The sequence below is a fragment of the Rhizophagus irregularis genome, chromosome 27 (genome assembly GCF_026210795.1).
Source record: "Rhizophagus irregularis chromosome 27, complete sequence".
Lineage (NCBI taxonomy): Eukaryota > Fungi > Glomeromycota > Glomeromycetes > Glomerales > Glomeraceae > Rhizophagus > Rhizophagus irregularis.
Genome location: NC_089455.1, coordinates 2579790 through 2788542, shown reverse-complemented (window position 1 = coordinate 2788542; position 208753 = coordinate 2579790). Strand labels below are relative to the sequence as shown.

The following is a 208753-nucleotide window of genomic DNA, read 5'->3' as shown; positions in this document are numbered from 1 at the left end:
GAATGGGTGCATTATCTTGTTGAAAACTTGCAGCCCTTCCTGTTAATTCGCAAACTGTATGATGAAATGGATGGAGATGTTTATTTAAGATTCTAACATATGTATTTGAATTAATTTTTTCGTTTCCTTCCTTATTTTCATCACAAAAAATCAATGGTCCTTTTATCCCTCATAGCAAAACATCCCCAAACCATAACTGATTTTCGACTACTTTTAAAGGTAGGTGTCAAACATTCAGTGTTAAACCTTTCCCCTGTATGCCTCCAAACTCTTATTTGTCGTGACTGCTTTCCAATCTCAATACTTGATTCATCAGAGAAAATAACTTGTGCCCAATCACGAGCTGTTTTTTCTTTATATTTTTCACACCAACTAATACGAGCTGATGCATGCCTTTTTGATATAAAAGGCTTTTTTGCAGCAACATGGGAATGAATTCCAGCATCATATAGTGTCTGTTTAGCGGTTGTTAGACTACAACTCAACTTCAATTTATTAATAACTTCATGTAAAGGTTCACGTCGATTTTTAGTAACTTCATTAATGAGTGCATTTTTTTCATTATCATTGAGAGCAGATGGCCGTCCTGAACGCAGTAAATTTTCAGTTTTTCCAGTCTTCTTGTATTTGTCAATAAACTTGCGTATTGTGGTAGGGTCACGTCCCATTTTTCTTGCTATTTGTGCAGGATTGAAATTTTCCATATATGCTAGTATTTTTCCCTTCTCTTGAGGAGATAACTCAGTATAATGTGTCATTATTTTTTTAACTGTGAAACAGGTTCGGCAAGTTGTAAATTTATGGGAAAACAAAAAAAAAATAATAAAAAAGGGGTATAAATAATGTAAGCTAGGTGTATCATTACACAATACAAAATTGGGCAATACTTTCCGACGCGACTGTACATCATAAAGAAATGCTGAACATCAGACCCTGCAATGTACTACGATGTCACAACATTCGATGTTCATCACCAAATCAAAGATGTTCATTGTCCGTACATTACGATATACATTATTTTACATCATATCAATCTTTTATTATTTATGTTAATATGTCAATGTTAAATGTTATTGAATAACAAATTATTTTATTAAATTACATTATAACAATCTATACTAAAGCTATATTAATCTAATTAATCCTATTAAAAATAACAACGTTTTTATAAAAAAGAAAAAAAATGGCAAAGCTTCACAAAGAAATTCACCATTTTCAAATTCTAACATTTCTAATTGAATCCCTTAAAACCTACAAAAAAAAACAAAGAAAAAGAAAATTTAGTATTTCTGTTAAAGAAAATGAAAAAAAAGATGGTAAGCTTCGCAACGAAACTTACCACTTAAATTAATTCAACTGAATACTCCGGAGGACCCACAAAAAAAAGTTTTGAAGTTATTCTTCGAACTGATTTTATCCAGGAAGTACAACCTACAATAAAAAGATAAAAAAAAATATTAATAAAAAAAAATAATTTAAAAGAAAAAGTTTCGAAGAGAAATTTCGAAACTTGCCTGAAAAGCCGATCCAAATCTCGAAAATGATTCCTACAAAATAGACAAAAGAAGAAATGGTTAGTTTCTTCAAAACATACCAAAAAAAATTTAAAAGAAAAGTTTCGAAAGTAAACTAAACTTTCGAAACTTACCAATCATATCGTCTAAAATCTGGGAACCTGCAAAAAAAAGAAAAAAAATCAATAAATTAAAAAGTTTCAAAAGTAAACTAACTTTCGAAACTTACCGATAATATCCATTCAGGATCTTCTTCCCCTTTCCCCATTTCTTATCTTAAAGCAAAGCCCGGTTTCATGTTCAAATGGCATCCTTCTATACGTCCTATAAACAAAATAACGAAAAGAAACTGCTTAAAGGATCAACGTAACAAGTGTATGCTCCATTAATGTAATGATATGTTTCAAAAGAATTTTATGACGAACATATCCTTTAAATTTGAATTGAATAAAGGATCTATCACTGTGGCTAGCCTCATTAAATAATTTGTATTGTCCAGCTGATTTATATCGATAAATGTTTTCCATCATGGTAACTTTGGTATCCAAAGGTTGTATTAAACCACCAGTAATTAAAAAGGGTGAAGCACCAAGTTTCATAAATTAAAGAAACCCCCCTTTCCCGTTTTTTATCCTAAATCCAGTTTTATAGTATTTCAAGCCAGCGTCCTCTTACACGTCCTACAAAAAAAATAATGAAAAGAAACGTTAGTTCGTTTCTCATATTTAAAGTAACAAAAAATTCTCCCTTTCCCCATTTCTTACCTAAAGTCCAGTTTCGTATTCAAGAGCTGGCTCAAGCTGGACTTGAACTTTACCTAAAAAAAAGAGAAAGATGGCGTTAATGATGTTTTATAACGCCATTACACAGCCACACACTCACCAAACAACACCTACCGCATATTCTATAGCCAGAAACCTAAAAAAATAAAAGAAAATTGGCATTAGTATTGTTTCAAATGCCATTATACAACCACACACTCTCTAAACTATACCAACCAATGTGCAGTAATTCTTGCTGATTATAAGGAAGGTGAAGGTGCTCCGAATTTATATCCAAAAAATCCTCGTGAGAGAGTTAAGGTTAATTAATCCACTAGCCGGAAACCTGAAAAATAAAAAAAAATGCGTTAATGGGGTTCCATAACGCAATTTCATAACCATACTATTCATATAATACACTACCTACTGAGGAAAGGCCGAAGAACTAAAAAATAAAAACAAAATTGCGTCAGTATTGTTCCATATCGCAATTTTATAACCATACTGTACACTACTTACCGTATAACTCCAAGGAAAGGCTGAAAAACTAAAAATAAAAAAAATGTGTTGGTGTTATTCTGTAACGCAATTCATAACTGTATATTAAACTACTTACCGCATAACTCTAAGGAAAGGCTGTTCTTGCTTCATTTCGACGGAATTCACGTCTAGAAGAATGTCCTTAAAGAAAAAAAAGAAAGGGAACGTTAGTAACGTTCCCAAATTAAAAAAAACAAGTATTCCTCCCCTTAACTTACATTTCCATCATCCTTTTAAATAATAATAATGAATAAATTATTATTTAAAAAAGATCGGTAAAAAAAAAAATTTTTTTTTATATAAAAAGTTGATTATCAATCAACTGATCAGGATCGGTAAATCGGAATATTGGTAAGTCATATGACCGACATGAAACCGTAGTAATTAGTAGTTTAAAATTTTCTTTTTTTTCAGTTAATTTTTCTTTATTTTCTCCTTTTTCCAATAATTCGCTCTAGACTGCAGGCTATGCCTTATGTTCTTTTAGAATAGCAGGCAGGGTGACTACACTGGCTTCTCCAGTTGTGGTTGGGTACATTCATGACAATGGGTTCATTAGACTTGTAGTTTATGTTTTTCTCATTAATTTGTATGACTCCAGTCGTGTCTAATTTTAAAAATAAAAATAAAATATTACTTTATAGGACTGAGCCCGTTACGAGCCTAAACTTTTTACCTTCTCGCTACGCGTTCTACAAAAAAAAAATATGAAGAGAAACGTTAGTTCATTTCTTAAGTTAAAAATATCCCCTTTCCAGTTTCTTACTACCTTAAAGTCCGGTTTCATGACCAAGCCGGTGTCTTACGAAAAAAAAATAATGAAAAAAAAAGATAAAATTAAAAAAAAAATAAATAAAAAAAAAATAAATTAAAAAAAGTAACGACTAACGAGACTTACAGGTGTGAGAAAAAGGGAGAACGAAAGGGAAGGGAAGGACGAAAGGACAAGAGGATGAAGGGAAGTGAAAGAAAGGGGTTAAAGTTTTTTAGACTTTTTTTTATCAAAAAAAAAAAGATCAATCGGCAAACTGATCATGTGATACCGATTATTACTAACTGTAGTTAACTGAAATTTACTAGTTAGTAATCGTATTTTTATTATATAAGATATGTACATTGAATATTTATTATTAAATGCTGCACATCATGATAAAAATTTCATTGATGATGTTCATTAACGTTAAATATTACACGTACATTTAAAATAATGAAAATTACGATGTAAATGATTTGCAAAAATATACATGTGATGAACATTTTTCCCGTGACTTCCTGATGAGGCTTTTATCTTTAATATTATATTCTGACGCTACAAATGTTGACACACTAGGAAAAAGTCAACTCCATCCCATTTACTTGTCTATTGGTAATATTAAAAATTGGAGGCGTAATAAGAAAGATGCAAAGCAATTATTAGCGTATCTGCCGATCTTAAAATCTAATAATATTACTGAAAGGAAGTCTGAAACATTTAAGATTGCTGTTCGCGAATGCTTCCATAAATCTTTGGAATTGTTACTAGACCCTTTATTAAAATTAAATAAAAATGGCATTGATCTATTTTTAAATAACGAAATGATTTGGTTTTATCCTAGAGTTTCAGCTATAATATCTGACTGGCCGGAAGCTGCAACGTACTGTCTTACATACAAATCACCAATGTCGAAACATCCTTGTCATTTTTGTCTAGTCACAAGAGACAATCTTGCTGATCTTAATTTACAAATTGATGATATAACACCACGAACTCATGTTAATATGCAGCAGTATTTTAATCAAAACTCGGGAAATTCCGTTTGCATTGAAAATATATCTAATTTTTTTTGGAATCTGCCGTAAGTTTACATAATATTTGTTAGGCATCCAGCCATTTCGCCAAATCACGTAAGCATTACAAGCATTACACTAACATGAGTTTATTTTTATTAATTTATATTAAGTAATATAAATATCTATCAAGCCACAGTGCCTGATAGAATGCATCATCTCGATTTAGGCCTCTTTCATTATCAAATCGATTATACGAAAAAACTTTTAGGGGCGCAATGTAGCAAAACTTTAGTTGATGAAGTAGATCATCGATTAGCCGCAATACCAAGATTTCCCAGTTTGAAGATCTTTACAAATAGCATACAATCAATAGCCAGATTAACAGCTAATGAGTATCGCAATCTGATGAAAGTAATGGTTTTTGTAGTGGACAATTTGTTTGTAAATAATGAGGATGATGAAAATTTTGTAAAGAATGAAGATCTGGCAAAACTTTACGAAGCTTGGAATGAAATGTATGCAATTAGTCGATATGAAAATTTCAAAGAAAGTGATTTGGCCAAATTTAGGGTATGTACTACATAATTATTATAAAACAACGCTGTCCACTAATACTTAAAATTATAATTTCAGGAATCTATAAACAATTGGTCTCAAATGTTCATAAAAATTCTCCAATGTATGTCCCCCTCGGAGTTAAAATTACCAAAACTGCATTTGTGGGCATATCATATAATTGATTCGATTCGATCATTTGGTGCAGTTAATGGATACACTACGGAGACTTACGAAAGCCTTCACAAAGAATACGTTAAGAATTCCTACCGATTAAGTAATAAAAAAAATATTGAAGTTCAAATAATGAAAATAGCAAGTATTATTTATATAAAATACACAATACTATGTTAAATTTCTAAAAAAAATTAATTTTTATAGATTCGGCAACAATCAATAACAAATATAACCCATCGATTACCAAATTCAGCTACTATATATCCCTCGTATATTTAAATTTACAGCAATACTTTTCGAATTTCTATTAAAAGATGCCCATGATTTTTTTGTAGAACAGGCTAATATAGACCACAAAATGAGATCTGGATTTGACAATTTTTTGGAATGTTTAAATCTGTATATGGATCACGAAAGTATTGCAAATGAAAGCCAAGTGACAATATACAGATCAGTTATAATAGAAAATGGTGCAATAATCATGCGTGCTACTAACAGTTATTATGGCAGACCTTGGTATAGTAATGTGTCTGTTCGTATGAATTCTGATGAATTATTTGATTACGCTTCTGATCAAGGCATTTGTTACGGGCAGGTAATTTTTTAATTGATTTGATACTACATATTTATATAATATTGCTAATTTAAAAATGATTTTTTAAATTAAGGTTTTATTAATAGCGAAAATAGAACTTAAGAATCAAAATATTCCATTAAATCTCGCATTAATTCAGTGGTATGACTTCAAATTTCAAAATCAACCACATCTTTATGGATGTCCCTTACTAGAAATTACGGAAATCTATAACTTTATTGATATAGAAGCAATACAAGATATCGTACATATAGTACCCCGGTTTAATAAAACAAATGAATATTTTGTAAATAAATACATATTTTAATAAAGTTTATTATATTTAACGACAGCGATACTAATATCTTGTATAACGTTACTGATCTAAAATATGACTATTACTTTTCCTTTTTTGATAAGGTAAGTTTTATGGATTTCCGTAAAGTTACGGTTGAATGCGTAAATTGTTCCATTTTTATTGGTTAGACTGTTCATGTCTGATCGGTTACACCAACTAATAAATTTGTGATCAAAAAATGCTGATCAAACAACCCTGACTAATATATAATGAGTTGGAATTTTATTTCACTCAGGAGTGGTATCATTAGATTTTTTATAATGTGTATGCATGCTTATGTTTTCGAAATTATATAAATTTTTTATCGTACAAAGAAAAACTTTAATGTTTATTGTTTCCATGTAAGATACGACTGACATAATTATTACTACTAAGTATGCGAAGGTTTCTGCAGTTCCTGCGAATTCTACTTTAATGACTTGTACGAAAAATTGCTTGGTTTAGTATAATGAGTAAGTATCGAAATCATGCGAATTTCTATCAATAATAATAAAACTCATGTTCACGTGTTTATGTTTTATTTCCATATATGATATAACAATGATATAATTATTAAATATTCGAAGGTTGAAGGTTACTGCGGATTCTACTTTAATGACTTGTCGAAAAATTGCTTGGTTTAGTATGATGAGTAAGTATCGAAATCATGCGGTTCTATCCATAATAATAACAGGAAAAAACTCATGTTCCATATAAAGTGATATAATTATCGAATATTCGAAGGTTTCTGCGGTTACTGCTTTAATGACTGGTACGCCTGGTTTTAGAATAATGAGTAAGTAATCGAAATTATCCTTATGTTCACGTGCGTGTTTTTATTTCCTCAACTGACATAATTATTAATAAGAAAGTTTCTGCGGTTCTACTTTAATGACTGGTACGAAAAAATTACCTGGTTTAGAATAATGAGTAAGTAATCGAAATTATGTGAATTTATCCTTATGTTCACGTGCATTTGGTTTTATTTCCTCAACTGACATAATTATTACTAAGAAAGTTTCTTTGCCTGGTTTAGAATAATGAGTAATTATCGCCTATGTTCACGTGCATGTGTTTTTATTTTCTCGACTGACATAATTATTACTAAGAAAGTTTCTTTTCCTGGTTTAGAATAATGAGTAATTATGCGAATTTATCCTTATGTTCATGTGTATATGTTTTTATTTCCTCAACTGACATAATTATTACTAAGAGAGTTTCTGCGGTTCTGCTTAATGACTGGTACGAAAATTTGCATGATGTAATTATTGAGTATTCAAAAGTTTCTGTTAATGACTGGTACGAAAAATTGCTTGATTTGGGGTTAAAGAGTTTTTTTTTTCATAAATAAGGACCAATTTTTTTTCTTCAGAAATATTTCTTTTTTTCTTAAATTGTAAGAAATCCCATTTTTCAAAAGTATCATTATGGAATCAGGAAATAAATTGAGAGAATCCTCTCGTAAGAAAATTGAGGAATTGCTAATTGAAGGGAATCATAAGCGCAGTGATAGAGGCCGAAGCAGAAGCAGAAGCAACAGCAGTAAAACCAACATCAACACCAACGAAACCATCAATGACGAAATTTATGTTACTCAGACTAAGAGATGGCTTCCTGTAAATTCAAAAATTGAAGGTATTCGCAAATATTTAAGAAATTAATAAAATTATCTTGTAATTAATTAATATTTATTGTAATTATGGTAGATCGATTAACAAAGATTGAAAATAAAATTGATACTTTAAGTAAAGAAATACAAGAGTTTAAATCCGAGTTAAAAACTTTACTTTCTGATAAAATAAATTTGACATCAAGCGTTAAAGAATCATTCATAGCGGTAAGAATATCTTTGAAATATTTAGTTTTATTATTTATTTACATTCTAATTATTTTGAATTTCGACTAATTTTAGGATGTTGTGAAAAATGTTTCGAAATTATTAATAAAAGTATCGATTTACCCAACAAAAGATGAATGTTGTGGAGCGGTTGAAGGATATTTATCACTGAACCATGCGAGTTTTTTCTCTAATTTTACTGAAGACGATTGGATCTCGTTTACAACGAGAATATACATAAACAAGTAAGTCCTTATTCGATAATAACAAAATGTTTAATAAAATAAAATAAAATATTAAGTATTAACTTTCTTCGTAGTTAACAAAACAAGTACGGTCCGTAAGAGGAACATTGTCCTCGAAATCAAGGGAGGCTATTTTTTCTATATTCAGATCCCGTTTACCACCTATAAACACAAATGCCAGGCCGTCTGAAATTGCAAAATGGAAAAGAAAACCCGAGGTTAAAAGTTGTTATGGAAGCCTGTTTACAAAGATGAATCCCAAGGACAAAAATTCTTCGATTGTTTTAGTGAGCGTTATTGACAGAGTCCTCCAAAATGACCATTCTAATGCAGAAATCGCATATGTTCTTGCGATCTGCTCAACAATTTTGAACCCAAATCATGACGAAATAATGTTGAAAAAGAATATCATGAAACAAAAAGTTAAAAAATTTTTAGTAAGTTTGTAATTTTGTAGTAGTATTTAATAAAATATCATTTCATGGCTAATCAATCATATTATTCTTTAAAGAAAAAAATCAATAATCAAACGGGCATAAAATATTCTGATTTTGAAGATAATAGCTATGAGGAAGAAGAAAGTGGAAATGAAACTGAAGATGATGAAGATGATGATGTGATGATGTATAATAAGGTGAATTTTATTATATGCATAAGATAATTATATATATGTTTATTTGTTTTAATAAATTTATTATTTTTTTTATTGGTTTGGCAGGACTGGTGAATATATTAATAATATATATAATATTACGAATTAGTAATTGATATGTACAATTTCAAAAAAAAAAATACCCCCACTCCTCTAAATTTTATAAATTAAATTTATTTGATAATCATTTAAAAGAGCATCTCTCTTCAAAAAACAAAAACAAATCAATAAATTTTACGTTTTTGTGATTAATTTATATATATAATTTTATTAATATGAGTTTTTCTCATTTGGCTGATAACTGTTAAACAATAAAAGAATTTTTATACATGAAACACAAAAAATTATTTTGAATTTGATCGCAATTTTGTTAAAATTCATAGTTACAATTGAATGTGTAAAATTGTTCTATTTTTTATTGGTTAGACTGGAGTTCATTGTCTGATCGGTCACACCAACTAATAAATTTGTGATCAAAAAATGCTGATCAAACAACCCTGACTAATATATAATGAGTTGGAATTTTATTTCACTCAGGAGTGTATCATTAGATTTTTTATAATGTGTATGCATGCTTATGTTTTCGAAATTATATAAATTTTTTATCGTACAAAGAAAAACTTTAATGTTTATTGTTTCCATGTAAGATACGACTGATATAATTATTACTACTAAGTATGCGAAGGTTTCTGCAGTTCCTGCGAATTCTACTTTAATGACTTGTACGAAAAATTGCTTGGTTTACTAGTATAATGAGTAAGTATCGAAATCGTGCGAATTTCTATCCATAATAATAAAACTCATGTTCACGTGTTTATGTTTTATTTCCATATATGATATAACAATGATATAATTATTAAATATTCGAAGGTTCAAGGTTCCTGCAGATTCTACTTTAATGACTTGTCGAAAAATTGCTTGGTTTAGTATAATGAGTAAGTATCGAAATCATGCGGTTCTATTCATAATAATAACAAGGAAAAAACTCATGTTCCATATAAAGTGATATAATTATCGAATATTCGAAGGTTTCTGCGGTTACTGCTTTAATGACTGGTACGCCTGGTTTAGAATAATGAGTAAGTAATCGAAATTATGTGAATTTATCCTTATGTTCACGTGCATTTGTTTTTATTTCCTCAACTGACATAATTATTACTAAGAAAGTTTTTTTGCTTGGTTTAGAATAATGAGTAATTATGCGAATTGTACGAAAAAATTTCCTGGTTTAGAATAATGAGTAATTATGCGAATTGTACGAAAAAATTTCCTGGTTTAGAATAATGAGTAATTATGCGATTTATCCTTATGTTCGCGCGCATTTGTTTTTATTTCCTCGACTGACATAATTATTACTAAGAAAGTTTCTGCGGTTCTGCTTAATGACTGGTACGAAAATTTGTGATGTAATTATTGAGTATTCGAAAGTTTCTGTTAATGACTGGTACGAAAAATTGTTAAAGAGTTTTTTTTTTTTCATAAATAATGGTCAATTTTTTTTCTTCAAAAATATTTTTTTTTCTTAAATTGTAAGAAATCCCATTTTTCAAAAGTATCATTATGGAATCAGGAAATAAATTGAGAGAATCCTCTCATAAGAAAATTGAGGAATTGCTAATCGAAGGGAATCACAAGCGCAGTGATAGAAGCCGAAACCGAAGCAGAAACAACAACAGTAAAACTAACATCAACACCAGCGAAACCATCAATGACGAAGTTAACGTTCTTCAGACTAAGAGATGGCTTCCTGTAAATTCAAAAATTGAAGGTATTCGCAAATATTTAAGAAATTAATAAAATTATCTTGTAATTAATATTTATTGTAATTATGGTAGATCGATTAACAAAGATTGAAAATAAAATCGATACTTTAAGTAAAGAAATACACGAGTTTAAATCCGAATTATAAAATTTACTTTCTGATAAAATAAATTTGTCATCAAGCGTTAAAGAATCATTCATAGTGGTAGGAATATCTTTGAAATATTTAATTTTATTATTTATTTAATTTCTAATTATTTTGATTGAAGGATATTTAGTACTGAACCATGCGAGTTTTTTCTCTAATTTTACTGAAGACGATTGGATCACATATTACAACGAGAATATACATAAACAAGTAAGTCCTTATTCGATAACAAAATGTTTAATAAAATAAAATAAAATATTAAGTATTAACTTTCTTTGTAAAGTTAACAAAACAAGTACGGTCCGTAAGAGGAACATTGTCCTCGAAATCAAGGGAGGCTATTTTTTCTATATTTGGATCCCGTTTACCACCTATAAACACAAATGCCGGGCCGTCTGAAGTAGCAAAGTGGGAGAGAAAACCTGAAGTTAAAGATTGTTTTGAAGGCCTGTTCAAAAAAATGAATCCCAAGGACAAAAATTCTTCGATTGTTTTAGCAAGCGTTATTGACAGAGCCCTCCAAAATGACCATTCTAATGCAGAACTTGCATATGTTCTTGCGATCTGCTCAACAATTTTAAACCCAAATCATGACGAAATAAGGTGTAAAAAGAATATCATGAAACAAAAAGTTAAAAAATTTTTAGTAAGTTTGTAATTTTGTAGTAGCATTTAATAAAATATCATTTCATGGCTAATCATATTATTCTTTAAAGAAAAAAATCAACAGTCAAACGGGCATAAGATATTCTGATTTTGAAGATAATAGCTATGAGGAAGAAGAAAGCGGAAATGAAACTGAAGATGATGATGATGATGTATAATAAGGTGAATTTTATTGTATGCATAAGATATTTTTTTTTTATTGGTGTGGCAGGACTGGTGAATTTTATGTTTTTGCGATTAATTTGTATATAAAATTTATTAATTTGAGTTTTTCTCATTTGGCTGATAACTGTTAAACAAATAAAAGAATTTTTATCCATGAAACACAAAATTATTTTGAATTTGATCGCACAAAATTTATCAATTTTGTTAAAATTCATTTTTTTGTTCCTCTTTCGCAATATTTGGAAAGTTAAATTTATTTCTATCAAGTCTGATGCCGAGTGCCACCACCATAAGAAATTATAAATTTGTGAAAAGTGTTACAAATTAACCTCTAGTTATTTGTTATATTATTTATATAGTATATATTATCAACACGTCATGCATATTTCTCTTAATTTTATATTTATCATGCAAGAATTTTTTTTTAATAGTCGAGGTCAGAATTCTTTAGGACTCTACCAAAATCATATAATTTGACTCACAGATTACGAATTAATTTTATAAATCTAGTAAATTTGATAAATTAACCTATTATGGCATATACATGTGTTCATGTGATCATCTAAAAATAGCTAAACACGAATTAAATAAACAAACTTAATATTCTCTATACGCTCTATTTTGCAAGGACTGCTCATTGTACATTTGCGTAGCAGAAGACTAGCAGAAGTATCATGGAAAGTATTTATATATATTCATAGGCTTTATGAATATTTATAATATTAATAAATTATACATGAAAAAGCTTTGCAACAGCTGCTGGAAAAATGAACGCGTACTTTCAATATAGTAGAAGTATGGAAGTTATTTATATTTATAATTTCATTAATATTCGTAGGTTTACGACTATTTCATAATATTAATAATTGTTCATGGAAAGTTTTGCGTACAATATAATGGTAAAGGTATGGAAAGTATTTATACTCCATAATTTAACTATTTTATACAATATTAATAATTATAACTGTTGGTCTAACTTTTGAACTTATAAAGTAAAAATAAAATTAACGCGTGCTCTCAATGTAGTAGTGTAGAAGGAATGGAAGGTATTTGTACTTTGTAATTTCGTTAATGTGTTTACGTCTTTTTTATAAAAAATATTAATAATCACGCATAATGAACTGTTGGTTTAACTTTTTGAACTTGTAGAAATAAAGTTAACGCGTGCTTTCAATGTAGTAGTGTAGAAGGAATGGAAGGTATTTGTACTTTATAATTTCGTTAATGTTCGTATGTTTACGTCTTTTTTATAAAATATTAATAATCACATAAAATGACAACTGTTGGCCCAATTATTGAACTTGAATATTCTTTGATGCAGAAATGAATTTAACGCTCTCAACGTAGTAGTGTAGAAGGAATGGAAGGTATGTACTTCACGATTTCGTTAATGTTCGTATGTTTACGTCTTTTTTATAAAAAATATTAATAATCACGCATATTGAAACTGTTAGTTTAACTTTTTGAACTTATAGAAATAAAGTTAACGCGTGCTCTTAACGTAATAGTGTAGAAGGGATAGAAGGTATGTATTCCTTAATTTCGTTAATGTTCGTATATTTACGACTTTTTAATAATAATCACAACTGTTTGGTCCAACTTTTTGAACTTGTAATGTTTGTTTGATGTAGAGATGAATTTAACGCTCTCAACGTAGTAGTGTAGAAGGAATGGAAGGTATGTACTTCACGATTTCGTTAATGTTCGTATGTTTACGTCTTTTTTATAAAAAATATTAATAATCACGCATATTGAAACTGTTGGTTTAACCTTTTGAACTTGTAGAAATAAAGTTAACGCGTGCTCCCAACGTAATAGTGTAGAAGGGATGGAAGGTATGTATTCCTTAATTTCGTTAATGTTCGTATATTTACGACTTTTTAATAATAATCACAACTGTTTGGTCCAACTTTTTGAACTTGTAATGTTTGTTTGATGTAGAGATGAATTTAACGCATGTTCTCAACGTAATAGTGTAGAAGGAGTGGAAGGTATGTACCTCACAATTTCGTTAATGTTCGTAAGTTTACTTTTTTTTTTATAAAAAATATTAATAATCACGCATAATGATAACTGTTGGTCTAACTTTTGATCTTGTAATATTCGTTGATGCAGAAATGAATTTAACGCATACTATCAACGTAGCAGTGTAAAAGGACTGAAGGTATGTACTTCATAATTTTGTTAATGTTCGTACGACTTTATTACAATTATGTTTATAGGTTAAGTTTTAATAACAATTTGTCTTTACAACACATCCTTTTGATATTAACAAATAATGTTATCCAAATGACTTTTATTTTATAATATCAGATATAGCAAAATATTAATCACAGATGAAATAGAAGTGAAGTTGAAAAATAAAAAGTCAAAGAACGAAAGTCAAATAAATGAAGATGAGCGACAAATAAGATTTAAAAAAATTCTATTGACGAGATTGAACGCAATATTATGATAGTTTTAAATACAAATTATTTATTGTAGCTATATTTCGAATAAAAATACAAAAATTACATAAATTTATAAAATATTACGTGTAAGTTATAGTGAAAAATGTTATTTTGTAATTACATATATTAATCACTTGAATTTGTGAAAAAAGTTCGCGAAAAAATAATATTTTGGAAAAGTTTCGAAATATTGTACCGTAAACCTGCGAAATTCTGCGATGTAAAATTATGAAATGTTATACTTTCGAAAAAGTTTTGAAATATTATACCGTAAACCTACGAAATTCTGCGATGTAAAATTACGAAATATTATACCTTCAGAAAAGTTTCGAAATATTATACCGTAAACCTATGAAATCCTACGACGTAAAATTACGAAATATTACATTTTCGAAAAGTTTCGAAATATTGCACCCGTAAACCTACGAAAATCCTACGACGTAAAATTACAAAATATTACACTTTCGAAAAGTTTCGAAATATTGCACCCGTAAACCTACGAAAATCCCACGACGTAAAATTACGAAATATTACACTTTCGAAAAGTTTCGAAATATTGTAATCCGGTAAATTCTAATGAAATTTCTACGATGTAAAATTTACATACATGGCAATATTACACTGTAATTCTACGAAATATTACGCGTAAACTTACGAAATATTGCGTTGAAATTACGAAATATTACTGTTGCGTAATTTTTCGAAGGTCATGTAAATTTACGGAGTATTTCGCAGGCGTAAATTTTCGTAATATTACGCCGTATTCAATTTGCAGATGTAGATTATTTATATTATTTATATACAGTATATTATTGAGTAAAAATTATTTGGAAATCTTTTATTCTTTAGACATTAAAATAAGTATTTGCGCAAAATATTGTATATTATTTATTTTATTTATTAATTGTTGTAATTTATAAAAGAATTAGATAAAAGAACTAGATTTTTGTAAATTTACTTATAATGTAATAAGACTTATAATGTAAGATTATGGGCAATGCCACGAAGATACTCCATCACTGAACGGTTTTCTTTATCACTGATGATCATCATGATTCTTTTTTCTCTGTCAATTAAAATAAATATTTATAATTACGTATAAATAAATTTGTCAAATAATAATATGCAATGCGCAATTTGTTAATCAGAATGATTACATAACCATAAAAAAATTTTCATATGAATTTTCAATATGCTATGTTTACTAAGCAAGCTAGAACATGAGAACATGAAATATTAACTAATTTGTATGTACAGTCATGTCAGAAAGTATTGCCCAATTTATAAATAATGCCAAAATCGGCAAAATTTTATTAATTCTCATTAAAATTTACATAAAAAAATAACTTTTAAAATGGCTAATAATGTGTTAGTCCTCCCTTTGCTTCTAGTACTGCATTGATTCGTTGTGGCATTGAGGCAACAACTTCTTCAAAAACAGATCAGTCAAAATTTTCCCATTCTTCATTTAGTGTGGCTTTAAGTTCACTCACAGTTCTAGGAAAGACCTCCCGACTTTGAATATTGTTTTTTAACTGCTTCCAGCAAATGTTCTCTATCAGATTTAAATCAGTAATTGGCCAGTCAATCAATAATCGCAATTTTATTCTTTCTTCAACCAATCTTTTTAAAGGTTATTTTCGCGATACGAATATAAGGCATTAACTTGTCAAAACTGCAGCCCTTCCTGTTAATTCGCAAACTATATGATGAAATGGATGGAGATGTTTATTTAAGATTCTAACATATGTATTTGAATTAATTTTTTCATTTCCTTCCTTATTTTCATCACAAAAAATCAATGGTCCTTTTATCCCTTCCGCAAAACATCCCTAAACCATAACTGATTTTCAACTACTTTTAAAGGTAGGTGTCAAACATTCAGTGTTAAACCTTTCCCCTGTATGTCTCCAAACTCTTATTTGTCATGACTGCTTTCCAATCTCAATACTTGATTCATCAGAGAAAATAACTTGTGCCCAATCACAAGCTGTTTTTTTTTTATATTTTTCATACCAACTAATACGAGCTGATGCATGCCTTTTTGATATAAAAGGCTTTTTTGCAGCAACATGGGAATGAATTCCAGCATCATATAGTGTCTGTTTAGCAGTTGTTAGACTACAACTCAATTTCAATTTATTAATAACTTCATGTAAAGGTTCACGTCGATTTTTAGTAACTTCATTAATGAGTGCATTTTTTTCATTATTATTGAAAACAGATGGCCATCCTGAACGCAGTAAATTTTCAGTTTTTCCAGTCTTCTTGTATTTGTCAATAAACCTGCGTATTGTGGTAGGGTCACGTCCCATTTTTCTTGCTATTTGTGTAGGATTGAAATTTTCCATATATGCTAGTATTTTTCCCTTCTCTTGAGGAGATAACTCAGTATAATGTGTCATTATTTTTTTAACTGTGAAACAGGTTCAGCAAGTTGTAAATTTATGGGAAAACAAAAAAAAAATAATAAAAAAGGGGTATAAATAATGTAAGCTAGGTGTATCGTTATATAATACAAAATCGGGCAATACTTTCCGACGCGACTGTACATTAAATGATTTACACAATATACTTTAAATAATCAATTATGCAATTTTATTGATTTATTTGTTCTTTAACTATAATAGTAAATATATGTTTGTACAATTGTAACAATTCTATTAATTACAATCTATAAAATTTTTATTGTATTAGACGATTTTGTATTTCAGGATTTTGAACTAGTCGATATTTTGTCCTAGTCAGGATTTTGTAGTTTCGTGATTTTGTAGATCGGAATTATGTTATATCGGTCTTTTGTTTATCGGTCTTTTGACCCATAACCGTATTTTTAGCTAATAAATTTTTCTCTGACCCACTGAGTTTAAGTGCTTGATAATATTTTCCTAAACATCAAGTAAATATAATTAATTTACATTTTAGGAGAAAAAAATTTGATACAGGTACAAACAGATACTTTGATTGAATAATAAAATCTGCTCGCTTTTGTATTATTTATTCATCACTAAATTATTAGGTAGTCCAGTGACTATTTCTGGTCAAAATTGTAAATTTTGCATAAAGATTTTTATGTAAAACTAACGAAAAATGTGTCCAATAACTGTTAATGGACTATTAACTCATTAATCGGTATAATTATCCAGTAATCAGACAATAATAGGACCCCGGAAAATACTTATATATGTAAGGTACTAAGGTGCTTAGCCAACATAGAAAAATTTTATGATGTAAGAATTTTATAATGCTTAATTTTGAGAAAATTTTATACTATGTAAGATAATTAAATTGCATATTTTTGGTATTATTTTAAAATACTAAGAGTTTTTAGTTGCTTATTTTTCATATTTATAGAACTTTTTAAAATATTATATATTGAATTTATAATTAATTTTTATTTTATTTTCACTAACGGTGAGTGTTGATTTTGTACTACATTTCACAATTTTATATAAATACATAAACAAAAATTTTTTTTTGATGAAATTTCAGTTTTTTTTTCAATGTTTTATTAATTATCTTTCAACATGTATAATATAGTAATTTTATATTAAAAATAATACACTGAGTTTAATAAAAATTAAAAAGATACTATTTATTTTGTTAAATAAAATTACTGTAAATATGTTTTGCTTTAAAATATAATTTCACTACTCACCACTTTGGTTATATCAAATTGTCTTTTATGCTTAAGTAAGGTTGTTCAGCAAGTTAAATCTACTTGTATTTTAATTCTCATAAGGCTAAGTATGATATTTATATAGAAAAGCATATTTTTATAACGGTAATAACTTTTAAATTTTTCACTTTTTCGTCTACAACTTCAGAGCGTAATTTCACCACTTCGGTCAAATGAAATCGACTTTCTAAATTAATTGAAAGTTGTTCAGCAAGGTCGAAACTACTTATATATTAATTTTCATGAGTGTGGGTATAATACTTATGGAGAAAAGTGCATTTTTCATAACGGTACTAACTTCCGAATTTTTCAATTCTCCGTTTACAACTTCAGAGCGTAATTACACCACTTTAGCCAAATGAAATCGACTTTCTAAATTAATTGAAAAATGTTCAGCATGGTCGAAACTACTTACATATTAATTTTTATGGGTGTAAGTATAATACTTATGGAGAAATTTACATTTTTTGTAATAGTATTAATTTCGAATTTTTCTTTTACTGTTTATTAACTTTATTAATTGAATATTGTTAATCTACTTGTATATTATGTTTAGTTTAGCTTCACAACATATTTAAAATTGGATTTAATAAAATATATTAATTAATAAATATATTTTATAAATTATATGTGTTATAATAAAAATTTAATTAGGTTAGAAGATTAATTTGCTTATTTTTATATAATTTTTAAGGTTAGATATCAACAATGCTTAGCGATCATAGTAAAAACCTATGCTTAGAGCTACTAATAAAAAATATTTTTGGGACCTTACCTATATAAGTATTTTCCGGGGTCCTACAATAATGTCTTATAATCAAAATTTAAAGGATCATCACTAATAATAAACTACATTTTTAATGATTTTCAACTTAAATAAATCAAAAACATATACTTTATGAATTAAAAGTTTAAATAACTTAAATGATTAGATCACAAAAAATAAGTATTTAAGGTCTTAGGTTTGATTCCTAAGGTAAGTAAATATTAAATTAATTATTTATTGCCGGTCTACCTGGAAATTTAGTGATGTTTAAGTATTTGTTTTAATACAAGTTAGTTTATTACATATATATACATTATGTATAATTTGTTGATTAGTAATTTAGTATACTAAATAAATAAAAGTTGAGTTTATGAAATTAATAATTCTAATTTATGATGTAAAATTATATAAAATAATATTAAATTCAGTAAAATGTCCATTCAGAATATCAGGGTTCATGATATTCATGATATTGGAATTTGTGATAAAATAATTCAGAATAAAAGAATTTGAGAAATTGGATGTTTCATATAATTCCAGTAATTGAGATTCGGGAAATTGGCATTCGATAAAATGAAGTTTTAGGAAATGATCAATTTCTGAAAATAGGCATTCAGAAAATTAGGTTCAGGAAAAGGTATATTCAGGAAAATGGTATTCAGAAAATAATCTGACAAGGTTATATATTATATCAGCACGTTTAAAGGCTTCTAACTGCAGTGTTGGGCAATTGGACAATTGGACGTTTTAGACATTTGTCCAAAACCTGTTCAAAACTTGTCTAAAACCAAAACGTTTTTTTCATTGGACAGGTTTTGGACAGATCACATGACAAAAAATTTAATTTTGGCCAGAATTATGACTAATTTTGGCTAATTTTAATTTTAGTTCAATTATTAAATTACTTCAAAAATCTTTAAACGTTAATTTTTAATATTATTTTGATTTTACATTAATTTTTATTATTTAATTTATATTAAATATTTACTTTTTTAACATTTTAACATTATATTTTTATTTTATTTTTAGTTTCAGTTGATAAATATTAGGACTCTTGAGCAGTTTTAAACTGTCCAAAACTATGTCCAAAACTATATCCAAAACTGATTTTAGACAGTCCAAAATTGTCCAATTACCAATTGGACAAGTCCAAAACCCAACACTGCTTCTAAGGCTCTTTTCCACTTAAAACACTTATCTTTACCTATAAAAAACAACATTAGAATCAAAAGCTTCAGTTGTAAAGGATAATAATGATCAACTTACTATTGGTATCACCTAATATTTTTTTTATAAGTTGTGCTGTAAAAGAGATATGTTTCTCAAATGCAAAATTAAGAGATTCTCCAAATACTATGCCAAAATCATCTATATTTTCTGCATCAGCAGGAATTTCAACATATATGACACCTTGCCCTACTGCCTTTTTAGTTAATGTAGTTTTTCCAGTACTATATTCTTCATAAACTACATGATAATATGATTGATTTCTATTTGGTTGAAAAATTTTTTTAAGATGATCTATAACTAAAGATTGAGAAATAAACTCATCATCCAAAACATCAATTTTAAATTGAGTGCCCTTTTCTACAGTTTTATTTAAAAGATGCTCATTATACCAGTTCTGATATCCAGCATAAAAAAAATCCACTAATATCAAACTAAAAATGCTAACCACAACTAATTTTCCAATAATAACAGTCTATAAATAACAAAATATGTTGTAGTGTTTGGAATCGAATATATTCGAATATACTCGAATATTCATTTAAATTTATAAAGTGTATTCGAATAATATTCGAATAAGTTAAATTTCCTTTTATAGTAATGATTTACATAATTTTTGGCCTGAATTATGATTTTAACTCAGTTAAATTTAAGGATTTAATGCCCAATTAGAATTTTAACTATACTACTTTGCTGAAACTCCTAATTTTAAAAAATATTTTTACGATACAGTTATGTAATAGTATGATATAATAATAATAAATAAACTACAGTCAACTCTCTTTATAGTCACACATTTGGGACAGTCCATATTTAGTGATTATAAAGAGATGTGACTATATAAAAAATTTCTTATATTAGTATATCATAATTCCGGCCAAAAATTAACATAATTTTGGCCAAAATTATACTTAAAACTTTATTGTATCGTAACTCCTCCAATATTAATCGTAGAGAGATGATCTTACCGCCATTCGATTCGTCTTGATGAGACGATTCTAATGGTATAAAATACATCGAAATCTAATCACTAGATTAATTTCCGAAATTAAAAAAATATTAATGGTTTTTGTGTAATAACTCTGCCAATATTGATCCTAGAGAGACAATCTTACTACCATTCGATTCGTCTTGATGCGACGAATCTAATGGTATAAAATACATCGAAATCCAATCACTAGATCAATTTCCGAAATTAAAAAATATTAAATAGTTTTTAAGTAGTAACTCCGTCAATATTGATCATAGAGAGATGAGCTTACCACCATTCGATTCGTCTTGATGAGGCGATTCCAACGAGCTATTAATCGTCTTTTTACAATCACTAGGTACCGAGATATTTAGCAAAATGTTAAATGGCGCAGTAAACGTAAATCAAGGAATATAATAATGCCGATGCTTAACATTTTGTTGAATAACTCATCAGCCAGTGATCGTAAAAGGATAAAACTACCACCATTCGATTCGTCTCAGTGAGACGATTCTAACAAGCTATGGTACATCTTTGTACGATTATTAGATGCCAAGTTATTTAATATATTCTTTATATAACTGTAATTATAAACGGTTCTTTTTAATATAAGATTTTTGAGGATAGGTGTGATAGTGACTATAGATAGATTGTGACTATATAGGATAGATTTTAATAATAAAGTGTTTTGAACATTCAACTGGCGTGACTATATAGTAGAATGTGACTATAACGGGAGTGACTATAGAGGGAGTTGACTGTATAAAAATATGATAATTTAAAAAATACTATTTAAATAAAATAAAAAGATGATAGGAAAACAATATAATAACCATAATATGAAAAATAAGAGAAATAATTTTTTTTATTATACTCAAATTATGATATTAATACAATATTTTTATAATATTTTAATATAATAACATCGCAGAAATATTATTAAAATATCGCTATTTTTTAATTTTGGCCGATCATTACCAAAAAAAAATTGGCAAAAACATTTATAAGCAATTTAAGAAAAATACTTTCGAACTGCTGTACTAATCATGGGTTTGTTTCAGTTTTTCAGAGTTGAAGCCGAATTTCCCGTAAATTTTTAATATAAAGAAGTTTACAATAATTTTTGAAATTACTAAGGACCTCGATATCGAAGCTGGAACTAGGAGTACCAAATTTTTTTTAAAAGGGTTGAAAATTTTTTCGAACTTGCCTAGGATTCTAGTAATTCCAAGTCGGAGTTAGTTTTTGCAAAAAAAAAATAAAAAAAGAAATTTCATACTTTATTCGTGGTAAACCCAATAGAAAAGAAAAATCCTAAAGAGCCGCCAAATCTAAAATGTACCAAAAACCAAGAGAAAGAAGACGATGATTAGTAATGAAATCAAAAAGGAAAACAAAAACTACCCTTGTTCTGAAAGGTAGAAAAGAAAAAAAAATAAGAATGAACCTAATCTTAATTTCCAGGAAAAACCGTCAAAATCTGAAAGAAGAAAGTATGGGTGACCTAAAAAAGACGATAAATTCAGTAAGAAACTGAATAAAACCAACCTAAGATTAAAAGAAAAAATTGCCATAAATAAACCAACTGTCACTCTGAAAGTATACTCACAAAGCCCTAAAGAAAAGAAAACCGATATTAGTCAACTAATCAGAAAGAACCAAAGATGAAAATTAGATTATAAAACGGATGAAGAAAAATTACCTTTACCTTTCAATAGAACACTCAACAACCAGGACCTAAAGAAACAAAAAATCAGTTAGTACGAACAAAGACAAGAAATGATCAGAGGCGAAAAGCTCACCTTTACCTTTCTGGAAGAATCAAAGGATGAAAGAACAAAAAAGGGTAGTATGAAATAGAGACTAGAAACTAAAAGATGAAAAATAGCTTAGTACTTTCTTTCCAAAAGAGCCACCAGACAAAGACATACGAAATAGCACTAAACAAAAATGGAATGCAATAATGTAATAAGGTAAAAAAATGAAACTTATTAGCCTTGCGAAAAAGTAAGAATTCGATTAAATTATCGACTTGTAAAGTTAAGCTTTAATAAAAAAGCTTAATTAAATTAAAAATCAAGTATCAATATTTTATTTTTATTTAATTTCCATGTGAACAAAGGGACAAACTATTCGTAAGCCTAAAGTAATTCTAAACTACCAAACCGCCAAATTTAACAGCGCCACCTTGGTGTCAAAAAACAAACCTGTGGAGGGACGCATCTGAACACGTCCCGCCCACTACGCATGAGAGTAAAAGGCTAAGGAAAGAAAAAACCAAAGAAAGAAGAGCGAACAGAAGCATTAAAAAAAAGGAAGTTCAAACATATTCCATCTCTCGTATTATTCTTTCGTCTATTGACGCCACACGTAAATACTGTCAGGTGTGGAATGATGCATTATGTATCAGTCCGATATTGTTTCTGTCTTAATGTTAATCATGGGCCGGAGTGGGTACAGTATCTACCGATTCCGTACGAACGATCACTGATGGTGGTGTTGGATTCATAGTCTGGTGATGGTGTATGTCGTAAGAAGATGGACGGGTCGTTGATAATGTTCCGATCTTTGTCTGAAATGACGAAAGTAACGCCACTGCTTAAAAATCAAGTATCAATTTTAGTAAATAAACCGACCAAATAAGTATTTAACAAAACACGTGACTGCCGAAAGAGTGCATGATCTCTAACAATAACTGATGGAGAAGATATAATAGCTGTGTACTCATCTTTCAGGTTTCACTTCATATGATTGTCTTATTTTCCATAATTGTATGTTGCAACCTTACTTTCCCTTAACCAATTTTAATCTCAAATGACAGTATCATTTTGATCTTGATCAAAGGATTTGATTATTGCATAATTATTCTTGTTTGTAGTTGGCTTCTTTACTAACAAAAGAACAAGTCGAAAAAAAGTGGGAATATGTGTATATGCTTGTGTATAATGAATTAAATAAATAAGAATAGAAACCATTGCACTACTTATGAATCCACCTTAGAAAAGGGCGAACCCTAAACTTCAGCTTCAACAACTAACTTAGATGCTATTAGTACTCAAGCATGGCAACCGGTTTATAGGTGAACTGTGGCAATAAAACCAAACACTACAAAATTAAAGGTTAGTAGAAAAGGGTTAGGGAAAATAATATACATGAGCACTGGTCGCATTTCAGTGTAGTTTTGACTACAAACTTCCGTAGCTCGTCATAGCTCGTCATAGCTCGTCGTAGTTTGTAAAGATGATAAGATCAATTTTTATTTTAATCTCAGTTTATATAAACTGATTATCAATTGGCGTAATTGTATGGTATGTATACTAAATTTGTCTACAGTACACGCATACAATGTCTGATTTCGCTTTGGCTTGCCATATCTCACGCAAAAGTATCGATCTTGATATAGATGCGGTATGCTTCTTGATAGACATATATTTATTTTTATTATTGATATATCAAGAACTATCCCCCTGACCTATCAAGATCGATACTTTTGCATATCTCACAGATGACAGATCTATATTTTAGATCTTAATCCAAATACCCAAAAATGCGAACGAAAAATAAAATTCCGCGCAGCAGATCCAGTGCAGGACGATGATTTATGGCATTTCACATAATATCATACAAGTCACAAAATTTTTTGATAAACTATATCGCTACATATTTTTGTTGTGCCTCAGATCGATTCTCGGATTGAAATCGTCATGTGAGGTGTGTGATGTGGATCATTGATAATCTGAGGTGCTCGGTTTTTTAATCTAAGGCAAATAAATTTTTTTTTAAAAAAAATATCTACTATTTTATTAATCTGAAAATAGTGTTATGTAACTACATAAAAATTATTTTGATTATTATGCTTTAATAGGAACGGTTCTTCACGCTAATTAGCTTCTTTGAGGTAAGTTTCAGAAGCTTTTATTTTTATTTTTATTTTTTTCTTTTTCGGAACGGTACTAACCGTTTTTTTTTCTTTTTTTTTTAGCATTTCGGCCTGGACTCTCTCCCGGTAAATAGGTGTGCTATGATGTCTATTATGGTGTTAGTTTCTTTCTCTTAGAACGATTCTGACTGTTCTTTTGTCTTTTTTTAGCATTTTGGCCTGGACTCTCTCCTGGTAAATAGGTGGTGCTATGGTATCTATAGTATTGGTTTTTTCTTCTAGATACTAACCATTCCCTTTTCTTTTTTTAATAGGAATAGATTAATGGTTTTTAGAATAGGTAAATATTTAAGTAAGAAAACATAGGAATATTAGAGAAATGAAAATTCATAATAAGAGGAACGAAAAGTTTAATGTAAAATCTGATATTAAATAATATAAAAATTATGTATAATCCATTAACAAATAAAATCAATGAATTAAGCATATATGAAATTACTTTAAATTCAATTTCTTAATTATTTTTTTCATATAATACATCAGTAATAATGCATTTCTTGACTAATTTATTTTACATATAAGTATCATTTATTTTTGCCACGAACGTCCACTATAACATCTACTGCTACAGTCTCCACCCGCCTTCTTACAGCGACATTTATTACTATTGCATTCACCTTTACAATTACATATACCCCTGATACTAAACCAGCATTCTGAAGGCATGCAGCCTCTCTAATTGATATTTTGTTAGAGGGAATGACTTCTAATTCAGGAAAAGTTTCTGCTAAAAAAAAAAAGACAAAAGAACGGTCAGTACTGTTCTAGGAGAAAGAAACCAACACCATAGACACCACCTATTACCGAGAGAGTCCCAGGCCGAAATGCTAAAAAAAAAGGCAAAAGAACAGTCAGTACCGTTCTAGGAGAAAGAAACTAACACCATAGTAGACATCATAGCACACTTATTTACCGGGAGAAAGTCCAGGCCGAAATGCTAAAAAAAGAAAAAAAAAAGGGTTAGTACCGTTCCAAAAAGAAAAAAATAAAAAAAATAATAAAAGCTTCCGAAACTTACCTCAAAGAAGCTAATTAGCCGTGAAGAACCGTTCCTATTTAAAGCATAATAATTAAAATAATTTTTAGTGTAGTTACTAATGGGTTAAACTAGCACTATTTTTTCAGATTAAGATATTTTTTTTTTTAAGAAAAAAACCGAAGCACAAGATTTTGAGAATTAAGAAAAGTTCGAACGAACTTTTCTTCCTTATCCTCGAAGATCTTTAATCACAAGACTTTGAGAATTAAGAAAAGTTCAAATGAACTTTTCTTCCTTATCCTTGAAAATCTTTAATCACAAGATTTTGAGAATTAAGAAAAGTTCGAATGAACTTTTCTTTCCGTATATCACATTGTTTCACCTAGTTGCGATCTGACGATCTGAGGCACAACATATATATGACATATTCGCAAAATTTTCTGCAGTATAAATTTTAAGGGGGGCAAGTCATTATCCTATATCGAAAAATCAGTGCAATAAAAGTTCATACACGAGTTAAAGATTATGTATTTCGTGCTGATAATGGATTACTTTTTTGTATGTGATCTCAGTAGAATGGAAACATAAATTAACAAAAAGCATGCTTCCCAAAAAATTATTTTTGAAACAAAGGAAAAAGCCAAAAGTCAGCAAACAATACAAACTACTTGCTATAGCATCAAAAAAAGAAGTGATAAAGGATTCGATAGAAGCATTTTCTAATGCAGATATTCCTTTACGAAAGTTAATAGTTTACTTCCGTTTTTTTTAAAAACACCTCAAAGAAGGAGGCGCAATTCCTCAAACAACAACTTTACGTCAGAATTTTCCCAAATTTTCACATTAAAAACTTTTTTGGCTAAAGTAAAGATTCTTTAATCAAGTCTCTTAAGTCTCTTGTTTGAAAATCTCGATACATAACTCTTTATGTATGAACGGCATTGAATCACTGTGTAAAATTCCGTTACCAAATAAAACTTGATGGAACATTACTTATAGCACAAAAACACCGAATTTAATATTTGGAAATATTTTTATTTTTAACAATTACATCTATTTTGTTGCGAAAAAAAATTACCTAAGCAATTTTTGAGATCTAAAGTGTTTACAATATCATGCTTTGATACAGAATGAACTTTAATTCCTAAGGTAATATGATCTAAAGTTTTTTTGATTTTATCCCCAGGAAGATCAACGTCTGCGCCATCTTTATCTAGTAGTTCATAATCAAGAACGATTTTAAATGATTCTATTACAAATTTTTTAAGTTGTTCTTGATCATCTTTTGACGATTCAAATTCATCTTTTTAAATAGCACGAGGATGCATAAATAAAATGTTTCTCCACGAATCGCCAATGTATTCTTCAACCGTAACCTTTCTATAAATTTGGTTAATATTTTTATTTAATAATAATACAATAATCAATAGTAATTTATTTTGATTCTTATTCTTCATCTTTTATATAAGTATTCACCATTTCTGATATTTTTTTCACATATTTGTGCCTATAGTCTGCCATTTTTAATACGCATTCGTGATGAATATTCTTTGCTGTTTCCTGATGAAGTTTATCCCTCAAATCTGGATAAATTGCACAAATAATCGCATTAAAAACATGCGAATTCAGTTTTCGACACTTTAGAAATAGGAGCTTGAGTTCTTCGATCAAAAGTTTATTATTTATATCTTTTTCTTTCTAAATAATGATAGACTTTTAATTCAAAATAAATTTACATTAAAATGAATTATAAATATTTACTATACCTGAAGAGAAAGAGCTGGCAATTTACAATTTCTAGAATTTCTAGCCGTTACGCTTTTAGATTCCTTAAGAACACTAGCCAGCTCCAATATTGATGGATGATCTGCAACAAAATCGGCAATTTCAAATTCTGTGTATGATTCTAAATTGTTTCTCCTTTAGAAAAAAAAAAGAGGTATATCCTAATTAGTAAGGGCATTAAAGGTATAAGTGTAATGTAAGATGTGATAAATGTGTCCCAAACAGTAGTTTACTTACATGTTTGGACGATCTGGAATTAATATAGGAATATCATTCGTTATTTTATCAAAATCGAATAAACTTAAATTTTCTTTTCGTTTGAAAACACGTTAGTTTTTCATTCTAAATATTCATAGCAAATAGTTTTGTTCTTTTGACAAACCTTGCCCTTGTTGTTCAGGTCCTTCGACTGTCTCTAAATCTATTATGTCAGGCGGAATCTCTTGTATAGATTTTTTTTTCTTAAATCTTGATTCAACGGTATTAGGTAGACTTCTTTTTTTCAGAGCATTCTTTTCTTGTTGAGATTCTTCTATAACAGCAGTTTCTATTTCTGGGGGAATTACCATGACGAATATGTTTTTTTTAGATATTGCTTCAGGTAAACTTCTGTTTGTTATAGCTAATGCTTGTTCATTTTCTTTTGCGACAGTTTCTAAGTCTGAGGATATTTCCTCTATAGATTTATTTTTCTTAGTTTTTGCTTCATTTGTATTAAATGAACTTCTATTTTTTTTTATAGGTTGTTTTGATCCTTCTGCAACCGTACCACCTAATCCTATAATAGAAGAAAAGAATATTAAGTTATGGTTTATAATTTATTCGAGATATTATTTATTAAGAAATTTATTTAGCTACATACTTTTTGATGTAGCATTTTTAGATTTTTTTTTGGGGGCTATTTTTATTTAGAATATTTAGAAAGAGTGTGGAAATCAGCTTACATTTATATTAATGCAGTAACCGCATTAACTACGCGAAGAATCTTCTGATCACAAATGAATCAGAATAAAGTACACGCTTGAAACACGAAAAAAAGTTCAAATTCTTTGTCAAAAACTATTTTATGGGGCAATTTTCATCAAATAAAGCAGTGTTCGATCTGACATAATAAATCACACGAGTTTATATTTGTCATTACGAAACAAACTTTACCCCTGACATTTTCAGCGATTGTTATTTATCTAGCTTTTTTTGTTCATGGTAAAGGTCTTGCGGATTGTTAAAAAATTTATTAAGTACGTCACATCTCCACGTTTTAACGAATTATTGAATTATTATTATTACTACTATTTTATAATTTACATTTTTATCATTTATATGATTTAGCGAAAAAAAATTAAATTGAACCTGGCAGTAAATTTAATTTCTTACAAATGTAGAGATTGTTAAGTATTTGTTTACGAACTTAACAATTTATTTTAATTTGTCAGTGATCTTATGTTGCTATTTTGTAAATCACATTTAAATTGGAATAAAGAAATGAGCAAAAGTTTGTAACCGGTAACTTACATAATGGTAACGTATTGCAACCAATCTTTAGTATTCTGAGACAATATTCTGGTCAATCATGAACGCGGATCTGTCAGTGAGATATCTCAATTATACTAAAATTTATTGTGTGTGAAAGTTTTTCTCTCCCTTTACTGATTTTATCATAACACTAAATTGAATATAACTTCGATAAAAGTCATGGAGAATTTAAATTCAACACAATGCCTTCATCGGATTGAATATTATGGTAGTAGCCCGATGAAAACATTTTTTTGCCATGACATAATGTATTTTTTTATATGAAAATTTAGCCAATAAAAACCATCTCCTCTCATCAATTTCGATAAAAAAAATTATTTTATAGCAAAAAAAAATCTTTCAAAATACTTTAAAAATTTTTTTTTTTAAAAAAAAGGAGCTAATAATATTACATATTACATAAGAAAACTTAAAATATTTTTTTTGTCGTATTACAAACAAAAAATGATACACAAAATAGAAAAATGTATAAGACATGCGTTCCTATCCAATAAAAATGGAATGGGAATCCTAATCTATATCTGCCGGTTGGGAAATCCAGATCTTCAACATGTAAAATAAGAAGCAATCAGAAATTTACTTATTGTTGCCAAACCAACAATTATGCCAATTAGACTTTATTTGTCAATGTGATATATTAAAATGGTATATAGAAAATTAGGGGTACAGACTTTTTCTTTTTTTAGCAGTGACGTTACGGTCAGTTACGTCAGTAAAGTTTGTTGACAATTTTTGCATGTGAATTGTCAAAGCAAAATAAATCAATCGGTAGATCAGACTAGTCAATTATGATTTGTGCTGAAAGATAATCTTTTTAGCGTTAATAAACTTAAAAAAAAATTTTTCCTTTAAAAAAATTACTCTCATGGCTTCGTTTTTTAGGTATGTATCAGCTTAGATTTTTGCGCTTTGGATCGGTAAGTTAACTTCGAAACTTAACTTTTTTAGTAAATTTTTCTTTTGAAAAAACTTTTTAATTTTTATTTATAGATATCGGTTTCAAGGGGGGGATGTATTTTTAAAAAAATCGTTTTAAACTTTCATTTCCTTTTTTAGATACCGGCTTATTTGAATCGGATCTTGGATTTGGTAAGTTTCGGTTCAGAACTTACAATTTTATTTTAATTTTTTCTTTTTTTTAAATTCCTCTTTTTTTTGTAGGTATCAGTTTCTTCAGCTTTGGGGTATGGCAAGTTTTGATTTGATACTTCAAAACTTACATATTTTCTTTAATTTTTTATTAGTTTTTCACCTTTCTTTTTTTCTGTAAGTACTGGATCTTTTGGCATTGGACTTCGGACGTTGACTTCTTGGACTTCTTTGGTGGGATTTCTCAACATTGAACAGCACCTGGACTTTTTTTTCTGTAGGTCAGCGTCTTGGAGTATTTTCTCTTAGAACGATAAGTGTCTTTGGTGGGTATGGTGATGTTAGCATTATTAAATTATACCAACGCCATTTTTCTTATCTAAAAATTTTTTTATTATAGGACCTTCAGAACCAAAGGAACCCCCTGAGAGGTAATTATTAAAAGTAGGAGGGGAGTTTTTTTAAATTGAGAACGCTAGTAAGCTTTATTAACGTTCCACTTTCTTTTTTTATTGTAGGGCCTACCAGGTACCTTGAAACTAATAAAACGGCCCATAGAAAAGAAGGGGAGATGTTTTAAATTGGAAATATTAGTAAATAATACTAATGTATTCTTTTCTTTTGTATGTTTTGGTAGGTTCATTGGATAGATAGTATATGTAGGATTTATCAAATTAGCTTATTGATAGATTGTATTTTAAATTATTGTATTAGAATAATAATAAATATAATATTTGCAATCAATTCAAATCAGCGCATTTCTATTAAACAATTAATTACAATCGGAAGGTTCTATTAGCAATCAGAAGATACTGGTTATATTTAATTTGACAAATTAAATAGTGGTCAAATTAAATAGTGCCGGGTGTGATTTATTTTTATTATGTAATATTATAATTGGCACATCCGGTTATATTCTGATTTGCGCCATTAATTGACCGCCTAACTGGCATCCGATCACCAAATAAGGATGACTATTGGCATCCGATTGGATGCCGATTTGTCAGCATTTGACCTGTGTATATATTTTGATAATCTTAATTCGAAAATTTAGTAAGCATTTCCTTTCTTCAAAATAAATACTAGCAAGATGTTGAAACCTAAAATTAAAATAAAAAACATATTTATATGATGAATTTCGAAGTTAAATACCTTGAAATGCTGCAATCCACATCAGCCAAGATGATATCTACAAAAAAAGGTTTAAATTTCGTTACTTAAAAGAAAAAAAATGTGTCGATCTGCTAAAATTGAGAATATTCAATAAAATTTGAATTTTGTAAGTTTAGGAAAATTATTTTAAATATTGAAATAATAATTAAAAATATTTAATTTTACTACTTGATATTAATAATTTATAGAAATTAACTCTGAACTTTATTTTATATTGCATTATAAAAAAATTCATTTAGTAAGTAAGGTTGTGATAGATTATGATTTCTTACTGAACAGTCATTAACACATTGATGAACAAAATGGACTTTAGGCATGGAAGTTACAAAAGAAATAGGAAAAACATTGTGCCATTTTTTCCTTTCTGTACATATTTTGTATTTTCGACACATCATTAGAGAATCAATACCATTTCTTCCTTCAATTTTTTCAAACCATTTTAAAAAATAAAAGGGCATGCTTTTTAGCATTATTATACGTACGTAAAAAAATGGCTTGTACTATTGCATATGAATTCCCTTCTAATTCCTCTTCAAGTTCTACTACATTTCCAACACTTATTTGTATTATTGATGATTCACCATCTTGGTTTAATACCTTATATGAAATATAATTAAAATAAATAATTTTGGTATTATGAAGATATTCTGTAAAGTTAAAGTATTCTTTATAAGCTGTTTTAAGACCATAGTAAATATTACCATTAATTGATATATTTGTTTCAAAATTATTTTGCAAAATCTTATATTGTTTCCATTTAGCTTGTAGCCGAATTTCATAAATAGAATCATCTGGGGATTCAACTGCTTCATTAATTGCTATATAATAAAATTTTTTAATAAGTGAAAATTAAAATTAAAATCAGTTAAATAAATTAATAATAAAACATACCTATTTTTTCAGTATTAGAAATAGTTGCTGATGTAGCAAACCAAGAAGAAAGCAATAATCTAAAAATATTGTCTTGAAAATAACCATTTCCCAAAAAATTATTATAATGAGAATCCAAAGTACCATCTATGATATTACGTAATGCCTGTAAAGTATTATATCTTTTTATTAGATTCTTTTCTATCATTTTTCCATTTGTATGTGAAACAGTATTTTTAAATATTTTATGAACCATTTCTTTAACTCCAACAGCACTATTTACTAATGTAGCAAATGTTTTAGCATGATGTTGTAAATGACCATTAATATGTAAATTAGGAAGATTAGTAAAATCTTGAGGAAAAATCTATAAAATTAATAAAATAATACTCTAATTAATATTATATAATAATTAATAATATTATTTAATTTTAATTAATACCTTTGTAAGTAAAATTGCTTCTTGGTTTAATAAATCATTCAAAATTTTATATGATTCATTATTAAAAAATAAACTAAAACAAAGTTTAGCACATTTTGCTACTACTACCCAACATTGAATTAATTTATCTATAATTCTATTTGTATTAACAGACAGATTTTCTTGTAATTCAATAAGTGAATTGTTTTTTAAATGTTTAATTTGTAAATATTGTCAAAGAATATGTGGTAAAACCATAGCTAAACGCAATCTATCTGACATCATAAAACTTTGTCTATGTGTAATTGGATTTGGTAATTTATGCCATTGTATAGGCATTTCAAATAACTTCCAATTTTTAATAAATTCATTATTTCCATTTGAATTAAACATATTAAATGTACAATCCATTAATTTTAATATTTTACCAGCAATAGCGTGATAGATATCTTGGGGTGATTGAAGAAGTTGATCACGTATTAAATTATCTAATATTGGTTTCTGATTTTTTAACCCAAATTTTGAACATAAATTCCTTTGAATTGTTAATGAATCTGAATTTAATATAAGGTCAAATTCATCATCCATTAAATGATGATATCGCAATTCTTTAGATATATCATCAAAAGATTTTAAAGAATTATGATTTTCAATTTTACAAGAACGACAGCCTCTTTTAGCATTATGTCTCATAACTCCTACTAAATCATTTCCCTGTGGAAGGTCTGCAGTAACAATACCAAGACCTGCTATTACCAATATATTTTTACCTTGAATATTAAAAACTTTTCCTTTTTCTAATTCTTTTAATTCTTGTAAAAATGGACTAATAAATTCTTTAAAGTTTCCACCAAAAGGAACAAATCCTATAATAAAATGATTTTTTAAAAGTTTTCTCATTGAAAATGGCATATTGCCAATTTGTATGTAAACACCACCTAATGAATAATATACATTTCGAAAAGTGCCAAAATCATCATAATAAAGATCTATAAATATTTTCCACATTGGTAAATTATGTGGATTTTGAGGAAAAGGACAATATTCTGATGGATGTTTAAATCTATAACATATATTTCTGATTTTCCATTTGTTTTGATAATTATATAAAATTTCAGCAACAATATATGTATAATAATTAGGCTCTTCTTGATCTTGTAACCATACTGATGTTTTACCAACTATAACTTCAGGTTCAACTATTATAGGTTTATCTTCTAATAACCATCTTTTATTACTACTATTAGAATAACGATCAGCTGTTTGATATTGAGCTGGAAGTTCATCAAAAGTTAAAAATCTCTGCAATTTTAACTTTAATCTACTGTTATGTAGAATTATAGACGTTATTCTCATACAATTTAATTGATTTGATGCCATAATATGAACAAAGTCTCCTGTAAAATATTCAACTAAATAAACAAATAATAATATATTTTAGTTAAATAATATTAATATAATTTATAATTAATGAATACCAAATATTTAAAAAAATACCTGAATTTATCATAATATTATGTTCACCATGCCAAAATTCACTTTTATTCTCTACTTCAATTCCTGGACCATTATACATTTTAGAAATTAAAAGTGGGTTAGATAAAGTTTTTTTTATGATATCAAATAATGATATTGCATATGCCTCTCTAAAAGGCTGAGAAGTAGATTGTGTTTTCATGTTAGATATGGGTATAGTGTATTTCTTGACTGTTAACAATGGTAATCTAGCTCGACTATTTTTTTTAAAGTATCTAATATTCGTAGGAACTTCTTTGACATCAAAATTTGGGTGGTTTAAAATTTTAACCAAGTCTTCATACGCATTTGTTGCTGACAATAAAACGTTTTAAAATATTAAATAATATCTTAGACAAAATATTAATTTATTAATTAATTTTACTTACTTATCATATGTTTAGTAATCCAAGCAAATATTGAGGCAGAAGTACTTGATGAAAAATAAGGTCCAAATTCACCATCAAAAGGAGAATTTGGTAATGTATTATTTTCAAGTATATTTTCAGAACCTTCAAAATTTTTGTGTTCAACTTCATTATCACTAACAACATCATTATTTTCATTATCACTATCAACATAATCATTTTCATCATCACTTTCGTCATCATCACTTTCGATATAATTATTTTCATTATCACTATCATCACTTTCATTGTCGCTATCAACATAATTATTTTCATCATCACTATCAACATAATTATTTTCGTTCTCACTATCAACATAATCAGTTTCATTATATTCAGTGTAATGTTCAAATCCACTCTCATTTGCATCGTCATTATTATCTGAACATTTAAAGAAAGTTATTTTTAATTTAAGATATAATATTTTAAATTATTTAAATTCGTTACCTTTTAATTCAGTAGCTACATCATTAATTGTATTGTCTATATTAGTTACATTATTACGAACTTGTTCTTTTCGTTGTCATAAATTTAAGCTTCTATTCTTGCTTTTACTGCTTCTTCTTAAAGGCATACTAAATTTAAAAATAAAGGTAATTTTTTTTTATCAATTTAAAAATAAAAGTAAATTTTTTTTTTTATCGTAAAAAAAAAGATCGATAAAAGCCATTGATTGGCCAACAAAAATATCGATCTCACTCATGAAGACGATCTTTTATATTTCTGTATTTATGACATACGCGAAAAAATCACAAAAGTTTTTAACCACTATAATAAAATATTCTAATGAATAATACAATTGCTAATGCTACACTAAAGACTAATTATTCAAATCTTACACTTTTGTATGATTTACTTCAATCATCTGCTCGTGATATTGATTTAATTAAAAAAGACGATGAAGAGGAGTATAAGCACCTCTTCCGAACGACTATTGTAAGCTCTAATACCTGTAAAGACTTCCCACTGATTACAAAGGAAAAGCAAGAGATTGTGGAAAATATACGAAAAGAACAAATAGGTCTAGATACGGTGAGAATTTATATTGATTTATTTCTTTGAGTGAACGTTTACTAATGAACGATATTAATTTGTAGACAATAGATATGTCCATTCATTTTTTAGTAAATAGACATGAACCGATAATCAACGTAGGCAGATTTGGGTTTACTAAGTCTAATAAATCTATAATTAAAAATCCGAAAGGATATCAAATCTGTACATTAAATACTACAACTGATTTGATGAAGAAATCATACGCTTGGTTGAAACTTTATACAAGGTTGGCTTTTGCAAAATTTATATTTAATTAATGTATAAAAAGCATAACTAATTATTATTTTTCAAAATAAATAGAATCGGTCAAGAAGCCCTGTGTTTTTTGTTGACGAACTATTCTATTTTTCTTGAGCTCAAAAATGGATGCTATATACAAATTATGGGTCCATCCATCAGTAGAAAACGTCCCATTGAAGATTTGGATAAATCTTTCAAAGCCGCTATCTTAAATGATCATAAAATTATAAAAGTATCCAACACGAATTCCATATCGAACTTGTTTTTTTCTCATTCAATTATGTTTTTTGGTCCCCTAATATATAATAAAAATCATCAGGAAATTTTATAGCGCGAAAAATTGCGTAAGTTTACGATTTTGTAAGTTTATGAAAGTTTATGGCATAATATTTCGAAAAATTTCAAAATATTACGTAAGTTTACAATTTCGTAAGATTTATGTGATATTACGGTTAAAATATTACGTAAGTTTACAATATCGTAAGATTTACGCAATATTACGGTCAAAATATTCTGCAAATTTACGAAACTGTAAACCTGCGTAATATTACGGTTGAAATATTTCGAAAATTTACGAAACTGTAAACCTGCGTAATATTACGGTTGAAATATTTCGAAAATTTACGAAACTGTAAACCTGCGTAATATTACGGTTGAAATATTTCGAAAATTTACGAGACTGTAAATCTGCGTAATATTACGGTTAAAATATTTCGAAAATTTACGAGACTGTAAACCTGCGTAATATTACGGTTGAAATATTTCGAAAATTTACGAGACTGTAAACCTGCGTAATATTACAGTTAAAATATTTCGAAAATTTACGAAACTGTAAACCTGCGTAATATTACGGTTGAAATATTTCGAAAATTTACGAGACTGTAAACCTGCGTAATATTCCGTTTCGAAAATTTACGAGATTGTAAACTGCGTATGCAGTAGAACGTATACAAGGGGCATGTGATACTATTGAATAATCAAAAATAATATAAACACCTTTTCTTTTATATAAACACCTTTTTTTTTTAAGTTTGGGAAAGCAAATTTATTTTTATTTACGAATTTTTTATTATTTACAATTTTTATATTAAAAATTAAAGTAAATTCTAATTTTTATTATAACTTAATAAAAAAATATACATTTGATACTTGTTCGCTACTATTTTATAAAATAGTACCCTGGGGCTGTACGGCGTGGACGTCGATTATCAGTCACAGCCCAAAAAACGTGAGTCTCAGCCGATATTTGGTACTGGACTGGGCCTGTCATCGCAATTAATAAATAAAAAAATAAAAATAATTATCTTCACGATACGTAGGTAAGTTTTCTCCTGCTCCTACGATCGTCGCGCGTATCTAAAATTGATCAAATTTATCAAATTTAAAATGTGAACGTAAAATAGAATGTAATATTAATTATAAAATTTTATTATAGTATAATTACCCGGCCTCTCCCAAAATCTCGTTCTAAATTCGCGATAATATCTTTGGCCGGTACGCGTCCACGCCAAGCCGAGCCGATCGGGGGAGTACCATTACGATAAAGGACATAGTTCTAAATATCAAAATCAGTTTGAATATTCGGTAAATACATTTAATTTAAATGAATGTAATTTTATTTATTTACTTACATGGTAATCCCTGACGAGGTTCCTCCACTTTTGGCTGCACTGTTGCCCGGAAACCCTCGTTTGAAATATTCTATTTATTCTGATTCAATTAAATGGATTGGTTAATTTGAATTTAAATTCTTTCTTAAAGAAAATTATAGATATTAGTCATAGCGAACCTATTGGCAACAGAGTCCCAAAAATCATGGCGGCTTCTACCATTAATATTATGGTAGGCGCGGTTTCTGTCGCGGCGTATGTCGACAAGTTCGTCCATCATAGCCCAGTTCCAATGGACGTTATAGGAACGACGACGTGTTTGGCGAGGCATTATTAGATTTGATTTTATTTTTATAATTTGATTTTGGGATGAGTAAAAATTTGAAAGAAAGTCGTAAAATGTCACTTTAAATAAAATTTGAACAATACCTCTTTGGTTTGATTTTATTTCTCGTTTCAATTAAAATTTAATTTATTAGACTTTTCATCATTAAACATATTAATTAAATCTCATGCGGATATGGATTATCTAAATATAAATATCATGATTCTAAATATAGATATAAATCACTTAATTTATTTTAATTTTTTTTTAAAAAAAAATCTTAGTTTGATTTCAATTAAAAATAATTAAAAATCATGTACATGTTTTGGTTATTTAAATATAAATATCAATATATTATATTTAAAAATAAAACAATTTATTATTAGCACATTCTATTGAATTTTTTAAAAAAAATCATCAATATATCATATTTAAAAATAAAACAATTATATTCTGATTAAATATTTTGCGTACATTTCTTAAAAAAATCATAAAAAAAATCTTGTACGTCGTACATGCAATTACTAAATATCATCCCCTTGTGATAAATAAAAAATTACGCAACACAAATTCAACACAAACTCAACACAAATTTAACAAATTTAACGAAATTTGGCCAAAATTAACAAATTTTTTACCAGAATTATCAACACAAATTGAACACAAATTGAACACAAATTTCAGTCACGATTTATTTATGTCACACCCGCTATACGATGTACATGATTTCTGGCCAATCAAAATTAGGCTGATCCTTGCATGTAATTTAATCATTTAATCATTTAATCATGCACGCGTTTTTGTCTTATTTATTTTTGTTTCTTATTTCTTTATTCTTTTGTTCAATATTTTTAATTTTTTTGTCTCTTCTTTCTATTATTTCTTTAATTATATACAATATATTTACATATATTTCATAATTTATTGCTTTGCAGGTATAGAAATATTTGTTTATTAATACTAATTATTTTCATTTTTTTTTACCTCTTTGTTATTTTGTATCGTAATACTAACAATAATATCCATGTTTCCTTTATTCCTTTTTACTTGTACTTTAATACTAACGATACTAACAATACTAACAACATGTTTATTTTTTCCTTTCTCTTTATTTCTTTATTCTTTTGTTCAATTACTTTGCAGGTATAGAAATATTTATTTATTAATACTAATTATTTTAATATTAACGCGTTTTTTTTACCTCTTTGTTACTTTATGTCGTAATACTAACAATACTATCTACGTTTCCTTTATTTCTTTTTACTTGTACTTTAATACTAACGATAATATCCATGTTTCTTTTACTCCTTTTACTGTTTCTTTAACTCTTTTTACCTTAATACTAACAATAATAACAATATTTCTTTTATCTTTATATCTAATACTAACGTTACTATAGCTGTTTCTCTTCTTTTTACGTCTAATAATATTGTTACTCTACTCTTTCTCTTTTTTACTTTTATGTATTCTGTATATATTAATAAATACTTGTAATTTTTTATGATTATATCTAATAAAACATACATTATATAAACTTATAGTACAGAAAATGAAGTATTATTTATCGAAATATTTTGAAATATTACGAAATATTAAGTTGTGTAAAATCACAGAATATTACGAATCGTCAAATTATGGAACATTACGCATCATAGAATTTCGAAATATTTTAAAAAGTTGCGAAGTATTACGCAGTAAAATTACGGAATATTACGAATCGTAAAATTACGAAGCCTTGCATACAGTAATATTTCGAAATATTTTAAAAAGTTACAAAATATTACGCTTACGCAAACTTGCGGCGGGTCTGAAAACTTACGAAATATTATGTAAAATTACGAAATATTGCGAACCGCAAAATTACGGAATATTACAAATCGTAAAATTACGAAGCTTTGCATATCGTAATATTTCGAAATATTTTAAAAAGTTACGAAATATTACGCTTACGCAAACTTGCGGCGGGTCTGGAAGCTTACGAAATATTATGATGTGTAAACTTGCGCAACTTTTCGCACTATATAATTTCCTGATGATGGTGAATTGTGGCACGGGCTGCCAAAAGATCGTAAGTACCAAAAAATTCTTACTGTTTTTTTTGTAATAACTAATAAATAAATAATGATTTCATTAGATATCCTTAATGTTGTTAAGTTTTCGTATCATAACGTTAATATGTCGAATACCGTGATAAGTTATATATTTCCGAAACAATTCAACTTGAAAAACGTATTTACCTGTAGAGTTTCTCATGCATTATATTATACTTATATGGATAGGAGAAAGGAAATAGATGTAAGTATATATATTTATTAGAATACTTATTAATTGGGTATTATTGTAAAATGATCAATCTATAGCTTATTTTAAAAAATAGAATTTACATTGTAAATTTCCGGATTATTTAAAACATCTACTTCCGTATATTGATCACATAATTAAACGTCATAATATATGCCAGTATAGACATTTGCTTAATACTTACTGCCCGATCCAGGTAATTTTTTTGTGTTTATTTTAATCAAATATTGAATTATTATTTTTTCTTATAATCTGTATTAAATATAAAGGAAACAAGTTTAGTTGAGTGCAATACCTATCAGGTAATATTTTAAATATTTTAAAATTATCTTAAATTATTATTAATTTCTAAAAAAAAAATTACTTAATAATTCAAACAGGTTAAGAAGTTTGTTGTTGGAGTTTTAGATTTTATATTTCCACCCGAATTTTTTGGTGACAAAAATAACAAAACAGTTATTTATAATATGATAAGTGTTTTTATTGAAAAACGTCACTCCGAAGTAGTATCTTTACATGAAGTCGTGCAAAATTTTAAGGTTATTGTTTAATTTTATTCTATGTATTAAAATGGTATTTGATTTATTAACGAAATATATATATTTCTAATATTTAGATTAAAAAATGCCAATGGCTTAAAGGCAATAATAATTTGGAAATATTGAAATGTACCGAAATGTTGTACGAATTAATTTGGTGGATTTTTGAATGTTTAGTAATTCCACTTCTCAAAGTAAATAGATATTTTAAATGATTTTATTTTTTATTTTATTTATAGTCATTAACAATTTCTATATTAATATTTATAGCTGAATTTTTATATAACAAATCATGCTAAACAAGGAAATAGGTTATCCTATTATCGAAGAGAGATTTGGTTTAAAATGGTTGAACAAAATCTTAAATCTCTAACGAGTTCTGTATATGAAAAAATACCGTCAAAGAATGAAGAAACAATTTTCAAAAACAGGAAACTGGGTTACTCTGAATTAAAATTCCTCCCTAAAGATAACAAAGGAAATCTGAGACCTATTGTTAACATGAAACGTCCGATGCGTACTTCCAATAATATAAAGCGACCAAAATCAATCAATTCCATATTAAATATGACGTTTCAGATCCTTAAATACGAAAAAGTAAGTTTATTAAATAATTTGAATTGAATGTTATTGTAAATATTTAAATATTAATTATTCTTTTTTTTTTATTTGGTAGGAAAAAAATCCTTCGTTACTAACTGGGTCTATATTCAATTATAACGAAGTTCATGCTTGTTTAAAAGAATATAAAAAACACTTATCTAATGATGATAATCCACGACTTTATTTTGCTAAAGTTGATATTAAATGTTGTTTCGAAACAATTGATCAAAATATTCTTATGGAAATAATCGAAAAAGAAGTTCTTACTGAAGTTTGTACAATAATAATTTCTTGTTTGCATAATATAATATCTTTTTTTAATTTACTAATGATGATTTTTTTAGTACCAATACTCAGTGAATAAATTTGAAGCTATTTATCTAAAAGGTGGAACTATTTATAGAAAATGTGATAACTTTGTTCATGATTCAAGTAAAAGTTTTTCAACACATTACTTATTGTACTTTAATTTAATTATTTTATTTTTTAAATTTATTTTGTTTTTATCATATATATATATTTAGGTGAATTTTTGTCTTTTCCGAAATACAGCGCCAAATTAACTCAAAATTATAAAAATGCAATTCTTATTGATAATGTGTATGAATCTTATATGGAAGTAAAGGATGTTCTTGAATTGTTGAAAGAACATATTCAACAAAATATTATAAAGGTAATAAATACAAGTGAATATTATTTAAATGATTTATTTAATTATTTTAACTGATTAAATTTATTAATATAGGTTAATGAAGAATATTATAAACAAAAAGTCGGCATTCCACAAGGATCGGTACTATCATCCTTATTATGTAGTATATATTATGGAGTTATGGAGCAAGAAGAATTTAAATATATCATTAATAACACGAATGGGGTAAGTATTTTTAAATATTATACTTCAATGTACTTACTGATATATTTAATATTTAATTAATATTATAATATTATTTAAATATTATTAGTTACTATTGCATTTCGATGATTTTTTGTATATAAGTACAAACAAAAATAATGTTATAAAATTTATCACAACAATGCACCAAGATGATTTAAAGTATAAAATCGTCGTAAATGATAAAAAAAGTATGGTAAACTTTGATTTAACTGTTAATAATAATAAAATAAATAAAGTTGATGGTTATGGTACGTATTTGCTATTTTATTTTATTTTATTGATTGTTTTATTAATTGTATTGTAAAATATTAACTGAATTTTAATAAGAGTTCCCGTGGTGTGGAATATTAATTGATACTCGTAATTTGGATGTCAAAGTGGATTATTCAAGATACAGCGATTTATCCCGTTAGTATTCTATAATTAATTCAAAAACTATTTATTAATTTACTTATTATTATTTATATTAAATTAGATATTGCTAACATTTTAACTATAAAATCGACAAAGACCCCTGGTACATGTTTAAAGAAAAAAATGATCGAGTAAGCATTATGATTAATATTATGCAAATTATTAATTTTGAATTAATATAAATAATTATTTATTCAGAATTTTGTTAGCAAAAAGCCATAAAATTTTTTATGATACTTCGCTAAATACAAGAGAAACTACCCTATTAAATATATACCAAAATTTTTTAATGGCTGGAATGAAATTCCACCACTGTATAAAAGGAATGTCTAGACAAAAATCCCAAAGAAATGAAGATTTCGAATTTGGTAAATTTTGATTAAATTTTAATAAATTTAATTATTATTTTTTACTAACGCAATTTTTTTGTTATTATTACAGAAGTATTACATAATGCTATTGATCATTTATATTTAGTATTATGTAAAACTGATGCATCAAGTAGATATTCCTTTAATATAAATAAAAAAGAATTTATGTGGTTAGTGTTGTTATAATTTAAATTTATTTTTATCATAAATATTAACTTCATATTTTTTATTATTTAACAATAAGGCTCGGTGCTAATGCTTTTTATTACATTTTAAACAAAAAACAAAGCTATCATAAGGGAGTACTTTCACATTTTAAAAAATTTCTTGAAAACTCCCGGTTAGATAATTTAAATCATATAGTAGATTGTAAGTTATCATTAATTTTTAATAAAATAACATTTTAAGTTTTGGTATTGTTTAATATTATTTCTTTTTTATTTATTTAAATGAAATAATCTTATGATATTAATTAATTAGTAATACAATAGTGAAATTATAAAAAATTATAAATCCATATTATATACAATATTAGTATGATATCTTGATTGTAATTTAATAGAACTAGTACAATTATCCATTTTTTTAAGTTCACCTTTTACATCAATTGGAATAAAAAAAGATTTTATACCAATCAATAAACTTTTTTTAACAAAATCAAAAAGTTTATTTAAAGAAACTTTGTCATTTTCAAAGGATTCTTTATGAACACAAGAAATATGTGTTGCAAGAATTTGTCTACAATAATCTTCAGTAATAATTTTATCTAATAGGTTTTCAAATTCTTCCAATCCGATACTTCTAAAAAAAGATTGTTAAATAATAATTTACTAAAACAAAATAAACTAATATAAAAACTTCAAAACCGCATACCTAAAATGAATTTCAAGGTCCTGAGCTTTCTTTACTATAATACTCTTGTAATTATATCTAAAATCTGAAAATTTTCCTCTGCAAATATTGATATAATCTTTAAGTTGATCAGGATTAATTGTAGGATCTATTGTTTTTAGTAATACTTCTAATGAATTATCCGAAGGGTTCCTGACTCTAAGAAAAAGTAATTTTAGCTCATCTATCAGAATCTTGCTAAATTCTCCCTTTATTAGAAAATTATTAAAAAGTCAATTACAAAAAGTTTAAAAATATTAAAATTTGCAAATTTCTTTCTTTATCTCGTCCATCTTTATATAAAAAGTACGATCATACAATGTATAACAAAGATGTGTGATACAAATTTTTATTCACGGGCTGAGACTTTGGTAGTACAAAAGTTTTTTTAGATTTTTTGGGACGGATGAAATTGGTAATTCGTCCAACCTGTTTTCTTTTTTATTTTTAACGTGACGCTTCATTGTTCATTGTTGTATTGTATTTTGTTAGGATCTGGGCTTATTTTGAAATATTTTGATTTCAAAAAGTATTACTTCAAAAAAATTATTTTTTCATTTTCTTTAATGAAATAATATCCATTTGTTAAATCAACCGATATAAATTCAAACAACATAAAATTATGTGCATAAAAATTTTGGTTAATATAAAGTCTACCCGCTAAAAGTGTTTATTTACAATTCATAAATAAAAATTTAAATTATTCCAATTATCGTATGCTTTTCAAAGTCAAAATCTTCTATATCATACCTATTCATCAAGTTTCTTGCGCAAAGCTTATTTCGGTTTTCTTTAGGCATTTGATAGTGAACGATATGTAAGAAATATGTGATATATCAAAATAATATACAATTATCATTGGTTGATCCATGATTGTGTAATCTGTGTAACCAGTATGTAACCCATAAGATCTTTTTAGTTTGTTTTTTCCTCACATTCTTTATAGGCGTGTTCTCTCTTTATTAAGAACTTTTAGGCGAAAACTTGTAAGTTTAAAACTTATCTCGTTTCTTAATTCTACAAAGTTTAGATCAGAATTTTTAATTTTTTCTCTTTCTTAGATAGTTTTTCACTTTCTTGTAAGTCAATTAACGCGTTTATTATTCTTATTTTTTTATTTTTTAAACATGTTTTATTACTCTTATTTCCTAACTAAACCACATTGATTTATTGCAGGCGGGTTCTAACTTCCCATTTTCTCCTCCCTTTCTTTGCTTTCTTATTTCATTCTTAGGTGTAATAACGTTATTGTTGTTATTTTTCACTTTCTTGTAGACGGGTCCTAACTTTACATTTCCTCTTTGTAAGTCAATTAACGCGTTTTATTATTTTTTTAACATGAATTTTGTTACTCTTATTTCACTAAACCACATTCAATTTTGCGCTTTCTAACTTTCCATTCTTTTTTTTGCTTTTTTAGGCGACTTTCCTTCATGCCTTTCCCTTTCTCTTAATACTTATTCTTCTTACTTTCACCTTCCTTACTTTATGTTTCAGAGGGAAGTTAAAGATGTTAGAAACGAAACAGGTAGATTTGCAAGGTTTCCTTGCGAAATTTTTTTTTTTTTCAATTAGAACGAATTTCTTTAAGCAAGTTCTTTTAGGCGATATCATAAGATTCCTTTCAAACGAAGAATCTGTAATAATGGTAAATTTTATTTATATATTTGGGTTTTTTTTTATGGAGAGCAATTTTCTTTAGGTTTTCATTCTTAGATGTAATAACGTTATTGTTGATATTTTTCACTTTCTAGTAGACGGGTCCTAACTTACATTTCCTCCTTGTAAGTCAATTAACGCGTTTTATTATTTTTTTAACATGAGTTGTTACTCTTATTTCATTCAGTTTTGCACTTTCTTCTAACTTTCCATTCTTTCTTTGCTTTCTTAAGATACTTTCCAATTTCTTTAAGCAAGTTCTTTTAGGCGATATCATAAGATTTCTTTCAAACGAAGAATCTGTAATAATGGTAAATTTTATTTATATATTTGGGCTTTTTTTATGGAGAGCAATTTTCTTTAGGTTTTCATTCTTAGGTGCAATAATGTTATTGTTGATAGAATTGATATTTTTTACTTCTTAGTTTTTTTTAGATGAAATGGGATTTTGTTTAATTATTTTAATTATGTATAATAATATAATTATGAACAAATAAAAATAACAAGTACATTATTTCAATAAATTAGTTGATTTTTATATCATATATATAGTATATAGTATTGTATACATATAAGTAAATATAAAATTATAATATAATTAGTATATTATTTAAATACATTTATAATATTTAAAATATATTCATACGAGTTTCAATTTATATGATATATATATTGTTTATATATAATTACTATATTATATATCACATTAAAAATATATATTAATTATGTATTAATTATATATATATTATATTATTTTAAATATAACAAATATATTGTATCAATATTGTTAATATATATTTATAATATTTAAAATATATTCTTAAGAGTCTCAATTTTATATTATTTATTTATTATTCATATATAATTATTATATAACAAATATATATATAATATAGCAAAAATTTTCCTTAGCTGGTCTAAATGGAAAACAAAATAACAACGAAATAAGAAAAACAATTGAACTAGCCGAAATGACAAATAATAACACTAGAGTTACTCCAAAAACAAGGACAGAAAGGGAAAAGTCCTACCAAATTCATAACACGTCCCCCAAGAACATTCAAAACAGCAACGCGACCTATACACAAGACACGAACATTCAAAGCAATAATGCGACCTACACAAAAGACGCAAACATTAGGTCCCCACAACAAGAACAAGACGTACACAATTCTAATAGTAACATTAGCGACATTAACACTTTTAACTTAGTACTCATGGGACACAACATTAACGGAATTGGACCTGACGACTTTAAACTCAACATATTAATGGATTATTGCGCGAATAAAAGAGCAGATATTGTGGGAATAGTTGAAACTAACAAAGACAGAAAATACGGCAAATTCTGGAATAAACAAAATCTGGAATATATCTCATTCTGGACTAACAAAGACAACAAGATCAAGGGATCCGGAGTGTGTATTATAATCAACAAGAAATGGGAAAAACATTTAGGAAAAATTAATAGAATTAGTGCCTACTACATAGAAGCCCGGCTACTACTCAAGAATTGCACACTTATAATAGGCGTCGTATACATGCCACCATCTGACACGGAAATGAAAAACGAATTAACCAATCACATAAAAAACAAATTTATTAACCATAGCAAAAAGAATAGATATTATATTTTAATAGGTGACTTGAATACGTATATTGATAAATCGTTGGATTACAGCGGCCCTTCTAAGCTTGGAAAAAAACCCTCTAACATTATCACATGGTTAGATAATACTTTCTTTGTGGATACATTTAGGAAATTAAATCCCAAACAGAGAAGCTTTACGTGGTCAAATAAAATTACATCGACCAGAATCGATTACATCTGGGCGGATCCTAAACTTGAAACTAGAATAATGAAGATCACATATACCAATCAGCAGATATTACAAATAGCGATCACAACATTACGTTCGCAAAGATCTCATTCACAGATATAATAGTTACCAATAATAAAGGGGTAGAAGAGCAGAGAAAAATACAAAACGTATTGTATACGATTATGAAAACACCACAAATGAACAATGGAATGAATATGAAAACTACCTCAAAAGCCTCTGGAAGATAAGGCCTTCAGATACGTAGAAACTCATGGACGAAGTGAAGAAGCACCTTAAATAAACTATGGGACATTATATGCAAATGTATACAGCAGGCATCACTTAAACGCATCCCACGCGAAAAGGTGAAGTACCAAAACAAACCATCAACAGAAACTATAAAGAAATTGAAGACTCCTCGAAAGAACGTAAGGATCTCCTATACGAGAAGTATAATGAGAAAATTATATAAGAATGAGTTGAAAGGAGCGGAGTTGCTCAAGGCATCAAAAGGGATCAAAACTTTCAATGAACGATACGGAACAAATATATCTGAGTTAACAGAAGACACAGATTGGCACACATGGAAATGCGAGACTAGAAATTGGCTGAAGATAGTCAGAAGAAAGTAATCAAAATGAAAGACAAAGAGTGTAAAAAGCAATAAAGAGAAGGATAAGAAGAAGGAAACAACAAATGATCACTACGTACTAACAGAAAATGATCAATAACATATTAGACAAGATATACTCAAAAATTAACCTGGACGAATCCGCATCCTACGGACACTAGGAAGAAATTCTCTTAAACACTAAAGAGAAGTCCAAGAAGAAGCAATTAACGCATTTTCATCATTATTCCGTGCGAGAAATCACAAATTTGAGAACCTTCCAGAATATGGAAAACCATATATGAGCCACGAACTGACATCAACCCACAAATATATGATCACCTGGGTGACACACCGATAGAACAAGAATGGAATGAGATGCTCAACACCATGAATGACAGTTCAGCGTCGGGTATATCAAACATAAGTTACAAACTAATAAAAAAAGCGGGTATTGAAGTTAATAAATTATTTAGGCAATACACGGGCTTGTGTTACTACCTACAGAACATACCAATAAAGTGGAAAATATCCCAACTTTATCCGATCCCCAAGACATACGATTGGGATTATAACCTAGCGAGAACGCGTCCGATCCTTTTGATTGAATATCTACGTAAATGCGCGGTAAAAATCATCACAAAACGCCTCGGAAGTATACTCAGTAGGCATGAAATCTTGAAAGGACCAAATTACGCAGGCCTACCTGAGGAATCGACATCAACTCCACTCACAATGATAAATAGTATCTTGGAAGACGCCTGCGAAGAAAACAAAACAGTATGGATTGTATCTCAAGATATGGCAAAGGCGCTTTCGATAGCGTTGGGATGTTTCCCTACAAAAAGCCCTAAAGAATTAAAATCCCAACTACTATCATCAATTTTATCATAAACATATATAAGGATCGAAAGATAAGAATTATTACAGCTTATGGCTTAACGGATGCTTTCACTGCGCGTGATGGTATCGATCGAGGAGGGTGATATCGCCCCTAATATGGAGGATTTTTTATGACCCTTTACTCCACAGAATACAGGAGGACAAATCATTAGGTTACTCTATTGAGCTGAAATGGCCGTATAACACAATTTGTAATGAGAAACGGAATGTAAGAATACGAACCGCCGCATCAGCATACGCAGATGATACACAATGGATTGCTAAAAGTAAAAATGAAGCAAGAAAAATAACGTTAATTGCTGATGAGTTTTTTGATATTAATGACATTAAGATAAATGGAGAAAAATCCGAAATTATAGTTGTTAATCCGGAAGATAATAATGAAGAGGAAAGGTTTATCGAGATAGGGAAAAATAGAGATAAAGTAACAGCCAACAAAGGTTCAGTCCCAATACGAATACTAGGAGTATGGTTTAAGGCGGACAAAGGTGACAAGCATACAGAAGGAATAGTGAAAAAGGAAATTTCGACAGTGTTAGGAGCCATCAGACGCAAACATTTAACTCACATGCAAGCAATATATATCATTATACTTGCCACCCATATTAAATGGGATGGGAGAATCCCCTATCCCATCCCATCCCATATCCCATCCCATTTGCCAAAATCCCCCCTCCCATTTGCCAAAATCCCATCCCAATCCCAAATCCCAATCCCACCCATATCCCATATCCCATATCCCATCCCTTATCCCAAATAATCTCATTGGTCAATTATCATGTGACGTTACACAAATTTCCAAAAAAGGAAATTTTGCTTTCCGCAAAAATTGGGAGATTTTGGTTTCACAAGTATTCCCAAAAAGGAAATTTTTACGCCGATCATATAATTCTGGCCAGCATTGCAGCCATTACCAGAATATGAGCAAAATTAAGATCCGAATAGATTTACGAAGTTTATATTTTAACTCCGGCCAGAATTACAAATTACAAGGGTTTAAATCCTTATCCTACATACCCCATTTTTTAAGATCAGATTTTAATGAAATTCATATCGTTGGATTCGTCTTGATGCAAGGAATTCAATGGTAGTAAAATTGTATTTTTAAAATTAATATTGACTGAATTATTATAAAAAATGTATTTTGTAATATATATTATTTAAAAGTAGCATATTAGCAGTTAGTAATATATTAATTATTTTATTTGAATTAATAATTTTGATGATGATACTTTTTTTTTAGATTAATTTAATTTTTGGGTTGTAAATATTATTTTATTAAATATTTATGCAATATCATATAATAATAATCCATCAAATTATATATTAGAAATAAATAATCAAACTTTTTTTTATTAAATGCCAAGCACAAAAAATTAGTATTATTTTTAAAGAACAAGTTTCTTTTGTTAAATACTAAGCACAAAAGTTAGTGTAATTTGGCTTAAAAGACTATATGCTAAATCACTGATGTAATTTGCGTTAAAAAAATCAAGCCGTTTTTTATTAAATGCTTAACTTAGCAGCCCAAAAAATTAATGTAATTTAATTTAATTAAATGCTAAACCAAAAAATTTGCATGATTTAGGATCAAGTCTTTCTATTAAAAGCTAAATACAAAATTAGTGTAATTTGGCTTAAAAAACTAAATACTAAGCCATTGGTAATATAATTTGCTTAACAGCATTTTCTTTATTAAATGTTTAGAAAAAATTAAAAACTAGCTAAGCCCAAAAATTAATGTAATTGATTTAATTAAATGCTAAGCCAAAAAAATTAGCATGCATGATTTGGCTTAAAGATCAATTCTTTTTTATTAAAAGCTAAACACAAAAATCAATGTAATTTGGCTTAAAAAATAATGTTAAATTATTGGTATAATTTACTTGGCTTAAAAATACTGAGGCTTTTTTATTAAATTTTTAGAAAAAATTAAAATTAGCTAAGCCCAAAAATTAATGTAATTTAATCAAAAAAATTAGTATAATTTAGTTTAAAGATCAATTCTTTTTATTAAAAGCTAAGCATAAAAATTAATGTAAAAAACTCAAATGCTAAATCATTGAACATTGTTATATTGGTATAATTTGCTTGGCTAAAAAAAATTGAGCCTTTTTTGCCTTTTTTATTAAATGTTTAGCAAAAAATTAAAAATTAGCTAAGCCCAAAAAAATTAGTAATGTAATTTGATTTAACTAAATACTAAGCCACTTTCTTATCATCTAATATGATTAAAACAAATATATATAGTTAACCAAAAATGTGAACTACCCCAACTCTTTTTTTAAAAAAAATAAAAAAAAGAAAACCCAAATTTCAATTAAATAAATTGTTACTTTTAATCATAATGGTATATTTACTTTATATTTGTATTTGTGTACTAGTATTATTTTTATATTTAATACAAATATTAAAAATTAATATTTTATTTAATAATAAAACACTGAAAGCAATATTTTAACTGATACAGATACTACTTTGAATGATAATTTGGATTATTCAAATATATTAGATGACACAAGTACAATTTTAGATGATATTGAAAATGAAACTTTAAATTTAATTCAAAAAAAATCAGGTAAAAGAAGGGACAAAGTATGGGATTACTTTGATATTGTAGATATTCCAAATGATACACATAAAGGAGCAGTATGTAAATTTTGTAAACAATCATGGAAACGTGGAAAGCCAAACGAAATGAAATCACATTTAGCTTTAAGATGTTCCAAAGTTCCACACAATATTAAAATAGAATATTTACGTATGATTTCAAATGAAGAAGTTTCTGAACAATCTATTAGTAAAATTAATAAAACAGATAATAGTGGGAATATTGATTTTACAAGAGCTGATAAATCTTTAGTTCGTTTTTTCATATGTTGTGGAATACCCTTTTCAGTTGTAGATTCTCCTTTTTTTCAAGATTTTGTAAAAAGTTTATGTTTTGAATACAAATTACCAAAACGAACAACCTTATCAACTACTTATTTAAATGCAGAATCAGTAAATGTAATATTAAAAATTGAAGAAGAATTGCGTCAATCAAAAAATTTAACTTTAGGTTAGAATTTTTAATTTTATTATTATATATTTCATAAGAATTTTTTTTTAAAAAAAAAATACTAAATATTCCTTTTTAATATTAGGAGTTGATTCATGGACTAGTCCACTTGGACAAAGTATTTATGCATTTGTAATAATAACTCCTACACGACGTCAATATATATATTCAATTAATGATTTTTCATCTCAACGTCATACAGCTGAATTTAATGAAGAAAAAATGCTTAAAGTTATTGAAAATGTAGGCAACTCTAAATTTATAGCAATTGTTACAGATGCAGAGGCTGCAATGCAATCAGCTAAAAGAAAAGTAATGAATAAATATCCACATATAATGGCTATCAGATGTATAGCTCACCATATTAATTTAATAACTAAAGATATAATTTCTATTGATTGGGCAAAAGAAATACTTCAAAAATGCCAAAAAGTTATTTCATTTTTTCATGGTACACACTGAGCTGGAGATGCATTGCGTAATAAAATTAGAAATTCTTTTTCTAAAGGAAGTTTGAAGTCTTCAGTTAAAACTCGTTGGAGCACAGCATGGGATGTCTGTGATTCAATTTTATGCTTAGAAAATAATATTAAATTGGTTGGTATTTTTTTAAAATTATTTTATTTATTTTATATATTATTACATATAATATTAATATACTCTTTTTAATATAAAGATTTTTAGTGAGCAACCTGATATTTTTATTAATGCCATTAAAACTAAAGCTATTATTCAAGATAGGCAGTTTTGGTATAATGTAGAACAATTAAAACTGATTTTAAAACCTGCAAAAAGTGCAATAAAAGCTCTTGAATTTAATACAACTACATTAGCTGACTGTTTTTTTGAATTACTTAAAATGGCACAAGCAATATCAGAAATTCCCTCTTTTCAAAATATTGATTTTAAGAAGAAGTGTATTGCTATTTTTAATAAAAGATGGAAGGAATTTGATATTAATACTTATATGGTAGCATTTTTACTCCATCCAAAATATCGAGATAAAAAATTAAAAATACAATTTAATAATTCAAAATTTTTTATCTAATAGATTTATAATATAAATTTTTAGCATCTTGCTTTCAGCAAAAGATTTTTAAAAAAATATCTAGGGAGGCTATTAATATTTGGAAAGACCAATTTGGTGGTGGGAAAGATAGCTCCAATCTTTTGCTTACACAACTTAATTTATATTGAGATAGAGAAGATCCTTTTGATGATCCATATACAGAAGGTATTAGTAATCCTATAAATTGGTGGACTTCAGTAGAACTTAAAAAAGGAGAAGATCCTATTAGAAAACTTGCATTAAAAATGCATGGAATTATGCCTCACAATGCAGATTGTGAAAGAGTTTTCTCTATCTTAGGATGGTATCTTAGTAAACGGTGTACTAAGTAAGTAAATTCAGTTAAACTATATGTATATTAATTTTAGTTATTTTTATTTAATATCTTATTTTTTATAGAATAAATATTGATGAGTTTCAGGCTATGGCACAAGTACATTCATATCTTTTAATGAATGCAAAATCAGAATTAAAGTTTTTAGATGATGAAATAACTTCAGAAGAGCTTGATGAAACACTAAATCAGATTGTATCATCAATAAATAATGGAGTTGATTTATTTGATGACAGTGATAATAATAATCTTGAAATTGATTTGGTTTTTGATGATATCAATGAAATTGAAGAAACAGTAAATTTAGAAGATGTAAATAATTATGAATTAGAAGTCTCAAATTTTATTAATTTATCAACAAGTATATTAGATGATAAAGATGATGATATAGGTAATAATAAAGGTGATGAGGAAAGTATAATGCATCATGGAGATCTAAGTTTTGATGTTGATGAATTAATAGATAAGTTTGAGTTAATTCAAAGTTAAATTGTAATAAAAATAATAAAATAATAAACTGAATAAAAACTTTTTATATAAAAAGTAATCCATTGCTTTATAACATGTTATTTTTAATAATATATTATAAAATACATTTTTTATAATAACTTAGTCAATATTAATGTTGGGAATATAATTTCATTGCCATTGAATTCCTTGCATCGAGACGAATCCAATGATATAAATTTCATTAAAATCCATTAAAATCTGATCGGTAAATCTCTTAAAAATCGGGGGTATGTAGGATAAGAATTTAAACTAAATTCTGACCGGAATTAGTGGTAAAATTTCTGGAATGCCGGCCAGAATTATGTGATCGGCGCATAAATTTCCTTTTTTGGAATACTTGTGAAACCAAATTTTCTCATTTTTTTGCGGGAAGCAAAATTTCCCTTTTTGGAAGTTTGTGTAACGTCACGTGACGATTGGCCAATTGGAACAATGTTACACAAGTAAATGGGATTTGGGATGGGATTTGGGATTTGGGATGGGATGGGATTTGGGATTGGGATTTGGGATGGGATGGGATATGGGATGGGAGGGGAGGGGATTTTAAATGGGTGGCAAGTATATATATCATCAACACGGTGCTGCTCCCAAGACTCGAATACAGGCTGAAGACTACCATTTGGGAAGACAAGAAATACGAAGAAATCTATAAACCAATTATGAAAGTAGTCAAGACAAAACGCGACTTCCAATTAACTGTCATAACAACATCCTCTACTCCCGCACAAGGAATCTGAAAAACCTTTGGAGAAATCAAACAGCCGTGCAAATAACAGAATTTTTAGTAGCTCTAAACTCTCAATCGAAGCAGAGATATGCTCAAAATGAGACTAAAAAAGCGCAACTAACGCTAAACATTACATCACGCATATTAACGACTGACCCCTTGACGTTACTGCCTCCCAACAAGATGTGAACAATCTACGTACAACGTAATAAAGGAAAGCACACGACTATCTTTTCAAAATTCACCCGTTAGCGGAAAGTGAAGAATGGAATATACCAATAATCGGCCTACGACGTGAGGAATTTCGTATACCAACAGGCGTCAGAGTTGCAAAAAAAGGACAAAGAATTTATTATAAGGAAAGCAGCAGCCCTCTCAATACATGGGGCGCTACAGTTACTAAACCACAACGCATCAAACACGATTACATGGCAACAAATTTGCGACATTAACAAGAGACAAGCAAGAGGTAGACCAAGGCTGGCTCACTACGCTATCAGACCTCATACAACAGTCGACCCAACTAAAAGACCTCATCGCAAGACAACATGAGCCCCAAATCAAATTCAGAAAGAGCAGAAATTGACAGCGTAAGCCCTAATTAATTATGCAAGCTTTTAAGATGACAAAGAAAATGCCGTCTAAAGACAGTAGGAAAAGGAGTTTCCGTGTACACACACCAGGATGGCACACTAGCATGTGACAAATTATTAAAAAACATAAGATAGTGAAGTTTACAATACAACACGGGCCATGGAATAGTAATAACCAGAAATGTGATATGCGGTATGATGCAAAAAGTCATTCAACGTTGTAGTGGCTGTAGACTAAATGATAAGAAGTCAACAAAGAAAGCTATAACTGCCACTTCAACAGGATATTCGGGACTGCTTGCATTAACAGAATCTTTAGTTGCCAAAATAACTCGATACCAAAGTTATTAAAGATATTATAGAGACTAGAAAGTGCCAGGGAGACAATGTATTTCGAACAGATATCCGACCGTATACAAATTCAGGATTATGATACGGCCCTCATCTGAAACACAGGATAAATCAAATAAGAAGACGGGACATATACTTGCTCGCACCAATTAAGATCAATATTCAATCCATCTAATATAATTGACATATATACAGATGGCTCGCTAACAGATCGCTTTAATACAAATTTAAACGACTTTACAAAACATATGGCCAATGGTGGGTAATAATAAATGATAAAAACGAGGTAATATTGGAATGCAGCAGCTCAATTACAGAGCGGCTTATCTACGCGTGCAGAGTTGGGGCTATTTTATCAGTATATTGGTTTTACAAACGGGACGAGCGAATATCTTTACAGATTCTCAGCGCGATAGATAGCATCAACCACACAAGAATAAATTTAACAAATGGAAAAAACAAAATTCGAATATGGTGTAAAAGCAACAATTACAGCATAATTAGTAGTATAATTAATCTAATTGACAGCAAACATTTGGAGATAAAGCTAATAAAAGTTAAAGGTCATCGGGAACAGAATAATGAAGAAGCGACAAGAGTGGCTAAGAATGACAGGAAAATCAACGTGCATCGCAATTAATGATTCACAACGAAAGACTTAAAATATGATTTATACTGGGATGGTAAGAGGGTTGACGACACATCAGGAAATTTATAGATAATTTATGTAGTACTGCACTTAGAGGCATCATGTCAGCTTTAATCATGCAGCGCAGAACAATTTTCAAGATACAACTCGCATGATAGAAGAGAAAGTTACTTGGGCAATATTTAAAAAAACGCGGGATTTAGCTATGCAACACAGTAAATAACAATTTCAGCAAACACTTGAAGTTTCACAAACAATCATTACCAACTTTGGAAATTATGAAAGAAAGAAGATATGATTTATATGGAGATGTAAAGTGCAGGTTATGTCTTGTAGAAAATGAAGATGATGATCATATAATTTATTCACAGCAACTCAGAGATAAATGGTTAATAATGGCCAACAATACTATAAACAAATGCGAACAAATGCTTAAAGACTTTCTCTCAAAAAAGAATATATTCAACTAAATCAAGAGGATATACAACAACTACATCTATGGAATAGAAATTTCTTTGTTCATACAACAGGTTTTAACCAAGAGTTGCCTATCCTATTTGTACATCTAATGTTAAGGAATCTTTTTCAAAAGAAGATATATAAGCTGAGGTGTAGTCAAATCAGAAAAAGCTACACTAACAATTGCTTCCCTTTTTTTAGAAATGTTTATTACTGAATTTTATAAGGTTATTTGGCAACCACGTTGTGAGCATAGTTGCAGATTGGGAACGTACTGAAAAGGAATTAAAAAGCAAGATTTAAGGAAAAAAATATCAGCACAACAACGTATCGTATATGAAAGAATTCCAACCCAACCCAAGAAGTAAGATGGTACATATGACCTGAAGGGAAGAAAAATTTTCAAATGTGTGAACAGTGGTCAGTTCTTTAGAAAAAACAAGACAATATATAAATCAATTTATTAAAAATGGAAATAAAAAGGGTAATTTGGAAGGCATATAACAATCTCAAATTATATAAATACAAATATAGTTCTTCTTTTTTGTTTAGAGGGTAGTGAAAGCATTTATTAAAGCCATATGATGATGATGATCCTATATAATCTGATAGCTACTTATGGGAGGATATAGGTGAATTTCATAAGGTGATGGTAGGGCACGGGAGCAATCTTATGGATGGGGGACCGGTTTGGAGTTTTAAACAAATTAATTATACATGTAACAGAACTTTCTGTCTTTTATATAATTAATAAACTCACAAATTGCACTACCTTGCAAAAAAAAAAATATATATATATAATATATTAATAAATATATTTTAAACATATATATACTAAACATTAAATATATATATACTATATATTTAATATATGTTAAATATATTATATATATATATTGAATATACAAATACTATATCCTAAATATATATATATAATATATTAATTATATAGTATTTATATATTTAATATTAAGTATTTATATATTAAATATATTATTTCAAATATAACAAATATATTGTATTAATATTGTTAATATATATTTATATATTTAAAATATATTCTTATGAGTCTCAATTTCATATTATTTATTTATTAAATATATATAATTATAATATTGTAAAAATATTGTAAAAATATTTTAAAAAATCAGAGATTTCAGCAAAGTATATCTGGCTAAATGAATACTCGAATAACCACTATGCTTATTCGAATACTCGAATATACTCGAGTTATTCGAATAACTGTTACATGATTCCAAACACTAATATGTTGAAAACTTAAAATAAATAATGCATAACAAACAATAAAAATCTTATACCGGAAGCTGTTTTGCAGTGGCTTTTGCAAATTTATTTAGATAGAAGGAGGAATTAGAATCATTTTGAGGAGAAGACGAAGAAGAAATAGAGTTTGTGTAAAATTTTGAAAGTGATAATTGAAATAGAACAGGATTTGAATTTCTTATTGCAAATTTTTGTGGTTGAGAGAACATAACTTGATGGGTAATAAAACGAGTTAATAAAATATTTCTATGAAAATAATGGGCCATTTCAAGCTAATTTGGAAATAAAAAAAATTTAATAGTTAAAAAAAGAACTGATAAATGATCCAAAAAAAAATTTATTTATGCAAATCATGCAATTCAGTAGATATTAAGAGTGCAAACTTAATGACATAACATAACATTAAGTTACATCATATCATAGACGTATATTAGATGTAATTTAGAGTATATTTGACATAATTTTTAAGAAAATGACTTATAAGACATAACTATTATATAATTTATGATCTTGATCTTATTAATAATAATAATAATAATATCTAAACAGTTGATCACTTGCATTTAAAATATTTTTTATTATGGAATGTATAGCAATCAAATTTTTCTTTCCCAATACACGAACAATTGGTATCTAGATATAATGTACTAGATATTGAATGCAGTCCAGACGCTTGATGTTTAAAAAATTGACATAATATATGAAAATATAAATTTTACTACCATATATTATAGTCATAGTACTCCCCTATATATAATATTCCTCTTGAGAAATTTTATAAAATTGTATAGTAGTAATAGTACTCAGAAGGGTATTTTACATTTATCTTGTGATTCAGTAATCAGATTTAAATCATCTTTTTTTGTTTAATAGTTTTCATTGAGCTTTTCAAAATAAAAAAAAAGATCACTCAAATTGGACTAGTAGATCGTAAGATATTTGCAAAAATGGAATTTTTAAGTTTTATTTAGTACTTGGGGTATAGGATCAAACCCCCAATTTTTGCAAAATATTCAGGGTACTATGGCTCATGATATATGGTATTATTATTATAATTGTTATTATTTATTATTATGATTTATGATTAATACAATACTAGATGTTATATGATAAGTGATTACTGATTAGTTTTCAAAACTTTATTAATCAAAGCAATAGGATCAAAATCTATATTTATGAATGTACAGTATTTAGAATTTTAATGAAGGATTTGCGGCAGGATTTCATATAGCGAATCAACAGGGAAGCGTTGTTAACGATCATCTCATTATCTGATTATTAAATATAGTTATGTGTGATAACTTGTTTTGTTTTCCCTAAGCCTTATATTCGTTTCTTCCAGAGTTCTGATGGTTATTGAACAAGCACTAATAACACGAATGTAAATATTATAACTTACTGAACGACATCATTAACTTGTACTCTTTTCAGTTCATACCGCACTTCCGATTTCGGATGGTAGTAACAGCAGACTCTTTTTCGCGTTCATAACGTATGTAAAAAGAAACATTATCATCAGGGCATTAGAATAAACAGAGTATAATAAAAACAAAAAAAACAAATCACACAGATATTTATTAAGAGCATATATTAATATATAATCAATTTTTATTAGTTTATATCACTTCCCGAACCTTTTATTACTATTTTATCATCTTAATCTTTATTAGTTGAATCTTGAAATTTTGTATCAGCATTCGATTTCCACCATCATCGCAAACTGCTACAGTCTACTGTCTATTTTTGAAAATTCAACTTGTTGAATTATATTTTCACATGAATCTGAATCAAGGATAATAGGTTTCGTGATAGTCACACTACCACTTACGCGAGAACTATTAATACATCAGACAGATTTTTTTTTCAATATAATCGTCATTATAATGCGGAATATCCCAATCCATAAATAAATTTGCCCTTTGCTTGATTTTCTAAGAATTTGATAGTATGATTTAATTCAAATTATATCGTTTGTTAAATTCATTTAACAGAATATTAGTTATAAAAAGAAACCATTTAATTTATTAGATAAAATTAATGGTTGTATCACATGTACTTACTTTACTAGGGCAGCTATAACTACTTTTGATGCTGGACTTATAAAACGCCACTAATTCTTCTTCAACACAACCGCCGCATCAGAAGCGTATTATTATATTAAATCGCCATACTATTTTACACGGTCAGTGAACATACTGGCAGAAGTTGTTGAAATTGTATTTAAAGGAAACATTGCTTAAACTGGTTCTCGACATTCTTCAAAATTCACCGAAATTTAATTCATAAATGAATCTATAGTTAATCAGAAAATTAATTTTGCAGTACGCGACTACAATATATAAATATAAAATCATGTGATATTAAGATCACGTGACGAATATCAACTGTACGAAATAATGGGCGAAAAAATTTGACCAGTAAAAAGGGCCTATTAAGGTTAATTTGATATTATTAAAGCACTGTACAGTACTGTACGATTAATTTCGCAAAAAATATAATGCAGTACGGTCGTAGAGTACGGACCGTTCAAAAAAAAAAATTTTATATTTTTAATTGGAAGATTTATGCGCCCAACGTGGGGGTCGAACCCACAACCTTGAGATTAAGAGTCTCACGCTCTACCGATTGAGCTAGCCGGGCTTATTCTTTGCATTCATTCGTTAAAATTTATAAATAAATATATACAGTACTTCTTGCAATTATATATTTTAGACCATAAAAATTTATTCATATAAAATTTGGTTCATAATGTACATAAAAAAATAAATTAAAATTAAGAGACATACATATACAACATAATAAAAATATAGCATAATAGAAAATCCTGAATTTTGACTAAGGTTCTTAACTTTACATAATATAAAAAAAAATTCGACTTAAAAGCTTAAACGGTGGTAAATTTAAGTACGTATATATAAACGAGTAAACGTCCGTTTTCATCAGAAAATTCGAGAAAATCAAATTAATGCAAAGGTCTTTTTTAAAAAAAAATGCGTTTATGTTAATTATAATTTTACGACAAATCTTCAATCAGAATTATTAACATTATTTGAACTTGTTTGTGCATTGTTATTGTTATTTGTGGTCGATTGTGATATTATTTGCATAGCGACGTCATGGATTTGATGGGAATGATGATGACTATTGGAGAAAGTTGGAGAGATTGCGTGTAATTGATTATTAATAGAAAAATTTATATTATGATATAAATTTCTTTGTAAGAAATTTAAATTATTTATATGATTGGCGGGATTATTATTGTTAGGATTGGTAGGATTATTAAGATTGATGGGATTGGTAGGATTATTAGGATTGGTAGGATTGGTAGGATTTGTAGAATTGGTAGGATTGGCGGAATTATTAGGATTATTAGTATTATTAGGATTATTAGGATTATTGAAATTTGCGTTTTGAATCATACACATCATTGATTCAACCATACACATATAACAATGTTGTTGAAGATTTTCTCCGGTCATGATTTACAGTATTTTATTTTATTTTATTTTATTTTAAATTTAGAATTTCGGAAGAAAACCTATCCTCTCTTTTATAAACGATTTTAATTATTGTGTAATATAAAATATCCAATTTAGATGCAGTTTTTGAAATGTTAAATAATTACGAAAACTCAATAATTGGGGAATTGATTGTTACATAAAATTTCATTTTTCACGCCAAATATCCAAGTTTGAATTATAAATACTTAAACATAATAAGAAATTTAATAAAATTCTTGGGCATTCAATGACTTTTAAATTTTTTTTTTGGATTTAAATTTATATCATGATACCGGGTAAGAATTAATTGGGAATAATTTTACCAAATCAATAAATTGTTTGAGGGGTGTTTCGCATTTTCGTATCAAATGTTCAATATCGGAAAAACTTGCAATGCGCAAAAACGACAATGTGGACAAATGACGATTAGTCATAATTATTAAATCCTTCCAATGAAAACTTTGTAAGTGGCAACGCCATGTATCACAAGCTGCGTCCTGATTTGTAATTTATTTTTTTGATAAAACTAATAAAATTATCATAAATCATGATTTTTCTTATCAGTTCACGACAAATAGTTGATTTTACTGCGATGCAGCGATGGTTCAATCAAAAGTAAAAAGAAATTCCGTTATTCCCGCTAAATTGATAAATTGACCAAATTAATCATGAGCTAATTGAGTCATAGTCCTTTTACTGAACTGCGTATTTTTCGTAAAACTCACTGCTAACACTAAAATGTCTAATGTCAAGGAATTAGAATAAAAGCTTAAAAAATGGAGGAAACTCACCTAAAAATTATAGTTTAGAGTTTCTTTAATTTGCCTAAAGAAAACAAAGGAAGTGTTTGAAAAAGCGAAAGAGGAGTTAAGAAAATCTTTCAATTGAACTGCTTTTGTTAAGTAGGTTGCAAAGGGATAACCCTATGAAGAACACAACGAAAGTTTTAATGTTTTTAAATCAGAATGGAGTTGCTAATAAAACATCAGATGGTAAGCCTAATGAATTATTATTTTATTCATGTATGTGAATAATAATACCGAACTTATTAATTTTTAAGGTGACGGACGAATGGAGGGAGAAGTCACGATCATGTAGGCGCTTCTTACAAAAATTCCGGACGATGTTCTCATGAGCCGGGAAAGGAAGATGGTTTATTGCTCAAACCAAAAAGCCACAACCGCCGGAAGTGAAGACTATCAATATCATAGTAAAACTGCTAGAACCGGTCAAATTTTCCATTCAAACAAGAAACATGAACAAAATGTTCAACGATTTGAGAATTTCAGGCCTTTTGAATGATATCATTGGATTAAATGTGAAGGGTGCGGTTAGAAGGTATAAAGAACTAAAAGAATAAAAGAAGGAGAGATAAAATTATGTCCCGCATCATGAAATGAACATCTAAGATATTGTCCCCAAATTTCACGATATTTATGCGTATGTCTTGCCTGATAGCCAACATGTCCTTTTATGTCATATTCGTGCTAGACGATTCAGAGCATTTGCGTACGTTTTGACACCATTCCCCTTTATACATATTTTCTTAATGTACAAATCTTCTAGTTCCGCGTAATAATAGATTTTATATTATTTTTTCATCAACAAAATTATGTTGCAATAATAATTTTATCCATATCACTTTTTCACATGGTAATCGGGTTCCTTGTGATAATTTGTTAATCCATTGATCGATTTGCTTTTTTGAATTGAAGAAAAAAAAATTCAGGCTTGCTATTTTCATTTCAGAAAGTGCCTAAAGATCAATATAAATATTTTATGAGAGTGAAAACTTGCTCCGAAAAAAAAAAGAGGGCCTAGAATATTTATGATTTGTCTAGTGAGTTGGAGACTGATAAGATCAAGCGGATTCGAACTTTCACAGCGGTAGAGTTCCAATCCGAGGATCGACGGATGGGAATATTTTCATGTGGATTTAATTAATAAAGGTAAGGATTTTTTTTCGGATACACTAAGACCATATCTCAATACACAATATAGTAAATTTAAGTGTTGTTAATAATAAAAAAAAAGAGAAATTCGGTTCAGATTGAATTTTTCATCCGATCGGATGGATTTTCGATCCGAGTTGAATTTCTTCTCCATTTTATAATTGAAACGGATTTTAATTTTACTATATTGCGTATTGGAGTAGAATCCGAAGATATCTCAAAAAAAAATCTTGTTAAATCTATCAAAATTCCATCCGTCGATCCTCGGATTGGTATTGGTATACAATCATTCCGGTATTAGCAGACTTTTTTTGGTGGGTAATCCTATGCTAACTTCATGTTAAAATCGAATCAAGCTTCATCAAAAAAAAAAAATGTTAGCAGATTTTAAAAATTAACCCGTGGTTACTAAAAAATATCAGATATTATAATACCTTCAAATTATTTTTTAACTAGAAAGTAAATGTTGTTATCAGATTTTAGCGAATAACCATCCAAAATACCATGCTACCGTTTTTTCTTTTTCTCAAAGATTATAGTCTTCTCTTACTCTATTAACACATAAAATTAATAAAAAGTTAAAATGTTTACAAAAAAATATTATTACTTTTTTTATCTCTTTCGCTTCGATTTCTTGTTCCTTCTCTTCTTCTTCCTCATTGTTATCTATTTCTTCAAAACATTCAGTATCACTATTATCTTCTTCGCCCTTCTATGGACGTTTTATTGTAAGCTTTATATATGCATCTAAACCGAATATAAAATTATTTTAAACATAAATAAACCTTGATGATAGTTGAGAATATCTTTTTAATTCATTGCATAATTTTTTTCAATAAATTCATTTTTACTTTCAAGTCTTCAGCTTCACTTTAATAGTGATATTTCTTTTATCATTTTCCAAGAATTTAACACGACCCTAAATTTTGGCTAGCATATTTACTCAATTCGGAACTTTTTTGTACAAGTTAATTATAATTTAAAAAAAATATACAAAGTTATTAAAACGGGAAAATAATAATAATAATAATGAAAAAAAAAGATAAGATTAGAAAAATTACCATCAATCTCCCGAATTGTCGCGTATTGGAACTTGCATAGAGGTAATACTTACTATATTAAATTTATATTTAATTTTTAGAATGTGAACCGGCTGCAAATATTCAGGAAATTGTTTAAACTAGTCTCTCCCGTGGAGATTAAAACCACACATCGGGAGATTATTTAGAATTAAGCAAAGAAACCATTTAAATAACGAGCTAATGAATTCAATAGCGTCGAAAATGCTTGGAATGATAAGAGCATTAAAGTAAAGTTGTTAAATCATTAGAAAACGTTCAGTAAAATAAATATTGTATTGTTATGTAATACTCATTTGACTATTTTGAAATTTAAGATTAAAAATATTTACTTTGGTATCCTTAAACGGAATATTAATTAGGGATCTTATTATTAAGATAACTATCTGTATATGGGTAAGTTTAGAGATCATTATACCAATTTCATCAATCATCATAATTGTTACCATATTGATCTAACCTTTTGGGAATTTTTTTTCCGTTTTAGTTTAGCTAAATTTGGTTGGTTCAAAAAAAAAAAATAGTGACTAATCTTCATATTCAAGTCATTTACAGTACAAATATTAAAAGTTCCAGGGACTCCTTAAGTTATATGAGAGATGTTTTGATAATTATCGTGAAAAGGGGCATATTATTAAATTAATCAAATTAAATAAATTAAATCTCTTTTCTTCAGAGTTCGTATTATGTAGTTCTTATTAGTTTTGTTGAATATATATATATATATATATATTGTTATTGTATTGTAATAACATAGATCTGTGATTTCTCCTTTTTATTACCATTCAATTTATCTCTTCTATACGCACTAAATCATTTTCTATCCCAGTCCTACTATAAATCATATCATCTGATGTATTTTTATTTATTTTCATTTTATCGTCGGTCACCAACCAAAATTATATTGACGATAAGTTTATTTGTCTGACTCAATGCCATAACCTATATAGAATTTCTAGGCTACAAATATCCGCACATCTTTCCAAAAAAAAGGATAATTGGTGCTTTTCACACACATGAAGTTAATTTACATTCCATAAATTAACTCTTTGGGATAGGTACTCGGTTATTATGAGGAGTTCCGGAATTATTGAGTGCGTAATATAACAATATAAAATTTTTTTTACTTGTTTTTTAAGTCTATTCTATTCCGAACGCCACCTGCTGATGAACCAAAAAATTTTGTGTGATACTGTGTCAGTTAGAATGCTTTAAAAACTCGCCATTTTCCTCTCTCTTTTTAGCAGACAATTTAATCTTTATATTCATTATACATACAGTCTTTTAATCTCCATCTCCTCTCTTAAAAATCAATTTTTGTTACAAAAAAAAAATGGGTTTCTTTTCAGCAGCATTTGTTGCTGTCGTTGGTGGTGCCGCTATTGCTGTCGGAGGTGGCCCTATTGTAGTTGGGATCCTTGGAATCTCTGAAACTGGCGTCGTCGCTGGAAGTTTGGCGGCCGGCGCTCAAGCATACGTTGGAAACGTTGCGGCAGGTTCTATTCTCGCAAAGTTAACTTCAATTGCCATGTTATCGCCTACTCCATAAAAGGTTTTTACCATTTTTCATTCATTTTTTATTGTGACAATATCAATATAAAGCAACTTATTGATAGTTTTTTTTTTCAGTAGCCGTTACATTATTCTCGTCTCATGGCCGCTTTAAAAAATATTATATTATATTAAAGCTATTCAAAAATTATATAGTGAAATAATATTTACTTTTTTGTATAATATATTTATCCTACATTTTTTATTTTACTCATTTTTTTTGTTTCATTTTTTTATTTCATTTATTTTTTTTTATTTTCCCCATTTTTACTCATTGTTTATTTTCAGAAAAAAATCTATTTAAATAAAAAAAAAAAGTTTGAATATATAATTTTCACGTGAATAAAATTTTGCGTTGAACGTGATATGATTTAACTTGACTCGCCATTTGTCTGATTTTTCTTCTTTTATACTTCCAAAATGTTTCCACGTTCTTTAGTTCCTAAAAGTAATATCGAACAATTTGAGGAAACTTCATACAAAAATCCTAAGTCTTTTCGAATGAATCTTATTGATGGCCAGCTTGATATATTACCAGCGGTAGAATTTGAAACTGGTATGTCGCTTGCTAAAGACAGTTTTTATCGAATTAAAATATTACATTTCTGTATTAAAATCGTATGTATTAGCTCAAAGAGAAACAAAAATGAATTTTCGAGTTATTGAGTGGTGTAATACTAACTCCAACTTGGTTGGAACCTTTATTCCTTCCTTGGTACAGTACATTACGAAAGAGTTTCGTTGATTTTTTTTTATTATTTTCTGACATCATATCTTTTTGTTTATTATAGACATGTGTTACTTTACCAAATGGTGATATTCTAAACCCTAGTATTGCTGTTGTTCTTAATGCCAGGTTTCTAAACATAATCAAAATAAAATAATTTCATTTTTTGCAATTATTTTATTTTAAGAAAAAAACTTTTTTTTTTTTATTATTGCAGGTGGAACGCTCTAACAGATGTTCAAAAATATCGAGCATATCCACCAGTTGCACCAAATTTCGTTGTGGAGTTCCGTTCAAGGATTGATTCACCTGAATATTTTCATAATAAAATGTTGCGATGGATTGACGGTGGAGTTGAAGTAAGTAAAAAAATTATGATGACTATTTTGTTTATCAATCTTTATATTAAATTATTGGTTTTATTTAGGAAGGAATATCAATTGATCGATTTGTAAATCCACTTGAAGTAAGAATCTATAGCTTTGATTCTAATACTAATCAAATCGTTTGGTTAACACACTCAAATCCTTCTCAAATTGCGTCAAAAGTTCTTGATGGATTTGTAATTAATATGGAAGATATCCTTTAAATGAAAGTATAAAGAACCTAAGATTTTGTTCTGTTAACCCTATCAATTTCGTTCTGTTGTAATTTGTTCATTAATAAAATTCAAACTTTATCGTAAATTGTGTGATTTAAAGATTTGATGATGTGATAATTAAAATCTTCATATTATATACAGTAATTATCTTACATAATGTTTAATGTTATGTCTTATTTGTGAATAATTGAGGATTATTTCCTTACTTATAATATGTGAATAAAAGAATTAATCAAAAAAAAGGTACGCATCTTGATAAATGAAAAAACTATTGAAACTATTGGTATTTTTACCTTCATCTTTTTCTTTTAAATTATTTAATAGAAAGAATTACTACTTTTTTGACAAATTATTTATTTTGATAATGTATTTGTGCGGCAACTATATTTAGTAGAATTTTATTGTATATCTGATATCTGCAGAAAGTCGATTTTATAAATGAGGAGAGTACCGGGTAATTGGACAAAAATCCCAGGTACTACCCTGGATGCATACCCAAGGTTCGCCATCAAATGAGTCAAATAATTTTAAGAAAATAAGACTCATCAAAGATATGAAAAACTTTTATTGAATTGTTGAATGCCGTTAAGTGATAGGTCACCCTTACTACTACTATAACATAAATGTGATAAATAAAGATAAAGATGAATACGAGTAATACGAGCCCCATATAATAGACCAGCCCTGTAATTGGAATAGTTTAGGATTACAAAATTATTTACATGGAAAAATGTGACTCTCAAGAGTCTTACTAAAAAGAAGGAAAGTTTGTGTTATGGGATCTTTTTAATATATCGAATTTTATCTTCTATTTTACTGTCTAGAATACTCCATTTTGCTTTTGCTTCATTATTTACAAGGCCTACTTTGATTATTCACAAAGTTTACTTTATCATCCACAAATTTTAATTTCTCACTAAGCAGTTCAAGCATATCGATCATTTGTTCAAAGATTTTATTCCAGGTTTCGTTCATTGTTGTCGAAAAATCAAGGCATCATTTAAGGGTTACTGTACAGTACATACATTTTTGATTTGAACAATATAAGTTAACAATTCAAAAATTTTATAACTGAGAGTAATGCTCCGAGGAATTTTGCGATGTCAATGTTGTCGGCTGTCGTGTGACTCCTTCTTGAGATCTTAAAAAATATTTGTCATGAAGTGCAGAACGTGATTACATCACGCCGCACGTCATTAGTTCAGGAATCAAAAAAACGGATCAGTTTTTAATATTGAAGAAATTAGAAAAGAAATTTTGGTTCAGTATATAATCAAGCGTAGTTAGTTGATAAGAAGGAACTAAGAGATCTTTAGTCAGAGATCTAATCTTATTAATCTAATAGTGGTTTGCCCTGATACTGACCTAATATTTATTAGGTATATATTTGTATGATAATACGCAAAAATTACAATTTTGATTGATTATGTTGACTTTGGTAATATTCAATTTATCATAATTGTATCTGCATAATTGATTGGGAAATCTTTTGTTTCGCAAAAAAAAAAGTGCTGAGAAAACGTGATAATCTTTTCATTTATCGATAAAAAAAAATCATTGGAATATAACATTAATTTCATTAGATTTAAATGCTTTAGATGAATTAGAAATTATATAAATTCGTGAAAAAGTGACACAGAATTTCATCTGAAACTCTAATTATCTCGGCTCATATACAGTACAAATATTAAAAGTTCCAGAGACTCCAATATGAGAGATATTGTGAAATAAATTGATCTAGAAAATTCCACGCGTTATTTCAAATCATTTATCGTCAGGAATTCGCCAAAAGATAATAATTATATCACTAATTCACAATTTTACATGATACATTGCATCATAAAAAATAATTTAGTCTTATAAAGTTATCAAAGAACACATTTAAAATAATCAAAATACAAATACTCCGCACATCTTTCCAAAAAAAAAGTGGGTAAATAGGGCTTACGCTTATTAACATTCCCATATATTAACTTTTTGGGATAGTACTCGGATATTAGGATTCCGGAATTATAATTGCGTGATACAACAAACAATATAAATTTTTTTTAAGCCTATTTTTGAAAAAACGCCTGAGAATATTCTACAAATTATTGTGAAACTTTCTCGATAAGCAGAATGCTTTAAAAACTCGCCATTTTCCTCCCTCTCTTCAGCAATCAATTTAATAATCTTTATATCTATCATCCGATATACATTCTTTAAGTCAATTTATACATCTTTATTAAAGCTCCCTTCTCGTTTTCGCTTTATTTTATTTATAAAAAAAAAGAAAAGATGGGTTTATTGGCAGCTGCAGTCGTTTATGTCGTTGGTGGTGCAGCTATTGCTGTCGGAGCTGGCCCTGTTGCAGCTGGACTCTTCGGAATCTCTCAATCTGGCATCGTCGCTGGGAGCGTGGCGGCCGGCGCTCAAGCATTCGTTGGAAATGTTGCGGCAGGTTCTGTTCTCGCCCAATTAACTTCAATGGCCATGTTAGCACCTACACCATAAAAGGTTTTTATCATTCATTTTTTCTTGTGGCAATATCAATGTAAAGCAACCTATTGATAAGGGGTTTTTTTTTCCATAGCCAACTTGTCATGGCCGTTCTAATCTCGAATAATAAAATATTTTATTAAAATACTGCATATTCCAATCAAAAAATAATTGGGATTTGAATTATTTTTTTACGAACAAATTGATATAATTTTTTTTGAAATTTTTTTTTGTTATTTTTTCTTTTTTTAACCTTTTTTTTTCATTGATTTGTTTTTTTTTCTTTTTTTAATCTTTTTTTTTATTAATTTGTTTTTTTTTATTAATCTTTTTGATATAAATTAATAAATCATACTGAATTGACAAAATAATAATGAAGTTTTATTTTACTTTATTTTATTGTTTATTTCGCACAGAAAAATCATCTTTAAAAAATAGAAAAAAAAAACATTATGAGTAATAATTTCACGTGAATAACATTTTGAATTTTGTCTCGAAATTTTTAGATCCTTATTATTTAATAATAAATGGATTAAATTGAAACGCTAACGTGTTTTTACAAAAATTTCCAACTATTGTCTAAATTAAAGATTCTTTACGTTTAGTAAGAATTAACTGCCCAAATTTCTCGGATTATCCCTTGTAATATTTGCGTAATATTGAGATATTGTACATATTGTGAATTTCATAATTTATAATTTATGAAATTTATGATGATATTGATGATATAGTATTATTTCTGTAATGCTTTGTTACTAATTATAATTACTACCATCCAATCGTTATTTTTTTATATCTAGGCACAGAATTAATTAATTTTCTGTGAAGTTCTCAGATATAGAACTCACGAATTCACTCTATTTTATTTTATGACGTCGACACAATATAAATATTATAGGATAGATAGGATAGACACGCGGATTTAAAAAGGTCAAATTATATAGATCATCGGAATTTATCGGTTTCCTGGTAAGAATGTAGGATGCTTTATAAAATTGACAATTCTTATACTTCTTTACCCAAAATATTCCAAAAAATTCCCTTTGAAAAGCACTCTTTTTTTAAAAAAAATATTTCTTTGAAGAAAATATTCGATAGCAAACACTACATTGTGTGCTGATCTATGATGGGTGCAGATGATTTGCCTGCAATATGTCTGTCGTATTACAACATAAATTTACAGTGGATTTTATACTTCTCTCAATATCAATACTTATATTTTCTTTCCAGTTTATTAGTGTCTATCTTCGATTTTATACATACCTAAAATTGTTACAAAGCAATATATCAAAAGTAACAAATATTGTTTTATAAATCTACTGTAAGGGGCGTGGGCGCGTGCGTGAGGTATCACTGGCCTTATGCACCCGTTTTTGGTGAAACACGCATATTTCTTATAACATTAAAAAACAGGATACATTTTTAGTTTTTTTCGGGACACCAGAAAAACATAATACCAACAAACCAGGAAACTATCATATAATGCTAATTATAGCGTGTCTATTTATTTATAATTTAATTATAATTCATTTTTAATCATTATAATAAATTATTATTTTATATTGTCACATGCCTCGAACGAGCCGGTTAAGCACACGTATAATTACATGTAATATCCACGTCTTCAAATGGAATGTTCTAAATTGCTACTTCCGATCCCAAATATTTGACAAATTGTCAAATCTATATTAACCGAATCGTAAACATTGGTCCAAAAAAAAAAAAACCTCTTTTTAAATATAGTTACATGAAAAAGAGGATATGGCTTATAATGACCAAGCTTTTACAATCGATTCACAAATATTATTGCTTAGCAATTGGGCTTTGGGCTGATTAATAAGATTTTCTTACTAAGCCACTCAAAATAACATTTATTTGTATATGACAATTTTTAAATTCTTGATTTTTCGTTAGATCTTTACTTAATTTGATGATAATCATATTTAAATTTGTTCATAATTAAAAAATAATAAATGATTATATCCGTTCCCGTTGAGGTTGGGCAAACAAAAAACGTGTTCAGAAAGGCAACAATTACAAAAAGAATGTGGCGAGGCTATTCATATAATATATACGTTCATTCATTCATTTATTTATTTCCGTCTTTCAAAATTTTTTTTTTTTTTCGTTTTTCTTTCCCTCCCCCTTTTTCTTTCCTTTTTTTTGTAAAAATTCAAAATTATGGGACAATATTGTTTTTTACTTCGTCGTATAATCCATATAATAAATCATAGATCAAAAAAGACAGAATTAAAATCTAAAGAAGCAACAACAGTTAAAAAACATAAACAATTTTATGAAATTGAATGTGAACAAGAATTATTTAATGATTTAGGAAATTATGAAAATGTAAGATTAGATTCTTTAGAAAAATCAAAATTGGAAGATTTTTCATTAGAATTATCATCATCATCTTCTTCTTCCTCTTCTTCTTCAACAAAATCATCAACAATAACAACAACAGATTTATCATCATTACCAATGGAATGTCTTACACAAATATTTAAAAATGTAGGATTTTCAGGATTATTTTCATGTTTATTAGTTTGTCGTTCTTGGTGTAGGAATGTTATTCCTATATTATGGTCAAACCCTTTTGATAAATTATCAAAAGATTGTAGATATAAACTTATTAGAACTTATATAACTTGTTTATCAGAAGAAGAAAAAATTTTTTTAAATTCAAAACTTTTAAAATATGGATTTAAAATACCTAATAATAAAAATAGTTTATTTAATTATTCAATTTATTTAAAAGAATTATCATACGTTGATTTATATCAATCAGTTGATTCTGGTATAAAATATTATCGTAAATCTTTTATTGGAAGGAATACTTATAAATTAACTTATTTAATAACAAAATCATTATGTAAAATGTTTTTAACAAAAAATATAACTGATCCTTCTTATAATTTACAATCATTTAAAATAGATAAATATTTTATACAAATTGATGATATTTTTCCTAATATTGAATTATTTACAAAATTTTATCCTGGTTTATCACAAATTACTAAATTCTCTCTTAATTATTATAATCCAATTTCTGATAATCTTTTTAAATTTTTACAATATTTTCCTACTTTATGTAAAGGATTATATCATTTAGATATAACTTTACCTTATTTTGAAAATAATCAAATTATAATAGATTTATTAATTTCTATTATTAAATCTCAAAAAAATTTACAAGAATTTAATTTATCTGGTGCTAGAATTGGTGCAAATTTTATTATACCAATCCTTTTTTCTTTTCATTATAATAGTTTAATTTCAATTAAATTTCAAAATATTAATTTTCATAAAGTTAATTTACGTTCAATAATTTCTTGTAAAAAATTAAAAAATCTTACAATTTATCATTGTACTGGTTTAACTAAATCTAGTTTACCTTTATTAGTAAAAGATTTTAATTCTTCTCATTATAATGGTGGTATGAGATTAAAATCTTTAAATATTGGATGTTCTCCAAAAAATTCTCAAATTCCAAAATTAATTCTTGAATCTTTACTTTCTACAACATGTCAAGAATTATGTTTGGATTTAATTACTCCAGAAATTATTAATGCCATCAAGAATCGTTGTCAAAATATCACCACATTAAAACTTCGGGATTATTTCATTAGCAATGATGATATTATTACAACAGAATCATCATCATCATCTTCTTCTTCATCTACATCTAATTCTTTATTATATAATTTATTTCATGCTTTATTATTAGAAAGGTTAACCGTTATTATTAGTCCAAAGAATAGTGATTATGAAGAATTAAACATTCATGCTAGAGATTTACCATCAAGTTGTTGGTATTTAGAATTACAATGTGGTTATTCTGTTAGAAAATTATGTGAATTATTATTAAGTGATGAATGTGTGGCTCCAATTAGGGTATTAATTATAAATTATTTAAGATTAGATATTTCTCATTTGATGATCGTAAGAGATTTTGCAATGGTCAAAGGAACTTTGAAATATTTTGGAATTGGTGGAAGAAATGATTTTGATAAAGACGAATTAGATGTTATTAAAGAATTACAATATAAATATAATGTTACCGTTAATTATAATGATGTCGGTGACATAATGTATTAGATTCTACATCTAAAAATCTAAAAGTTGATAGTATTTATACATTTTTATATCTTCTTTATTTTTTTTTATTGAACATTTAATAAAAAAATTTTGTATAGCAATTATATTACAATTAAGACAAATCCGCTTCGTGAGTTGTAGTCTACAGGCCATACTTTGTATTATGATTGATTGGTCCATCATTTTACATAGCATACAATATTGGAGTTAGAAATATACTAGAAAAGGATGATATGAAAAAAATATGCTTTATATAGTAGCTGTTACATTTCAAATTATAATTCGGTGATGTCTTATATCGTCTTCTAATATTTATTTTCTTGAACTATACAGGATATTTTATTTATCATACTAGGGACAATACATAAAAATATTTTTTCTGTTCGATGATATCTTTCAGATTGTTTAATTGTTAAATTTTTTTTAAATCCCTTATCAATTACTACAGAATAATCATAAGTGGAATTATCATTGAGTGTTAGTAAATTTGACAATAATTTAGTACCCTCAAAAACTTATCATTATATTGTTATTTAAGCTTTGCTACACTAGACACAACCAAAAATTTTAATAGAGACACATATTGTATGATATCAGGAATTTAAAGATTCAGTAACTGGTTTTGAATAACTGGTAGAGTTTTATAGTTTCATAAAATGTGAAATCATTTGACATTAAAATTTCTTAACAAAACAATCTTTTAGGACCCGAAGAAAAACTATCGAAGAAATAAAAAAAAAATTAATATATGGGATAGATTTATAAAGTAATTTATAGTAATCAATTTCTGTTTTCAAATACTCTGCTATTCAGTGCTATGCATTATTCTTTCAGATAATGCCACTATTGTTTTAGAACTGATATCTGAATTGCTATCAACTTACCTCTATCATTACGCTAATATCATGATTTTTATTAATCGAACAGATCAACTAATCCTGTTGGATCATCTACATCTAATACTCCAATTTTAGGTTTTATATAATTTCCTGCAAGAGTTCTCTTTGTACTTTTTTGTTCTCCTGTAATATTTATTTTAAACCATTCACCTTTTGAAACCTAAATTTTGCAGGAAAAACATTAAATAATTTTTCTGGGTTATGTTAATTATAATTTTTGATTTAATGTATAATTACCCCAGTTATTCCTTCTAAAAATTTTTTTACAATATTTTTTCTTATCTTAAGTTCAGACGCACGGCTTAAATCAACTTCGAATTTCTATAAAAAAAATTAAAATTAAGAATAATCCAAAAAATCTAACTAATAAATAAACTTGTTTCTTACTTGTAACTTTCCATAGTCCATATTTAACAAGTTAGCAAAAGTTTCAAAAGGTATAGTAGAAATAGGTCTCAAATCGATATAAATATCCGTTATTAAAGATATTATGACAGGATGTGATTCTTTATGATAACCATCATGAAGTGCCTAAATTGACCAAGTTAATCCGCTTTTTGGAAGGTATTTGTAAGAAAATAACAGATAATTGAATACTCGTATAACTTACTTGTAAAGCTGAAGATAATAATTCTTTTCCGACAAATTCCCTTAGTGCTTCTCGTTTTATTAAACTTGGCAATATTCTTACACATAGCTGAGTTGTCCGTATACATGACACAGAGTCCTTACATGTCATTAAATGGCATAGACTTCTTAATAAATATTCCGTTATAGGCTACAGTTTTATTTTTAAAAAATTATTTATTATTATTATTGTTATTGTTATTATTATTTGTTAAAAAAAAACGATTTTGAGACTTTACCATATAATCCAGCATATATTCTTTTAATTCGTCATTTTCTAATTGATTTTGAAAATAGATTTAAATAAAATAAATAAATAATAAATATATTTTAATTTTATATTTATGTTGATCAATTATTAACTTATTAACTTACTACTAGCACCAGATCCGAAGATAGGTTCTAATAAATCCACATAAGCCCTTGTTAAATCTCTTAAAACCTTTTCGTTAAATATTTCTTCAAATTCATTACTGTTTATATCTAATGAACTTTGTTCAAATGCACTCGCTCTGATAAAAAGATTATGAAAATATATTATTTAAATAATCTTTTAAAATGATAATATGTAATAGATTAAATTAATTTACTTACTCTTCTAAAGTAGAAATATGTACACCATTTATTATTAAATCATTCCATTCTTTTGATAATTTTTCGTCCATATACTTAAATAATTGTGGTAAAAAACTTGAAAGTATTGAAGGTGTAGGGCAATTTAATATATATGGTTTCATTACTATATGTATCAATTAAAAAAATTTCACCAGATTAAGGATTGTGATAATGAAAGTTTTTTTCAATGATAATAATGATAATTAAGGATATTTAGTAAATATTTCCAATGAATATTATTAATCCATTCAACGTTTTCAAATAGTGACTGGGCTACTAGTTCATTTACGTTTGGCAATGCTGTGTAAAAGTTGGAACCAAGAAGTGGCAATCGACCAAGTACGTAATAGCTTAATATAATAAAGAAATAATAAAAATAAGCAATCATTTGTTATAAATTAAAAGCGTCTTTTTTAATTACCAGTCAATTCTTATACTTGAAAGCCATTTTCTAAGTGAATCAATAATCTCATCAAATGAACGTTGTGAATCTATCATTGTAGATTTTTGTGGCACCCCTATTAAAAATTTATATTTTAACAATTGAATTCATAGTAATTTATTAATTATTTAAACGTATAAGTGTATACCAATAATTTTAGCTTTATCTTCATTAGAAAATGATATAATAGAATGTAATTCGACGGGAAATTCCCTCCAAGTTTCAATATTCCAAACTTGGTGTAATACTCTAAGCGAGAAAGAAACCATAAAAATATTAATTCTATAAAAAAAAACTCGATGTGAAGCCTCTTATAATAACTTACCTTATAAGATCAAGTGTTATATTTAATATGGAAGGTATATATTGCCGCCATAATTTTGATGCTTCAGTCACTATTGTATTATTTCCTTCCTACAATAAAAGTTATTATAAATAATTATTATAAATAAACTTATACCCAAATTAACGCATATTTATTACCTTGGAAGAATAATCTGTAGTTCTTTTCAACCAATTTAAAATAGTGGTCAAAAACCAAGTTATAGTTCTTTTCGATTTAGAAATACGCTCTTCTTCGAATGCTAAATTATATACATTTGCCTTTTGTTTAGTTTCATTGACTTTTTTTTTTTTAAAAAAAAAATATTATTATTATTAATTAATATTAATTGAACAGACGTAATAATTTTTTTTAAAAAAAATAACTTACCCATTTTAGCTAAAGAACTAAAACCAGTGTTGTCCAAGAATCCTTGAATTGATTTTATAGCTGGTTTTTTTTGGAAATTATTAATAACTGGATTAACTATTGAATCAAACAATGGCTTTTTTTGTTCTAACGAAATATTAGAAAAATACCTATATAAATTAAATTTTTAGATGAGTAAGGGGATCCCTAAAAGATGAAATTAATGATAACAATAAGAACTTACACTATCGATAGCAAAAATTCCAGCAAACAACTTTTTTCTCTTCCAGTAACAAGATGTTTATCCTTATCGATTATTTCATTAATGTAACTATTGATATCGGAATATATATTCTAAAGAAAAAATAAATCTTATTTAATCCACTTATACAATAATTAACTAATCAAAATAAAAATGTTTTTTAATTACAATTAAAATGTCAGGCATAGCAACTCCAAATTTAATTAAGGTAGTAACGGCTCCAAATCTTAATCTCTTTATTGGAAGAGGTAATAAAGGATTTGCCGAAATATTATGTCCTGGTGGGCAAAATGTTACAAATGTAAATATCTAAAAAATAAACATAAATATTTACAATTGGTTTAATAAAAATGTTAAATATAAAAAAAAGAAAACGTATATTATCACCTTTTGTAACACTTGAAGAAGTAATCTTGAATCAATTTGTAAAATACCCTCAAATGCTTCTAATGCTGTTAGATATCTATGTATCATAAGCACATCCTGATAAAAAAAATTGTTTAATTAAAAGAAATTTCTCAAAAATAGACATTCTCATTTATATCTTACTTCATAATTAATTTCTAACAACATTTGTAATAAATTATTCATTCCACTTATAATTTGTTCTCTGTCCTCACTATTAATATCATTATAATCAAGATTTTTAATTAATCTTCCTAATCCAATAACAATCGATTCCATTAAAATCATTTCAGCATCAAATTTAATATAAAATCCAGAATCAAGTTTAACAACTCCGTTAACTAAAAAACCGTATTTTTTAAATGATTAATAAGAAATAAAATAAACAACTTTTAGAGTCTTAACATTTGCTTACTATCTAAACTTTCGACATTAGGCCTCACGTTGAATGTAATTTGTATTCTATTAACTATCCATCTAAAAACTTCAATAGGTCTTAAAACTGATAAACTTTTTATAATTTCAATAATTTTTGTTGAACGTAATGCTTGACCAAATATTCGGCAGTCATTATCTGAATCAAAATCAAGATCCATATAAAACGATGTGGGAGTTTCAGTAAACTCTGAAGGTCGGAATAACTTATTAAAAAAGTTGCTAATTAATTACTTAAAATATAATAATCTTCAAAAAATGATTTAATAGAAGAACTGGTAGTAATTACAATTGAAAGCCTTTCTGCCAATAATTCCAGCAACATTATTAATACGCTTTCTTGTTCTTTTATTATCTAATAAATAAAAACTCAGATTAGATCTAAATTAAGAATAACAAGTAAAAAAATTCCGTTTACCCTTGAGATAAAATTATTTTTCATTGCAGCTTGCCAAAATTCTAATGATATAGATGTTATCACGTTTGATGGATGTTTCGAAATTATATAAATTAATTCTAAATATCTAAAAAAAAAAAGACCATAAATCAAATTATCTTTTTAAAAAATAATAATTAAATATATATATAAATATTACTTTGGAAATTGTTTCGGCATCACTGAAATATTCTTAAAACAAATGTGTCTTACTCCCAAAGCTGTTATAGCCTACATATATAAAATAAATGAAATAATTCTTAAAATAAAGATAATTATGATGAAAATAATACGAACTTCGGCAAATCCTTTCAAAAATGTGTATTCATCATTCTCCAATAATACTTCTACTTCTTTTCCAACGGGTTGTATTTTAATATATGCATTATATAATAAATCCATACATTCTCCTTCAAATAATGGTTGAAAAACAATCGCACGATCTTCTGCTGTCTGAAAATTTCGTAAAAAAATTTTCGCAAGACATTCGATTGCCTCCTATAATGTAGTTCAATAAAAAGTTTGTATACAAACTAGTAACTTGAACTTCAAATTTTTGAAAACATACGAAAATATTATTTACCATCCTTATTCCATGGCAATCGATTAATAAACAGTTACATAGAATAAACACAGTATTTGATTCCACTATTGATCTAATTGAATAACAAGAAATATTGAAATAAATTCAACACATAATAAAAAGCAATTTACTAATTAATGTTCATTATATGTTTAAATTTAATACTTTGTAAGAATCCAATCCAAAGTAGCAGCTAAAGTATTTAAAATAGCGATAGCTAATTTTTCTTGTATTAAAATTAATTGTGGATTTGGATTTATCAATTGTTTCTATAATTAACAGAATTAATAAGTTTATATTAAGTTAATTTTATTTAAATTAACATTAATTTTTTTTGGCTTATTACTTGATTTTGCCATTCACCAACGATTTGTTCTAAACTTCTTGTCCACCGGATTAACCAGCCCTCATTATTCGGATCATCTCCAGACATAATAATGACATTTCCTGAATCTTCTCGTCTATTTTCCTTTTTCAATCCATCAGGATATTGAATTCTTAATATATTTGAACTTACGAATACACATTGTAATGAGTCTCGTACTTCCATTTCTTCCGCTAAATAACGACATATAAATAACACAATTTCTTGTCTAGTTGGCTATATCAAATTATACAATGAATTATTGATTGATAAAGAAAAGCAAAATAAAATTGCATCATTCTGTAATGAAAAACGTACACTTTCGCTATAAAGTCTGTGTAATAATTTGTCCATGTCATTCCATCTTGATGGCCACTCTTTCTTTGCTATTTCGGCAAATAATTTTGCAACTTTTTCTTTAATAAATGATTGTTCTGTCAATATATCTAGAGTTCCCTGAATATAAGTTGAATTAAAAAAAATCATGCACAAAAAAAAATCGAAAGTTTAATTGATTATTTTCTAAATACCCTTTCAACCAATTCAATAATAGCTTGTTTAATTTGTTGCTTATCATCATTGTTGTAAATTCTATCATTCCATTTGAATTTAATTGCATTTTCTAATAAATGCAATCCAAAATGACGTAATATTAGCGACTGATTATTCTCTATATGTGCCAAATATCTTCCATAAATTGGTGAACTTAAATGATCCTTAATTGAATCGCAATACTTTATATATTTTAAAATAAATATTCCGTTATTTTTTATTGAAATTTTTAAAAATGATTAAAAAATGAAAAAAGCAAACCTCTTGGGCTTTGATCCTTGCTTCATTTGTAACCGATGGATTATAAATTATATCCAACGCTTGAACAATATTTTGTAATACTAACATTATTTAATAGAGAAAATTGTTTTTTTTTATTTTTAATTTTGATATTATTTTATTTTATTATTTTTTTATATTACAGATATTTTCCTCCAAAAGAGAAAAATCAAAACCTATACAATATAGAAAAAGAAAAAGCTCTTTTTCCATGTCGTTAGAACTAATAATTTTTTTTGTAAATATTTTGTTAACAAATAGTACCTTCGTTGTCCATTGGAATCGATAAATTAAATGAGTCAGGTTTAAATAAACGAATATATATATATTATCAAATACCGAATTTACCGAATTTGGAAAAAATGATCGTCGATATTTAACGTGTGTTAGTGGATGAAAAAACTGATCGTCCACGTATGACGTATTCACAAAATTTTCATATAATTAAGCAATAAAACTAAATGCCATTACACTATAAATTGACTCTAGTACTATAAAATACTATGAATAAAAACTTCGAATAACAAGTTACAAAAAAGCTACAAAAATATTGATTTATTATATAAATTCATTATAAAAAGAATTATTTATTAATGTAACAATAATTTTATAATAATTATCCACCATTATCTTGAAATAAGCTGGGAATTCTCAAGATTATTATTAGATAGCATTTCAAACAAATCACTCTCTTTTTCTGATATCTCATCATCAAATTCATCTAAGAATGGAATAGTCGGTGAAATAATTATCGGATCAACTTCTCGTTGAACTTCTATTACGTCCATATGATCCAACTCGTCGTTATTTGTATGATTATCTTTCTCTTGCTGGATGTCCTGTTTCACGTGTTGGGAAGTCGCATTTTCATTTTGTACTTTAAGTTTCTTTGTAGGAGTATAAGGTATTTTATCAAAATATATTGAATGCTTAGCCGTTTGTTTCCTAGCTATAGGTTGAGAGGGGCTAGGTTCAGACTTGTTTGTCTCTTGTCTTTCTATTAATTTCTTCCTTTCTTTAAGGCTAACGGATTCATTAACTTCCATACTCTTATTAATGTGTGGAAACTCATCATAATAACGACCGGAAATGTCTTTAAGTTCAATAAAATATTCTTTATCTTCATCATTCAACTTGCTCCAACTGGTCTTATCACCTTTAGTAAACGCTTTTAAGTAAATGTCTCCATTAAATAATAACTTATTATCAAAATTTTTGTATATCGTGTTAATCTTGAAAATCCTGATATTATCCCCTTTGGACTCAACATCATTCATTCTAACGTGATCATCCTCCTTCAGAATTTCAGTACCAAAACATAACGTTTTGTAATGCGTATAATTTTCCATCTCCTGAAGTAATCGCCTTTCATTCGAATCTTCAATATTTGATAGAAAATGTGGAGGCAATATATACTTATAAGAATCTAATGGAGTATAAGTTTTACTAATTCTCTTAGCAGTATCATATGCTGAACAGAATAAGTTGATGATGCGCATTAGTAACGGAGAACTTGTTCTTCGATTTGCATCTCTCATTTTATAAATTTTCTCTACAAGGCTTTCTGATGATAAAAGTAGCCAAGGAGCTATTTGCTCTCCTGACACTTTTTGAGTTCCTGCTATATTGAGAGGCTGCACTTTATAGTATAGATTATCAATCATCGGTCCTAAAGACACATTATTTACGACTTGCGAAAACTTTTGTCGTTCAATAACATAACCTGGCCAGTGTTCAATCTTTACTTTGCTCTTTTTCAATTCTTCTAAATAAGTTTCGGATAGAACGAGTGGCGTCTTAATCCATACTATTTCTCCGTTTCGACTAGAATGATTCGCATCAGGAAGAAGTTGTATTTTTGATCTTGAATATAAAACTACTTGATTAGGGGTTGTAATAGGTGATGAAGTTTCATGAGACTCTCGCTCATTCCTTTCCACTTGGTCAGATGAACTTTTTTTTGGCGTCCGTTGGTTAGGTCCTTGTGGTGTAGATTGTGTAGATCGTTTAGATTGCGCTCTCCTCCTTGGAGTTGATTCTTTAGAACAATATTTGCATAAACAATTGGTAGATTGATCTGACGATAACCATAATAAATGGTCTTCAAATTCCGCAGGAGATCGAAACTTAATCGAGCCAAAACCTATATATAAATTGATAGTGAATACTATTATAAATATTCTTTTGAAAGCGTTCATTCAATACTCACCGAACAAATACGTGTCCGTCCTATATTTTTTTGGCTCATGAACATAATGCTTGACATGTTCGAAAAGTTTATAACCTTCAGGTAAATCGGTTAATACTTCTAAATGGTTAAATAGGAAAGATAATTAATAAAATAAATTCCAGTTGAGACACTATTACAATTGAACCTACCATTGTTAATTACAATATTCTTGTTAGCCTTTTTTAACTCACGCGCTAATGCAGCGCCAAGCTTGGTACAGTAAAGATCCCATTTTGTTTCCCGCCTTCTGACAGGTCTATAATAAAATTGCCTTCCTTCTTCATCGGGAGTACCGGGACTGATATTAGTTGGTAAATGGTCGCTGGTAGCATCAGTTGCAGTAATTGTCAGGCCTGCTGATACGACTTTTACATTAACAAAATTGTACATTATTTCTAAACTTCCAATGGTTTTTATTCTTAATAGATCTTAAACCAACTTATCAAGACCTAAAAAAACTATGTAAATGAAATTGTTTACAAAATAGGGTTGTGTATCAGTGTATCAATATATCGCGTAATATATGTCGATCACTTATCCAATTAATAATTTCATATTTAGCATTTATCATTCAATTGAAATTAGTCACTTGGCGCATTTTCAATCTCTAATCAATCAGTATATAATGATATAGTAATTAAATCGAATTATCGTTTCAAAAATACTGTAAAGGCTAAAATTTATGGGAAGCTCGGCCGCAAAATTGAAGGTTTCAAGATTGTACCACAAATCATACGCCAAATTAGTCGCGGAGCGAGAATTTGGAGATAATCTTGATATATATAAACACGATGAACACGATAGCACGATAATCACGTGAAAAAATTATTTTTGTTTAAATAGATTTATATTAAAATTAATTAAATTTTATCGAAGTAGTAAAAAACCTGTAAAAATAATTAAAAAATAATTTTTTTGGAAACAATAATAATAATTTTCTTTTTCATCAATCGCGTTTCAAATGTTTTCTTGATAACAGATAGGGATATACCTATTAAGATAATAATGGATAATAATGGAAGGAAACGTGTTATGCATTCTGCAAGTTGGCGATAAGAAAAAAAAGTTGCCTAAAATCAGCTTGACTTATGTAAATGTGCAGAAATTTCAGGGGTCTTTTTTAACATACAATACTTTTAGCTCTTGTGTCATAATTTGTGTAATTTTTTAACTTGGTATTATCGATAACGCCAAAGTATACTTTTCTAATTCGGTAATTGAATATAATTTAGATTAAAATCGACTATATCTATCTATTGATTTTTTTCAACCTAAAAAAACCATTCTTCCTTCATTCAGTCATTTATATTAAGACGTTCTATGAGCATATTTTTTTTTTTAAAAAAAAATTTTTTTTCTTGTAAATTATATTAACATAATGTCAATAGTAAGAAAGATACTTTACTCAATAATAAGGTTTTTTGCAAAAATAATCTTTACAATATTTTATCGAGACCATGGAGCATTTCATCGAGAAAATTTTCCGAAAGACGATGGCACACCAATATTATTTATAGCGGCACCACATGGAAATTTTTTAATGGATGCAATAACAATTTTTGTAGCTTGTCCACGAAATATGTATTTCTTAAGTGCAAAAGCGAATTTTAATTATCCAATATTTGGAACAATTATAACGATACTTGGATGTATACCAGTGACGAGACCACAAGACGCAGAAAGAATTAATGGGGATGGGTTAGTTAAAGTTATAGATGAAGGAAAAAAAGTAACGGGAGAAGGACTTGGAAAAGTATTACAAGTAGGCGATACACTTTATGTTGAATTTGAAAGACCTAATGATAACGAAATGTTAAAAGAAGCTAGTGGAACAGTAGAAGAAATTATTAATGATGATTTAGTACGTATAAAAGAACCCGGAATGAAATGGTTGACAAAAGGAAGAAGAAAAGGAAAATTTAGAAGATTAGTTGAATACGGCAATGTATTTATTAGAGTTGAAAGAGGTAATACAATGAAAACGTTGGAAGGGCTAAATTTTATACCAAAATCAGTAACACAAAGCGTAAGCAGAAGTTGGGATAGGTTATCATCTTCACCTGGTAAATTACCTTTTCCAATCAACGATGACCAACCTGACGAAATTGTAGTGTGTCCACAGAATCCTGAAGCAACAGAAAGAACACCTCTGTTAAATGCTAGTGAATCTTCTTCATATCATAAAACTCAATCTTCATCCAGACCAACATCAACTTATAAACCAAATTTTCCTTCTGTGCCAGACATACCCACAACATATTCTTATATTCATATGCCACCCCATTCAGAAGTATATTCGGCAGTATATAATCATTTTTCAAAATCACAATGTGTTGCAATATTTCCTGAAGGAACTTCACATGATAATGAACATATGTTATCATTAAAATATGGTTGTGCTGTAATGAGTTTAGGTTATTTGGCCTCAAAAGAACCTGATGCTTTTGGTAAAGAAAGGAAATTAAAAATTGTACCTTGCGGGTTGAATTTTTTTAATCGTCATAGATTTAGAAGTCGTGTGTTTGTTGATGTTGGTCAACCGATTGAAATTGAACAAAGATTAGTTGATTTATATAGATCTGGTGGTGAAGGAAAGCGTCAAGCTTGTCAAGAACTTTTGAAAACTATTCAAACTTCATTGACTGAATTAACTGTTAATGCTCCAGATTATAATACCCTTTTGTTCTTTAAGACTGCTTCACGTTTATATCGAGAAAATTTACCAAGTGAATTAAGTTTTTCTAAAAAATTAGCATTGTTAAGGAAAATAGCTAAAGTTAGTAAAAGATTTTCTTTTTTCTTCCTCATCTGTATTACATATATAATTAAATTTCCTTTTGTTTTCCTCATAAATAGAAATATACAGCGAATACACCACCAACGGATGAAGCACGTAAATTAAAATATGAAGTTGTTATGTATATACAAAAACTTCGTAGTCATCGATTATCACCACCACACATGTCCACGACGCCAGTATCGTTATTTTTATATTTACCATTACTCGTAATTCTTTTTATATTAACAATGCCAGGATTAATTTTATTTTCGCCAATTGGGTTAATAGCGAAATATGTTGGTAAAAAACAAGGAGAAAATGCAATGTTATATGATGATAATTCATTAGCAATAACAAGATGGCCGGGTAGAGATGTTATAGCAACATGGAAAATGATGTCAGGATTGGTATTATTCATTACTTTTGATATAATATATTCTATTATTATGGTACACTTCATTAAAAAATGTAATTTGTATGAATTTCACGGTCGTAAAGATATTTTCATACTTGGTTTTTGTATATTTGCATTTTTTTGGACTGTTATTGCTTATGCTACGATTTTATTATGGGAAAGATTGTGTTGGGTTGGTAAAAGAACCTGGGTTGGTGTTTGGAGTTTATTTAATCCAAGAGAACGTAAATCATTAACTTCTTGGAGAAATGAGTTAACTATTAGAGTTTGCAGATGGGTTGATAATGGAGAATAAATTATTTTCATATTTATTTATTATTGATTAGATAGAAAACCCTAGAATTGAACAAAATTAAATTAATTATATATTTTTGAGACTTACAGCATTTATTTATATATTTATACATGTATTATTTTCTTACAATTATTTCCCTTTGTTTTCCCTTTGTATTTTATTTATTATATATTTGTATTACATCTTTTGTTTATATTTTTGATGACTACATCTTTGATTTCTGAATAAATTTTTAAATAAGGGTGTATATATTATAAATTTATATCCACTTTCATCCATTCACATAAAATTTCTTGAAACAACTCTGAACAACTCTCTGTGATATAGAGTTTGTACCGTTAAATCATTGATTATGATCCGTAGATTTAGTATCCGGGTATCCGAAGTACAATTTTGTGTACAATAAATCTATCTTAATTAAATCATCAATTTTATGGAGAATATTTATTCTAATATTTTTCGTTTCATAACAATTTTATTGAATACTCAAAATATATTTTAAGTGGATACCGCAAATTCTACTGAAAAGTCTAAATCAAATATTATCTTAATCAACTTCCGACCAAAATTAATTTGTAATATGTAGTGCCGTACTTTCATGTTGTACCAAAATTAGTAACCCACGGATTATCGAATTTCCTCGGAAACTTATAATGTTCATAATCCGACTTGATACATAACAATTCTTTCATCATCTCTTCTTGTGACATTGTTTGAGTTTCAACATTTTTCTTTCGTCGGGATAATCTTGGTTTAACAAATTTCATATCATATTCACGTTGGATCTCTCTAAATACAATTTCCTTGTCTCGGACAAGTGTAATAAATTTTTCTGCATAGAAATACATCTGTAAAGCCAAGAATCCAGCCAATATTATGCTGTATATTTCAGTACCCTTATTCATGAGCATAAGGATCCCGACTTGTACTGGTGAGAATCCACAGAGTAAATTAAGAGAAAACTTATTTGGATTCCAAATACAGATTTCCCAAACTTTTTGTCCTTCTTTATATGGTTCGTCATAACTCAACTCATAATACTGTTGGTGTCTATTAAAAAAAAAAGGAATTGTTATTAAGATATTGAATCATCTTTTAAGTTAAAAACAAAATTAAATAATCTTCCCACATAAAATATCCAAGGCGATTTCGAGTATACCACGGCAAGTTTATACCAACTAGATTAATATTTGGGTTATTCGGAATTTCATCCTTCTTTTGAGAAAAAAAATGATATATCTTATAACTCCACCACCACAGATATATTACGTTTAGAATACTAAATGTCAGCAGAATATATTCAATTGTAGAATATCTATCTACATACAAGTATCTCATTATAATGAGAATAATATTCAATAAAAAGGCTACATAACAGCCTATAATATTTTGCCAGCTATTCAAATCTAGTGAAATATATGTATCAACAAGCACAGTTAGACAATCGCTGAGCGATAACTTTTCTTCCCCATCATTCATATTTGTAGTTTGCTTTCCGTGTCTTTGTTATCAGTTTAATTTAGTGGAATATTATATAAATAAACGATTTTGAAAGTCGAATTTTGTTTACTAAAAAAGCTCTTTATGTTGCACGTGATCTGATTTTATCGGAAAATCCACATGACACATCTTAAGGTGGCCATCCTTAACCTGATCCACCGGTCCAGATGCTTATTCTGGACCAGTCAACTTTTGATTGGCTAATCAGCCCTTTTATTACATAACTCCAGCATAATTTATTTTATCTCTTACTCTTCCTATCTTTCACTCTTTCTCTATTCTTTTTTGTGGTTAGTATTTCATATTTCATTTCAGTTTGTATATTTTAATTTTAATTGTATTTATTGTAGTTTTATGATAATACTAAATGTTTTTTATTTTCTTTTTGAAGAGTTTTATGATATATTGATATTATTCTGGAAATCAAGTGTTTTTTTTTTAAGTTTTGGGGTTAAGCAAAGTTGTTCTAAATTACACATTTATAACAAAACTTTTAAAGCTAATATAATACTATTACTTTGTACTTTTGTTTTGATATTAACGTTAAAATAATTTTAATAATAAAATTACAGTAAAAAATAATGTAAAGACCTTTTTTATAAAGTTATATATGCAATTTTACTTATTTATTAATAAAGTTTAATAAAATGCATACCAAAATACAAATTTTAAATAACATATTACTTTAAAACGGTAGTATTAAATGCTTTAAAAAAAGGCATTTTGTAACTTTTTTTTTAAAAAAAACGCGAATTGTTTTTTTTTCCAAGACAAATGTTACACAAAACAATCTCATCCAATTAGATTTGCTGGTCCAGGATAAGCATCTGGACCGTGGCCCAGAGATAAGGATGCTCAAATTTTTTGTCCCCAGGACCCCGTGAGAATGGACTCTCTATTAAAATATGATTTTTATACAAGAAATTGGATATGATGGGAAACTCAAAGTATTATATTTTATTCAAGAAATGATATATGAACCTTATTTTCAATAATTACATAACAAGAAGAGGGGTATGATTATTTATCTTTTTCTAATAAATATTGATAACGGATTAGTCCATCACAAAGAATAATAGTGAAGTATTGGCAAAGAGCAAAACATTATGAGGGACAACAAAAAATATTACAAGTAGTTCACTTCTATGAAGCAAAATACGTTAACATTTTTTGATTGCACATCATCTTTCATGAAGATATTTCAAATGAAACATACTAAATTCAAACAATAAGCTGATATGGAATGACTTTTCAGCCGATGTAATTAGAGTATTAGACTGCTAAAAATTGCTAAAGAATTCTGACTAGAAAAATGTGAAATAATACCTAGCAATGAACTTGGACTTTCATAATTATCTGTTTATAATGAACCATTTGCATATTAAAATAATTTTCCACCAACTAAAACTTTACATGCATATTGATGTTCATATGTTTCATACGATTTTCATACATTATCATTAATGTTAAGCCGGTTTCTAATAAATTGCCGATCATTTTGACATTTTCTTTTGTATTCCTGACACTCTTCTAGGTAATAAAGATGGCTTTGGTTTCTTTGCAACACCTTCTTTCGTCTTCTTCTTTAAGACATGTTGAGTAACTTCAATTAAAGAAGATATTATTAGTTATACAAGATTAAATTCTATAATAAAAGATATATATGACATACCACCAAGACGAACTGATGACTTAGCGACCTCCTTTGCAGTACTATTTGCTAATTTTCGCTTTTTAATTAATGGCTGCATACCACCTAGATCTTTGCGCTTCCTATTGATTTCATCTTGAATTTCTTCAGCTTTTTTTGTTTTTTGAGCAGCATAATGCGTCATAATTGACGGCATTTGTGAAAAAGCTTTCTCGTGCGTTTTCGCAAAACGGTTAACAGATGATGAACTAGTTTGTTTAATTGAAGCCTCACTAATTTTTCGAGGAGTTAGCCCCAAAATTCTCTTGCGTTCGGGGGACGGCAAGGCTTTTAACATGGCGACTCTTGCTTCCAATTCTTTGTGAACAGAAATAGTAATTTCGTTTTCAGAAGTTCGCGGATAATCTATGTTCACGTCTTCCATCTCATCTTTCTTTGGCTCGGCCATATTATCTAAAATTACGTTTTTAGTAAATATATAAAAAAAATAATATAACATAATAAATTACAAACCTCCTTGTTTCTCAGCCAAATTAAAGAATAAAGATTTCTCATACGAGTTAAAGAATAAAGATCCATCATACGGGATAAGAGAGAGACATTTGTTTTCATGAATTACTTCAGCCTCGATTTCTTCAAATTCATGTTGAGATGGAGATGTCTCTATTTTTATTGGGGAATCATCAACTTTTTCGTGAACTACTTCAGCCTCGATTTCTTTAAATTCATGTTGAGATGATTGAGATGTCTCTATTTTTATTGGGGAATCATCAACTTTTTCGTGAACTACTTCAGCCTCGATTTCTTTAAATTCATGTTGAGATGATTGAGATGTCTCTATTTTTATTGGGGAATCATCAACTTTTTCGTGAACTACTTCAGCCTCGATTTCTTTAAATTCATGTTGAGATGATTGAGATGTCTCTATTTTTATTGGGGAATCATCAACTTTTTCGTGAACTACTTCAGCCTCGATTTTTTTAAATTCATGTTGAGATGATTGAGATGTCTCTATTTTTATTGGGGAATCATCAACTTTTTCGTGAACTACTTCAGCCTCGATTTCTTTAAATTCATGTTGAGATGATTGAGATGTCTCTATTTTTATTGGGGAATCATCAACTTTTTCGTGAACTACTTCAGCCTCGATTTTTTTAAATTCATGTTGAGATGATTGAGATGTCTCTATTTTTATTGGGGAATCATCAACTTTTTCGTGAACTACTTCAGCCTCGATTTCTTTAAATTCATGTTGAGATGATTGAGATGTCTCTATTTTTATTGGGGAATCATCAACTTTTTCGTGAACTACTTCAGCCTCAATTTCTTTAAATTCATGTTGAGATGATTGAGATGTCACTATTTTTATTGGAGAATCATCAATTTTTTCGTGAACTACTTCTTTAAATTCATGTTGAGATGATTGTGATGTCTCTATTTTTGTGGTACTAAGTTCTCCTTCCATGTTAACAGAACAAGCTCAATTTTTTTCTGAAGGTAATTAAATACTGTTCTTTAAAATATTTGACAAATATCAAAGAAACGATAACAAAAGTTAAAAATGGTTGTGGATTATATTTTTATTTCAGAGTAAACAAGTTTCAGAGACAACGCTTTTATTTCTCGGAGTAAAAAAAGGTCCTAAGACAACTAGTTGGAAACAAATAAATAAAAATAGATAGAAATTAAAATCACGTGACAGACGCGACGCGTTTGATCTACTGTACTATAACTGTGTAACTACCCCAGTGGCACCGACGCAAATGTATCTTTCTTATACGTGTACGACCAGTATAGAGATAAACTGTACTGTACGAATTTTTTAAAAAATTTATCGTACAGTACAGTACAGTAGGACCCCGGAAACTTCATATAAAGGTTACCGGTAAACTGGGTAAAGTTATTATAAAAAATCAAAAATTGTTATTGCTTAAGTCGGGTAATTTTATTATAAACATGATTTAGGTTTTTTGTTAAATTGGGTAAGGGCCAGATTGTTATTATATAAAATGGGTAATGATCTTATGATTCATTTTTCGGTTGTTACTATAGTGGGTAACAATTATATATATATTTTTAAGGGGGTATTTTATATATATCATATAAATGTTAAAAATGATCGAAAATTTTTTTTTTTTTTCATATCCTAGAAAATCAAAATCATCAGAATCATATTCATTATCAGGTAAAAATATTCTAAACTTGGAAAAGTAGAACTATTTTTGGAACTTTCAGCTTGCATTTTTTAAAATAAAATCAAAAATTTGTTAATTTCAGAATTTTTCCGAAAAGATGGTACTTCAGAACTAACAATTAGATTGCGAAAAGAAAGATGGATAGGAAGGAAAAATTTAGAAAATATTGGATTACCTCAATATATTAATGGTATATTTAATGAGTTTTTAATAGTAAATAATTTATTCTATTATTTATTAGATTTTCATTATAGTCCCAAACATTTCTCGTGCAAATGTAACTGATAATAATCCATTAAGAGAAAACTGATTTATTTTATATATATCAAAGGAAAGTATATTTTTAGGAAAAATATTATCACTATATAGATTAATATCTATGCGATATGCTTATGTTTCTTTTTCTCAAAACATAGATTCTTTATTTTATATTTCAGTTGCTACATTTGTCAATACCGATGACAACTTATTTTCTCAAATATGTAAATCTGGTGGTAATAAATTTGCTTATATAACTCCAAAGCAAGTTATTTATCATTTTAATAACAGTTGCTTGGATATAAATAATGTTGCAAGTTTACCTGATCGTCTATGTTTGGAAGGAAATTCTTGGGAAATTTTTAATTTTTTTTCACAAAAACATGTAATTAGTGTTATAGTAACAATATTTGGTTAATTTCTATAATAATTAATAATAAAATCAGGTTATAAAAACCAAAACAGGTTATTTTTATTTTGGGTAACACTTATAGGAAAGATTTAAGGTTACTAGTAAACTGGGTAACGTTATTAGTAAATTTTTGGCTTAACTTGGGTAAAGATCATAGTAAATTTTTAAATTTTGAAACAACCTATATATATAGTTTCCGGGGTCCTAGTACAGTACTATATAAAGCGCTGTACGATAAATTAAAAAAATTCGTACAGTACAGTTTATCACTATACTTAGTTTATCACTATACCTATAATTTATATTATATTTGCGTATAACTGATAAAATTAAAAAATTTACATATATAATTAGTAACGTACAAAATTTTGTATCAAATTCGTACAGTACATAATAATACCAATTATTTAATTAGCTCAATTTTATTTTATAATAAATTTAAATTTTAATTCAAAATTGTACAATTCACACTCCTTATTTAAAAAAAAAAAATTTATTTACTACTATATTTTATAACTGATTATTTACATTACTTTTTAATTTAAAACCAATTTTCTTAAAATTTTTTATTTCTAGGTGAACTTTTCATAAATTATGATTAATCTAACATTTTTTATATTTAGGAATCATCTTCTTGAATCTAGAAAAATAAAAAAGAAGGTAATGATAAAAATAAGGATGATAAATAACAATGAAAAGGAACCATAGTAAAAGGAAAGTGTTTCAAATAAAATAACAAAGAGAGGCATTAAACAACAGAAACCAGGAATGAAGAATGATAAAAAGGGAAGCATCAGAGCAAAGAATATAGAAATTAAAAATAAAAAAAGGAGTTAGAAATGAATAAACAGCAAAAGAGAGATGTCAGGAATGAAAAATAAGAAAAAGAAAGCAACAGTTAAAGGAGAGTGTCAAAAATGAAAAGGCATTAGGAATAGGGATGCCAACAGTCAGTTTGGTTCGGTTTTGGTTTTAAAACCGTGGTTTTCAGCTGAAACTGAACTGACTGCAAAACCGACCGATAAAACCGAATTGCAAAACTGATCGCAAAATTACTGCAAAATTGAATGAACTAATGTTAGAAAGTGTTAATTATAATTTTATTTGATAATATTCCTTAAAATTATAATTTTTTTTTTACAATAATAATGTCAATTTTGTGATTTTTTTTTTTTCAGCAGAACGAAAAATCACGTGATCGACGCATAAAAAATTTTCTTATTATTTCAAAAATAAGAATACTATATATATAAATAAACACCAAAATCATAATTTTTAATAGTATTCTCAATATAATTAACGAAAGAAACATTTTTTTCTTTTGGAATATATGATTAACTGATCGGTTTTTTTGTCAGTTTTTTTTATATATAAAACCGATGGTTAACCGGTCGATCTGTGGACTGAAACCGAACTGTAACTGAACTGATAAAAACTGGTTATAATCGGTTATAACTGAACTTTTGACATCCCTAATTAGGAATGAAAAAACAGCAAAAGAAAGGTATCAGGATCAAAGAACAATAAAAGGAAAGCATCAGAAATAGGAACAATAAAAAAAAGAGTATCAGGAATTAAAAACAATAAAAGAGAACATCAAAACTGAAAAACAATAAAAATGAGGAGTTAAAAATGAATAAATATCAAAAGAGAGGCATTATAAATGAAAAAAATCAAAAAACAGTAAAAGGAAACCTTAGAAATAAAAAATAATAAAAAGGAGGCATCAGGAATGAAAATGAAAAACAATAAAAAGAGGACGTCAAAAATGAAAAAACAATAAAAAAGAGGAGTTAAAATGAATAAACTAAAGCTCTAACTGGTTTGGGACTAATCTGGTAATCCACGAGAAAAGAGTTATAAAGATCCTCACAACTCACATTTGAAGTACTAACCGTCATACTTTATTTATTATTATGTGCACTCAAAACATACTATACAAGAGATAACAAACATAAGAAAAAACAAAAATGAAATAGTTGCATGAAAAAGTACATATAGAGAAGAAACTAATCTATAAAAACCAAATTCATATACCTCAACTTTAAACCACAAATAGCAAAATTTCAGGTCAACTACCCAGGTTTAAACAATCTCAACTCACAATAACGAAGGTTAACATACAAGTTCAGACGAGGACTGTTTAACTACTCTGACGATCCCAGCAGATAATAAAATCCTAGAAAGACCAGGAGCACAAATTTGTAGCGAGAAAGGAAGCACATCGGCTAAGAAAGAGTAACGCATATTAGCTATAAAAAGAAATTTAATAAAAAATGATACTATATAAATACGATGCAGAAAACCCAATATTCTGCGAGTAAATACGAAAAGTCCAGCATATATTTCAAATAAACACGCAAAGCAAGTTATTTGATCATAAATGGAAGGATAAAGACAATACATCTATCATAAAATTTAAAATCTGCAGACGAAAAAAAAGGAGAAACTAAGACCGCTCTAAAACCCAAAACCCGTATAGAAATTTTTCAAAATGACTGATGTCCATAAATGACCCTTAAGTCAAGGGATAATAAATATTAAAAAAAATGCCAAAACGTTACTTTTTTAACAGAAAAATGTCAAATTTAGCGTTTTTTGTTTTTTTTTAACTAAAAAATGTCAGATTCGACATTTTTCATTAAAAAAAAACTTTTCTTTAACTAAAAACGTCAGGTTAGACGTTTTCAATTAAAAAACCCAGGTTTTTTTTATTTTTTTAGTCATTTTTGATACACAGGTTAACGGATCAATAGGTCAGGTCAGATAAGACGGGTTACCTGATCCAATTTTTTTTGTCAGGTCGGGTAAGACAGATTACTCAACCTGACCTGACCCATTCAAAACACTAACCATAACCCTTAGTTGAAATGTGCGGCCTAACCGTACACACTAATTCACCATAATGCAGTCTAATTACACTAATCCCTGTACCTTCATGCTATTGGTTGTAGTGTCCGCAGTAAAATCCTTTTTATTTTCGTGGTCATGAGTTTTATCTTTTTACGATAACTAGCTGATAAGTTATTCAACAAAATATTAAGCATCGATATTATTATATTTCTTGATTTACGTTTACTGCGCTATTTAACATTTTGCTAAATTTCTCAGTACCTAGCTAGTAATTGTAAAAGGACGATTAATAGCTCATTGGAATCACCTCATTAAGGCGAATCAAATGGTGATAAGCTCATTTCTCTGTGATTAATATTAACAGAGTTACTACTTAAAAACTATTTAATATTTTTTAATTTCAGAAATTGATTTAGTGATTGGATTTCGATGTATTTTATACCATTAGATTTGTCGCATTAAGATGAATCGAATGGTAGTAAGATCGTCACTTTAGGATCAATATTGGCAGAGTTATTACACAAAAACTATTAATATTTTTTTAATTTTAGAAATTAATCTAGTGATTGGATTTCAATGTATTTTATACCATTAGAACCATCTTATCAAGACGAATCAAATGGCAGTAATATCATCTCTCTACGATTAATATTGGCAGAGTTATGTTACAATAAAATTTTAAGTATAATTTTGTCCAAAATTATGTTAATTTTTGGCCGGAATTATGATATACTAATATAAGAAATTTTTTATATAGTCACATCTCTTTATAATCACCAAATATGGACTGTCCAAATATGTGATTATAAAGAGTTGACTGTATAGCATCAGGACTTCAGACAATTATAATTAAGATTATATCTTCTATGCTAAAAATTTACCCTTGTCATCTTAAACTTACTTTTAAAGCTATAGATACAAAACTTTGTAATAATAATTGCCCTCCTATTATCTATAATTTTGTTACTTAAAAAGTAATATTTAATAATAGTAATTTTTATTTTTTTGTAGTGAAAAAGCGTATATTTTTTTGCCAAATTTTGCCTGTATAATGATACTTATCTCAAATTCTAATCAGTAGATTCACAAGATTTTGGTATTAAAAGATTCTTCTCTTTAAAAGAAACATTTTTTTCTATGGTAAAAAATAATATTAACTTAATAAAATTACATGTTAAAAGAAAAATAAAGTTTAAAACATAGTAATATATGACTTCAATTATAATAATTTGGGGTCCTATAGCACCTGATTAGGACCTCGCTTACTATTAAGATATATTACCAGTAGAAATTTTACTTTTATATAAAATCTTACCTTAAGATTTGCTTGAATTCTATTGGTTAATTAACTAAAAAGAAAAAAAAATCATAATAATGTAATATCACTGGTCAAAAACCAGGCAAACGTGGCATAGTAGCCTTTATCTTTATTAAAATTATTCGAACTTATACAATTTACAAAAATAAAAAAAAAGATAAAAATAAAACTAACTAAAAACAAAGCTATATAGTCTCCTAAGAAAAAATAAAGTAAAAAATTAATCTAAAAAAAGAAAAATCGCATTACACTAAATTTCCCCAGATCTTCCCGATATATTCCAACCAAAGTAGAAGCAACTATGCTAACAAAATAACAAATAGCACGCCCACTATAAAAATCGACACACCATCCTGCAAAAGCTGTTATTAAGTAGCACCGTTAGACGACCCATAAAACCCGAAAAGTGATTAAACCATGGCAAACCATATTTCATCGAGTTCGTAAACCAATCGGTTCCGGAGTCACGTGAAACGTGTAGGGTCGGAGGTGGTAAAGATGAGTAAGGTATGTACGTCGACAATGGCAGATTAGATGGCTTCGGAGTAGTTTTCAACTTATAGGTAATGTTCATCGCGTTTTCCCATCTACTTTTTTCATAAGAACGCAGATTCCAGATTCGTCTTCTGAATTTCTGGACAAAATTGTTATGAATAGCAGCGATAACTTTAATCGCAGAAGTTCTTGGAATGGATAGATCAACAAATAAGTCGATGAAGAGTTTGGGTAAGCAACCACGGATAAGGGCAAAGGAGGACCAATTTGTAGATGAAAAGGGACCGAGCATAAAGAAAGAAGTAAGTTTAGCTATGAATGGAGAAGGATCAATATCAGCCAAATTGCTCGCTTCCAGAAGTTTGGAAATCAAATGATTTTGATAAGATTGGAGAATTTGTTGCATAGGCAGACGTCGCTTTTTGCACATAAAAAGGTGCATCAGGTCTTCCAAGCGGTCGATACAAGAACGGCAAGTTAATTCGTCCATGTATGTTACTAGGGTCGGGTCCGTTTAAGCTTTTCCAATGTAGGCAAATCATCTAAGAAAAGTTTGAATTTAAAGGTTAGGTGTCTTGAAGCGTGCTCAGGAGTAAAGGACGCGTCATGAGAGGGCTTGAAATTTAGAGTGAACCAAGTAAGTTCCCAGTCAACAATATAATCTATATTAGTTGATAATAAAGAAATAAAGTGAAATCGCGTTAAGCTTAACAAATCGCGCATTAACTGCGTTTGATAGTATTGTTGAAGAAGGTGTCGCGGATTAGATTCACAGACAACATCATTGTCATAAATTAAGACAAAATCATGGGCAGAGGCCAGGTCTATTCCAGAGATCAATATACTGGATGACGCGGTATGGGCGGTATTGGCCAAGGAATCAGCAAAATCGTTTAAATAATTGCCAGAATGAGCTTTAACTTTGACGGGAAGGACAGTCAAATTTTTAGAGAAGATGGTTCGCTCGATAATAGCCCAAAGTTCAAAATTTGTAGTTTTATAGTACAAACGACTATTTGAGTAGATAGAGGAAAAACAACTTCGAAGACCATCAATGGCAGTTTGTGAGTCAGTATAAATAGTAACTTCAGAGTCGCGAGGAGAGATAGTTAAAACAGCGTAAATAGCAGCAGCTTCAGCTCGAGAAGAAGAAGGGTTATCACGAATAAGACCGTGAGCATAGGTGGCGATGGAGTTGGGAAAGCCTGCATCAGGGAGGGGACTATTTGCATTGAACCAAGCCGACCCATAGAAACATCGGGGAGTGCTAAATTGTAAGAGATCCAATCGAGTGAAAAAGATGTAACGCGAGTCTGAAGAAATGACCAACGGGGAGTTAGCAAAAACAGCAGTAGCCGATGATTCAATAGTAACAGGAGTAACGGAAGCTACAGTGGTATTTGCTGGAGAAGAATCAATGTCAAATTCCAGTCTACTATAATAAAGACGGACACCATCTTCTATATCAGCCCAAGTAAAAGGGGAAGTCACTTCAGAAGTAGTACGTTTAATCCGCTCGTTGGTGGTGGGCAGAATAAGCGAATGTTGTAGAGAGACCGTAGGTGTACAAAGGGTTAAATCAGCATTCCATTTTTTGGAAGGAGGCAGAGGAATATGAGCAGCACAACCAGGACAAGGAGAAAGTCTGATGAGATCACCAGGTGAGGATTCACAATCAGGAGAAATCCAGTGAACAATAGAACAAGTACCACGACTAGCTTGGACTAGAAGTTGTTTGCCAAAAAAAGGAGAACCATAATCATCCAACGTGACAATCCAATTTTTTGTAGTAGGAGGAGAAGATAAACAAGGAGTCAAATCATAAAAGGAAGAGTCAATCGTAGGCGTAAAATTAAATTGGTCCAGCAAACGATTATTGGAGTCGGGAATAGTGGTAGCTTGTTGAATATCTTTGTACCAATAAGTGGACTACGGCTGCGGCCACGTCGTCCAACCAAATTGTCATAGTAAGCCTTCCAGGAAATTAAATGAGTTCCTTGGGGAGTAACAAGCTGAGATAAATAAAACAGTTGTCGTTTACGCAGGATGGGAAAATAGGCTTTAAAGGCTTTAGGCGTCATGCATTCAAATAAAGGCAACGCGTCCATCTAACAAGGACAAATTCGGAAAGCTTCGAAAGTTGAGTATGAAGCAAACGAAAAGGAGTAGAAGACAAGAGAGCAATAGTGCATGCGATATAATCTTTCTTAAAAGAAAATAAAGAAGACCATATAGACCAATCTTTAATTAAAAGGGGAGAAATAGGAATCAAAAAATTATATTGAATTAAACTCAATCTATAAATAAAAAGAGATTGAATAAAAACAGAAGAAGAATTAGCCATTAAAAATAAATTAGTAATATGACATTGTCGTTGATGAGCAAACAAATTAATCAAGCCCAAGGCATGAGACAAAAATAAAATGGAATTGGGTAAAGAACGAGAAAAATTTGCTTTATGTTTTACAACAGATCGTATACTTCTCGTTATTAGGTGACAGTCAGATTCAGATAAGTGAGTAACTTGCATCCGGTATTCAAGTTTCGGTATAAGAACGGCATTGTGTAAATATACAACTTGTTTGGAAGAGAGCTTTGCGGGGCGAATAGTCGCAGCGAATAAGCAGCATTCACGTTTAAGTTGCTTTTTGACAAAATCCCGGGAGCTTTTAATGTTGAACCAGACACCTAAAAAACGAAAAGAAGTTGTCATGGAAATTGGGGTAATAATAATGGAAGGAACACTATTTAAAGAGGATAAATCCAAATTAAAAGTAATAGGGGGTAAAGTGGAATTTGAAGTCAAAGGCAACGAATTAGTAATTAACACATATTTGTTATGATTGGTGGAAGTGTTATTGATCTGATAAAATTCTTCAGTAATGGATAGCATAAATTCCATGCCAGCTTTTGACGAGGAAATAAGAGTAGAGTCATCCATAAATACTAAATTATTAATCTTCAAATCAAGAGAAGGACTTGAAGAATCAATTAAAGACGGTGTAGAAAGAACATAAGGGTCCATCATCTCATTCTTTAAAACAGTAAGTAAGGGATCAATATAAATAACCCATAAAAGAGGAGAGATAACTTCGCCTTGGTCAATACCAATGCGAACCCTATAGGCAGGTGTAGATCCATGAGCAGTGAGAACGCGATTAGTGCGTTTCATAAAAAGTGAAAGGATGAACTTAACAGCGGAGGCTGGAAGACGTATACGTTCTAAAGCGAAACGTAACATCGTTAGATCAACTGAATCAAAAGCTTTAGAAATATCTTGGGAAAGAATCCAAAGCGGGTTTTTGTTGATATCAGCATCATGGATAATAGATTCTAAAGTAATAATAGGGTCGCGGCAAGAACCTCCAGGAAGACCAGCGAAGTTACCACCTTTAAGGACATCATGTGAAGCCATAATGGTAGAAAGGCGATTATAAAAAAGTTTGACAAGAGATTTCCTAATCACTTCGAGTAGGGTGATAGGGCGAGTATTTTTTAATTGACACTTCCATTCGTGAGGTTTGGGAATAGGAAAAACCATTGCTTGTCGCCATAAGTCAGGAATATCAGCTTTGGAAAGGCATGATTGAATCAAAATGAGGAGTAAAGCCGAGGTACGAGATCCGAGATGTTTGAGCATCTCATAGGTAATCATGGAAGGACCAGAGGCTTTACCGTTAGGAGTAGAAGAAACGGTGGATAACCATTCATCAAGGGTAGGGGATTCATTAAAGAATCATAGATGGAGGAGGACACATCATCCATAGGTTGATAGGCAGAAGACCATCTATCAGGTAGTGTATCAATAGATACAGGAGGAGTGGACTTTATAGGTACAAAGTTTTGGAAATGGTTAACAACAGCATCATCTATGTCATAGGAGCAGTTAAACAACTGAGGTTGAGAAGGATGGTCGATGAAGACACGGTCCAAAGTGATACGGCGACGGGTGCGAGAAAGCGCTGAATCAATAAAGGAGGAAAGGTCAGTTTCAAAATTATTATTTCTATCGTCCAAGTGAGCACGGATGGAGGAGTCTTGGAATTCTTTTTCTTGAAGTAAATGAAATCCCCGTAAGGATTTTGAAATATTGGATAAATCTTCAAGAAGTGACTTGAAATTATCTTGTCGACATGATGAAAGAGAAAAGGGCAGTGTAGGAATGAAAGTAAAAACTTTCTTATATAATTGAAGAATGTTTTGAAGTCGATGCAAATGTATAGACCACTTATGTTCATGAGCAGCAGAATAAGTTAAAGGATATTTGCGCAATAGACGTATCGAATGCATTAGGCGATTTAAAAACCGATAATTTTGAGTTAAAATTTCCAGATCTTTAGGAACCTTAGGAGTATAATTATTGCCAACAGTAGAAGAAGGTAAAGTAGCGTTGGCGGATTTAAGGATTCGCGATTGAAGATATTCGCACATCTGATTGATATGCCAGGAGGAAAAGGTTGATGGTGAAACGTCACATAAGGCATCAGCTTTGTCGCAAATTCCGTCCATTGAGTATCAGTTACAGAATCAAATTTGAAAACGCGACGGGTTTGGCGCTTAAGTTGACGAGCGCGAGCCAATTTGGTAGAGCGAAGGTAAAGACATATCATAATATGTGATGACAGGGTTGTGATCAGATGTGCAGATGTCTTGAGCATTAAAAATACAAGCAGTAAGAGCAAATCCTTTGAGAAGGGAGGGCTGGGTCCAATGACATGTCAAGCACGAGTAATGTGGTCATTGCGATGAAAGGTACCTAAAGAGTCGGAAAGATTAATGGGTGTAAGATCTTCATAACCGTGAGAAAGGAGATGAAAAAGTAATCGGTGTATATGTTTTGAAGCAATTTGGGGTTGATTAAAATAAATAGGATAATATTTATCTAAATGCATGTTAAAATCGCCACAAACAGCGTGATAAAAACCAGCTTGTTTAGTAAGGATAAGTTGTTGAATAAGCAAATCGATAGTGTCAGTGCGCAGAACACTTTCAGCAGGAGGAGGGATATAAATAACAAATATACGCAATTTAACATTGCCTTTGAAATATAAATCAACAGAAAGCAGTCGTGAAGAATGGGATTTAAAATCTTGTACATGTGATGCAAGAGAATTTTCTATAAATAGGAAACACACCTAGAAGAAAGAATTTGTTTAGAAGTATCCAAATTCGAGGAAAACACAGTATAATTAGAAAGACGTTTGGATAAAAACTTCATTTGTTTAGGGTGGAGATGAGTATCAACGATACCACCAAAGGAAATATGTTTTAAGGAAAAGAAAGAGGAAATTTCTTCTAATTTACGACCATACATTTTAAGGCCATTAACATTAAAGGAGGAAATATTAAATGAGTTGGGGAACTGGTCAAAAACCAATATATCGGGTAGCAGATATGTATCAGATATATACCCAATATGTGTAGTATTAATGCAGAAAATCAGGTACCCGATATGTGTAAGATATGTGTAAATATATTGCCAAAAGTATCTGGCACTTCTAAAAAATGACCATTAAATCACATTATTTTGACATCCAGTGATCAGAATTTAATGATTTATGATTCATTGGATTCGTCTAATTGAGACGCATCTAACTGCAGTATTTTCAAGTCTGTAAGTTCAATATATCAGAAGTTATCATTGAATGTCTAAAAACAGTAAAATGCAAATAACTTTTGATCCATCAATCCTAGAGACATGAAAATAATAGATACAATGTACCTTAACAAGACAAATCTAATGAGTTATATTTCATCTTACTAGGTTTAATAGGGAAGAAAACGTTATAAAATTTGTATTTGCTAAATTTTTAAAGACGAAAAATGAATTACTTCATAAAGTTAAATCACATTATTTCAATAACCAGTGATCAGAATTTAATTATTTATGATTTAATGAATTCATATTATCAAGATGCATCAAATTGAAGTATTTTTCTGTCTCTAAATTTGATGAATCAGATGTTATTCTCAACAGTAAAATGCAAATAATTCATTTTTCATCTTTAAAAATTTAGCAAATACAAATTTCATAACGTTTTCTTCCCTATTAAACCTAGTAAGATGAAATATAACTCATTAGATTTGTCTTGTTAAGGTACATTGTATCTATTATTTTCATGTCTCTAGGATTGATGGATCAAAAGTTATTTGCATTTTACTGTTTTTAGACATTCAATGATAACTTCTATATATTGAACTTACAGACTGAAAATACTGCAGTTAGATGCGTCTCAATTAGACGAATCCAATGAATCATAAATCATTAAATTCTGATCACTGGATGTCAAAATAATGTGATTTAATGGTCATTTTTTAAGTCACGTATACTTTTGGCAATATATTTACACATATCTTACACATATCGGGTACCTGATTTTCTGCATTAATACTACACATATTGGGTATATATCTGATACATATCTGCTACCCGATATATTGGTTTTTGACCAGTGTATAAAATTTCCTTTTATAGTAAGATCTTCAAAGAGTTTTATATGTAAACCTTATCTTAAGCTACAGGGTGACTTATTTTAATAGTAGGCAGGTCCTATCTGATTGTATAAAAATAATATATTTGCAGCACCGATAAAAATTTAGCGATCACGTGACCAATTTTGTTGATCATTCCTAAAAATGGTAAGCAAATTTAATGAAAAAATAAATAATAAGAATAAAATATAATATAAATCCATACATTTTTTAAACTTACATGGTATGTGTATTTTTAAATGCTTTACAAATTTACCTAAACAAGAAAAATACATTTTAAATATAAATTTTGACTTTTTATATAATAATTTGTAAATAATTAATTTTACAAAAACCTGTATTTAAAAAACGATATAGCATATAAATTTAAAATTAGAAAATATCTGTACTCTGTAGTAAGTTTTATTCAAAAAAAAAACAATAATTTTTTTCATTAAATCTGCTTACCATTTTTGGGAATGATCAACAAAATTGGTCATGTGATCACTAAATTTTCACTGGAGTAGTTTAACTATGTACGCTATTTGACCAAAAATTGAGTAATATTAAGTAATGATTAATATGATTTGATTCATTAGATATCTGCCATATATAAACTCATACTTTTATTCTAATTTCTTCTCAGTACTTTATGCAAATTCAAAAATCAATTATTAATTTCTTCCTAGTATTTTATGCAAATTTAAAAATCAAAAATGATTGAAAAGGCTATTAAGAAAAGTAGTATATTAATTTTATTATAATATGATTTACTCAAATTATTTACTTAAATCATTTGTCTTTTTTATAGTTAGAACCAGAAGCAAAAAAACTCTTATTATATCATCTGAAAAAAGTAACGAAGGTAACAAGCACGATCAATATTCTAAATATATAAATTAAATATTAACAGTAAAGCTTGATTGTATGTATTTAGAACAACCAAAATTCAAGTGATCAAGAGAGTTGAAATAAGTGAAAATATTTTATCTGCAATCATCAAGGATGATCTTACACTTGTAAACAATGGAATTTTGAAGCTTTCAGCGATGTAAATAATAGTAGGGACGGGAATCTTATACACACAATCAAAATGCTTGTTAAATTTATTAAAAATGTGAGAATATAGATCTATACAACAGAAACATGATATACATATCATTGGAATCCTCTCGATGAGCTGAATCCAACCACGTAAAGATCATAAAAATCGAATCACTGGATGCGGAGTTCATTAACTTTGAATTTTAATATTATTGTTTACTATAAAATCACATGACTATAACATAATTTCGACCATTTCAACTTTTGGAGGGGCCCAAGTCGAAATCATTTTGACCATTTTGACCATTTCGGAGGTCGAAATTAACCAATTTCGGTTTCATGTATACTCCATTCTCTATTTTTCTTGTTCGGATTGATCCAAAATTTGCGGAACACTAGATCAAAATGCTGACATATATAATATGTCCGTTTTATTTTACATCTATAGAGGTGGGAAATCAGTTAACATCATGATGACATATTCCAAGAAGCAAACCGAGCAATAAACAAACATACCTTATTATTACTTTGCGGATTGTACTCATTCGTTTGATTGTTGTTATCGGTGATGTAAATAATGGTAAGTTTGATCGGTTTTGAAATTTTCATTTGATTTTGTTTTACTTGCATAAGATAGATAAAGGATTCACTAACAAGGACATTAATTCCCAGAATCGATCTTGTAATACACTTTGGGAAAATTACGTTAATATGATCGCATCGCAAAAATCTGATCAACAGATCCGCTTTTTTATTATACGTAAAAAGCTTTAAATATAAATTATATGCAACCAGAATACATGATGTCTAACGTTACTGCGCATTTGTTTATTGCATATTCGATTACAACTTTCATATAGACTGCGAGTTGCGCTGGAAAATTGACCGTGTCACATAAGTCACGTAATAATGTAATTAATCTGATCAATCTATGCAAAAACTACGACTTCCTTAATATTTAACAGACTAAAAGCCATTATTTAATATCTTCCCCATCTTTTTTACAAGTAGAATATTCCCATTTTGATATACGACAGATTCAAGGAACTTATAAACCTAAACATAAGTATATAAATTGAATAAACATACATATTTTTAACAATTATTACGTGAGCAATAATTATGTTCTCACCTCTTCCACGTTCTCAAATTTTTCGGCCCTGCTTAGTTTCGAATCCAAATTGTAAACTCCAGTAAGCTTGTTATCAATAAAAAAGGGTTTAATGGCAATCCAATGATAAGATGTCCAAAGGTAAAAACGTAAAGTTGGAACATTCAGAATAAGTCCAAAAAGCGTTTCATCGGTGAATTGAATAACGGATCGAATATCTAAATTAAAATTATTAGAAGACTATTTCAAATAACTGAATAATTAATATTCCATTCCTCGATTTTATGGGCGTGAAACAAAAAGATTTTTTTACTTGTCGTTTGTCGCACTCACTTCATACAATAAGTGATAATCATAAATAGGTTGAAAGGAAAATATATAATTTTTCTAGTTGAGATACCTTTTCTAACATCGAACCATTGTACTTCTAAATTTTCATTCATTAAAGCTTTCTCCAAAACATTAATATCATAATTACCCGCTCCGCTAATAATGTTCAAAAAGAAAGTACCAAAATGTATATAAAAATATGATAATCACATATAATCATTTAGAAAATAAACTTACAAAATACTTTTGTGTGGATTAAAAATATAAGAGCGCCATGTCAGACCTCCTTGTTTGGCCAACTTTAGAGCGATATTTTCAAGTTGTTCCCTTGTGAAAACATCACCTTGGAGCTATGTATAACATAAATTATTAAGCAGAAAAAGTACTAATATATGAACTTACTATGATACTTACTAGATTATTTAGTGTATGCTATTTATTAAGTTAAAGATTAATACTTTATAAATAGTTCTTTTTACCGAAATTATATATGAAAATTTACCTGGCCACAGAACCACAAACTTTGACGTTCATGATATGGTTCTCGGGCAGTTTTCTTTATAACTCGTTCGGATTCTCCCATATGTTGCAAAAGAAATAAAAGAAATACTAAAAAATCTAAATGATTACCAGTAAATCATTAGTAAATCCACATGGGAAGATCGCATCAAAAGAAGTACCAATATAAATAGAAGAATAAAATTAAAATTAGCAACAAAAGAAAGAGATATTGAGAGGGACTGAAAGAAGAGAAATTGATAGCTTTTTCACCCTACAGACTCTTTTATTCACAAAAGTGATCAGAAATAAATAAAAGAATTTAATAAACGATTGGAGAATCAGGAAGCTGAAGACAAAAATCGATTTTATAAGAATATTGGTATCTTTAAATCTCAATAAATGAAAAATAAGGGTCTAAATTCATTTACTTATTTATTGCTCGAGTGAATGTTTATGAATAATATTAGGTAATTAGTTAGTACATAATACACTATTAAGCAAAGATCTTAAATTTTTATGGTGGTGGTAAAACCATCCAAGAGATACCTAGATAATTCCGACAATTTTTAATTGAAATGTATATTGAAATATTGTAATATTGTAGAAAAGTTGCTGGTCGATTGATGAATATTATTTAAATAAAAAAGCAAAATTTATATTTTAATGTATTATAAACGATTCAATAATTTTAATGCTAATGCTTCTTGATCCTCTAAAGTTTTTGGTTCTTCAATTTCCAGTAGTTTTCGTTTCTTATTAATTAGAGCCTCGCCACCATTTAAATCAGTGTGATCTGGCAGAGAAGCAGCCTGTCTCTTATTACTTAATCTCTCGTACTCTTCATCTGATGATTCCTCAAAGTCTCTTTCAGCATTTTTATTTAGTTCATCTTCATGAAATTCTTTATACATAGGTAAAGTTGTTGATAAGGTAACTACAGATTTCATATTTTCCTCCAATTCTTCTTTTAATTTAACCTTCTTCTTAATTTTTTTCTCTTGCCTCTTATCTCTTGCAATAATTTTATCTGTAATATCTTCTTTCTTCATGACTTCAAATTCTTTCTCTATAAATTCTTTCTTTTGAGACGCTATATCTCCTGCAGAACGAAAAGCTTTTTCATCTTGAAATTCATATACTTGGTGAGGCTAATACAAACGATTGAATAGTTAATAAATTATAGAATATAGCGATATTAAAAAAATGATTTTATGTTAAATTCTTACATTTCCATCATCGTCGAATATTAATCTTTTTCCTCTAGGCGCATTCTTAATAATAAATTTTTTTGACGTAGCTTTCATGAGCTTACGTTTTGATAACGGATCACGGCCCTAAACAAATGTCTTTAGTTTATTGAACTTATAATTGAATATACAGCATAAAAGAATACCGGTTGTTTAAGTTCATCTGATAATTCGTGGTTAGCACGTTTAAGGGTAATCAACTCTTCTTCGCTCGTAATATTGTCTGCTTCTTGATCGACCAATTTTTTATAATGATCTGTAAGGACAGACATATTTTTACGATTGAACATTTTATCCAGCTTAGATTTCGGGTTAGCTTCCTTTCTCTTTTTTTCTTGTACATCTAAATTAGGTAAAGTGTTACTATTCATTTCAAGAATCTTAACAGAATTCCCTTCATCTTCATCAGATGATGAGTATCCAGGAACTTTTTTTGGTTTCTGACGAGTGGCATTTTTAGATTGTGCCTTCTAAGTAAAGAGATAATTAAAACTTAAGAACACTAAAGGTTATTATAATAGATTATTATTATTAATTACAAACCTTAACGAATTTAATTTTAGGAGTACCAGGTAATCCAAGAGTAGCAGCGAATTCCTCTATAGGTAATTCATCTACTTTAAATATAGATTTATCACTTTGAAGATATATCGATCGTATATATGATACAAATGCCTAACAATAAAAAAAAAAAAATTTATTATATGTATACGTATAATGTTTAATAATAAAAAAACATACTTTTTGTCCGAGATATTTAATTTCAGGATCCTTAAAACATAATGATTGCAATTGTTTTTGGATGCTGATTGTCTTACTGGATTTTACTTTAATTTTATCAATTGGCACTTTTTTTTTATCCAAAGCTGCTTTCATCCCTTGTTCTTCGCTTGTTAATAAAAATAATAGAGCATGACCTGAAGCATCATATCTTGCCGTTCGTCCAACTCTATGAATATATGTCTCTGCATTTTCTGGAGCATCTACCTGCACTACCCAATCAACAGCAGGAAAATCTAAACCTCTCGCTGCAATATCAGTAGCAAACAGATAAGCATGTTTCATAGAAGAAAATTTATTAAAAATTTCTAATCGTTTGGTTTGCTTTTGCTTGCCATGCAAGTGAAGTAACGGAGCTCCTGGATGTAATTTACAGAAAGTTTCAAATACAAATCGAACCTAAGATAATTAAGAAAATTTACTTAATAATAAATAAAAAATAAATAATATAGTGAAAATTTTTTTACCTGTTTGCAGCTGGATAAGAATACAAGAACCTTCGCTTGTAAATGCGACTTAATAAATGAAAATAAAATATCCAGTTTCTGCGGTAACTCGCAAACTAAATAATGCTGTGATAAACTAATCGGTGTGCTATGTTCCGAATCTTCAATTATAGAAACATACTCGGGATCCTTATATAAAATTTAATATAAAATTTGAGATGCTTTTAATTGAAATTTATTTATAAAAATAACATATACCTCAAGACTTAATCGTGCCAAATCTTTAACAGACTTTGTTTGAGTAGCAGAAAACATCAAAGTCTGACGTTCTTTTGGCAAATTTTCAATTATGGCATTTATAGTCTTTTCAAACCCCAAATCAAGTATACGATCCGCCTCATCAAGAACTTAATAATTTAAAATTGTTATGTACAAATGAACTTGAAGGGCTACAACAAAATAATTACTAACCTAATACTTGAATGTTATCACATTTAAAGTTTGCAGTTTGGTCCATATGTTGTAACAAACGTCCAGGAGTACAAATAAGAATGTTCATTCTATTTATACGTTCCTGTTCTACGTCTACGTTTTTACCACCTATCACAAGACCAGCTGACAAAGAATGCTTTCTTCCTATTTTACGGAGAACCTCGAAAATTTGAATAGCCTATCGAAAAAGAAAAATCAATTATATCTTCTTTAATGAGCTAAATAATCAAATACTTAACACTACCAATTCTCTCGTTGGTGCTATAACTAAAGCACCTAATCCATCCAACTGTGTCCAACTTTTCCTGTATAATGATTCAATTACCTATAATAGTTGATTAATATTATGCTAATTAATCAATATCAATCGACAGAAATATTATAAAATTTGTAACTTTACTGGAATAAGAAAAGCTAACGTCTTGCCACTTCCAGTTTTAGCGGCACCCAAAACATCACGACCACGTAAAGCAAGAGGTATAGCTTTACGTTGAATTTTCGTCATTTCAATGTAATTGGATTGCTGTAGACCCTGTTGGGTCAAAAGTGATAAAGGCAATTCCTTAAAACTTTCATATTCTAAATTTAATGGCTAAAAGAAAACGCGTTAAACTTATAAGATCGCGAATACAGAAGTTGATTGTTTGGAAAGTTTAGTGTAGCATTATTTAAAAAAATTATTGGGAATTACCAGATTTTGGCAATTCTTTTCCAAAACCTCCAACTCTTTTAATGCTTCTTCGCGTTTAAGCTTACGACGTTCATTAGATCTATTATGTTTCTTACGACGTTGAATTGACATTTTTATGCTTTTCAAAAAAAAAAAATGGCAAAATCTAAATAATCTAAAATTGTCACGTGCTGCAAAGTTTGACAAACATGAATTAGGATTAGCCGTTTTTTTTTTTGATAAAATAAAGTTAGCGTTCCACACTCAGAGATATTTCTTCGAGTGCCCGTCACGAAATGAAGCAAGATATGATAGAAAGGGTAGGAGTAATATTATACGATTATTAATTTAGTATTTGTGGTATACTGGTAAGTCATTTATTATTTGAAAAAATAAATTATTTAATTCATCATTTCGCGCACAAAAAAAAACGACTAAAAAACGATTGTAATAATTTTTTATCCAATTAAATCCTGGCGCACATTTAAGATCTACGCCCACCTGGAAGAAACACGTGTAAACTATAAAATCGGAATATATTCGTGAAAGCGGTAAAGTGGCTTGTGAAAAGTGTAACCGTTTTAAATCGTAAATTTTTATTATTGTATTTTATCTCTATCTATAACTCGGAGTTTTTGTACCACGATAATGCGATTGTTGCTACAATAATATTCTTGAAAAGAGATAAGGAAATCAAGTAAATGTATAATGATATTCTAATAAAGTAAACTTCGAGAAAATTCTGGTTTTAACGTGAAAACTTTCAGATTTCCTCGCTTTCGGATGTCGTATTACCAACAATATTTAAGAATAAGAAAAGGGGCAACTTTGTTTTACAAAGTTATAGTATCACATATTCTCCTATTAAGGCCTCAACATGCAATCTTTCTGTAATAAATACATAGTGATGTTCAGAATTTACAAAAAAATTTTCTCTTCACTAAAAAACCAACTGAGAAAAGCAATAAAAAAAAAATTTTTTTTTTATTCTATGAACTTCTAATAAAATCATTTATATCATTATGTTCGGCCTTCCACTAATTTATTATAAGAAAAATGTATATATTTAATAAAACAATTACGAAATAATCCTGAATAATAGTATCTTACCTTGTCGTTTTCCTCATGTCCTGGCCCATAACACGTAACTTCTTGATTATCGTCATTGTCTAACATTATGCTATGGCTGTGCAGGGTCGCCCCGGTTTGAATGTGCCTTAATGTAATCGCGTCGTCAGCCAGCCAGTATCCAGAATTATCATAATGATTGGTATAACTATGTCTCTGAACTAACCAGTTATCATTCAAATCACTGGTATTTTCGTCGTGACAAATAACTGAAATATGTAATTATATATTATACTCTTAAAATAAATTAATTAATAATTAAAATAATATGTTGCTTTACCTTCTTGTTGATTGCTTATGGGAGAGATATAGTCCGGATGTGAGCGTAGATTACGCCGTGATACAATATGGCCAAGTCGAATTTGGGCATTATATGGAACAGCATCACCCTTTTTTAGACGACGTCGTTCGCCATAGGCTTGTAACACCATCCATAGTTCGTTTTCTGATTTCCGCCGAGTTGCAAATACCTGTCAAGATGAAGAGAAGAGAATTTATTATTATTCAAAATAATATAAAATTTATTATTTCTTTATTCAATAAAATCAACAATCTTAGAATATGATAATAATTTGCATTTGATATATTTGATATGACGAATCAGCTCATGAGTAAGGTAATCAACTCTTTTCAAATCGCGACTACAATTTAATGGGATCGCAATGTGCAACAAATTTTATATTTTCAAGGTTCTTTTCAATACCCTAACAATGGCATTCAATTCACAAAATGACGTGATATTTATATAATTTATAGCTATTTAAAGCAATTTGATTTTTTTCAATTCAGACCTTTGAATTCTTTGAATTAAGTACTAATTATGTTCTTGGCTTTCAAACAAACCTGGTCTTTGTTTCCCTTTGACGATTCTTTATTATCAGGCGATCTACTCGATAAATGTCTTGATGTGGTACTATGCTGTAAAGCAATACAGGAGCCAAATCTTATATATTCGTCAGTCGTTGAACTAGAGTTGCTTGACCCGGGAGGTATAGACGTCTGTGGTTGAAAATGTGAAAAATTTTGTATTTGCAATGAAGATTCTTGAGTAGTTGTAGGTTGGATAAATATATTTTTTTCTTCGGAGTTACCAACATCTTCAGAATTTTCTGTGGTTCCCATTTCGTGTCGAGGCTTAATTATTATCACGGAAACTAAAAACAATTGGTGATAAAGTGAACTTATTAAAATATTTCACTTCAAAATAGTATGCGAACGGCATAAAAATTGTAATGAAATACGAACATATCTTCTTTTACTTGTATTTAATTTTTTATTACAAATTTATCATTATTTCTTGTCAGTGCCCCTCGTTTTTTCTCATATGAGATATACAGTACAAAAAAAAGGAATTATATAATTTATGGCGCAGTTAATCGTTTTAATTTAGAGATTATTCGTTATCAGTTATTGGCTAGTCTAATTAAATCTTAAATTACGGATGGACACACACGATGACATCATGTATACAATGATGTCAAGTTGCATAAACAAATAAACTTTAAATATCACCGCATAAATTATCACGCTAGATAAGTAGAAAGCAAGAAAAAACGATATTTTTTGATATAATTACCCCAGGATATTTTAGCCAACGAATTATGGTTAGTTCATAGATTAGCTAATATATTTAGTAATTTTCTATCATATATCGTGATAAAGTCTGTAAAAAATTTTTACTTGTAATAGAAATTAGTTCAACCGTTATAATGTTACATGCGTCAAGATCCAGGATTGCACGGTGCGCGCCAAAAAGTGACAATTCCGGACAAAAAATTTATAGAATCCCCGATTTTATTTGTCAAATAAATTAAGAAACAAAGAAACATTAAAATTTTAAGCATTGACATCCGATAACTATCTAACACGGCGGAGTATTTCCCGAATGTTGCGCTATGTGAATTGTTGGAGTCAGTCAGAAATTTGTTTAAAAATATGGATATTAACGATTTGAATTTAAAATGACATGTGATTAATGAAGTGCAAGTCATCTAAATAGTATAAAATATGTGTCAAATTTACCTATTAAGTATAGATAGGATGTGAATGCTTTTTTCTCTTTATTTCTTAAATTATTTATAATTGGTTCAATAAATTAATTATAAACAATTATTTTTTGGTTATTAAATGGTACGAACCTAAAGGTTATAAATGATATATAATGTTATTTTTTATAATGTTATATTACTTAATAATCTTCTTTAATTTTAAATGATAAACAAGATGAAAATTTTTATATAAAATAAATAAATAATTTAAATAATATAAATAATATTATATTATTAAATATTCTAATAATTATAATAATTAGCAATAAGTTTTTTGTAATATAAAAGTTATTGAGATTTTTAGAAATGCAATTTTAAGTATTAAATTGATGCTTGCAAACAACCAAAAAGATATTAATAGTGTACAATTTTTTCAACTGCTTAGCATATTGATATTTGATATACCAATATATTTTTAAAACTTGATATAATGATAAAATTTTTACTTCTCCACTATGTAAAAAAACATAAATATTATTTTATTAATAAAACCTAGTATTAAAAGTCATTATAAAAAGGTTATATTATTTAAATAATAATATATCAGAACATATATAAAATTTTTAGAAAATATTGTTATATTAAAGCTATAGTGATATTTATATAGTTCTTACATATAGAGGGAAAATAAAATTCTTTGATAGTATATCAGTATATCAAATATCAGTATATTGGGATTAGACTGTACAAACAAATATAGATTTCTTTAAATATTTAATTAATTAACAATATAATTTATTTATAAATTAATTAAAAAAAATATTGCTAAATTTTACCAGTAATAATTACAATATATTGTAAGCGATCTGTAGGCTATAATACTACTTTAAATATTAAAATTTTTAACTTTCTCAGTAAATTTTTTGGGATACAGAACTGCAAATCCTTAGGAATTCCAAAAATCTTATAATTAATAAAGATCATTAATAAAGAATCTTCTCTAGCTACTGATAAGGATTTCCTATCAAAAAATTTTTCATTATTATTATATATATATATTTATTTATTAATTTTTTTTATTTTTTTTATAGATACATTTATACAAATAAGAAAAATAAATATATATAAAATCTGAAAATTAAGTATTATAAAATATAATTATTATTCTGAAAAAAAAAGTTAACCTGTTATTTATATGGTTATATTATTTATATTAAAAATAATGATACAACTAGTAATTCTAAGCAAAACTAAAATACTTAGTTAATTGACTAAACTAAAATAATTTAAACATTTAAACTTTAAAGGCATTTATAAAATTATTATATAGTATATATATTTTATAATATTTTTTATTGTATTAAAAACAAAAAACTTTTACCATTAATCGCATAGTTTATATTATCTAAGAAAATTTTAAAGTAGGATTATTAAGCCTTTAAAATACTAATATTTTTTGATATATATCAAAATTTTAAATGTTTTTCCAAAAATGCTTTTAACAAATTTATAGCTATTAAAAAAACATATAAAAAAAACTGAAAGAACTTGGAATAAACAATAACAAATATTTCATATACTTTATGTTTTTACTAACTCTTGAAAAAACTTATTGAAGTTAAAGTTCAAATAAACCATAGAAAAAAAGTTAGCTAACAAGAATATAGAACTCCATCTATTATTAAATAAAATAGGTCACCTTATGACTTAAGATAAAGTTTACATATAAACTCTTTAAAGATCCCATTATAAAAGAAAATTTTATGTTATATTATTATGATTTTTTTCTTTTTAATTAATTAACCAATAGAATTTAAGCAAATCTTAAGGTAAGATTAATAGTAGGCAGGATCCTAAAAATATGGCAATAAATTTATCCAATAATATGTCTATTATAAAAATTTTTGAAAAATCAAAATACTAATTATTAATTAAGTCTGTTATAGTACAAATAAAATTCTAAATGTATCAGTTAAGCTATTTACCTTATAAAAAACCTTTATACTTAAAATATACTTAAAATTTTATTAAAATATACTTAAAATAAATATCAATTTTAATTTGTGATATACTTATAATATACCTAAATATGCTTAAAATACTTTTAAAATATAATTATTTTTGCTCAAGTACTTAAATTATATTTAAAATATACTTAAAATATATTTAAATTAAAATTTAAATACAAGATAAATGTATTTTTATATATTTAAAATATTCTTATAATATATTTAAATTAAAATTTAAGTACAATATAAGTTTATTTTTTATATTATCAGAAAATTTTTTAGGGTGCAGATTTGTAAAAAACTGCAAAATTTGATAATAGTATAGTTTAGCCAAAAAATTCAGCCGAAGGTATAGTAAATTTTCAGCCAACAACATCCAGCCAAAAAAAATTCATATTGATCTTAAATATTTTATTAGTTCAACATTTACTATTTTTGGCTGAATATTATCATTTTATAACTAACCATTAATTTTAATAATATACAACTTCTACACAAATTAAGTAATTTCATATATTTCTACAAATTTTTAATACCAATTTTTCATTTTCCATTTTTACAATTACCGTAAAGTCCCGAATATAAGCAACTTTTTTTTGTTATAGGGGTGCTTATATTTGGGTAAATTTATATATTTGGTATATTGTAGTATTGGCTAAAATTATCATAGTGTTGGTCAAGGATGCTTACTTTCGGGTAATATAAAAATCTGGGGGTGCTTATATTTGGGGTGCTTATAATCGGGACTTTATGGTATTTTTTTTCTTCACATATATATAAAATTTACATTAGAAAACTAACATTTTTGAGATTTTTTTGAAAGTATGGATAAATATATAATTCTAATATAGTGGCTGTCACCTATAAACCACACTAATATTAAGTGACTTCAAATTTTTATAAATTGTAAATTGAATAGTAAAAAGAAAAAACTAAACTGATAAAATGATATAGCAACATGTACTGAACATTTCTATCGGATTATTTTATAGAATTTAATAAGAATTTTAATTAATATTATGGGTTAAAGTTGGATAATTTTAATAAGTAGCAATAATAAAAATATAAAATTTCGGACTAGTTTTCATGTAATTTTTATGGATTTTACAAAAATTCCATGGAAATCCACAAGAATTTCATGTAATATGGCAAAAAAAAAATTTGCCGCTTACACGGCAATTAATATTTTGACAAAGTACTTTAAAACATAAGTTACACAATATAAATAAATAAATTTCAAAATTTCGGACTATTGTTGTTTATAGGTGACAGCCACCATAGCAAAAAATACATGTAATTTTGTATGAGAAGAAAGATTTTCTAAGGTTGTAAGATCAATTTTTCAAGTAATTCTCATTTGAATACAAAAAAAAGTAGTTTTTTGATAAAAAATAACATTTTTTTACATAATAAAACTTTAAATAAAAATATTTAACTAATAATAAACATATTATTTTTAGTCATAATTTTATGAAATAAATAACTTTTATTAAGATAATAAAGCTAGTTACCTAACTGAATTTTTAGTTATTATTGAATCTATCAATATTTTTCAATTTTTCAATATGAAATAATAACAAAATTTTATTTATTATTGAAAATAAGAAGTACATAACATTACTATACTTATTTTTGGACAGTACATTATTTTTAATTAAATAAACTACAAAATTTTTGTTATTTTTAACTTATTTATTTCAATTCAATCATATTTCAATATTAGATTTTTGGTAATTTAATTGTAAAAAAGAAATTTTTTTAATATTTAATTGTAAAGCTCCGAACGGTTCCGGTTTGAACCGGGAACCGATCCGGAACCGGCAAAAAATTCGGTTCGGTTCTCGGTTTGGTTTTGGACTTGGAACCGTCCGGTTCGGTTCAGTTCTATCCGAAATTAAGAAAAAATGCGAAAAAATGAATACACGACCATCCAGTGATCGTACAAGGACGAGCCATAGCTAAAGATGGTCAACGGTCCTACTCAGTCCTACGTGGTCCGGTCTCAACCGGTCCCGGTCTTCGTAAGACCGGACCACGGTCCTGATTATTTGTGGCGCAAGAGGACCGTTTGCTTTGAGACCGACCTAAGACCGACCAAAAGACCATCGGTCCGTCTTATAATTTTTTTTTTTTTTTTTTTACTCTAGTAAATGTTTCTTGTATTAAACAAAAAAAATATATATATTTATATTATATACTAAGAAGGTACTAGTACCTACAGACTATTTTTTTTTTATATTTTTAATTTCTTTATTTTAGATTTCTTTATAGTTCCGTTTGTTTTTTTTAGGAACTATTCGACTTTAGATATGTAGCTTTCGTGAGTGGATTTTTTTTTGTTTTTTTAGTAATTTCTTTAACCATCACTAACTAATCCTTTTCTTTCTTTTTTTAAGAACAATTCGGGACTCTAAAAATGACTATAAAAGATAATGGCGAAATAAATAAAACTATATAATATAATATGACAAAGAAGGGTTAAATAAATCCCAACGAACTGGAAAGGAAACTAAGTAACTAACTCACTAAGCACTATTAATTACTTGCCAAAAAGAATATCATTCTCTTATTACTTCGATTTATTACATCCACTCGTCTGTGATTAGGGAAGTAAAATTTAATTGTCTCACCTTTAATTAGTTTTAATTTTTTTTGATTTTTTAACAATTACTAACCCTTTTTCTTATTTTTAGGTTCGTATTTTTAGGAAGCAGAAATGGGACTAGAATTGCCTTGGAAAGTGGAATATTTGCGTCGGTAAGTAGAATTTTTTTTCTTTTAGTTTCTTTTTTAACCGTTACTAAACCTTCTTTCTTTTCTTAGGAACTGTAGAAAGATTTTTTGATTTGGTTGGTAATATTTTATTTATTTTTTTTCTATTATTAATCATTAATAACTCTAAAAAACACTTTTTTTTGTTTTTTTAACGTTAACCTTTATTAACCTTCCTTTTCTTTTTAGGAACGTACTCTAAAAACAATTTGATTTTGTGAGTAAATGTTTCCTTATTTCTTTTCTGTTTCTTTAGCTAGCCATCACTAACCTTTTCTTCTTTTAGAAATTATTAGGACTATAAACGCCTTGATTTGATAGGTGTTCCTTTCTTTTTTTAAGAAACCATACAGAATCTTAGTTTCAGTAAGTAATTTTTGTGAGATTTTTTTTTTCAAACATTCAATATAATAATGTTTTGTAGCAACAGCAGATTACTAATAATTTTTTTTCTTTTCTTAGATTACATTTAATAATTATGAATTATATAATAAACATTTATCAATCATCTGAGTTAAAAAATTTGCAAAAATTAATTTTGGGAATATTAAAATAGATGTAATTTATTTAGCTCCAAAATAAATAAGTAATCGATCAATTCTTTTTTTGAACGGAAAAAATTGTCCAATTAATGATTGACAAATTTCATTTACTTAATTAAGTTTTATCGATATAATGATTAACGAGATCTAAAATTTACATCTCGCCACATCATTTTATTTCAAGATGGCAGATTCATCTTTAATAGAAATTATAGATAAAAGTGAAAATGAAGCTTTTTCTGATATTTTTATTGAAGATGATGAAAGTATAGATGAAGCAGAAGAAACCATAACAGATATAAAGGTGGCTAGCCCTATAATTTCGCCAATATGGAAGTTCTTCACACGAAAAGAAAAAATTGAAAAAAATCAAGAGGGAGATGAACAACTTATAAAATATATTCATTGCAATATTGGTGAATGTTTTCTTTCAGCAAATAATTCTACAACTACTTCGAACGTCACCTAAAAGCAAAACACAATAATGTATATGTAAATCTTCATAATTTTGCCGACGTAGCTTTAGAACCATGGTCAGCTGAAGAACAAAAGGAAAAACACGCATTTTTGATTAATTGGGTCATCATTGATCAGCAGCCATTTACCCTCGTTGAAAATCTAAGTTTTCAGAAATTTATGTTAGCAGTTCAGCCTAGATATAAATTACCATCACGACATACTTTAAAAGAAATGATAATTTCAAAATTTAAAAAATCAAGAGAGGAAGTTTCTAATAATCTTCAACTTTTAACATCTAAAGTTTCACTCACAATGGATATGTGGACTTCCATTAATGCACTAGGTATTTTGGCCGTAACTATTCATTTTATCAATGATAATTGGCAATTTGAGCATTTTGTTTTAGATGTTTTATATATTCCTTCACCACATGATGCACCCACGATTAAAGATGCTGTTTTAGAAATTACAAATGAATTTCAAGTTACAAATCAATTAATTGGAATTACCAGCGATAATGAAGCAAAAATGATAGCTGCAACTCGTCAAATTAAAGAAACTCTTGAATTGTCAACTTTTCAACATTATCGCTTGCTGCTCACATCTTAAATTTAGTTGTAAGTGCAGCACTTGAAATACATATTATACCTCAATCTGTCAAAAAGTTACGTAATTTTATTAGTACAGTTAGAAATTCTCCCAAACAAATGGATAAGTTAAAAGAATATTTTAGAGTTGAGGATATTGATTTTAAAACTCCACTTCCTGACATTGTAACAAGGTGGAATTATACATATTATATGATTGAAAGGGCATTGGAAATTAAGCCACTTTTAGCGCATTTGGTTTCAAATCTCCAAACATTAACAAATAATTGGCCAACTGAAGAAGAATGGGAAATTCTTGCTGATTTATTGGAATTATTAGCACCATTTGCGTTAATAACAAAAGTTATATCTGCTTCCAGTTATCCAACAATTGGGGAAGTTAAATGGCTTTTTTTTGGTATTAAAAATCACTTGGAAAAATCTCGAAATGATGATTATAAGTTGCAAGCCCAAATAAATGAAATGAAACGTGTTTTTAATAATTATTTTGGGCAATTTAACAAGTCCTTACATATTCCAGCATTTTTTGATCCTAGATACAAAAAATCATCATATGGAAATATGTCACGAGAGGAAGTATTTCAGCCAATTCAAGAATTAATGGCTAATTATCAAGAATTAACTACACCTGTTTCTCAAACTACTACTGTACGACGTCGACTTGCTAGTTTATCATTATTGGAAATACGAAGCTATTTTCAGGACTTATTCATGCCTAATCAAACTCAACAATTAGTTTCAAATGAATTAGATATTTACTTTGATTCCCATCCTCCTGGTAATGAAGTAATGCCATTAGACTGGTGGAAAATTCATGCAACTGAATTTCCAGTATTGGCAAAAATGGCTCGGGATTATCTAACTATAATGTCTACCTCTGTTCCTTGTGAGCAATTTTTTTCGGTCGCTGGAAAACAGATAACTCAGACACGAAATCGGTTGCATCCAGAAACAGCACGGGCATGTTTGTGTTTAAAGTCATGGTTAGAACAAGGAAAGGTTGAATAATTCAAATAACTAGCTATCTTACTAATGTTTAGGTGTAGTTAAATAAAGTAAAACTTATCAATAAATATTTGTTATTGTTGTTAGTGCTAAATTTTTAATTTTTTTTATTTAATGATACTATAATTGTTTTTACTATTATCCTTTCAAATTATTAATGCTATTTAATATTGTTATGAAAAATATAAAATACAACATTGAAATTGCGTCAAGGAGTTTCTAACCCTATCCCTCCTTCATAAAAAAAAAATTGATTCTAAAAAAAAGAAAGAATTAGCAACGGTTAAAGAATCTATAAAAAATAAAAGAATAAAAATCATTTACCAAGACTTTTTTTTTCCAAATGTTAAGTTTTCCTCTATCTTTTGTTTTATAATCCCATCTCTGGAGTCCCATCCTGGTTCTTAAAAGAAAGTGGCCCTAAAAAAAAGAAAAGAAGAAAGAATTAGTGACAAAGAAACTAAAAGAAATTGAGGAATTTAGTCCTATTCCCCTTCCTAAAAAACCTAAAAAAAAAAAAGAAAAAAATTTCATTTCTAGTCCTCATTCGTCTTTCCTAAAAAAACCAATTCTAAAAAAAAAAAGAAAGGAAGGGTTAGTAACGGCTAAAGAAACCAAGACGTTTCTAGTTCCATTCCTACCCATAAAAAATTTATCTGTTATTTCTGAAAAAACTCCATAAAAATGAGTCTTTCACGAATCCATTCACGAAATGTAAATAATTTGATAAATTCCGTGATATAAGGTTATTAATTCCGGAAATATGAGCCTTTTACGGAAAAAAGATGGAATATAAAAATGAATCGACTTTTTTTATCTAAAAAAAGTAGTCTAATAATAAAGAAAAAGAAAAAATTAGTAATGATTAAAGAAAATAAAAAGAAAGAAAACAATCCATTTACCGAGGCATTTAGTCCTATTCCTCCTTTCTAAAAAACAATTCTAAAAAAAGGAAGGAAGGAAGAGTTAGTCACGGTCAAAGTAACTAAGGAAACTACTTATAGGGGCATTTCTTCGTTCTCTACTAAAAAAAGTGATTAAAAAAATAAAAAAATAGATCAGATAATTTAGCTGATCTATTAATAATATTGATCGGTCTTTTGAAGACTGCGGTCCTAAAAAAGACCGTCGGTCTTGTTGATCCATTAGATGATCACGAGGACCGCAAAAGACTGCGGTCCTACGCGGTCCGGTCTTTTTGCATGTAGGACCGGGGAGACTGATGGTCTTTAGGACCGATGACCATCTTTAGCCATAGCTCGTTGGAATCCTCTCATAGAGATGCGTCGAATGGTGGTAAAATCAAGTCTCTAGCATCGATAGATCACGAGATAGCACATGATGAGTGTTTCTTAAAAAATTTGCATTAGAAAATGATCCATTGATGCTAGAGACATGAATTTACCACCATTCGACGCATCTCGACGAGACGAATCTAATGAGCTATAATTCGTCTTTTTACAATTACTGGATGGTCGTGTATTCATTTTTTCGCATTTTTTTTAAATTTTCGAACGTCAAAAATTAAAATTCCGATACAAGCGATTAAACGCCATCTATTGATCACACAAAGACGAATTTTAGCTCATTGGATTCGTCTCACTGAGATGCGTCGAATGGTGGTAAATTCATGTCTCTAGCATCAATGGATCGTTTTCTAATACAATTTTTTTAAGAAACACTCACCATGTTCTATCTCGTGATCTATCGATGCTAGAGACTTGATTTTACCACCATTCGACGCGTCTCGATGAGAGGATTCCAACGAGCTATGGCTCGTCCTTGTACAATCACTGGATAGTCGTGTATTCATTTTTTCGCATTTTTCTTAATTTCGGATAGAACCGAACCGAACCGGACAGTTCCGGTTCGGTTCCATTTCGGTTTTCGATTCTACCCGAACCGCAAAAAAACTGAACCGAACTGACCCGTTCGGAGCTTTATTTAATTGTTCTTTAAATTAATGAATAGTTTATTTAACCATTAAAACTATAAGAATAATTAAAATTTTACAATACAATTATACAAATAAAATAAAAAAGGAAATTTTTTTTAAGAGATTTAAATTGTATTTGAAAATATACATATATGTATTTTTATTTTTATTTTTTTTTATTATATAATGGTGAAAATATTTTTTGTTTTAATTTAAAGTCTTATATTGTTAGTGTTCAGCACGAATCAAATTTCTTCTCTGAAATTTGATTCAATTCAGACTTGATTCAGACTCGATTTGACCTCTAAAAATTATTATCTCAGAATCTAGTAATCCAATTTCAATGACCTTTTTTTAATCGATAAGTCTCATTGCCCTGATCAAAATAAAAAAAAGATCATCAAAATTGGATTGCTAGATCAAAAGCTATTCGCAAAATACATTTTTATTATTCAGAAACAATCAGGGTCACACTGTATCATGAATTGATTTGTGCAAAACACTATATATTGTTCATTATCTTTCAAGTTTTTTGCATTATTTTTTATTTTTAATATACTAATTTTTAGTTAAGATCCAATCCAAAAAACAAAAAGCATTTGAAAAAATATTTCAATAAACACTTAGAGACTGACAAGAAATTATATATTCTATATTTAGTTTAAAAATTATTTTGTATAAATACAATGTTACATTTTACCTGAAATTTTCAACTTTTAACCAATTTTAAGTTAGAATTAAGAAAATTTCAGCCAGAATTATAGATTCAAAAATCATTAATTTAGCAATTAAACAAGTTTAGATTGATTTTGAACTTTACAAATATATTATATATTAGAAGATGATGCTATTGACCATAATAAAGTGAATTAGAAAATTACATGAGCAATGACTGCTATTTGGATATTTCAACTAATTACACTATTATTTAAAAAAAAAGTGTATTTAGCCAAAAATATTCAGCCAAAAATAGTAGATATTGAATCAATAAAATATTCAAGATCAACATGAATTTTTTTTGGCTGGATGTTATTAACCGAAAATTTACTGTGCCTTCGGCTGAATTTTTTGGCTAACTACACCATTATCAAAATTTGTAGTTTTCTGCATTTTTTTTGCAAAAAATAATCTGCAATAATCTTTAAAATTACAGATTTTATCAAATACTTAAAAAAAAATCTGGAGATTTTCAAAGTTTTTTTTTATTTTGATTAATAAACTTTACATATTATTAAAAACTTTTTTTAATTATTAGTACTCTCATTCTTTTCTGATAAGTTTCGCAATTATTACATTATAAATATTGTGAAACTTTTTTTATATTTTTTTTATAACTATTTTAACAAAAAATGTTGCAAAATATTTTTTACTTTTAATTTAAAGAAAAAAACTATTTCGCAACAGTTTTTTAATTATTTTAATAAAAAATATTGTGAAACATTTTTTATTATTAATTTATTGAAAAAAAATATGGATAAATCTAATTGTAATAGCCTATTACGTGTCTTATTTGTAACAACCCCAATTTTATCAAATTAAAATTTAAGATCAGGCGTAATGTAAACAAAAACAAAATATCAGTCATATAACTAAGACAAGAATTTTTTAAAAAATTTCAAGAAACTGCTTATAACTTAAAATTTTGTCTATAAAACTGTCTTAAGTATAAGTTTTTCAAATTAAATTTTGCATATAAAAATTTTATTTGTAAAATACATACTAAATTTATTATTAAAAAAAAATAAAAAAAAAATGTTACAAATAAGATATGTAACAGGCTGTTACAAATACATTTATTCAAAAAATATTTTATAATAATTTTTTAACAATTTTAATAAAAAATATTGCGAAACATTTTTTATTTTTAATTTTAAAAAAAAATACTATTTTATAACAGTTTTTATAACTATTTTAATAAAAAATGTTGCAAAATATTTCTTATTTTCAATTTAAAGGAAAAAAATTATTTTACAACAGTTTTTTAACTATTTTAATTAAAAATGTTACAAACCGTTTTTTATTTTTAATTTAAAGAAAAAATACCATTTACAACTGTTTTTTAGCTATTTTAATAAAAAATGTTGCGAAATGTTTTTTATTTACCATTTTAAAATTAATGGTTTTGAACTAGATTTGATCTGATCTGATTTTAATGATGAATTATTGATTTAATCTAATTTAATCTAAAATGAATCAAATTTTTTTAATTCAGATCAGATTACTAATCATAAAATATATAGTTTAATTCAATCTAGTGCTCTACATGAGCCAAGCCAGCTCGTGAGTTTTAAGCTGGGCTAAGCCAAGCCAAACCAAGCTGCAGTTATAGCTTAGCTTAGTGTTGGCTTGACTTAATTTATTAAAAATTAAAACTAAAGTTTCAAAATGTGATAACTTCGCCAATATTGCTCCAAATTTAATGAATTTGCTACCATTCGATTCCTCTTGATGAGACAAATCTAATGGTAGTAAAATCATTAAATTTGAAGCAATATTGGCGAAGTTTAGGGGCATGCCAGAAATCAGCTGATTTGAAAGGAGGTGGGGGGAGTTAAGCTTCAGATCAGGTTTATATATATCACATAACATTTATATATCTAAATATAAATGTAAGTAATTTAATTATTTTTATATAATTATTATAATGCAATTATCTTGACTTCTAGTGATCCAATTTAATAAACTTTTTTTTTAATTTATAGCTCTTATTTAGCTCTACAAATCTAGCTTTGCAAAACAAAAAAAAGTTTGTTCAAATTGAATCACTAGAAGCCAAGATATTTGTATTTACATTATAATAATTATTATAATGCAATTATTTTGACTTCTAGTGATCCAATTTTAATAAACTTTTTTTTTAATTTATAGCACTCATTTAGTTCTATAAATCTAGCTTTACAAATAAAAAAAAGTTTGTTCAAATTGAATTAATTCTTCAGAATTCGAAAACCCATCTGAACCTATAAAAAGAATGATTATTAATATAAACCATTTATAATATTTTTAAAAAAATAAAAAAATAAAACCAAGATTTATAAAATTTATAAATTTTAGTTTTTTCCATTTTTGAAACTTGAACATTCACCTGAACCTAAAAAAAAGAAAAGAACAATTATTAGTAACCATTCATAATATTAAAAAAAAAAACTAAGATTTATATTTACAAATCTTTAGTTTTTTTATTCTTCAGAAGTTCATCTGAACCTTTTAAATAGATATCTTAAATTTACAAAAGAAAAAATTGAAAATATTAGTGAAATATTTTGTTAAAAAAAGTAAAAATCTGAAGGTATATATTTTCAAAATATCATAGACATATATATAACCAAAAAAGTTAAAACTATAAAAGGTAAAAAATGAAAAGAAGTAAAAGGGAAAAAAAAAGAAAAGAAAAAAAAAGGAAAGAAAAGGAAAACAAAAGAAGAAAAAAGTGAAAAAGGGAAATAAGAATGAAGGAAAAGAGAAATAAAGGAAGAGAAAGAAAGGAAAAGAAAGAAAATTAAAAAAAGTAGTAGTCTAATAGGATCCCGATAGAAGTCACCTATAAGTCTAAAGTAAAAATTATATAAAAAAGTCAAAAAAACTGATTGAATTCATAAGATAAAATTTTTTATAAATTAAAAAAAGTAAATGTAATTCTGTGGTAAATTTTTTTTATGTAACTGTAAGTATATAGTAAAATTAAATAGGATTTTAAAATGTAATTTGTAATTATAAGGTAAAATTTATGATTTCGTAAAATTTATTAGTATATACTATTTTTAGCACAAAGTTTATTATACAAACACATAAAATTTTATTACACAAACATGTAAAATTTATTATACTATTTTTAGTTACAAGTTTATTACACAGACATGTAAAATTTCATTACACAAACACGTAAAATTTATTATACTATTTTTAATTACAAGTTTATTATATGGATACGTAAAATTTTATTACATAAACATGTAAAATTTATTATACTATTTTTAGTTACAAGTTTATTATACGGACACGTAAAATTTTATTATACAAATAAGTAAAATTTATTATATTATTTTTAGTATAAGTTCATTACACGGATATGTAAAATTTTATTACACAAATACAGACACATACAAATTTATTACATAAACACGTAAAATTAAAAAATAAATATGTAAAAAAGAATTTTTTATGGATATCTGTATAATATAAAAAATTATAAAATAAAGTAAAAATCGAAAAAGGTAGATGGTTGGGGTAGTAAATGGGATAAATTAAGTTATTTTTTTATTTTTTTTTTTTTGTCAAAAAATAATATATATATCTGTAACTATTGATTAATTTTGAACTTATTTTAAATAGGAACTTTTTTACATTTTTTTAAAATAATTATATCTAAAAATTAGGCCAATTTTAAAAGAAATAAAAAGTATTAAATGTATAAAATAAATTATGTTTTATATAATCTATAATTATAAATGTTACTGAATTTGTAAGGTAAAAATATATGTGATTTAAAAATGTAACTGGAAAGGTGGTAAAATTACTTAGTAAAAGGAAAATTTGAAGTAAGGTAAATTTACATATAAATCTTAAAAATTTTATGGTGACTTCTATTAGAAATAAGCGGGGTTCTGTTCATAGGTAATCACTTTCAATAAGCTTATATACAGACCAGAGTACTGGTGGAAATTATGGTGAGTTCTGAATTACAAATTGATTATGTCTATGTTAACAGCGTCTAATTACTTTGTCATAGACATAATTATTTTCAAAGTATTGGACAAGTTCTATTACATTTGGAGGTATTAAAGATTTAACTTGATCAAATGCATTTGAAATCTCAGAGGATGGCAGAAAAGCAAGAGCCGTAATATGGTGTAATTTAATACTAAAGTCTTCAGATTCACTATATTTAACAGTTAACCTCAAAGCTTAAATCTTTCTCAAAAAATTTTGACACAAATGGAAAAAGCATCCTTTGTAAGTAGTGTCTGAAAATTCCATTTGTGCAGCATTAATTGCTGCTTGTTTAAAATCACTAATTATTAGAGGTGGGGATAAAATTTGATTGTTTTTCTCGCCAAAATCAACTAATTCTTGAAATAACACTTATAGCTTTCTTTTGATTTGCTTGTCATTAGAAAATACGCTAGAAAGCAACGTGAATTATTCTAACTGACAAGCAGCATAAATAGTATACATTTGTTGGAATAATGTAGGCACTGTCACTGGTCAAAAACCAATATATCGGGTAGCAGATATGTATCAGATATGTACCCAATATGTGTAGTATTAATGCAGAAAATTGGGTACCCGATATGTGTAAGATATGTGTAAATATATATATCGTCTACATATCATTTACATATCATATACATATCGGTACCTGATATGTATATGATATATATATTTACATATATCTTACACATATCGGGTACCCGATTTTCTGCATTAATACTACACATATCGGGTACATATCTGATACATATCTGCTACCCGATATATTGATTTTCGACCAAACAGTATCTCAAAAGTCGCCATCCATAATCCAGAAATTTGCTTTTTGTAAATGTTGCAAATTAGATACTGTGCAAAAAATCATAAAATATTTTCTTCATTGAATGTTAGTTCTTTTATTAAAAATGGTTCTTCACTAATAGTTACATGTAGGTTAGTGAGAACATCAACATTTTGTAATGATTGTGGTTGTGGAGTCATATTTTCAGTTCTAATACGTGAAATTTGTTTGCGCAATACTCTCTTGTTTGGCATATAAAGATATGAAGCTTGGGGCATGCTAATTATGAAATCTTGAATTATTTGAGATGGCTTAACACATATTGCTGTTTCCTTTATCAAAAAAGTATATTAATAAATAAATTACTATATATTATATATATATTATAATACAATTATTTCACTATCCAATACTCCAATTTGCATAAACTTTTTTTTGTTTTGTAGACCTCTTTATGCTTTACAAAACAAAAAAAAATTCATTAAAATTGAACTGCTAGATAGTAAATTAATTGCAAAAAAACTTCTTAATAAATAAATTACTATATATTACATATATATTAGAATACAATTATTTTACTATCCATTAATTCAATTTGCATAAACTTTTTTTTTATTTTGTAGCTCTCTTTATACTTTATAAAACAAAAAAAAAATTCATTAAAATTGGACTTTTAGATGGTGAAATAATTGCAAAAAAGCTTTTTAATAAACAAATTATATATTATTTACTATAAAAGATATATTATTACCATAAAAGGTATATTGTGATACCTGATTGCAGGATCTGACCTCACCACCCACTAAATCATGTAATTTCTGGCATGCCTCTTAGTATAATTAAACTTATACATTAAATATTAAGTATTATTCTGTTCTTGATTTGAATTTATACATAGAGTTATAGGTGATTGCTGCTAATTGGTCTTCAGTCATAATAATTGCATTATACAATTTAGGGTTACGTATCAGTGATACTTAATACAATTGTTAATTCTTTAATAAGTTTCTTTAGAGTAGTAGGTGATTTTCCATTATTATTTGAGGTTTTCTGCTTTTTAAATGAAGATTTTTCAGTAAATTCTGGTAAGTTACTAGTGTGTTTTTTCTGAGTAGTTCTTGAAGCTTGTTATACTGAAAACAGTTTTAAATCTTTAGCTAATGGGTATATAGAACACAACTTGTATAAATTTTTAATGCAATTGTAATGCACAATATATTTGCAGATTAAATATATAAGTGGTTTAGTGGATGCATTAGAAGAGATAGGATGGAAGCTTAGTGGAGGCATAAATGCATCTTAAAAATAACTTTAGCCCATTGAGTTGCTGTATTTTCAATTAGGATCCCAGAAACTTCATAATTAAGTCAGGTAATTTATTATAAAGTTTTTAGTTAAATTGGGTAATGGCCAGATTGTTATTGTATAAAATGGATAATAATCTTATAATTCATTTTTAGATTATTATTATAATGGGTAATAATATATATATTTTAAGAGATATTTATATATAAAATGTTTACCTGATGATAAAACATTGATTATATTGAAAAGGTAGATGAAATAAATATAAAACAAAATGATAAAGAATTAGAAAAAGAAGAAATAATAATATAGTTGACAATAAAGATGTTTAATATGAAATTCATACAATAATTAATTTTATAATAATAATTGTAATTAGGTAATTTTATTGTTGTAAATAATTATATAGGTTTTAATTTTTATTTTGGGCAACACTTAATAGAGAGATTTAAGATTAATAATAAACTATTAATAAATTTTGGCTTAACTTGGGTAACGATCCCTTCCATCCGTATAGGTGGTGAAGATAGGACAAATCACGTCGGATAAAGCTGAAATTCCTGCCCACTTATCACTCTCGTGACCGGAAAAAAAAATATCTATCTTGCTGGCTAAAGCTAAAGACGGTTTTTTTTATCACTTATAAATTTCGCAGGAGAAATCATTCCCTGGATTTTCACCAGCAATTACGCACTGCATTTCGTCATTCCGTAATCTTGGGATTTAGCATAGATATCCCAAATCCCATATGCGAAATAAGAATTGCCGGAAAAAATATCCATACCCGAATATTGTTTATTGATATGATAATAGCATGCCCGGAGATATGACACGCAAATCGAATCTTAGAAAAAAATAATGTAAATATATATTCGCACAGCCTTATTCATTCGGCAAGAATTTTCCCTATATTTTATTCTGCGCATTTCAGGAGATCGAAATCTATGATGCGTAATTTATATTTTTTAGTTCGAGAATAAACCAATGTTATTTGTGAAGATTTATTATATTCTAATTATATCAAAGCAATTAAGTAAATTTATAACATAAGATTTACATATAGTACATGAAAGTTAATAATAAGCAAATTCAAGTTTAGATATTAATTACAATAGAGTCTGTTAACACAACATATACAAATTTCCGACGTAGCTGAAGTTGGAGCCAAACGATATTGCTTGTCCAATATTTGCATTGGGAAAATCATTACCGACTCGCTTCTTTATTTCACCAACGGCAACAGCATTTAACATATTTATACGTGAACCAATCGGAATGAATAAGCCCTAATGTCGGTGAAGAATGCGTATCAACATTCAACAACAGTAAGCCTATTTTGTACATTTGCAAATTTTTCTAGTTCTTTGCATTCGCTCATAAAATATTGTTGAACTGCATTTTCATCTGGATAAAAATTTCCGTCTTTGTTAGGCGGATTTGTAAACCTTCCGCGTCTACTCCTTTTGCCACCCGCAGTAAATCAAGTGGAAATTCAGTATGTATTCCTTTTTCCTTCACAAATGCACCTTTTTCAGTTCCCGTTACAAAAGTACCTAAACACAAATTTTTAATGACATTTCAAAAATATTGATGGATCAGATAAATAACATACCTAGTGAATAGAACGATGATTTCAAAGCATAATGCATTCAAAACGCTGTTCCATTTTAAAATCAAGACTGCTTACTTTAAGATCGACTATGTTTTCCATTACTCCCTTCAAAGAATCTAAAGTAGGAAAACTTTGCCCTATTCACAGACATTATTGGTTAGGACTATTAATATAGCCCGGCGCAGACTAAAATGAACTATCAAACACGTTGATTCACTCGCGTCGCGTTGACCAAATTTATTACGATCGCTTACCAGCATCTGGTTGCTCTACGATTAACGCGAATGTGTTTTTTTGGGCGGGTTTGACGATAAGAAGCAGGAAAGAAAAGCACAAGAATAAGTAAGTGTTCGGTATTATTGGCAAATTCAAAACACATTTTCTATTTTGAGACATACCAGAAGTCAACATTTTTCTCAAGAACATAAGCTTATATTTATCATTTTTGCATTTAATAAGCCCTTTTACCACTTCAGGTAATTTGTCGTTATTGACGAAATATGCAAATAAATCAATTACTTCTTTCGCGGTGAGTCTCTCAACATCGTCGATATCAGATAGGCGATTAACCTCGTCATGGATATCAATGGTATCAATAGTAGACATACTTATTATGGTTTTTTTGCGTAAAAAAAAGTTTCACAGGTTTATTGAAAAAAGAAATGACTAATAAAAAATGATCAGACTCATCAGTCTCATCAATTTACGCACCCTTTGTGTGGCAGGTTCGTGGCGCGGCAATTTTCAAAAAAAAGGTCATTAAGGTTTTTTTCTTTAGCATAAAAGCTTTTAAATTTATAATGGAGGTGTATTTTCATCTGCCCCACAAGTTTACTTAGGATTCGGAAGAAGGTATTGAATGTCGATTTTGACTTTACATATAGATGATGTATTTTAGGCTTTGCCAATCATTTCCAAAAATAGATCGGCGAAATAAAAATTTTTGTCAAATAAGTCAATAACGATATTTAAAACCGCCTTTGTCGCTCTAAGTAAACTTTCAAAGCAACAAAAATTACACCTAGCTAGTAACTTTTAATGGCAATTTATTATTAGAAAATCATTTTCTTTTTATGATTTTTGTTGCACCACAATCGGTTGGCTGCGCCACAAGCCTTCTTGAGAGCGAAATTGATTTGTCACGTGATTTTATGCATCGTATTTAGGAGTACTGTATTGCGCGTTTTTCTTTTACGAATAAATTTAAAAATAACAATGGAAACTATGATGAAAGAATTTAATGACCGCATACGTGAACTTAAGAATTGTATGCTTTTCAGGACAGAAGGTAATAAATGAATTTTATTTAGCCTTATTTTTACATTGTTACAGCATAACAGAACACCTTCATAGGCACTTGTGAAGAAACGGACGAGTTGCTTCGCGAATTACGTGACTCACTTAGCGAGATTGAAACTCGCGTTTCTCAAATGTTAAAGTTTTTAGGAGAAGAAAAGGCTGCTATAGAGAGAACCGATGTATATTTTCATAAGAAGTTTCGGTATTTTTTTTTATAATTTTTCTAATTAATTTGTACTCTGTTTTTTTTAAAGGAAATTAGAGCTAAATTACAGTCACAGCATGATCATCTGGAATGGATAAGTCAACATTTACCAAAGCATTTACCAGGAAATAACGAATATCCGACATTTGATCGGACAAACGTTTATCCATCGTAAATATGCATGAACAATTTACGCGCAATTTTTTTAGTATTAATAATTGTTTTATGTAGGAATAGCAAATTACAAGAACAAGATACATTACAGGAAATTGATTTATCGTACATCGAAGAGAATCCATTTTATGTACCTCAGAAACCAACAAATGATACTTTTATAGCTTTAGGTTTATCATATGTCACTGTAACGGAGTTTGAACGTGTACCAAAGTATGTTTTAATTAATATTATAAATAAGATTTTTCCCTTAATTTTTTTTTAATTGCCATCTTATTAGATATATTCATAATAATCGTATATCACGTGATAAAGTAAATGAGGCTATTGACGATTTTAATAAAGTCGTTCGGGAAAAATATACTATTCTCAAATCTCAGCAGAGTTCTCTAAGCCATATTATGAAACAAAAATATTGGGTAAGATAAAAACCTGATTATTTAAAATAAATTAGATATACATTAATTGATGATGATTTTTAGGAATATATAGAAGCCGATAATGAAGAAACAAGAGGTATTTTACTAATTTATCATTAAATGGCAATTTAACTCGTAATTCTTAATAAAAAAAATGATTGCACCTTGTAATTAAGGTAAAGACTTTATTACCGAGAATGATCTTAAAACAACAAATCAAAAAATCAATTTTAAGATGGATGCAAATGGTCGTGCTATAATATCTATTTTGAGACATTGTGGCAAAATTAAAGAAATTCGGGGAGGTGGTCAAGTCAGATATGTAATAATTGGGTAATGGAATATATACTGTTTCCCTTATAAAGATAACTATTTTCTGCATAAAAAAATGCGAATAAATTTATCAAATTTAGAATAGATGTTTTAGATTAGTGTAATATTTTATCTAAATTAAAAACGCCAAGGGAAAATTAACTAAATTAGTTATGCTATTAGGAATTACTAATATAAATTACTTAAACTAAATTAGTGTCATCGTTAAATAAAAATCTTGCTTTTTTGGTTATACTGTGAATAAAATAAATTTTTATTGAGCACAACATATTTTCAAACATAAATTAAACGGCCATAATAAGAAATTCATTTGACAATCCAGTAATTGACGTGTTGCCACGTTCTAACATTTAATCAGTCAATCATTATTTATGCAAATTTTTTTAATTTGTTTCAGATATAATAAGGATCAGCGTAAACATTAATATAAATTGGGTTAGTTATTAAGTGACAATTAGAAACAAAATTTATGATAATTCCCAAAAGTTTATTTGATTTATTTAAATAATAACAATACATTAAATATAACATGTTAATATCAACATAACATATTAATAATAAATTTAGATAACTAATTTTTGAGAATAAATATACTTTAAATACAACTTTTGCAGTTTTTGCTACACAGCTTTAGTATGTAGCAATTCCAATAGCCCGAGGATTATTTTCTGCAGTTGAATGGACATTGGGAGGTCTGATTTCGGTGGCTCCGTAACCAGATAAAAGTCTCAATTGGCTATCAGTCCAAATAGGTTTAGGATTTGGAGCGTTAGTACCAACTCCAGCTCTTCCGCCTAAATTTTTCCAATCATTAACTCTCTTAAAACCATTTTTTCTCCATATTGTTTCTAGAGCATTAACCAGATAATCAGCCATTTTTTCATTATGACCAGGAGTAGGAGTAATTCTCAATCTTTCTTCTCCTTTAGCTACAGTAGGGTAATTAATTGATTGGACATAAATACCATGTTCACGTAATAATTGATCAGAAGCAATTTTGCAAGTTTCCGCTTCACCAACAAGTACAGGTACAATGTGAGAAGGATTTGGTACTACAGGGATATCTAATTGAGCTAGACGATTTTTAAGTAAACGAGTATTAATTTGTTGCATTTCACGTTCTTTTGAAGATTCTTTCAAATATTGAATAGAGGCTTTAGCTCCAGCTACAATGGCAGGTGGAAGAGAGGTAGTAAAGATAAACCCAGGAGCGTAAGATCTAATCATATCAATTAAAGCAGATGAAGCAGCTACGTAGCCTCCCACAACTCCGAAAGCTTTGCCAAGAGTACCGGAGATAATATCAACTTTATCAACGATACTTCCATTATTTGCATGGGGGTAACGAGCATTTAAATCAAAATCTAAATGTTCAGCTACACCACCGCCGCGAGGTCCGTACATACCAACAGCGTGAACTTCATCTAAAAATGTAATTGCACCATATTTCTTGGCGAGATCACAAATTTTTTCAATATGACCAACTGATCCTGACATAGAATAAACACTCTCAAATGCAATGATTTTTGGTGTATGAATATCAACTAATTGCAATTTTGTTTCAAGATCTTGTAAATCATTATGTTTAAAGATCATTTTTTTAGCTCCCGAATGTTTGATTCCTTGAATCATCGAAGCGTGATTTGACGAATCCGAAAAAATCACACATCCTGGTAATTTTGATGCTAATGTGCTTAATGTTGCATCATTAGCAACATAACACGAGGAGAAAACGAGTGCTGCAGGTTTATGATGAAGATCTGCCAATTCAGCTTCAAGCTGTAAATGTAAATTACAGTTACCAGCAATATTACGGGTACCACCAGCACCTGCCCCATACTTGTTCAAAGTTTTTCTAAATATTTAATAAATATATATAAAGTTAATTTAAATTTTAATAAAGTTAAATTTTGATAAGTAAAAAGATGAACTTACTGCATATTATCAATAACCAAAGGATTTCTTCCCATTCCAAGATAATCATTACTACACCAGACAGTAACTTCTTCTTGTAGATTAGCAGTATGAGCTCTTGGAAATTGTTTAGCGAGACGATTAATATTATTAAAGTATCTATAGCTTTTATCTTGATGCTTTTTTTCTAATTCAGAATTATAAAGGGCCTCATAGTCAAATGGTTTAGCGTGTGTTGAGTGAATCGTAGGAAATTGGTTTAACATAGCCGCTGCAGCAACGCAAGCTTCATTTTCATTATTAACCAAAGAAGCTTGTCTCAAAGGAAGAGTAGGTTGTTTTGCCAATCTAGCCGAAGTATGTAAATAATTTTTACTTTGAACTGCCATAGCTTTGCCCATAACCGGACATTTTTGTGCCATGATAGTCAAAGCATTAGCTCGCACATTACCAGCTTCAGAAGTAAAACCAGCGTGAGCTGGCATGCGAGAAAGTTTACGAAGAGAGGCAGTAGTAGAATTATGTAAGAAAGGACAAGCTTTCTTACACTGTTTTACAATAGCTTCCATAATTTTTTCCTTTTTCTTATAATTTAAATTTTTTTTTAAATAATGAGAAATTTTTTTTTAAAAAAAAAACCTAAAATACAGATTTAAATATTGAATTAATGTAACACAAAAATAATTTCTTTGAACCGATTATTACAATCGCTAAATAAATAAGTGGCTGACTATTGGAAGTTCAATGAAATGCGGCTTGATAAAAAAAGTATTACCGGATAAACCGGATAATGCCGGTTTTGATAGAATTTGTTAATCTCTTATCGTCTTATCGGAAAATGGGGCAACGATTATCCTCGAAGGAAAAATTAAAGAAACGAATCAACAATGAACTTTCTTATTTTCAAGGACAAATCATTTAGAGGATTAATTTGCACAAAATTTCATTTAACACTATTCAAAATTGGTTTTTCATAATAAACCCGGATTTAGCAATTAATATCTAATATTATAATTCCAATTCGGTGGCCATACAATTCATCTGTACAACACATATAATTCATTTAATAATATTCATAAATTTATTTTATCACATGAAAATAATTCAATAAAAAAAAAATATTTTTCTTTGGATGTATGCAATGTAGTTAGTTGAATATTAGAAATTAACATTTTGAAGGATTCAAATGACCGAAAAAAAATATTCCAATTTTAAATTTAGCATTATCATAAAATTTGGTCGGCATTGATAACACTTCCGCCGTAACAATAGGACAACTGTCGTCGTCTTTTGACGCGCTCTAAGTTCAACATTGTTTCTGGGGATGATTACTTTTGGAAAGAGCAATCATTCATTCTTTCATAATCATTATCTAATATTAATCATTATCGGAATTGGCAATACGGAGCTTATACTATTATCCGTAATACTGTAATGAAACTTAATTTACCTATACCGTAAATGGTAATTCATATCATAACTCTATGGTGTTGAAGCCAAAGTTTAAAAATAATAATGTTTAAAGCTTTCCCATTATAGTAAACTTTGTGCAAGTATATTTTGTTACATGTTATTGTTCTAAAGTATTATTGATAAATGATATGTTTTTCTATTTTTACAGCTCTATTGTAAATTACCGCACAATATCGAAATCTCACTTACACATGGCTTACTTTGATGATCAACATTCTGATCATCAACTAGTTCACTTAAAATAGATCCAATTTGGATCATACTTAAAATATACTTATAATGTATTTAAAATTTTTCCAAATACTTAAATATGTTTGTCTTTAAGAATATTATATACTTAAATTTCCCAAATATTTATTTAAGTAATGATATTTTAAGTATTTGGAAAAATTTTAAGTATATTATATTATAAGTATAATGCAATTTTTTTTTTTAAAGTATATTTAAGTATATTTAAATATATTTTAAGTATAAATACTTTTTAAATGCATAATAATTTGAATATTAAGACTACAGTTTTGATATCTTTTATAGTTATAAATATATTACACCATATATTACTATTTAAAATTTTTTTTTTTTTTTTTTTTATTAATTTTTATAGATGCGATCACTATTTAAAAATTTTAATTTTAAATATTATTTAAATAACCAACTTTCCATTAATAATTAAAATATGTGTAATAAAAAATTTTTTATTACATACCTTTTTAATAAAATCATATAATGTATATATAAATATCCAGTGTAAATTAAGAAATTTTCTAAAATTAATATAAAAATAAATATAAAATAAATTATAAATTTATAATATAAAAAATAAATTTTAATTCTGAAAATTGTGATATTGATTTAAATATATATAATACTTATATAATGATATAATATTGTAAATTTATTAATAAAAAAACAGGTTGCAATTTTTAAATAAAAAAATTTCACATAATTTAAAATAATCATTATAAAATAATATAATATATATTGCTAAAATTTAATATAATTTGAAATTTAAAATTTAAAATTGGTAATTTTAGATTTAAATAGCATAATTATTAATTGATTATTTTAGTTTTTTTATAATGTATTATACATACTATTTTAATTTATATTTTTCTATATAAAAACTAAAAACTTATATAAATTTTTTTGGTTTTTTAAGATAACTTTTTTTTAATAATTATAATTTTAATTAGTTTATTAAATTTATTTATTAAAATCTATTTTTATTATTAATAAAAGAATTTATTTTTATTTATCCAAAAATCAATTTATTTATTATCAAATTAAAATATTATAAAATACATAAATTTGATACTAATTATACAATTTTTTAAATAAAAATACTATAAATTCTTAAATATTTAGTATTTAAAACTATATAGCTTATTACTTATACTAAGTATTAAGCAATATAAATAAATAAATATTTTACTAATAAATTACATTTAATTGGTTATTAATAATAGGATAAATGGCCAATAGATATTATATGTAGATTTTCTTTATATTTTATATTATATAGTAATAGATTATTTATTTATTACATCAGATGATTTACAAAAATAAAAAATACTATTTGCTATAAATTTATTATAAAAACTTTATTTTTTAATGTAATAAACCATAAAATTATAAACTTTAATATATAAATTATTTTATTATAATATAGCATATTTTACAAATTAAACTTTTTTATTTTACTATAAAAATAGATAAATTAATTTTTTTTAAAAAAAATAAATAAATAAATTCTATCAAAGTATTGGTATATACTATTAAATTAATAAAAATTAAAAATTATATTAATTTAATAATATACTAGTGTTCACCTGTTGTCTACAACAACAGTTAATATGTAATTCCGGCCAGAATTAAAAGATCTGCAAAGAATATCCTTTTTTGGAAATTTGAGCAACACAATTTTTTTAATTTCTCTGAAAGTAACAGAAGACAAAATTTCCTTTTTTGGAAATTTGCATAACCGACAATTTCCTTTTATGGAATTCCGTGTAACCCAAAATTTCAGTTTTTCGCCAGAAATAAAATTTCCTTTTTTGGTCTTGTGTAACATTGGCGACGAATAGGAGTAGGGTTACACAATTCAAATGACTTATTTATATGGTTAATCTAAACATAACGCCCACGTGATTGCAGTGTTTTTTAATATATAGATTATACATAATAAAAAATATAATCAGATTACATTAGTCATAAGGTAAAAATAATAATGATTTTATAATAGACCTCTCTAATTGAATGCTTGCAAAAAAATTTTGTAAATTAACAATATAAGTTGGCAGTTATAAATGTTAATATTTAAATTTTAAAACTTGTGTTATTTAATACCAATAAAAGGTATATTTTATTTCTATTTTAAAGTTATAGCATAACTTATTAACTTTTTGATCTTCCCAATATGCACATCCTGCCATTAAAAATGAATTATATTAAAATTTTCGATATGTTATATTTTCACAAAAGTACGGTTGTTTCATTGTGACGTTTAAAGTCCTATTTCTCAGCTTGGCAAATATGAAAAAGATAAATAAAATTGTCCAGATAAATAGGAATTAGCCCGGATAGCTCAGTCGGTAGAGCGTGAGGCTTTTAACCGACAATTTCGGTCCGAAACCTTAAGGCCGTGGGTTCGAGCCCCACTCCGGGCGCTTTCTTTTTAATTTTTTTTAATTAATTCATAACCTCGTTTGATCGTAATTCAAAGAGTTAAATATAACATTTGGTTAATTTAGTCTATTCTAATCCTTGTTTTAAGAAGTAAATGACAAATATTTATTTGCCAATGTAGATATGGGGGAGGGAGATTAAACGTACATAAAAAATATGGCTTTTAAAAGTAAATTATGAGCGAAATGCAAAATTGATTCCACGTGCACAAAATTTTCCATTTATCATGAGTTAAGATTAGGCTAGCTAAGAACAAGAAGCTCTTCCTTTGTTGTACAATTTATATCCTTCTTAATAATAATTTCCTAGTCGTCCTTCTATTAACTGTTAACTGTTAATGAAAAACCAACGATATCGTTATGAATATTATTAATATGTAATTGATGATTAAATGGATAAAAAACTTGTAAGGCTAAAGATCATGATTCTTGTACTAGTATTCGAAGTTTCGAACTGTGTTTAATTTCAGAAATTTACATAAATTGATAAATTGGGCTGTTATTTTACTACGTCACTTACGCCTTAATATTCATTCAATCTCGATTAACCACTTATAATCATTAATGTAAATTAAAAATACCAACCAGGGTAAATAAATAGAATTCGGTTATAAGAAACATATACATATCAGATCCGAAATTCATTTTGAGAATTAAAATAAAATTCTGTGTAGCCTTACGTTTCATCTTGTACCATGTCGATCTAAATTAAACTGGTAAAGGTCAAAAAGGTTAAAATAAAAAAAATCTTTAAATCATTTAAATCTACTCTCTAGTGTTTCCCTTGTGGTTTTACTGTATAATATCACCGGCAGTGAAATAACTTCCGCGCAATAACCAGCTATTTTCCATCTTTTTTTTCTTCGAATCCTCTTCTCCGACTTTATTTGTCATCGCGGAAATTAAGAGACCTAACCTTTTTTTTTTAATCAAAACCAATCTAATCCCTTGCAACAGTACAATGGGTGGAACTGTTTCAAAAGCTTTAGCAAAGATCTTTGGTAATAAAGAAATGCGCATCTTGATGCTTGGTCTGGATGCTGCCGGTAAAACAAGTATCCTTTTTTAATAAAAGAGTTATAATCTGAAACTGTTTCAGGTTTTCTAATCGTTCTATCCTAAAATATTTTTAGTACAAGACTGACGAATAATCGTATCTTTTTAAAATTTTTATTATCATTAACTATTAAATTAACAATTGTGATTATTAAGCGATTTTATATAAATTAAAACTTAATCAATCCGTAACAACAATTCCTACAGTCGGTTTTAATGTAGAAACGGTGACATACAAAAATGTTAAATTTAATGTTTGGGTTAGTATATGAACTATTATATAATTTGCAGATCTAGACTTTATTCATTAAATTATACTTTTTATTTAGGACGTTGGTGGTCAAGATAAAATTCGTCCATTATGGCGTCATTATTATACTGGTACTCAGGGACTTATATTTGTGGTTGACTCTCAAGATAAAGATCGAATAGATGAAGCTCGTCAAGAGTTACATAAAATTATTTCAGATCGCGAAATGAGAGATTGTTTATTATTAGTATTCGCCAACAAACAAGATTTACCGGGAGGTGTGTATATTTTTATTTACTTTCCAATTAATAAATATAAAACATTTATTAATATCTTTTGTTATAGCCATGTCTCCTGCAGAGGTAACCGAAAAACTTGGTTTACATCGCATGAAAGAACGTTCTTGGTATGTCCATCCTTCTTGCGCAACTACTGGGGAGGGGTTATTTGAAGGATTGAATTGGTTAAGTCAGAATGTCAAAACAAAATAAAATTTCCCCGTAAGGTTATTTATTATTCTTTTCTGGGAATAAACCGACATGTAGATTAGAATAAAAGGATTGGCTGGACCTATGAAATCAATCATTTATACACGGGTCGAGCTTTTTTTTTACATAATTTATCATCAATTAATTGCATTAATTTATTATATAAATCAGTTAAAAAAACATTATTTATTTATTTATTTACTTATTTATTTATTTATTTATTTATATTTTTTTTTTTAAGATCAAAAAAATTTTTAATCATCAAGTGATTCTAATACTTTATTAATACGTTTTAAACAAGTTTCTTTTCCAATCGTTTTCATTGTTTCTGCTACACCAGCACCAACCTAATAATAATATGCATAACAACAATAACAATAGTAATTGATATAATTCATAATTTACACAAATAAACAAATAAATAAAAATTTACCTTAATTCCGGTTATAATATATCTTAAAGACATCAAAACTTCCCGTTGTTTATAACCAGTTTGAAGAATAATATTTTGTATGATTGATTTAATATTATCGATTTGAAATTCCGACTCATCATCTTTAAGATCGCTTAATTTTTTTAAAATCAGATCAGATGTCGATTTTAGAATTTCATTGGAAATTATCTTTCTCAGTGATCGTGATTCTTGTGAGGAATAATTCGGATTAACAAAAAAATATTCACATAATTTTGGTATTTCTTTAATATTCCTAATTCGATCCTATGATAATTCAAAAAAAAGAGTGGTTCCTATTTTATAAATCAATAAACCTGGAAATTTTGTAGAATAGGTCATACTTACTTTTATTGTCATAATAACATTTGAAAGATATTCATCCTCTAATCTATAATTATCTTTTGTCGATTTCAATCTAATAACAACACATGAATCAACTACTTCTTGATCATCAAAAAAAGGGAATATTTTGAATAGTATAATACCTTTCTCCAAATGTTTCTTTAACAGAAGCTTTTAATAAATTTACAATTTCTTTTAATCCGTCTTTAGATTCTGTTTTATGTAATAAATGTTGTTTATTTAACCAATCTAACTTATCATTCATAACAACAGAACCAGATCGTCCAATATCTTCTAATGTAAACTAAAATATTATATATATATATATATATGTATATATATTTTTGTGAAAATTAATTTAAATAAGGAAAAGTAAATAAATAAATAAAATAAAATGATTAAGTATACCTCAGAAATTAATTCTTTCATTGAAAAAATAACTTTTTTTGAATTATCAGGACTCCATCCTAATAATGCAACAAAATTTATAAGAGTTTCAGGTAAATAACCTTTTTCGGCAAAATTTTTTATTTTAACATCTCCTAATCTTTTTGATAATTTGGTTTTATCAGGATTTAATAATAACGGTAAATGAGCAAATTTTGGTAAATCCCATCCAAATAATTTATAAAGTATTATATGCTTTGGTGTAGAAGATAACCATTCCTAATTAAATAAAAAAATCAATAAAAAATTATTTTTTTATGCATATATGAAAAAAAAATTCACCTCTCCACGTAATACATGAGTTATTCTCATCAAATAATCATCTACTACATTAGCTAAATGATACGTTGGATATCCATCGCTTTTTAACAGAATAGTATCATCAATATGTTTATCATTAAATTCCACAATTCCGTAGACTAAATCATTTACAGTTACGACACCCTCAGGAGTCTATCAAAACATTGCATGTGATTGTAAATAGCATCTTTTTTTTGACCCATAAAAAACTCCAAGAAATTACCTTGAGGCGAACTGTAAAAGGAATTCCTTCTGATACTTTTTGATCAATTTCTTTTTGACTTAAATATAAACAATGTCTATCATAAGCAACACCTTTTCCAGACTTTTGAGCTATATTTCGTATTTGTTGTAATCTTTCTGAAGTACAAAAACATCTATAAGCGTTTCCATCCTAACCAAAGATTTTTTTAAAAAATTCTCATCATGCTTGAATTTTATGAATTCGTTTTAATTCTTAGATATATAAATCTTTACATTAATCAACTTGTCCACATGATCCTTGTATATCTTCGTTCGTTCAGACTTTGTGAAGAAAAAATTGATTAAATATTTCATATAAATTCAATCAAACCAATTTAAATAAAAAAAAAATACTTGATAGAACGGGCCAAGAGATTCGTCTTTTCCTGGACCTTTTAATAGGTTAGTTATAAAAGAATATGAGTATCAGCCAAAGTCTTATATAATAGTGTACGTACCTTCATCAAAAGATAAACCTGCCCATGATAAAACAGAGACCAAGTCATCAACAGCGTCAGGAACAAATCGTGCCTATAAAATCTTCATTTGTTATCAAAATACACATCAATCAACTTATGACACAAGATAATAAAAAAACTTTTAATACACTATCCGTGTCTTCTATTCTTAAAAGAAATTTTCCACCAGTTTTACGTGCTAATAAATAATTAAATAATGCGGTTCTTAATCCTCCAAGGTGTAAATAACCTGATGGACTGGGTGCAAACCTAACACGTACTGGTATACTATAATCTATTTTTGAACGAGTATCATATAAATTTCGTTGTTTAACCAAAGTTATGCACTTTATTCTTTTCTGCAGTATCATCTTTCTAAATCCACGAGTAGAATTTAAAATAAAATTGCACGGATAATTCAACATATTCAACATATTTATTAATCAGGATAAGGGACGCGAAAAAACGTTTTTTTTTTATCAATCTAGTACAATCGTTATGTAGCACAAAATCCTAACTTGAAATGGTAATTAGAACAAATACCATTGTTAGTGCAAATAGTGTGCTGAACTGTTGATCAACAAACTTTAAAAACTTTGTTTATTTAGAACCTTCTTTTTACATTGTTCAATTTTTGTCAAGATGGCAGCAAATTTTTGGACTTCGACTCATGGGTAAGTTTTTATATTACGTTAAACATAAAATGTTTTGTTTAATAATAAACAATGATTTTTTTGCTTCGTTTAGGACGAATTGGTTGCTTAGTCGTCAGGCTCTTGCTGATTGCAGAAAAATAGATCGACAATATGTTAATGAACAAGATTTGATAAAAGTTAACATATGGTTCGCTCAAAGTAAGTTAATTTTATCACTTATTTAATTATATACCGGTTTTATTTAACATTTTAACATTTCATTTGTCAAAATATGTAATAGTAATAACCGATCTTGGAAGAAGACTTCAAGTACGACAAGTCATTATTGCTACTGCCATTACTTACTTCAAACGGTTTTACACAAAGTAAGCGTAAAACTTAAGATCGTAAAATGTTTTTGAAATTTTATTTATTATATTTATTATCATACTGAACATCCATTTTTATTTAAAAAGGAATAGTTTTAGAAATACAGAACCTAATTTAGTCGCCGCCACTTGTATGTATCTAGCATGTAAAATTGAAGAATCTCCACAACACATCAAAGCTATTATCACGGATATGAAAACAATTATGCAAGGTAAAATTAATTATGCAAGTATACATTCTTACAAAAAGTAAATATCCTAAACACCCTATCTATTTATATAATTAGAAAGAGGGGAAAACTTTACATACGAGAATCAAAAAGTAGCAGAAATGGAATTTTATTTATTAGAAGAATTAGATTTTAACATGATAGTATATCATCCATATCGTTCATTAATGACATTGGCACAAGATCTAGGCACAAAAAACGAAGATGTACAATGGGCTTGGTATGTTATAAATGATTCTTATAGAACTGATATGTGTCTGTTATATCCACCACATGTTGTTGCTGCTGCTGCTCTTTATTTACGAATAGCACTTAGAGGAGGTGCGCAATATGGTGATTATTCTCTAACATCAACTACGAGTACTGCGAATGACAATAGTGTTGCTGGCGTAACTACAAGAGGTGCGAAAAGGGGTGCTGCCGCTGCTGCTAGTAACAATAATACTAATACCACCGCTAATGAAACTCCAAAAGTAAAAGATATTAGATTATGGTTTGCTCAATTAAATGTCGATCTTGAACATGTAATTTTTTTCTCTTTTTTCACAAAAAGAAAAGGAAATACTATTTCTAACTTGCTTATTTTTTTAATAGATATCCGATATAGTACAAGAAATAATTTCATTATATAAATTATGGGGTGAAGAAGATAAACAAAATGAAAAAATTCGTGAAATATTGACAAGATTACTAAAATGAAAGTTATTTTATATATAAAAGAAAAAAATTATATATTAAAAATTAGTAAGAAATCAACTTTTAAAGACAATTTAGCAATAGATTTTATAATTATAGATGACAAATTTAGCAAATTTGTGACGTTTTAATAGGATACTTTCAATTTTTAATAAAAATAATATTAATTTCGAACAAGCGATAATGTGATAATTTTTGTTTTAATTACCAATATTATAAACAAAGGTTCTATATATTTAATTAAATAAATCAAAAACAAAAAATAATTAATTAAATAATAACAAAAAAAAAATATTCTAAAAAAGTCCATATATATTATAAAAAGTGAGTATATTAGTTATACTCAAAAATGTGATATTATTGTTAATGGTTATTACATAAATAAATAATAATAACTAAGATTAAAAAAAATTTGCTTTATTAGTATGTATTATATTTGTACAAAATTATCATAAAAATAACTTTAATACTTACGAAATTAATTTTAAGATATAGTACAGTCTTCTTTGTTTGCTTGCGCTCTTGTGTATTTTGCCGGTTTTGCACGACCTGCGTGACCGAAATTCAATTCTTTAAGACGTTGCATTGCTCTCTTATTTCCCTGAGCTATAATTTCAAATAGATTTTCTTTAATATAAATTCATTTTTTTTTTCCTTCATTGGCAACATTTGGTCATAAATACCTGCAGCGCGCATATACCAACGCCTCGCTTCTTCAATATCTGCTTTAACACCTATTCCTACTTCAGTAAAATATCCAATCGCATATTCTGCTTTTGCAAGTCCTTTATCAGCAGCCTTACGCGCCCATAAATACGCTTCAGTATCAGATTGATTTAATATACCGTTTGATCCAGTTAAATACCACCCAGATAATGCTAATTCTGCTTCTGAGTGACCTTTTTCAGCAGCACGAGAATAGTATCTAATTGATTGGCGTGGATCAACAGGGCATCCTAATTGACCGTATTCATAACAACAACCCAATTTAAAACAAGAAGGTGCGTAACCCAGGTCCGCCGCCTTCTTAAATTCTTCTATAGCATGTTTTTCACTCCTAATTAATGAAGGAATTTCTGGAGGTTCTTTTTCAGGTTTTGCATGTAATAAACCTAACTCATGTAGTGCATGTGGGTTCTCTTCATCAGCATTGGCCGCCGCCCGTTTAAGCCATATAACAGCATCACGAGGATTTGGATTTTGGTTTAATAATCCTCTTAACATTATAATACCGAGTTTATACATGGCGGCTGTATCACCTAACGCAGCAGCTTTTTTATAGAATTGAGTAGCACGATTTGGGTCGCGTTTTGTTCCAGCACCATATTCATAACATACAGCAGTACGGTAAGTAGCGGTAGCGTGGTTTTGTTTCGAAGCTTGCATATATAAGTTAAAAGCCTTATCAGGATCCATGGGTAACCCTAATGATCCATTACCATAACAATTTGCAAGATAAAATTGAGCGTCAGGATATGCTGGGCGACCAAATCCTATTCCTTGCGTTGCCAAACGTTTAATAATCTTAACTGCTTCCTGAAGTAAAGCATCCTTTTTCTTCTTAGCACTTTTAGGATCTTGTTCATCTGTAGCTCCAGCAGCTTCAATTAGATAATTACCAAACTTAAATAATGTAGCAGGATCCCCACTATCTTTAGCCTTTTGACGATATTTTTCTATAGCTTCAGGCGCATATGAAGGTTTTTCTTCTGCTTTAGCAGGATCTTTTTGTTTTGTTGCGGATGATATATTACTTGCACTATCTGAATATGTTCTATTAGATTGGTCATAATGTATTGGTTGACCAAATTCATCTACCGGATATCCCTCTTGTGGATATCCCTCTTGTGGATAACCTTGAGGTGGATAATTTGGATCGTAATTTGGATTATAGTTTGAATCGTAATAGTATTGAGGTGGTCCATTATAATACCCATCACCTTCGGGTTGATAAGGATCGTAATTGTATCCTTGATAATCATAAGCTCCTTGGTCATAACCATATTGCTTTTGAGGGTACGCATAAGCCTGATCCTCCGGATATCTCATTGCAGGATCATAATGCTGTCTGGGTGGATAATAATCTCTATTTTCATAATGATTACTATTATAGTAAGGATCCTGAGGAGGAATTTGGTTATCTTGATTCAAAGGAGGTCGCGAACCCTGAGGATAATCATAATATCCATCCTGGTAATTGTAAGTTTGGTATTCGTCTTGTTGTGGTTCGTATTGAGGCGGTATTCGTTCTTGATTCGGACGAGGACGAGAAGACTTTTGCGAGATCGCTCTTTGTGGAGGAGATGCATGAAGTAAATTATTGCTTGTAACCGGTGTAGAATTTGAACGTGGTGGTAGAGCATATTGTTGATTGTCACCAATTCGTAGACTGTTCATGCGGTCAACTAAAAGGTCCGGAGATTTAGATTGCATTGGTGGGCCATAGTCGCTGTATGCTTGATCGTGATAATGTTGAGGAGCAGGAGATGCGCGGCGATCCCCATAATACGGGTCGCGACCAGCTGGCTGCGCGCTCATTCTGTTATTGTGCTCTTCTTTTTTGAATAGTATGTGACTAAATTTATATGTGCAATATATAAATAAATAAATATATATATTATGTTTTATGGGAAAAAAAAATCTTTTTACTAGAGCTGCTTTTTTAATTTCTTTTTTTTCAAATTAATTACATAAATATAGACCAATTAAATAATTTTCGTGTAATGCATTTTTTTACATAGCAACGGCTTTTTCTAAATTAAGGTGCTGAAATGAAATCCGCATGGTAAAAAATTTGCCCAGAATTAAAGGGTGCAATGATCACGTTAAGTACTTGTGCAGTTGTGCTTGTGGCTGAAATATTAGAAATTCGACATTAATGACATTAATGACATTATGACATTAATAGAAAATTAAAAAAACTCGTTTAATTTTCGCATATTATCGTGGGAAACTCGAAACATACTCATTTTCTTTTGATTAATTTGATTTTATGGAAAATTATATATGTAATAAGGATACATTCATTATAAACAAAAATGACAAAAATGACAGGACATATAAAAGATAAAAAAGGACTTATTCCCTTCCATAACAAAATTAAAGGTGAGTAATATATATGTATATTAAATAAATATTTTTGTTTCAATATACGAGAAAATAAAGCGAATAATTTTCTTTTAAAATTAAACAAATGTATAAAAACAAAAAAAAACAAATAAAATAAAAAATGTATAATCGAGAATCAAATATTATCAAATATTAAAATAGCGAATTATTTTTACCATAACCTATTCTTTTATTTTGAAGCTCGTTTATATTGCTATTAAGGGTTATAATATCTTTATTTGTTTATAAACTAGATTACTTGGTCATCATCATCTTGACGAATTCCTCGTAATTAATTTGACCGTCACCATCAACATCGGCTTCACGAATCTGTTAAAGGAATATTGTATAAATCAATAATGCAATAACAAAAAATTAGGCAAACAAATATTTAGTAAATAATAACATGAAATTTCATATTACCATTTCATCAACCTCTTCGTCAGTAAGTTTCTCACCAAGATTTGTCATGACATGTCTCAATTCGGCAGCAGAAATAAATCCATTACCATCTTTGTCGAATACCTTGAAGGCTTCTTTAATCTCTTCTTCAGAATCAGTATCTTTCATCTTACGAGCCATCATCGTAAGAAATTCAGGAAAGTCAATTGTACCGTTACCATCAGCATCGACCTCATTGATCATGTCTTGCAACTCTGCCTCCGTTGGATTTTGACCAAGAGATCTCATAACAGTACCGAGTTCTTTTGTGGTAATAGTGCCGTCATTATCTTTATCAAATAGAGAAAAAGCTTCTTTAAATTCCGCAATTTGTTCTTCTGACAATTGATCCTATTGAATAAATATATAAATAATTTTTGAGTGCTATCTAGATAAAAAGTACGTACGTACACATATGTATACACTTTTTAATAATTGAGTATCTTTCTTTTTTAGCAACACTCCCAATTCTGTCAAATAGTCAGCTAAGCGTAAGTTGTAAATATTAACTTTTTATCAAATAATAACTACAAAGCTGTATTTTTCGTTATAAAAATATCAGACTATAATTTATTTCAAGTTTGCTTTTTGGTCATGTTTTCTTTGTTCACATGTGTAGACGCGGCTTTTCTACGCTTAAAATATAGCTAAGACTTACCATTGCAAAAACTGTAGACTTCAGATGTTAAAAAAAAAATTCAACGAAGTAAATGCTTGAATTTATACTAATTTTTTTTTTTTTGTCGAGAGGAGTATTTTCTGAAAGTTTGACAATGTATGATGTCGACCCCTTTTTAGGAGCGGCTAGTGAAGATGTCAATCTTTGAATTTTAGCCAATGGCCTTTTTTTCGGCTAAAGATGAAAGTAATAGAAGTTGTGTCAACTTTGAAAAATATATAATTGGGCGCAGTGACTTACACCAAACAACAATATTTTCCCCAAAAAAGGGTGTGCACAAACAAAATTTAGCCTAATTAAATCAACATTATACGGAATTATTATATCCTTTTGTCAAGCCTCAAACATGATAAGATATTTGTGTCACGTCACATAAATACAAAATCGCCAAGAAATGTTGATGTCTTTTGCTCTTTCTATTTTAATCAAGGCTGAAATTTGAACGGAGTTGAATGGCGTTTCTTATTATAATAAACTTGCATTACGCGTCATCATTATTTGTATCCGGTAATTCCGATTCGTTTCTCTTTTTTTTAATTGCAGATAGTTTTTTTTCGTGTTAGTTTCACATTTTATCATGTTTTATTGCCTTTAATTAAAACAGAGTACAGGATTATCAGGATTATCGCTCGCCACTTCGCCGCAGTCCTTTGAAATTATCGACGATCAGTCTTATCGTACATGCTCTGAGTGACGTCTACAATATTTGAAAAAAAAAACTGTTGTGCAGATCAACTTGCAAAGCGCGTTACTATATATTTTTTTTTTTTTTTTTTACGCGAGTATAAAGAGAATTCTTTTTGATGATTGGCAAGCCAGAAAGCTTTCTATAAATTGAAAATTATTTTCAAGGTTCTTTATCTCGACGTTTAATTGATAGTTACTCACTCCTTTCTTAACTGTAAAAAAAATGACAGAGTCTGTGAGCCGTCATATCGCTATCCTTGGAGGAGGCGTTATTGGTTCTTCCATTGCATATCATATTACATTACTCAATAGAGATCCTAATTTAAAAGTAACTGTTATAGAGCAAACCGCAATTGCCAGTGCCGCTTCTGGTAGAGCAGGGTACAGTACAAGTATTTGTTGGATTCTTTTTACTATTATTTTCAAAAAAAACCGTCCCTTATTTTTTTAAATTATAGTTTTACTATGTATATAACTAATTAAACATTTTGATATTTCCTAAAGAGGTTTTTTATCTTATGACTGGTGTGACGGAGGTCCACTTCAAGATCTTGCACGCAAAAGTTTCAAGTTGCATGCTGAACTTGCTAAAACTTTAAATGGTAAAAAACGGTACGATTATCGAGTTGTTGATACTTTATCAGTAACAGCCTCGATGAAAGCTGTAAGCGTTAAAGCACCTCCAACGGACTGGCTAAAATCAGGAGTAATTACAAAGTATAAACAAATTGGTACAACAAAGACAACAGCACAACTTCACCCATATAAATTTACTCAAACGTTAATAGAAGAAGCTGAGTCTAGAGGGGCTCAAGTTAAAATTGCACGCGTTGAAGGACTAGAATTTGATGCTTATAAAGTGTCAGGAGTTAGACTTTCTACAGATGAAACTATATCTGTCGATACAATTATTATAGCGATGGGTCCTTGGAGTGGGGAAGCTCTTTCATGGCTTGTCAAAAAAAGTGGTCGTGCATATCAACTTCCGGATGTTTCCGGTCAAAGAGCTCACAGTATTGTAATAAGACCTTCAGTACCAATATCAGCACATGTTTGTTTTGTATCACTTAATCTTGGTCGTAAATTTGCCGAACCAGAAATTTATCCTCGTCCAGATGGTGAAGTTTATATTTCTGGAGAATGCGATGAGTCACCACTTCCACCTAGTGCTGATCAATATGTTCCAAATCCTACAGCAATCAAAAATCTTAAAAGCAACATAAATACTCTTTCTCCCGAAATCTTGGGTGTTGCACCTGTTATTAAAGAATCATGTTGTTATATGCCTATATCTGATGACGATAAACCTTTAATTGGTAAAGTTCCTTGGCTAGATGGAGTTTATCTTGCAACTGGTCATTCTGTCTGGGGAATTTTAAATTCTTCAGGTACAGGGCGAGTAATTGCAGAAATGGTTTTAGAGGGCCAAGCAAAATTCGCTGATGTAAGAGCATTAGCCCCCATGCGACCAAGAAATATAAATAGAAATTCTCAATGATTGTTTTTATTATCAAAGTAAGTTATGTTATATGAACTGTTATATAAATACGAATAATCACTGAATTTTGAGATAATTTAGCAGGTTCTTAATTTAACTACAAAAGAAACATTCTCAAGAGATTTTTTTTTTTCAAAAAAAGAAAAAGCATTTACGACAATTCCATACTTTATAATTGATATTAAATGATCCTATTTAAATTATTGAATTGATCTTTAAATACAATTGTCTTGCTTTGATTTTTAGAGAACGTTTATTAAGAGACTTTTATCTTATAGAAGCTGTAAAATTAAAATTATCTAATGTATTAAAGCATATAATTAAATTAAGATTAAACACTGTATATTGATGCACTAAAATTAAGATTTTAAAGATTTTATGTAACGTCAAATTAACCAAACTTTATTAGGAAATCCACTAGACACTCGCTTTTTTGAAAATAACTGTTGGAAACAGGAAGACCACCACCTTCACCTTTATAATCAAGAAACCTTGCTAGTACCAGCTAGAATGCCGTACTTTCAAGCTTTTCTGGTATAATTTTAAATTTAATTAGAGCATAATTTAAAGTATCTTTTTCACTTTCTCAATAGTTTTTTTTTTCAAAACTAGAATGATAATCCGAAAAAAGCTTTTGACTCCGTACAATTAAGACTAAAAAGAGCAAAAGCATTAAACCATGATATTGCAACTTATTTTCAGGATCGGTACTGTATTAATCGTATTATCAAGCTCTTAAGGCTTGGATTTAATTTCGAATTGTGTGTATTAATTTATATATATTGTTTTGCATTATAGTGTTAAGATCGAAGAAGATTATGTTAAAGGACTTCAACGATTAGCAACAAAAACATTCGTTGATAGAAATAGTTTGGGGTAAGCTTGTTTATTTCATTTATACTTCAATTATTCTTTCTTTACTTATTTCTTTCTTAACTCTAGTACCTTCGCAAATGTATGGGATACTCTTTTCAATGAACTCCATGAGATAATTAAGATCCAGACCCATTTTATTGACAAAATATCAGAGGAAGTAGAAGTTCCATTACGTGGAAAAGCAACAACTGATCCAGAATGGTCAACATTGAAAAACGTATGACTCAATTTTTTAAGTAGTATAGTAACTATTTAAACATCAACTCATTTTAAAGTCATATAATATTAGCATGAAAGTAATCTAGGTAAATTAACACGGGACTATGAAGAAAAATTACAAAAAGTTAATAAGGTATACTGTTTTCTGTTTTATAGTGAATTCATTTAACTCGCTATTAATTTATTATCTGTTCATTACAGCATATTACTAAAAGTAAGTCTAGCAAAAAGGCAGATGGAATTGGTAAGACATTTAATTATTTTAAAGTCTTTTGCAATAAATTAAGAATTCAAAAAAATAATTTCATTAATTTATTATAAGAAACTAAACTTGCTGAAGCACAAAAAGCTTTAGAAGAAACAAAAGCTGAGTTACAAAAGAGTTGGTCAACATATCTTGAGGTTAGTTAATTTTAGACTAAATAGCAAGATATAATATAAGACTAAACTTTTAATCTTATGTAATCTTATGTAGAAAACCCAAGCTATTGATTTAACACGTTTGGTGAATTTGAAAGAAACATTGGCACGCTTTGAAACTATACAAGAAGATGTTTGTCAAAGACGTGTTGAGGTAAGTTACTTTTGTTGCAATTTTTATTATTCTCTATTAACATTTATGCCGTTTATTATTAGATGGCTGAAAAAACTTTGGGAACAGTTGTGGATTTTGATATTCAAAAAGAAATTGAGGATTTTTGTTCCAAGAAAGGGCTACTCGTTGAAGGTTTTTTTCAAATATCTTTTGTGTGGACACTTATTAAAAATAAGATCGTGTGGATTTACTATAATAGATTATATAAAGTTGCTTGAGTTGACATTGTTACATTTTTTACTTTTTAATATTACTTGTAGGAGGATCTATAGATGAATCATCATCATCTACAGGTACCGTAAATCAATGTAAGTAATTTCGAATTTCATAGAACTTTTATTTTATTTGTTTTTTATTTTTCTATTATTAATTATTAATTTTAAATAACTTTACATAACACAGTAAAATCTGCCTTTTCAATTAAACGTAAAAGAACAATTTCTCAAAATTATTCGTATGTCTAATTTATTTAAAGTAATAATTTTTTTAAAAAAAATCATTAATTGTAATAATGACTATTAATATTGTATGATACTTAAAAGGGAAGCCACTTTCCATCCTAAAATAGAATCTATTGACTCTCACAGTGATGGTTTGAGAAGCCCATCAAGTGCCTCATTCAATAATGATACATCATCACACCATGAAGTTTCAGTGGTATGTTTAATATTTTTATAGTATACTTTGTCTATGAAATGTTATTCTTCATTAAGTGATTGTTATACTTAGCCAAAAGTAGTCGTGGATTCAGAAGGTTACTCAATACCTCCACCTGAACCTAAATGGGATAATTTTTCCTCTTCAAATGAAGAAAATGATTCAGATGCACGATCAGAGGCTGCGAGGTATGTTAGTTTTAGTAACTATCATCAATTTATTAATATTAATCTGTCAATTTTTAATAGTTCATCGGCTCAGGATAAGATGCGTGTTGAGATTAAGCCAACTGTTGTCCCAGAAAATGAAGAAGAAGCCGCTGCTGCTATGTCACTTGTTATGAAACATCTCAATTCAGTAAGGAAATAATTACTGTTATATGCTAATTATAATAATCTAAGTATTCTTATTAATTTTTTTTTTATAATAGACACCTAATGCAAAAAAAGGCACGCTTCGTGGTTTAAAAGAGTACGTTAAGAACTTTTATTAAAATGTTATGTTAATTTTGTTAATAATTTATATTTTTATTTAGTCAAAGGAGAACTACTATAATGAGTGCAAATGATGATGACACAAGTACTGCTAATAGGAGCAGTTTATTGAATTCTTCACCAACTTCATGTGAATTCCCGGAGACTACCAGTCACCCGAGAGCTGCTTCTGGTTCAGAAACCCAATCACATGGATTGCGGGCTTCAATTTCCGAAACTGTAAACATAATATCTAAGGATGGTGAGATTACGAAAATACTTATAACTGGTGAAATAGGTATACAATATAATTCAACAATACGAGATAATTCACATCCAATCAGGATTAGAATTAAGAATTTTGAAACATTAGTAAAATCTGCACCCAATACATCATATCTTCATCCTGTACCAGATTATGTGGATCAATATGAAATTAATCCGGGATTATTAGGGGGAACTCCAGTAACTGTAATGAAATATCAAGCACATATAGACCCAGAAAGCAAAGATAAATATTTACCGCTTCAAGTGACCCCACATTGGAAATGTGAACCCAATTTAACATCATTGGCTGTTTCATATCAAGTGAATTCTGAGTGCAAACTCACTGGAAAACTCTCACAACTTTCCTTTATAGTACCTGTTGACGGACAGGTTGGAAATGTACAATCTAAACCACTTGGAGTATGGAGTGTAGAGAAGCAGAGTATGTATTGGCAAATTGATGACATGGATCTTTCTATTCCCCCTGAGCGAAAAAGAATTTTGGCACGTTTTGAAACAGAAAAAGCATCTAATCCGGCGCCTACTGCGGTTAGATTTTTATGTAAAGGACAATTATTAAGTGATATTTCTATAGAAATTGTTCCATCTGCACAAAATGGAAATGGTATAAAGGAACAAGAAAATAACGATAATTCAGAGGAATTTAAAAGTAATTTTAAATTCCAAGAAATATCATGTCAAGTTTCTAGTGGTAAATTTATTGCTTTACCATAAACTTGACATGATCGTAAGAGAGATGTCGTTATTTTTTTACATTATTGTTGTTTTTGTGATATTGTATTTGTATCGTTTTTACTCATTATAGACTCTTGCATAGACACATTATTATTTATCATACTTCATTTAGGATAAAAAATTCATTATTACACAATATCTCATTTTTCTATGAAACATTAGTCTATTTATTTTAACTTGTACAATTATAATTTTATCGAGTTTTTTTGCATTTTATTATCAGTTTCAATATTATATAAATTTGGTTTGACCTATTTTATATACATATTTAATTTATGTGAAGAAATTTTCGTATCATAGGATTTGCCATTCGGACGTTATAATAATTTGCATAAAACATTACGAATAAACTCTTTTGAAAACTAAAACCAAAATTATGAAATTATTTACGTTTTACATGAGTAATGTCTGAAAAAGTATAGGCATTTGAAAGAGAAGGTCCAATCTAATATGAACAATAATCATAAAATTAAAATGTGAACGTTTCTCAAAAGAATAAATAATATAACTTACCATTGTTTTTGTTGCTTCTCTCTCGCAAGCTTAGCATAAAAATTCTCTCTTTTTTGATCCACAGGAACATGTATTCCGTACCAGTAGGCATATCCACCACCAATGCCAAGACCGAATGCAATAGCAATATCGGTGATAAGTGTTTTGCGAAGTTTACCAGTAATTGGAGCAATAGGCATTTTCTTTTACTTTTTTTATTTTTTGCACAAGAACAAAAAAGATTTAAGATACATATTATTTTACTGGTTATCAGATAACCTATTAAATCATGAAACGTAAATCATTAATCACATGTAGATTGACACCAATTTTATCGGCCACACAAAAAGCTTCACGTAAAAATCCTTAATATTCTTTACAAGTGAACTTGTGTGGTAATAGCTGTAAAAATCCTTTGGAAAATGAATTTTGAAGAAATCGAAGAACAAGATGGAACTCGCTTCTCTTGGAATGTGTTCCCGGCTTCCCGCTTGGATGCTACAAGAATAGTAGTTCCTATATCTTGTCTTTACACTCCACTTAGAGAGAGGGAAGATCTACCACCAATTTATTATGAACCAGTAACTTGTAAAGCTCCTTGTCGGGCAATTTTGAATCCTTACTGGTGAATAGATGCTCTTTTGTTTAGTGAACTTTACTAGGTCTTAATCTAGCAAAGTTATCTAGTAGTTTAGTAGTTTCAAGTTGTTCGTTTCATTTCAACAGTGTATTAATCAGGATTTTTTGTAGTCAAATTGATGTTCGCGGCAAACTTTGGATCTGTCCTTTCTGCCTTCAAAGAAACGCATTCCCTCCTCATTATAAAGATATCTCTAACACTAATCTTCCTGCCGAGTTGTTGCCTAAGTTTACTACAATTGAATATACTCTTTCCCGTGCTTCTCAAGTTCCTCCAATCTTTTTGTTTGTGGTGGATACTTGCTTAGAAGATGACGATTTGAAAGCATTGAAAGACTCTTTGGTCGTCAGCTTAAGTTTATTACCACCCAAGGCATTAGTTGGTCTTATTACGTTTGGTACTATGGTAGGTTAATTTGTCGACTTAATCATATTGTATATAAATTTATGTGAATTGATTATTGAATTTTTATATATATAGACTCAAGTTCATGAACTTGGTTATAGTGAATGTCCAAAATCATACGTTTTCCGCGGAACTAAAGAGTTTTCATCTAAACAAATTCAAGAAATGCTTGGTTTGTCAGGACCTGGGGTGCGTCCAGCGATGCAGAGGACTGGTCAGCCTGGTGTTGCTCAAAATTTGAGTGCCAGCCGGTAAGAAATTTTTTAGAGATTTTTAAAATAATATATTATTTAACAATTAATTTAACTAAAAAATTTACAGGTTTCTTTTACCAGTTGAGCAATGCGATTTTCAATTGACATCTATTTTGGAGCAACTTCAACGTGATCCTTGGCCAGTTGCCAATGATAAACGTCCACAAAGATGTACTGGTGTAGCAATGAGCGTGGCCATTGGTTTAATGGAGGTGTGCTATTTCAAAAGTTGATGCTTGATTGAAGTAAATTAGTAAATATTTAATTATATTATTATCATGTAGGCCACTTACTCGAACACTGGTGCACGTATTATGCTATTCTGCGGCGGTGCTGCAACAGAAGGTCCTGGTATGGTTGTGGGTAATGAATTAAAAGAACCAATTCGATCTCACCATGATATTGAGAAGGATAACGTAAAATACTATAAGAAGGCTACTAAGGTATGTTTTTTTTTCTATTTTGAACATTGCTTAAATTATTCATAGTTAAGAATTTTACTTTGACATTCTTTATCTGGAAATGAAAATAATGTAAATAATGTATAATGTATATTCCTCAATCTCAGTTTTATGAAGCTTTAGCGAAACGTGCATCAGCAAATGGTCATATTGTTGATATCTTTGCTGGATGTCTTGACCAGGTTGGATTGCTTGAGATGAAATCGCTGGTAAATTCCACTGGAGGATTTATGATTCTCTCTGATTCTTTCACAACTGCTATCTTCAAACAAAGTTTTCAGAGAATCTTTAATAAAGATGCACAAAGCAACTTACAAATGGGATTCAATGCAACTATAGATGTTCAGGTATGGGTATCTAAAGTTCTGATAATTGTATGTCCAGTTTCTAAAGTCATTTATTTAAAATTTGCTCTTTTTAATAAAAGACTACACGAGAAATGCGAGTATGTGGCTTAATTGGTCATGCTATCTCAGCCAATAAAAAAAGTGCATCAGTTGCAGAGACAGAAATTGGTATTGCCAACACATCAGCGTGGAAAATGTGTGGAATAAACCCAAAGACTACAGTGGCGGTATATTTTGAAGTAGTCAGTCAACATGGACAACCACTTCAACCTGGTTCACGTGGATTGATTCAATTTTTAACTCATTACCAACATTCTAGTGGACAATTCCGATTGCGTGTTACAACAGTTGCCAGGAACTTTGCTGAAGGAAATAGTCCACAAATTGCTCAATCTTTTGATCAAGAAGCTGCTGCTGTTCTTATGGCTCGTATTGCAGTATTCAAGGCAGAAATTGATGATGGACCAGATGTATTGAGATGGTTGGATCGCATGTTGATTCGTTTATGTCAAAAGTTTGCTGATTATGTAAAGGAAGATCCTTCATCATTTCGCCTTGCAACAAACTTCTCTATATATCCTCAATTTATGTTCCACCTTAGAAGAAGTCAATTTTTACAGGTTTTTAATAACAGCCCTGATGAAACAGCCTTCTATCGGTACGTATTTTACTAAATATATTTATTTTGACTCTTTTAAAGACTAAATTTTTATTTCCTTGTTTTAGCCATGTATTAAATCATGAAGATGTAAATAATTCTCTGATCATGATTCAACCTACGCTTATGTCTTACGGTTTCGTCCAACCACCACAGCCAGTACTTTTAGATTCAATTTCTATAAAACCTGATGTTATTTTGTTACTTGATACATTTTTCCATATTCTTATTTTCCATGGTGAGACAATTGCTCAATGGAGGAAAGCAGGATATCAAGACCAAGAAGGTTATGAAAATTTCAAAGAATTACTAGAAGCACCAAAGGCCGATTCGGAGGTGAATATTAATTAATTTACTTCAAAAAATAAATTTAGTTAATATAAATTTAAATTATATCATAATAGGAACTTTTGGCGGATCGATTTCCTATTCCTCGTTATATTGTCTGTGACCAACATGGCTCACAAGCTCGCTTTTTACTTTCCAAATTAAATCCTTCTACTACACATGTTTCTGGAAGCATGTATGGGACACCACAAGGACAAGCTATTTTTACCGATGATGTTAGTTTACAAGTGTTTATGGAACATTTGAAAAAGTAAGTTTAAAAATATATATATAATTTTAATAAAAATTGCACTAATTTAATTTTTCTATTTAGATTGGCAGTAAGCGGGTCAACATAAAATATTATTATTTTTTTTTGTTATTTAATTTAACATTATGTTACATATTACTCTTGTTTGGATTTACAGTAATAGTAGTACTTAATGAGATTCCTTAATGTATGCAGCATGTGTATGTATCAATTATATTATACCATCAATTTGTTACATGATGCATAAGTTAAGGATGCCTGCATTTAATATAGAAATGTATATATAAGTTGATAAAATATTAATTAAAAACTTATTACACATTTTAAAAATTACTAATTAATAATAGAAATTTTTGTATATACAGTAATTAATATGTGAGAAATATATTAATTTATTAACAAATTAAAAAACTAATAAGTTTTCTAACAAAATTAATTTCTTTATCAATTTAAAATTTTATTAGTATATAATAAAATTATAATTTTTTATTTTATACAGTATATTTTTTTTTCTAAAAAAAATTTGACTGTTATTTATCAAACAAGAAAAATCTAATTTTGAATCTGAATCTAAGTCATTTATCAAATAATCTGTTTAAAATATGTAATATTTAAACTAACCTGTATAAATACTTTTATAATGTATGACTCCACCGTTTTGTCGCCAAGTTCTCATGGTAACGGTGTGGACACACTATCTCATGAAAATGGGTTTCGAGGATGGGATGAGCTATCAAGACAAGTTACCTTGGCAGAATGCAAGTCAGCTTGACCGACAAAATCAAGATGATGGAAGTGGTGAGGTTTTTCTGCTCATCAACAGCGATTTTGGTGGAAGACGAGGAGATAATATGGTTCATGTTCAGGCATCAATTTGCAGTGGAAGACTATCGGTCAACATATACAATGACCACTACCTAATAGTGATGAAGAGAATATAGAATCTGAGATCTGTCTTCATCTTTGGGGCAATTGCTCTGAATCGATACCTTGGTGGGACAAGAAAAAGCTGTGCCACCTTGTACTCCCAGATGATCGACCAAAAATTTGAAAAAATGAGGATAATGTTTCCATGTGGCAAGTATCGGTGAGTGATGAGAAGAATGAAATACATGGGTACCGCAATAATTTTACATGGTAGTTGAAACTTTTATGAATCCAAACTGTTGCTATATTGCAAACTCACTCAGCTACAAGCTCCACGATAAAATCAAGAAGACTATATCAGTTATATAAAAGAAGAATTTACCGGTTATATTGAGGAAGTTAATAGGTATAGTTTCGATCATATCATCATCATTGGGAAATTTTACTACAGAATGCTTTTTCTGGACTGCTTTAATCGCGTGTTTAATTTGGACGGTATAACAGATGCATTATGGTTTCTTGGGAATTACTTCAAAGGAGTGGAAAGAGTGGCAAAAGGACTTGCAACTGACTGGGTGCCATGGATCCTAAGACCTGATGTAGGAACTATTGAAAAAATTAAGAATGGTATGTACAAAATTTATTCATTTAAAAATGTTTATGTAGAAATTAAGGATAATATATGCAAAATTTACTCATTTTAAAAATTTTTATATTTATTTTCTTTCAACATCACTCGAACACTATACCTTTCCTGTTAAAAGAAACGTAAGAAAAAGAAGAGCTCAAGGAAGAAGCATCACTGATTTAGTTTATATGACACATTTTGATCGATTTATGCTTGATAATTATCTTTGCTGATTATTAAATAATTTGTATTTGAAATGCACAGCTTAGTTATTTAATGCAAAAAAAAAAAATTGTGCACATCATTGCAAAATATTCATTATTTACTGCATTTGTGAACTCAAAACATATTGTGTTTAAAATAAAGTTTTGCACCCAGGTCAAAAGTATAGCAGTAGAGGCGTAAGCGAAGTAAAAATAGTCATGTGAGAGGTCTGATGATATCAGGAAAATTCTTGCCGACCCTATAAAAAATTTTTATCTGAATATTTCCATTATTTCTTCATGTCTTCTGTAAAAATTCTGTGAAAATGATACATTCACAGATATTCGTGTTAGCGAGATGAAAATTTTCATGATTTGAGGTTATTAATTCCATGAAAATGATACATTTATAAAAAGCATGAAAAGATAAAACACAGATCAGATTTTTTACAGGGTAAGATTTAACCCATATCATGTGCAGTGGATTATATCTGCAAAATATAATATGCATAGTATAGTAACTTCATCATGTGAGATCGATCACCTGAAATGCGCCAGAAAAATTCTTACTGAAAGAACATATTTTTCTAACTTCGTATCAAGCTAACTATATCAGGTTTTTTGGCTTTTCAGGAAAGTGAATGAGCATATAATGCATATAATGCGAATCAGAATAATCAGAAGAAAGTGAATAAATAAAAGTGTCAGCTGTAGGCATTTACATAGAAGTCTACTGTGCCTATTCACAAAATTTTTTCTTGGTTAATAGGAATGGGGTCACATGACTTCAATTTACATTCTTTGCAATCTAACTGAAATATTGGACATTGCACAAATATATATTAGTTATAATTATGCTTAGTTCAATCAACATGTATCGGCTAAATTAAACCTGAACTCTGTTTTGGCTAAATTGCTTCGCACATCTAATACATTTTCAGACCTAATATTTTTTTAACTGATTGCTTTATTACAGGAGGGTTAGTATTTTTTAATATTGGATCAAGCTATACATCACAAATTAATAGTAGATGGATGAATTGGATTAATCATTAAATCCTGAGATTTGGATGACAAAGGTCTTTATTATCAGCTAAGGTTGCTTACCAAAACTAAGGAGTTTTAGTACGCCAAAACTGCCAAAACTAGGTTTTGGCAAGCAACTAAAAATGCTAAAAACAGCTGAAACTACCAAAATTCTGAAACCATTTCAGCATTTCAGTATAATTTTGGCATAATGCTCTAATAGCACAATGTAAGTCACTACATGATCACAACCAATCATATTTGAATACAACATTTTAACGATAATCTTATGATCTTCAAAGGTTACTTTTGGTTTTTTTTTATTTTTTATTTATATTACCATTACCCAAGCTTTTAATCCAGATAGGACCCCAAACAATATATATATAGGTCAGATAAAAAATTCAAAATTTACTAAGGTCAATAAGCAAATATTTTTCATGTCTATTAAGCAAACTTTTATCTAATCCATAAATTTTTTACACTGCTAAGCAATTTATTTTATGACATATATATATTTATATATAATTTTTTTTATAAAATATGTATATAAAAAAAACTAAAAAAACAAAAATTTTTGAAATAATGTATGGATAAAGTTATTATTATTTTTTTGTAATATTACAACTTATAAATGTTTCTTATTAATATTTCGTATATCTGTTCTGTGACTTCAGAGCGTAATTTAGGCACTTTAGTCAAAGAAAACATCCAAAACCTTCTTATGTATAGTTGTTCAGCAGGTTCGAATCTATTTACATATAAATTTTTATTATAATTGAATAGATATTTATGGATTTATTCATGTTTTTTGTAACGCCACCAATACGCGGAATTTTTATTTTTAAAATTTACTGTAAAATTTGTCAAAAAAAATATTTTAAAAAATTTTCTAAGTAAAAATGAAATAACTTTTATTGATTATTACAAAAATTATAGTGTAAAATTATAAAAAAACAGAAAACCACTTATTTTTCCTTTTCCACCCACCCGTTGCTCTTATTTTTAATATATACTAGTAGTACCTGTTGACTACATCAACATTCTATTCTTTACTTTATATATATAATAATAATTATAATGTAAAATAAATCTATATATAAAAAATAATAAACTATATAAATAAATTTACATTTTACATTTATTTCTACAATTTTTAGTATTACTATAATTTCTAACTATTGAAAACTTCTAGATATATAATATTATAAGTACAATTTATTAAATTTCTATTATCATCTTTAGTGGTAATTATCTTTAAATTTTTTTTTGTTGTTACCCTTGAACAGGCAACATAAAATTGTCCATGAGCAAATACAGGAGTTGGAAGATATAATCCAACCCAATTTAATGTTTAACCCTGTGACTTATTAATAGTCATTACAAAAGCTGGTTGTATTGGAAATTGACGACGCTTAAAAGTAAAAGGTAAAGTAGCATTTGTAGGAGACAGGGTAACATGTGGAAGAAAAGCACATTTTCCAGCATGTTTTCCAGTAATAATTTCTGCCTCAATAACATTCTTCTGAAAAGAACAACAAACTAACCTTGTCCCATTACACAGGCCATCTGATGGACTAATATTTCGTAATAATAGAATTGGAGATCCTTTTTTTAATACTAATTTATGAGGTGGAAGTCCACCAATTGTTATGGAATTTAAAAACTCAATGGGATACTGATATTCTGAATTTGATTGTTCTTCTATTGCATCAGCACTAAGATATTCAACTGCTTCACCAGGAAATTGATCCATAATAATTGTATTAACTGAATATACATCTACATTTTTTGGTGTAAGTATTGCTCGTTCAACCAAATATTTAGGATTTGAATTAATAGATAGATTTGGATAAATCAATTGAATAAGATCATTGATGTTCTGTGATTGTAAAACAATATCATTTGGAAGTTGAATAATATTATTTGCTAATCCATCAATAGTAGGAATTTGACCTTCTCCAACTTTTAATAATCAATTGGCAAATTCTTCTTGTTCAATAGCATCTGGCTCATTTACAGTACGAAGAAGACACTTATTAGTTTTTAATGTCATTAATTTCACATATTTCCACAATGCTGATCGTCGTAAGCAAGATCCTACAATATCTTCACAACTTCCCTTTATTACTACTGGAAGTATCTAACGAAAATCACCTCCAAATATCACTACTTTACCTCCAAATGGTTGGTTTTCCAAGGATAAATCTACAGCTTTCATAATATCTCTTAACATTCTATCTACAGCTTCAAATGCATGTCGATGAACCATTGGGGCTTCATCCTAAATGATAAGCTGTGTAACTTGCAAAAGTAAAGCTAAATCAGAACCATGTTTTACAGCACAGGTAGAATCTTCATGTATTTCAAGAGGTATCTTAAAACAGGAATGTGCAGTTCGACCGCCTGGTAAAAGAAGAGCAGCAATACCTGAAGATGCTACAGCAATAGCAATACGCTTCTCTAAACGGACTTTTGCAAGTAAATTGCTATATATATGTATATATATATAATTAAAATTAAAATCAATCTATAATATATGTAATTATTAACTAATAAAAGATAAAATAATTTTTACCTATATAAAAAAGTTTTTTCCAGTTCCTCCTGGACCATTCACAAAAAAAATAGCAGGAGTTTTAGTTTCTACTGTCTTAATAACTTCATCAAAAATAGCCCGTTGTTCTGTATTTAAACTTGAAAAATCATCTTTTGCAAGTTTTAAAAGTTCTTCAATATCATATTCCTGCTCTTCTCTAATTAAACGATTACTTTCATCATTAAAAATGGCAGGTGGAATAGGCATATTTGGAAACTTAGTAAGAAGTCGTCCATTTTTACTTAAAATGACTTGTAAATGATGTAAAGCCCTATTATGTATATCATCATCTGTAAGTTCGAGTGTCATATTATTAGAATTATGACGAACTTAATGTAAAATATCATCACTAAGAGCAAAAATATGCTTTTCCCAAAGTATTTTAGGTCTTGTTGGTTCACAAAATAAAAGAATGGTTGCAAATAGTTTACGCAGTTGTGCTCCACCTTGCACTTGACTTGCCTCTTGCAAATATTGATTCCACTCTTCATTATCTTGCAACAGATTTAATGCAATACATGCTTCTTTAAAAGTATGATAAAATATTCCATTTACTGTACGAATATTTTCAAAAGATGTTGAATCACGAACTACATTAAGTAACATTCTTAGGTAATATTTTTCTCCTGCTACAGGATGGATAAAATATATGTGACCTATTGAATTACCCCGTTGACGTGGCTTCCATTCTTTAGTTTTTTTATTATAAACCCATTGAGATGGAAATTCTGCATATGTTAATCTTCTTGCATGTGGATATTTAGTATTAGCATGAAACCATGCTGTAAGAATAGTTTTTTCTTCTGCTGAACGGGTTAATATATCTTCTAAACGTTCATTACCTTGAAATAATACTCTATGTTGACCTGGAAGATGAACAGATAGTTGTATAATATCTGGCTTTTCATTATGCAATCGATAATGAAATATTCTCCAAGTGGCCTCTGATGCTGAAATATAACGTGCATCAAGGTATAAGCTTATTTCATTATTATTTATTTGATTTGTATTACCACCTCCACTAATCTCTACAGTAGCATGATCATGACCTTTATAAACATACTTAAAAAGGTATTTAATGGCTGTAATTAATGAACAAATTTCTACATTAATATGACAGTCATATTTAGTCGTAAGATAAGGATTATATGGAACTACCCAACGATTATCCAACTGAATTCCTTTAACTTCTACAGTTCAACCATCATTTCTACGTCTATATATAGGATAACCATCCATATTTTCTGTAGTATGTTCTTGAAAATTTCGTGGATATCTTTTAGAACATTTTCCATCTTTCATACATGGAGAGTTTGATATAAGCGTACTACAGGGTCCATGCATCATTGACTTTTTGACTATATTAAAAGTATTAGGATTACTATGTTTATCAGGGATTTCTGCAGATATAATGGCATTATAATCATCAACAGTTTTAGGTTTATATTCTCGAGCAAGAATAAGAAGAAGATGAGCATGAGGTAAACCACGCTTCTGAAATTCTATTGTATTTAAATAAGCTATGACTTTTCCAAAAATGTCTTTTTTTAAGATATCATTTAATATTGATTTTAGCTTCATATTAAAGACACAACTTATTAAATCAGGACGATCTTGTGCATTTTGATTTGGAAGAAGAGCTTCAGTAATTTCAGGCCATTTTGGGTTACATGTTATAGTGATAAATAAATCGTGTTTACCAAATACTCTTACAATAGCCATCCCATCTTAATATAACTTATGCATTTGTCGAGGTCCACCAGTAAAACTTGAAGGTACTATAATCCGCTGTCCTACATTTGATGCATCATCACCTGAAATTATAGCATCCTGGGACCATTATATAATTCTGCACATATACTTTTTTGATTAAATTTTACATAATTTAACTGCATTTTTTCAACTACTGTATACATATCAACAATCTATTGTTGAAATAGTCGTCCATAGTAATGTAAAGTTATTGCTTCTTCAGGTCGTCCAACTTGAAGGCGATATGAAACATAATTCATTGCACTTATACTTTTTTTATCTGATGTATTCAATTCATTTTCATCACTAAACTCAGATATATCCTCATCATTAGTAGATTCATTATTATGTATAGGAATGTTTGGGTGCTATCCATCTTCTCCTCTTGGAAACATAAGAACATAATGAAGTGCTGCATAAGCACGATGAATCTCAGAAATTTGTTGTATTCCATCTTCACGTGATCGTAATATTATATCACGATTTTGATTTTCTGTTTCTTGTCCATTTCCTATCATAATAGCTGCTACTTCTGATGCACTTGGTGTATTATACCGTCATGAATCTCTTGTTCTATTATCAATTATTGCTAATCTTAAATCTAATAATGGATCATTTCTTAGCAATTGTCCAGCTTGATGAAAGATATTAACATATGGATTGATTTCATGTAGCATTTGTTGAAGTTCAATAAGAATATTAAAATCAAGGTTAGGTATTACACTTAATCTATTATTAATTTCATGGTCAGTATCATAAATGTAAATTTGGGCAAAAGCAATGGTGGAGGTTTTCAGATTAAACGGTGAATAAAGCATCTATTCTACTTTATATATTTCACCATGAATTCTAAAAGTGTAAACACCACCTGCACCAGTAATTTGATGGTCAATATTTGCTCCCAAAGATGTAAAAGATAAAGCAGAATTGTACATGCGAATATTCTACTGGAATAAACGTGAATGTGGATTATTCTCAAGAAGAAGTATATTAAGAGGATAAGGTAATTCTTGAAGAAGGGGAAGTATGACTTTTCCATTTGCACAGCATATGGTAAATACTGGTGATTTTGATGACTTATTTACTGTTTCATCAATCCACATCATAGCTCCACATTTGCCACATCTATGATTCATTTGACCTAGTAAATGGCGTTCTAATCCTGTAAAACCTAACATAAATATACGTGCGGGACCTGCTAGCTTGGTTAACTTCATTACCAACTTTTTTTGTTTTTTTAGTTGGTCGTGTTATGGGTATATTTTTCTTTTCACTTGGACACTTTTGATTTTGATTACGAAAATGTTGTTGACGTTCAGCATTAAGAATTCTTTGACGTTCTTTAAAAACTTCACGATTCATATTCATATTGTATATTATAATATTATAAAATTTAAAACCTTTTAAGAAAAATTTGGTTAGAAGTTTAGAAGTTTTAAACAAATTTAAAAACTTTTTAGAAAAAAGTAGTTAGATGTTTCAAATGTATTTAAAAAGGATTTTAAAAAAAAAATTATCAATATTGATTTTTAATGATAAAAAATTACTAAAAGTGTATACAATTTTGACTTATAATAACAAATTATGATTGTATATTTATACAAATATGGTAATTCCAGCCAGAGTTAAGTGATCATTATAATACTTTCCATTTTTGTATTGTTGCGTAGCCAAAGCCTCAATTTTCATGATAACCTATAGTTTCAGCTGAAATTAAGTGATCGGTAAATTAATTTCCTTTTTTGGATTCTTGACTAATCCAAAACGAAGTAATAAAAAGTTATAGCTTCGGCCGGAATTAAGTGATCGGCAAATTAATTTCCTTCTTTGGATTTGTGTGTAACCCAAAACTTGGAGTAATAAAAAGTTATAGCTTCGGCCGGAATTAGGTGATCGGCAAATTAATTTCCTTCTTTGGATTTGTGTGTAACCCAAAACTTGGAGTAATAAAAAGTTATAGCTTCGGCCGGAATTAAGTGATCGGCAAATTAATTTCCTTCTTTGGATTTGTGTGTAACCCAAAACTTGGAGTAATAAAAAGTTATAGCTTCGGCCGGAATTAAGTGATCGGCAAATTAATTTCCTTTTTTGGATTCTTGTATAACCCAAAACTTCGAATTTTTCCAGGCGACAAAATTTCCTTTTTAGGACTTTGTGTAACATCACGTGATAATTCGACCAATGAAAAATGCGTCATACAATTCAAAGTTTATTTATACGGGTAGTCTAAACGTTACGCCACGTGACACCGTCAATGATTTTTAATATATAGATTATTTTACTGTTACATGAACTGCATATATGATTTATAATTTTAATGTTATGCGGAGTTGCGGACGTGTATTTGTTTTATCAAAAACACGTTATACAATTACGTCTAAAAATGATTCCTGTATTACGTATACAATTAACTTATTCTTTGTATTAAAAATAGTAAATTTTTTTTACACAAACATATTTATAATTTTGTTTACATATTTTATTAAATTTTTTTAATGTGAAAAATGTAAATATATATTATATTATATATATATATTAAAAAAATCTATTTTGCTACGCAAATATATATCTGACTATTAATAATTTAATATTCTGCTACGCATAATTATATCTGACTATTTAAAAATTATGTTATCAAATAAGCAATAATAAATCTCACATAGGAAAAATTTTTATATATTGGTTAAGCAAACTCAAAACCTACCTTTATATATATTGTTCAGGGTCCTATCCAGATTCTGAAATTGACTCATGTCATATGATATCCATTATGGATAGTTTAAATTATTTTGTGTTCGTCCCACATTACTTTCTTTACTTAAATACATACAAAATAAAAAAAAAATTTCATTATGACCAGCACTTTAGACTCAGAAAAAAATAAAAATAAAGGAAGAAAGCCACTTAGTTCTATTTGAAAAGATATTACTAGAGAAAGTCATATTAGTTCAGAAAAATATCAGACCACTTGTAGCATGATACGCATTTTAAATAATTAATACAAAGAAGTGAAAATGGTTGGATCAACTGAAATCTCAGCAAATCTAAATTTATAATGACTAAATATTTATCTGAAACTGGTGTAATATTTATCTGAAGTCATATAAACTGTGGCAAAGCTGCAGTTTTAGCTGCGTTAAAACTCATCTGTAAATATTGTAATTTTTTCTGGCCAAAAAGGTGATGTTTCAAAACTTGAAGAGCACCTCACCAATCACTGTTTAGAAGCTCTAGCGTCTGTTGTCAGAAGATATTTAAGTAAAGTGTTAGAACAAGATAAAACCAATAAAAAAAGAAAAATAATTGCCAATAATCAACTAACTATGACAGATTATCATGATTCTACAAAGATCTCTGATGCTAGAGTAATAAGAATTAATCGTGCTTTAGCTAAATTTTTTGTCATATGTAGCATTTAGTTTCAGATAATTGAATATCCATTTTTTGTTAACTTTGTAAAGGAACTCAATTCTGCATATGAGTTGCCAACCAAAGAATTCTTGTCAAATCAATTACTTGAAAGGAAATTAGTATTGGTAAATTCGACTGTAACGACTGTCATTGAAAATGAAGCTAATTTAATATTAGGTTTGTTAATATACTTTTCTTTAAATAATATTTTTAATACATAATTTAAAAATAATATTGTTATAACTTATAATTCAGTTTTCAATAGTTGGATCTCTCCTACTTATCGTTCAATTTGGAACTTCGTTATCATGTCTCCCACAAAGGAAAAGTATCTATACAAATTTGTTGATTTATCTGAAAACTCTCATATGGCTAATTACATAGCGCAAATAGTTGGCGAAATAATTGAAAAAATTGGATCAACTAAAATATCAGTGATTGTATTTGATAACATCGCAAATATATAAAATGCACGTGTGATACTTCAAGAAAAGTATCCTAATATCAAAAATGTTAGATGTATCGCACATGCAGTAAATCTAATCATATGCGATATTGTTAAAGAAAGTTTTAGCAATCATTTATTGCGAAAGGTCAATATTTTAAGCTCATTTTTTAAAAGTTCTCACCAAGCTGGCATAAAACTTACACAACTCATCAAAGAAAATAATATTTGTAGAGAAGATATAAAGTTGTATTGTAAACGTGATAAAAAACTGCCAGCGATTTAGTGGATTCAATAATTAGATTGAAAATGGTACTAAAACAAATTATTACTAACGACAGTAATTTATTGAACAACAAAGTCAAATCTCGGATATGATGATGCTGACAAATACTTGGTAGCTTTTTCTAAAGGTTCAAGAAGTAAGAGTGTTTCCTATTTTAAAAGTAATGGTAGTAATTAGAAATATTATATAAAATTAATATTATATAAAATTTAGTAATATTATTATTCATTTACTTTAATGATAGCCCAATCATCTTCATCTGGGTAAAAGACATTAATATGTCAATTATCAGCTACTAATAAAATTAATGCTAGTTCAAGTGCCTCCAAACGCCTTACCATGTGGTGAGTAGAATTCCAGCGCGTTTCTATATCAATAATAGGTTTAAGATATTTGATTTTCTTTAAATCACACAAGAGGTGAAGATTATCACATAGGCGGGTTGAATTTTTAATACAATTCATTAATTTACGCGCCTTTATTATAGAATCATCAACAAGTTTCAATCCTTCCTTTACACCCAAGTTTAGGACGTGTGCGGCGCATCTGTAATGTGAAAAGATCATGGCTGAAAATTCGTCATCTATAGTTGAAGCAATATTCCTTTCACAAACTAACATAGCGGTCTTATTATCTGTTGTAAGTGCAACAATCTTGTTGGAAATATTGAATTCTTCCAGGGTTCTCTTTATTTCTTGTGCAATATTTGTACCAGAATGACTGATTGTAAAAGGGATGATGTCGAGAAGAAAATTCTTAAATTTCCAATCAAGATCTACGTAATGAATTGTAAGTTCTAAAAATGCTTCCCGATTAATTGTAGACGTCCACATATCTGCCGTTAATGCAAACCTTCCTGTAATTTTACGAAGCTCATTGATAACTGTATCTCTTTTAGTTGTAAATATATTGACAATTAAATCTATTCAAATAGTAGATAATTAGATCTTATTTAGAAATTTTTTATGATAAATTAGTAAAATTACCTTTTACTTTATGTCAGTCTGGAATAATATATCGTGGACAGAAGTAATTGACAAATTCTCTAAAATAATGGTTTTCAATAACGGTGAAAGGTTGGAGGTCGCAAATAAACCAATCAACAAGGTATTTATCATAAATTTTTTGTTCATTATCGTTAAAAGGATCAACTTTTTTAATTACATTTTGATTTTTCGTAGGTGCTCTTAATTGATGTTTTTTAAGATGTTTCCTCAAAGTACTAACACTTGATGTTATTTTGTATTTATTGTTGCATATTTTACAAACATTGTATCCAGGAGCAGATGGTGGGTTCTTATCAAAGTGAAGCCATACAGCACTTCCTAGTAGAGGTCCGAATCAGTCAAATTTATTGTCAATCGATTATTCGATCATTCAAAATTATAATAATCGATTTGATCCGATTATATAGGATCATCCGGATGATCCGATTAATCAACAATCCGGATTTAAATTTTTTATTTTTATACTATTTATCACGATATAAGTCATTTATATTTTAAATTTTATAGTAATATACAAATATACGAAATTACAAATATTATTTTATTTATTAAAATTTAATTTGTATTTCAAAATTTCAAAATTCAAATTATGTATTAAAGTAATTAAACTATCATTAGCATTAGAAAGAAAGAAAAAAATTCCGCAAAATCACTACAAATTATTATATTAACAGGAATTAAGAGAAAAAAAAAATACAAATTATTCGTCAGGTGGAAATATATCCATTGCTTTCATATTTCTCTTCAAAAATACCATAGTGCGAAGAAGGTTGGGGTCAAGACGCGTCCGACGAACAGAAACATGATTACCGGTATCTGAAAAAAGCCGCTCACTTGGAACTGAAGTTGCGGGGATATGGAGATATTTCCGAGCAAGATCAGATAATAATGGAAATATTTGTTTTTTTTCGGCCCACCACTCACACGGATCTATATCAGAGTTGGCGCATTTTATATTGACATATTGGTTAAGTTCATTTTCGAAAGCATTTGTGTTAGAAGACTTTGAAAAAATACGGTTGAATAAAGTATTTTTTTCTTTCCGAGGATTTCTTCTTGAACCTAGATTATTAAAAATTTTAAAATGTATTAAATATTAAGTATTATAATAAAATTAAAGATAGAATTTAGTATTTAATAAAATAATGATAATAAATAAATTAATAAAATCAAATAAAATAATAAATTAATAAAGTAATAAATAATAAAGTACTTAACGATCACCTCCTATTAATACGTTAATTACTGGACTTTCTCCTCTTCGTTCCGTTACTTCCGTTTCATTAATTCCTTGATCGTCATCATTTGGGTTATCTTCGGATAAAAGATTTCCTACTTGATTCAATTCATCTTGAATTAAACGAATAATCCGATCCTTTTTATTTCTTGCAAAAGTCAAATCTTTAAACCGTGGATCTAAAAATGCCGCTTTTAAGGCAATATCAGATGGGATATTCCAATATTTATGTAACGCTTGTAAGATAATTTCTTTAACCTTTTCAATAATATCTTCCATATTCACTGCCTGATTAATTCTTACACGAGTTCGGGTTGTTGGATCTAATACGTAATCATCATCGTCTTCTGGTTGTTCAAGGAATTCTTGTTCATCTTCCTCGTCGTCATCATTATCCAATATAGTAATAGTATTAGAAAAATCATCAGTTTCATCTCCTTCCGCATTTGTTATTAAATCATCTTCAAAAATTGATTTTATTGTAGAAATGGTGGGATGCATTAGACTAAGCGTTGCATAGGTACTTCCACTTAAGAAAGTAGTGGCTTCTTCAAACAATCCAAGTAAATCAACTAATTCCTCCATAAAAGTCCATTCTTCTTCTGTAAGGTTGATACTTTTTAAACGTCGACCATCCTTTTTCACATTATTATCCCTATTTCGCGATAAATCAGTAGCTAATTGATCGATTGCATTATTCAAATAAATGAGCCGTTCCCAAGCTAAAAATAATGAATTCCATCGCGTGCTCACGTCACCAATTACACCTAAAACTCTTTGATAATTTAAAGAAGTCTGAGTTTCTTTAAGCCTTTCAATTTGCTTCGGGTACATAAAAAATCGAATTAGACGTCTAGTACGAGCAACAAAAACCAAGGCAGGTTTCAATCCCTTCCCGATCACCAACTGAAGGGTGTGCGCAGCACAAGGGATTCGTTCAACATTATCAATATTAGATATTGCCTTGACCATATTCGCACCATTATCGGTCGCGATGGCAATGACTTTTCCACGTAAACCCCAGTTTGAAATAGTTGACTCGATATGACTTTGTATGATTTCAGAAGTATGAGGATAAGGAACATATTTTAATTCAAGTAATATATCGTAAAGTTTGAAATCAATACTTATAAAAGATGCAGTGATTCCGATATATCCTTGTTTAGCACGTGATGTCCATAAATCCGTAGTGAGAGAGATATACTTAGCAGAAGAACTTAAAAGTTCTTTCATTGATTCTTCAGTCCATCCATATGCTTGATAAATCAAAAGTTTGAGATTCTTGTCGTTAGGTAGATTATAATGTGGATTTAAATAGGTAAGGAACTCGTTAAGATAAATGTTATTAACGGTGTCAAGAGGACTGGTTGAATTAAGAATCCATTTTGCAAGTTTGCGGTCTGCTACTATTTGTTGAGATTCAGTCCATTTATTCTTGTTTTGATTTTTTATCATTTGGTCTATAACTCCACTTTTAACCGCCTAATAGTTAAAAATATGTAATTATGTATTTTGTTATAAATAATAAAATTAAAGATTTAAAGTAGAAAGTGTAAATTACGAAATGCAAATAAAGTTAATAAACTACCTTAATATGAATTTTTCCTTGTTCAACAATTCCATGAACACTGGCTAAATGTTGAATAGCATTACTAGTACTGCCAAATGCAGCATAAGTTCTTTGGCATGGCTGTCCTTCGGAATTGTTAAGATTACATGTCATAACTTTACCGGGACCGATAGGATTTGCCCCTTCGCTAAAGTACTTCCATATAAAACTTTTTTTCGAAGACCCCCCAGGTCCAGGACCATTATACCGTCTTTTTTTTGATGTTATTGAACTTAGCGAAGCACTTTCACCGCTGATATCAGATATACTGCTAGCCCTAGAACGAGTAAAAAAACTGCTAGTTTCTCCGATCTCTTGGCTCTCTTCATCCTGTTGATATTCATTGATTTCATTCATTTCACCAGAATCTTGAGAGTAACTCATTTTTTTTATTTTAAAATTTAGGGACGAGAAATTAGGAAATTAGGGAATGGGAAATTAAGAAATAAGACCAATGTATGTGATAAAAGATTTTTAGGGGAAAAATATAATGAAAGTAAAGGATTAAAATTATCAGACGATGAGACGAAAGTAAAATAGTTATTAGTTATTACTTTTTAGTTTATAAGTCTCAGAGCGAAGGACTCGAGAGAGTCGAGAGACGTGAATAAAAAAAAAGATTCAGATTATCGGACGATAAATAAAATGTATTAGATCATGTGATTTGAATCCGGATAATCGGATCATCCGATTAATCGATCATTAATTTTAACAAATCGACTGACGTAATCAATCATATGAATCCAGATTGTGACGATTACGGATTGACCGATTCGGACCTCTACTTCCTAGCGTATCTGGTATATCCAAAGAACCAGTTTCTGAAGTTGTACGCGCACGAGAAACTTAACTAACTGACTCGTCAGGGTCTATAACATCTTCCCACTTCTCACTATCATATTCTTCAGGCTCATCATCTTGTTCAGGGTTAAACTCTTCATCGCTTATTGTTTTTTCAGAGTCTCCCATTTTTGAGAAGGGAACGAATTTTTTAATTGATCTTTTGATTGTCAAATTTTATTTATGATATCAGCAATTACACAAGGAACTTCAATTCTTTTTTAGGCTAATCATCATATTGTTAAAAGACAATTATGCTAATAACCGTTATCTATTTATCAATTTATATTAAAATACTGCAAAAGGAAAAATGATAGTTGGATAGAAATTTCTAATTAAATCAATAGAAGCATGTTTTATTTCCATGTACAATTTTTCTCCCAAAAGCAAAATAGAAAATAGTAAAATTTGAATTATTTGTTTGAATGGGAAAGGGTAAATAATTGAAAAAAGAAATGAAATCTTAGAAAATTTTGACGTTCTAGTTGTCTTATACGAATTATAAATTGTATTTATTATTTAATTAAAATAAAATTTTAGTATCGTAGTTAATCAGAATTGTGGTTTAATAAATCCTTTTTAAATGGGAACATAAAATTTCTATGCAGTTACACTATGATTATAAATCAACTATTCCCGTGATTTAATTAAGCCAGATAGCAATCCGGATTGTCCGATTTAGAGAAAATTTTGGATCTATACAGAATTTCGGATAACTTAGTTTCAGAAATTATCATCTAGTGATCCAGACAAGCATTGTAAATAAACATTCATCTGGAATTTATCAGCCTAAAAACATTACGTATTAGTGCATAAAAGGTTCCAAACCGACTTGAGCCGTTCTGTGGAACTGAACCACTCAGAACCAGTTTTCTGGAACGGTTCTGCTCGGAACTGGTTCCTCCGCTCAAAAGAACTGGAACCGAACTGATGGAACCGAACTGATGGAACCGTTCCCATCCCTAGTATTACTATGAAAAGATGTATAAAGAAAGAGTTGAATAAGGAAGAAGAGATATCAGAATTAATAGCTGACACTAAAGCTGCCATGGTGCCGCCTGAAATTAGGGAATTTTACCATTTACCAAAACTGAAATGGTAAAATTAATTTAGGAAAAATACTTAATTCCGAAATGCCGAAACTATTCCGAAATTCTGATTGGCTGTTATAATATCACGTGACCAAAATTAAAATTTTTACCAAAATTATAACTGTATTCTAATATTATAATTCTGGCTCCGTAGCGATCTTCCTGACACGTGTAGCTTCGATTTAAGCCTATGTTCGCTTTGTGTAACGTATATACCATATAAGGAAATTATGCGTCTTTATGCACTGATGTTACACAAAGTGAACATAGGCTTAAAACGAAGCTACACGTGTCAGGAAGATCGCTACGGAGCCAGAATTATGGAAGATAAAATTTTAGCAAATTTATAAAGTCATGTGATTTTATAATAGGCCAATCAGAAGCTTCGGACAATTTCGGGAGTTTCGGGATTTCGGAAGAATTTCGGGATTTCGGAATTAGTTTCGGAAACAAAATTCTGGCCGAAATTATTTCGGAATTAGGAAATAATTTCGGGCGGCAGCTTTAGCTGACACTTCATATAATATACCTGATCCTGTAATAGGCCAGCATGTTAGCATAGCTAATCAGCATGTAGCTGATAATGCAGACAACAAGTCATCAGAAGATAAAAAATGGATTCTTTCTTAGATGAAATGCATAAGAAAAAGGTTAGTAATGAGATTAGGCAGAAGAGGTAGGAGAAGAAACTCCAAGAGGATTTAGAAACATTTATAGCCTCCTAGAATTTCACCGCTCTCTTAAACAAAAAAATGGACAAGGATTAATTCAAGAAATATCTTTCTCCATATCTTCATCCAAAGAAAAAATATCAGCAAAACAATTGGTATCAAATCAGCCAAAAGGCACTTCGCATGTGACTAAAATTTTCAGGTCCCAGAAATCTGATGTATTACCACTCCACAGAACCAGTATGATAAAGATATCTCAGCATCCCAGACATATCAAAAGATGGTTTGCATAAAATTCAGAGAGTTGAGAAGATCTACAAACTTCTCAAAAAATAGGATTAGACAAAATCCAATATCTCAAGACATACAGTGCGAATGAAATATCAAAGTTTACTAATGATGAAATTCAAAGATTATGGATCATTTCTCAAATAAGCCTAGTACAGATTTTAGCAATGATCAGGACAATTCTATTAGCGACGATTCTTCCAGTCAAACTGATGTATCAGAGGTGCAAGAGCACAGCTTAGACTTGACTGAGAAAAACATCCCGATCACGCCTAATACTTATGACGAGACAGCTAAATGGAGCGAAACCTACTACTATGATGAAGAAACAGATGATTGGGGTACACCATACGAGAATAATGATAGGGGATATTACTTAAATTTAAATACTGGAGAGATAAGACGTAAAGAGACAAGCGTTTATGCTTAGAAGCATAGTCCGCAGTTGCTACATGTCATACTGCGTTTCTTTTTTTCGAATCGATCAATGAACAATTAATCTGTCTGTTTGCTTCAACCAACTTTGGCATAATGCACATATTACGGATCCTTGAATTAGCATTATGCGGACGAATTTCTAAGTCACATAAACGTCAGGTAGTTAGTTAGACTGTAGGATTAGATATTAGCATATATTTTTGGCATGTATTAATAAAGCAAGTCTTTACATTTGCCACATAACATTGAATAATTCCTTCGTATATAAAATTATTATCAATCATGTCGGTTAGTGAAGCTAACCCATCCGAGCTTGAAATGATGAGATAGAGAATTGAAGAGCTTGAGAATAGGATTGGACCTAAGCAGACTAGATACATCCAGATATACCGATAGAAGTTATACATGTTCGTCCAAAAAAGACCCGGCTGTGGCTGATGCTGGAGTTACTAAGCAGTAGGCACAAATCCAAAGGAATGGAAGAGTTCAAGAAGACTTTCATCAGACGGGCATATTTTATACTTCATTCCCCCTCGAAACATCCGCTACTCCAATATCTTTCTTTAAACTTATTTTTTATCAACCAATTGGCCAAATGTATATTTACAAAAAATATATAATAACTGATAAAGGTTCTTTACTTTGATTTAACATGTAACGTGCATATTTTTGCAAATATAAATTTATTTAAATTCGTGTTGCTATAATGTGAAGTTTTATACATAGATTGTTCCTACCATATACATATATACATAGAAAGAAGTTTTCGGTAAGCAAAATGCAATAATTAATATTTCTTATTAAAAAAATCTATCCATTTCGAACTTATTAAAAAGAAAAATTACGCTTGTAAAAAAAAGAAACCTCCAAATAATCATAAAATACACCCTCCAAATAATAATAAAATACACCCTCCAAATAATAATAAAATACACCTCTAGCTGAAGTTGTTATATGACCGACTATTTATTCTGTTGATAAGGCATCAAGGCATCAAGAGAACTGAAGAGTTGTTGTAATGGATTTTTGAAAATTTGCATGTCCTTAGGAAATGAATCGAGTTTGTCTTGTGCCTGTGTTTTAGTTTGACGTACATCGCCATGAAATTCAATGTTGCTTTTCAATTTTAACAAAATCAACACTTCGTATTGGTAGAGAGTCATTTTGATATTTTTAAGAGCCTTTTCCAATTCTAAAATATATTCTTTCTCTGATTCTGCATAGTTTACCAATTTATTTGCTATTTTGTTATAAACGGCTCTTTGGGCTTTGAACCACGTATTCGCATCTAATTCAGCTCTTAAGAACTTATTAAAGTAACTGATCCAGTCTCTATAATTGCTTAAAACTTCTTGGTTTTCTAGCTTGCTTAGTAATGCTTCCGCTAGGATAAAGAGATCTTCATCGATGGCTTTCTGAGTTTCCATTAAATCGATTAAGCGTTTGTTGTTTTCTTTTAGACTTACAAAGTTTGCTGTACTTTCGACAATGTTATAGTCACAAAGGCTTTCCTCACAGTCTTTCAAAAGTCTTTCATTCTCATAACGACCACTTTCAAAGTGAACGACGAGGCTAAAGTCTCTAACCTTCAAACTATTTAGCTCTGACCTTTCAATTTCCATGTTAGAATGATGAAAACGAATATTATGTTACGGATAGTTAATAGAAAATACGCGTCGAATATTATGAACTAAAAAAAATAAAAAAAAGTTGTTTTTATAGACAAAAAGCGTTACGGATAGTTAATAGAAAATACGCGTCAAAGAACCAGATACTTTACTCAGTGTATATGAATAAAAGACTATATATACTAAAACATACATCATGACTGAGTTATAAATTATAATAGTGATTTACTTTTTGATATAATGACGGAATTTATATCCTATGAATCATCGATCACCTGAAATGCGCAGAAGATATTCGGTAAAAATTCAAGCCGAAAGAATAGGACTATTCACAAATACATATTCGCGATATTTTTTTTTTTTATATCTTCAAAGAAGAAACTATGTAAACGTGCCGGCGAGACGAAATTGGTAGTTTACTTAATACCTTGACATTACGCAATTAAGGGTAGGTTTACTTTCGGTTTAGGCTGAGCATTTGCAAGAAGGCGTCTTCAGAGCTTGTAACTAATACATAGTCACGATAGGGTATAATTAATGAATCATAGTTTGGGTTACATATGATGATCATTAATTACGGATTTTTTTTATGGGATCCGCGGAATAATAATTTTGGTTCTAATCATATAGTAAAATTAAGAATTTTTAAATCCTTATATAAAATTAAAATTGATTACTATTAAACATATACAATAAACTAATAGAGAGATTTTCAATTTTATCTTTTAAATATGAAATTAATTAGCACAATTAATTAATTTAAAAATAAGTTATGCTAATTGTAAAGTTAACAAGGTTAATTGAAATTATTTGCTTAATTAGAAACAGTGAAAGCTAAAAATAGAGAAAAAACACAATTATAAATTGTTCAAAAAGAGTTAAACTGAAATAATTTTTTTGTTATAGTATATTACAAATCTGCTTAATACCATTGTTGTAACTTATTCTTTTATGTATAGTTGATTATAAAAAGATAATTATATCCTGCATTACTGAATACTGATAAATATTATTTAAAAATGATTGTTTTGGTAATAAACTATATGCATGTAGTAATTAATCATGTATGTAAAAGTAGGAATTAATTAACTATTATTATTTATGTATGTAGAGATTAATTATTTAACAAATATTATTAAAACAATTTATATATTGAAAAAACTTTATATATATAATATTATCATTTATTAATTAATTAATTATATTCAATAAATAACAATACACTTCCGTGCAAAAAGTTTAGGACCACCCTATTTTTGATTACATTAAATAAAGTTTTGTTTTTATTTATATAAATTTTTTTTTAAAAAATTATTTATATTATAATTTTTAAATAAACATAAAAAACTATCATATTTGCATTTATAAATCATATAATATAAGTTTTTTTTTTTAATAATGAATTTTCAACTTTTTAACTAAAGCAGTTACAGTGAAATGAATACAAAATTTTAATAGTTTAGTTAATGATAAAGTTATATTCCAAATTTCATGAAAATCGAGTCAGTAGTTATCGAGAAATCAACTATTAAAATATTGACAATTATATATGGAAATCATTACTTTATTAGGTCTCACATATAAATTGTCAATCTTTGATAGTTAATTTCTCAATAACTACTGATTCAATTTTTACGAAATTTGAAATATAATTTTATTTAAGGCAATTTCTATTTGTACACAGGTGTTTAAACACGGATCATATTAGTAGATTAAAAACAGCATTCAAAACCTCCTTTAATGCCTTAAGTAAACTTGCAGAGCAGATGAAAATACATATATTTATCTATAATATAATAAGAATAAAAAGTAAAAGAGTATAATGTCGGTAGCATTCAATTTCAAATTAAAAAACAAAAAATTAGTCTATTAAAAATTATATTTATATGACCCGTATACAAACACCCTGTGTAAACTTAGAAATTTTTTTTATTTAAAGCTAACTATTTAAATTTTATATTTATTTTTGTTGTAATCACTCTAGTTGAAAATTTACAAATTCACCATTGAGAAAAAAACCTTGTATTATGTGATTTATAAATGTCAATATGAATTTTTTAAATTTATTCAAGAAATTGCAATAAAAAAATTTTTTTTAAAAAAAAAACTTATATAAATAAGAATAAAATTTTATTTAATATAATCAAAAATAGAGTGGTCCTAAACTTTTTGCGCAGGAGTATATGTAAAATATTTCATCTTAATATATAATGCTTTACTTATTATACATTTAGAATATTAAAGGATTCACTATATTATAGTATTTTGTAATTTTTTCTGCAATATAAAAAAATAAAAATAAAAAGCAATTAAAATTACTTTCTTTCTAAACCAAACTATTATCTATCTAATTGGCTGGTATACTTTAAATAGTAATTCATATAAGATTTATATAGTATATATTTGCAAATACTTTTTTTTGCTTAAATTGAAAAGCTATATAGATTTCTTCTACTTTATAATTAAATGAAATAGTCAGTTGAAAATAGTTTTATTATATAAATTCAAATTTAAATAAGTTATAAATAAAAACTTTTATATTGAATATAGGATATTATATTATGATATATATTAAAAAATACAATACTATAAATTTACTTTAAGTATAGCAAAATTTATTGTTACTAACATAAGTTCTAAGTTCTAACTATTACAAATAAGAAAAACTATATATAAAAGTAATATAAAAAGAAACTGAAAAAACAAACTAAAAGTATGATTTCTTTATTTTCAGATAAGTTTATCACAGTTTTTATTTATCCTTAATGAATATGGATTAAAATATAAGGTTTAAATATTCATCTATTCAATATTTAAAAATAGATATTTAATCAGTTCTATAAGGTCAGATAAACTTTAGGCCAGGTAAAATATTATTGGTTTTAATAAATTTTTAAATTCATATTTTATTTTGTAATTATTTTAAAATCAGAAGGATTCTTCTAAATTAGTAAGTTATAAGATAGGTAAAAGAAAATAGGCATCTTTTATATAAGAACTCCTCTTCTTAAAGTACACATTTTTTGGATCTAATTTTATATACATAAAATACTTTTTTTAATAATCATTTTATTATAATAAATATATATAAAATTCCTTCTATATAAGCACATAAAATATCTCTTAATTTTAAGTATATTTATATTATGAAACATTTATATAATTATATTTATTATATATGGAAAATTGGAAATACCAGATTAACATTTTCACCAATAGATACATTTATACCATTAGATAATTTTAAAAGGAAGTAATTATAGAAGGGATTGACTGATAAAAGTATTAATTTGGTACTTTCATATGAAAATTTGTAAAAAGATTATATTTATAATATAAAATATACTTAAAAATTGTCTAATTGTTTAAAGATATTATGAAATTTTTGAAAAATAAATCTTTTTCTACCTACATTAAGTTCAAAATGCAGATTGCATAATATATTTAACATAAAAGATCACTAATACCAAAATTACGAAATATTTAAGTATTATTTATCACTTATTATTTTATTGTCACATACAATTACACGTTCGCCTTTAACGCTCTTAATGTGAAGAAAAAAAATAAATTTTTATTGCGACGACGACAGGACTTGAACCTGTGCGGGCAGAGCCCATGTGATTTCTAGTCACACTCCTTAACCACTCGGACACGTCGTCAAAGCATACATAAATCCAATTTTTATTATTTAATATTGTACTCATGGAAATAACATGCGGTAGTACATTTTTAGCAAAACAGGAGAATGTTGCCAGGTTGACAAGGTCAAACCACACGGTCAATCTAATATCAACGGGGTAAAGTTCGTCAGGAGATATATTCCCCTTTTCCATCCTTTTGAACAGTTGAAGCTAAACCCCTCCTTTCTCAAAACTGTCTCAACTACAAAACTTTATTGTACAATATGAGCTTTCTAATATTTAAGTCAAAGCAAAAAACACCACACGAGTTGGTGAGGATTGTTAAAGACGCCATTAATAGGCTGGATGGTGTCGATAAAAAGAAGGTTGGTTGAAACGAGTTATTTGTGTTTATTAGGACAAAGACTGCAGCTTGTTTTGAGAGAAGGAAACTTTGAGTCTACAAGAAAGACTCTATTTACTATAAGGGTCGTCCTTGGATAAATTTTATACTTTTGACTCTGAGAAGAGTTGTTCTTGACCTCTCAACGAACTTGTATAGCGATAAAAAAATGGTCCTCACCCAATGTCATTTCGTAGGCAAGCGAAGACATATCGAAGAATTTGACGACTATGAAAACTATTCTTTATGGTGATGGAGGTACATTTTGACTTTAATTTTTATTCTTAATTCAGCACGTAAATCATCATTGATCTCTTTTAAATGTACTTTCCAAATATATTCATCCGATGTATCATTTTTTTTAGAAAGTGATCCTGTGCCAGAAACGGTTGCGCAATTGGCACAAGAAGTATATAATAATGATATTTTACAGTTATTAGTGTTGAATATCTGGAGGTTTGAATTTGAGGTATCTGTCAATTATAGTTTGGTTTGTGTTACAATTCTCTTACCCAATAAACTTATAAAGTCTTTACTATCAATATAATAGGCAAAGAAAGATGTATCACAAATATTCAACAACCTTCTAAGAAGACAGATAGGTTCTTTGACGCCAACTGTTGATTATTTAAGGAATCGTGAGGAAATTCTATTTACTCTACTTAAAGGGTATGTGTGTGATTGAATTTTTTATGGGATATAATGGGATGTAAACGAGATTATTGAATATAATATTTACACAACCATATCACATTTTAATTTTCCTTTACAGATATGAGAATCCTGACATAGCTCTCAACTGCGGAATGATTCTGCGGGAATGTCTTCGACATGAATCCTTAACTAAGATTATATTATATTCCCCGCAATTTTACGATTTCTTTACTTATGTAGAAATGAGCACATTTGATATTGCGAGTGATGCTTTCGCAACATTCAAGGTTAGTTGAATTATTATTATACACCTTTATTTTCATAGAGTGCTCTTAACTTCTTGATAATAATTTAAATTTGTTCAAAAGGAAATATTGACACGTCATAAAACTTTAGTAGCTGAATTTTTGGATACTAATTATGACACGGTAATGAGTTAATTAATGAATCACGTAATTTTTGAATGTTTAAGAGTTTATGCTTACTTATTCTTATACTCTAGTTTTTCGGATCTTATACTAAATTATTGAATTCAAATAATTATGTGACCAAGCGACAATCTCTTAAAGTAAGTTACAATTTCATCAATTTCATCTGGAAATATTTTATTGATTATTTATAAATTTTTAGCTTCTTGGCGAAATTTTACTGGATCGTTGTAATTTTAATGTGATGACTCGATATATTGCGAATGCAGAGAATTTGAAACTTATGATGAATTTACTAAGAGATAAGAGCCGTAATATTCAATTCGAAGCTTTTCACGTGTTCAAGGTATGATTTTGTGTTTGATAAATAATCGTGAAATTACACGTTTGGTTCTTTAATTAAAGAAATTATTTTAGATATTCGTGGCGAATCCAAACAAAACCAAACCTATTTCGGATATTTTGGGTAAAAATCGGGAAAGGTTAATTCAATTTTTAGGGAACTTCCATAATGATCGTCACGGTTTGTTTACTGTTATATTCATTTTTAGTTCTTTTAGTTCTTTTTTTAATAAAACCGACACTTACTTTTTATATGCAATTAGATGATGAGCAATTTAATGATGAGAAATTGTTTTTATTGAAGCAAATCCAAGAGTTACAAACTTCAAAATAGTATAGTTGATATTTTGAGGTGGAGAGCGTTTATTATTAACAATCAGGGAAAAAATTAAAAATAAAGATGAGGAAATATTTTATGAAGTTAAATAGGATTTAGTAAATATAATGAATTGTTTAATATGATTTAAAGAAAATTACACTTTTAATATCTTTTTTTGTTTTTGTTTTTTATTTTTATTTTTATTTATATTTTATTTATTTCACCAAGAAACAATGTTTTCAAAGAAATATGTATTTTATATTGAATTTTGGGGATAAGCGGGGAAAAAATTATTTTTCCCCAGGAACATTTTAAAAATTTTTTTTTTATGCATATATTTTTTCTTCCCTATTTTTTATTTGTGTATAATTTTTCTTTTCTTTATATAGCGGTTTGTCGCATACTGTTTTTATTTCCCTATATAGAGCAACAAAATAACTCGTATTTTCTTTGTGATATATTAAATCTGTTACCTCTGTAATTTAAAGATATATTTTTGTATAAAAAAGGCATCAATAAAATGATGTTTTTACTCTTCAAAATTATTAGTTAAAATGTTTCCAACCGGAAAATTGTTGTATGTTTTCAGATGACAAAAATTCTTGTTTACTTATAGTTGAAGCATCCAATATGCTGATTCCATGTCCTCCAACTTTTGTTTCAAAGCATTCAAATCCTATTGATGTCAAGTTCAGCATAATTTTCATTATATCATCATTAGGAACATCTATTATTAATTCAAAATATTAGTTATATATAATGTATGAGAAACATTATAAAATGTTTACATATCTACCGTCTCTAAGTAAAGTTAATACACATCCTCCACCTCCGGCTCCGGTGAGTTTTGAATGTAATGAATATTGTGCAGCAATCTCCCTAACTTTATCAATAGATGGGTGTCCTACTCTCAAAGAATTTAATAAATAATGATTAAAATCAATTAATTCCTAAAAAATGTAAAGGTTTTGAAATTTAATATGAAATTAATTGAAAAAAATTTAATACAAATAGAAAAACAATTGCCTCAATATTTTGGTTCAACTCCTTTTGAGAATCTAAATTAATAAACAAAATATGTTAGAAAACATTATTTAATTATAACAAGAAATAATTAAAAAAGGTTTCATACCTCCGCTATTGATTATTTCCTTAAATTTTGAACTAATACCTTCAATTGCTTCCAATATAGGGACAACAATATGTGGGCACTAAAAAATAAATTAGCCCAAAATATTTCAATGGTAGTCAAAGGATCGATGACAAAAAGGAGTAGTTAATCATACTTTATCATGCAATTTACGAACATTAGCAACCAGAGTTCGTGTATTTCTTGGTACTTTGGTATTTGTTAGTAGGAATCGAAGTGATTGAAATCTTACAGAAAAAATCTAGTCATATTTCAATAAATATAATACAATTTTGTTATAATTCAAAGAAGGAAAACGCCTCACTCTATCACATTTTCCATAACGCCTTTTGAAAATGATACTGCGCCACCTTTAAATAAAATAAATATTCAGCACATTATTATAAACAAGTGTAATAAATATATGAATAATACTTACCGTAAGTAGCTACTGCATTGTCAATTCCCGAAGGAGTTCCATGAATTATTTTCTCGGCTTGAAAAGCCCAGCGATTAATTAAATTCATAGGAGAAGATGAATCCGAAATATTAAATCCTCCGACTTTTTCACCATAATTAGGAATAGTAATGTGACCTAGAACAAGTAATAATCCTGTAGCTAAACAAACTGAATAAGCGGCAGAGGAACCCAGTCCAGCACCCACAGGTAAATTAGATGCGATGTGAACTGTCGTTCCACACCTTAATTGAAAACAATAGTTAATTAATTGTTACATTTAAAATTGCAATGTTAGTAAATAATTATAATTATACCATGAAGTTTGTTTATCTTCTAAACTTGCGTAAAGATAAAGAAAGACCGAAGCCGCCACTTGTTGAAGTTCATTAATTTCTTGATTATTTTTGTTACCAGCATTGCCATCAAGTACAATTTCTTTTAATGATTTTAAAAGTTCTTCATTAATTGTTGATTCCTGTAAAGAATTGTTTTCTATAGTTTTGTAAAACAAAGTTAATTACCGTATCAGAATAATGAAGTTAAATACTACAATATACCTTTGCTAACGGTTGTCACTTTGGAATACGGAAGAGCAGAAATAGGCCATAACAAAGGATGCTGAAGGCCAAGTTTTGGCAAATTCAATTCAAGAAATCCATCATCCCGTTTTTCAAAAAATACGTAAGTACGAAGTCCGTCTAGACTACCAGCAATTGCGGTCTAAAAATAATTTAAACGAATATGTCAAATAATTATAATTTGAAATATTACATTTGATAGTAAAAAATTTTACCTTTCCATAGACAACTGCATGTTCGCCAAACAGTATAACTTTACCTGGTGCTGAAACAAGATAACGAGATGGCGAAGACATTAAAATTGAATGTTAACTAAAAGCTATTTTCCCCGATTTGGAATTTGAACTTGATTGTGTTGCTGATCTCTGCTCTAATGGTATTTTTGAAGATCATCAAGATCATCCGTGTATTATTTTTCCTTTACTTATTTTACTTATTACTTATCAAGAATGAATCTCGAAACCGGCTTAAAGCCTTCAAGTTATGAGTTTTTTCCTATAAATGAAATGAAAAAAGTTTTACGAGAAGGTGTAATACAATGTTCTGATCGAGGTCTTTATTTTTCTGCTAAATGGTAATTTTATATAATTACCTGTTTTCCCGTTTATTCGTGAACTTTTCTTATTCATAAACTCTTATTTGCTTGTAGGGCAGCTGAAACAGTGGAAGGATTACCTAACGTACCCGTTGACAATTCAGAAATGGACATATCAATGGATTCAAGTATGACACAAGAATCAACAAATCTTGATTTAGTCGAATATGATAAATTTCTGTTGGGTAAAAGTTATTTCGATGTCAAGGAATTTGACAGAGCTGCTTACTTTCTTGAATCATGTAAATCCTCCAAATGTAGATTTTTAAAAATATATTCAAAATATATGGTAAGTAAAATTATATATATATACATATATAATATTCTAACGCTTTTATGTTAAATTTTAATTTTATTAGGCCGGAGAAAAGCGTAAAGATGAAGAAAGTCATGATATTATGGGTCAAATGAATGATTTAAAGACATTTAACAAAGAAATACCTAAATTAATGGAAGAAATGGAATCATGGCGAAATTCTTGTGAAATGAATGATGGTTTCCTGCTTTACATGTAAGATTTGATTTTTGTACTGCAAAGAGTTTAGTAATTTCCTTTATATAGAGTTTATTTTATTATCTTTATCAAGATATGCAGTAATGCGCAAACAATTATATCCTCAAGATAAGAATCTTAAGGATTTATTTCTGGAATCAGTACAAAGTTATCATTACAATTGGAGTGCTTGGATTGAGTTGGGTGAATGTATTACTAATAGGGATATGGTACTTATATTTTTTTTTTAGTATTATTTCAAGTATATATATTATTTTAATCGTCTGTTATCCTTCAAATTTTAAAGTTAGGAAATGTGTTAAGTCGATTGCCGAATACTTTTATGTCATTATTTTTCAAACTTCATATGTCAGTTGAATTACAAGATTCTCCGCAAACGTTTTCTGACATAGCTGCAGAATTCCCATCAGAATATGTTGATAATAGATTCTTGAAGACAAAACAGGCCTTAATGTATTATTATAATCGAGGTATTTTTTTATCATATTTGGGAGGAAACTGCGGTTATATTTTACAATATTTCTAATAAAAATTATAATTATAGATTATGATCTTTCTGAAACAATATTTGATAGGTTACTTAAAGCTGATCCATATAGAATAGATGATATGGACATATATTCGAATATATTGTATGTTCTAGAGGGGAAAAGTGCTAAGCTAAGTATCTTAGCTCATATGTGTGTATTTTCAGATAAGTTTCGGGCTGAAACTATGTGCGTTTTAGGTAATTGATGTTAAGCTTATTTAAGTTATTGTTATCTGATAATTAAATTGGTTTTAAATTATTTTAGGAAATTATTATAGTTCAAAAGTAGAACGAGAAAAAGCAATTTCATATTTCAGAAGAGCATTACAGATTGACCGAAATTGTTTATCGGCTTGGACGTTGATGGGGCATGAATATGTGGAAATAAAAAATACACACGCTGCAGTAATTTCATATAAAAGAGCAGTAGGTAAGATAAAATTTATAAAATTTATTTAAGGAAGTGAATTCTTAGTAAATTAGTTTTTATTAGAGGTAAATCCAAAAGATTATAGAGCGTGGTGTGCTCTTGGACAAATATACGAAATGTTGAAGTTACCATTTTATGCAATTTATTATTTTCAACGTTCTTCAGCATTAAGGTATATATCTTGAAATTTAATTCCTCAATGAACTGAAAAACTATTAATATAATTTTTTTTTAATTAGACCATATGATTCTAGAATGTGGTTAAGATTAGCTGCACTTTATGAGCAGCAATGTTTGTATGTAGAAGCCATTAAAGGATTTAGTAGAGCACTTGAAGCAAAAGATATCGATAGTACATCTACCATTTATGCTATGACAAAATTGGCTAAATTATATGAAGATTATGATACTGAAAAAGCTGCGGTTATTTGGATTCGTTTGTTAGCTAAGGATGATGTAAGCTTTTATGAGAAAACGAGATTATGATTTTGTTTAAAAAAAAGTAGATAAATAATTAAGTAAATTTATTAATTTATAGTTACATGAAGATGCCGAAGAAAGAAAAAATGGACATAAATTTTTAGCTCATTATTATAAGGAAAAAGGAGATGTAGAAGAATGTATAAAGCATACTGAACTTTTATCCAGTTTTGGAGTACAGGTATTCTCTTAATTATTTATTTAATTTATTATTGTTTATTAATTAAAATTTTTGATATTTTAAACCTTACTTTCAGTCAAAAGAAGATGCAAGAATTATAGTAAAGGAATTGGAAGATGGATTGCTTTTATCAAAAAAATCCTAGAATTTATATATAATAAAAAATATGTAGTTTAAATTTTCAGAAAGCTAAATATAATATATTTTATATTAAATGGTAATTTGTTATAAAAATATATAAATTATAAATTTTTATGTAACTATTAAATACAATATAATTATAAATAAACCAATTTAAAAAATCAGATTTTAAGCTTTTAAATTCTATAGCAGTTTTTTAGTTTTTTTTTAATTAAAAAATTATATTATTTTAAGTTTATTTACTTTATTATTAAATATTAATACATTATTTTTTATATATAATAATAAATTTAACTAAAAATTATTATATTTTGAGGGTTAGAAAGATTGATATTTCAAGTTAAAATACAAATCACAAGATTTACTATTTTGATTAATATAGTTTTCAGATGAATTTATATTTAAAATTAATAAATAATTAAAAGTTTATAATTGATAAAAAAAAAAAGTTGATAATTGAAAGTTTATAGTTGATAAAAAACATTTGAAAATTATATATTTTTAATAAATATTTAATAAACTTAATAAAAAATTCTTATAATACTATTTAAAATTAAAATTAGAAATTAAATTATTAAATTTATATTTCAATTGTTAAAACTAGAGATTTAGCTATTATATTAAATCTAAAAAATTGGCAAAATTCAATGGATTCAAAAATTCTGCAAATTATAATAAGAATTAATATTTTAAAGGTTTTTAAACTTTTATAGCTTATTTAATTATTTAATAAAAAAATTAATTGGTAATACTTTTATTTAAATTACAAGTAATATTAAAAAAAAATATTATTTAAATTCAAATTTTAAAATTCAAATTCTAAATTGCTAAATAACAAATTTCAAATTTCAAATTTAATTTATATATATCAAATTCCAAATTCCAAATTTTTTTGTTAAGTATTAAAATCTAAATTCAAGTATTTACCAACATTTATAACATAATTTTAGTAACAAATTTCATTAATCAAATTTTATTGATTTTTAATAAATGTTTGAATTGTTCCTCCAAATTTTCAGGAGTTTTTTCAGGTATAACAATAGTATTATCTGGAATATGTAACAATAAATCATCATCTTTATCATCATCACTTGAATCTTCAAATCCAACTAATAATGGATCATCTTGTAAAGTTGGTAAAAGATATCTAAAAGAAAAAAAAAATATTTAAATAAAATAAGAAAATTAAAAAATTTTTTCCTTTTATTAATGATAAAATGAAAGTATACTTTGGGTCTTTCCAGAATTCATTATCTAATGATGGAAGTTTTACAAAACAATTTTCATTATTCATATGAACTAATAAATCTTTTGAATTCTCATATTTTGTTAAACATGCCATACAAGTATTGTTTTTAACATTATATCGAATATAATTAATTAGAATAACTGTTTGATAGAAATCCAGTCCTAAAGTGAAAAAAAGATTATTAATATCCTATAGATTATAAAAATAAAAAGTTACAGATTTTAACTTACCCATTTTATTTTTGATTCCTAATAAATTAAAATTATGTTCCTTAACCATATGATTTAAACATTCTTTTGTTGTTGATGATATATTAGTACAATAAAGACAATTTGTTGATTGATATTCTTCTTCATTCCAATCATCCCAAGAGCTTTATTACAAAAAAAATATATTTGGTTATTATTTAAAAAGATTAATAACTCATAAAGGTATAATTAACTTACTCATCCTTATTGTAATCTTCGTCAGATTCATAATTTTCGTTTTCAAATGTTTCCCAATTTTTTCCAGGTTCTAAATAATTTATAACATAAAATTTATCATAAATTCTATTTCTTGCATTAATTTTAAAATGTTTCTTTTTACGCATATGTTTACGTAAAACTGCTGGCGTAGTAAATCTTTTTTCACAATACAAACATTGAAGACTGTAATAAATTTAAGTATATTAAATATTATATTAATTAATTATATTTAAGAAATTTTTAACATTGTAAATAAATATCTTACTTGTTTAATTTATCTTCGAGAATTGCTAAGAAATCATTAACGTTTACAAGATTATCTGGCAAGCCTATGTTGAAATTATGTTCCATAAACATATGACGAAATAATATAGTCCTATTTAAAAAGTGGGTTAGGTAAGTCAAGAATCTTTCTTTCTTTGACATAAGTATTACACATAATATATATTTATTTACCTATTATCGGAAATATTTTTACAAAATAAACATTTACGCTCTAATTTAGCATCATTATTTCTTTCATGTGCTTGAATTTGTAAAACTTCGTTCTATAAATATAAATAAACGTATATAAAATAAATTAATTTAAATATTTTAAATCAAACATTATTGATTAAATTAATAAATACCAATTTATCAAGTTGAAGTTTTTCTCGTAAAATTTTATCATCAGAAAATTTTTCTGGATCAATTACATACACTTTATCACCTAAAACAAGAATAATTCAATACTATTAAATGATATTAAAAATAAAAGTCTATAAATCAATATATATAAATATATTTAACGTACCTTCATTATCAATTTCAATCTTTAATTGTTGAATAACATTATCATCATTAATTTTTTTTGACCAAATATCCAAATATTTTTCGATAATTAAATAAACATGATGTAAATTAACAAAACGTAAATTATGTAATTCTTTTAAATGATCATTAAGTTTTGTACTATTATTTAATAATTCATTTTGACAATTTTTAAAAGGACATTTTAATGATAATTCAATATGATAAGGTTTCAATGATAAAGAATCATTATTTTCATCTTGTTCTAAAGAGTCATCAGAAGAATCATTTTCATTTTCATTTTCATCTTCACCCTCATTTAATAAATTAAATCCTTGTTCATAATTAATATTTGATGGAAATGCGTATCTATTATTGTTTATGTTATTATATGAAGATGAATTTTTATTTAAATGATCCGAAGATTTATTAGCTGACGATAATTTATTGTTCTTGTATGATGGTTTTGTTCTTCCTCCTCGAGTTCCAAATGATGATTTATTAATACGAGAATTTCCATGTCGAGCGTTAGTTACCGAAGTCCACTGATCGTCAGTCATTATGACAAGAAAAAAATAAAAATAAAAATAAAATGAAAAAATAAAATGAGAAAAGAGAGTTTAAGTTTATTTAAGCAATTTTAAACCTATTTTGTCAATCATTTTTGTGCGCGAGAATGTCGGAAAAGCATTTATAAATTAGGTTTTATTACGTTTATATTTGGGATTTACCGTATGATTAATGTGTCATATGATAGAACTCGCGTTACCAACCCTCAGATAATTCGGATAATTCGGAAATTAAGAATATGTTATATATATATTTGGCGATTTGCTTGATCTGGAGAGACACTATTTCAAGACATGTTGTTTTACTTATTATTCACTACAAAATTCTTTTGTAAGATGTTGTAAGATGTTTACAGATTATCTGCGTAAATAAATATGAATCAGTGAATCAGGATTGAAAGATTTAACAATGATGACTGAATATGTATGGTTCCATCTTACATTGTTTAGTTTAGCGTATCGTACTCTGGTGCCCAAATCAAAGATTTAGATGATGTAAGCGTAACGGGCAATTCCAATATTTACACTTTCTATATCAGTACACAATAGTATATACATATATTTTTTTTTTAATGATCGTCCATTAAAATTCTAAAAGCTTTACTCATTCATTGAAATCTCAACCGAGTAATAAATAAATTAATCTTAATGGGCGTGTAACGTTAGGGTGCGCAAGTTTAGCAAACTACGATAATACAATATTTTATTTATTTGTATAAAAAGCTTGCAATATGTAGTAGTACAAAGTTTTAATGATAAAAACAACAAGCGAAGAAGAGTCATGATGCTCCAAATGCGAGTAGAGAGATGCCAGGAGTTTCCCATCGTCACTTGGGACAGAAAGAGCGCTGAAAACCTTAGGATTCAAGTAAAAACGTATTATGAGGCCTCTACCGACTTAAGATCCAAATGTTCTTTGTTTTCACATTTTCTTTTATCGCCGTTGTACGCAGTTAAATTTGAATAAAAAAAAAGAAACCCGAAAACCGGATGAAACCCGGACGAAATATGGACAAAAAACCGAATGAAAACCGGGCGAATATTGGTATTCGAATATACAATCACAAATAAACTGCGTACATCATTTTGAAAACGGCAAAAAACCGTTAGCCAAATTTCTTTTGAGATTTTTTCTTTTTTTATTTGATGACGTGATTGATTGAAAACGTTTATACACCGCGCTTAAATATAAATACCTAAAAATCTATTAATAACCCACTTTAATAAAATTATGGTTCATACTTCATAAGAAGCAACAATATCTCTAAAAAAATGGATTGCGAACTGCTGTCACACAAGTTTCACCTCATATGTTTTATAATGAAAATAAACATCACAATTTTTAATTCTCGTCGTATAAGTGCCGTCGGAATTGCCGAATTGAAATTACGCCATCACAAAATATGGATTTTACCATTTAAATATTTAACAAATCATCGAGACCAGCATTATAGATATACGGATTACAAATTATCTACGGCATAACCAGAAAAAAATATTTACTTTGTGTAATTTTTGTATTTTTGACATTAAATAATTACGGCATTACGGCGATTTAATATATTATAAGCTTCATATGCCGTAATTAATTCCGACGGCAAGTATATCTCGTCGACTTTGTTGCAATCTGTTCAGTAATAATTTCCATGTGAAAAAGTTGAAATTACTTTGTAATCTAATCTCTTTTTTTTAACAAAGTTTTATAGAAATGTTTCACAAAATTCGGAGATAACATCAAAAATTGAAAATTAGGCGTTAAAATTGCTGCGCTCTATCGGAATGCAAAGATTTATTTGCAAAAAAATTGCTTTGTAAAAAATACCTAATCTCTTTCATAATAAAAATAAAATTCGAACGATAACGCCAAAATCAGAAAAACTTCAAAAGTCATTTTATTATTGATTTTTTTCTTTATTTGTTTATATGAATTTTCGGATTAATGTCACTTATTTGTGACTGGTAAACAGAAAAAAAATACTCTTTTTAATAAAGTATATATATAAGAATTAGGAAGAGATAATTTCGTTTTATGCCTTTTTATACCCAAGATTTTTTTTACCATTTTTTATACTTCAAAAAGACTTTAAATCCATTATCGAAAAATCATTTTAACCACATAAAAAAAATATTTCAATCATACAAAATGAAATACTATGATAAAAACCGAGATTACAAATTGAGTGGAAATAATGTTGTTGACGATTTTATTATATATACGCAAAAAAATGACAATCTAAAAACCGGAAGGATAGAGTTTGTTTCCTATGACCAATTTGAAAACATAGAATTTCTTTCTGAGGGAGGATTTAGTAAAATATATAAAGCCATCTGGGTTGAAAAACATAATAATAAATGCAAAACAATTGCTCTTAAAAAACTTAACAATTCTAAGGACATCACACCTAAGGATTTAAATGAGGTATAGTATTTTTATATTAACTTATTATTTTTCATAATATGAAGAACTTGTATTAATATATGTATATGTGTGTGTTTAAAATCCAGCTTAAAATATTTTATGATTATCATTCACGTTCATCAGAAATATTTGGTATTAATGAATATTTTAATTTTCATAATGTTTGTATTATCAATTATTACGGAATTACCCAAGATCCTACAACAAAGGATTTTATGATAATTATGGATTATTATTCTTCAGGAGACTTGAGACATTATATAACAAAACACTTTTATTATTCTTGGTACAAAAGGTTGATTATGTTAATTTCTATTTTAAGTGGACTTAAGTATATTCATGATGCAAATATTATTCACCGTGATTTCCATAGCGGAAATATCCTTTATAATAATGCAACTTCTGCAATAATATGTGATTTAGGAATAAGTAAATCCTCAACCACAGCAGATAATAATGGTGAGATTTATGGAATTATTCCATTTATTGCTCCAGAGATTTTTCAAGGACACAAGTATACTACAGCTTCAGATATATATAGCTTTGGTATGATTATGTGGGAATTTATGACAGGTAGAAGACCATTTTGGGATCAAATTCATGAAATAGATCTTATCATTAGTATCTGTAAAGGTCTTCGTCCTCCAATTAGTACTACAGATATACCGAAAGGTTATATTAATCTGATGAAAAAATGTTGGCATTCCGATCCGAATAAAAGGCCAACAGCTAGTAGTATTTTAAAAGAATTAGATTATATTAAATTAAGTGAGCTTGAAAAACCAACAAAGATTAAACTATTCCCATTAATTGGACCTATAACAACCAATAATCCGGGAGCAATTTATACGAGTAGACCTTTAAGTAATATGATAAGATCTGCAATATATACAAGTATGAGTCAAGAAGCCCAATCTTTAGAATTAGGTAAGCTATTTTATAATAAAAATTTATTAAAGACATGAATAGTATAATAAAAAAAAAACTTTATTGATTTTTTTTATTACAAATTATTCAGATCCATTTAATTATTATCAAAATAATAATTATACCTCTTTTAATGGTAATTATTTATTTATTTTAATTTTACATTATTAATATTAACCGTTATAAATATTCTTATTTATATAATTATAATTTATTACATATGTGCATTTTAATTAATTTAACAAAAAAATTAGAACTTGATATTAATAATAAAAGATCAGATAAATATGATAATTATAGTAAGTAATTAAAATGTTTTTTTATACCAAAACTAATATTTTATAAACATTTTATATACAATTTTCATATAATATCTTTTGGTTATTCACGAGACAAAAGAATGGGAACTTGATATTAATAATATCAAATCAGATGAATATCATAATTATAGTAAGTAATTAAAATCTTATTTATATGATTATTTATAAAACTAATATCTTATAATATCTTTTAGTTATTTACAACAAGTATCTAGACAATTTAGCAAAATTAAAAGTATTGGAACTTGTTATTAATAATATATTAACACTACTTTCATATATCTTTTGGTTAACTTTAATTGTTTGCAACAAGTTCCCGGGCAATTTGACAAAAGAATGGAAATTTTATATTGATAATATAAGATCAAATTTATATACCCTTCGGTCAACTTTGGTTATCCACAACAAATGTATGTACTCTATGCAAAAAAATATTGCACATGTTTTAAAGCTTAAACAAAATTCAAATTATAACTGGTGGAATAATGATAGAAGAAAATTATTAACTTTGTTGAAAGCTTTATTGGAATCTAATTTTTTATTTGGTTACTATAATAGAAAAATTCATTGGTGTATACATCGTATTAGTAATAAGATTATTTGTCATTTCAATCAATCTTTTTTGTTTGGGATTTTATTGGGATCGATCCATTTTATTATTATCAAAATAGCAATACTGACGGTAATTTTTTTTAAAAAAATTTTAATAAAGTTTATTTTATTGTATTATATATTTTAGATAATTTAACAAGAGAATGGGAATTGGATATTAATAATATGAAATCTAATAATTATAATGACGAGACAAATAATTATATTTATATAAGTATTATCTATGATTTTTTCTTTTACAATATTTGTAGGATATTTTATAAAATTAAGGAAAGTACAGGATTTATTTACTTTTACTTTTTTAACAAATTGCATAATAAAGCAAAATTATTTTTATTTTTCTGTTATTTCTAAACATTTTTATTTATTTTATATTATTTTGTACTATTTTGTACTTTATAATTTTTTAAATAACTTGCCGTTAGTATTCTGATAAATAAAATATAATTTCAAATTTTATTCAATTATTAACTATTACAATATAGATAAAATAACTCTGAAATATATAATATGAATTATTGTCATTATAATAAACAATTTTCACCTTAATTAATTATTCTCTAATAAATATCGATATAGTATCAACTTAATTTACTGCGCTATATGAACTTAATCTTTACAAATAAATTAACTTTATTTATATTATTTACTTATAAAATACGCTAATTTCATATCAAGTTAGGACTTCAGTAATAAAATCCAAATTGATTGATCTACATTTTGTTTATTTCCATTCTAATCAACAGATCACCAATTAAACAATTGATCGATTTAATGACTAAAAAAAGAAATATTTCAATCATAAACCCATCCAATTCAAGCTCTTTATCGGTAGTGTCCACATAAAAAATATTTATCATCATCATTACGAAAAAGCTTTCAATAGGAATTTATGCATAGAGAAGAATCTAAAATTTATGTTTAATCAATTATATATCAAGTATGTCATCATGCTGGATTTTTAACTGGAGGGGGAAAAAAATGGGAAATTTAAATGTTCCTTCACGATTATTCTATGTCATTTTTAGGTAGCGTATAATATTTATACTTTTAATTACAATATAAAATTTATTTAATATTATGAAAAAAAAATTGTCTAGATTTGTCGAAATTGTAATTAATTGAGGTAGATCCGATTGTTTTATTGACTTTTTTGCTAATTTGGCGTATTTTTTCAAATGACAAAATCAAAATTTTAATTTGGATTAGAATCTTTCAATGAATAGACCAATGATAACTTTGTCATTGTAGTTGATTGTAAATTAAATGAATCCGTGTAACCATATGATTTTCTAACATTTTATTAATAAAAATAATCCGGAAAAACAAGAGATTGGCTAAATAGTTCGAAATATATATACCTATATCTATAATTCTATATATAAAGACCGAGTGTCCTAAATTAATTATCTTTATTACTCTTTATATAAAAAAAATATTTCAATCATACAAAATGAAATACTATGATAAAAACCGAGATTACAAATTGAGTGGAAATAATGTTGTGGACGATTTTATTATATATACGCAAAAAAATGACAATCTAAAAACCGGAAGGATAGAGTTTGTTTCCTATGACCAATTTGAAAACATAGAATTTCTTGCTGAGGGAGGATTTAGTAAAATATATAAAGCCATATGGGTTGAAAAACATAATAATAAATGCAAAACAATTGCTCTTAAAAAACTTAACAATTCTAAAGACATCACACTTAAGGATTTAAATGAGGTATAGTATTTTATAATAACTTATTATTTTTCATAATATGAAGAACTTGTATTAATATATGTTTATGTGTGTTTAAAATCCAGCTTGAAATATTTTATGATTATCATTCACGTTCATCAGAAATATTTGGTATTAATGAATATTTTAATTTTCATAATGTTTGTATTATCAATTATTACGGAATTACCCAAGATCCCACAACAAAGGATTTTATGATAATTATGGATTATTATTCTTCAGGAGACTTGAGACATTATATAACAAATCACTTTTATTATTCTTGGTACAAAAAGTTGATTATGTTAATTTCTATTTTAAATGGACTAAAGTATATTCATGATGCAAATATTATTCACCGTGATTTCCATAGCGGAAATATCCTTTATAATAATGCAACTTCTGCAATAATATGTGATTTAGGAATAAGTAAATCCTCAATCGCAGCAGATAATAGTGGTGAGATTTATGGAATCATTCCATATATTGCTCCAGAGATTTTTCAAGGACACAAGTATACTACAGCTTCAGATATATATAGCTTTGGTATGATTATGTGGGAATTTATGACAGGTAGAAGACCATTTTGGGATCAAATTCATGATATAGATCTTATCATTAGTATCTGTAATGGTCTTCGTCCTCCAATTAGTACTACAAATATACCGAAAGATTATATTAATCTGATGAAAAAATGTTGGCATTCCGATCCGAATAAAAGGCCAACAGCTAGTAGTATTTTAAAAGAATTAGATTATATTAAATTAAGTGAGCTTGAAAAACCAACAAAGATTAAACTATCCCCAGAAATTGGACCTATAACAACCAATAATCCGGGAGCAATTTATACGAGTAGACCTTTAAGTAAAATGATAAAATCTGCAATATATACAAGTATGAGTCAAGAAGCCCTTACCTTAGAATCTTTAGAATTAGGTAAGCTATTTTATAATAATAATTTATTAAAGATATGAATAATATAATAAAAAAACTTTATTTTTATTACAAATTATTCAGATCCATTTAATTATTATTATCAAAATAATGATTATACCTCTTTTAATGGTAATTATTTATTTATTTAAATTTTATATTATTAATATTAACAGTTATTTATTACATATGTGCATTTTAATTAATTTAACAAAAGAATCAGAACTTGATATTAATAATAAAAGATCAGATAAATATGATAATTATAGTAAGTAATTAAAATGTTTTTTTATACCAAAACTAATATTTTATAAACATTTTATATAGAATATATATTACAATTTTCATATAATATCTTTTGGTTAACTTTAGTTATTTACGACAAGTATCTGATGAACAATTTGACAAAAGAATGGGAACTTGATATTAATAATATCAAATCAGCTGAATATAATAATTATAGTGAGTAATTAAAATCTTATTTATAATGATTATTTATAAAACTAATATTTTATACAATTTATATTAAAATATATGATACAATTATCATATAATATCTTTAGTTATTTACAACAAGTATCTAGACAATTTAGCAAAAGTATTAAAAGTATTGGAACTTGTTATTAATAATATAGTAACACTACTTTCATATATCTTTTGGTTAACTTTAATTGTTTGCAACAAGTACCCGGGCAATTTGACAAAAGAATGGAAATTTTATATTGATTATATAAGATCAAATTTATATACCTTTCGGTCAACTTTGGTTATCCACAACAAATGTATGTACTCTATGCAAAAAAATATTGCACAAGTTTTAAAGCTTAAACAAAATTCAAATTATAACTGGTGGAATAATGATAGAAGAAAATTATTAACTTTGTTGAAAGCTTTATTGGAATCTAATTTTTTATTTGGTTACTATAATAGAAAAATTCATTGGTGTATACATAGTATTAATAAGATTATTTGTCATTTCAATCAATCTTTTTTGTTTGGGATTTTATTGGGATCTAATATTTTGTTCGATTATATCGCAGAAACTGAAGTTCATTGGTGTATACATAGTATTAATAAGATTATTTGTCATTTCAATCAATCTTTTTTGTTTGGGATTTTATTGGGATCTAATATTTTGTTCGATTATATCGCAGAAACTAAAGTTCATTGGTGTATACATAGTATTAATAAGATTATTTGTCATTTCGATCAATCTTTTTTGTTTTGGATTTTATTGGGATCTAATATTTTGTTCGATTATATCGCAGAAACTGAAGTTCATTGGTGTATACATAGTATTAATAAGATTATTTGTCATTTCAATCAACCTTTTTTGTTTGGGATTTTATTGGGATCTAATATTTTGTTCGATTATATCGCAGAAACTGAAGTTCATTGGTGTATACATAGTATTAATAAGATTATTTGTCATTTCAATCTAGCTTTTTTGTTTGGGATTTTATTGGGATCTAATATTTTGTTCGATTATATCGCAGAAACTGAAGTTCATTGGTGTATACATAGTATTAATAAGATTATTTGCTATTTTAATCATATTTTTTTTGTTCGGGATTCTGATCGAAATTTAATATCCTATTTATATCACAGAAAAATCCACAGTATTGATAGCTTAATAAGATTACTTACCATTTCAATTTTTAATCATCTTTTTTTAGCTGAGATCCAGTAATTTGTTTGATTATGTCATAGAATAGTAGTTTCATACTTTCATTGATATATAAATACATATTAATAGAATTATTTATCATTTCAACCATTTTTTTCTTGTTTTAAAATTTATATCGGTATCCAATAATATCCAATAGAAATTTTCACCGTACCTGTTATTTGATAGGATTATTTCATTTTTTTTATTTTATCTTTCTCTTTCTTTTTTATTTAATTATTATTATTAACAAATAAACAATTAAAAATATTATTTTATATTCTATAAAGTAATTTATAATTTGTTTCGCGCAAATACTGTATATGGCAAAGATTTCCAAAAAATTCTTTACGATCACGTTAATTGCCTTTTAACATTATAAAAAAAAAAATTGATTATGAATTTCAGATTATTTATTCTCAGAGAAATGTTTTTTTTTTCCTCTCCATTAATAATGATAATTTTTTAAAAATACCATATGACATAAATATTTATAATTACAAAGAATTTGATGGTAAATAGTATAGAGGCTTATGTTTATATTTATATTCGGTATTTATACGGTATTTATATATTTATAAAACAGCACTTTTACAGCATCTATTTATATTTATTTACGGCAATTATTTACAGCAATTATATAACATGCATCTATATATATTCATTTACAGGATTTATACAACATTTTATATATTTATTTACAGCATTTATACAACATTTTATATATATTTTTCTACAGCATTTATATATACTTCTATTTATACAATTTACACAAGTAAGTATTTATTACAAGTTTTTAACAAGTTTTAACAGAAGAAAGAAAGCATTGAACAAATGAAAAATCATGATCATAATTAATAACAAGTTAATTTCAAAATAACTAGTATTTTATGTAATTTGGATTAATTTTGTTTATTCGTAACAATTGAATTTTTGAATTTGAAATTTGAAACGAGATTTTATCAAAAATTAGTAATTCTTTTATGAATCGAATCTCTTTTTTTTTTTACGAAATGAAATTCCAAAAATAAAATAAAAAATAAATCAATTTTTGATAAAAAAAAAGTTTGTCATATTTTATAAAAAATTTAATTCTTTCGAACTTTTATAATTCTTTTAAAATTTTATAATTCTTTAGAAATTTTAATAAATTTTTTTTGTTATTTTTGCTTTTGTTGAATCTTGAAAAAAAAAAAGCAGAAAAGACACGTAACATGATATCATACTTTCAGAAAAAAAAAAAAAAGATTTTAAACATGTTTATTTTTTTTACGGAAGACATCGTAATAATATTTTAATTTAATTACTGTTGATCACATTTGTTTATTATTACTCCACAATCTTTATATGGAAAGAATCAAAGTATACTAGATTTTTAGATGAGAACCGACACTTAAATAAGTAATTTATTTCTATCTTAATTGACAAAAAATTCACACGTTTTGAATTCGTGAATGAACCCTTTGTTAAAAAAGATTGTCGATCATGTCGTGCAAGCCACGAAGAAAAAAATCGTAAAAAATCGAGAAAAAAAGAATATGGATGAAATGCGCATTTTTTTCTAAATGTTAAGGACTGATTGGCTGTGAAATGTTTAACATGATTGACATATATAGTTATGGCTTGTCACACTGGGCTGAGTAAAATTTTTAAGGACATAAACTCTAAAAAAAAAGTGAATTTAAACTTGTTTTGTTTGATATCGTGAGACAAAAAAAAAAAAATATTCATCGTCTTTCTTTCTAAGCCTCGTAACGCTTTAATTATCTATCTTTCAATGATTAAATTCATTATTTCAATTTGTTTTCATTATTCACCTCGGTATAAGATAAAATCAAAGGTCCGGAATTATAAGGAAAGGTTCGTATCATAAATTTAATTATAATAATTTTACCGACTAAGCCATTTTATTTCGGACTTGAGAATTAAAGTAAATAGCCGTTTAAAAAACGGATTGAATTATAAAGTAAATGTCCGATATAATCCGAACTTGATTTATTTGTTGACAATTATCAGATAACTTTAAGTATCTATCCAATATGAGATATATTAAACGGAACGGAATAAAAGAAAATCATTCTTCCTTTCTGTCTTTCGTTTTTTTGACTCGGCCACAAATTTTCCAAGCCTGAAATTATTACAAAAATTGTAAAGATTTGCGATCACGTTTATTATTTTACACGTTCTTGTTTATTTTTATTTACATTATAATAAAAGATCGACTTCTTATATCTAAGCCTCAAAAGAAAGAAAAAATATTTGCAAAATTAACAATTTTGTGATTGACGTGATCTACAACATTTTCCAAGCCATTTTTTCGTTACTTCTTTTAAGAAGAAAAAAAAAAAATTTTTTTAATAAAAAAAGATCTCAGCCATATTTCACCAGCCTTGTCACGCCCCATCCTCGCCATATTTTTTGATCATTCAACCTTTTTCCTACACCAGCCAAAAACATTCATTGAATTATTATATTCCATAATAGAAAAAATTTTTTTTTATTCATAAGCCCTTTACAATAAAAGTTTTTTCTTAAAAAAAAAAAAAAAGATTCTTAAAAAGAAAATAATTGGTTTCCTTATTAAATGAAACGTCTCAGCCATTGACTAAGCAATAAATAGTAAATATCTTGATCGTAATATATCTCAGCCGTGAATTCAAAAAAAAAAAACTACATTTTTTATAAACGTGGAATGATCTGTTGGGTTTTCTTTTCACAGCCTTCGAAAAAATTTCAAAGCCTCAATATATATTTAATCCTATTTAGTATTCCTTTAAAAAGTCAAGGGTGAAATTTTAATAATCCAAAAGCCCGAAATAATAAAGTTGATTAAAACTAAATTAAGATGATTGTTTTTCTTGTTATCGTGTCACCAAAGTCTCAGCCAAATAATCCAAACAAATGAAAATTCCAAAATTGGAATTTACAAGCCAACTTTTTGATGAGAAAGGAGTAATAATAGAAAAAAAAAATATTTTTTTTTTAACTTTAAAAAGTTTTCAGAATTTTTATGAGGCTTCTAAAAAAAAAATAATGAGGCACAGGCTTAGAAATGAGAATCAAAAAAAATTTCCATAGAAAACTGATAGAAAGAAAAAAAAAAATATAAATTGAATGAAATCATAAATTTAGACTGTTTTTCTTCACCACCCAAAAACAGTAATTCTTAAGCTTCCTCTTGGTGGTTCTTGTTCCCGCTATCCTTGCGACGATTGTGCGGGCCCTTCCTGCCCTACAAGTGTCAAAAGTGACTAGCAAAGATACCATCATTAAGAGTTAATACCGAATATTTGTATTAACCTTTGGAAGTGAAGCGTTTTATGTGTTTGATAAAAATAATTATTCAAAAAAAAATATTTTTCAAAAAAAGTTTTTTCTTTTTTTTTTGGTAAGATAATATTTATTTTAGAAAATTTGCAAATTTTTTTTCGATTTATTAAAGAATTTATTACTAATCGAATATTTTTCTTTTTTTAAAAAGAAAATTAAAAAATCGGTAGAAAAACTTTTTTTAAATATATAATTAATTATATAAAATTCGAAAAATTTAAAAATTTAAATAATTAATTAATAGATTTATTTCTTTTCTTTTTTTTTTATTGAAAAGAATTTATCTTTTATTTTTTATTATTATTATTATTTTCGCGTGAAAATCCTGAAAGTATTCTAGGTATAATATTTTATTTTTTACATTTTTTACATTTTTTCTTTTTTTTTTTAATTTCATAATTTTTTTTTTCTATGATAAATAAATATTTCCTTTAAATTTTAACAAAATAATCCTTTTTTTTTTAGATATTCGAAAAAAAAATATCTTTTATTGTGGTAACTATCTAATAGCGGGAAAAGGATGTTACAAAGATTAGATAAAAGATAATTATATTTCGGATATGGATCATAAAATGATAAAAAAGATAGATAGATAAATAGCTCGGAAACAAAAAAAAAATATTCATCTTCGTTCATTGGTGAAAAAAAAAAATATTTTTTTATCGTTATTTTTTATAAAGAATATTTTATTTTTTGTGCTTTGACCAGAATAATTAGTACTAAAAAAAAGTGGTTTTATATAGTTCCTTTTCTTTTATTTATAAAATATTAAGGATCAAAGTTTTTTTTTTGATTTTTTATTCACCCTTTTTTACTTTAGTTCTTTCTTTATTATATTATTATTATTATTATTACTCTTTTCTTTTCAAATGTTTACATTGATAAATCTTTTTTTACTTTGAAATAAATTAAATTATATAATATCTTATTTTTATTTGAAAGAGAAATTTTTGCTCATTTAACACATTTAGCGGCAGTAATGGCAGTAATTCGTGTAACATTAAACACATTAAATGGAAAAGAGATCGCATTTTTTTATCATCGATTGATTATTAATTTAGTAGTAAAAAAAGAAAGAATTTTTTTTTTGACGTCTAATATCACGTGAAATGAAATGCCGTAAAAAGGTTACACAATTACATTGTTTAACATTCCCCAACATTCCCATTTATTCCTTACAAACATAATGGTAGCAAACATACATTACATGTTTTGCATCCGTCTAGATTCTGCTCTTTTATTATGTTTGTTTTATTTAGTTTGTATAACTTTAAACTTCTCTTTCCCCATGATCTGAACGTTAAACAAACAATTAAGTTAATTTTATTATTTATATTAAAAACCGATTTATTTCCTGTGTAACAACATTTTTTATCCATATTTCGGCCTTTTAAAAATGTAAGAATCGGTACAACAAGTTAAAAAACTATTAAAATAAACAAAATAAGAAATAATGAATGGAAAAAAAAATCAAAAAAAAAATTTCGATAGACAATCAAAGTTAGATGATTTTTAACATACATGCTCGATCTAGAGTCTAGAATCTAAATCTAGAACCTCGTTCTAGACTTGGAACAAAAAGTTGACGGATTAAGTACGGAAATTTTACGGAAAGTATACGAATAATCTGAATTATATTGCATAAAACGGAATGTACGAAAATGTAAACTCATCTCCGTAATATGTTTACGTTGTTTTCATATCTTTTTTCGTTACTTTCCGTACATTTTCCGTACATTTTAAATAAAATGTTATCATAATTAATCATTCGAAAAAAAAAAACAAATCGAAATATAATTTCTATTAAGAAAATTCGCAAAACACTGTAAATCATTATATGAATGAAGGGAAATTACCGAAAATTAATATTATTTGATCATCAAATAAATAAGTATTCGCGTCTCGCGAATATATGATGGTATTACAGTATTACAAATATTATAATATTACGGATATTATAATATATTGATTATCCAATCGACAGGATAATTTTTTTTTTTTTTTTTTTTGAAAAAAAGTTGAAATTTTTTAATTTTTTTTTTAATATAAACGCAAATCGTTTTTTTTTTTACGTAATTTTCTATTTTCTCTACAACCAATTGTTGATCAGCATATACATGCTTATAAATTATGCATGTTGACATTGACTGACTGAAAATTTAGGGGAAAAAAAAGTTGTGTGTTGACTAACTTGAATTAATAAATCATATGCTTAATAATAATAATGTATTATGTATTAATAACGCATTATTTTCTTTTGGCTGAATATTGTCATAGTGTGTGTGCTGTTGATCAGAACATGTTTCGATTTGGTCCCTTTTTTTGCGGTAGTGTAACAGGAAAAGTTGTCGTGCAACGTGAGATATCAAAACCTTTTTTAGACACGTGTATTTATCAAATACCTTACGCAATAAAACAATAACTTTTTAATTTTCGTTATATGGAAGGTTCTATTCATATTTAGAATAATGAAAAATTCTAATTTTCGAAGATATCAAGAGAAAAAAAAAGTATAATGAATATAATGAATAAAGTTATTATTGTTTACTTATAATCAAAACAATTGGGTAACGGTCAGGTGTTACTTCTTTTTTTTTTTTTCTGTAATCAAGAATGTTTTTCGAAACTTTTTTTTTTAATTAGTATATTCGGAATAACAAACTCCGAATGTTTGTATTTTTAAGGTTTGTCGCGTGGTTATACTAAAGAAATTATAGTCTGTAAATAAGAATTTCCTTTAATGGGTTCGTTCATTCTTTTTAGGGCGGGTTCATTGTGTAATCAAAAAAAAAAATTTTCTAAAAGTGAGATAGGAGATAAAGTTTTTTTTTTTTAATGATCCACATGATTCCTCCGATCTGTAAATATTGGTTAGTAATTGGACCAATGAAATTTCAGTTTAAATTCCAGGTTATTGGTATGAAAAATTGAAAATCAAAAAAAAAAAATGTCAACATTTAAAAGAATTATTTTTTTTAAAAAAACAGTATATTCGGGCAATCCGCAATGATGATGTATGAAATGGAAATTCTCAATGAGATAATAAGATAATATGAAGTAATAATATTGTATAAATGAAAAAAAAAAAAAAAATTAACTAAAATTTAAATAAAAAATAAAAAAAAAGATCTAGTCTGTTCTAATCATCGATTTTTAGAAATTTTTTTTAAAAAAAAGTAATGAGATCTTAATTTAGTTATTATCACATCGATATAAAGAACCAATTAAATTACTTAAAAAAAACATTACTGCGTCTCATTATACAATTTATATGAAATAAGGGAAATGATCCCACTTTTTTGACATGATAAGAAAAAAAAAACTAGTTTTAATTATAAAAAAACTACGATTAATTTTATTTAGAAAAAATGATTTCATATTCATATTTTTATATATATATATATATTTTATGATTCAACTAGTTAATATATTGAATAGATACGGTAAAATAGATTTAATATAAATTAAGGTTAATAAAGTGTTACATAAAAAATATGTGATATAAATTGTACAAGTTTAAAACGTGTTTTTTTTCTGAAAACAACTAGACTATTGGTACATGATTAATTAATTAGGAAACTAATTAATTTTAGAGTAAAAAAAA

At 27.9% G+C, this 208753-nt stretch overlaps 46 protein-coding genes across 51 annotated transcripts; 23 read left to right on the top strand and 23 right to left on the bottom strand.

Annotated features, from left to right (window-relative positions):
* Nucleotides 1–7655: 7655 nt before the first annotated feature.
* On the top strand, nt 7656–9037 carry OCT59_018484 (uncharacterized protein; the record flags this gene model as incomplete). Its single annotated transcript, XM_066148803.1, has 6 exons — nt 7656–7863; nt 7935–8065; nt 8141–8310; nt 8459–8747; nt 8822–8944; nt 9029–9037. The coding sequence occupies 6 exons, from the start codon at nt 7656–7658 to the stop codon at nt 9035–9037; spliced, it is 930 nt and encodes a 309-aa protein (XP_066004696.1).
* Nucleotides 9038–10522: 1485 nt separating this feature from the next.
* On the top strand, nt 10523–11695 carry OCT59_018483 (uncharacterized protein; the record flags this gene model as incomplete). The annotated part of the gene is made up of 4 exons (XM_066148802.1): nt 10523–10730; nt 10993–11081; nt 11155–11517; nt 11588–11695. The coding sequence occupies 4 exons, from the start codon at nt 10523–10525 to the stop codon at nt 11693–11695; spliced, it is 768 nt and encodes a 255-aa protein (XP_066004695.1).
* An 8011-nt stretch (nt 11696–19706) lies between these two features.
* On the bottom strand, nt 19707–20365 carry OCT59_018482 (uncharacterized protein; the record flags this gene model as incomplete). The annotated part of the gene is made up of 3 exons (XM_066148801.1): nt 19707–19801; nt 19864–20299; nt 20354–20365. The coding sequence occupies 3 exons, from the start codon at nt 20363–20365 to the stop codon at nt 19707–19709; spliced, it is 543 nt and encodes a 180-aa protein (XP_066004694.1).
* A 6794-nt stretch (nt 20366–27159) lies between these two features.
* On the bottom strand, nt 27160–28375 carry OCT59_018481 (uncharacterized protein; the record flags this gene model as incomplete). Its single annotated transcript, XM_066148800.1, has 5 exons — nt 27160–27411; nt 27480–27633; nt 27736–27808; nt 27881–28270; nt 28357–28375. The coding sequence occupies 5 exons, from the start codon at nt 28373–28375 to the stop codon at nt 27160–27162; spliced, it is 888 nt and encodes a 295-aa protein (XP_066004693.1).
* A 3347-nt stretch (nt 28376–31722) lies between these two features.
* On the bottom strand, nt 31723–35080 carry OCT59_018480 (uncharacterized protein; the record flags this gene model as incomplete). The annotated part of the gene is made up of 8 exons (XM_066148799.1): nt 31723–32111; nt 32185–32530; nt 32840–33450; nt 33523–33996; nt 34082–34414; nt 34489–34887; nt 34954–34989; nt 35062–35080. 8 exons carry the CDS (start codon nt 35078–35080, stop codon nt 31723–31725), a joined length of 2607 nt encoding a protein of 868 aa, XP_066004692.1.
* Nucleotides 35081–35292: 212 nt separating this feature from the next.
* Nucleotides 35293–35819, top strand: OCT59_018479 (uncharacterized protein; the record flags this gene model as incomplete). The annotated part of the gene is made up of 2 exons (XM_066148798.1): nt 35293–35538; nt 35604–35819. The coding sequence occupies 2 exons, from the start codon at nt 35293–35295 to the stop codon at nt 35817–35819; spliced, it is 462 nt and encodes a 153-aa protein (XP_066004691.1).
* A 4686-nt stretch (nt 35820–40505) lies between these two features.
* OCT59_018478 (uncharacterized protein) lies at nt 40506–43049 on the top strand (the record flags this gene model as incomplete). The annotated part of the gene is made up of 12 exons (XM_066148797.1): nt 40506–40577; nt 40655–40771; nt 40848–41174; nt 41254–41451; nt 41525–41612; nt 41705–41853; nt 41926–42057; nt 42146–42326; nt 42406–42486; nt 42554–42623; nt 42691–42860; nt 42934–43049. 12 exons carry the CDS (start codon nt 40506–40508, stop codon nt 43047–43049), a joined length of 1701 nt encoding a protein of 566 aa, XP_066004690.1.
* A 320-nt stretch (nt 43050–43369) lies between these two features.
* Nucleotides 43370–44218, bottom strand: OCT59_018477 (uncharacterized protein; the record flags this gene model as incomplete). Its single annotated transcript, XM_066148796.1, has 3 exons — nt 43370–43664; nt 43737–43913; nt 44184–44218. 3 exons carry the CDS (start codon nt 44216–44218, stop codon nt 43370–43372), a joined length of 507 nt encoding a protein of 168 aa, XP_066004689.1.
* A 16594-nt stretch (nt 44219–60812) lies between these two features.
* On the bottom strand, nt 60813–61265 carry OCT59_018476 (uncharacterized protein; the record flags this gene model as incomplete). The annotated part of the gene is made up of 1 exon (XM_025310245.1): nt 60813–61265. One exon carries the CDS (start codon nt 61263–61265, stop codon nt 60813–60815), a length of 453 nt encoding a protein of 150 aa, XP_025184331.1.
* Nucleotides 61266–65560: 4295 nt separating this feature from the next.
* OCT59_018475 (uncharacterized protein) lies at nt 65561–66243 on the top strand. Of its 2 annotated transcripts, none has more exons than XM_066148795.1 (2): nt 65561–65869; nt 65947–66243. In XM_066148795.1, the coding sequence occupies exon 1, from the start codon at nt 65651–65653 to the stop codon at nt 65864–65866; it is 216 nt and encodes a 71-aa protein (XP_066004688.1). In that variant the 5' UTR covers nt 65561–65650; the 3' UTR covers nt 65867–65869; nt 65947–66243. The 2 variants fall into 2 exon arrangements, with proteins under 2 accessions (XP_066004688.1, XP_025184332.1); XM_025314814.2 differs by having other exon boundaries at nt 65563–65869; nt 65950–66243.
* A 45-nt stretch (nt 66244–66288) lies between these two features.
* OCT59_018474 (uncharacterized protein) lies at nt 66289–67184 on the top strand (the record flags this gene model as incomplete). Its single annotated transcript, XM_025314815.2, has 5 exons — nt 66289–66424; nt 66498–66583; nt 66660–66724; nt 66813–66954; nt 67023–67184. The coding sequence occupies 5 exons, from the start codon at nt 66289–66291 to the stop codon at nt 67182–67184; spliced, it is 591 nt and encodes a 196-aa protein (XP_025184333.2).
* A 4655-nt stretch (nt 67185–71839) lies between these two features.
* On the top strand, nt 71840–73891 carry OCT59_018473 (uncharacterized protein). The gene has a single exon (XM_025334041.2). The coding sequence runs from the start codon at nt 71856–71858 to the stop codon at nt 73770–73772; it is 1917 nt and encodes a 638-aa protein (XP_025184335.2). The 5' UTR covers nt 71840–71855; the 3' UTR covers nt 73773–73891.
* Nucleotides 73892–74446: 555 nt separating this feature from the next.
* Nucleotides 74447–80639, bottom strand: OCT59_018472 (uncharacterized protein; the record flags this gene model as incomplete). The annotated part of the gene is made up of 31 exons (XM_066148793.1): nt 74447–74490; nt 74657–74669; nt 74727–74831; nt 74909–74992; nt 75059–75202; nt 75282–75449; nt 75538–75575; nt 75674–75810; nt 75893–76043; nt 76127–76263; nt 76335–76431; nt 76504–76604; nt 76681–76769; nt 76839–76978; nt 77068–77216; nt 77291–77400; nt 77477–77617; nt 77696–77791; nt 77858–78054; nt 78129–78354; nt 78438–78503; nt 78567–78672; nt 78745–78815; nt 78882–79082; nt 79168–79240; nt 79333–79436; nt 79514–79768; nt 79850–79987; nt 80062–80265; nt 80345–80424; nt 80627–80639. 31 exons carry the CDS (start codon nt 80637–80639, stop codon nt 74447–74449), a joined length of 3678 nt encoding a protein of 1225 aa, XP_066004687.1.
* Nucleotides 80640–80893: 254 nt separating this feature from the next.
* Nucleotides 80894–83070, bottom strand: OCT59_018471 (uncharacterized protein). Its single transcript, XM_066148792.1, has 3 exons — nt 82742–83070; nt 82572–82670; nt 80894–82505 (listed from the first exon to the last, which is right to left on the bottom strand). The coding sequence occupies exons 1-3, from the start codon at nt 82980–82982 to the stop codon at nt 80989–80991; spliced, it is 1857 nt and encodes a 618-aa protein (XP_066004686.1). The 5' UTR covers nt 82983–83070; the 3' UTR covers nt 80894–80988.
* Nucleotides 83071–83783: 713 nt separating this feature from the next.
* OCT59_018470 (uncharacterized protein) lies at nt 83784–86342 on the top strand. The gene is made up of 2 exons (XM_025314820.2): nt 83784–85368; nt 85449–86342. The coding sequence occupies exons 1-2, from the start codon at nt 83971–83973 to the stop codon at nt 86079–86081; spliced, it is 2031 nt and encodes a 676-aa protein (XP_025184339.1). The 5' UTR covers nt 83784–83970; the 3' UTR covers nt 86082–86342.
* On the bottom strand, nt 86216–87624 carry OCT59_018469 (uncharacterized protein). The gene is made up of 2 exons (XM_025314821.2): nt 87211–87624; nt 86216–87131 (listed from the first exon to the last, which is right to left on the bottom strand). The coding sequence occupies exons 1-2, from the start codon at nt 87558–87560 to the stop codon at nt 86678–86680; spliced, it is 804 nt and encodes a 267-aa protein (XP_025184340.1). The 5' UTR covers nt 87561–87624; the 3' UTR covers nt 86216–86677.
* Nucleotides 87625–88470: 846 nt separating this feature from the next.
* On the bottom strand, nt 88471–90841 carry OCT59_018468 (uncharacterized protein). Its single transcript, XM_066148791.1, has 3 exons — nt 89746–90841; nt 89254–89685; nt 88471–89184 (listed from the first exon to the last, which is right to left on the bottom strand). The coding sequence occupies exons 1-3, from the start codon at nt 90695–90697 to the stop codon at nt 89075–89077; spliced, it is 1494 nt and encodes a 497-aa protein (XP_066004685.1). The 5' UTR covers nt 90698–90841; the 3' UTR covers nt 88471–89074.
* Nucleotides 90842–91347: 506 nt separating this feature from the next.
* OCT59_018467 (uncharacterized protein) lies at nt 91348–91737 on the top strand (the record flags this gene model as incomplete). The annotated part of the gene is made up of 3 exons (XM_066148790.1): nt 91348–91417; nt 91510–91617; nt 91682–91737. 3 exons carry the CDS (start codon nt 91348–91350, stop codon nt 91735–91737), a joined length of 234 nt encoding a protein of 77 aa, XP_066004684.1.
* A 13257-nt stretch (nt 91738–104994) lies between these two features.
* OCT59_018466 (uncharacterized protein) lies at nt 104995–106634 on the bottom strand. The gene is made up of 7 exons (XM_066148789.1): nt 106496–106634; nt 106222–106337; nt 106134–106151; nt 105957–106069; nt 105790–105875; nt 105411–105607; nt 104995–105334 (listed from the first exon to the last, which is right to left on the bottom strand). Exons 2-7 carry the CDS (start codon nt 106300–106302, stop codon nt 105245–105247), a joined length of 585 nt encoding a protein of 194 aa, XP_066004683.1. The 5' UTR covers nt 106303–106337; nt 106496–106634; the 3' UTR covers nt 104995–105244.
* A 228-nt stretch (nt 106635–106862) lies between these two features.
* On the bottom strand, nt 106863–109992 carry OCT59_018465 (uncharacterized protein; the record flags this gene model as incomplete). Of its 2 annotated transcripts, XM_066148788.1 has the most annotated exons (11): nt 106863–107368; nt 107447–107554; nt 107614–107934; nt 108011–108142; nt 108209–108646; nt 108715–108882; nt 108952–109100; nt 109165–109363; nt 109430–109510; nt 109586–109777; nt 109877–109987. In XM_066148788.1, the coding sequence occupies 11 exons, from the start codon at nt 109985–109987 to the stop codon at nt 106889–106891; spliced, it is 2379 nt and encodes a 792-aa protein (XP_066004682.1). In that variant the 3' UTR covers nt 106863–106888. The 2 variants fall into 2 exon arrangements, with proteins under 2 accessions (XP_066004682.1, XP_066004681.1); XM_066148787.1 differs by having other exon boundaries at nt 107614–107937; nt 109430–109777; nt 109877–109992.
* Nucleotides 109993–110429: 437 nt separating this feature from the next.
* On the bottom strand, nt 110430–112313 carry OCT59_018464 (uncharacterized protein). Of its 2 annotated transcripts, XM_025314826.2 has the most exons (4): nt 111827–112313; nt 111264–111453; nt 110966–111192; nt 110430–110892 (listed from the first exon to the last, which is right to left on the bottom strand). In XM_025314826.2, the coding sequence occupies exons 1-4, from the start codon at nt 112103–112105 to the stop codon at nt 110845–110847; spliced, it is 744 nt and encodes a 247-aa protein (XP_025184346.2). In that variant the 5' UTR covers nt 112106–112313; the 3' UTR covers nt 110430–110844. The 2 variants fall into 2 exon arrangements, with proteins under 2 accessions (XP_025184346.2, XP_066004680.1); XM_066148786.1 differs by having other exon boundaries at nt 110966–111453; nt 111827–112309.
* Nucleotides 112314–118478: 6165 nt separating this feature from the next.
* Nucleotides 118479–118763, top strand: OCT59_018463 (uncharacterized protein; the record flags this gene model as incomplete). Its single annotated transcript, XM_066148785.1, has 1 exon — nt 118479–118763. The coding sequence occupies one exon, from the start codon at nt 118479–118481 to the stop codon at nt 118761–118763; it is 285 nt and encodes a 94-aa protein (XP_066004679.1).
* A 221-nt stretch (nt 118764–118984) lies between these two features.
* OCT59_018462 (uncharacterized protein) lies at nt 118985–119362 on the top strand (the record flags this gene model as incomplete). The annotated part of the gene is made up of 2 exons (XM_066148784.1): nt 118985–119096; nt 119160–119362. The coding sequence occupies 2 exons, from the start codon at nt 118985–118987 to the stop codon at nt 119360–119362; spliced, it is 315 nt and encodes a 104-aa protein (XP_066004678.1).
* Nucleotides 119363–130472: 11110 nt separating this feature from the next.
* Nucleotides 130473–130747, bottom strand: OCT59_018461 (uncharacterized protein; the record flags this gene model as incomplete). The annotated part of the gene is made up of 2 exons (XM_025314827.2): nt 130473–130651; nt 130711–130747. 2 exons carry the CDS (start codon nt 130745–130747, stop codon nt 130473–130475), a joined length of 216 nt encoding a protein of 71 aa, XP_025184347.1.
* Nucleotides 130748–130950: 203 nt separating this feature from the next.
* OCT59_018460 (uncharacterized protein) lies at nt 130951–131316 on the bottom strand (the record flags this gene model as incomplete). The annotated part of the gene is made up of 2 exons (XM_066148783.1): nt 130951–130979; nt 131109–131316. The coding sequence occupies 2 exons, from the start codon at nt 131314–131316 to the stop codon at nt 130951–130953; spliced, it is 237 nt and encodes a 78-aa protein (XP_066004677.1).
* A 589-nt stretch (nt 131317–131905) lies between these two features.
* Nucleotides 131906–133225, top strand: OCT59_018459 (uncharacterized protein). Of its 3 annotated transcripts, XM_066148781.1 has the most exons (7): nt 131906–131998; nt 132064–132188; nt 132264–132385; nt 132446–132601; nt 132669–132807; nt 132871–132904; nt 132984–133225. In XM_066148781.1, the coding sequence occupies exons 1-7, from the start codon at nt 131926–131928 to the stop codon at nt 133142–133144; spliced, it is 810 nt and encodes a 269-aa protein (XP_066004675.1). In that variant the 5' UTR covers nt 131906–131925; the 3' UTR covers nt 133145–133225. The 3 variants fall into 3 exon arrangements, with proteins under 3 accessions (XP_066004675.1, XP_066004676.1, XP_025184348.1); XM_066148782.1 differs by having other exon boundaries at nt 132871–133225; XM_025314828.2 differs by having other exon boundaries at nt 131906–132188.
* A 364-nt stretch (nt 133226–133589) lies between these two features.
* OCT59_018458 (uncharacterized protein) lies at nt 133590–135680 on the bottom strand. The gene is made up of 2 exons (XM_025331076.2): nt 135076–135680; nt 133590–134995 (listed from the first exon to the last, which is right to left on the bottom strand). Exons 1-2 carry the CDS (start codon nt 135621–135623, stop codon nt 133771–133773), a joined length of 1773 nt encoding a protein of 590 aa, XP_025184349.1. The 5' UTR covers nt 135624–135680; the 3' UTR covers nt 133590–133770.
* A 4283-nt stretch (nt 135681–139963) lies between these two features.
* On the top strand, nt 139964–141998 carry OCT59_018457 (ADP-ribosylation factor Arf Arf6). Its single transcript, XM_025314829.2, has 4 exons — nt 139964–140266; nt 140424–140527; nt 140597–140795; nt 140863–141998. The coding sequence occupies exons 1-4, from the start codon at nt 140173–140175 to the stop codon at nt 141006–141008; spliced, it is 543 nt and encodes a 180-aa protein (XP_025184350.1). The 5' UTR covers nt 139964–140172; the 3' UTR covers nt 141009–141998.
* OCT59_018456 (uncharacterized protein) lies at nt 141260–143620 on the bottom strand (the record flags this gene model as incomplete). The annotated part of the gene is made up of 11 exons (XM_066148780.1): nt 141260–141352; nt 141439–141723; nt 141805–141874; nt 141945–142105; nt 142210–142467; nt 142531–142701; nt 142772–142942; nt 143026–143073; nt 143146–143183; nt 143250–143322; nt 143399–143620. The coding sequence occupies 11 exons, from the start codon at nt 143618–143620 to the stop codon at nt 141260–141262; spliced, it is 1590 nt and encodes a 529-aa protein (XP_066004674.1).
* A 227-nt stretch (nt 143621–143847) lies between these two features.
* Nucleotides 143848–145388, top strand: OCT59_018455 (uncharacterized protein). The gene is made up of 6 exons (XM_025314830.2): nt 143848–143923; nt 143997–144103; nt 144186–144270; nt 144361–144485; nt 144561–145027; nt 145098–145388. The coding sequence occupies exons 1-6, from the start codon at nt 143892–143894 to the stop codon at nt 145200–145202; spliced, it is 921 nt and encodes a 306-aa protein (XP_025184352.1). The 5' UTR covers nt 143848–143891; the 3' UTR covers nt 145203–145388.
* Nucleotides 145325–147842, bottom strand: OCT59_018454 (uncharacterized protein). Its single transcript, XM_025309096.2, has 3 exons — nt 145883–147842; nt 145674–145805; nt 145325–145594 (listed from the first exon to the last, which is right to left on the bottom strand). The coding sequence occupies exons 1-2, from the start codon at nt 147735–147737 to the stop codon at nt 145684–145686; spliced, it is 1977 nt and encodes a 658-aa protein (XP_025184353.2). The 5' UTR covers nt 147738–147842; the 3' UTR covers nt 145325–145594; nt 145674–145683.
* Nucleotides 147843–148096: 254 nt separating this feature from the next.
* OCT59_018453 (uncharacterized protein) lies at nt 148097–149609 on the bottom strand. Its single transcript, XM_025314831.2, has 3 exons — nt 149407–149609; nt 148731–149099; nt 148097–148637 (listed from the first exon to the last, which is right to left on the bottom strand). Exons 1-3 carry the CDS (start codon nt 149407–149409, stop codon nt 148563–148565), a joined length of 447 nt encoding a protein of 148 aa, XP_025184354.1. The 5' UTR covers nt 149410–149609; the 3' UTR covers nt 148097–148562.
* A 728-nt stretch (nt 149610–150337) lies between these two features.
* OCT59_018452 (uncharacterized protein) lies at nt 150338–151612 on the top strand (the record flags this gene model as incomplete). Its single annotated transcript, XM_066148779.1, has 2 exons — nt 150338–150495; nt 150619–151612. 2 exons carry the CDS (start codon nt 150338–150340, stop codon nt 151610–151612), a joined length of 1152 nt encoding a protein of 383 aa, XP_066004673.1.
* A 510-nt stretch (nt 151613–152122) lies between these two features.
* Nucleotides 152123–155746, top strand: OCT59_018451 (uncharacterized protein; the record flags this gene model as incomplete). Its single annotated transcript, XM_025314833.2, has 16 exons — nt 152123–152146; nt 152225–152319; nt 152411–152488; nt 152555–152705; nt 152778–152840; nt 152909–152951; nt 153030–153109; nt 153183–153281; nt 153344–153434; nt 153563–153610; nt 153705–153756; nt 153845–153959; nt 154032–154147; nt 154208–154316; nt 154390–154430; nt 154495–155746. The coding sequence occupies 16 exons, from the start codon at nt 152123–152125 to the stop codon at nt 155432–155434; spliced, it is 2145 nt and encodes a 714-aa protein (XP_025184356.1). The 3' UTR covers nt 155435–155746.
* A 623-nt stretch (nt 155747–156369) lies between these two features.
* OCT59_018450 (GTPase-activating protein S23) lies at nt 156370–159735 on the top strand (the record flags this gene model as incomplete). Its single annotated transcript, XM_025324807.2, has 10 exons — nt 156370–156572; nt 156698–156992; nt 157068–157243; nt 157314–157458; nt 157531–157689; nt 157815–158054; nt 158135–158712; nt 158781–159048; nt 159117–159310; nt 159374–159735. 10 exons carry the CDS (start codon nt 156370–156372, stop codon nt 159396–159398), a joined length of 2283 nt encoding a protein of 760 aa, XP_025184358.1. The 3' UTR covers nt 159399–159735.
* Nucleotides 159736–160017: 282 nt separating this feature from the next.
* OCT59_018449 (uncharacterized protein) lies at nt 160018–160251 on the top strand (the record flags this gene model as incomplete). Its single annotated transcript, XM_025324808.2, has 1 exon — nt 160018–160251. One exon carries the CDS (start codon nt 160018–160020, stop codon nt 160249–160251), a length of 234 nt encoding a protein of 77 aa, XP_025184359.2.
* Nucleotides 160252–164612: 4361 nt separating this feature from the next.
* On the bottom strand, nt 164613–164942 carry OCT59_018448 (uncharacterized protein; the record flags this gene model as incomplete). Its single annotated transcript, XM_066148778.1, has 1 exon — nt 164613–164942. The coding sequence occupies one exon, from the start codon at nt 164940–164942 to the stop codon at nt 164613–164615; it is 330 nt and encodes a 109-aa protein (XP_066004672.1).
* A 1616-nt stretch (nt 164943–166558) lies between these two features.
* Nucleotides 166559–166903, bottom strand: OCT59_018447 (uncharacterized protein; the record flags this gene model as incomplete). The annotated part of the gene is made up of 2 exons (XM_066148777.1): nt 166559–166691; nt 166779–166903. 2 exons carry the CDS (start codon nt 166901–166903, stop codon nt 166559–166561), a joined length of 258 nt encoding a protein of 85 aa, XP_066004671.1.
* A 39-nt stretch (nt 166904–166942) lies between these two features.
* On the bottom strand, nt 166943–167753 carry OCT59_018446 (uncharacterized protein; the record flags this gene model as incomplete). The annotated part of the gene is made up of 3 exons (XM_066148776.1): nt 166943–167114; nt 167334–167510; nt 167581–167753. The coding sequence occupies 3 exons, from the start codon at nt 167751–167753 to the stop codon at nt 166943–166945; spliced, it is 522 nt and encodes a 173-aa protein (XP_066004670.1).
* Nucleotides 167754–177397: 9644 nt separating this feature from the next.
* On the top strand, nt 177398–177700 carry OCT59_018445 (uncharacterized protein; the record flags this gene model as incomplete). Its single annotated transcript, XM_025310246.2, has 1 exon — nt 177398–177700. The coding sequence occupies one exon, from the start codon at nt 177398–177400 to the stop codon at nt 177698–177700; it is 303 nt and encodes a 100-aa protein (XP_025184360.2).
* Nucleotides 177701–178357: 657 nt separating this feature from the next.
* On the bottom strand, nt 178358–179559 carry OCT59_018444 (uncharacterized protein). Its single transcript, XM_025314834.2, has 2 exons — nt 179530–179559; nt 178358–179398 (listed from the first exon to the last, which is right to left on the bottom strand). Exon 2 carries the CDS (start codon nt 179328–179330, stop codon nt 178671–178673), a length of 660 nt encoding a protein of 219 aa, XP_025184361.2. The 5' UTR covers nt 179331–179398; nt 179530–179559; the 3' UTR covers nt 178358–178670.
* Nucleotides 179560–183097: 3538 nt separating this feature from the next.
* OCT59_018443 (mo25 protein) lies at nt 183098–185209 on the top strand. The gene is made up of 10 exons (XM_066148775.1): nt 183098–183345; nt 183560–183620; nt 183728–183831; nt 183913–184031; nt 184135–184303; nt 184385–184444; nt 184519–184584; nt 184647–184790; nt 184862–184967; nt 185050–185209. The coding sequence occupies exons 1-10, from the start codon at nt 183244–183246 to the stop codon at nt 185118–185120; spliced, it is 1002 nt and encodes a 333-aa protein (XP_066004669.1). The 5' UTR covers nt 183098–183243; the 3' UTR covers nt 185121–185209.
* A 117-nt stretch (nt 185210–185326) lies between these two features.
* Nucleotides 185327–187568, bottom strand: OCT59_018442 (uncharacterized protein; the record flags this gene model as incomplete). Its single annotated transcript, XM_066148774.1, has 10 exons — nt 185327–185832; nt 185902–186055; nt 186132–186163; nt 186238–186316; nt 186392–186482; nt 186560–186605; nt 186674–186936; nt 187009–187186; nt 187252–187414; nt 187488–187568. 10 exons carry the CDS (start codon nt 187566–187568, stop codon nt 185651–185653), a joined length of 1269 nt encoding a protein of 422 aa, XP_066004668.1. The 3' UTR covers nt 185327–185650.
* Nucleotides 187569–187721: 153 nt separating this feature from the next.
* Nucleotides 187722–190320, top strand: OCT59_018441 (uncharacterized protein; the record flags this gene model as incomplete). The annotated part of the gene is made up of 11 exons (XM_066148773.1): nt 187722–187846; nt 187922–188156; nt 188227–188378; nt 188455–188590; nt 188668–188851; nt 188926–189108; nt 189176–189340; nt 189404–189512; nt 189580–189796; nt 189879–190001; nt 190078–190320. 11 exons carry the CDS (start codon nt 187722–187724, stop codon nt 190144–190146), a joined length of 1698 nt encoding a protein of 565 aa, XP_066004667.1. The 3' UTR covers nt 190147–190320.
* A 5039-nt stretch (nt 190321–195359) lies between these two features.
* Nucleotides 195360–196869, top strand: OCT59_018440 (uncharacterized protein; the record flags this gene model as incomplete). Its single annotated transcript, XM_066148772.1, has 5 exons — nt 195360–195635; nt 195722–196149; nt 196357–196562; nt 196654–196698; nt 196817–196869. 5 exons carry the CDS (start codon nt 195360–195362, stop codon nt 196867–196869), a joined length of 1008 nt encoding a protein of 335 aa, XP_066004666.1.
* A 2078-nt stretch (nt 196870–198947) lies between these two features.
* On the top strand, nt 198948–200623 carry OCT59_018439 (uncharacterized protein; the record flags this gene model as incomplete). The annotated part of the gene is made up of 6 exons (XM_066148771.1): nt 198948–199223; nt 199307–199734; nt 199942–200156; nt 200238–200285; nt 200371–200421; nt 200526–200623. 6 exons carry the CDS (start codon nt 198948–198950, stop codon nt 200621–200623), a joined length of 1116 nt encoding a protein of 371 aa, XP_066004665.1.
* Between the last annotated feature and the right edge of the window lie 8130 nt (nt 200624–208753).

What these genes read in the sequence shown, in the direction of transcription:
- OCT59_018475 (XM_066148795.1), top strand. Translation starts at nt 65,651, where the DNA reads ATGGGTTTCTTTTCAGCAGCATTTGTTGCTGTCGTTGGTGGTGCCGCT.
- OCT59_018473 (XM_025334041.2), top strand. Translation starts at nt 71,856, where the DNA reads ATGGGACAATATTGTTTTTTACTTCGTCGTATAATCCATATAATAAAT.
- OCT59_018471 (XM_066148792.1), bottom strand. Translation starts at nt 82,982, where the DNA reads ATGTACAATTTTGTTAATGTAAAAGTCGTATCAGCAGGCCTGACAATT. An exon ending in GAATATTGTAATTAACAATG is followed by an intron (nt 82,671 to 82,741) that starts GTAGGTTCAATT and finishes TTAACCATTTAG; the next exon opens with AAGTATTAACCGATTTACCT. An exon ending in GACGGACACGTATTTGTTCG is followed by an intron (nt 82,506 to 82,571) that starts GTGAGTATTGAA and finishes ATTTATATATAG; the next exon opens with GTTTTGGCTCGATTAAGTTT.
- OCT59_018470 (XM_025314820.2), top strand. Translation starts at nt 83,971, where the DNA reads ATGTCAATAGTAAGAAAGATACTTTACTCAATAATAAGGTTTTTTGCA. An exon ending in TGTTAAGGAAAATAGCTAAA is followed by an intron (nt 85,369 to 85,448) that starts GTTAGTAAAAGA and finishes CCTCATAAATAG; the next exon opens with AAATATACAGCGAATACACC.
- OCT59_018469 (XM_025314821.2), bottom strand. Translation starts at nt 87,560, where the DNA reads ATGAATGATGGGGAAGAAAAGTTATCGCTCAGCGATTGTCTAACTGTG. An exon ending in AATCGCCTTGGATATTTTAT is followed by an intron (nt 87,132 to 87,210) that starts GTGGGAAGATTA and finishes TTTTTTTAATAG; the next exon opens with ACACCAACAGTATTATGAGT.
- OCT59_018468 (XM_066148791.1), bottom strand. Translation starts at nt 90,697, where the DNA reads ATGGAAGGAGAACTTAGTACCACAAAAATAGAGACATCACAATCATCT. An exon ending in TTTGGCTGAGAAACAAGGAG is followed by an intron (nt 89,686 to 89,745) that starts GTTTGTAATTTA and finishes ACGTAATTTTAG; the next exon opens with ATAATATGGCCGAGCCAAAG. An exon ending in GTCATCAGTTCGTCTTGGTG is followed by an intron (nt 89,185 to 89,253) that starts GTATGTCATATA and finishes CTTTAATTGAAG; the next exon opens with TTACTCAACATGTCTTAAAG.
- OCT59_018466 (XM_066148789.1), bottom strand. Translation starts at nt 106,302, where the DNA reads ATGGGAGAATCCGAACGAGTTATAAAGAAAACTGCCCGAGAACCATAT. An exon ending in AATCCACACAAAAGTATTTT is followed by an intron (nt 105,876 to 105,956) that starts GTAAGTTTATTT and finishes GAACATTATTAG; the next exon opens with CGGAGCGGGTAATTATGATA. An exon ending in AATTTGAGAACGTGGAAGAG is followed by an intron (nt 105,335 to 105,410) that starts GTGAGAACATAA and finishes ACTTATGTTTAG; the next exon opens with GTTTATAAGTTCCTTGAATC.
- OCT59_018464 (XM_025314826.2), bottom strand. Translation starts at nt 112,105, where the DNA reads ATGGGAACCACAGAAAATTCTGAAGATGTTGGTAACTCCGAAGAAAAA. An exon ending in CAAAGGGAAACAAAGACCAG is followed by an intron (nt 111,454 to 111,826) that starts GTTTGTTTGAAA and finishes TCATCTTGACAG; the next exon opens with GTATTTGCAACTCGGCGGAA. An exon ending in CATAAGCAATCAACAAGAAG is followed by an intron (nt 111,193 to 111,263) that starts GTAAAGCAACAT and finishes TACATATTTCAG; the next exon opens with TTATTTGTCACGACGAAAAT.
- OCT59_018459 (XM_066148781.1), top strand. Translation starts at nt 131,926, where the DNA reads ATGGAAACTATGATGAAAGAATTTAATGACCGCATACGTGAACTTAAG. An exon ending in CTGCTATAGAGAGAACCGAT is followed by an intron (nt 132,189 to 132,263) that starts GTATATTTTCAT and finishes TTTTTTTTAAAG; the next exon opens with GAAATTAGAGCTAAATTACA. An exon ending in GAGTTTGAACGTGTACCAAA is followed by an intron (nt 132,602 to 132,668) that starts GTATGTTTTAAT and finishes CCATCTTATTAG; the next exon opens with ATATATTCATAATAATCGTA.
- OCT59_018458 (XM_025331076.2), bottom strand. Translation starts at nt 135,623, where the DNA reads ATGGAAGCTATTGTAAAACAGTGTAAGAAAGCTTGTCCTTTCTTACAT. An exon ending in TTGGTTATTGATAATATGCA is followed by an intron (nt 134,996 to 135,075) that starts GTAAGTTCATCT and finishes TTAAATATTTAG; the next exon opens with AAAAACTTTGAACAAGTATG.
- OCT59_018457 (XM_025314829.2), top strand. Translation starts at nt 140,173, where the DNA reads ATGGGTGGAACTGTTTCAAAAGCTTTAGCAAAGATCTTTGGTAATAAA. An exon ending in GGATGCTGCCGGTAAAACAA is followed by an intron (nt 140,267 to 140,423) that starts GTATCCTTTTTT and finishes GTGATTATTAAG; the next exon opens with CGATTTTATATAAATTAAAA. An exon ending in CAAACAAGATTTACCGGGAG is followed by an intron (nt 140,796 to 140,862) that starts GTGTGTATATTT and finishes CTTTTGTTATAG; the next exon opens with CCATGTCTCCTGCAGAGGTA.
- OCT59_018455 (XM_025314830.2), top strand. Translation starts at nt 143,892, where the DNA reads ATGGCAGCAAATTTTTGGACTTCGACTCATGG. An exon ending in TTTTGGACTTCGACTCATGG is followed by an intron (nt 143,924 to 143,996) that starts GTAAGTTTTTAT and finishes TGCTTCGTTTAG; the next exon opens with GACGAATTGGTTGCTTAGTC. An exon ending in TTCAAACGGTTTTACACAAA is followed by an intron (nt 144,271 to 144,360) that starts GTAAGCGTAAAA and finishes TTATTTAAAAAG; the next exon opens with GAATAGTTTTAGAAATACAG.
- OCT59_018454 (XM_025309096.2), bottom strand. Translation starts at nt 147,737, where the DNA reads ATGAGCGCGCAGCCAGCTGGTCGCGACCCGTATTATGGGGATCGCCGC. An exon ending in TTGGTATATGCGCGCTGCAG is followed by an intron (nt 145,806 to 145,882) that starts GTATTTATGACC and finishes TTGAAATTATAG; the next exon opens with CTCAGGGAAATAAGAGAGCA.
- OCT59_018453 (XM_025314831.2), bottom strand. An exon ending in ACGAAGAGGTTGATGAAATG is followed by an intron (nt 148,638 to 148,730) that starts GTAATATGAAAT and finishes TTCCTTTAACAG; the next exon opens with ATTCGTGAAGCCGATGTTGA.
- OCT59_018444 (XM_025314834.2), bottom strand. Translation starts at nt 179,330, where the DNA reads ATGGAAATTGAAAGGTCAGAGCTAAATAGTTTGAAGGTTAGAGACTTT.
- OCT59_018443 (XM_066148775.1), top strand. Translation starts at nt 183,244, where the DNA reads ATGAGCTTTCTAATATTTAAGTCAAAGCAAAAAACACCACACGAGTTG. An exon ending in TGGATACTAATTATGACACG is followed by an intron (nt 184,445 to 184,518) that starts GTAATGAGTTAA and finishes CTTATACTCTAG; the next exon opens with TTTTTCGGATCTTATACTAA. An exon ending in AAGCTTTTCACGTGTTCAAG is followed by an intron (nt 184,791 to 184,861) that starts GTATGATTTTGT and finishes AAATTATTTTAG; the next exon opens with ATATTCGTGGCGAATCCAAA.